This window comes from Lampetra planeri, chromosome 29, assembly GCF_965212315.1.
Source record: "Lampetra planeri chromosome 29, kcLamPlan1.2.h2, whole genome shotgun sequence".
In the NCBI taxonomy this organism is placed as follows: Eukaryota; Metazoa; Chordata; class Hyperoartia; order Petromyzontiformes; family Petromyzontidae; genus Lampetra; species Lampetra planeri.
Genome location: NC_136135.1, coordinates 10,094,705 through 10,383,062, shown reverse-complemented (window position 1 = coordinate 10,383,062; position 288,358 = coordinate 10,094,705). Strand labels below are relative to the sequence as shown.

The 288,358-nt window shown below is 44.0% G+C and overlaps 1 protein-coding gene across 1 annotated transcript; it reads right to left on the bottom strand.

Moving 5' to 3' along the window:
* Nucleotides 1-130,412: 130,412 nt before the first annotated feature.
* Nucleotides 130,413-270,918, bottom strand: LOC144728664 (cell adhesion molecule 2-like). The gene is made up of 9 exons (XM_078608248.1): nucleotides 270,741-270,918; nucleotides 183,511-183,657; nucleotides 176,110-176,262; nucleotides 163,359-163,496; nucleotides 158,556-158,723; nucleotides 156,897-156,987; nucleotides 154,907-155,079; nucleotides 148,094-148,219; nucleotides 130,413-135,828 (listed from the first exon to the last, which is right to left on the bottom strand). The coding sequence occupies exons 1-9, from the start codon at nucleotides 270,808-270,810 to the stop codon at nucleotides 135,710-135,712; spliced, it is 1,185 nt and encodes a 394-aa protein (XP_078464374.1). The 5' UTR covers nucleotides 270,811-270,918; the 3' UTR covers nucleotides 130,413-135,709.
* Nucleotides 270,919-288,358: the final 17,440 nt, after the last annotated feature.

Here is a 288,358-nt window from a genome sequence, read left to right as displayed (position 1 = left end):
AGCACCATATTTTAACACTAAAGCAGTCACTGACTCGCAACAACTTTCAATCCTAAGTGACAGTTAATTTCGGGTAAAATCAATGAAAATGGGGTATGCCGATAGCATAAAAATGATGTGATAGAGCAAATCTGAGATCAGATTTGGAATCAGCACCCTGAAATTAGTCTAAAACAGCTGCAAAAGTCCAGGCCAGAAAAAAAAATGTTTTTTTTGTTGACCAGTGTTATTATTATTATTTTTTTACCTACGTGACTTTACCGAAAAAACCTAAGAGTAAAAAAACTCTCTTTACTTTCCGTTTATTAATTTCTATTTACTACTTACCTTACGCAATTCGTTGCGCACGGTTGTACTTATTTTTTGCGCGCGGTTGCATTTTACTGTTCTCAGTCTGCGTTAGCCGCTGAGGTCGTGACGAGTTTCTTGTCTCATTCCTAGTTGCTTTCTGCCGCCTGTACCATTCCCGTTCTGCTGTAATGTGCACTGATGCCCACTTGAATGCGAGATTGGCATATCAAATAAATTTTGATTGATATATAAAGTACAATAATGTTTAGAAAGTTCTAACCTTGATTCTTCTTTATTCTCGGCTTATTCCGACTGAATACATTAATGGCCTTTTCTGCTTTATATTTTTTGTTCAACGCCATGATTAGAGCACTGACCTTTCCTTTCATCAGCCATGTTTAAGGATGAAATGAAGCAAACACGCTTTGCAATCAACTCAGTAATGCAAAGAGCTTCAGCATCGGAGCTCTGCGTCGGGAAGCAGCCTGAACGGGCGTCGCACCTTGCCGTGTGCCGTCTGTGCGCAGAACCGGCGCCTGAGTCCGTCCCGTGCCGTCGGTGCGGGTCCGTAAAAACACGGTTAATTGGCGCGGATCGGTGCAAGTCAAACCGCACTTAAGTCGAGGACCACGTGTATACTGTATTTAAATGAGATGCTTGTAAAAAAAACATATTCTCTGGATTAAAACATGCCCTTTTCCCCTGTGTTTTTATAAAGCGAAAATTGGTGCCTCTGTTGCGATTACAGTTATGTATTGCTGTTAAAGACACCTTTTTGTGAATAGAAGATATTATTTCGATTTAAAGCTTTCGTGACTGCAGGGATTCATCTTCTTGGTTCTTTCGGTAAAGTCACGTAGAATGGAAATAATTAAATAATAAAAATAAAACATAATAAAATAATTCTCACGACGTTTCGGCCACAACGCAAGCAGCCGTCCTCAGGTGGAGAACAGGTCTGTCGAGGAGACAGAGTCTGTCGAGGAGACAGAGTCTGAATGAGACTCTGTCTCCTCGACAGACCTGTTCTCCACCTGAGGACGGCTGCTTGCGTTGTGGCCGAAACGTCGTGAGAATGATTTTATTATGTTTAATTTTTATAATTTTATTATTTCCATTCTACGTGACTTTACCGAAAGAACCAAGAAGAGGATATTATTTGTTTCAAGTCTACACACATTTCTATCTGGCTGTTGGATTGCATCTTCAGTTAAATTGCTTGCATTTGGTATGAAAGATAAATGCATATGTAAGATCCAAATGGATACATTACTGTATTAAAAATAATGTCAGTAACAGCCTTGTAAATAAACTGGATGTTAAACTTCTTTCGCACCGTACGTAGCCAACCATGCTAATTGGAGGATGAGTAGGCTCTGACCTGGTAAAATAAAATAAGAATATAAATATCACTCATTTTAAAATTACTTTAACAATACATATTTTAGAGTATTTTTTCATAAATAATACATGGAATTGGTAAAGAATAACACCAACCAGTCAACAACAAAATAAATTATATTTAATCTTACATTTAATTATAAAGGCTTATTTTAACACTGTGGTTGCATCTGCTGAAATTTGCATTTTATTTCTGCAGGCATTAAAAAATTGATAAGAAAGTGACTTAAATAAATGATGTGAATGTATTTTGAACGTAACTAAATAAAATTGCTGACATATCTCACGTGAAGGTCTTTGTTCATTGGGAGTCTTGGCATGGAAGATTTCCCCAATGTTCTCAATGTTTCATTAAATATTAATCCTTCCTCCATCCTTCGTTTTGTGTTTTCTATACAAGATGTAAAATGTCATGGTATTTTCCATATAAATAATCATCCGAGGTTTAAAAAAAAATGACTGGCGCAGTGCAGGAATTTTAAATTCTCAGCAAAAGCGATCATGTTTCCTTTATTACCTGCTTAAAAAAATAAAAAATACCAATCGCATGTTATTCATATTGTTTAAAGGTGGACATTTTATTTTATGTAATAGGTAGTACATCATACAAATTGTCAACCGCAACCATTAGAATAACGTATGGGATATAGGATGTTCATTTTTCACAACACAGTGGTGTTAAGAAAGTTTTTTAGAAAGGAATGTGAGCACGCCTCTAAAGGCAATTACATTTACGATGTTAATAATATTGCGCCGTTGTGCAATGTTATAGTGGCAGCGGATGAATGTGGAATTTTACCCCAAGCCTTGGGTCAAAGTTACATTGTAGATTCTTGCTTTTGATCATCCCTATGTTTCAGTTAAAAATAATAGCGCTTAAGGCAGTGCGTGAGAGAAAGGTTATACACAATTCTGGAGTGTTTTGAGATGTTTAAAAATAAAACATCTTTTCGTAAAAAAAATGCATTTAAGGGATAAGAAATTGCAGGAAATGTTTTATGCATGTGGCTGAAACTTTTGCCAAAGTGACCAGTTTGACTATATTTTTAAGCTCATCTATTAAGGTGTAATCTATTCTTGAAGGGTCTCTTGTATGCTGGCAGGTAAAACATCTGTAAACGATTGTTCCTGACAAAAATATTTCGTTCGAATTAACAAGTGCATCAGAGTCTTCCCATTTTGGAATATCTTAATATAGATGTCGGACGTGTAATGTCCAGGCACGTGGCTTTGAAAATGGCCTCTTGATGGGAGTGTTGAAACTGCGGTGGCAAAGACACACAACGATGTATGCCCATCATGAAGGGCAGGGATTGTATACAACACTGCTGTGTGTCTGATGTCTCAGAAGCACAGCTGTGCTGTGTAACTATGCTGCTAATTGCGTCAGGACAGCCGGTATTAAGTACCAAAGTCATAATACATTATCAATCTGGCTCAAGCCGTGGCCATCTCTTACAACTTGGCGATGCAACAGATGTGACTAGTATCTGCATATGATGTATATATGTTCAACTTGTTTCGCACCGTATGTAGCCAACCATGCTAATCTGAGGTGCGGGAGGACAACAAACTAACCACAAAAAACAGTTTTAAAGAAATAAGTTTTCAATTACGCAGTCAAAAACAGCTTTTACAATAAATTATTATGGATGTTGATTATTTTACCATTGCAAAAATAAGAATTGCAAATTAAAACAATATGGGCACTAATAAAGTAAGGACAATCACACGGCTGAAATTCACTGCCTCACTCGACGCTGGGGCGCGCGATGGGGTGCGTGGGAGACGAGGTGGAGATGGCACCGTGTGTGCTCTTCTACGGAAGCAGCATCATTGCGAGCAGTTACAACATACCTGTCAACCCATCGGTTTACACAAATTCTTGTACACGGAAGTTGAGTTTAAAAAATTTTCTACATATATTTTTTAGTTTCTCCCCTTGTGATGGGACTTTGTAGGATGAATGTTGAGATTCATAAGGGGCACGAGGTGACCAATACGGTCTAAATTTGTCTGTAATAAGGTAGGGCACTGATAAGGGGTTCACAGCTATGAATTACGATGCGTACAGGAATCTCGCGGTCAACGCAAATGGTCGAGCCACGGGAGAGCGATCGGCGAACTGTGCCTCAATGCATTTGTCGTGAATGGTCAAATCCGCGATGGGGAAATGAGTTGATGTAATCGCTCCATCTCCCAGGGCGTTCTCCCCTTCTGCTGCCACTACATTAGTAAAATCTCGACCACCGGCCACCATCCCTTCTTGCGAGTGACGTGTTGATCAATTCTTGTCTTAGTAGCGTGTGTCGTGTTCAGCGTAAGTGCTGTTGTGATGCAGTGAATTGGCCCAAGTGCCCTCGAGGCTTGAGGCACCCATAGCAAGTCGGCTTACTCAGCGAGAGGCGAGACAGAATGTGCTCCCCTTCAGTGTGGTGAAGTATGGTCAACCCCCGCCCCCTCATTACGGATGTACTGAAACCATGGCCACCCAGTCGCCATGTATCATTGCAGCCAAACATTCACTCTGCCAAGAGAAGCACAGACAGGTACCATATTACCGTGTTCCCAGTATATAATCCAATTAACATTAATAAGTAGATAGCTTTGATTACTTATTCTTATTATATATTAAACATGAGTTAAATAACAAATTAATGGGGGAAATTATCACACCAGCAACATGGGTTAATGACGTATGTTTTTACATGACGATAAAAAAAACTGAATAAATTTGACGCAAAGGGATTTGCTGTCCTGGCAGATGCATTCCATATGAAATCGTGCAATTCATGTGCAAAGTGATAATTGAACTGTCAAAATATACATTTAGGGGAATGGGGCCATAGTTTTTGGCAATTGCCTTGATGCAAAGTTGCCTCCTGCGAGAAGCCCTGGATGAAAATACCTCATCATTGTCGTTAACACACGACCCTGCATATGGAAAATCTAGAGAGTGGCTAATGTTTTTGGCAATGGGCCTTTCAAGAGCAATATATGCTGAAGGCAGAAGATTGTGACGTCGGAGTAGATTGACCATTAAAAATGTGATGCTTTGCATGATTTTGAAGTTTTTAATCAAATTATGCTGTCCATCTTATTCTCTGTACACCTGTCCCCCCCCCCCCTGTACTTTACCAAGCGTCAACAGTTTGTCCGGGTTTTCGCTGCCACACCTAGCTACTTATCGAAATCACTTTGTACCTTTTTTCCGTTTGCACATCCGAGCTGGGCCAGCACGTGACAAGTGGTTGTCCACCCAGATTTTCCTCGAGCCGCTCTACGCTGGCCTCGCAAGTCATCCTAGTTTGGATCGGGGGGGGGGGGTCCAAACCGTCCCAGTTAGCAGGGTTTAATGGCGTATGCAACGCACGTGACGTCAGGCAGAACAACCAAGCACAGCATTGTTGCATCATCCACGTGCGTCTTTAATGTCACGATTTGCATGCGATGTAAATGTCATGGCTCGAAAACTAAAACTATATAGAACAAAAAATATTTAACCAGATAAGGCTGAATGAGCTGTATAGCTGTTTTTAGAAGCGACCTGGTCACAAATGATAGCTCTACGAAGCGAGTTATCATGTGGGAATGTAGAGCAGGCAACTACTCTAAATTCACGTTTCGAAATGTGGGGAGAAAACACGGAGGAGGCAGAGAAAAATCCACGCGGCCACGGGGAGGACGTGCCAACTCCAAGTATACAGGCGGTAGGGTCAGGATCAAACCCACGAACTCCTGTATACGAGGCGAGGTATTTAACATCTCGTTCAGAAGCGTGAGTGGAAAAAGAGGTATTGGTTTCTGTCTTTAAAGTATGGGTTGCAGACTAGCTTTTTTTACCCATCTCCAGAAAGTCTTGCTATAATTGGTTCTTGCTGTCCATACGATACCACAATCATCCTCTCCACCACCATAGTTTACATCTTCCCGTAGGGGGAGTATGGGCTTTAGCCCCCATCGCCTCCTGCTTGGATCCTCCACTGGATCTTCCTCCTCCAATCTGGTGCATTTATTGTTTTAATCAGCCAAAGGCCCATTAAAACGCACTCCCTCATGCAATGTATGCAGAACTTATTTTGTGCCATTCTTATTCAACCGTGCTAACTAGTGGATATGGTAAGACATACCATTCAGCCATGTAATGTGATCATCAACGCTTCTCATTCAGTCCTTAGTGACCTTTGGCTCTGTTTTCGTAGATAGTTCATTGAAAGGAAGATGATTGGTTTGTTGGGATGTAATAAGAACATTAAAGTCATACTATTCAAAACATATATTTGATGGCCAGCAGGAGGTGATGGCAGTTGATCTTGAGTGATGATGATTAATACATTTCATTAACGAAGGATACACCTGTGATGTGTGGAGTGAAATGTGCAATGAATCTTATTCATCTATTGATGAGAGCATTGGAAATTAACAAAAATAATACTTTTCACTTTTATCTCCCTGGTATATATATATATATTTTTATAATGATATTTTAAACTCTCAGAGGTCAGTGCATCACCTTGTTGGGAAATGGTTCCTGAAGATAGTAGTACTGGTTTTAAAGTCACTGGAATGGTTAGGCCCTATATCCCGAATCAATGGCACTTGGACAGTGGCACGGCAGAGCGGTTCGTGCCCAGTGTCCGCCCTGGCTAATAACACTGCAGGTGTATCAACCATGAAAAAAAAACGCCCACTATCTTTTTCACAATGATTTTAAAGATCCTCTGATTTTTTTTTTAAAAGAGTAGACCGTGTCATGGTCTAAAATTTAATTTTAAAAAGTTTGATAACAAATTGCTTCAATTTGAAAAGCCACATTGCAATATTGCCCCCCTACCGAACAAACTAATGCACACACCAGTGCTGCATATGTAGTGGTGGTATTGACGTGCGCCGACTGTGACAGTGATGGATCACGGGGCGGCGCGGGGTGCGGGGTTGGGCACGCGTTGTGGGCGTGGTGTGGACGCGCGCGCCGGGAGTGACAGATGACGGGGCGGCGCGGCGTGAGTGGTGAGGCACGATGAGATGTGGGAAAAGAGGATCGTAGCCAGCGCCCGGCGATTGGTCGAATAAGTGGGTGCTCGCAGCGACGTCCGCAGGTGGGGTATAAAGGGGGACGCGCGAGAGCACTCGGGGAGAGTTACCCAGTTGAAGACCCGAAGACGGAGCTGAAGACCTAGTGCCCCGAGACCCCTAGTCCCGCCGTCCTTGGGGGGGACCAGGGCCCTGTGTGGCTCGGAGGCGAGGCTGTGGGACCCGGGGTCCGACGCCCCCGTGGGTCGGGCTGGGGACCCACAGTCGAGACGGATACCCCGGGCAGGGAGTGTCCCGAGTAGCTCAGTGGCGTTAGTCGCCGAGTAGCTAAGTGGATGTTGGTCATCCGAGTAGCTCAGTGGCGTTAGTCGCCAAGTAGCTAAGTGGGTGTTTGTCACCCGAGATACTAAGTGGGTGTTTGTCGCCCGAGATACTAAGTGGGTGGTTGTCACCCGAGATACGAAGTAGGTGTTAGTCACCTGTGAACGAGTTTGATAAAATAAAGAGTGTGTTACCCGTGAAGTCGTCTCCCGCCGAGTTACTACATTACAACTGGCGTCAGAAGTGAACCTGTCTTCAAGAAGTATGGACACAAGGAAGACTACCTGTACCCACGAGCGAGGTCGGGACGACGACGGCGTACCGGGGACACCAACCTCGGGAGGAGAGGACGAGGAGTGGCCGCCGATGCAGCACCTCGCGGTGATGGCCGACGCTCTGCTTGCCTCCGACACCAGCCTCCAAGACGCACACTCCCGGTTGGCGGAGTTGCTGCTCGCCGCCGCTGCAATCTTGGCCGAGATCTCCGTTCCAGCGGGCGGGAAAACGGCTGCGGGGTTGGAGGAAGGAGCGAGGCTGGCGGGATCCCGCCAAAAGGCGCTTCGCGCCAAAAGTCTGGAAGTTCCCGCCGTTTTTGAGGGGCCGCCATTGATTGGCGGGAAACACGGACGCCACGTGGCCGGACACCTCCGCGCAGCGCAGCCCACGTCATCAGCGCGCGCCGGAGCTCTCCATTTTGCGCCTGACAACCGAGCCGACATTTTAGACAACTACAGCGGAGCGCGGGAAAATCTCTCCGACGTCGACGACGATCGGGTCCTCCAGCAAAGATTGCCCGCGCTGTCGGCGTTCAAGGCGGATGGGGGCGACTGGGGAGCCTTCCAACGAAGGTTCCTCGCTCATCAGGAGATGTCGGGGTGGTCCGACACCACTGCCCTGCGTGCGTTGCCAGCGATGCTTGACGACGACGCGCTTGCAGCCTTCACATCTGCTGCAAGGTCGTCCCGCTCTACGCTCCAGGCCGCACTACACCTGATGGCGAAGGTGTTCGGGCCACCCTCCACGTGTCGCCACCAGTTCTACGATCGGCGGAAGGTGGCTGGAGAAACGACGCTCGCCTATCGCACGGCACTACTCGCCTTGGCGGACGCAGCTTTTCCCCGCATGGATAAAGAGGGGAAGGACGCCATGGTGACGGAGCAGCTGCTGGTGTTGGCCCACGAGTTGGGGGTCCCCATCAATGTGGCGGACGAGATGGATATCTGCTCCCTGGCGATCGCCACGTGCATTCACGCGTACGAGGTCCTCAAACGCAGGCCGGGGGTCGTCTGCAATTTGGCGGGGAACGCGGTACTGGCAGCCACGATCGCCGAACCTCAGCCAGCTGCGGTGCAGGAGCAGGCCTTCGCTGCATCGCGTCCGGGGGAGTGGAGAACGGGAGGTCGTTCGCCCACACGTTCGCCCCGCAAGCTGGAGCAACCGAAACCTACGACGTCCGTCGTCTGCTACAACTGCGGCCTTCGGGGTCACGTCGCAGCCGGGTGCCGGGCCCCGCGTCAGCGCGCCACAGGACCACGTCGGGACGACGACCAGGGCCACAAGTCATCCCAACAAAACCCGGCAAGTCGCGGCACCTCACACGTTCGGTCCACAAACACGGCACATTCGGGTCGCCGCTTCGCGGTGGGGGGTTCGCGGCTGGGTGCCGGGGGTTCATTTCGGCGAGGGGGGTCCGTACGCGGCCCGCAAGCAGTCGAGTGGTCCGAATTGGCCCACAGGATCGTGGTTGCGTCGGCCGGGTCGTCCGTGGTAACGGGCTTCATTGACGGGGTTGAGGTCCGGGTGCTTGTTGACACGGGTGCGTCGGCCACCATCATCTCGGACCTTATTTATAACATTCTTCCCGTTCAAAGTAGACCCCTTCTGCCAGTAGACGTGCCATTTAATGCGGCGAATGGGGGATCCCTGGGGATCATCGGCCAGATTCGGGCGACTATTTGCATTGGTTACATCAAATTGGCGGGCCCTATTTTTGTATCATCATCGCTGGCCGTTCCCTGTTTGCTAGGTACGGACTTTTTGTCCAAAATGCCCATCAAAATTCTCATAGATCAGGCCTGCATTGAGCTTCCGTCAGGTCGGCGGCTTGCGTTCTTGACGAGCCCTACCAAAATACGCACGGTTTGTGCGACGGTGCAGGCGCTGGCAACTCAGACTGTAAGGGTGCCCCCGGGATCGAAAATGTTGGTACCCCGTCGGTTGAGGAAGCCACTCGAGGTGGGCGCGGTGGCACAGGGGGGGCCGTTGGGGCCGTCTAACAGGGCCAGAAGGGGCCTCGACTTAGCGGTTGCTCAAACCATGGTGAGAGGGGACAGTGAGCCGTTCGTAAGGGTCCTGAATACGGGGTCGCGGCCGGCCGAAATTGCGCAGGGAACGGTGCTGGCTCACGCCGCGCCGCTACCCGTTGAGGAACGGCTCGTGTCTCAAGCGGATTTCACTGTCGAGTCGCATCCTCCAAGTGATGAGGGGACAGAGTGGTTGGACTCGTTGTGTGCCGGTTCTGCTAACTTGTCCAAAGTGCAATTGGGAGTCGACGCTCCCACGGGGAGGGATTCGCTGTTGTCATTGCCCCTCATTGAGTGGGGCCGTCTCCAAATGTCTGACAGCTCCCTACTTACGCTACGTCGAAAAGTTGGCGCTACCGAGGTAGGGGATGCGCGGGTCGGTTCCTGGGTGTGCAGACAGGGCCTTTTGATGAAGTGGGACAACATGTCCCGGGGTCACGTGCTCGTTGTGCCTGTTGCTATGCGGGGTAAGGTCGTTCTGGCAGCTCATGAACGGCTCATGCATCTGGGTTTTCAAAAAACGCTCGCCCTAATCCAGCGAGACTATTATTGGCCGGGGATGGGTAACGACGTGGCGAACATTCTTAAGTGATGCGTAGGGTGCGCCGAAAGAAAACCGCCACCATTGGCAGCTAATCCACTGCTGCAATCCATTCAAGTTTCGCGCACAAACGAATTGGTTGCGTTGGACATCTTGGGGCCCTTTCCTGCTACACCGAGGGGAAATAGGTTCCTGCTGGTTGGCGTAGAATACTTCACCCGATGGGCCATGGCATGGCCACTCGCCAACCAGTCGGCTGCAGCGGTGGCGGACGCCTTCGTCCAGGGTTATGTTTTGGACAAGGGCGCCCCCGAACGCTTGCTGACGGATCAAGGAAATAATTTTTCGAGCGGTTTGTTGCGCGAGGTGTGCGACCTGTTGGGTACAATGAAAGTGCGTACTTCCCCCTACCACCCGCAGACTGACGGGATGGTTGAGCGTCTGAACAGGACGATTACGTCTATGTTGTGCCAACAGGTCTGCGACGATCAGGTTGATTGGGACTTACAGGTGCCGGGGGTACTCGCGGCCTATCGAATGGCCCCTCATGCGGCGACGGGGTTTTCCCCATTTTTTCTTATGTATGGGCGGGAGGCCGATCCGGCCATGGACGTCCAACTGGGGATTTCCCAGCCACGTGCAAAATCTAAATTGGCAGACCACATCAAATTTAATATCGCAAAATTGACTGAAGCACGGGAGGCGGCGAGGTTGAATTCGCGGTCGCGGCAAATTGCGAACGAGAGATTGCATGAGCGGAGGGTGCATACGCATGATTGGAAACCAGGCGATAAGGCCTGGCTGCATTGTCCACATGCACCGTTGGCTACGTCCCCCAAGTTGTTGAGACCTTGGAGGGGACCGGTGGAAATTGTGCGGTTTGCACGACCCCAGAGTATACAGATTAAATGGGAAAAACGCCGTTGGTACGTGCACCCCTCCCGACTGAAGCCCTATACGGCACCGTGTGACCCCGTTCTGTGCCGTAACGACCGGGCGTGTGATGTGACCGTCGACTCGGGGAGGGAGGTGTCGCAGGCTGCTCCTCACGTGTTTCCACCTGACCCACCCCCAGGTGCCTCGGGATTGACGGCTGCTGACCGTCGAGAGCCTGAACCCCGGGGCACGCACGGGTCCTCGATGCCTGGCCGATGTCTTCCTGAACCGCCGGCACCACCGGACGTTCAACCGCGTCTGGTGCCGTACGACGGACCGGCAAGGCGGACTCGGGTTAGGGCTCAACAATTTTCATGAAGACGTTTTTTCTCTACACCGAGCTCGCCCGGTGTTCCCCTCTGCCGGGGTAATGTCCCGTTGTAGGGACGCTCGGAAAAAGAAGGGGACACTGCACGAGTCGAGAGAAAAAAAAAATGTTCCATTTATTTTCCTTTTTGCATACACATTGCTATTGTCACTCGCCGGTTTGTATATATTGTTCTATTGTCGCGGTGGCATTGGTTGAGGGTTGCGGATGGTAGTGTTCGCGTCGTGTTGTGTTGTTAGGTTAGTTGTTGTTCTTGTTGTTGTGTTGTGTTACGGGGCACACAGGGGGGTTTGTATATTTTTATAGCAGCCGGGGCGGCTGCGAGCTATGTGGTAGGGGGTGATGTAGTGGTGGTATTGACGTGCGCCGACTGTGACAGTGATGGATCACGGGGCGGCGCGGGGTGCGGGGTTGGGCACGCGTTGTGGGCGTGGTGTGGACGCGCGCGCCGGGAGTGACAGATGACGGGGCGGCGCGGCGTGAGTGGTGAGGCACGATGAGATGTGGGAAAAGAGGATCGTAGCCAGCGCCCGGCGATTGGTCGAATAAGTGGGTGCTCGCAGCGACGTCCGCAGGTGGGGTATAAAGGGGGACGCGCGAGAGCACTCGGGGAGAGTTACCCAGTTGAAGACCCGAAGACGGAGCTGAAGACCTAGTGCCCCGAGACCCCTAGTCCCGCCGTCCTTGGGGGGGACCGGGGCCCTGTGTGGCTCGGAGGCGAGGCTGTGGGACCCGGGGTCCGACGCCCCCGTGGGTCGGGCTGGGGACCCACAGTCGAGACGGATACCCCGGGCAGGGAGTGTCCCGAGTAGCTCAGTGGCGTTAGTCGCCGAGTAGCTAAGTGGATGTTGGTCATCCGAGTAGCTCAGTGGCGTTAGTCGCCAAGTAGCTAAGTGGGTGTTTGTCACCCGAGATACTAAGTGGGTGTTTGTCGCCCGAGATACTAAGTGGGTGGTTGTCACCCGAGATACGAAGTAGGTGTTAGTCACCTGTGAACGAGTTTGATAAAATAAAGAGTGTGTTACCCGTGAAGTCGTCTCCCGCCGAGTTACTACATTACACATACACCTATAGCCACATAGGGACATGTGTCATTGGGGGGGGGTGGGGGGGTGGGATCCATTTGGCTTCGGCTAGACAGCAGCAGGGCATTGACATTGTTGAGATATAATATGTATTTAGGTGCCCTGTAAATTAACATTATCCTTGTAAGTTCCGAGGATCGCTTTAATCACATGGAAATTACTTAAATATCGGTCCTTAAATGAAGTGGCATAGCGCATGTAATACGATGGTGCCTCATATTTTTCATTGCCTAATACAATTACCTTCAACTGTAAAAGGTGCTGGTAGAGATTCCTGCAATGATAAATGCAAACAATGATAAAACTGACGTTGGGAATGTCAGGTTTTCTTGTCGTTTTTTTTTAATAGCAAAAATGTCATCGGTTGCTTAAAAAATGTTTAGCATATGATCCATCATCCTGAAAGTTTAATGAGGTGAGCAGCACAAATGGTTATGGCCAATGAAAGATAGATGGAGCTTTTTGGTCAGAGTTTGGAGACCTTTCATCCCTCATCCATGAAGATTTATCAGGAAACCTTGCAGAAGCTGCCTACACATGTATATTTCATGAACCTTAAAAAATGACTATAGCTAAAACCAGGAACATGATGTATTAAAAGCTATTGTCACATTACATTTCTAATAACCAAAGGTTTCGTCGAAACATGAGGTGTGAAATGGTACTATTGCTGCATTTGCAAAAATATGGAGAGAAAAAAAGTGAGTGTGGGAAGAGGTGGTGCAGTGCTTTACCTACAGCGCGAGGAATCAAGTTTCCTGACGTTGACTCCTCTCCACGGCTAACATCAGTGGCTGGTGATATGCGAACCAGTCTTGTACTCCCCCTGCCCTTCACCAACCCACACTGACCAGCATGGTGAAGTATAGTCAAAACAAGCCCCATGATTGATTCGGTGTGGATTGGCCTTCGGACATCATTGGATGGGCAAAGGGGGAGTGGTTTTTTTATATTAATAACTCAACAAAGCAGACGTTGAAAATGTTAGGTGTAGATTTCGCCTTAAGTGTAAAACGATGGGAAAAATAAAACAAAGTATTTTTGCTTGTCCATTATTTATGTTCAATCCTATTACACAGTCACACGTTTATAATTTTCTCATTGTGTTTTTCCTTTTTAATGACAGAAAGTGCATTGAGATTTGGGATTTATTTTTTTAAAGTGGCTTTCATGTTGGTGTTAAAGTCCCTTTACAAATACCGGAACTATCTTACGTATTTACCTATACGTGGTTCAGGTAAATTTCACTTCTAACCCTATGGTATCTTGCATCCTGTTCTATGATTTGATCTATTGAATTGGTTCGAACTTGTTCTCACTAAATGTTTCCAAAACAAAAGTTATCCTCATTGCCAAGCAAGTGCCCCTGTCACGAAAGGCTCCAGTTTGAGCGCGCACCTCCTAAATTCTGAAACAAGTGGCAGGGCGTGCGAAACCTTGGAGGAAACCTCGCCACGGTGGCGAGATGTTCACTACCTCGCCTGGCATACAGGAGGTGTTCGATCCCGACCCTGATGCCAGCTGTTCTCCCCGTGACCATGTGGATTTTTCTCCGGGTCCTCCGGGTTTTCCCTCCACATTTAGAAACGTGTGTTTAGAGTATTTGGCTGCTATACATTTACACACGATAAGCCACTTCGTTGAGCTATTATTTGTGCCCAAGGTCATTTCTGAAAAATAGCTATACAGCTCAGTGGGCCTTACCGGGTAAAATAGATAATATGCTTTGAATCCCCAGCACTTATTCTCTCTTCCCTCACATCTCCATCTGCACAACATCTCACTCATTCACAAATGTTATGCTCCAGTCGCTGCTTGTAACCACATTCCTGACTCGAATATTTAATTAAAAAATAAAATGGCTTATGCCATAGGAATGAGGAATTCGTATCCACTGCCTCAGGCCCGCCAAATTTTGCTCCAACGCTCGTCATTGTCATCATCAGCCATGGTCAATCCACTGCTGGTTGAAGGCCTCCCCAAGCCGCCACCACCGCTCGCCATCTTGCGTCGCGGCAATCCAGCCAGCACTTGCACGCGTAGTATTGTTACAACTTCAGGATTTGGTGCCAAAAAAAGTGTGGAAAATTCGCAGAAGATAATCAAAATCTGTTGCGGAGGGAGTAGAAATTATTCATAATGGGATAAAATACCAGTCAAGAAGCTTGCCTTTGATGGAGCTTTAACGGTGCATGGACCGACATGAAAAAGATAACTGCAAATGGTTTGAAGGTAGACTTTCTGGAACATTCAGATGCTATGCTTAGATCGGGGTGAAGAAAAAAACCAACAAAAGAGATCAAACACTGAAATGTAAAAAGTCAAAGGATGGGTTTGGGTAATACACTTTTGAGAAATGGTGCACAAAGTATGACCATGAGCCTTGATACATTTATTAAACAGTGAATGGACAGAATGAAAAGTCATTATACACTCGAAGGAGGCAATGCTATTAAAGTCCTGGTGAACTGCGCTGAGTTACATTACCTCATGTACTGGGCGAACGTTGCGAGGCGTTAAATACTGCCGTGAGTCTTGGAGTTAGTCGTGGCGGTGTCAGAGACGCAATGTGATAACTCAACGTGTCTCCCTGCTCAAGTAAGCATTGGCCTGTGCTTTTTCCCTGTTGGGATCACTTAAGGCAGTGGTGGATAGTCCCCATTTTCTGAAATAATTCGGCCTCCCACTGTCGCCTTCCCACACTGTATTGATCTCAGAGAGATGATGGTCTGCTGAGAAGAACCCTGGATAGCATTAGAACTGACGTTCTTCCCTCATGAGTCAAGTGATCAACGGCAGCACCGTCCAGCCTGACGACAATAACGTGATCATTTGTATTCGTAAAACGTACAAACAGCGAGTTATTTATGTTATACAGATGATAGACAACAGGTTGTCACCGAATGTGGATGTACTAGTGTGTTTCACGTGTAATATGTTAACATCAAAGACGCTGCTGGGAATGTACTATGCTGTCTCGGAGAGTTCATGTCAAGTGATAGACAAAATAAATTCCCCCCAATGAAACAGGCGTCGGTACTCCATTGAGCCAGTGGTTGAAATTCCACACCCGTGTCTTCCGGTGGCCATTCATGCCATAAGACAACCAACGTTAATTTGGCAACACAGTCCAAGTGTCGATTTAAAGCGTTCGTGACTGCAGGGATTCATATTCTTGGTTCTTTCGGTAAAGTCACGTAGAAGGGAAATAATAAAATAATTAAAATGTTATATATATAATACAATTTTATTGAGTATATTGATTATATTGATGTAGTTTATATTTTAGCTTTTTATCGGTTCACTATATGGTAGTCATTATATAGTGTAGTGTATACTCAGTTACTTAATGTGAATAGCTCAGCTTATTGGAAAGTATATTGAGTACATTGATTAAATTGATGTGGTTTATATTTAGTTTTTTCACATCGGTTTATTGTATGTTAGTAGTGGTAATTGCAGTTCTTTAGCGTCAATATCTCAGTTGATATGTAAACTCATTTGTCAAGGCGCTCTGCCCCTCCCACCCAGCTTAAAATGCGCTGCCAAGCTTAGCAGCGTTCATTGGGACGCTGTCTTTCCGATAGCTCTGTTTCTTCACGTGAGGACGGCTGCTTGTGTTGTGGCCGAAACGTCGTGAAAATTGTATTATATTATGTTTAATTTTTATTATTTTATTGTTTCCCTTCTACGTGACTTTACCGAAAGAACCAAGAACATACAGTCCAAGTGATTGTATCAACGCTATGGGCTGTGTCAACCCCAATGTGATGCCAGGGTTTTAACTTGTAATCTTCCGGTCGTGAGACATTAGCTCTCCCCAAAGTTACCCCCTCGACCGGAATTGTTTAACCAGTAGAAGGAGATTATGTTTCACTTGGCTGGAAGTCTGTGTGTAGCGTCCTGGTGCAAGCCTACATTGGTCTTGGCATTGCAGCCAGCAGTGGCATTTTGTCAAGACCTTAAAGTGTGATCTTATCTACGATAAATACATTACATATCTCATGGGGCCCGAAGAGAGAGAAACACAAATCAGACGTTAACCTTGGTGTCCCACCCAAAATACCAATACAAATGTAATTTGATATTGGAATTAAATTATGGAAAAATAGCTTTGGAATTGGTTTCCTTAGATCGTCCGAATAACATGCGTCTGTCCATATCAGTGAATTTTACACAATCAATGCCGTGGGGTGGCGTATTGGTTATACGCTCAGCTCGTCATCAGAAGGTTGCCAGTTCAAATAGCACGGTGTTATTGACTTATTACATACATTTGAATTACAAGGCAGTATTTGTTAATAATAGTTAAAGACGGTGCTCGTATGCGCAGCAATGTTCCTCTGCACCACTCTTTATGGTGCTGTACAAAACATTAATTACATTTCGTAGACCTATAGAGGAGAGGTGTGCGTGCTTGGGATAAAAATGAGAGACAGAAAGAGAAACGCATGGTAGTAGGGAACATTGGCAGGTTAATGACACAATTCAAACTATTAAGAGACGTAAGTGGATTTTAGCAGGAAAAAAAAACAAATGGACAATGGGTCAATAATAATCATGGAAAGGCAGCCAAGGGATGAAAAGCTTCCTCTACAGAGGATGATGGACCAATTACATCAGCTTGTATGCAGGTGCTCAGCAAGTTGTTACATAGAAGGACCATGAGAGGGGAACGGTGGCTTGGGGAGGCCTTCGTCCAGCAGTGGATCGATCATAGCTCATGTTTGATGCCACGAAAATTATGGTTCAGGAGCACGTAGCCATTCGGGCAATTCCGCATTTAAAGACACTTCGTCTGTAATGTGCAATCACTCGTGTGGTCCCACGAACTCCATTATGTAGCAGAGCCTGTGAAAAGTGCTGGCAAAATGACACGTGATTAAGTGGAATTGTACGAGCTGCTAGGTGGGGCTCATACTGTAAACGAGTGAAGAAGGATGTGTGGGTGGTCAAGGGTGGTTTGAGATCAGAATGAAGGGCTGAGCTGGGAAGAACTGAAATGAAGAGAGGGTTGCAGGCGATCACTTTTGTCCTCCTAATGACACCGCACTTCACGTCGCTCTACCCGCACAAAGATTACCAAGGGATGCCATAAACGCTAATAGCACAGGGAATAAATTTGACATTATTCATGCTGTAGCCCTTGCATGGCTGCCAGCTTAAGGTTGACGTGACGAGCTGATTCGTTCGTCACGCAATTGAGAGCAGCTCACGCTTTGGTTCGGAAAGTTGACTCATTCCCTCGCCCTTTCGAGTCATTAGCATGGATCCCACTTCATTGGAAGCTCTTTTGATAATGGAGCATTTTATATGAGGCCTTTGGGCTGTGGCTACCAACACACACAGGGCCCGACTTTTGCTAATTTTTCTAAATTCTCTTTAATGTCTAATAGAGAGACAACAGTTGTTTGTGTTGTGGAGAGACTGGTGTTGAGGCGTGCGCGCGCACGTGTGTGTGTTTCAACAGGTGAGGCCGCGGTGGACTCATTTGCAAGAGTGACCTGGTTTGGAGTTTCCACGACCGGCCTAAGTCAACCAAGAGACAACCACTGCCCAATGCTCATTGCAGCGTGAATACTCTTGGACTTGTTTGCGAGGTAAAACATTGTATAGGATCAGTGATATTGTATTATGGCTCGTAAATATTTTACAGTTCAGAGAATGTTAAGGATATTGACTCCAGACTGTAATTAGATAGCGGTATGCTTGATTTGTTTCACATCTTCTCAGATGTCTGGGCAGTATGAAAGAGTAGGCCTAATAACCTCTAGAAGGGCTCTTCAGAGCTCCCTCAAAGTTGAGGCCCTACCACCATAAGAAGGGTGAGAAGTGTTTGTTGTTGTAACTTACTGACCCGCCCCTACTGGGCATCTGTGAAATAAGAGCTTCACAGCTCATCGGATTTCTCTCGGATAAATAAAGACTGATTCCGAGAATTAAATGTTAGGCTGCACCTTTACCTTTTACACTTGATTTACACAAGACACATTCCTTCATGTCTTACCCATTGAAGAAACACCAATATATAAACATTTATTGCTGGAAAGGAAGTACCAAAAAGAGCGCATTTGACAGCTAAGGTAATGGTGTGATTTTGTTGTTGGCGGGAGGAATGGTAACCTTGATGTAGATGTCCCTAATGTGAGTGTCTGTGGAATAAGCGATGTCATTTGGCAGGAGGCAATGATGATGAATAGTCAACCCGGCTCCCTGTTGCAGGCAGCTGTCATGAAAAAGCAGATGTGTGCAGGGTGATTGTTAGAAGCGTATCGTTTTTATTGCTTAATGATAGATGATCCTGTGAGCTGTGAAGTCGCAGTTTTATGTGAATGTTCAGACCATCAAGCCATGAATTACTTCCTTTAATGGCCGGCTTAGTCAAGGTTCTACAATCCAATGTAATAATGACCTAAAGAAATAATGGAATGGGGCTGTAAAACTACTATTGGTCTACGCATTCCCTCAGCAATGTATTTTTTTTACATTCATTACAAGGCAGCATTTATAGGTTTAGAAACTGTTTGTTGTAGGTTATAGTACCATCGATAGCAATCATCATGGCCTGTACGATCGTAACTTTTGCAGAAAAATATTATTACCAATACACATTTGCTGTGGCATTGCGTATATATGTGCATCGGTTTAAACAAATTATTCTTGCAGTCATTGTCATATTACCTTCTCAGAAAGTACTTGACATGTTTGAAATATACATAGTAACTTAATGGGTGTTATTCATATTCGCAGACAGGTTTGGCAGATGTTGCAATGCTGCGTGGATAAAACACCCCTAATTAACTATGATGTGCAAAAAACAATGTGCTGTTATGGTTGAATATAGGTAATGGATTTAAATATTGTAAAAAAAATCATCCCACCACGTAATTAAATATATCTACCGTTTTTGTTCCCCAATCGTATGGGTCTTCTGGTCCAATATTTCCAGCAACATTTTTTTATGAAGGCGAAATGTGGACGAGTTTGGGATTTCTGGGTCTCCGTCAGTAGTCGTGCGAATTTAATAGAGCCCTCTATGGACACTGTAAGCCCTGCCATGCTGGTGTAAACAATCACTGCCCAGCAGAAGATTGGAGCCGGGTCCACACCTGAGCCACCAGTTGCGCAACTGGATCGCTCTCGAGACCGCGCAACTTAATCATCCCCTGCAACAGCTCTGCCCACATCCGAGCAAGTAGTTGCGCAAACAAGGACATTGAACAGTGCAAGCAGGATTGTAGCAACCAATCATGGCTCAAACAATTCCATCGCGTGATGAAACATGTCACTGCAAATCGCTGAGTATATCGATGCTTGAAAATAGTGTCTGTTTCTACTGTAAGCAATCTGTAAAGCAACAGGTTGTGTAGCTGGTCGAAACCGGTTGCAGAGACGTGAACATGTGCGCTATTCAATTGCATGCAACTAAGATGCACAACGTAGGTGTCGGTATGGCTTCATTGTAAACAAATGTGCTTGTGGCATATTTTGTAATGGTGGTGTAGTTGTGCACAGTGTTATGGCTCAGACGAGCTGTGATAAATTCCTGGTCCGGCCTCATACTAGGGGCAAATAATATCAGAACGAGTCCTGAACCCTCCATTCATCAATCCACACTGACCGCCGTGGTGAATTGTAGTAAAAAAAAACCTCTCGACTGATATAGTGTGTGTGGGGTTTGGGGGGGGGTTGGACTGAGGCACAGTGAAATTCACATTCATAAGTGATACAGAGGCCCTGGTTTGAATTGCAACACGTGGAATTGACCCATGTTCTGCAAAATCAGCTATCATTCTGCCAAATATGGGCAGAATGATGCCTGGAAAAAAGTCTTCAAGTTGATCAGAGATGTCCCAAAATCACCTCAATCACTGGCCAGTTTATGAAAAATATACATCACAGCCACTGCCATTGATGCCTCAAATGCCTCTTCTGCTGTATTCCACAGCTGCCACGCAGTCAATACAGGCTGACTCTCAGGTCTGCTCTTGTCGTATCCCAATATCACCTTCAACACTTTACATCTTCCCTGTGGTCATCAACCGCAATGGTTCCATTCTAGTGCCTGTCATAGTAACCTGCGCTCCTTCATCTTGGACATTACAAATGAACCTCATGGCGGGACCCCGGGGTCCGATTAAACGGAAGTCGAAATCGTAATTAATTTATTATTTTTTGGAGACTCCGTCCCATCGCGCACATAAACGCCGTGACCCACCTGGCGCGGATCATTCTCTTATCACGTCGTACTCGCTGCGCTTGGACAAATGCGCAGAAGAGTTGAACAAGCGAATGCACTCCATGCTCGAGTATGGGCAGGATCATGAGTCTTATCCAAAGCTTCTCAAATTGCCGACACGACTTAAGTCATTTGTCATAACGGTATGCATAACACAGTGAAACTGCTCTCTTATCTTCATTATTATTTGTGACCTACCAATGTCTGCAGCCAGGATCAATCGAAGACAATCCTATTACCTGCAGATATTTAACAGATGAGATGCGTTGCACCGTTAATTCCTCTTGTTTGATAATACTTATCTTGTCCGTATGCATCGGTGGAGATAGGTTTTCTTTTGCGGTTAAGCCATAGTCCCGACATACCGCTCGTATCAATGCGGATAAGAGGAGCGGCGATCCACTACTCTATAGAGTAACATTGGTATAAACGCTTGTTACAATATGAACAGCGCATTGAAAACGCATACTACGTACTGTTTACAAAGTGTGTTCACAAATCCACACAGAGAAACACGATGATTAACAGAGGGGTGTAAATAATTTTTTCGATAGTGTATTTAAATAGAGGCACTGCAGGTAAGCAGTTTTCAGTTTTAAAGGCATAGTTTAACAAGAAAACGCTAGCCACCATCCTTCAAACCCATTGGTGAAAAAGAGCAAAGTTTTTGTTTACATTATAACATAATGTTTATGCGAGAGCCGGGGGCTTATGGGACCCCGGGGTCCCGCCATAAGGTTCACATATAAATAAATGCAAATACAATAAATAAAACACGTAGTCGTTTCCTAAATAACCTGTATTTTGAGCATACATTATATCGATTTGTTTTTACATGATCCGTCTATTTTATTTAAAACATGGTAATTCACTATGTTGGGTGCTCCGAAAATATGACAGCCATGATACAAAAACTTACATAATATTTCTGTCATCTTTGAAAAATCCTTTTGAAATTGCACACTGCACTGATTCTGAACTGTGTGCCACTCAATAATACCAATTAAATGTGGGATTACACATTAAAATGATGGGCTTTGCGCTTTGCATGAGAAAGGGGATGGAATTTAATGAAAGGATCATGGCATTTGTTTGAGATTGTCCTCTGCGTCCTGTGATATATCAGACAGATCTAAAACTTTATACGAATGCGGCAGCGAGTGTGATGACAAGCAAATTTAATCTGGTTTCTTATTGCACTGTAGATGGATATCCCAATTCCAGGAACTCTCTGTTGATTCCAAAATGCTGGCAATGTTTGGCTTTAATCTATGTGAATATCTGTGTGTGTCTCTCTCTCTATTTGTGGAGAAGCATCCATATGGGGCCTGGAATAACTTGAAAGCCTCTTTTTAATGCATGACAACTTGCCACAAGGAAAAATTCAAATACTATGAAAACACATTTTCTAAAACCATTCCAAATTGTTTAAAAATAACGTGAAAAATACTCTCAATGATATTGTGACATTGGAAACGATATCTAATAAGCAGCAAAAGGTGTTTGCTGAATAGTGTGCCAGCTAGGAGTCCACGATCATTCCACTGCTGGGTGAAGGCCTCTCCACACTTTGCCATCTCTCCTGCGATGTATCGATCCATTCAGCGCTTGCACATGAGCTGATTCAATCACTATATCTCTGGTGGATGTCCTCTTAGATGCATTCCACCCCTTGGATGATATTAAATGTAATGTCATCTTCTAAATAACAGTAATTTAGTTCTAGTAATATATATACGATATCCAATATACAACCTAACATTTTAATACGTGTAATATTATAACATGAATTTAGTATACATTGAGTGTACATTATATACTATGTCACATTTTCTATTGCATTTAATATATGTTGCATATATACCACGTAAATGTTCATGTATTTAATAGTCGTTTGCATGTCACACGTATTACACATATTGCTCGTCTCACGATATACCAGCATTACATTTGATTTGTCATGGAAGGGCTGTCATGTGCCTTGCACCTACGCGTGTGATGCACGGGTGAGCAGACACTGACAACTCGAATACGGTATCGAATCGGCTCCGCGGTTTCAGCTACGGTAAATCCTAGTGAAAAAGAAATCTGCAAAATCAAATCTAATCCAAATCTCGATTTAGCTCGGCACCATTCATTGTATATTCTGTGATTAGCCAGGGATACATCTGATGATGACCTGCCGATCCAAACAGAGTTGAACAACCTTCCAATGATGTACCTGAGATCGAGGGAGCCAATTCTGAACACGGCATACACATTCAACGGCACGACGGGCAGTATCGAGACTCGCAACAACAACAACTAGGGGAATGTTACCATCATCCTGAGTAAACCCCTCACAGAGAATCTCACCACCCCCACCCAGCCATCAGGAGACTTACTGCTCCCCTGCCCCAAAAGCAGTGAATAATGCCTTGCATCATACTTGAACTGGACATAACAAACAGTGGAACACATCTTTTTTTAGTCTATGCATCTCTGTGGGAATATATGGGCTTCTATACGAGTCTATGGGTCTCTTTGTGTGAACTCATGTCCACTGCGAGCCTTCGCCGAGGGCGCGAGTGTTTCACACTCACTGTGCTCTGAAGCGTTGCGGCTAGATTTACAACTCAATTCATATCAATAGGAAAGAATGAGACCGTAATGGACGTGAGTCTGACTGACTTGGACATCATTATTGCTATGTCTCTTTTTTTGCCAAAGAGTTTCACGGACGTGTCATCGATGCGGTTTCACTTCTGTAATTTTTTCTGCTAAACTTCAATTAAAGTTTTAATGGGGAAAAGTAATGGCTGATATTGAAGTGTGCATTTAGTTAACCTCCAGAATCTTGCTGCAGAATTATTGTACAACTACCACTGTGATGATGACAATACAATTAACAGTCTAATTTTCAAAGTGTCATGAAGTTTTAACGAATGTAATTGCTTCACTTTATAAAAAAAAAATCTGAATTGTAATTTGCTGAAAACATAAAAAAATCTCCTTTATATATGTTATGCCAATTTAACAGAATATTAGTCAGCTTTCATATATATACCACACATTATTGAAGATTTATTTTTCCATTTTGGATTAAAAATTAATTGCTTTTTGAAGTTTGTTGAAATCGCAAAAAATATAATAATTGGCACAGGTCTGCCAATTAATTTCTCAAACCTTAAGTCAATACAGTCACTTGCACTTATGAAGGCTCCGATGTGTATAGAGTTATTTCATCCGTGGCTGTGCGAATGAGAGTCCAGCCCCTGCCAACAGAATGTGGAATTTCCATTGGTGGCTCAGAGCCACGAAGAGATATAAATGTGGCCACGGTGCTAATATCACCGTGGAGACACTTGGACTTTGTTGACGAAGGTGAGGATGTAACTTTGTGAGTATAGCAGTAGAGCCTCGATCGGATTTCTGGTTCGTACGTTTTTTTAATGTTCAACTTTGTGAATTCTGAACAGAATCATGCATCCAAAATAATTCACGCAAAGGCAACAGAATGTACTATATTGAACAAATCCACAGTGTAATCCATGCATAAGAAGACATTTATATGATATAACTGCATCGTGTGCAAAACTCTTTGACACATGTCGTGATAGGTACTGCAAGTTTGACCATTTGGTGCTCACCGAGCTGTATTGGTTTCCGGTTGCCTAACGAATACATTACACACAAAGTGCTTGCCACAAATGAACCACAATACCTTGCTGATCTTGTCAAACAGCACAAACCATTACGCGAACTACGGTTAGCCTCGCAGCGGCTTTTGGTTAGCCATCGGACAAAGGCAGTCACTGCATTGTGCGCTTTCAGAAGCGCATCTGCGGCCATCTAAAATGCTCTTATTTCCATTATTAGGAAGCCACTGGAGCACGTTTAACACTTAGAACGAAAACTCATTTCTTTCTAACTTATTTTCGTGTTTAGTTTGTTATCCTTCCCCCACACCTTCGATTAGCGTTGTTGCTTACGTACGTTGCAAAAGAAGTGCAACATACATCTGTTTTAAAATATTGTTTTCGATGTGTGAATCGTACTTGGTAAGACTTGATAGTTTGTTGGGGAGGGCTGATTTGTGCAGAGCTTTGACGGTTGTTGTCGCAGCCCGGTTATATCGCGCTGTTGAACCCTAATAATGGAAAAAATGTAATTTGTTTCTGATAGGTGGCACTGTGGCAGAGCACCAGTATAAGTCAAAACATGTTCTGTTCAAATCTTGATCAAGGGTCGATTCAAGCCCATCGTCCTTTTCTGGTCGATAATATCAGTGCTACTTTTTTTAGAAGCCAACAGTGGAAGGCAACAGTAGAAATACTGGAATCCACCAAAATAATGTATACAAACCCATGCATTGTTGTGGATAATATTGGGTTAGAGTATATATCAGCAGAACTGTGTCTCCACTTAATATTAAATAAATGCATATTTTAGTTCCTCAGTCGATTGGTTTTCCGTACCAATATTAACGAGCCGCATTCGTTTCAGCGAGCGATCTCTGGTCCAGTTTTAACTACAATGATGGTGTCGTCTCTACCACTGTCTCGACACCACCAACGAAGATCAGCTCTGTCACGTGCAGATTCCAGCAGGGAGGCTTCCTTGCCTCTTGGCATTCACTTTATCCGTCACATTGCAAAGATGTGGCCACTCGTGTTACTTAACATTCTAAGTTTGTTGCATTGCTTAGCAGTGCCCAAGAGGGCCTGTACTGCAAAGTGGCCGGCACCTGGACAAGAGTGTGGATGATAAGCTGTTGCTTACTCTTTGGTTCTTTCGGTAAAGTCGCATAAGTATAAAATAAAATAAATCACGATGTTTCGGGCGCAACACAAGCGTCCGTCATCAGGTGGGAAAGCTGTGGCTTGTGTCATCGGCTCACTTTCTGAGCTGAGCGCAGACCAGATGGTGGCAATCACAGAGCACATTCTCCTTTCTGTTTACTTCAACGAGAACAGCGCATGAATGATAAATGAAACAAAACTCTTTGCAATGTCATGTGGCGATGCCAATGGTTTTTTTTATTCACTGTCAAACACAGGAGAAATTGTTAGCTTAATGCTCGAATAGTTTGCACTAAAGCACAGTGGGCTGGAAAACGTTATCATGCCAGATTAAAAGCGAGAGGAAAATGAGAAAAACAACTTTGAGATCACAAAAAAAATCTCATTAGGTTTATAGAACGCAGTCGGTGGGATTATTATTGCAGTAATGCCAACTCTCTGACTTTATCACGAAAGCCACAATGTGTCCCTGTTATCATATATTCCTAATTGCATTTTGGTGCATGGAAGGTGTCTAACATGGCTAATGCCCATGTCAGATCAGTGAGCTAGAACCACTGAGATTAAAGGTTCTTGTCCCAGGACAGAAAATCAAAATGCTGTCTCCTCAATCTGTTAAGATTCATATATTTTTTGGAAATATAACAGTGGCACTCAGCAATGACTGCACCAAAACACCACCCGTGACTAGTGCTTGCATTTAAAATGTCATGCAGTCAGTTTCGTTCGGTTTATTTCAGGTAAGGCCCAATTGAGCTAAGAGGCTATTTTTTTTTATACCTACCATAGCTTTGGAGAACCTAAAATGAATGCACATTTTTACATGGTATGTGTCACAGTCTAATGCTACTAAGTGGGCCCAATTCACATATTGTCTGGGCCATCATTTAACCCATTTTGACAAAATTATTGCCATTTCAGAAACTTGGCCGTATTCCACAGATTGCTGTCCATGCCCTGCCTCGTTTTGATGGTGGAATAGGGTGCATGGTATAAGTAAGCTGAACCACACATTGGCAGACTTTTCCAAACAATTCTTAATTTCATGATATCCATCGGAGAAATTATGGCATTACACAACTTTTGGGGATTGGCTACTGAATAATTCAGTGTCAGGAGAGTGACAAATGCTCTGTTATTTAAGTAGCATTCTACCGTGTACATTCTGAACACATATCAGAAGCCTGCATAGCAAATGGTATTATTGCCTTCATGACCCATTCTCGCATTGGCTGAATGGTTCCAAGAATGGCAGTCAGTATGATTCACATTTTCACTCATGTGAGTTTCATACTCTGTATGCAATAGCACATTTGTCTTGTGGAACCATTCCAACTGGGAGTTTCCTGGAGGAAACCCACAACCCACACTAGGGTGTGATGCTTGGTACCATCATCCACTGGCCACCTCGCAGCCCTGCATTTACAACATCAGGCAAGCCCTTGTCCACCCATCTAAGCACTAACCAGGTTCCAGCCTGCTTATATTCTGAGATTATTTTGATGTCATGCATTTACAGTGATTTGGTTGTGGGCAAATTAATATTCAGTCACACACATTTTTTTTAATTCAAACTTTGTATAATTTGAAAATTAACCCCCCCCCCCCGCCCAAAAAAGGTATCAATTGTGTTTATAATGTTTGCAAATTTGATCATATTGTAATTGAGCATTTGCTGACTAGCTTGGTGAATAATATCTTGGTTTAGCTGTAATGGCATTAAAAAAAACACGTACAATAGTTCACCACAGCTCTTGGCAGGCAGCATGTGATATGTGTGGTCATTGAAGTGAAAATCCCACTCCAGTAAGAATAATATTTTTTTTAATATATAAAGAATAAAAAATACTCTTTGAAACAGAGGGTGACTGGTCACTCAGGGTGGCAGTGGCTGCAACAGAGTACTGAGCCAGCACGTCTGAGATTCTGGATTTAATCCAGGATTTAACAGCCTTTGGTGAAGTCAGCTTATCGAGTGTAGTACTTTGACCACCTCATTCCAATCACTGCAGGGTGGGAAAAAAAATCGTCAATTAGTCTTTGAAAAGTTATTTGGCATAAGCCCAGCTGACGAGTGATAACAATTATAAATAAATCACTTGAAAGTCATTAGATCAAACAAGCCTTTACATTCAATCATGAATGTCGCCTTGAACTAGAATACATTGGTCAAAGATAAACAAAGGAGATTGTGACGAAAATGGCAAAATACAAATCAGAAGGGGAGTCAGACAAGCAGATGTGCTTTCTTTAAGGCGATCAACAGCACAAGAGATGATTTCAAGTTCATCCACCAGGAGGACATAACAACTGATGAATTTAATTTCAACCATTCAAACTTACCCACCCACTCTTGGGAATTGATTCCGTTGCTGACTCTCTCATTGTTATGCAATTTCCTATCACAGTTGTGCCAGCCTGCCTATGCACAATGGGGGTGGGGTAATTGCATTCAATTATATAACTACAAGGGTGCTTTCAATTAACTTTTTCAAGAATGTATTAAAATAAACTACATTCTTCAGAGGACTTTTTCACAAATAAACCTGTGCAGAGCTACGAGCAGTCCCATGCCCTGGTCATACATGTTGTAAATGTTGTAGTGCATGCGTTTGTTGTTTGTATACTTGTGTTGCACACTCGAAATGAAGGCCGTAGGCAGGTGCTCCAAATCGAGAGCAAACACATTTATTGTGGTTAATCTGTAAAATGCAACAGCATGTGTGTCACACACAGCAATCCTCAACCGAGTTGCCATTAACCACGTGACTGGTGTACAAGTCCGGTTAATCATCAACCCTGCCAGCCCCCAACAGGCCCAACTCAGTCGTCACATGCTGGTGTACACACGTGCATTGATGTACTGCACAGCACATCAGGACTGTCACAAAACCACACTTTACTCCCTTGCCGCACAAGGAAATAATTAAAAGAGTGGTCCATTCCTAATGTTCCACACTTGATTTTGCTATTTGTAGTGTGTGTTGTCGTTGTTGGAGAACAGCAACATGATGGCTAGAGGACTGTACGATGATCCAATTGATGCCAAGTGGCCAGAGAAAACGGCACGCTTAAAAGTGAAGCAGATAACAGTTACATTTTGATTTAAAGCTTTCGTGACTGCAGGGATTCATTTTCTTGGTTCTTTCGGTAAGGTCACGTAGAAGGAAAACATACCCTACATTGCGGGGGTCACAAAAAATATCTCCAAAATCCTGAATAAACACAAGATCCAGGTCCGATTCAACACAGTACATAAAATCCGTGATCTGGTCCCGTCTATAAAAGATGTGGTTCCAGACATACAGTACCCTGGCATCTACAAACTAAGTTGCCTCTGTGGTAGCAGTTACATTGGAGAAACCAAACGACATGTCTCGGACCGCATCCGTGAACATAAAGCAGACCTGAAACACGGTAGGACAAACACCTCAGCCGTGGCAGATCACTGTTACAATTCAGTGGGCTCACATGACATTGACTTCGCAAAGACAGAGGTTCTCTGCAAGCCATCTGGCTACCATGAGAGATTCATTCATGAGGCGATCCACATATACAAACACAGAGACAATTTCAATCGAGAAGATGGATTCTGGCTCAGCAATCATTGGAAGGACGTAATAAACCATTTCGGATCTTAACTGATTGTGTTCACGTTTAAACAGTGACTTTCAGACCACAGTCCACTCACTGGCATTGACTATATATCTTTTGTATTCTCCGCAGGGAATGGAGTCTTTGCTCCACTGCAAGTCTCCTGTAACCACTCTCCCATTGACATATTTCGTTGCTTCCTCTTAGTACCTTTCACGCGACGGTCAATGGTATAGTGTATAGCAGATTGTATAATAATAAATAGTATAAAAGTGTAATGTTTAATATAATGCATAAGGTAATATAGTATCGTAATTGTATGTGAATATACAGCAGTGTTGTATACAGTAGGGTGGGTAGAATAATACATAGTGTAATATTACAATGGTGTATAGTAATGCAGTATATAATGGCAGTAAATAGTATGGGGTAGATCCGTGTGATGTAAGGAAAACGTTTAGCTGGAGGAATATTATATTTTTTGCGACATAGAATTGTAATGTATGACTTACTGTTAGTAGCTCAGCTTATTGGAGAGTATATTTAGTATATTGATATTGATGTAGTTTATATTAATTTTTTTACGTGGTGGTTTGGCTGCTACAGCTCCCTACTATTTAAATCCCTTCCCTTTTTTACTGCTAACCCTACCTCCTCCCTTTGTTGCTGCTAATCCTACATATTGCACGGGCATAATATGACTTTGAGACCCCCCCCCCCTCCTACGCATTCCACAAGTACTGACTAATCCCATATCTGCATTTTCCATAAATATGCTAAATTCCTCTGTTGATATGCAAATTCCTTTGTCAAGGCGCTCTTCCTCCCCTAACCCAGCTTAAATATATGCTGCCAAGCTTGGTGGTGTTCATTCAGACGCTGTCTTTCCGACAGACCTGTTCTTCACCTGAGGACGGCTGCTTGCGTTGTGGCCGAAACGCCGTGAGAATTGTATTATTGTATTATTTATTATATATTTTTATTTTATTATTTCTATTCTACGTGACTTTACCGAAAGAACCAAGAAGATCAAGGAGTGTCGTTCATGGGAACAGTCACCGTGGTAGTAGCGACAGAAGAGTGATAAGGAGGCAACTGAGCATCGGTGAGCGTGACTGGAGTGAATCAGTGAGTGGTGGATCATTTATCAATCTGGGAAATAGTATTCAAACCAGGTCCTACCTCTCTTCTAGACCTAGTACTGTGATGGCGTAATGAGCGTTTGTGTTAAAACAACGCTGCTGAAAATGATGCACTCACGGAAGTCCACGTGGCTGATGGAATGTGCAATTTAAATTTGTGTGTGTGTGAAAGTACAGATTATGGGTAAGGAATGCTTTTTTGTACGTTTTGCTGTATTCATTAGTTTATAAGCAGGCAGCGACTTGGACATGCTTTGTGTGTGTGTGTGCTTACATTACAATGCAAACAGAAAGCTTATAAGGCCCTTTTGCAGCAGCATATGAGTCGATCAAATACAGGCCTTTGCGGTGGCTACATTTTACAGGAAGGACAATGTAAGTATTGTTTGTGAAAATAGAGTAGGCTAACAATTGGCTTTCATACATTTTGTGGGATTTCAGAAAGCATGTGACATCGGTATGCAATTGATCTAAATATAAACGTCGGCTCTACTCCCAGATACATGTTTTATTCTCCTGTACAAATATGCATTCTTAGACAATTTAGATTACCGCTATTTTACAGTGTAAAGAGGTATTTGCCGTATGTATGTAATGTTGCATGCAATTCACATGCGCAATAAAATGCCTTGTGCTAATTCTACACAATTGGCTGCCTCTCTAAATTTCTACTCTGGATTTTTGCATTTGAATCAAACAGCAAAGAGCACACCAGCAGCTCAATAGAATAAAAAGCAATAATTTTCTGTCAATAAGTAAGATTCCCCAGCCAAACGTCTGAATAAATATAACCAGTAAAACAAAGTTTTTCACTCTAAATCCTTTATATGCGTGGCGGCTAGAGTCCTCTCGTCCTCTGGCTTGAGATGGCTGCCACCTATGGGTCAGATGATTGCATTGCACCATTAAGCAATTGGTAATTAAATATAATATTTTGTCCTAAGAAGTGTAAAATTTTGGAAAACATTTTTCACGAACATTAAGTGTCACGCACAACGAGTCTGTGTGGAAAATGTCAGCTCGATTGGATCACGGGAAGTGGGTTAAAAAACTACCGAAAGATTTGCACGGTCGTAAGCAAGCAAGCAAGTGAACTTAATATAAAGGATTTATAAGTATAACCCGTAAAAACAAAGTTTTTCACTATAAATCCTTTATATGCGTGGCAGCGAACTTAATATAAAGGATTTAAAAATATATTCGCCTGTGGAGGACGCGGGGATCGATCCCGCGACCTTTGGCATGGGAAGCGAGGGCACTACCAACTGCGCTACTCCGCCACGGCCTGTGGAGGGGTTACGCTCTGGGCTCTTACACTCTGACGTTCAGCCAAAGCCATGAATGCGTTCTATTTGAATATATGTAAAATAAAAATTTTTTGCCTAAAAAGTGTAAAATTTTGGGAATTTTTTTTCACGAACAATAATTGTCTGGCACAACGAGTCTGTGTGGAAAATGTCAGCTCGATTGGATCACGGGAAGTGGGTTAAAAAACGACCGAAAGATTTGCATGGTCCTAAGCAAGCAAGCACGCAAGCAAGCAAGCACGCGAACTTAATATAAAGGATTTAAAAAAAACAATGAATGCCTTCGGAGCAAAGCATTAAAACATGCAAGTGCCTTAGAGAACACATTCCAACATCTAGGCTGTGCCTCCAGATCACGAGTATCCACATTGTGGGTAAAGGTTGTTCCTTATAACCAGGGCCTAATTCCTTACTCAATTAAAAAATATATACTGGTAGGTTGGCTTGGAGTATACATTATAATTGGTGTAAAGCATTACTACCACTAGTGTACAAGGAGCAACATTCCATAACAACCCTATGCTATTGTAGCCGATCTTCTTTCTTTCCTTTGAACAGGTATATAAAAAAGACGCATTTACTCACCGCTGCCGTAGGTGCGATTTCTGCCATATCATGAGTACAAAATACGGCAAGATGGATGTGGCCGCCAAAGTAATTCCAAGAACAGCGTTCCGCACTGTTCAAGTTGAAATAAAGCAACTACTTACAACAGCCCTGGGAAACAATAAATGCTTCCTGGAGGGTTTCAGTTAGAGAGTTCAACTTATTCAGAAAGATGTGAATTCAATGCCTGCTTGAGTTCGACTCAGTATATCATTCTCCCCTGAACTCAGAATGACATAGTGGTGGCTTGCCGCTTTATTGAATCATTTTTCTATTAAAAAGGAAGACAAAACTGATGTTTTTAAAGAATTGCAGACCAATGAGCCTCGTATAATCTGTGTGCAGAACACAGAAGATGATTAACCGCTCACAAAGACCGTGAGCACTTTATGGGTCAACCAACCGCAAGAGCAAGCTGGTTTTATAAAAAGGTCTCTCTACCAATGACCACATGCATACTCTACAGAATCAGAATCTTTATTTAGAATCTACAAACGTTACACGATTATCAAACATTATTATGTTTAGTTGTTGACTGAAAAAACATTAAATTCGATGGAAACTGATACAGGCATACAAATTCTCACAAAGCAAGGCCCAAAAAAATGTGACATTGGTGAAAACTAAATCTAAAGATACAACAGCTGTATTTAGACAGCATAAAGAAAGCAACACAATCGAGATCGGAATAGGAGCCAGGCAAGGAGTTGTGTTCTCTCCAAGACTATTCAGTGACGTGAGCAGATATATTTTCAAATTACTTCAGAAAAATAAATATTTCAGATTTGCAGATGACAGTCATTACAGCAATCGGTGGGGGATCAACGACAAGAATTAATTAACTATATCAAAAAGAAGGCTGCAAAGTGGGGCTGAAGATAAAAAATCAGCTTCAACTAAAGCCACGTATAACAAATTTAGTGAACAGAAGATATTTCTTGGGAGGGAAACAATTGAACATCAGAAGAGGATATGCATATCTAGGAAAATTATGACTGCATATTTAAAAAGGGGCCGTGACAGGAATAATGAATGGAACGATGACATGGCCCAGCGGTGGTGCTTTCCCGCCGGCTTCAGAGGTCCACGGCTCCATTCCAGTGGCCGCCCTGATTAATGTTTGAGAATAGTTGTGCTGTAAAGTGCTCTGATACTCTCTTCCGAATATGGCGTCATTCGACAAGTATACAACTCATTATCATTAATGTCTGACATTTTATTCAATAGAAATGTATTTGCGCTTTGAACCAAGTTCTTTGATTAGAATTAAACCACACATATTTAGATGCGTTCATGTCATTCATTGCATGTGCCGATAGAATAGCACTGCTCCCATATCAAAATGCATCCGGTGGTTTGAAAGGAAAATCAAAGCAAAATATAATACATGTGGATAGGCATCTGCATCCTTGCAGAGTATTTCAGATCACATTGAAAGTACTGAAATGTTGTTTGTTTATCCATTTGTTTCAATAGCTGTCGTGTTTTATTTTGAACAGACGTGCACCTGTTACCTTGTTTAAGACGTGTGAAAGATAAGTCTGCTTTGCTGTTCTTCCAAATTTCCTGATTGATGCTATCGATGTTATCGGTAAGTTTCTACTGTCTTCCAGCTTGTTGTGATTCACTGTTTGACATTGTAAAGGCCTCTTATCAGACCATGACTGAGGTAACGTGCACTCAATGTTAGCAAGCTGCTAAAATGTCCTGACACTTTTCAACATTTTAATCTGTTATCGTTTGCGTTTGTGAATGCCACACACCAATTATTTGCCCAGGAAATCCTCACCGAGTCTCAAGACTGTTTCTTTTTCCTCAGGAAGGCCTTCCACCATTGGAGTGTTTGGCAATTGCATCAAGTCATGAGTGTTTGGAATTTGGGATAATAGGTGGATAACCTGGAGAGAATCCATGAACTCAGCACTGCCGTCTGCTATGCCTCGAAACACCTGGCAAGACCTGGCGGTTATCCATTGAGGTGCTCGCCAGGCTCCCACATGCTTAGCTTGCAAGATCTCCTCCTGCCGCACCTCCGGCTCCTTCTCCCGCACCTCCAATTCATCCCCACCCCCCACCCCGCCCACCACTTATTAGCACGGTTGGCTAAGTACGGTGCGAAAGAAGTTCAACATACATACATCTCACAAGATACGAAATATTCAGGGTGAATTGGTCGTAGTCTTCCAGAGCCAAATTAAGGTGACATGTGGTCGGTGTGGCTGTACATCAAACTGGGTTCATAGCATTCTGATTAGTTGACCCTGCATAATGAGTCATCAAATGCAGGCTCTTCGTGTGTATTTTACTTCATACAAGTACTTTCTTTTGGGCTCTTTTCTCCCCAAATTATATTGCAATCACGCTATGGTGCAATTAGATGAAGAACTTCGTTTAGGAAAAAATGCTCTCAAAGGGAGCGTCGCGTTGCCACGACAGTTGTTTGATTGGGTCGATCGAGTTCCACTTCGACTTGCGCTCACCTCATCTCTAACCCTTCGTTACCTAGTCCCTGTTTTTGGTGCAATATGCCCGTTTTTATTTTCTTAACATTGTTAATTTGTTATTCTTTAAGCGTTATTTTCCGCTGCACCTTTGACACGTTCTGTTACGACGTCCGCTCCTCCAAACGGATCACTTTGACGTTGTTGTTGCTGTTCGGTGCTGATAGCACCATGCATCTCCCTTGGAAACTAGCTAGGTAACTGGCTACACGGGACTTTTCACATAACAAACATTGACGAATCGATTGATCTCATGTCCGAGAACAGTCCCTGGAATATGATATTACAGAACCACCAGACATTTCAAGTCACTTCACTGCCCCTCTTATTCCATTTCGGTGGTTCAAATCCAACACTTAAAACCCATCACAACAGGAACAGGCATGCATGCTGCAATCAAATAGAAATATCAATACACAAATGTGTGCTCACAAAGAACAGGAAGCCACGACCCCCATCATGTATTGCATGCCATGTGACTCAGACAGCTGCCTGATGGGACGCCTACATTTTCAATTATTTGAGTAGGTGGTTTAAACAACATTACGGCCACGTGTTCAGATTTTGTGGAACTGGTGGTCTGGACTAGGTTAGGAGCTTTCTGCATGCAATGGGATGGTCGGATGGAATACAAGGCACGAAGGGACTCGTGCCTTCTTGGGGTTTGTGACCACACCTCTGTGCGTTTGTTTTTTAAATCCTTTATATTAAGTTCGCGTGCTTGCTTGCTTGCAAGCGTGCTTGCTTGCTTGCTTAGGACCGTGCAAATCTTTCGGTCGTTTTTTAACCCACTTCCCGTGATCCAATCGAGCTGACATTTTCCACACAGACTCGTTGTGCCAGACAATTATTGTTCGTGAAAAAAAATTCCCAAAATTTTACACTTTTTAGGCAAAAAAAAAATTATTTTACATATATTCAAATAGAATGCATTCATGGCTTTGGCTGAACGTCAGAGTGTAAGAGCCCAGAGCGTAACCCCTCCACAGGCCGTGGCGGAGTAGCGCAGTTGGTAGTGCCCTCGCTTCCCATGCCAAAGGTCGCGGGATCGATCCTCGCATCCTCCACAGGTGAATATATTTTAAATCCTTTATATTAAGTTCGCTTGCTTGCTTAGGACCGTGCAAATATTTCGCTCGTTTTTTAACCCACTTACCGTGATCCAATCGAGCTGACATTTTCCACACAGACTCGTTGTGTGTGACAATTAATTTTCGTGAAATTTTTTTTCCAAAATTTTACACTGTTTAGGGAAAACAAATTAAATATTTAATTACCAATTGCTTAATACTGGCAGACAATCATCTGACCCATAGATTGCAGCCATCTCAAGCCAGAGGACGAGAGGACTCTAGCCGCCACGCATATAAAGGATTTAGAGTGAAAAACTTTGTTTTTACGGGTTTACTTGTTTAACCATGTGGTAGACCCTAACACACCCGGCGAAACATGCTCGTTGCATGACAATTGAACCGAGTCTTGATCCTCAAAGCTGGAATAAGCTAAATTAAATCACTACACCCCAAATGTAAGTCTTTGGTCTATTCATTGGTAACTAGGCTGAGACCTCCTAGGTAAATATGAGAACCTGGTGTATTCACGGGGAGTTGAAACACAAATTCAGAGCGAGAACGTCAACAGCGTTGTCACTGCTCTGGCATGGTTTTAGTCTCACAAGCCACCTGGGCATTTCTCTACATGAACATTTCAAGGGGAATCTTTTCTAGAAGGCTGCTATTACCTTTTTTAATATATATTATTTTACGAAGCGAGGATAACATCGGAACATGATGTGGACATGTTGGTACAATTAAAAATAATGCATCATTGAAGCAATGAATATGGAACTGGGGAACTGCTTGCAGAGATGCTGTAATTATATGAATGCAGCTGCATTTGTGGAAGGGCGGTCCCTTGCACATTTAATCGAAGACTGAGGGCCTTTATCCATGAATGGGTTATAAAGAGCACCACCACTACATAATTGAACATGCCACATACTGCACCTAATACATTAATAGTTGTGGCACACACCTGTAATCCAGCCCTTTGGAGGTGGGATTGTAAGATTACTCATTGTCATGCGTATGAGACACCCACCTGCATGGTTATGAGATAGCCTGCAACGATGTGTGTGTGTGTGGAAGGAAATTGCAGCACAAAGAGAGGCATACGCGCACAATAAATTACACTGAATGTTTAATTTAAAAAAGATGACCAACCTTTCTGGGATAATAATGCCGTCTGCTCAATATCAAGAGGTCTTCACGGTCGATGCTATTGATGCCACCACTCCTCACCATTGCTTCATTCCTTCTGTCAGACACCCGAATTCCAAGGTTTGATAGCACAGTATGCTGCTATCTATCTTTCAGCCTCCTCTGCAGTCGACGACGTCTATATGCCTCTCCAGTGCCTCCTCCGTAGAACCTCATTTCCCCACCCTGCACATGTGCCAAACTCCTTGCTGCCTCCTCCATGCGAGTGTCTACTGCAGCGGTTTTCTATGGAGGTTATGTTCCAAACTTCCAATTTTCTCACCCTATTCAAACCACGGGAGTGCCTAGCATCTAATTTCTCATACGTACACATTTATGCACAAGTTAAAAGCTTTTTTTCTGACAACTTTGGTTTGGGTTCAGCTCTCCGACTTGTACAGTAACGTGAACATCACTCCTTCCTCAACGTTTTCTATTAATTTCCAGTGACAAGTTGCCCGAGTCACAATCTTTGCACAGACAAATTAAAAACAAACTTATCATGTCTTACAAGGCTTGTGAGTAGAGCAATAGCTTCTGGCTGTGCGTGACATTGTCTTTGCTCATTTAGCTGAGTGATTCTATCGATGCAATTTCTCCGCGAGCATGGCAGCACCTGGACAAAAAAGTCATTACGCATTGTGTGTTGCGCGTTTTACGGTATGCAGCGGCAGAGGCATAATCAAGAAGAAAATATTGCGATTGGTGGGACACGCTTGTACAACAGAGGAAGGCAGGCGGTCGAGAGAGACGTATAGCAGTGGGTACCCAGACGAAGCGACGCTATGCAGATGGGTCCACACCCGAGTGATCAGTTGTGCAACTTATTAGCTTGCGACTGCATCGCTCATGTGGACATCTCTGCTACCAGTTTTGCGAGCGGTTGAACAATCGGTTTCTTACACTGGAGATGGACTCTCCTTTCAAGTATTGGTCTGCTGACCCGTTTGACGCGATGCACTGAATCACGTGCAGCACGGTCGTGAACTGCGGTTCTTCGTTACAATCCCGAATATGTGGTTCAGTTACCTTGCTGCGCAACTGCTCGCTCAGGGGTGGGCAAAGCAGTTGCACGCGATTAAGTGGACCCGGCTGGAGAGCAGAGTTTAGAGGCCGGTTATTCACAGTGCACACGTTGCAGGATCTGATAAAAGGTGGGGAAATGTCACGCCATTAACAGTGTTGGTCCTTGTGACTCATTGACCTTTTTTTTTGGAAGAGGTGGCAGTACTTTGAAGGATAGAACACCAAATTTAGATGTGGCCTGCATCACAAAGGACATGTCTCAGTCATTCAATGTCCTCAAAAGAAAACATCTGCAACAGCTCCACGGTTAACTTCTCACAGCTTAGCAGATCACCAGCCGTTTACGGACAACAGAAACCATTGCTCTAGAGTGACTGATCTAGAGTGATTGCGCTAGAGCAGTGGTTCTTAACCTGGGGTGCACGCACTCCCTGGGGGTGCGAGATGCCCTTTCTGGGAGTGCGAGACATGCCAGATGTTTTAAGAAGGTAAATCATCGAAAGACAAATGAAGCACGGGCACGTGAGTACAATTACTTAGTTTCGTCAAACATATTCTCAGGTTTTTTCGGTAAAGTCACGTAGGTAAAACATTAAAAGTAATGAAAGTAAAATAAAACAAAACAAAAATAAAAATAAAATTCACGACGTTTCGGAGGCAACACAAGTCTCCGTCATCAGGTGGGACCGTCACAGCCAGATTAGCTGCATCAAGTGAAGCAATGATTCAAAATGTAATCCCTTATAAGCAAGTTGAAGGGGGGGAGGAGAGGGGGGGGGAGTTCATCAGAATGTGGTAGCCAATGAATGGAACGTATCGGGAGGGAGGGGGGTGGGAGGGGGAGGGAGCCAACAAAACATTTGGCGACGGCTTGGACGCGGCTGCTGCGCACGCCAACACAATGGGCAGAAAGGGGGGAGGGGAGGTCTGATAAACATGATAGAACAAAGGAACGAAAATGCCCATGTTTATACCAATGCAGGCTGAAAAATGAAGAGAGTACTGTTAAAAATAACTGGGGATGTTAACACTCGGTGAAGTAAATTAAAATAGTGCCTGTCAGATAAGATGGTCCAAAAAGTGTAATTAAGTCTTTTTTGCGTGGTTAATAACATCTTTCCAGTGATTACTGAGTTTGTACCCATCATCACGGTTGAAATTATGTCTGTGTTTGTATATTTGTATGGCTTCGTGTACAAACCTTTGATGGTAGCCAGGAGGCTTGCAGAGAACCTTGGTCTCGGAAAAGACAATATCATGAGAGCCCGCCGAGTTGTAGCAATGATCGGCAACGGCCGAAGAATCAGTTCTGCCGTGTTTCAGATCTGACTTGTGATCGCGGACACGATCAGCAACATGACGTTTTGTTTCTCCAATGTAGCAATCACCACAAATGCAACTCAATTTGTAGACTCCAGGATACTGTAAGTCAGGAACGACATCCTTCACAGATGGAATCAGATCACGGATTTTATGCACTGTGCTGAATCGGACTTGGATCTTATGTTTGTTTAGAAACATATTAACATATTTTTTCTTAAGATTGAGAACCAAAGGAGTTCAAGGCTGCAGTAAAGGCAAAAAACCACTGCTCTAGAGTAACTGCTCTAGAATGATTGCTCGAGTGTGATTGCTCAAGGGTGACTGCGCCTATCGAGGAAACGTTGGGTTTCCTCCGATGCTGGCTGAGGACCATCATTGGAGATCAATACCACCCGACTGTTCATTTGAGCCCAGAGACTTTAACTAATTTGCAGCACATCATAAGAATTGTAAAGCCACAATGTGAAATTCAAGAATGCTTTATAATCTCAATACCGGAGGGGGAGCAGTGGCACAGTGATTATTGCAGAGCGAGAGGTCCATTTCCCACGGTGCAATGGCTCATATACGATGTTGGCTATTTCGTTGGAGATGCACCTCCTTATTTATATATACACACGTGTCAAAGTGATTTCTTACTCAAATAAGCATCGCTGCAATGCTCATATCCCGTTTACAGCCCTGAGCCAGTGGTGAAAATTCCACTTTCTATGGCAGGAGTTAATCTATCAAGTGTATCGACCCCAGAGGGGATGATGGGCTGAGTCGACCTCTAGCCAGGAAGTGAACACTCGCTACTTTTCGATTGCGAGCTGAGAGCTCTACCGCTGAGAAGGGAATTTTTTTTTCAAACTAAATGATGGATCGCACTGGGCGTTAATGAACCCGTTTAATATCGCATGATAATTAACATTTCTTGATAGTGTCACTTCCAAATTGCAAAACTGTTTAAAATGTAATGTCCACGATCAGCTGTTGAGCCAGGGGTTTTCAAAACTTGAGTTCAAACCCTGGGCAACCCCTTTGGAAAAAAAAAACATTATCCCATGCAATTGGTTTGATGGCCTAAGTTCAGCATCCAATAATTGCACTGATGTATCTGTAATTAATATGCGCACTTGCGTTAGCCATGTCTTGCTCAAGCTGCAAAAGTCAAACGTAGAATTTGGTTTTATACGTTTGGGGAATTTGGGCCCAAGGTGGAAATTCCGTAAGAGTAATTCCACCAAATTAATTTACAAATATTTTTTGTTATATATTGGCTGTACAGAATGGGTGGAGTCCCACTTTCCAAAAAACGCATCACAGGCAATTGGTAGTGGAAGGAGTGTGGAGGAAAATCGTGGACTCCCACGCTGATGTCAGCACACTCTCCGCGCTGATGGACCGAGTGACTATTTCCCAAGTGAACACAATGCACATTGTTCCAGTGTGGGAGAGGTGCTGCACCCTCCAATGAGGGGTAGAAATCGTAGTGTCAAACAAACAAAGAATGGCGAAGCACCAATGCGAAAATAGAGTGATGATGGTAAAGTAAAGATGATGATGATGAAGATGAACGCGAATAATTGTGGTGATGAGGATGATGAAAACGAATGTTGACGATTATTACACAAGTGATGGTTATTACTGTCAGAATCAGCCCCACAGGAATTGTTGACTGTGAAAATGGGTCTGATTTTTTACTTTTTTTTAAAAGGCCATCATTCCACCAAGAAGCAATAGAGAACAAATATAAATAGCCACATGAATCCGGACCTCAACCTTGTGGTGGTGCACCATCCGTTTTTACTGTTGCGTGGACAGAGGTGGGTGGGATGTAACAGACTTACCCCATTGGTTCCATTGCCGCACTGGGAGATCGAATCGTATTGGTGGCCTATCGATAGTATTAATAATAGTGGAGTCACTCTATTAAAACAAATGTAATGTGTATATATTGTTTTAATGCGTTGTGCTACTCCATTCGCAGTACATTTGACAGTCTGCGCTTTATTTTTTAGTTCGATGTGAAGCTCAATTGTACTAAAATTAAATCGTCTTTGTGGGTTGTAATAAAATGTCCCTCCGTTAGTTTTATTAAAGGCAATTAATATTGAGTTGATGCTAACCAGCAGATGGAGCCACGACCCTTTAGGACATAAACATTGGGTGGCTGTATATAAAAGAGTGTCCATTCAGCAGCTCACCACGTTCATTGAAATGATGATACAAATTAACACCTCTGTAAAAACTTATTTGGACGAGGTTTAAACAAATGGGTAAGGAATATAGTCGCATGAGCATAATGAATAGCTAAAATAACAGGAATCCATAGAGTCCTCCACAAGAATTAGACATTTAAACTCGACAAATGCTAATTCATGTAATGACTGGTTCAGAGAGCATTGCATTCAGAGTTTTGTCTATCACCTTGCACACCACCATTGGCCATAGGTGTCTGTTCCTGACTTTGATCATCCCGAGAGGCAGGGCAGATTTAAAATGAGCACCGACCCTGAGTCTCTGACTACACAAATGGGAAGAGAGAAGTTGGTTGAGTGAGTTTCTGTTAAAATTACTCTCTTGCGTGTTGTGTTGGGGCTTTAATAGATGTTCACTAACAGCACTTGCCCCAGTGGTATTTAGCTCTAAACGAGAGCTCTTTACATCTAAGAGCACTTCCAACAACGATCGCTGTTGTCTTCGTTGCGGCTGTTTTCTTTTTTGTACCGACCAACAATTTTTTTCACACGATCATTCAACTTCCTTAGAAGGGGTGATGGTTGGTGGTCTTTGATACGAACAGAGTGGCAGCCAAGGAGCGGAACGTGCCCCTAAGGATGCCCCCTGAAGGGATGGGGAAGTTTAACACGTAGCATAGTAGGCTTTAGCGACCAATATTAATCATAGTAAAGGTTTTATCTGGGTGAGATCGAGAAAATATTAATGTATCGTTAACGACACAATTATCCCCAGGCGCTTGGTGGATCGTTACGTCGCAAAATCGTGAAAGGTGGTGGGATGCCTTCCAGCAATGGATTGACCATGGCTGATGACGATCAGGAAGGATCACATTGACGATCAGCAGGGATCACAATAATATGCCCTGATTTTATGGATTTGTTTTTAGTTCTTACCAGCACCGATAGCTTATTCATGTAAACAAATACACGAGTCACACTTTTCTTTGTGCGATGCTCTCGCCAAGTCGAATGCAGCTGCTGCTGTATTATTTGGAAGTGAGCAGTAGTGAATCGTGAACTCTCATGATAGCAATGATAAACGGGCCACAAATTTTAAATGCATTTTAAACAGATAATTATAGTTGTGTATCTTTCAACTGTAATATATTTGTTAGTTTTTTTTGTATAGTCAATTTACCTCGTGGTTGATTTGTTTTTATACACAAACGAAGTAATCTGAATATTAATTAAACGAATCGCGTCTTTTGAGACAATACTCTATGTCATGGAAATAAAATAAATGTTAATTTCAGTTGACACTTGCTCCTAACTTGACTCGTTTCATGTCACCACATATGTGAAATATTAACTGATTGTTGCACCTGAAATGCCAACATTTGATATGTATATACTGTATAAATTAAAACACGTTAGATTATTTTCCATTGAAATGGCAGGCAGATTGAATGGGCTCAACAGTTTCAAATCTATCTCCATTTGTGCGTGGAATTTTTTTTTACTAAAGACTTTGTGATGTGACTTTACGAGCATCAGTCATTCTGTGCCCCAAACGTATAAAATCAACAAATCTCGCCAAATAAATGAACACTGGGACATCGCTTATCTTCATTGTCAGCCCTGAGCCTATGGTGGAGGTTTAACATGCGCATGCCTTGGTTGTCAATGTCTCACCACGTAGTACTCATTTTATCAACCGCAAATATGCAGCTTTGACCTTTGATCATATTTAAAACTCACAACCCAACCATTGGGTTGAATGATTTCATGGCTACGTCACGTTCCTTGATTGTGTAACATTGTAGTGCCATTACCAAAATTGTGCATATTTTAGTCATATCCGACATCATTGAAGTTTATAAAATAACTGTCCTTTTATGACATATCTCATATGGTAAGGAGCCCTGGAGTTCCATCGTGTGAGTCCCTTGGGCGAAACTGCAGTGCTGCTATAATTGGCATATGGTACAAACATGATTGAGGATATTCATATTTAATGTTCCTAAAAAAGACTGTTAGTGTTATTGACTTGATTTGTCTTGGAGGTAAAACTAAAAGTGTATTATAATTGGTACGAGCGGCCCCAGGCATCTTTTGAGGGTATGATTCTCTATTCATTAAGTCATTATTTTTAAGTCAAAATGTGCCTTTTGGCAGTTTTCTAGTAATTGGATACTGAGATTCACTCATTCTCTCTCCTACCAGATTATCTGGCTTGGGAGGTGTCCCACCAGTCTGTAGAATGTCACCGTTTGTTGTTCACTGACTTGGACATGTGGCAGGGTGGATATGTGGCATCGTAACACTGTCCTTGCAGTGTCCAACTTACAATTACAGGCGGCAAGTTGGAATCTTGGTTTCGGGTGATTGGGTTGTTGACAGAATAGGTAACACTTCGTGATAAGTCAACATGGTGATCTTAGGCAGGTATTGGATCGCACCTTATCAATGTGGAATTGTCACCACTTGCTTAGTGCCAATGCTCTCCTTGTGAGCGTGGAGCCACTGACTTTGATGCGGTAGCTCACTTTAGTTGGTATTAGAGCAAGGGTCCCATCATCATCCTCATCATAATTTTCATCTTTCCTCTAAGGTAAGTAAAATGAGCACCACCTGGTGACTCTGTACACCTTGGTAGGAGATTGTGGTTGTCGTGCTGATAAACTGGTGCCCTGCCACAAAAATGTGGATTTTTTTTTTTACAATTCTGTTTGACCAGATAAGGCCTACTGAGCTATACCATGCAGCTCTCTTTCCGAAGCGATTTGGCCACAATTGAAAGCACAAGGCAGCACCTCGTCATGTGGATATTTATAGCAGCCAAATACTCAAAATGCATGTTTCTGAATATGGAGGGGAAAAGCGAAGCACCCGGATAAAAATGCATGGGACCACAGGGAGAGAGACACGCAAACTCCAAATACACGGGCATCAGGATCGGGATCGAACCCATGTCCTCCTGCGTACCAGGCGAGGGAGTTAACATCTCGCCACTGGGAGTTAACATCTACTGCTGTTCCTGAACCACTGCTGGAAATAATCATTGGCTACTGCTGGTTTGTGTCAGGGTATACATTAATTTTGTATGAGGACATTTCGATTTTTTTTAAGTTGCCTCTAAGTTACTCAGTCTTGTATCTGTCGCGGAAGCTAATAAGGCAGTTAAACTGCGGGCATCGAGCAAAGAATCGAATACAATTTGTTTATTTTCTTAAAATATCTTGTCATGATGCTTAGCTGAGATAGCACTCACTCTTTTCAGTGTGACTACGCTTTAGGTTTGGGTCACATGCAATTGCTGAAATTATTGACATTCCATATATAACATACAATCTGTAGAAAAATTAAGCGACAAATTGGATAAGTGTTTACATAATTGGCCTCTTACAGATACAGGCCAATTTATCTCATTACCGTAATGCATGGACACAATGGAATATCGTAAATTGCATTTCAAGACAATTTAAAACGGAACCAGCCGTGTATAATACAGGTATGCGCGTTAACCTTCGAACTATACAGGGTTGTGTTGGAGAATGATTAAGAAGTATTTCTCGCAACTATGACTAACGTTTAGTGAATAGATGTAAGAGATGTACTTCATCCAGTGCGACTGCAGTCATCCGATGGAGAATCTCGCCGGCGCCATGGGAATGTAGAATTCACGTGACTGGAAGACAAAGTCGAACGAGGGAAGGACCAGGACCGGTTCAGATGTTCGGGAATCGAACTCGGGTGGCCCACAACAACAACAGCAGCAGTCGCCATTCGCCACTCAGTAGTGGTGACGTCACCACGGCGCTTTTGCCAGGCCAGGTACACTTTGAGGCCACGTGAAGTGCCGAAGGCTCGCTGACAGGAGGAGGTCACGGGACAGACCGTGCAGGTGCCATGGGTTGAATGACTGGGATGACTAGCAGACGCACCAGCTGTGCCCCCTACTCTGCCAACATACACACAAAGATCACCCATATAGCCTTAAACGACTGTTAAGGCAAGTGCTGTTACCAAGAACCGATGAAGGCCAGAACGGCACACGGGGGGGGGGGGGGGGGGCAGCACCACGCCCGACCGCCTTTGTCTCCCTAATGGTGATGTTCTCCACAGCACACACACCAAGCTACACACACCAAGCTACACAGACACACCAATACAACAACAACAACCGCCATTCGCCACTAAGTGGCGGTGACGTCACCACGACGCTTGTGCCAGGCCAAGTGCACCTTGAGGCCACGTGAAGTGTCGAACGCCCGCTGGCAGGAGGTCACGGGGCAGACCCAGCAGGTGCCACTGGTCGACTGACCGAGATGACCGAGATGACTGGCTTATGCACCACCTTTGCCCCCTACTGTACCAACGTGCTGTGCTTTAGCCACCCGGCGCTCCGCTCGTTGTTGTGAGCGTCGCTCCTCCGCCCTCCATTGTTGTTGTAGGGCGACTGCCTCCAACTGCCCAGTAGCGTCCTTCACGAGCCTCCTCCACTGAGGCCGATCTTGACACCGCTGGTACCAGTCATCGGCAAGTCCACTCAGCTCCTTGTCCTCCTGTACCACATCACTCCATCTCTTCTCTAGCCCGTGCCGCGCCCGTTTAGCCCCCTCGATCCAGCCGAACAAAAGCTGTTTAGGCATGCGGTGGCTGGGCATGCGGGCTACATGACCCAGCCAATGCAGCCTTGCCTGCCGGAGGAGCTCACCGATGGGACTTTGACCAGATCTTTCAAGGATTTGTGAGCTCCTCACACAATCCAGCCTGGTTAAACCCAGGATGGATCGTAGGCAGGCCAGCCTAAATGTTTCCAACCGGCGAAGATGCTCCATTAGGGGGGTCCACGTTTCGCAAGCGTAGAGAAGGGAGGAAATTACTGTGGCCGAGAAGACCTGAAGCTTTGTGCGGAGCGACAGACCAGGTAGCTTCCAAACAGCGTTACGCAACCGATGAAAAGATATTGCCGCTCGACTGATTCGGAGTGAGACCTCTGCTGTTAAACTGGAGCCGGTCATAAGCACACTGCCCAGGTATGGGAAACTCTCCACTCTCTCCACTACTGCCCCATCACCGATTGGGAGTTGTGGGGGTGGAGTGTCCGATGGTACAAAATACCCAGGCAGGTGCTTAGTTTTGGTGGGGCTGATGTTAAGGCCCCACCTCTTAGTGGCACACTCCAGTCTCAGCAGCAGCGTCTCCAACTCCTCCTCTGAATGAGCAGCTATTACCAAATCATCGGCATACATAACGTGGTTGACCAATAGGGAGCCATCCCTTGATCGCACCCGGGCGTCGATCAGCCTCCCATTATATCTGTACCAAATGGAAATTCCCCCGGTACAGCTATTGAAGGCTTCATGAACTACGTGGTCAAAATAGATGTTAAATAATGTGGGAGCCAGCGGACATCCCTGTCGCACCCCAAGGTGTACAGGGAAAGGCTCTGACTCCCGGCCACGTAGTTTTAGCCAGGCCCGCTCACGATAATGAAGGTCCTTAATGATCGTGAGCAGAGGGTCAGGGACTCCGAAAGCACGAAGAACAGCCCAGAGCCCAGGCCTACTGATGGTATCATAGGCCTTAACCAGGTCAATAAAGCAGAGATGTAGGTCTTGTTGGAATTCCCTACACCTCTGCTGTAGCAGACGGACAGAAAATATGGCATCTGTGCAGGACCGCCCTTTCCTGAAACCGCATTGGGGCTCCGCAAGCCTCTCCTCAGCGTGCCTAGCAAGGCGATCTTGAATAATCCTTGCCAGGACCTTTCCCGGCACACTGAGGAGTGAGATGCCCCTGTAGTTGTTACAGATTGGGACCACCAGGGCATCCTTCCAATCCTGCGGAACCTGTCCAGTGGTCCAGACTGTTGTTATCATGTCATATAGGGCAGTCTGTGCACAAACGCCACCCTCCCTTAGCATTTCGCTTGAGAGATCATCTCTGCCAGGTGCCTTTCCTGGTCTCAGACTCCGGATCGCCTTCAGTACTTCCTCAACAGATGGCACCTCAGCCAGCCACTCACAGGGGGTGACCTCTTCCAATATTTGAGGCACCGGAGCCTCAGCAGGGTTATCCCCACTTTGTGCCATGATGTTTTCCTGGCTGAGAGATTTCTCCTCCCCCAGGACCTTACAGAAATGCTCAGCAAATCTGCAAACCTGTTCCTGGGGGTCGGAGATTGGATTACCGTTTTTTCCCCTAATGATGGTAATAGGTGTGGCGCTGCAGGTTACTTTTTTGGTGGAGTTAAATAGTGATTTGTGATCGCCGGCCACTGAGGCAGCCTCTATCTCCTGAGCAACCCGCGACCACCACCCATCCTTGCAGCGCCTTACGGCTCTCCGAACCTCTGAGCGAAGGCTGCGGTAAACCTCCTCATTCTCTGACGTGGGATGCTGTAGCCGATGAGAGTGGGCCTGTCGCTTTTTCTCAAATAACCTGAACACCTCCTCTGTCAGCCAGGGTTTCTGGGGAGGTCTGGACCGCGTACCCAAAGCAGCCATTGCAGCTGCATGAGTCACAGTCCTAAACCTTGCCCATTTACCCTCGATATCAGGAGGAGTGGGGGACGATGCCAACCCCAGCTGCAAGCGATGATGAAATTCTCGCTTGCAACTTTCATCAGCTAACTGAGACCAGGCCACTTTTGGTTGGAATGGGGTCCTGGGTGTACACCCACCACCGGAGTGGAAGAATGGCAGGCGCATCTTACAGATGACTAGTCGATGGTCAGAGGGCAGATCAGCTCCACGGTAGGTCCTGGTGTCAAGGACATGGGCTCGCATTCGCTGGTCCGTCACTATGTAGTCCAGCAGATTTTCTTGCTTGGACCCGGCATGCATCCATGATGTTGTGTGGATGTGCCGATGCCGGAAGAGCATGTTGGTAATTACAAGCCCATGGGCTGCACAAAAATCTAGCAGCCTCCTACCGTTGTTATTCAGCTTATCTGGCATCATGACCAACTCGGGCATTGAAGTCACCCAACAAGATGACTCTGTCCCGAGTGGCCACTTTAGCCAGCACCTGTGACAGGAGGTCATAGAAGGCATCTGACTCATCGGCTTTGCCTGCATCCCTCCACGGATGTTCATCTTTGGTGGCGGCATAAGTAACCACGACCACCACTCCTCGCTTCCGGTTGATGGGAAGGCGAGCCCAAAGTATCCTGGGGCTTACAGCTTCCCACACCTCACCGCCACGCTACCACGCCCCCTTCATTCTTTTGTTCAGAAGAGCCACACCCTGTTGTTTGGCAGTCTCCTGTCCCGAGTGGAGGACTGTCCACCCCTCATGGTGGCAGGAGCCAGAACCGGTCCACCGGACCTCCTGAATGCCACAGAGATCCAGGCGGTACCAGTCCAGCTCCCGACAAAGAAGTGGCAGCCTCTCCTCCGCAGTGAGCGTTCGAACATTCCACGTGGCCATCCGCAATGGTTTTTCGTTGTTTCTGGAGGAGCCCCGAGGGTGAAGATTCAATCTCCTGGCTCCGCCAATTGGGGTTTGGCCAGGAGACGTCATAGACGCCTGTTCCCCCGGGGCCTCCGGCACAAGCTTATTAGTTACATATTTATGTTTAAGTCGTGGTTTCGTGGTAATGAATTGAAGGTGGAGGGGTTACGTGCCCCTCGCACCCGTCCAGAGCCCCCGTTTAGCCACTGTGGTGATCACAGATGCCATTAGGGGAAAGGCCAATGGGCATTGGCCCTCCGCCCATAGCAATGTTCACGACAGTATTGCCCGTCCGGCACCGCGAGGAGGCAGGGGGTTGTTTTGCCGGACTCTAATACACACACACACCAATACACACACACACACCAATACACACACGCATGCAACCTGGACAACTAAGCGGCCATTCAGTTCTGTTCATGCCAGGTTTGATGTCAAAGACTTGTTTCCCCATGCTCCGTGTCCCACATCTACTTCATGGAGTTGGGCCAATGCACAGTTTGACTCGTGCTTGAATCAACACTGACTGCTCCTGGCTCTCCAGTGCAGGTAATTACTTCCTTGAGCTGTGACCCCTTTAACAAAACTTAAATGGCCAGTTCTGTTCACAATATGTGAACGTATATGTCTCAAATTGTTGACATTCAGGGCACGTACTGTATCTTCATCAACATAACCGCCAAGCTAACTGCCAATAATAGAGGGCCACGCGTCAAGACTGGCACAGCACATGGCGAGCCGCGCGACCAGCACCAGGGTTGCCCGACAGCCTTTGTCTCCCCATGGTTGATGTTCAAAGTTACTTGGTTACACCAGCCCACAGGGGATTATTGTGTCCGTCCATCCGTCGTGTATCCAAAATGGGAGGGGTGGGGCTGGGTGGAAAGGGGAGGGTGGGGAGGGTGGGGCTGGGTGGGGGGTGGGAGGGGTGGGGCTGAGTGGGGAGGGGCTGGTCACCCCGTGGTGCCCTTATAAAACTCAACGTTTAACCTACTCACGCCGGCTTGTGCCCGCCCTCAAAGTCGGCCATATTTGCGAAATACACCACGCCGCCGTTGACCCTGGCCATTGACCGAGCAACCCAACGTCCCTACCAGCTCCCTCCGCAGGAATGTGTTATTCGGCTCAATGATCTACAATGGGCCAACTATTACAGTGTATCGGCTCATCATGACCCTAAGCACAAAATAATGACCAAATCATATTGCTGCTTAACATATTTGCGATGTATAAATATTTTCTCGTCACATTTTCTATGGCGAAAAAAAAGTCACGCATTCGTCTTCGTGGAATGTATTAATGTATATATTCAGTTACTTACAATCTGGTGATTATACAAATTTTCCTGACTTTTTTTTTTAAGCAAAAGTGTCTCCATGCTCAATATAAGCTCTGGGTTGTTATTCACATACATTATATCAGTCCCAAAACAACTGCGGATAGTCCTTTTTCCCATGCAAGTGGCTTGTCTCTCCATTGACCATTGCTATATTTGATCAATCCTGGAGGAGTAATGAGTTGAATTGACCTCCGACTTTGATTTGAATGTTCAGTCCAATGCACTCAGCAGAGCACCACCTGTCTCGAATCGGGACGCAATAGGTGCAAATGCAGAAAAAAGCATTTGAAGCATAAACACATCATGGTTGTGCCATCCTTTGTTTAGCGGCTGGACACGAAGAGGCATGAAATGGTTTAAATTGAACACAGCCTCATGTGGAGCTCTGCGAATCATTATTGTTATTTCGGTTTAAATTGTATTTGTTCATATTTGAAAGGGTCAAAACGTACACTGCAGGCTGTGTTTGGGCAATTGGGCAGCCGAATATAGGGGCCTGCTTCATGAATAGATGGGTAGGAATGTGTTCGCCTGTGGACTTGACTCCACATTGGTGACACGTACATTTATCTTGGGCGCAGAGCCATCATTGCGCCTGGCTGTGTACAAGTGGGGCTTTTCAGAAAAAGCAAGCTGGCATCTGTATTCTGTCAGCAGGGGTTAAGCTCCTGGCAATGTTGAATTTTAAATTGGAAATTGACCTTGCTGTTTATACACAACCCCACGGCTATAATGATTTTTAAATGGAACTCTCCTATTAATACAAAATGTCTGGTATGCATGAAGTCTGGTGGCACGATATGAACCAGCCTGTTTCACCCTGTGCTGTAAAACCAGGCTTAAATTTACCTGCACATGTCTTGATGCGTATCGCGTGCGAATAAATCTAGAGAAATAAACAGTAATAAAAAAAAATAGGCAGACATAATGCCATCCAACAATGTTTGTATCTTTATATAAAATAATAAAAGGTTTAAAACAAGCAAACTCTGAACTGGTTTCAACATTTAGTGTCTCATCAGCAGCCAGGCTTAAACCAATGTTGATGAACCATCACATCTTCAAAGGAAAGAATCCTTTCAGAAATGGGTCCTAATCAATCCGTGTTTATGCATGGTTGTGTAATAAACGACTCTCTCAGGCGATGCTGGTCTCCGTTCGTCTTTTATTTAGGTTCCTCTCCGCACCCCCACTGGCCTCTTCCTCGGACCAGTGCTGTCTCGCGTGCGCCCCGCGCACGCTCTCTCTCTCTCCCAGACCAGTCCTGTCTCACGTGCGCCCCGCGTACTCTCTCTCTCCCTCTCCCGAACCAGTCTTGTCTCGCGTGCGCCCCGCATACGCTCTCTCCCTCTCTCTCTCTTGCCCGCACACTCCCCCATTAACTCCCCTATTCCCACACTCCGCACACCGCTGGACGACGGCGTGCAGAGGTCCTTCGGCCACGTGGCCGATGGCACGGATCCCTCTCACCACCGAACGTGGCTCAGCCTCTTAGATTCCCCAACTGCTCCGATCTCTTCCGGGCTCCCACTTATATACATTCCCCCCACGTGACCCTGACTCCTCCTCTTCCGGATCCTCAGATCCGGCCTTCCCATACTATCTCTCTCTCCCGCTGGCTCCGCCCCCATTCTTTTCGCCCCCCATTGGAGCCGAGGCGAACGGTGGCCCGTCCCACACGCCCCGCAGACCAGGCTCCGCCCACCAATACCCCCGGCCGTGTGATTGGACCCGAGCCCACCAACAACCCCATTTACGCTCGCATTACATGACCCCCCCCACCCGATGAAAAAGCCAGCCGTCCCGACTGCAATAGGACTAAATAATGCGAGCGACCACATCATAATCAGGAATCACCAGACCCAACGGAGAGTATAACAACACAATTAACGAAAGGGAAGGGATTTGGAACGAGTGCGGGTCGCCGGCCTGTCTTTCACAAGAGGCGGCGCCCTCAAAAGTCGCAGTCCCGATAGGGTTTGAGGAGCGGTGGAACCGGAACCATCCACCGCTGGTGGAGGCCTGTCCGTCCCATCACCCCGTTCCCCAGAGAGGTCCGTAGTCGGGGCCCCCTGCAACTGCAACCGCGGCGGGGTTGGAGGGGCAGCAGGGCCAAATGTCCCCGTCGCCGTGGTAGGCCCACCCGGTGCAGGAATCCCTGTGTCCAGCAGGATCACAGCCGGCCCGTCTACAGGAGGCACGACAGGCGCGCTTGCAGGTTGAACAGGCAATGTTAGTGGCGCATCGGACGCGACAGACACCGGCAAGGCCACGTTAGGAGATGACGCATCTCCTCGCGGGGCCACGTAGGGTTTCAATCGGGACATGTGAACGTACCAACGCCGCGATCCGATCCGAACGCGCGCGGACTGTGGGCTAGGGACCTCAATAAGCACAACCGGCCCCTGCCAGGGTTTGTGCAACTTAGGGGAGGTTCCCACCGGTACCTGCGGGCAGTGGAGCCAGGCCATGTCCCCCACTCGCCAGGGGGACCCACAATGAGAGCGCCGGGCGCAACGTTCGTTCCGGGCCTGGATCCTGGCCGTAGCCAATCGGGCCGCCTCCCACGCCTCCGCCACGCGTCGAGTGGCATCACGAATATACTCGGGGAGGGGCTTAACAGGACCCCTCGCCCGCGTGCCAAGTTGCACTTCCGCCGGCGGCACATTCTCGCGGCCGTACATCAAAAAGAAAGGTGAGTGCCCTGTCGACGCATGCGGTGCCATCCGGTAAGCGGAGAGCACCCCAGGGATATGCAAATCCCAATCGGCCTGCTTCTCGCTAACCGTATGACAGAGCACAGCCGTTCAACCATCCCATCAGTTTGTGGATTGTAGGGAGACGTCAGAACCTTCTTAGGTTAGAAGAAAAATGTCGCCCTTGGTCTGTAAGCAACCTTTCCGGCACCCCCTTGTCCATCACATATCCGAACAAAATGCCTCCGTGATAGACGCCGCCGACTGGTCGGGCAAGGGCCAGGCCATCGGCCAGCGGGAAAGATATTCAACCCCGACCAACAAAAATTTGTTCCCCCAAGCGGACGGGGGAAAGGGCCCCAGAATATCCAACGCCACCAACTCGTTAATCCGCGAAAGTTGTATCGACTGCATTGGGGGAACATACGGTTGCTTAGGCGGCTTCCGCCGGGCACAGTCGGAGCACGACCGAATATGCCCGACGACATCAGTCATCATGCCGTGCTAAAAATAATTCTGCTGTAACGTCAACAAGGTTTTCTGCACACCGAGATGTAACAACTTCTCGGCGTGCAAAATCCGAATCAACTCATATCGCAACGACGACGGCACAACAAGACGCCAGCAATCGTGCAAGCCTTCCCTCCACATCAACAAGCTGTCATGGAGAGCCGCTCCCGGCGTCCCATCGGATGACGGATATCCCCTCTCCTTTACAGCCCGACTCCGTAAGGCCCCCAGCGAATCATCGAGCAATTGCTCTCGAATCCAGATGGAATGCGGAAAATTCAAAACCCCGTCGGCCGGTTCCGGGCACGTGGAAGCCCCGGGCATCTCCACAGCGGACACAACAGGACGCGGAGGCTGTAGAACCCGCGTGCATCTATTAGTGCCAGAGGCACAGGCGCAGGGGGATCCCTGCGGCAATCGGGAGAGCGCGTCCGCGTTAGCGTGACGCGACCCCTTACAATATTGAATTTCAAACGAAAATTCCTGCAAAGTTTCCAACCATTGCGCCAATTCGCCCGACGGTTGGTCAACTTTCAGGGAATATTGTAGAGCCGCGTAGTCCGTGCGCACAATAAAGTTGCGGCCATACAAATACGGGCGGTATTGATGGACAAAATGCACTATAGCCAACAGTTCCCGGTGGGTAACGCAGTAGCGGGTCTCCGTCGGAGATAAAACGCGGCTCCTGTAAGCCACCACATGCTCAACACCAACCTTAAACTGCGATAAGACGGCCCCAATCCCTGTGTCACTAGCGTCGGTATCCAGAATAAAAGGCAGAGTGAAATCAGGGTAGTCCAGCGTCGGCGCTGACGCCAAGCGATCGCGTAGGCCATTAAACGCCGCCTCCTCCACCAGCCCCCAGCTGAACCTCCGGTTCTTCGCCATAAGGAGGTGCAACGGCCTAGCGATCGTGGCAAAATTTGGAACGAAGCTGCGATAATAGGAAGCGAACCTGACAAAACGACGCACGTCACCCACCGTGGCCGGAATCGGCCAGTCCCGGACGCATGCCGTTTTCTCCGGGTCCGTGGCCACACCGCCAGAGCTGACTATGTGGCCCAAATAGTGCACGGATCGTTGCAAAAGGTGACACTTCCTGGGCTTGAATTTCAAATTGGCGGAACGCACCCTAGCAAAAACAGCATCCAATCTTTGAAGATGCTCCTCAAACGTACGGCTGAATACAATAACATCATCCAAATATATCAAACACGTGTACCACTGCAGACCGGTCAACACGAGTTCCATCAACCTCTGGAACGTAGTAGGGGCGGCGTTCAACCCCATGGGAAGACAATTAAACTGAAACAGGCCCTGCGGCGTACGGAAAGCCGTCTTTTCCCTCGAGGACTCATCCAGGGGGAGCTGCCAGAACCCCAAAGAGAGGTCAAGAGTGGAAACAAATTTCGCCCCAGACAAGGCATTGAGGGAATCATCCATACGCGGCAGGGGGTAAGCGTCCGCAACCGACACCTTGTTGAACTTCCTAAAATCGACACAAAACCGTAAAATACCATTCTTTTTTCTTTACCAGGACCACCGGAGCGCCCTACGGGCTGTTGGACGGAGAGATAATGTCAGCGGCTAGCATATCGTCCACCGCGCCGCGTACATGATCCCTCTCTGCCGGGCTCACCCAATGTGGATTCATCGGAATGGGAGCAGCATCCCCGGTATTAATATGGTGGGAGAGCAACGAGGTGCGTCCCAGATTGAAATCGTCTTTACTAAAGACATCAGAATATTTCTCCAACAGCGCACGAAGCGCGGACCGCTGGTCCGTAGTCAAGGACGCATTTTCTTGGCACAACCCGGCGATCCATCGATCGTCCTGCGCCGTCGAGGCCGAAACCCCCCCTACGAGGCCCTGGTGGCCTGGATTATCATGGGCCGTGAAGGCGGTCGTAGCATGTGCCAAAACCGTTCCGGCCGGCACGACGACATTGTCCGTGCCTCCGTTCAACACTTGCAAAAACGGAGGCTGACCCGGCCGAACAATCGTTCGTGCCACGACCAGCGCCAGGCCATCCGTAACCGCGTTGGACGGCGACAACAACAACCCCGCCACCCCCTCGACCCCAGGCACGGGCTTCCGATAACGCAGTGGGATAAGCATCTGCGAGCCAGGTGGAATGTCGACCGAAACATCGGATAGTGCCTGCACCTGACGGTCTGGAGTGGACTGTCCCCACGGCGACGGCAAAAAGAAAATCTTCTGGCCCGCCGGTAACTCAATACAATTCTGATCAACCCTTATCTGAATGGGCATCTTTGCCAGGAAATCGGTCCCCAACAAACACGGCACAGCGAGGGACCTGGAGATTAACACCGTCCCCACAGCAGACGCACCCCCAACCCAAATCCACGCCTCCACCTGACCAACGATGCCCATACTCCCTCCGTTCGCCGCAATACATGAATCGTAAACCGGTCGTACCCACGACGGTGGAATGGACAGGAGATGGAATATCACGTCCGAGATGAAAGTTGCGGACGCGCCCGAATCTACCAAAATCCGCACGTCGACCCCCTGTATCGAACCCGGCATGGTCGACGACCCAGTAGCGGCTGCGACCACTCTCCGTGCCAATTTCCGCCACTGTGTCAGCGAGCGATGCGGATTCCTTAGAGTCCCCCCGTTAGAACAGGCCCCCGGAACGCATACCGACGGTGATGCATGAGATGACAGGCCTTGCCGGGTGTCTGATGCGTACCGACTTGCCTGACACGGTTGACTCTCCCTGGCCGGGGACTCCGGCTGAAGAGGCAGGCGAGGGCGACTCCGACAGTCCCGCGCGAAGTGTCCAAGATGCCCACAGCGGTAACACGACAAGTCGGCCCAACTCCCGGCTCCCCCTTAATCTTAATTTTGGAGCTTTCGTGACTGCAGGAATTATTCTTTGGTTCTTTCGGTAAAGTCTCGTATAATAATAAAATAATAAATTAAATAATAGCATACGACATTTCGATTGCAACACAAGCAATCATCATCAGGTATAAATGAAATAGCAACAAAAAATCTAACCAGAAAACTATAGACAGACATATAAGCAGACAGATATCACCAAGATACATAGCGAGAGTAACACAGGTACAGAGAGGGAGATCGTCTCTGTGGCGTGGCCACGGAATTTTCACACTTAAATTCTAACTTAGCAATCTTTGAAATACGTAATCGACCAGGCTATGCGTTAATTGTGTGTTGACCGACTCTCTGTGTTGTATTACGTACCATTTCGATATTTTGCTAGGTTATTTAATTTAGTGTGTTCTTTCTCCCTCTCTCCTAATGTTCAAGCCTGCGTACTTTACTACGCGTTCTTCGTACTCAATGACATGTAATTTTTTTTCTCTAACCCCTCCCTCTCTCTGCCTCCGCCCCCCTCTGTCTATTTAAAATTTACATGTCAATGAGTACGAAGAACGCGTAGTAAAGTACGTAGGCTTGAACATTAGGAGAGAGGGAGAAAGAACACACTAAATTAAATAACCTAGCAAAATATCGAAATGTTATGTAATACAACACAGAGAGTCGGTCAACACACAATTAACGCATAGCCTGGTCGATTACGTATTTCAAAGATAGCTAAGTTAGAATTTAAGTGTGAAAATTCCGTGGCCACGCCACAGAGACGATCTCCCTCTCTGTACCTGTGTTACTCTCTCTATGTATCTTGGTGATATCTGTCTGCTTATATGTCTGTCTATAGTTTTCTGGTTAGATTTTTTGTTGCTATTTCATTTATACCTGATGATGATTGCTTGTGTTGCAATCGAAACGTCGTATGCTATTATTTAATTTATTATTTTATCTTTATACGTGACTTTACCGAAAGAACCAAAGAATAATTCCTGCAGTCACGAAAGCTCCAAAATTAAGATTGAACCACTTCTACGGGGAAGTTCCAAGTTTACCTTTTTTCTCTCTCTCTGGGTTTTTTGTTTTCTCTCTCTGCCTGTGTATTTAGTGTACTTTTTTCTGTCTACACTCGTTTGTTGTCGTTCTTATGTTCTGCTCTGTCTGTGTGTCTCCGTTCCTCTTGTTTTTATGTTTTGTCTTTCTTTGGAATTTTCACACTTAAATTCTAACTTAGCAATCTTTGAAATACGTAATCGACCAGGTTATGCATTAATTGTGTGTTGACCGACTCTCTGTGTTGGATTACATAACATTTCGATATTTTGCTAGGTTATTTAATTTAGTGTGTTCTTTCTCCCTCTCTCCTAATGTTCAAGCCTGCGTACTTTACTACGCGTTCTTCGTACTCATTGACATGTAAAAAATGTTTTCTCTAACCCCTCCCTCTCTCTGCCTCCGCCCCCCTCTGTCTATTTAAGGCCACGCCACAGAGACGATATCCCTCTCTGTACCTGTGTTACTCTCTCTATGTATCTTGGTGATATCTGTCTGCTTATATGTCTGCCTATATTTTTCTGGTTAGATTTTTTGTTGCTATTTCATTTATACCTGATGATGATTGCTTGTGTTGCAATCGAGACGTCGTATGCTATTATTTAAATTATTATTTTATCTTTATACGTGACTTTTCCGAAAGAACCAAAGAATAATCCCGGCTCCCCCCCGTCTCGACGATCCCTCAGCGGTGGGCCGGAGCGTGACTCCGCTCCCCCTCGAGGAACCCACTGGGCTGCCGCTGCAGAGAGATCGCCAGGCCCCTTCTCGTCCGGCACGAAGACGGCCTTTGACGGAGTCCACCCGGTGGCGCCTCCCTCGACGGTCGGGCCCCCCGTCCAGGCGGTCACTTGTGCCCAACGGCGCAAGCTGAACTGCGCGTTGAGGCACTTGGCTGCCATCCGGGAGGTCAGCTGCTCATGGCCGCATATCGGCATCGGAATGCCCAAGTCCTTGGACAGCTCCAACATCTTACCCAGTATCAAGGGCTCCAACAAGTCGGGCTCCGTCTCTGGATACGCGGCCATGGCCAGCTCAAGCACAGCACCCCGGAAAGCCACAGGCGACTCCTCGGGTGCCCGTTTCCTCTGGACGAATCTGTGGTGTGCGTCGTCCGGAGGCTCGTACGCTTCCGCCATCTCTTCGAATGCCCCTTTCAGCGTCGCTTTCTTCGCGGCCTTGATGGAGTGGAAGAATTTAAAAGACTTGTCGTCCAGGAGCGTTGGCAGAACCTCCAAGGCCTCCACATCCGTCCACTTGACGGATCGGACGGCCGACTCAAACCGCCATGCAAATGCGCTCCAATCTCCCCCAATTGAGAATTATTTAATCGTCGTCAGGCGATGGCTGCGAGTCCCCGAGCTGCTGTCTTCCGATGCAGGAGTTCCCTCCGGCGGCGACAAGATGGCATCTCCCCGCCGTGGCAGCGACAAGATAGCGGCTTCCTGCCGCGGCGGCGACAAAATGCCGGCTTCCCGCCATTCATCCGCGACCACACCCAAGATGGCGGCGTCCTGCCGCGTGTTGGAAAGGGCGGGAAGCGTCGCACAGGCCCCAATGGCGGACGGCTCGGCCCCACTCGAAGGCTCCCTGCTTGCAGGCTCGCCGCTTGGCCGATCCGGCATCGTCGGTGGCGCCACCAGGGTGACTAAATGCAGCAGAACGGCCCGCAGCGAATCAAGCTGGACTACCACGTGTCGCCAGCTGTCCTCGACCCCCGTCAACGCAGACGGCCCGGCCGCCCCGAAAACATCTTGTACTCCTGGCGTGTCGTTCGCCGCCACTTCGCCCACGCCTTCCATGGTCTGGACCGCTACCGCCGGAGGAAGATCATCTTCGGCTTCTGAAGATGGTGCAGGTATATTCTTCTTCTTGAGATTTTTAGACATCTCGTTCCACTTCTGACTCCAATGTAATAAACGACTCTGTCAGGCGATGCTGGTCTCCGTTCATCTTTTATTTAGGTTCTTCTCCGCACCCCCACTGGCCTCTTCCTCAGACCAGTGCTGTCTCGTGTGCGCCCCACGTACGCTCTCTCCCTCTCTCTCTCTCTCTTGCCCGCACACTCCCCCGTTAACTCCCCTATTCCCGCACTCTGCACACCGCTGGACGGCGGCGTGCAGAGGTCCTTCGGCCACGTGGCCGATGGCGCGGATCCCTCTCACCACCCAACGTGGCTCAGCCTCTTAGATTCCCCAACTGCCCCGATCTCTTCTGGGCTCCCACTTATATACATTCCCCCCACGTGTCCCTGACTCCTCCTCTTCCGGATCCTCAGATCCGGCCTTCCCATACTATCTCTCTCTCTCCCGCTGGCTCCGCCCCCATTCACCTCGCCCCCCATTGGAGCCGAGGTGAACGGTGGCCCCTCCCACACGCACCGCAGACCAGGCTCCGCCCACCAATACCCCCGGCCGTGTGATTGGACCCGAGCCCAGCAACAACCCCATTTACGCTCGCATTACCATTGTACTTGAATATGTGTGCCCTTGGTCAATCCACGAGATGAAAGTCTTCCCATGCTGGATTGGTTCTTTTTTGTTGATGTTCATATGTATGTGTACACATATATTTAGGGAGTGGAGTGGTGGTATAATAGTTTGTATATTCTGTCTATTTCTTCCAGAAACCTGTGGACAATTCCTAGCCATTCCAATAGAATCAGAACAATATCGGTAGATATGACTTTATTCATGGATTCATCAATTTAAATAATTTGTTTTTCATTTTTGATATACCCTTCGAACTGCGCGTGTTATATATTCATAACAAATATGTACAATCTATGGAACAAATCATGCATATGTATGACATTTAAAAGAATACAGACAATACAAATAAGTTGGGCATAACACATAATTTGAGGAGTACAAATAAGAGAGGAGACACCACCTACATGAAAACAATCCCACTGACTGTGTTCTTGCACAGAAGGCCCATGGTGTAGACAGGGTTTCTTAACCTTTACTGCAGCCTTGCACCCCATTGATTCTCAATCGTATTTTGTGTTTGTTATAATTTAATAGATACATAGGTTTGATAAAACACAGTAGTTGTACTTAATTTGTGTGTTCGACGATTTACCATCTTAAAAAGATCTGCCATGTCTCGCACCCACACAAAGGGATTCTCGCCCACCCAGGGGGTGCAGCGTGCACCCTAGGTTAAGAACCGCTGGTGTCGAGAAAGGGTGCTTACCAAGAACCAACAGTGCCGGAATTCGGGTCGTGTGCCTGACTGCTGATGAACATATATAGGGTGAAACCAGTCCAAAGTTTGTTTGCTATACAAGACATAGACTAAACAAATGGGATGATTGACTAAAAATATTTTTAATAAGGAGATATGGAATGGAGCTGATTCATTTAATACTTATTTGTATGTAATGTTCCTATATTTATTTGAACATACGAAACTATCTTCTTCAAATTGTACTTCATCTAATCGCATATGCAACTAATCCTTTTTATTGGAAACAAATAGCAGTTTGTCCATAATAAATATGATTACAACGAGGTGGACTGATTAATAATAATAAAAAAAGATGATGAGCAGTTAATAAGTTATTGTGCATTCATGCATTCCGAAGTAAACAGTGGTACACAAGTGTCTATCAGTGTGCCTTGTTATGGCCAAAAGGAGATGCTTACGATGTGAATATTTTGCATAAAACCCCAGGGAGGGAACACGAGTTAATTTGAGAACCAGTTTGTGATGCTCAGAAATGAGTTTCGAAAAATCACCCTTTGGATGTTATTGGAAATGTCTAATTTATACTCCTTCGTGTGATTTTTTTTTATTGTTTTCTCTCAAATGGCATGGCATTTCGGAAATTTTATTCCTTTAGCAATAAAAATGTAAATCCAGGATTGATCATGTGATGAGCAAATGCGCTGTGCCTGTAAGGTAAATAACAGGGCTCTGCACGTGATTTAAATTGTTACCCTCATGTTGAACATGACTTAGGTGCCTGTAGGCAGCCGAAGCAGCAATCCCGAAAAATAGCGTGCGCGCGCTAAAAGAATGCCACTTTCTGCATGCCTCGGTGGATGTGCTACAAACACGGTCCTAAAAGGCAGTAAGTGGCAACGCAGAATGGAATCGCAATTCCATTGCTTTTTTTCTCGCCTCCACGCTCAAATAGACTCGTAGTGCCGCGCGATGAAAATTTCCAATTGGCGTCTTCGAGCCAGCCGTGGGAATCACACGTTAAGCTGGCCACGCTCATTCTCTCCGGAGGACGACCGCTGCGGACTTCCCCAACGGGGGCATACTCGTGTCGATGACGAGTTGAGGTTAACGCATGACCGTGCCCCTCACAATGTGTGGATCAGTGCGTGTGATGTCTGTTTTCTGAAAATTGTTTTTACGGCCCGTTTAAGGCAGTACAGCAAGTAGGATACTGACTTTTTTCTAGATTTGAAGCTTTCGTGACTGCAAGTATTCATACTCTTAGTTATTTCGGTAAAGTCACGTAGGTAAAAAATAATAAAATAAAAGAATAATAAATGAAAATAAATCAATTATTTATTTTGACGGTTCCACCTGAAAACGGAGACTTGTGTTGCCTCCGAAACGTCGTGATTTTATTGTTTTATTTTTATTAATTTTAATTTCATTTTTTACCTACGTGACTTTATCGAAAGAACTAAGAGTATAGGATACTGACTTATTTGCACAGTTTTTTTTTTGGAGATGTCTCACACGTGCGGGTTTCAATGTGTATTTCAATCTCTTCACACGTGCAAATTTACTTTACGGAGTTAATCAAATATCTGGCATTGGATGACGGTAAAAGGGTTTTGAGACCCAATTGTGCATTTACTGGGTAAATAAAGGATTACATATTTTAACTGTATGCCACCTTGCTGCTCGTATGGTGAGGAAGACATTGAATGTGTTGACATTTATTTATGGGAAAACTGTACTTCAGGTAAAATCCCTTCAGCCTCTCTCTATTGCGTTAATTATCCCACGGTCCACGTTTTCAATCATCTGTTAATACCTCTGTCCTGCCGTTTATTCATCTCCCAATGAATCCATGCACAAGACCGCCAACTTTATCTGCTTGACATCCATCATTCCATCCACATGTGGGGCGCCAATTCATTCGCTCCCCCATTCATCCATCTGCATTGATTCGGGCTCTGGTTGGTTGATTTAGTTTACCCTGCAGATTTCAATAGGCAGATTCCTCACCAAACACGGGGCAATTTATTTGCGCCCCAGGTAGTCCTGAAATGAGTGGGCGTGGTGCATCAATACTGCGGTCGGCCCGTAATAACAAATGATCGCCAGGCGTTGTCCCCGACGTGTTGCTAGGGGTGGACTGTGCGGAGGGCTGAACGATTTTGGGAAAAATATCTAATTGCGATTTTTCTGACAGATATTGCGATTTTGTGATTAAAAATGTTTAAGCCAAGCTTCAGTTCAACATTCACTGTGTAAAAGATTTAAAACATGTGATGGAGCATTGCCACATGATACTATCAAAATATGAACTGTATTCAAATGCAAGGATGAGAATTTAAAATGTATTAATTGCTTCCAACATGTATTTATTAATTGTTAAGTTAAATAAAAAAAGTTAGAATAATGAAAAATGAAACAATTCCAATAAGAAAGTCATAGGACTTTTCAAATCGCAAAAAAACGCAGCCTTTGCGATTTGCTAATCGCATTGTTTCAAATTGCGATTTCGATTTAAAATCGATTAATCGTTCGGCCCTAACTGTGCGTGTTCTCTCCATGGCCAAAGCAATGCTGAACTTTACCTTTAAACGTGATATTGAAGGCTACCGCCGTGCTTTAACGGTGCTCACACTGGACTTGCAATCCAGAGGGGTCGCCGGTTGAATGTGATCTTCTGGCAAGGCAGTTGAAACAACGGTGAAAGTTGTCTATTTCCCCTCGCCATCAATATAAATGACTAACACTAGGGATAGTTGATTGGCAGGTCACGTATGGTGTGGTAAAGTGTGGGTACGGCGACCTCTTCCAAGATGTATGGTTAGGGTGGGAGAGGAGGCAAAATACGATATATAAGGGCGCTCTATAATTTCCCCTCGGATTCCCTCTGCTCAGTGTGTGTTGATGAAGGGGAGATCCTGGACCAGTTTAAAAGTCACTTATGATCACCAGGAATTGAGCTGAGATCACCATAATTCATAGTGCAGTGCGCTAACCACTGCACAACTGCTCCCCCTAAAATATGCACACATATTGTACGTACATCACATGTGTGTGCATATTCAAAGTAGAGAGCAAGACCAAGAATATAACCATATTGGAGATGGAGTGATGAAATCAGCCCAAGATGAAGAGTGGATAAATAATGGCTGATGATTATACAGTTGTATTTTATATGTTACAATTGATAGTAGACTAATACAAGAACAGTATTTACACAGACGAAATACACGTACGTAGCTCTCTGATGCGCTGTTAAGATTGCGCCACGTGCTGTTCACCACGATGTCCGCTCTTTCAGTCAGCGTGCTGGGAGCGACAGCGCAATCGCAAAAATCTACGCGTTATAAATGCACTCACTTCTTGGGGGTTGGTTTTGAATGCAGCAGAGCATGACCCAATCGCTAAGGGAGCAGTGACTTTTCCTTCTTGACCCTTGTAATGCTTTAGTAAACAATGTACAAATAAACCCTTCAATTAACCTAACGACTGGTGCCATAATAACCCTCCTAAAACAGGATAGGAAATGTAATAATTATTAATGGTGCCAATTAACTTGTAGCCACGAGGCACCAATAACCGGACAATAGTTTGAATTTCAACCTTTTACTGAAAACCAATTTCCCTCGCACCCCAGGGCAGGTGTAATGCTCTCAACAAACCAACAGAATAATCCAACGTACCCAGCACAATCAAACCGATTTATTGCGACCACCTTGCAATAAAACTACACTTGAATCGCCATTTCTTTCTTCACGCGTAATGTGTCTAGAGTTTGAAAAACACGCACGCACACACACGCGCGCGCACGTACAAAGACAAATATGCCCTGATTAGCCTAATAGACCGGCAGACGCAAGCGATATTGGAAAGCGCCTACTAAGGCTGGCAGGGCACATGAGGATGCTTTGTGGCGGAACTGCACGTGGCCACCTGTGTCTCTTTCATTGCCGATGCTCGCAAAACTGCACCAGGGTTACTTCAAGGGAGACCCAAGACAGATCCAGACACTACGTTGCACAGATGCGCATTACCACAAACTGAACTCGAGTTAACAGGATTGTAGCATAGTGGATTAACTACTGATTCCCCCCCCCCCCACACACAGAGCTTTCACACATAATTCTGTACACACCACACGTATGTGCAAAACTAAAGATACCCCGTATAGCCTTAATAGACTGTTGGGGCAAGTGCTGTTAGCGAGCACCTATGAAGGCCGGCACGGCACACGAGGGGATGGGTGGTCAACACCACGCCCGACCGCCTTTGTCTCCTGAGTGGCGATGTTTACACAGCATACCAGGTAGTGTGAATATGCGAACGCAGGGACACATTCACACTTTATTCCAAACAAATGTTTTTGTCCCAGTAGTATGTAATTAGTAACTGGTGACATGACTGTATTGGTGTTTGATTATTTTACTAGCATGGACAGTACATCTGGATCATGAGTTCAGTGAGCTGCGAGCTACGACACCAGAGTAGATGCATTAAAACCATTTTTTTTAACAAAATCTACTTTGTGATCAGTATTATCTACATCAATATAAAATAAGTCAAACTGTCCCCATGCCAATATTAGTTTGGGCGGTGATCATCTCTGATAGAGGTCTGAAGTAACTTGTAGAAATACCACATTGCCCTGGCAGGGATTAGTTCCTCCATTGAACATCCCCCCTTGACAGTCCACAAAGTGGTACAGATTGTATGCACCCTGTCGTGGTGATTGGTCAAGCACTACCCAGTATTTCACAGCCGGCTGCACTTGAAATGCATACGTTTTATATATTTTTCATATTTGCGTAACATATAGTTTATGAATGATGTACACTATATTCAGTCATCGATGGTACAGACATTAAACATGCATCAATTGAACATATAATTCCTTAACATCGTCAAGTGCTTAGCGTTGTTCTCTTAACGAATACCAAAGTAGCTATTAAAGAGACCACGCAAGTAAGCTCTCAAGCAGGATTTGCAATCGTGTTTAATAAAGCTTTAAAAGGTTTGCATAAATCTATAAATGTAATTAAATGGTTCTCTTAACGTGGCAGTCTTGGATACATTATCTCTCGTTTTAAAGACACGATTGTGCAGTTAAATGATGATGACGATGTTTGAAGGTGGGTCAAAGTGTGTGCCATTCTGTTTGGGGGGGTTCAGCTGGGGTGGATCGTTACACTGCACTTCAGTCTGTTATGCCAAACAGGGGGATCGTGCTATTCGGAGCAGTTTGTTAGCACTGACCTTGACTGTACCCTTGAATGCGAAATCAGGGTCTTAATAAAGCTGTCAACAGTTTCTGATGAGATTTTGATTTCCCCTTACTCCGTCGTGAGTGTGCAGCCGTTAGTCATTCACCGCCGCGTATCTGCTGATTGTCTGCGCCCGCAGCAGGCAAGATGCAACCAGGACCTCGAGAAATACGTTTACAGTCCCGCGCCACCACCCCTTTGAACACTTAGCCACATGCTCAATGTGCAGCAATTGTGATTAACATTTGACTAATAAATAACCCCAAGCTGACAAGCTACTCAAGGAAGTGAGGTCCTCTGGCCAATTCCATAAAACAAAACAACCTGAAGTGAAAATGTTTCTGAATGTATACTCATTTATTCTATCCAGGGAATGCTGTCATGGTGCAATGGTTACTTCAGTGGACCATCATTTCAGAGGTTACCGATTCAATCCAGTTGAAACAACCGGCACGTTGCTTGAATCCCCCTGCCTTTGCCCAAGAAACAGTATCGATGGGTATACCGCAGTTAGTCAATCTGGAGGTCGCCTGTGGTGGGGTAAAGTGTGGGTACTCTCACCTCCTTCAAAGATGTTTGGCTGGCGTAGAAGAGTAAGAGGGTGGGAGGGTGGGAGGGCGCGCTCTCGTGAAGCTCCGTCCGGTGGAGGTCCTTTTGCCAGCAGTGGAGTGAGCAAGCAGATGCAGGGCTACACATTTATCTTTTTGCGTCTACCTCTTGCATCCTCGGTTTGTGCTACACGGAGTTCCAAAATCGAGGTTTCACACCCTGGTTGGGAGCCAACTCAATCCATCGTCACGCCAACGCTCGATCATTTGAGTCAGGAATTCCTATTCACGGGGTTCTTACATTTTCAAAAACGGCTCAGAGTTTACCCAGAGATGTGCCCTGCCAAATGCTTGGGCAAGCACGGGGACACTCTGACATTTGAATGTTGGTGATGGTTACAAATTAAACAATAAAGACATAAATGACATGCTACATTTTGTCCACTTCTTACAGACGGCTCAATTTGGAACATTTAATTACATTATGCGGAACACACTTGCTGGTATGCTTATTTAAGCGTAGTATTAAGTGTGGTAATTGTCAGTGTCGGTGCAGCAGACCTATGCACAATCTGCTCACGTTATAAGCTGCCGTTGCCAAATTCACAGCAAAGGCGCAAGGAATCTCTCACTCACCCTTTTAGAGTCCTTGACTTTCTCATAAGGTCATCTTATATGAGATTATTTTGTCCGTAATTTTATTTAACAACAAGCAGTTGATTGCATTACATCAGCTAAGCTGATTGTAGAGTCAATCTTGATTACACGAGGTGACGCAGATAGAATAGGCACGCCTCTCCTGTGGTTTATTTAATGTAAGGGGTGTAATGTGTTAACACATTGCTGTAATAAAATTAGCAAAGGCAGATGCCAGTAATCCCATTATTAGTCTTTTTTTGTAGTAATACATAATTAATGACATGATTTGAAAAGACGCGTTGCCACTCCACTGGTAGAAAAATAACACAAGTGGAGCATTGCATCCCACCACAGACTACACACACTTGCCTGAAACAGTTGTTTGGGCCAGATCACGGGTCAGTTCTAAATGATCTGGCCAAATTTGTGTTGTAAGACCCTCCACTACCTGCCACATCCAGACAATTTTAATTGTCACATGAACAAGTGTTTAACCCACACAGTTTTTCTATTTCACCTCACCAGTAAGTTTGAGAACAATTTTCACAGCCAAATTATACAATTTGGTATCTAATTGCGAAACTGCCATTATGCGGCCTCACCCTAAATTATGTTAGGATCACATTTTCCCTTAAAATCTTGACGCTTGCTGACAATAGAGATGGGCTTTGAGATGGAGATCAGTGACCAAGAGGAAGAGCTCAAACCAGATGGCTTGAATATTTTAGCAGAAGTCATTGGGGGTTCCGTATCACTGGCAGAAGGAAGCAATGGCGAGGCGAGGTGTCAGAAGTGGCATTGGTGGTAATGACCTATTGATCTTGATTTATTTTTTTAGCCACAAGTCCATCGAATATTAAGGCAATAAATCGCTCTTCATGGCACGGGTCAGTTCTAAAAGGTTTTGTGGTTGCCGTGCCAGGAACAACATGAATTATTTAAGTGAGGTATTGTTGTGGGTGTTTCACTTACACTTGACCTGAGGCACTGTCAATCTAAGGCTTTGTATATATAATTCATCTCCCATAGCCAGACTGTCTTCGATGTCAGCAATCACAATTCACATACTTCTCAGGACATGGCTGCCTAAAATACATCAGATGTGTGGACCTTTTATCCACCGACCATTCATGCCCATCATCTGATGCAAATGGGAGGACAATACATGGTGAAAAAAATATAAATGTTAGCAACTGGAATATCAGCAAGACAGAGGGATGGCCATCTGCATTATTTGGTTTTCAATGTTCTTATCACCGTTAGTTTCACAAATGCGTTTTCATTACAGTATTGCAGGCCATTGCCGAACTACATCATGTGCTTAACAGTGGATGTTAAAGGCAAGTTAAGTCAGACACACATATGCGTCCTGCTCATTTCTCTTGGCCGAAGGGCGTCCACAAGAGGGAGCGCTAGAGAGCCCCCCCCCCACTCCTTAAAGGGTATTCAATAATTAATAATAATTTAGATTTATAAAGTACCCTTAAACAATCGCTCTCAGGGCGCTTTGCATGGAAAGGCGGAAATTGTTTAACATAAACCAAGGAAAGACTAAGTGAGAAAGATGTTTGAAAATAACTAAAGAGAGAATGTATTTTGCCTACTCTTCCACACTGGCCAATTATCTTGGAAGATGTGGGAATACTCGCACTCTACTCCACTACACACAACCTTCCCATAGTGTCCGAACTGTGGTGAATTTATATGTATTGCTGGGTGGACAGAGCCGGGAGGGTTGAAGAATCTTGATCGTTGTTTCAACTGCCATGCTGAGAGATTGAACCACAATCTCTGGATTGCAAGTCCTGTGTATTCATGGCTTAATCACAGCTGGCGATCCTCCTTTACAATCATTTCAGAGCATCGCTACACGAAAGGGGCGATCCCCCTGGGAAAGCGATTCAACTTCAATTTTGTTGCAATCCATATCTTGGAAATCTGCCAGATACTCGTTGGCATATCCAGGATGCAGACGCACATTGTCGCTTAAACAACAAGGTGTAACTGATTATGTAGTGGTAGAGTGATATAGCCTGACGTGTGTGTGTGAGAGAGAAAAGAGAGTAAAGGGAGCACATAGGAAATGGAAAGTATGGAGATGGATAACACATGTAGATAACACAGTGCAAGGAGGGATAGAGGCAGAGGGAGATAACAGATGGCAACAGACAAAGAGACAGAGATGGAAAAACGGAGAAAGAGAAAAACAGATGCAGGAACATAAACATCGCCACAACAATTACTAACAACAATTTGTGCTCTGACGACAAAGGGGGAGCAAAGCACTCAGTTCAATTGAATTGGCCAAACATCCGAACCCAGCATGCAGCTGAAAACGAGTCTTGAGACTCAGTGAGGTTTTCCTGGAAAATCAATTACATTTTCAGTTGTATAATCAAGTATGAAATGAGACTGCAGTTAAGCTTTATATTAGGGTTTTAAGGTTTCAACATGTCTGATTAGAACAGGGGCATGCTGCCACTGTGGTGTAATGGTTAGCACACTGAACTTGCAATCCTGAGGTCACCGGTTCTATACCCCAGCATGGTATAGATGGGGACATTTCAGTCTAAACAAGTAAATAATTTGCATTACACCAGGTAAGGCTCAGTGAGCGATATAGCTACTTTTCAGAAGCGACCTGGCCACAAATGATAGCCCAACGGAAGTGGCTTACCATGTGGACATTTATATCAGCCCAAATACTCGAAACACATGTTTCTAAATGTGGAGGCAATAACCGGAGGACCCGGAGGGAAATCCACATGGCCACGGTGAGAATACACAAACTCCAAACATACCGGAGGGCGTGGGATCGAATCCACGACCTCCTGTATACCAGGCGAGGTAGTTAACATCTCGTCGATCGGGCAGGTAGAGTATAGTGGGGTAAAGTAGGCAAAAGAGTAGGCCAAGTACCTGGAGTGGCTCTCCAGAGCTCCCTCGATTGAAGGCCTTTCTGCCAGCAGTGGTGTGAGCGGGCAAGAAACAGTGTCAGACGCTTGATGTCTCCATTGTTGTGTTATCCACCAAATATGCTCCCATGTACACTCGGTAACAGGCATTTGCCACTGCATATTATCGTTATTTTAAACCTATATATACGTCTTCGCTTTAGATATAGTCAGTCTCAGTGAGCTCTCACCTGATTGTTTGTATGATTATCTTTATTAGTTTAAATCAATAAAGTGGAAGGCACAAAAGCAAATCCTAACTGTGTGCCTTTTAAGTGTCAATTGAAGGGCCAGTTTTTAGGGCAGGCAACACGAGGAATTCAAATTGCAATGTTTTGGGCACAGGACAGTTCTCCAATGCAGGAACAAAACTGCTTCAAAATCATGGCCATCATCACCAACTTTAACTTGATCTGGTATTGATCAGCTGACCTCTGATGCACTCACATCGAATTTTCTTCCCTAGGCATTTGGTCGCATCTGAATGGCAGACATTGATTGTGTACCTTTCGCGTGTGTGTGTGGCTTCTTGTCTGTGCGTTTGTATATGCATGCATGGAGTTGAACAGTCACCGTTATATGTTAATCTATGACACCCGTCCTATGGCCTCCTGTCAACGAGCGATCACCACTCTTAAGTGGCTTCAAAAGAAATGGCATGCGAATGCTACCGCCATTCATTGGTGAATGGCGAGTGTCATTGTGCATGCAGAGTGTGAGGATACATTTAAAACTTATATGTATAAGTTTAAAAAAATTATTAACGTCATTGAAGTGACTACTATTACTGAAAGAACCAAGAATAAGTCCACATTATAGACTGCCAGTATGCTCACTCAGGTTAAGAATCAGGCTACAGTCTACATTAGTTTTTTTATTATTTTAAATTATTATTTTCTATCTACGTGACTTTACTGAAATAAATCAAATAATATGAATACAAATAATATAATACATAAGGAGACAATACTCATGGTTCCACCAGTGTTCCTGAAATGATGCACTCCCTGAAGGCTGTGTGGCTAATGGGATGTGTAATGAAATACTTTTACAGGTAGGAAACAATGTTCCACACTGCCCACCAGGGATTTTTTTGTCTGTCTGACCGTCTGTCGTGCATAAATATATATATAATATAAACAGCTCTTTGATTGGTGGAGACCTACTGCCTGGTACGGAGAGGGGAGGGGCCTAAGGGAAGGGGGGTCAGGGGAGGGGCCTAAGGGAAGGGGGGTCAGGGGAGGGGCCTAAGGATATGGGGGGGGTGGTCAGTGGAGGGGCCTGAGGGAGGGGGGTAAGGGGAGGTGCCTAAGCAAGGGGGAGGGGCCGATAGTTAAGGGGGCTGGCTACCTGGCTGGCTGCCTGGCTTCCTCAAGTCAAGTTATCTTTTATACAGGTAGGAACAACAGGTTCCACACTGCCCACCAGGGATTATTTGTCTGTCTGTCGTGCATGTTTGTCTGTCATGCACGAATGCGCTGTCCAACCAAGTTCTGCCTGCCCACTCCGAAGGAACGTGTTTTGTCTGTTGTGCATCGGAATGCAGCCCACCCATGCCCCCCCCCCACCGACCGCCGAGCAGGGCCACGATTGGTTGAGGATGTCGGGGAGGGTGGGGAGAAGGTAACCACGCCCAATCATCCAACTTCCCCCAACAAACGCCGAGCGGGGCTGCCATTGGTAGAGGTGGGGTGGAAACACGCCCACTCATGCAATCCCCTCCCCACCGAACACTGAGCAACGCCGCGATTGGTTGACGATGTCGGGGAGGGTTGGGGGGAAGGGTAAACATGCCCACTAATCCAACTGCCCCCACCCCCTGAACGCCGCGCTGAGTGTGTGTGTGAGTCTGAGAGTGTGAGAGTGTGTGTGAGTCTGAGAGTGAGTGTGTCTGTGTGAAGACCTACATCTCTGCTTTATTGACCTAGTCAAGGCCTATGATACCATCAGTAGGCCTGGGCTCTGGGTTGTTCTTCGTGCTTTCGGAGTCCCTGACTCCGATCATTAAGGACCTTCATGATGGTGAGCGGGCCCGGGTTAAATTACGTGGCCGGGAGTCAGAGCCTTTCCCTGTACACCTTGGGCTGCGACAGGGATGTCCTCTGGCTCCCACATTATTTAACATCTATTTGACCACGTAGTTCGTGAAGCCTTTAATAGCTGGTACCGGGGGAATTTCCATTTGGTACAGATATAATGGGAGGCTGATCGATGCCCGGGTGCAATCAAGGAATGGCTCCCTATTGGTCAACCACGTTATGTATGCCGATGATTTGGTAATAGCTGCTCATTCAGAGGAGGAGTTGGAGACGCTGCTGCTGAGACTGGAGTGTGCTACTAAGAGGTGGGGCCTTAACATCAGCCCCACCAAAACTAAGCACCTGCCTGGGTATTTTGTACCATTGGATACTCCACCCCCACGACTCCCAATCGGTCATGGGGCAGTTGTGGAGAGAGTGGAGAGTTTCCCATACCTGGGCAGTGTGCTTATGACCGGCTCCAGTTTAACAGCAGAGGTCTCACTCCGAATCAGTCGAGCGGCAATTTATTTTCATCGGTTGCATAACGCTGTGTGGAAGCTACCTGGTCTGTCGCTCCGCACGAAGCTTCAAGTCTTCTTGGCCACAGTCATTCCCTCCCTTCTCTATGCTTGCGAAACGTGGACCCCCCTAATGGAGCATCTTCGCCGGTTGGAAACATTTAGGCTGGCCTGCCTACGATTCATCCTGGGTTTAACCAGGCTGGATTGTGTGAGGAGCTCACAAATCCTTGAAAGATCTGGGCAAAGTCCCATCGGTGAGCTCCTCCGGCAGGCAAGGCTGCGTTGGCTGGGTCATCTAGCCCTCATGCCCAGCCACCGCATGCCGAAACAGCTTTTGTTCGGCCGGATCGAGGGGGCTAAATGGGCGCGGCATGGGCTAGAGAAGAGATGGAGTGATGTGGTACAGGAGGACATGGAGCTGAGTGGACTTGCCGATGACTGGTACCAGCGGTGTCAAGATCGGCCTCTGTGGAGGAGGCTCGTGAAGGATGCTACTGGTCAGTTGGAGGCAGTCGCCCATCCAGCAACAACGGAGGGCAGAGGAGCGACGCTCACAACAACGAGCGGAGCGCCGGGTGGCTAAAGCACAGCAAGTTGGCACAGTAGGGGGCACAGGTGGTGGATCAGCCAGTCATCTCGGTCATCTCAGTCAGTTGACCCGTGGCACCTGGGTCTGTCTCGTGACCTGCCAGCGGGCATTCGACACTTCACGTGGCCTCAAGGTGCACATGGCCTGGCACAAGCGTCGTGGTGACGTCACCGCCACTTAGTGGCGAATGGCGGTTGTTGTTGTTGTGTGCGAGTATGAGAGTGTGAGAGTGTGTGTGAGTCTGAGAGTGAGTGCGTGTGTGTGAGTCTGAGATTGTCAGAGTGAGTGTGTGTGTGTGAGTCTGAGAGTGTGAGAGTGAGTGTATGTGTGTGAGTCTGTGAGTGTGTGTGTGTGAGTCTGAGACTGAGAGTGAGTGTGTGTGTGAGTCTGAGAGTGTGACAGTGAGTGTGTGTGTGTGAGTCCGAGAGTGAGTGTATGTGTGTGTGAGTTTTAGTTTCCTAGAGTGTTATACAGGTAGGAACAATAGGTTCCACACTGCCCACCAGGGATTATTTGTCTGTCTGTCGTGCATATCCGGAATTCCGCCCACCCATGGACCTCCCCACCGAACACCGAGCTACGCCGCGATTGGTTGACGATGTCGGGGAGGGTGGGGGGAAGGGTAAACATGCCCACTCATCCAACTGCCCCCCCCCCCTGAACGCCGCGCTGTCCAACCAAGTTCCTATCTGCCCACTCCGAAGGAACGTGTTCATATTTTATACGAAGGGACAGCCATGGAGGAAGCGTATCCGTCTGCTTATTTGTTGTTGTTGTTGTTGAATTTCTCGAGGATAGCTTCCGTGTGTCCCAGAACTTCTCCACAACCAGTGTACATTAGCTGATATAACATATATAGTGCTGTACAGCAGGAACAGGATTCCTTGAACATTAAATATTGTATGAACCTGAAAACACTGCAATATGAACAACAGCCACCACATTTGCCAGAGTTTATACGTTTTTAGATTGGCAGTTTTTTTCCCTCTCGCTGTGCTCTATGATGAAGGGTTATGAAGTAAATGAGAAATCGGAAAGAGATGCAGCGATGAAATCAGTTCATGGCAGGTGCTGTGTGGATTGTTACTTCGTAGGATGATCGTGAGTGGTGGCAGGGGCTTCAAGGCCTTAATCCAGCAGTGGATTGAAAATGGATGATGATGCTGATGATGAAGATGAAATATATGCAGTGCTTAAGATGCGTAATGCAATGCAGTATTGCTAATTTATACATGCAGTTAAGAGCCGTTTGCATGTTTATTTCAACGTGATTTATTTTACTGCAGCATAAAATGTGCTTGTCGAACAATATTGAATTCTGGCCCTCATATTTATTTTACCCTACTGCATTGATTATCCCATAAAATGCTAAACTCAGCGGATGGTCGGGGAGGCTTTGGTCGGCAAACTGCCTGATATTAAATTGCTCAGCAATGCCATTTCTCTTTATTATTTGGGTTTTGTGTAGTTCGTTTCATAAATATTTTTACTGCATGCGATCAGTAAGGCTTAAAAAAAAGTCAATTGGCAGCAGTGAGAGAGGAAAAAAAAGATTAAATGTGCTGTAGTCTGGAAGTGCAAACTTAGAAAAGCAGTGCCAATCATTGATGCATAAAATTACTTATTGTTGTTTTGAATATGCTTTGATGTCACAACAATCTCATGGCAAAACAGACTTCACACGTTAATGTGCGCGTGTGTTGCATTATGGAATGCACATCTTCAGATGTAGAGAAAACTCTGTACCCAATGTTAATTGGTGGTGACACTTGCAATAGAACATAGACTTTTATAATGCATATTCATAATTTCATTTGGGAATGAGCAGTGGTTAATGTGCACATTTTGCGTGGAGTTTTGTTTTAATCTGTCAGATCATCACGGTGCTTTTAATCACCCCGTTAACGGGAACATTAAATACGTGGGTGTAGCAGCTGGAAACGTCAATCGTCGCTCAATTAATTTATCCGTCATTGTAAATATTAAGTGTTGCGACGTTCTATTTTAAACCAGACATTATTTTCCATATGAAAGTTATTTTATGACGTTTGCACATTTGCATTCAAATAATAATAATTAAGACCATAGTTTTGAAGACGATAAACAACAAAATAAATGAGCAGATAAAGCACACTCCAATACCATCGAGAAGTAGGCATATTACAAATCCCATCAGCCACACGACATTTTGCGTGCTTGCATAATTTCAGCAGCATTGGTCCAAAACAAGCAAACTGTTTTCGACCACTTTCAAAATTCAGTCTCTCATCAGCTATGCGCTTCTGCAGCGTCTGGAACGTTCTTCCTTCTGATATTAGGAAACCAATTGAACTGTGCACTTTGAAATCTAGATCTTAAACTAATTTCTTTAGAACCGCCTTGTGTGTTACATTTGTTGTCCTTTGCCCGCACCTTCAATTAGCACAGTTGTCTATATACGGTGCAAAAGAGGTTCAACACACACAGCAGTCATACAAATCATGCTTTTTTTTGTAAAATTGGGGACACCACACTTTGAAAATTACAACTTCTCTGCTTTTTAACTATACGAGGAAGTGGAGTGGTGTTTGTATGTGTCGTGTTCTAATTCACAGACACCAGGAGGAGGTACTCTTTTATTCCAGCCTTCACAGCCTTAGAGGATAACTATATACCAGGTCGGGACAGCCAACATGCTGCCAAACCCACAGCTTGCAGAGGGTGAAGATCACAAAGACGACAGCACGACGAGTTCCACTCCAGATCGCAGCAGCCCCGACTGAATCAGAGCTCGCCTTTTATCCTGAACAGCGTGGCCAGGCTCCGCCCTCGGCCCTGTACCCCTCTGGATCCCCCAAGGGCTCCGTGCCTTGCCCACAGGTGCAACTGTAAGAACGGGCTATTACCCATAATTCTCTTGTCTACAAATCTCCCAGCGGCACGCGCTACAGTGATTCATACCATGCCACGACATGTGTAGCGAGTCATTTCAGAGACACTATTTAGGAGGCAACGATTATTCTACAATTACGTAACACCGTTACACACGGGACTAAATACACCTATCTCTCACTCTTGTTACACACGGGACCACGTGCTACGTCTATGTCGAAGACGTAGCACTTGGGTTCCACTTCACCTGCAGACAGCTCGGATTTGTGATCGGGGCTTCCATTTTATCCCTCTCGGCGCGGCCTGGCTCCACCCTGGAGCCTAGTCTCAAAAGGTGTTAGAGCAGAGGACGCCAAAAGGCCCTCCAAAGAAAGCTGTCTCTGGTGTGGACCAATCAATTTCAAAGACAATGCATATATTATCAGAGTATGTTTTTTGTTTGCATTCTGACCACAAGCATTGTGGTTAATGCAGACATGATTCCTTGTAAAAAGTTTAAGTTTGGTGTTTTAACATCTTAACACCTGTTTTGTTGCCAGAAAAAAGGGGAAAACCTATTCTCATATTCTTATATAGAAAAAATCGTAGGAAAGCTGCTGAGGCAGAATGTTTTAAAGGTTTATCTTTTGTGGAGGCTGGTCTGTTTTTTCGAGAAATGTGAAATGTATGACATTGGCAAAGGGTATTTTATGCAGATAGGCACAATCCTACTGTAGCTCATATGCACATCGAGACGCTTTGACTGTTGACTTTGAGGGCTCATCATTTGGTTGCCGAGCGGGAATGCCACTGCAGTAACAGATCTGCAGCCACCCTGGTACGTTACGCAGGCACCCAAGACGTATTGTAAACCTGAGCATTACCAGAGACAAAAGAGAACCTCTGGGTCGGTTCCCACAAGTGTTAGCTTGATGTTGTATCCAGCACAACCTATAAACGTCCAGTAATTCTAGGAATTGCGAGTGAACATTTGACTGCCCCTATTTCATTCACCCATCATTCTGAAGGTTCGACACTTCCTGTGGATATATGTTCCATACTTTTGAAGGCCAAAAATAAGTGTTTCGTGTTTTTTTTATTGTTTGTACTAAATTGAGTAGTGACATACCAGTGGATTGGATTGATGGACAGCAAAGCAGGCACAGATATTATTTCCCAACAAATAAATGGCAATTATCTGCTGTGAATTCCTGGTGATTGCCGATGCAGCCCTGACATTGGAATGTTTATATTTCCGCTCAATACAAATGCAAGTGCCAGGTTTACAAATGCCTTGTTATGTTTATTAGCGTGGAAATGCCAGATAATACACACAAGCTCAGGGTATGTTTTCCCCACTGAAATAACCACACGGAAGTGCTCATCTTCAATTGGTGGAGCTGAATTCTGGGTGGAGATTCCACATTCCCATGACAAGTGCCAATTCCAACATTAAATTCTCACTCAATTGCCCACAATTTGGTCCTCATTTTATTTACTCCCTTTAGTTGGGTGATAGGCTGGGTCAAGCAACATTTGCAACCACAACCAAGACAAGCAGTCTAACAATAGCACCATGCTGGGTTAATATAGGACTGGATTAATAAAATTAGACCTGACCTTGTAAATAAAAACGTACTTAATTGGTAGTTTCTTTTATGGATCGCTTCATGCCTTCTTGGTCGTGAATGCTCGTAATTAAATTTGGGTCCAGTGATGCCGTTCTGCCCAGACTCATTTAGATTTGTGTACGTCCATTTTCCCAATCGCGCTGTTAGTTTACCCATCAAATTTTAAGGCGCATCTTTTCAGGCACAATACCCTCTGAGGAAGTAGAGCACAACACGGCAAAAGTTTCCCAGGCCCCCCCCCAAAAGTTAAATATTTAGAGCAATTGAATGGTGCCCTCAAATTGAATGTTTCAACCTTGCTATTGAGCGCGGCATAGGCACCGTGCTTGAATAAATCATACCCACGTGTTTTCCCGGGCACATTAAAGAGTCATGAACCAAAAAGTATTTGGCAAGGGACAGACTTCACATTGTACGATTTTTCATACTCAACAACTCCTTCAGTGGCAGCGTGGTGTTCATCCAATGGTTAATTGAGACAATGAGGCAGCCATGCATTATTAATTAGCAGGCCATTACATGAGTGTGTATTGTTTTAGGGTGCTAAACCACAGTGTAGCTGAAGGCAAACATGATCACTTATTTAATTAATAAGCTAGACATTGTTCACTTTGTAATTTGGCGCATTCAGCAATACATTGCATCCTCACCTGTTATTCCTGTGTAAACAATTTGCATATTAGTGGGCATTCCAGACCGATGGCATTTACTTCATTGGCCACACCCTGCTGTTAAGACTCAGTAAACCCCTTCCAGGATTCATCTTGTTTAAACCAATGCAGCTGGAATACACCGATTGATAAAGCCCCACTGGTAGATGGATATTTGTGATTTTATTTTGCCAATGTAACAGGTGACCTATCTATATATATAAAAGGGACATTTGTTAATGAGTGTCTGTTCGAAATGTTTAGCATACTTCCCGACATGCAACAAACTTGAAATTTGGCATGTGGGTAGCTAACAGAATGTACACAATGGAAAAAGTGTAAAAACAGACTTTGTATTTTTTGGGGGGAAGGTGCAATAATAAATGTAATATATTGCACGGCAAGCGAGCGGTGACGTCCCATATGTGATGTCACCCGAATGCGGAAGCGTTACGCAGTGTGCCTGCTGACGTCACGCATCCCCCCCAACCCTCCGCGTAGGCCGTGTATCCTGCACAAATGCGCGGCAGAGCTGTCTCAATTTTCTAAGTCAACGCGACTAATTTCAGCTTGCTCTTAAATATAAAGCAGAAAATACATATTTTGTGTGAAGCAGCAAAAACTCTCGAACGCGGACATCTGACGTCATGAAATTTGCACAGCTGGCGCTGTCTGGAATTTCTAAGTGAACGTGACAATTTTCAGCTCGCCACGTCATTCCCTTCACGAGTTGCCTAAATCGACATTACGTATAAGTGGGTTAAGGTTGAATTTTCCTTCAGTGAAAAACATCCGATTTAGTTAAATTGATTTGTTTTTCTTTCTTGCAAGCATACATTTTTTTCAGGGTTTTTCAGTGAAATATGAGGGAATATGAAATTAATAGAGGACAAGATTCCAAGCCCCGGGCGAAGCCAGGTAGTAAAGCTAGTCTTATATATGTTATACTCAGTCCAGTGATGCAGCCCGTATTCAATTGAACATCTTACCTACTAGACGAAATCATCCACCGCTATTCATGATTGGATGTCACAATGTGGCATTTGTATTATGCATTGTTTTCTGCCTCGTTTGTGCAGTTTTGCTCAGCCAATTAATCTCAATTCAATATTAGCATATAATTTACATACAGCTCACTTGTCTCACGTATGATTTGATTAATTGATGCATTCAAAATATTTCAACTTATAGTTGTGAGCTGTCATATCTGGGGATGGAGCCCCGATTTCCTAGCTCACTGTGCAGTACTTGATATAATTCAGTGTTACAGCAGTCCGAGTGATTGATAACCCAGCACTCACTGAATCACTCTGGTCACTCGCTCACTGGTCATTAGTTGCCTCCTTATCACGACTACGATGGTGAACTTCCCTCATTGATTCCTCCCCACCCATGTTGAGGACTCAATCGACCAACTGACTGTCTCATCTCATCCATGCTGTGTTCAACCACTGCACTGCAGGTCACAACAACACACTCTCTCCTCCACTCACTCGCTCGCCGACTAACTCGCACACAACTATGCACTTTACTCGCCACACCGCAGGTCACCTTACTTCTCTTTTTTCCTCGCACCGATAAATTTCGGAATTCCCCCCCCCCCTTGTTTCCATTCCCAATCTCTCATTATAGTTATGGCCAATTCAATAAATGCGTGAACTCCTATCCATCCCAAGTGTCGTTGTGCTGTTTGTCGCTCAAGGTTTCGGGCGTTTGCGCCTGTGCTCAGCAGCTGTTGTTAAGAAAGAAGTTGGACTCTCTAACGAGTGAGCTCCTCTCGCCGGATCACAGACAGTCGTATTCTGCATTGCGGAGCCACGATCGCGCATTTTACATGACTTACTGTGTGCTGTAATGCTGCTATTGCAATTTTATGTGCTCTGTTTTGTTGGATATGGGATTGCCTTGCCTGATATCAAACCTTACTGTAAAAATACTGGTATTTTCCATTACACAGTAATTTGCTGTAGCCATTTACGCCGAAGGTCAAACATATTTTGACTGTGGCCATTTATCTCCATTTTAGCTGCTTGCAGGATGGTCTATGACAAGCCATGATGGGCTGTAGAGGGCTGGTGCCATCTCTGGGAATTATATTAACGGAAGAAATATCTGCACCTATTGGCACTGACAATAGAGTATCCCACTTCTAAAGTGTTATTTATACATTTTGCATTCCTAGGGCAGGGTTAATGAGTTCAGAGGTTGAGCTATACTTGTGCTGTATTTCGACATTAGCAATATGGAGATGGAGCACTCTAGGCATTCATGTGCAGGGGTGAGATTTATTGTGGCTTTGCAGGACCACAAGTGATGCCATGGGAGGCCTTCTTCGTCCAGCAGTGGATAGCTGATGATGATGATGTTTGGTTTTATATTCATAATGTACAGCGAGTCCATTGTTGTGCTGTTCAATACTTCGTAAAATAGGGCTTATTAAACCTTTGTCAGCTTTTACGAAGAAAAACATTGCAATTGCGAGTCAATAAAATTTGACGATTGCAAGTTAAAATGCAAGCCAGCCGATCATCTACTGGGGTCAATACAATGAGCACTACTTTGTTGAAAATTAGCAGCTGTCAAATGAAGCGTATGGTCTTTTTCCAATGTGAAATTGCCACCACTATCTCAGCACCACCATTGGAGATCTGTGTTGTACTCTCAATCTATTGAGAAGGAAGACACTTTTATGCGTGACATACTTTGTTGTCAATCACTGTAATCGGATATGTCATTGCATGGATTAAATAACAAGCAGAAAAGAAAACAAGATGTTGAATCCCTTAAAAATAATTAAGCTTTAAAAACACAGGCTGTTTAAAAAATATGGACCCGATTTGAAATCACTATATCCCTGCAACCACGAAGCGCCCATTAATGAAACTCTTACCACTTGAAAGGGCGGGGCATAACGTTTGAAATGATTACCGCTCGATGCTTTTCCCAGTGCACAAACAGCCCCTAGCCTCAGTCATTCGCAAGATGGCGACCCCGCAACACAAGGCGTTTTGCGTTCTGCAGTTCAGCAAGACTGAATCCGTAATTGCGGTGGAGCGTGCGTTTCAACGGCGTTTTGGCATTGATCCGCCAATGTCAGAGTGCATTCGTCGTTGGTACCGACAATTTGAGGAAACAGGCTGCTGTTTATGTGATTGGAAGAGCACAGAAGAAAACGTGAGAAGAGAGGCGTTTGGGACGAATTCAACTATCGTCTCCATGTTGTCTGTACAGCATAGAGCATTTATAAAATGGTTAGTAAAACTTGATAACTCATTAAATCGTGTGTAACTTTGTGTAATTGTAACATGCTGCTATCGTGATATATACTGCTTGGAAATTGGGTCCATGTGTTTGAAACACCCTGTACATTGAAAACGTGTGAAATTCCATTATTAGTGTACTCAGATACATGCGACTTTTTAAAGCCGTAATGAGGAACCCGTGCATGTCTGATTACTGGGATGGTTTCATTAATGTTTTAGTTTCTTGAAGTACACTAGAAAATTATTTCTCCTAATTATTATAGAGAATAATTAGCATAATAAAGAAAACACATTTGAAACGTGATCAACACATCCCTTTGTTTAGTTAACGTATTTGAGAAATATTTACGACAAATATTTACATAGGATCTTACAAAAGTTTTAAAATATTTAACAATGCCCTTTACTTACCCAGCAGGGACTCACTGTGATTTATGACTTTTATAGGATGGTCCTTCATTGGCCACTGTGTTACTCATTTAGTGGTAGGATATAGCGGTAACCATTATGATTTGTCTAAACATTTCTGAGTCGTGCAAATGAGTCAAAAATTCAAACATTGGCTACGTAAATTTCGATTTAAAGCTTTCGTGACTGCAGGGATTCATCTTTTTGTTTCTTTCGGTAAAGTCACGTAGAAGGGAAATAATAAAATAATAAAAATAAGACATAATAAAATACAATTCTCACGACGTTTTGGCCACAACACAAGCAGCCGTCCTCAGGTGAAGAATAGGTCTGTCGGAAAGACAGCGTCTGAATGAACATCACCAAGCTTGGCAGCGTATATTTAAGCTGGGTTAAAGGAGGAAGGGCGCCTTGACAAAGGAATTTGCATATCAACAGAGGAATTTAGCATATTTATGGAAAATGCAGATATGGGATTAGTCACTACTTGTGGAATGCGTAGGAGGTGGGGGGGGTCTGAAAGTCATATTATGCCCGTGCATTATGTAGGATTAGCAGCAACAAAGGGAGGAAGTGGGGTTTTATTGTGTTTTATTTTTAGTATTTTATTATTTCCCTTCTACGTGAATTTACCGAAAGAACCAAGAAGATTGGCTACGTAATCAGATACATAATATGTACAACGTAAACACACATCGATTCATCACAAGCCGATATAGTAACGTCATTAGATCCACTGTGTGACCTCTAAAGCTTAAAGCGTTCATTTTTTTTGTCCCATTTGAAGTCACAAACGTGAATTGAACTATAACGCTGCTTTTAAATCTCCAATTCCACGAACAATAAGGCCACCTCCAGTGAGGACTTGTGTCTTTCTGGGTGTTGGTCAGGGTTAGGCGCTGGGAGATTTATTGCTTCCACAATGGCTCACGCTCAGTGTCACAGGTTTGCGAGCTCGTGGTGCAAGAAATCACTGATTTGTTCCTCCGACAAATAATTGTTGACTTAAAGCCACTGGCTTTCCGTGAATAGATATCCCCCAGCCACATCTTACAGTTGCAATGTTAAACAGAAGAGTGTGACCCATGGGAATTTAAACATTTTACAAACATGAATTTAGAACTGGTGTTTTTAGAAGCTTTTCATAACCAATCGTGATGTATTAAATGAAAAAAAGTTACATGCATTGGGCAGTGATGCAGAAGCACAAATGACAAACATTAACCGGCATTTATTTATTTAATGACCCGACTGAAACATGGCTATTGTGAGTTGAACATGTAGGCTTTCACGACCAATGTCATTCATAATGAGGGTTCTTTTTAATTAGATCGCGTAAATATGTCGTTAAAACCCGCCACCACCCGACACAGCCAACTAGTAAGGGTTGTCACGTAAACAGAACATGCCAATTAATAATAAAGGTGTTTGGGTTACATGACGTTATTTATAAATGTGTCGCAACCCTCCACCACCCGACACAGCCAATCAGTAAACAATGTGCCACGTTGACCAAAGACAAATATTTTACTACTTTAGCCCACCTGTGTGTTGAAGAGTGGATCCACAACATTTACAAATTGAGTACGCCGTTTCGCTGGAAATTACATCCAGCATCTTCGGGCAATTTTCCAGAATCGTGAAGCCATCCACCTGATTCCGGTCTTAAATCGTGCAGGAAGACGTCATCATTGTTGAACCCCATCAGAATTCGAGATCAGAGGCGGAGGTGGGGGTGGGGGTGTATACAATTATGTAATAGATCACTAATTAGGCACTTAGTATGTGAGTCACGTGTAAGGAATTGCAAGATGTGTTGTGTATTACTTAATAATACGCTTCGCGGCTGTGCTGAATCTATAGCTATCACAGCGATTACAATTATTTGAATTGTTCTAAATTTCAATTGATTCTCGAACTAATCTTGGCCAGTAATAATTAGTTCTGCATAACACTGCAACGTTATCAAAATCAATTGAATGTCCTTGTTGGCGAGCATGCTCTGCCACTGCTGACAGCTGTGTTTGAGATAATGTAATGTTCCTTTGGTGTTATTTTAGTCTTACGCTAGTGTTACATCCCGTCTGTCCAATATAACACTCACCGCACAAGCAATTGATCCGATATACACCTTCTGTTGATAACTTCGGTAATTCATATTTAGTACAAGACACTCGTTTTTTATTTTGTGTACCGTACCAAATCTCACTTTAATGTTTTGCTTTTGCAAAACACGGGCTAATTGGTCAGTAACTCCCGAGATATATGGTATTTTAATTGTTTTGATAATCTGATCACTTTCAGCAGTATTGTTGTTCGATCTTGATTTGGCATTCAATGCTCTGTTAATTTGAGCATTATTGTAGCCATTCAGTCTTAGTGCTTCTTTAACATGTTTAATCTCTTTCCATAAACTTTCACCATCTGACACTGTCTTTGCCCGATGTATGAGTGTCTTGATGAGAGAGGTCTGTGCTGGGTGATGATGCGAATCTGCATTCAGTTAGGCATCAGTGTGCATTCTCTGTCGGTAGACACTGTGTGTTATTTTGCCATTTTGATCGCGTCCAAGCAAAATATCTAGGAAAGGAAGTTTGTTATTCACCTCCATTTCCATGGTGAACTGAATGGCTGGGTTTTGTGCATTGAGATGATTTAAAAAATCATTAAGTGTATCTTTACCATGTGGCCAGACAACCAAAGTGTTATCGACATATCTAAACCAAAAAAGATGGTTTTAATATACTTGAGGCAAGTGCTCTTGTTTCATAGTTTTCCATGTACAGATTTGCTATAGCAGGAGACAAAGGAGAGCCCATTGCTGCTCCACAGTTTTGTTTAATGAAGTCACCTCTCCACAAGAAATGAGTGTTATTTATACAATGGTCAGCTAGTTTTGGAATATCTTCTGGTAAACCTGTCTTCTTTACCAGTGTATCAAATGATTTAAGCGACTCGTTAACTGGAACCTTAGTGAACAGAGAAATTACATCAAAACTTACCAGAATATCATTCGGGTTAAGTTTAAGAGGCCATCCATAAATGACGTCACGCGATTTTGGACGATTTTTTAACCCCCCCCCCCCCCTTCGTCACATGGCGTCACAAAAGTCAGACCCCCCCTCAAATATGACATCACCAAGCTCTGCCCCCCCCCCCCAAAAAAAAACATGCTTCAAATCGCTTTAAACTATTGTCATTGTAGTGCGTATTTAATGTGGCGCTGCACTCTGATGTTGTAGGAGAAACATTTATTAAAAAGTAAATTTAATTAAGTAGAACGTGTTGTCTATATTTATTTAAAGTTGTGCATTTTTATGTGACGTCACTTTTCTCACCCCCCCCCTCGTCACACATCGTCACAAATGTCTGACCCCCCCCCCCCCCAGGTGCGTGACGTCATTTATGGACGGCTCCTAATATCTTTAATCACATTCACAAGATGTTCTGAATTTCTTATTAACGAAGATGTCCTTCCGATGTAGGGCTGTATTTGTTTAGTTACATATCTTGCTAATTTATATGTGGCAGAGCCTATTGTACTTACTATCGGTCGTCATGGGATACAGATTTTATGAATTTTTGGTAACGCATACAATTTTGGTGGTTTTGAGGCCCGTGGCTTAATTTGGTATTGCTCAGTCTTGGGGATTAATGAACTTGCAATGATTTCAGACGTCCTGCGTTCTAAAGTATTGGTTGGATCTCGTTTAATTTTAATATTGGTATCTTCCTCCAGTAAATATTTCATTTTATTATCATAATCTGATCGGGACATCACTACAGTAGTGCGCCCTTTATCAGCTGCCAGAATTTGAATTTCTTTATTTAATCTAAGCTCTCTTAAGGCTTTTGCTTCACCAAAGCAAATATTCATTTTTGGTATTTTCTAATCTCAATTATTTTGGCAACCTCGTGTCTAGTCTTCTCTGCCTCGTTATGTGGAAGATGTCTTACCGCCGATTCCACCTCGGCAATTATCTCATCTACTGGAATTGTGAGCGGGACAACGACAAAGTTAAGGCCTTTCGAAAGGACGGAAATCACGTCACTGGTTAAAGCCGTGTTAGTTATGTTCATTACAGTTTTGTTTTTAAATTGTTCGTTATTATTACCGGATGTAATTTCCAGCGAAACGTCATTCTCTCTTCAACACACCAGTGGGCTAAAGTAGTGAAATGTGTCTTTTGTCAACAGGACACATTGCTGATTGGCCGCGATCTAACCCAAAAACCTTTATTATGAACTAGCGGTGAGTACCCGGCGTTGCCCGGGCGAAAAAGGCAGACACGCAAATCCATTTATACACAAAAATAGAGTTACACGCACAAATGGACTCGCACATACATACATAGACTGAACAACAACCGCCATTCTCCACTAAGTGGTGGTGACGTCACAACAACGCTTGTGCCAGGCTATGTGCACCTTGAGGCCATGTGAAGTGTCGAACGCCCGCTGGCAAGAGGTCACGGGGCAAACCCAGATGGCACAGGTCGACTGACTGAGACGACTGGCTGATGCAGCACCTGTGGCCTCTACTGTGGCAACTTTCTGTGCTTTAGCCACCCGGCGCTCCGCTCGTTGTTGTGAGCGTCGCTCCTCCGCCCTCCGTTGTTGTTGGAGGGTGACTGCCTCCAACTGGCCAGTACCGTCTTTCAGGAGCCTCCTCCACAGTGGCCGATCTTGACACGGCTGGTACCAGTCATCTTCAAGTGGACTCAGCTCCAAGTCTTCCTGTAGCACATAACTCCATGTCTTCTCCAGCCCGTGCCGCACCCATTTAGCCCCCTCGATCCGGCAGAACAAAAGCTGTTTAGGAATGCGGTGGCTGGCCATGCGGGCTACATGACTCAGGCAACGCAGCCTTGCCTGCCGGAGGTCACCGATGGGACTTTGTCAATATCTTTCAAGGATTTGTGAGCTCCTCACACAATGCAGCCTGGTTAAAGCCAGGATGGATCGTAGGCAGGCCAGCCTAAATGTTTCTAACCGGCGAAGATGTTCCATTAGGGGGGTCCAAGTTTCGCAAGCGTAGAGAAGGGAGGGAATGACCGTGGCCAAGAACACCTGAAGTTTCGTACAGAGTGATAGACCAGGTAGCTTCCACACAGCGTTACGCAGCCAATGAAAAGATACTGCAGCTCGACTGATTCGGAGTGAGACCTCTGCTGTTAAACCGGAGCCGGTCATTAGCACACTGCCCAGGGAAACTCTCCACTGTCTCCACAACTGGCCCATCACCAATTGGGAGTTGTGGGGGTGGAGTGTCCGATGGTACAAAATAGCCAGGCAGGTGCTTAGCTTTGGTTGGGCTGATGGTAAGGCCCTACCTGTTGGTGGCAAGCTCCAGGTTCAGCAGCAGCACCTGGAACTCCTCCTCCGAGTGAGCAGCCATTAGCAGATCATTGGCATACATAACGTGGTTGAGCAATAGGGAGCCATCCCTTGACCGCACCCGGGCATCGATCAGCCTCCCATTGTATCTGTAGCAGATGGAAATTCTTCCGGTACAGGCATTGAAGGCTCGACGAACTACGTGGTCCAATGTGGGAGCCAGAGGACATCCCTGTTGCACCCCAAGGTGTAAAGGGAATGGCTCTGACTCACGGCCACGTAGTTAAGACGCGGGCCCGCTCACCATCATGAAGGTCCTTCAGGATGGTGATGAGTGGGTTCTGGACTCGGAAAGCACGAAGAGCAACCCAGAGGCCAGGCCTACTGATGGTATCATAGGCCTTGAGCAGGTCAATAAAGCACACGCATGGACTAAGTTGCACACATGGACCTACAGACACGCAAAGAAATGGAGTTACACTGACTAACATGGAGGCATGCACACACAGAGACTAATACACACGCACATGGACTGAGACACACACACACACATATGGACTGACACACACATAGACATGTACTTGAGATACGCACACATGGAGTTACACACACATCGACGTACACACATACAGCGACACACACACATACATAGAGTGCCACACACATTGCCGTACACACACATACACATGTGGACTGTCACACAGACATCCACTTGAGATATACACACATGGAGTTGCACACACATATATGGATGTACACACATATAGCGACTCAAACACACACACACCGACTCGCACACAGCAATATGTGGACTAAAACACACATTGACGTAAACACACATATGTACTCACACACATATGGACTAAGACACACACACATGAACTTACACATACATAGACTGACACACACATAGCCCTACACACACATATACATATGGACTGTGACACACAGATATCTACTTTAGATACACAGACATGGATAAACACACATATGGACTCACACACAGACGCATTGACTTACACACACACATCGAGTGACACACACATGTATAGACTTACACACACATGTGGACTAACACACACACATATGGACTGACATACACATCGACGTAAACGCACACAGATCGACTGACACACACACATGGACTAACACACACACATAAACACTTTGACGTTGTCCGTTCGAAAAAGACACCCACATGGAGTGAAAGACACGCATGGCTCTACACGCACACACATATGGACTCAAAGACACACACATGGACTGAAAGACACGCATGGCTCTACACGCACACACATATGGACTCAAAGACACACACATGGACTCACACACACACATCGACGGGCACAGCAATCCCCGATGATGACACAGCTATCAGTATCGCAGTACTATGTATGAGTAAATAGCGTGACGTGAGCGATGGAAACAATAGAAATGCATTGAGAAAATAAGCAGAAATCACAGACTGGCAGTAGACCGTGGCAGCGTTATAAAAGCGCAGCAAAAAAAGGGGAAATTGAGCAACCCAAAAATCCAAAAAGAGTTTTGTGTACACAAACATAATTATTGTATCATGTCAACTTGTTTCATAATGGTAAACAATGAACCTGAGTTGTTATCTTCACAAAATCACAATTATTGTAACATCTGTGAACTTGTTTCATAATGCTGAACAATGAAGCTGAGTATTAATCAGCACACAAACATTATTATTGTAATGTTTGTCAACTAATGTGTTTAACAATAGTAAACAATGGGCTTGAGTTGTTAGCGTAAGAAGCTTGGAAATTTGTACTTACCAAAGGCATGTTGAGGCCTTGTGCCATGCGTAGTCCCCGTCCTGGCCTACATTGGCGAGGCGGCGGAGTTGACACGTTGGCAGGCTAGGGGCTGGGCCGCTACCTCCCCCCCCCCAGCATCCCACGCCCGTGCAAGAATAATGATATGTAAGCAGTAAAATATTATTATCTAGGGAGTCTGTAGTATAAACTGGACACATCGTGTTGGGGGGGGGGGGAGAAGAGGACATGACACTGTGAAGAAATATCCGCAGCGTCATGTGTGTATGTGTTGGCTTTAAACGTGTAAAAGAAAATGTCCCCGTGAGCTCGAGTGAACGCGCAACTTGGTAGGGTCCGTCCCCCCCACGCAATTGTCGTCAGTTGGTATGGTCGATGTCGCGCAATAAGTAAATAATGAATAATAGAAACGGCACAAATGTGTTAATTAAACTACTTTAAAGTTTACGGATGGGAAAACGGAATAGCCTATTCCCACCACGGGGCTTAGGGCGTGCCGGCTGGCAAATTAATTCGGTCTTAAACCCCACCGTCCGAGAGCCAAATCCCCCGCAGGGGCGAGCGCGCGGAGACTTTTTTATATATATAAAAAGAAAGAAGATAATAGCCTACGTATTAAACTGAGAACATGCCAATTCGTCACTAGTACAGCACACCGGTGTGTTTGAGAGCCAAGCCACATAGCTTGCTTCGGCACCACTGCCCAATGCATATTACTTTTTAAAAATGTTGTTGGCTGTGTTGGGTGGTGGTGGCTTTTAACGACACAATTGTATATTGACGCGATCTAACCCAAAACAACTATTATGGATGATATTGTGGCAATATGACCACAGTGAGAAAATCCTTAGTTTGAGGTCTGATACGGGCACATTTTATCTGGAATTCCGTCATGAACCTGCTAAGGCTAACGTCAGTGACAAGTGACATCTGAACTCCCCACTTCACTAGCCCTGATTGCTCAGGGGCGCTGAAGCAACGATCAACAACCCCCCCCGGGTGACCTTCGCAAAAAAGTGTGAAAACAAACTCTCTACGCATCGGGGCTACTTCTTCTCAGAAGATTGTGAGTTCACATTTCAGAAGGGAGCCGGCTCATCCCAATGCAAGTGTTCATCTTGGGTTAAATAAAATAATAATTATCGCTGACTCGGAGCCGACCGCGCTTGTCTTCGGTTAGCACAGAAATGTGAAAATCCGACCGCCGGTCCAGGGGGCAGCGGCGGAGATGAGCACCGCTCACGCGCGTAGAGCAGGGTAGATGTGTCGATATTCATATTTTATAAACACTCAAGACGCAGAGGTGGCAGGCCAGTAGCACTATTGTTTTATTTGTACCGTACATCGTATGTGTGTGTAAATCACGGTCAGTGGGCATTGCTCCAATGGGCCAAAACATGAAGCGGCCGGTAACGAGCAGCATATATGCCTTTATTTAAATTGAGGGAATTCCAAAGTCATTTGTTGAATCGTTACACAAATGTAAGGGTCTCTGGCAACATTGCCCACAGCTGTTGACGGAGTGCTCACTTGGATTATAAAAATGTTTGTTCTTTGGTTATTTTGGTAAAGTCACGTTGATGGGAAAAAAAAACTCACGACGTTTCGATAGCAACACAAGTGGTCGTCATCAGGCGGAGAGAAAAAAAAGAACCAAAGAATATGAATTCCTGCAGTCACGAAAGTTTTACATCAAAATTTCAAATTGTTTTCGTTTGCACGATAGTGTAGTGCTGCTGCGGCTGCCTCGTGCGTGGTGTTGCAGGGGGCACGAGCTGACGTGGTGGGGGGTGGGGGGGCGAGTGACTGCGTGGGCCACGGCAGCGTGAACAGAAGAGTGCCTTGCGGAACGAGCGAGCGGGGGAACAAGGCCCCGAGCACGAACTTTCCCCCCGCGCGCGCTGACGCAGAGGCAGAGTCCAATTTGTGGTTCACGAATCCTGTGACCGGTCACTTCGCCCCAGTGACAAATCCGCGAGCATTACCCAACCAAGGGCGTTGCAATGTTGCATTTTTTTTGGTGAGGGCAAAGGAATAAAATAACACAAATATAATGCCAGATGTTGCTCTTTCCCTTATATAACGTTTTTTTTAATGTCAGCAGTTGTTCAAGCAAGCAACAGATTCGCCTGGTGTGATTAATGTGGCTACTGGAAAAATAGCTAAAGCGCTGCACTCACAATCAGACAGTGGAGAATTAAAACCTCGGTTAGCGTTTTACTTAGCCATCATCCCTCCAGGTTAAATACAATAGAATTGTCCCGCTCTATGGCAATGGTGAATATCCAGCACTGGCTCAGGGCTGTAACAGAGGAGTACGGAGCGAGTACTTGATGTCGCAGAGAGATGTACTCACTCTGATAGAGAGGTTGTAAACCGACAGGCCGTCATGATTAATATTGTGAGTGTGTTAACTATAAAAAATATACATACCTTGAAATTACTTGATTTGAATTACACTTAGCAATCATTGTCCCCTACTGGCATACTAATGGCCACTTGTAGGCCAGGTGATGTGACACACAGAGACATCTGCCACTGGGGGTGCACTTTGAAATGTTTGGGATGAGGTGTGATGCAAGTCATCTATTGTGTGTATAGACGTCTGAGCTGCATAAAGGGCACCACGTAAAAAAACACTTTTTAATGAGAAATCATAGGCATCGCATTTTACTTTCATTGTACATCAGACAACTACACTGTGGTAAATGTAAGAGGTCATGGCTAATCGGTTGGCTCTGTCAATGAGTGGGGATTGTGCCACGATGTCACAGTGCTGTGCTTACATTTCCTCTGAGCTGGCACTAATATAAGACTGGCAATTGTCATTTGACTCATTGCGTGGATAGAGTTCGAGGACTTATGAAGTGCCATATTTGACCGATTTTCATCTGCAGCCATTACTCGGGGCACCAATTGGTAAATTTTGCTCGTGACAATTGCAGTGCTGGCTGGCAGGAGGAAGGTGGAGGCCAGAGGCATTGCTGGCAGGTATTCATGGTCATGCTTGGGTGCTAGTGATACGCGCCGTGCATGTTTGGTTTCGTGTGTTGCTTGCGCGTGAATGTGTGAGACGCGTTTCTCGCGTACAATGCCCGAGATCTGACAGCTCTGCATGGCGAGCAATGCAACTCTCTGGAGGGATCAGGAATGGCAACAACAATAATGGCAGAAAGTTTCCTGTCGGTGGAACTTTCCGCCCCAAACGTGAATTGCACCCCCCAACCATCTGACCAGAACAGCGACACAATTATATTACTCCTGACTCAAACGCCTGATCAGTTTATTGGACCCCCCCCACTTACTCTGAGTTTATATCCAGCAGTGTAAATGGTTAACACAGCTGACTCCACAAAGAGTCCTTGGTGTGACATAGACTGCCAAGGGAAGCTATAACCAACCTCTGAATTTATTTTTATCACGCGTTCATTTTTTTTCCGAGCAACAATCTGGACACGGCGTTAATAAATAACATTGGGCACGGCCATGCGAGTATGCCCGACAGCCAATAACTCATTCTGTAACAATCGAATGCTAGTTTTAGGCATTAACCCGAGGAGGCAACCTCATGGGGGATGGAGCAGTGGGTGCGGGGGTGCATCTGAATATGTGACGACGCTGGGAGAGTTTTCCTTGCCGGAATGAAACGTCGCCCGGCTCGTTGCCGGCGGCTGCGTGACGGCCCGCGCGCAGGTGATCGTGCAGAGCGGCTCTTTTGGCGCGGCTCGATCTCTCTTTCTCTCTTTCTCTCGCGCTGGGGAGGGGGAGGAATCGTTTAGTATTCTGACCTTAACACGAGCTGCACCTCCGGGAGCTGGCGCGCAGGCGAGGCACGCTTGAATCTCAGCCAAGCCAATCGATGCGGCGCATTGACGCAGAAATGCCGGCGCGAGGCAAAGATTCGAAGGCAATGATGGACGCTGAAAGAAATATACTTAAACGTAAATAAATATACGCATACCAGCCGCGATGGTGTTTATATATCTTTTATTTTTTCTTCACATGACAAAACACGTTTGGGGAGAAGGTCTATGGGGTGCATCAGTGCAGGGGGGAGGGGTCTCAGGGAGTTTAAATTGTCGGAATGTGCGGCTATAAGTTGCCTTGAAATTTAGTTTCGTACGTTTTAAAAGGCTTCGGTGGCAGCACTTGAAGGCTAAATTGTAACTCCCTGCTCGCGCAGTGAAGTTGCCGCGCGGCGGTGTTTTGCGTGCGCGCTCCGCAACAGCGCAGCGGCGGACAGCCATGCCCGGTGCTCGATTCCGCCGTGTTTTTAACATTCAGGACAAGTTCCAGAGACGCCGTTAATGGCTGAGGGGAATTGAACCAAATAATTCCATGCAAATGGCTCGATGCTGAGACCACTGAGCATCAAGGTTACGAAGCCAATGGTGGCATAGCTCAAAGCGTCCTGCCTCTACGGTGTTCACGCCAATGAAGGCATTAATGCATTTGATTTATTTTACATGGCTTCAAGTGACTACTTTACTTGCAGCTGTCAAGGTCAATGTGAGATATCCTACGTGGATCCTGTACCTTGGATCTCATTTCCTCATGAGGTTTGTCTTCATTTAACCGTCACCATTTATGTATTTGTTTTTGATTAGGTAACTGAGTGGCATGCTGAGTTGAGCACTCAACTCGCAACCGAAACGTTGTCAGTACAATATCACTCTGGCGAAGGTGAAATGAGCACTATAGTACTTTCCTTACAGCCAATATTAGTTTTTCTCTGGAAATACTGGTCCCTGCAATGGGGGGTGTGGAATTTTGTCTCCTGGCTCTGTTGAGTTCTGAGTGAGTTTACATCTCAGAAGACTGTGAACATATGCAAGGGCATAGTTTAGTTTAAAAAGAAAAATCAGAAATTAATACAATAAATGACTGCAAACAATTGTGCCAAATTCAGTCTTCTCCAATTAAACATGGAGTGTGTTCTTGGCTTCAACAATCACACCACTTTGTGATACTAAGTGCTGTAAATATCATGTATCGGTTAACCTTATAACCAGCCAAATGCATTTCTATCAATTTAAACGTGATGTATTAGCAAACATGGATTAAAAGTGAATGTATATTTACCTGTACAAATGTGACTCCAAATCCTGATATATTTAGCTGAGTAAAGTGAGGTTTTGCGAGGCGCAGCGTATAATGCTAGAAAGAGGTAATTCTATAAATGTGCAATACGTGTGCGTACACTTACAGAAACACGAACTGGGGGTGGGCGGGGTGACAGTGGTGTCTGCACTGTCGTTACAAATTTGGTAACCTGGGTTCCTTTCCCGGCCATGCAAGTGATACTTGGACCTGACCTGGACCTCTCCTCGATCAACACATCTTTAAATATTTACATGTGGGGGCACTCGATGGTGAAATATTAACTACCTCGTCTGGTATACAAGGGTCCTGGGTTCGATCCCGACCCTGACTTCTTGTATATTTGGAGTTTACATGTTCTCCCTGTGGTTGCTTGGATTTTTCTCCGGAGCCTCCGGTTCCCCCCCTCCACATTTAGAATCCACGTGCGTTTAGAGTATTTGGCTGCTGTAAATTTCCACGTGGTTGGCCACTTGGCTGAGCTATCATTTGTGGCCAGGTCGTTTCTGAATAGAGCTATATAGCTCAGTGGGCCTTACCTGGTAAAACATTTTAAATGGTTTATAAATCAGTACCTGGTGAAGTGTGTCAACATCTGCATTTGGGAGACAAAGCTGGACAATTGCCTGCTGCGTTAAGGCTGGTGTGGTGTACTGGCCTCAATAAGCGTTCGCTGATAGCACCTGTCCAAACATGAATATGGCAATGCACGGATCGATGCATTTAGTTTGCTGATAGATTGTTTGGAGGAGCAAGATGAATGGATCGTTGTTTCATATTTACTGTACTTATATTTAAAGTTCTTCCGACATAAAATTATTTATTTTAGTAACTTGTACCAATAATGCTTCATAAAACACAACACAAGGGCTTCAGATTAAACTCAACGTTATTGCCATGGTCAATAGACCCAATGCCAGCTTAAATTATGGCGAGAGTGCTTGACTTGCAATCATCACGTTACGGTACAAATCCCTTCTGGGTGAAGTCAGACAATCTTTGGCCTTTGAACGAGTTAACGGTGGTTATAATTGGGCATAATTTCCACTGGAGCTATCCGGCCACTGAGTGGTTGGGACAGCATCACACCCGGTTTACATTTGTATATCTTGTGCCAATATTTACATATCAAGGTTCTCACTTAAGGCTGACCTTAACTGGTGTAGGTACAGAGATATGGTAAGTGATCATTCTTGTCATTTGACGTGCATGCCTGGGAATTGAACCCATATTGTCAGGATTGCAGCCAAGCGTTATAACAACGTTTCTCATGATCCTCTCATATCATTCTCACGTTGTTACCACCACCGTCACCACATTACCGTCATTATATTACCACAACCACAGTAATTATTAATACGATATGTGCCATGACTTGATGATCAGCAATCCACATCAACAAGCCTTTCCAATCTTAACCCTAGCCATAGAAAAATAATGTTATTTTCCTTTTGATTTGCCAGCTATGGTGAGACCTTCAAATGTTTCTATCTAGCATTGTAAAAGCACCACGAACGCCACAAAGTCTTTCTTTTTGAAATATCGCATTAAGTGGTGTCTGCTTTGATCTATCATTCAGCTCATCGCTTGATTAGATGGCTGTGCTGTTTGACTTTTAAAGATATCACGAATGTTAAACTTCTTTTCAGACCTGCAATCTTCTCTTTACAAATTTGCAGAGATAACGAAATAAACAAATCAAAATAAAAGCACACAGAAAGACAGACGCACTTGCAATCATACATGTAGCATTTCATATTAAATATGAATACAAAATACCTGGCACACACTTAACATGAGTATCAAAAATGTTGTCATTGTCATCATCAGCAGCCATGGTCAATTCACTTGCTGGATGAAAGCCGCTGCCACCTCCGAACCTGCGATGTAACGATCCAATCAACACCTGGACATAAAACGGATTGTATCGCTCCATCTCCTCGGTTACGTCCTGCCAGTCGCGTTTCTTATTAACTGCCACTCACTCATAATTCTTAACCATGCCAATCATCCATTCTATTTGTCAAGCCCTTGTTTACAGTTTCTCATTAATTGCAGTAGTATGACTCTTGTTTTTTTTTCCATACATACCTCACAAGTCGTGTATGTATGTTTCACCAGCATTTGGAGAAAGAGAAAAAAACCTAGAAAAATCTTACGACGCAAAATGACTGCAATTGTTTAAAACGAGGTTTGTATTAGAGATCTAAGAACATTAGTAGCTTGAATTGGACTTAAGGAACAGCTGACACAATCACAAAACCAGCAATTGCACTATTGGTCTCGTTATTGACCAGTTAAATTAAGTAGTGTCCATTCATTCAATGTGAAGAAAAGGTGGTGGGATAAAATGAGCACGTGGTAGTGCTCATCTTAAACTAAACTATTTTTATTTTGTTGATTCTAAATGTGGAGGGAAAAACCGGAGCACCCGGAGAAAAACCCACGCCACCACTTGGAGAACTTAAAAAAAAACTCAAAATTTCCAGGCGTCAGGGTCGGGACGAATCCACGACCTCCTGCTTACCAGGCGAGGGAGTTAAGATCTCAGTAGCACCCATCTCTAAGCAGTGGGACTCAAAGTTCACGATGAATTTGGAATGTTATTTCCACTTTGCTATTGTTAACATGGTTTAACGTCAGTTCTCTCTGTAATTTCCTCTATTTCGTTTCCATTGATTGCTGTAATGACTGCGATAAGCAAATCTCTCACGGTTAATATGTAACCAATTAGTATTTAAGCCTTTATTTATTAATTTAAATTATCTGAAAACATTCTGTCGCTGTGAACAACTGTGGCAAATACACAGACTGCAGGAAGTGATAGATCTTCATAGAAAAGGTTGCAAAATAGGGCTCGGGGTAATTATGAACGAAGCAAACGTGACGCGCAATAAGTTCGCCAGACATTTACACACATATCTGTTGGAAGCACGCGGCGAGAAAACACGTGAGAATATGCATGATGAGGTGGAAGGGGGCGGTTTTGAGTGCTTTTTGTAAAATAAATATAACTGTGGAATAGAAAAACAATGTGGGCCGAAACAAGCATGGCGTTAATCAGTGTGTGTTACTATGATAAGAAGTAAGGATTATAATAAATGGAGATATTGATAAAGACAATGGATAAAAATATAAAAAGTGCGGGAAAAAAAACACATTGAGAGGTTTACGCTTGGAATAGCGACCATCTACAAGCTAGAGACATCATTGTTGCGTGTTGCGTGGTCGGAAAAATAAGAGGACTTGGGCAGGACACGTCGTCACCATCGTGATGATGGCTGGAGGTAGAGACTCCCAAGTCACAGCCAAGGGATAGAACATACCTGAGAGGCGATGTAGTGATGGAATCAGCTCGTAGTGTGATAGTGGTCCTTCAGAGCCCAGCTGCACGAACATATCGAGACCCAGCAGGTTGCACCATGTGCCGTTAATTTAACTCTGCCTTAAATTAGCAGGTGAAGCTAAGGTTTCTCCATACTCATATAATTAATGGGACTTTCTTTATCCACGCTCAATGAAAACCTGACTCACTAATAATTCATTACTGCCAACATCCGACTTGGTACGAATATATTTCCATGGTCGGGAATATCATTACTATGTTTCTGGAAGTTAACGGTCATCATCCAATGGAAAAACAACAAAAAATGTACCCCAGCGTTGGCTCAGGGCAGCCAACAGAGGAGAGTGCTGCCCCACACAGGGGGACACTTTGGCTCTTGGCATCTTTGTTAGTGGCCTTCAGCCAGTGGTGGAAATGCCACATCTCAATGGAAAGGGGACAATGTCTGTTTAGGATGACCACTTGACTTTTGCATTGTTATTTTTATCACTACATTTGTTTTATCCAGGAAAGCCTCGCCGAGCCTCAATATTTTTTTACAAGAGTCTCTTGCCATGTTGTTCGCCGTATGGAGCGGTGTTGCCACATGCGATCCCAATTGAGTGATATTTCATCATTGGGATGTTTGGCCGATGCTGGTTTCAATATATATTATTCGAAGGAAAATGGGGAACCCATGCAGAAGAGGGGGAGAACATACAAACTCCACGAAGAAAGGTGCCAGAGTCGAGAATGGAACCCAGTATCTTCTTGCTGTAATGCACAAGTGTTACCACTGTGACACTTACCTCTAACCTTGGGGGGGGGGCATATTTTTTAAAATATAAAAGTCACCATCGATAGAGTTTCTCTCGAATCATAATTTGAGCTTGCAAAGTTGACACCTGTGAGAAAACTGGCCATGTTAGACACCTGGTGCAACTAAGTTACCACCTTGACCGGCAAAGGCAGAGAAGACAAAGTCAGCTTGCCATGAACCTGGCCCCACACGACTCCTTTTACGTGCTGGTTTTTTGTTCTTGTTCATCGCATCTCGAGGTGAAAGTGAGTGGGGCGAGCTGGTGTATATTAGCACGCCCATTTAATCTGTCGCCTTGGCATTTCAAAATGAGGTCGGCGGCAACCTCCGTGTGCCCCATGAGCGCCACGAAATTAATAAGCAGCACTTTACGTGCGACCTTTCTCCAAAGTTCAACGTTATAAGTCCCCCCTCTCTCAGATGTGGATAATCAGGGATGTAAAAAGAATACGTGGTGAGATTATTTTTTTTGTCTGTCAAAACACACCCAGTTAATGTTTTGTGATATTTCCATTTGCAGCTTTCCAGTCTATAGTCTCTCTCTAGGCGAAAACAACACTTTTAATTTATTATAAAAAAACGAGGTCTGTATATTGCTTTATTTAGCGACAACACAGGCTAGGAAATACTCTTAGGTTTTTTTTCAATAAAGTCACGTAAGTAAAATAAAATAATAATAAATGAAAATAAATCAATTAAATCACGACGTTTCGGAGGCAACACAAGTCTCCGTCTTCAGGTGGAACCGTCAAAATAAATAATTGATTTATTTTCATTTATTATTCTTTTATTTTATTATTTTTTTACCTACGTGACTTTACCGAAAAAACCTAAGAGTATGAATCCTTGCAGTCACGAAAGCTTCAAATCAAGGCTAGGCAATGCTTACAATGCTTCGACATGTTTATAGCTCACCGAACAAAATATATTTAGCAAACTGCGTTTTCTGATGCTGTATGTGTTTTTTTCTTTCACGTAATGCACGAGGGCACACGGATGGCAGCAACAATGCAATGACCTACAATGCTCACAGCTCATTAGGGTTCTCGGCTTCGTAGCCTGCACTTCTTTGTTTCCAAATTAAAAGGCGGTCGCGAGGAAATAACAATAAAGGCTGCTGCAACAACCAAGACGATGCAAGGAGCGCAGAAGTCGTTTGTCTGGTGCATAGGAGGCGAGACTTATTAATGTGTCACTCAGCACAGCGCGGTCGGAATATTGTGCTTTACTCTGAGAAAAGCACAAAATTATGTTTTACTTTGGAGTGTTCTTTCTGCTTTCTTCCCCTTCAATTTTGTTTTCATGAGGTGGGATGTGGGATTTCTTTTTCCACACTCTCTCCCTGTAACTTTTAACGTAGTGTTGGTGAAAGGAATTGATTTGTTCAATAATGCTTGTTCCAAGTAAAAAATAATAACACATCCTCCTGAGAATGAAGTTTATTGTTTTACTTTTCCACTCTGGTTACGTTAAAGTAAGGAGATGAACTTTTGACTCATATGAGAACGTTATACTTGGCTATACTCACACATATAACTGCATTTATTATTCAAATTAGTTTGTATGCAAACTATTAGCTCGCACGCACATCTGTCCCTCCCTCTTCTCCCAGAATCAGAATATTTATTTAGACTGAAAGAATCCAATGAGCTACAGTATGAAGCTATTTTTCACAGATGTCCTCCAGCCGGCCAGCCAAGCAAGTGATCTGACTGTATTATAGCGTCCGGGCTAGAGGAATGTCCGGATATGCAGGTGACATCATCACGCAGCTGTGCAAAGTGACATCACCGCTGCGCATGCACACTTGCCTGCTTGCCAGCTAGGCAGGCAGAAATCCAGGAAGGAAACCTTTTTTTCTCATGTCGTATGATTCGTTTATTAATTTATTTCAGGCATCTTTACTTTACTCCACCACTACAGTTTAATGTGCATATCCTTTTAAGCGTGCTCTTTGGTGCGGTTTAGTGTCAATTATAACTTGACGAAAAAGCAATAACTTTGTACTGTGACAAGGGAAAGGATATTGATGGTGGGAAGTCTATGCAAGATGGAAGTCAGCAGTTGCAGGTTGGCCGGCTATTGGAATGGGGAATAGAGAATAGAGCTGGTCTCATTACCATATTAAGTCGATTAATTGACAAAAAAAATTCGTGGCTGATTAGTCAGTCCAATTCAAAAATGTCAGCCACCAAGAAATGTTACCTCCTGAAGGCGGGAAATCTCCAACAATCCATACCCAACGTGACGCGACTGATGATTGCAATGGCGTCGCCAAGCCCACCTATCACCTCCCATCCAGCGGCACACTTGAGAGACGAAGAGAACAGAAGTGACACAATTTCCCACCTAATCTACAAAGCCTAATATACTGGTCAACACACTTTTTCTGGCATAAGGTTTTCCAATGGTTTTAAGGTAATTTTGGGGTGCTGATTCCAAATCTGGCATCAGTTTTTGTCTATCCCATCAGGTTTTTGAGATATCAAATATTGTTTTTACAATAAAAACCGCAGAAGAAAAATATTAAATAAATGTGGATATCTACATAAAATGATATTATAAACACACTATCCTAAAAATACAGCACCATATTTTAACACTAAAGCAGTCACTGACTCGCAACAACTTGCAATCATAAGTGACAGAGTTAATTTCGGGTAAAATCAATGAAAATGGGGTATGCCGATAGCATTAAAATGAGATGTGATAGAGCAAATATGAGATCAGATTTGGAATCAGCACCCTGAAATTAGTCTAAAACAGCTGCAAAAGTCCAGGCCAGAATTTTTTTTTTTTTGTTGACCAGTGATATTGTCCTGCAACATTTAGTAAATCAGACTTTTCAACTTAAAAAAAATAAATCTATCGTGCAGTCCAAAAGAAGCTGCCATGTTGTCATGGTCAGCACACTGCGCTCGTCATTCCGAGGTCACAGGTTTGATTCAATCTCCTGGCATGGTAGCTGAAACGATAAGACAACTGTGTTATATCCAGTCCAGTCTGCTACGTAGTACACCGTGGCAACATTGGATACACAAATCATTAATATTTGAATAGGTAAAGGATTTTTTATCTATTAATAGTGTATTAAATAATGAGGGTTTAAGGTTTATTGTTATAAGACGCCTGAGTCTGGAGAGTGGTTCTGGTCACAGTTCAATGAAGCTAAAAGATTCCACGTGGAGGAAAACATCTTGTGATTTACACTCAAACACAAAGGTCACATATGGTAGAGTCGAGGCAATGGACTAGGGGACAATATACGTCTTTGCTATAAATTAGATGAATGGAAAAGTCGTAACAATCTAAAGAGCATTTCCCTTTGTTTTCTTTCGTGTGCCTTGGTTGTATAACTTTGCTCAAAACCGAGCGAACTATGTCAGTGGTGGTGGAATAGAGGAAGTAAACACATCATCTAGCAGTGCCTTATAACGTTAACATGACCTCACAACATAAGCAGTTTTATTTTTAAATAAATAGTAACATTGCCTATTCGTTTAAAGTTAAGTCATATTAAATCCCTGCCTACATGGGCAAGGTCTTGGTGGTCTTTGCCACTTGAAGGCCATGAGCCAGTGGTGGAAATTCCACATTGCCATGGTCGAGGCTTTCAGTTTTCACAGAACAACTGGTGTTGCAAGTGGCCAGACTCATCATGAGATGACCACTTTAGACTTCCCCCAGAGTCGTACTTATTGTATTTATCACAGAAGGGTTGTTTAACCTTGTTCACCACCAACTGGGATTGGAACTGATCACCTATTGTTGGTGTTCTAAACACAGAGTCACACTGCCAGGTAATGTAATCATAGGAATGGAAGGGTGGCACAATCGATGGGACGATCAATTATTCTTGTTTCCTTATGAGCGATGCGTTTCATATTTAAAACCTTTGGATTTTTTCGGGGAGGATACAGATGTTTTGATAATTTTCAGATCATTTATATGGAATGATTGAAAGTGTCTTCCTGCTACCACGAGGGACAGTACCCGAAGCCTCATGGCATCACTATTGGCGGCAAAAGCGTGGATGTGACTTCACGTGAAATATCTTCATGTTTTTTGGATGAATGGAAATATTTAGTTGTTTCCAGATCGACATAAATGTCTTATCTAGGCCCAAATATTGGGCACATGTGAACAATCCTTACTCGTCCATAATACAGGTGTTTTTTTAGGGGGGGGGGGTTATTGGTTGCGAAAACCTACTTGTTAAATCCTTACTCGTGTTAAAGATCTTGAAGGTTAAGGTGCAGCTCTGCATGCACCGGTGGAAGGGCCTCCACTAGATATAGCAATAGAGAGCCACTGTAGATGGTAATTTTTGGCCTACTCTTCCAAGCCACCCAAACGTCATGTAAGAGGCATTGCTGAAGTACTAATGTTAAAATATGCCACACTGGCAACTGGGGAATATTACGCACGGCACCACCGCTGCAACAGCTTCAGAATGTCAGAAAATCTACAGGGCATGGGGGCCTGGCTTTTGTTTTTTTTTAATGGGTGGGTGAGGCAGTGTTAGCTGCAGGCTGTTTAAGACGAGCTCAGGATGCTTGCATTGCATACCAAATACACGGGAGAAATAAGAAAGCAATTGGAAAGCTAGGTAAAGCAATAGAGATCCCACTCCAGCTTGTTAACCCTTCAAGTCACCAGCTGCATGAGTGTAAGCAGTGCTTACAGACAAGTAGCAAGCTAAGCCTTTTATGTCGGTGCTTCAGCTGGATAGACGAAAATTGGGCGCCACGGTATACAGGAGGTTCCTTGGGTTCGATCCCGACCCTGACGCCTGTATATTTGGAGTTTGCATGCTCTCCCCGTGGTCGCGTGGATTTTTCTCCGGGTCCTCTGGTTATCCCTCCACATTTAGAAACCTGCGTTTAGAGTATTTGACTGCTATAAATTTTCACGTGATATACCACTTCTTTGAGCTATCATTTGTGGCCAGGTCGCTTCTAAAAAAGAGCTTTACAGCTCAGTGGACCTTATATGGTAAAATAAAAAATAGTTATAGTAAATTGTTTCAGTGTAGTTGTTTTGTTAAGACTCAATATGAGAGGTTGTCTGAGTTAAAATCCTGGATGGGGGGATGGGGGTTAGTTGACTTCGCAATCAAGTCTCTTAAAGGGTCAATACAATGAGAACCGCTTTGTGAGAAGTCTAAACAAATAAAAATGATTTTTTTCACCAGGTAAGGCCCACTGACGGATATAGCTATTTTTTGGAAGCGAGCTGGCCACAAATGAAAGCTCAATTAAGTGTGCTTCTGATGTGCACATGTATAGCAGCCAAATATTCTAAACACAACGTTGATTCTAAATGTGAAGGGGAAAACCGGAGAATCCGGAGAAAATTCACGCGACCACGGGGAGAACATGCAGACTGCAAATATACAGGCGTCAGGAGCTGGATCGAACCCACGACCTCCTGTATTCCAGGCGAGGTCGTTAACATCTCGCCACCGTGGCACCAAGTCATTGGTGATGGGTCCGGTGAGTAACTGGCTGCTGACATGGCAATGTGGAATCTTGACCAAGTGTCTGAGAGCGACCAACGTAGATGCGCGATGCACCATACTCATTCCAGCCGAGGAGTTTCGCCACTTTGAGTAAAACAAAAAGTGTCACCTTGACTGCAGAACGTCAATTGGCTCCATTGATTTAAAGGAAAATAACACAATACTGCCCATTTTCCTACATTTGCCTCTCCACATAAAAAATAGATATTTTACACAACACATCAGTCACATGGCATTCTAGAGGGGCTTAACAGCAGCAGTATTTGTTCAATGCAAATACATTCTGAATCTGTTTCGACAGGAGCTTGAACCAAGGGTGAGCTGCTAGATGTTTATATGCAAAGACTGTGTGAGCACTGAGTGCCTTAGGCATCATCGTTGACGACATTAAGGCTGCATTACAATTGTTTTTTTCCCCTCTACGAGCGATAATAATCTTTATTTCTTGTCTGATGCCTCCATATGGTATTTGAATAAGATAGTTTCTAAAAAAAATACATCGTAAACAAAAAATCATCAACATCTTCTCATTTTCTCTGAATTGATAAGAATATAAAGGCTGATCTTTTGTGTTTAGCCGCAGTAACAAATGCACTTACAAATGCACATGTACCCATGGTCTCAAAAGCTTAACAAGGGATTTGTCCTCATTGGGATGGCGTAATGTTGCCAAATGTAGCAAATTTCAAATGTTATAATCTGACAAATTGTGAGAAGGCATTTGTGTATGTGGAAGTGCAGAGTGTACCCATGAATGTTAGATGTCTCAAAGTGCACCTGGTCTGGCACACTCAGTGGTGAAATTGCTACCACCTTGGCAGCTGTTGTTGTTGGTGTAAGCACTGTTGGCATTAGCACTGTTGGCACACTGCACTGTGATCCCAGAAGAAAAAAAATCCATTCCTGCCCTTGAACACCAGTGGTAACGAAATTTGAATATGGCCTGGGCTCATCTTAGGTCAACTTAGACTAAAATATGCAATGAGCAGTGTTGGAACTTCAGCTTTAAGGCTAGAAAGGGACCACATTCTATTTTGTTCCTGTGTATTTCAATATGTTCAGGATCTAAGGTGTCTTAGCCACGAGAGGGCTTCAGTAGAGAGTTCGTGTAGTTTTGTTATTCCTCCTTCGTTGAAGGAGCACAGACTACAGTGGATTACTAAAGGGCCCGTATTTTGGATTGCATGGCCACAATTGAACTGTGGCTTGTCTTTAATATTCCATTTATGAATGAAAGTGGCCAAACATAATGCTGGACACACCACCCTTTCATGTGTTTTTCTGGTTTCTGCAGGTTCCCAGTGCCTCAATATATCCTGCAGGAGCTCTTTATGTGTGTGTACGTGTGTGCGTTTGTGTGGGGAGCAGTATTGCAACGGTTAACACGCTGCGCTATGAACCTGGCGACCCGAGTTCGCTCACGGCGAACACCAGTGACGATTATCTAAACCGGTCATGGGCCTACTCTAGATCGACTCAGCCTTAATTGAGTACCTGGTGCGATGTGTAAATGCCACCACCGGAGAGACAAAGGCAGCCGGGCGTGGTGCTGGCCACCCACCCCCTCGTGTAACCTTCTGACGTTCATATGTGCATCGCTAACAGAACTTGCTCCAACAATCTCTGAAGGCTATATGGGGGATCTTTGTTTTGTTTGTGTGTGCGCGCGTGTGCGACGTAATGCGATAGTCTGAGAGTGTAAAGTGGAGGAGGCCGGGCTCAAGCCAGCAACGGAGGTGTCAAGAAAGAGAAATGAGACTGCCAAGAGGCATTAGGCACGCAAAGCGGGAGCAGAAATTTGCAGACTGAAATGCACTGGGCATGTTTGTAAAAGGCGAAGAGACACGCCGGTGCCCGTGGGTGCTGGTGCGAATGGGGACCCGAATGAATTAAGGAATGCACGTCCCGTTGCCGTGGTCGCAAAGTGATAGATTGCTGTTTAGAATTTGACCTCGGCCTATCCACGCTTACATGTTTATTCCGTGCATGTGTGAATTACGTGGAAGGGGGGGGAAGTGATGTGATGATGCGTAAAACAAGACTTATTCCTGCCCAGTTTTGTTTTCTGTTCATTTATTGTGTGGCTAGAGCTCGGTTGGTAAAGCAGCAGCAAGGCCACCCAGTCGAAATGCCGTTGCTCTCGTTCAAATCCCGAACGACGTACACATCCGCCCAACCATCATAAATCATCCGCATCATTATCGTGAAATTGTCAACAATCACCATCAATAATAATCATCATCACCATCGCAGGCGGATCTAGCAACTTCCCAGTTGGGGAGGAGGGGAAATCTGTCCTGACATTGAAAGCATTTAGACTAGGACCTTCATTAATTAATAGATCATATAAAAGGGAAATTTGTGATTATGTGTATCTGTTCAAAATGTTTAGCGTACTTACCGACATGCAACAAACTTGCAATTTGCCATGTGGGTACTTTCCAGACTGTACACCATGCACATATTATAAAAATAGACTTTTGTATTTTTTTTTGGGGGGGGGGGGGGGGGGGGTGCGCAATAATGCATATATTTTGCACGGCAAGTGAGCTGTAACGTCACATCTGTCATGTGACCCGTGTGCGGAAGCGTAACGGAGTGTGCCTGCTGATCGCGGGTAAAGTTAAATAACAAATTCCTGCGGATGGAGCTGGTAGGAACGTTGGGTTGCTCGGTCAATGGCCAGGGTCAACGGCGGCGTGGTGTATTCCGCAAATATGGCCGACTGTGAGGGTGGGCACAAGCCGGCGTGAGTAGGTATAAACGTTGAGTTTTATAAGGGCACCACGGGGTGACCAGCCCCTCCCCACCCAGCCCCACCCTTCCCACTCCCCACCCAGCCCCACCCTCCCCACCCAGCCCCTCCCCACCCACCCCTCCGAACCCAGCCCCTCCCCACCCTCCCCTCCCCACCCAGCCCCTCCCCACCCTCCCCTCCCCAACCAGCCCCACCCTCCCCACCCAGCCCCTCCCCACCCTCCCCTCCCCACCCTGCCCCTCCCCACCCTCCCCTCCCCACCCAGCCCCTCCCCAATCTCTCCTCATTTCCCCCATGCCCTCCCCCCCACTTCGTCGGGATTTGCCATCAGCATCACACAAAGTACTGATAATGAGAATTTCCCGGTCAGAATTGATCAATTATGTTTTCAAAATATACTTGATTAAATATCCTACGGATTACATTTTCTGCAACCCTTTGTCAATGTATTGCTGGAAAAAGGCCTCACGATTCATATTCTGGTCAGCCGCAATGTGTTGACCATACTTCACCTTTCTGGCCAGTACGGATTAGATGTCACCAAGAATGTTAGCCATAGCCGACAATCAAAATTCAGGTCCCAGTATTCATAGCTTAGTGCCCTATGCACCATGCCACTGCTGCCCACGGATTTCAACGAAGTTATTGAACACAAAGTTGCCATTTGTGTTACCATCTGACCATATAGGACCATGGCAGATGTGCCTGGCCCAGAAGAGTCTCAAATCCTGGCTGAGGGTCAGTTCCACTCATAGTGTTACGAAGTCAGTAAAAATGGATATCACCTTGTGGGAGGTGGTGAGCGGTCACCCAAGACAGAGACTGGTTCCTGCCGTAACAAAGCTGGAAATTTCACCACTGGCTCAGGGCCGAAATTGAAGATGTAGGGCTGATAATTTTCCTCGAATTAACATTTATCTTTTTTGCCACGGGTATACGACGTGCTTTTTTAAATTCATTTTTGTTTTGCTCTGCACATTTCAGACGTTAATTGCTTGTGCTGTATAATTTATATGATTATGTAACATTTTATTATATACAGCATATTCTGCTGAAATATACGCAGTGCTATTTAAACAAATTGAATACATTTTAAGATAATTACCACACACATACAGGGTTCTGGTAGTACTCTCTTCATGAAGTTAAATAATGAGCAAACATCTTACATGGTGTTTATTATTTCAGATTCGTGTCTATTTCTTCTTTATACTATTCAGGCATATAATTAGCTTACACTTTCTCTGTCTCAAACGCTTTGCCAAGAAGCGTTCTCGGTAGAGTTAAACCAAAGTATAAGAGCACAACACTAAGACTTTGTAAATTACATTCAATTAAATCGTCTCCCCCACAGTATTTGGCATTCTTTTGCTTTAACCTTTTTTAACCCACACTTTTTGCAATCGGTAATACACAGGCGTAAACAAAATGTAATGAACATATCGGAAAAATACTTTTAGACACTTTGCACATTACAGCTTCTTGCGGAAGGCATTAAATTGCACCGCCGCTTTTTTGATTGACAGTTGGCGCATCCCTGCACGAAGAAGGACACAAGCGCTGCCTGCCTCCACGCAGCGATGGGGCCTTCTGTTTTGATCCGTCAGATTTCTTCTCCTCTTAGGTTGACTTTAAAAGAAAATGTCAACTCCCTGGTAATAAGGGGGTGGGCATCTACCGGACTCAATTAAAACCAATCATCACGCTTATTTAACGTCTCCGTGACCCAGATATTTGCCATGGAAGATGCGCTTTGCCGTGTGACACTCGGAAGGAGCGCGCTGCCATAGATGTGTGGCACTTTAAGCGTAGCGCTCTTGGGCTGCTGTCTATGATAGGGTAGAGTGCCAAAGAATTTAGCTCCCAATCAGAACACTGTAAGTTAATTCCCCTTCTAGGGTTAACTTCGGCCATCATCCTCCACCCGAGATGCATAAAATGAGTCCTAATTTATTGGGAAGTCAATAGCAGTTTGCTATGGGAAAATTATTCCTTGTAATAGGAATGTAGACGTTTTACCACTGGCTTATATGCACAAATAGAGCTGCATACAGGTGGACCTTAAACTTTACGACCTGAAATAATGAAGCTTGGGGAGTTGTTTGTATGTATGTGGAACCTTTTTCGCACCGTACGTAGCCAACCGTGTTAATTGGAGGTTTGATCAATTAGACACTGACAATTTTCTTTGTTTCAAACCAAACAGGCCAAAGCATCATCCATTTATTTATACATTACATTTTTATTAGTGACCGAGTGCTCAACATTGCTGGGCGATTGTGTCGTATACATTTAGATTTTAAATGTGGCGAAATTGCTGCAGGTGCTAGGGGAGAACAGGGCCCATTTAGAGACAATAAGTTAGCATCTCTCGAGTCCGAGGTTTGCGCTGTAGGATAAAAGTTGAAATTCCTTCTGGATTTGGAAGTGTTCTCACGAGCAGAAATGTTGACGGATTCAGCTCAGCCTAGGATGATGACAGCTTGCGAAAACACTCAGTTGCTTTAAGAGGACATATGCTGGCCCGAGAGGGAGTGGATTATAAAACCAGGTTGTAGGCACTTGAATGGATAATGGGAGCAGGCATATTGTTACGTGTTTCTCTACTCTAACTGTTTTAGAGATCCTGACTGAGAGGTTCGCCAGAGAAAGAGACTTTGCTTGTTTACACGTTACTGCCCTTTACATGTGTAGGGGTTATTACGGGAGAAAGGGCGGACGAGAAACACAGGGGTGTCTGCACCCGCACATACGGGTGGCCACACCGACGTCCGCATCCGTTAACCACTGGGGGGCCATGGGGGCTCTGGGATCCCCCATTACCCCGCCCCTCCGAGGGGATCTCTATAAAAGGCGGGGAGCCAGAGAGCTCGAGGCCTGTACGACACGAAGCTGACCAGTGAAGACTGAAGACTCTGAGATTAGGCCCTGGGACTCCCCTGTCTCGCTGCCCTTGTCAGGGCGGAGCTGGGTAAGCCAGCGGCATGGCCCAAAGAGCTCCCGGACCTCTGCCCTTGTAAGGGCAGGGCCGGCTTAGCTGGTGCCGAGATCTGTGCTTACCAGGGCCAGATCCGACAGCCTCCCGTAGCCGATTAGAGGAGGACTGGGGAACAGGACAGAGGGCTTAGTACTAGGGTGTGTTCCCACATAGTACGAGTGAAGGGGCCGTTACCCCTTCAACTATTGTGTCTGTCCTGAGTTAATAAAAAGAGTGTGCCTCAACTCCGAAGTCCGTCTCCCTGAACTCACTACATCTGGCGTCAGAAGTGGTCCAAGCATGGATACGAGACGGACGACTCGTGCCCAAGACCCGGGAGAGGACGACGACGAGGGACAGGCGGTGCAAGACATCGCCGCCGACGTACCTGCACAACCGCTGCCGGCTCCAACATCTGCGGGACAGTCAGAGAGGGTCAGGACGTCGGCTGATGAGTTGGCGTTAGCCCACTCGCGACTGGCGGAGCTCCTATACGTAGCGGCTGCTATGCTGGAGCAGATAACTTGCCTGGGGCCGGGGGGAGCGACGCGGCGGGAAGATGGACAGCGCCCACCAGAAACTCCCGCCTTTACGATGGGCAGGAGACTTGAAATTCCCGCCACGGGGACAGTAGGAGCCGAGGGAGGGGCCCCAGCTCGTCACGCGGGCGGCGGGGCCCAACCAGCGAGCGCCACATCATCGGCGGGGGCGGGTCGCAGTGGCGGCCTATCAGCGGTTGCCGGGTCATCACCGGCAGACGACAGCACCGACCAACCTGGAACCAGCACGTCACTGACGGCGCGACCTCCATTAGGGTTCGCCATTGCTCCTCATACTGTCCATGGACACGGTACGAGTGCTGCGAGAGGATCGGCGACGGAGCCGACATTTCAGCAACGCCTGCCGGCCCTGCAGGTGTTCGTGCGAGCGACGGCGATTGGGGTGGGTTCCAGCGCTGGTTCCTCGCCCACCAAGAAATGGCTGGGTGGACGGACAACGAGGCGCTGTGTGCTCTTCCAGCGATGCTGGATGGCGATGCCCTTGGCACCCTCACCGCTGCACCCAAGTCGGCATGCTCCACACTTCAGTCGGCGCTGCAGCTGCTGGCCACGGTTTACGGGCCGCCTTCCGACTGTCGCCAGCTTTTCTACAAGCGGCAGAAGGGTGACAAGGAGTCACCACTTGCGTATCGCACGGCGCTGCTGTCATTGGCGAAGGCGGCCTTCCCGCGTATGGACGAGGAGGGCATCGATGCGATGGTGGCCGAGAAAATTTTGCTGCTTGCCGACGACTTGGACTTCGTCATCCTAGCTCAGGATGATGCGGACATGTCGTCATTGCGGTTCTGCGAGGCACATTCATGCCAACCTGATTTCCCAGCGGAGGAAGGCTAACAAGGCAGCTGCGGGACACACCGTGGCGGCGACCACCTCAGAATCTGAGGGGGGCTTCGCTGCGGCCCGTTCTGCGGGATGGCGATCTGGCGGCCGACCGGCTCGGGACGTACCGAGCCACCGAGAGCAGCCCAAGTCTTCTGGAGCGCTCGTCGTGTGCTACAACTGTGGCCTCCGGGGCCACTTGGCGTCGGGATGCCGGGCTCCTCGACAGCGCGGAGCGAGAACTGGGGCTGAGGACGGCCCTCTGCAGAAACCTCCGCAACATCCTCCGGCAAGTCGTGGCACTCCACATGTTCGGCCTACACGCACACTCTCTTCCCTCTCACATGGTCCGACACACGATTCTCGGGGTTCGGGTGCTGGTGCGTCGGGTCGCGGCTTGATGGGGAGGGCGCTCCAACCGGGCCAATGGTCCGAGTTGGCTCACCGCGTTGTGGCTGCGTCGGCGGGGTCGTCCGTTGTCACGGGGCACATTGATGACGTGGAGGTACGGGTACTCATCGACACGGGGGCTTCGGCGACTATCATTTCCGATTTGATTTATAATATCTTGCCCGTTCAGAGTCGCCCTTTCCCCCCCTGGTCGACATACCGTGTTACCTTGCTAACGGGGGCTCGTTGAGTATCATCGGCCAAATTCTAGCGCAAATTTCTATCGGGGACATTAAACTATCTGGACCGGTGTTGGTCTCCTCCTCGCTGGCGATTCCGTGTCTGATGGGGACAGACTTTTTGGCCAAATTGCCTATCAAAATTTTGATTGACCAAGGATGCATCGAGCTTCCATCGGGCCGACGTATGACGTTCCTGCCTTCCACCCCTGCCTTGCGTACTGCCTGTACAACGGTACAGGCGCTCGTTGCTCGAACGGTGCGCGTACCCCCGGGGGCACAGATGCTTGTGCCCCTACGGTTGCGTCGACCGTTCGCTAAAGGGGTCTCAGACCGGGGCGTTATGCTGGGGCCATCTAGGGTCGGGGTGAATGGGCCAGATTTGATGACGGCCCAGACTATTGTTAAAGGGGATGCGGACCCGTTTATCGCGGTCCTCAATGTCGGGACACGGACGGCGGTGGTTTCACAGGGAACCGTGTTCGCACATGCGATTCCGGTACCTGCAGAAACGCCGATCATTGGCCAGGTGGCCACCGATTCTCAGTCGCGACCGCCCTCGGACAGTGACGAGGGTTGGCTGGAGGCGCTGTGTGCTGAGTCACCTGACCTGTCCGACTCACAACGTGCTAAATTGCGCACCCTTTTGCGAGAATTTTCCGACGTTTTTAGCAAGCACAAATACGACATCGGATGTACCAATTTGCTGCGCCACCATATTGATACTGGTGACAATGCTCCTATCCGCCAAAATCCTTTTCGGTTAAGTCCCGCCGAAAAGGATCATGTCAACTCGGCTGTGGATGACATGTTGACTTCTGACATCATTTCTCCCTCGACCAGCCCTTGGGGTGCACCCATAGTGTTGGTTAAAAAGCACGATGGGTCCCTAAGGTTCTGCGTTGATTTCCGGCGGTTAAATAAGATCTCGGTGGCCGATGCTTAGACGCTTACTCGAATGGACGAATCGCTGGATGCCCTCGCGGGATCACGATTCTTCTCCACTTTAGATTTGCTCTCAGGATTTTGGCAACTTCCCTTGGACGACGAATCAAAGCCCAAAACGGCTTTCCGAACGCCGCACGGCCTCTTCCAATTCAATCGGTTACCTATGGGGCTCCACTCCGCTCCCGCAACGTTCCAGCGCCTGATGGAATTGGTTCTCGCTGGCTTGCAATGGGAGGTGTGTTTGATTTACCTAGACGACGTATTGTATTCAGTAAGACGTTCGAGGAACATCTTGATAGGCTTCGGGCCGTCTTTCTCAAAATGCGCGCAGCTAATTTGAAATTCAAGCCACAAAAGTGGCATCTGCTGCGCGAATCTGTAAGATATTTGGGCCACATCGTCGGCCGGTCAGGCATCTCAACCGATCCCGCCAAAACGCGTTGTGTCAGCTCCTGGCCAACACCCACCTCGGTGGGGGAGGTTAGAAGCTTCATCGGATTTGCTTCATATTACCGCCGGTTTGTCGCGGAGTTCGCTTCCATCGCTAAGCCATTACATGCCGCCTTAACGGCCAAGGGGGTGAAGTTTCATTGGGGGCCGGAGGAGGAGGTCGCTTTTAACTCTCTCCGCGACGCCCTGGTGGGGGCCCCGCCGTTAAGTTACCCCGATTTTTCTCTGCCCTTCGTGCTCGACACGGACGCGAGCAACACCGGGATTTGGGGCGTGCTTTCACAAATTGTGGGTGGCGTGGAGCACGTTGTGGCTTATGGTAGTAGAGTATTGTCTCCGGCCGAGCAGCGATACTGCGTCACCCGCCATGAACTGTTGGCTATTGTTTTCTTTATTCAACAGTACCGGCCATATCTGTACGGCCGGCGTTTCACCGTCCATACAGATCATGCGGCATTGCAGTATGCCCTGTGTATTCACCAGCCATCGGGGCAGTTGTCCCGATGGCTGGAGATCATTCAGGATTTCGATTTTGAAACAACTTATCGCAAGGGGATTCGCCACACCAATGCCGATGCCCTGTCACGCCTGCCGGTCACTTCTGATTGCACTTGCTTCTTGGGCTCGGGGCGTTGCAAATCAGCGAGCGACGGCCACGATAGGGTCCTTGCGGCCGCCGTTGAGGCTCCTTCGGACGCGGACCCTATTGCTATGGGAGGGAAGGATTCCCTACTGGGCTTGTCATGTGCGGAGTGGGGGCGCCTCCAAATGGAGGATGCTTCCCTCCTGGCGCTACGGCGTCGCGTGGAAGGATCCGTTCAGGGAAAGTCGGGCGTTGACTCATGGGGGTTGTGCCAGGGCCTCCTCATGCATTGGGACGGTACGATCCGCCGCCACAGGCTGGTGGTGCCTTCCGCGTTGAGGGGTAGGGCTGTATGGGCCGCTCACGAGCGGCTCCTGCACCTGGGCACCCTAAAAACCCTTGCCATGCTCCAGCTTAATTTCTTTTGGCCGGGCATGGCAAGGGATGTGGACGATCTGTTGCAGTACCCAGTGTGCTCAACGGAAGCCGCCAGCGAGGGGAGCCTGCCCACCGCTCCAGTCTATTTCGGTCACCCGGGTTAATGAGCTTGTCGCCCTTGATATTTTGGGGCCGTTTCCTTCCACGCCGAGGGGTAATAAGTACCTGCTGGTTGGCGTGGAAAATTTCACGCGATGGCCTATGGCTTTGCCCCTCGCCAACCAGTCAGCAGCAGCCGTTGCGGAGGCTTTTGTTGTATGGCCGCGAAGTTGACCCGCCTGTCGCGACTCAGCTGACGAATGCCGCGCCGCGCGCTAAATCTAAGTTGGCGGACCATGTTAAGTTTAACATCCTCCGGTTGACTGAGGCACGGGAGGCGGCCATGCAAAACTCTGACTCGCGCCAGAAGCAGAATGAAAGGTTGCGACCGCGCCGGTCACACACGCACGAATGGCACCCGGGCGACAGAGCGTGGTTGCACTGCCCCCAGGTGCCATTGGCCACCTCGTCTAAATTGTTGAGACCATGGAGGGGCCCCGTGGAAATTGTGCAGGTTATGCGGCCTCAATGTGTTCGCATTAAATGGGGGAAGCGTCGGTGGTTCGTTCACCCTTCACGGTTGAAACCGTTCTTTGCTCCACATGCTTCCTCTCATGACTATGGCCGAACATGTGGGAGGTCCACTGACTCCTGGAGGGCGGGGTCGCCGCCTGCCTCTGATCCGCTGCTAACTGTTCCATCTTCAGGGGCCCAAGGACTGATGCCCTCTCGGCCGCCAGCCTCCCCCGAGGGGGTCGACGCTGGCCCGTCCAGGATGCCGGAGGGCCGCGCACCTGTAAATTCAACACCTGCCACCGGCCCTACCGGGTCGGGCCTTTGTGACGGGTCCGCTGCACGGACACGCGCCAAGACGCGCCGGTTATTGTGATTTGTTTCCACGCGTGTTCCGCTGCTGGTGGACTCACTCACCTTTTTCCTTATTTTTTTTGTGGGGTTGAGAGATTGTTGCAGCCGGGACGGCTGCGAGCTGTACAGGGGGGGGTGATGTAGGGGTTATTACGGGAGAAAGGGCGGACGAGAAACACAGGGGTGTCTGTACCCGCACATACGGGTGGCCACACCGACGTCCGCATCCGTTAACCACTGGGGGGCCATGGGGGCTCTGGGATCCCCCATAACCCCGCCCCTCCGAGGGGATCTCTATAAAAGGCGGGGAGCCAGAGAGCTCGAGGCCAGTACGACACAAAGCTGACCAGTGAAGACTGAAGACTCTGAGATTAGGCCCTGGGACTCCCCTGTCTCGCTGCCCTTGTCAGGGCCGAGCTGGGTAAGCCAGCGGCGCGGCCCAAAGAGCTCCCGGACCTCTGCCCTTGTAAGGGCAGGGCCGGCTTAGCTGGTGCCGAGGTCTGTGCTTACCAGGGCCAGATCAGACAGCCTCCCGTAGCCCATTAGAGGAGGACTGGGGAACAGGACAGAGGGCTTAGTACTAGGGTGTGTTCCCACATAGTACGGGTGAAGGGGCCGTTACCCCTTCAACTATTGTGTCTGTCCTGAGTTAATAAAAAGAGTGTGCCTCAACTCCGAAGTCCGTCTCCCTGAATTCACTACACATGCAAAGGCAAAAACAAAGATCCCCTTTTTTGCCTAAGCAAACTTTTGGGGGCAAGTGCTGTTAGCGAGCACCTATGAAGGCCGGCATGGAACACAAGGGGGTGTGTAGCAACCACCACGTCCGACTGCCTTTGTCTCCCTAGTGGCGATGTTTTCGCACTGTACTAGGTACTAATTTGAGGCTGAGTCGACCTAGGAAAGGCCCAGGCCTCTTCAGATAATCGTCGCTGGTGTTGACCGTGGGCGGGAATCGAACTCGGGTGGCCAGGTTTGTAGTGCAAGCTCCTTAACCGCTGTACCACCGATCCCCACACAAAGACCCCCCCCCCCCGCACGCCTCCCCGTATTGTCATTGCGCGTGTCTGTGATCTATAAGACAGTGAACGATGTCATAGCTCCCTATTATCCCTGCACATGTGGAAATTGCACGCACCCATGGTGGTAGTCACTCTTTTGCGTGGGACAGCCACTCTTTACTCTCTTCAGAACAGAGCTCATCCCATCAACCCTGGAGGGAGGGATACACGAAGTCAAACCACAATGTGGATTTGATTTCACAAAATTGTTATTGCGATGGAAACGCTCCAACCGCTCTACTGCTTGACCCAATATATACTTGCGCACACATGCATTTTTTGTAGAAATGTCTTAATCTTTTAACTTTGCTAAATAAGACACATTTTCATGTACTTTAAACATCCTACCATTAATTATAAGCATGATTACATTTTGCACGTTCATCTTAAATGAGGGTGTCGTAGTGGCACAGTGCGTACGTAAACATGCCATCGTGCATTTAAAAATTGAATACTTTGCAGACGGAACGTGTGCGGCTGGGTAGCGGTTTGCCGTATTAAGCCACGTGCGCAGGATTCCAAATTCTGCTGCCTCTCAGGCTTTTGATTTTTATGCATGTGAATGTGTTGAGGGTATAGGTGCGAAGGATGAAAAAGCCAGGCTGGGAACCTCTCCCCGCCTACTCCTCCAGTGGGCCATTAATTTTTAGGATCATTCGTTTAGTAACCCACCCCACCCATCTCCTAGAGGCCTAGAGGGTTATCAAAGTTGAGGAAGTGGACATCAGTGACGTAGAGTTAATTGAAACGCATGGCATAGACAGGTTAAAAATATAATCATTGTACATCGCGTTGTGTGTAAACTGGTGTCAATTCCCATAGTGTCCTGTGTGTATACCTGAATCGTTTGTTCAATCAAATACTTTCAGAATAAAAAAAGGCGAGGCTGTGTGATGAGCAAGATCCCATGGAGAAGGTTGCCAGTTCAAATCCTGGTTGGCGTTAACTCGGGCCATCATCAACATAATCATCACCCCTCGGGGTTGATAAAATTACTACCAATTTGGTTGGGAAGTAGTCAAGAGCGGTTATCCTATGGAGATACTCGTCTCTGCTATAGGAATATGTCGTTTCTGCCACTAGCTCGAGGCTGTAAACAAGAGATGAGCACCGCCTCATGGTCATGTGAACAGGAAATCGCGAGAACCTTACATCTATAGCTAGGTGAGAAGAGTTGTTACGTAAGGTAACCTACCATCCACCTACTCCCCTGCCTCCCTGCTCTTGGATGAACAACCTGACCCAGAATTGTGGTATTTTTGTTTCACTTAATTGTGCGGGGGAGAAGCGGGGTTCGGGTGGATAGGGATATATGAAATGTCTACCACCCTCCTACTTAAGAGTATCTACCACCTGCCTACTTAAGAGTGACTACCACCTGTCTTCAAATAAGTAGCATAGAATATCAACACAATGCCAACATATGCGTAGTCATACTGTCTGCGTTTCATGTTAATTGTCTCTTTGTTTTTGGTGAATTAACTGGAAGCAAATATCCAATCTAGATGTTTTCATGCTGTCTTAAAATCATTGATTCAGATATTGGCAGAGCATTCGACTCACAGTGGGGAGGGTGAGAGTTCAGATTCTGGCTACTGGTCAACTGCAACCATCGTCATCCCACTGGGGCTGATATAAAATGAGTGCTCATTTTTTGTGAGTTAGCAGTGACAGAATCAGAATTTGTATTTATTACTGGAGGAATCCGATGAGCTATGAAGCTCATTTTCACAGATGTCCAGCAGGGGCACATACCAACGTTACAACAACAGACAATACAAAAACATGATAAAAGTGCAAAGTGCAAGAAAGGTAAACAAATAACCGAAATCACATGCAAATACAACTAAAGGAAACCATCCTCATCCTCCTAAATGCTCCTATTTGCATTAAACAAATAGACTGGGCCTCTACTCAAACAGCTCCGTGTCCTCCAGTCTCAGTGTGAGCAGTTCCCCAATACAGTAGCATACTGTGTGAACAGTTCCTCTCAAGTGTAAGGTATTCTCCTCCATAATTCCCCAAAGGAATAATTGCCACTGGTTTCATTGTTAGGTCTGAGTTTTCGGGGTGGCCACATCATGTCGTATCTGCTTCCAATCCATGGTCCACTGAATTCCTCGTTCAAACATTTTCCGAATCGCGAGGGCATAATGTGCCCGGAGCTCCATCATGCTAGGTAAAAAAAAAATAACTGCCTTCATATACGTTGCATAATGTTAGAGGCCCAATACTGTAATACTGTATTATTATTTTATTCTGAAATGTGGAATGTTCACTGCTGGTTCAGGGCCAGTGACGGAGATGATCACCGCCCCATGCTTAAATGAACACCGAGATGCTTTGACTTTTGATTTTGATTATATATTTGGTTGTAAGGCTGTTATTTATTTCCCATCGGTCAATTTCTGTCACTAACCTCATCGTGTTATTATATGAATATATAACAATGCACTCTTTGGTTTACTTATTGTGCAGTTTGAATGGATTTAAATTCAAAATGTTACATTCATCCTGTAACATTCCAAATTTAGAGGCTTTAAAAGGATGTGAAGCGTTAATGATGCATTTTTGTAAAATCTCAGAGTGAAATGTGTCTGCCAGCAATAATGAAGTCAACTCGTTTTCTGGGTGGTTAAAATGCTTTGGAATTTTAACTTGCATTGCACCACAGAGCAGTGGGATTTGATCCTGGGTTTGAATGTTGGGAGCAAACTATGATTGAACTAAGTTATCAGATCATCTTTAAGTCAGGGTTATTAAATGAAGCATGATAGCCCTGCATGTAAATAAATTGTTGGTTTTTCGCACGTAAAATATCTGAACAAAAAAAATACAAGTCCACACCACGTGATCCGCTTATGAACTCTGCTGCTGGTGCCTTACAATGGCGGCCCCTGACCAATCACATTTGCGTGCGCCGTCCATGCGTGCCAATTGGTTTCGATCGTTCCTAAAATTTGATCAGATTCGATTATCGTTCCGCGGCTTTTGGAATTGATAATCGACTAAACGACCCTACGACCAATGACTGCATAAGTAAAATCAACATGTTACATTTTGATCATTAATTTCTCGGCGATGCCCCGTAACAATCTGGCAAAATTTAGATCCTCTGCCACCCGACCTAGCCAAATAAATTAAACTGTCACACGGTGTAAATGGGTTTAATTCGCCAATGATTATTGTTTTGGTCCATCGATAAGCTGAATAACAATCTTCACTAGCAAATTTAGCCAGTAGGTACGAGACGTTTCACTTGAAACTGCATTAAGCATCTTCAGGAAAACAATACAGAGGAAAATCCAGGAAGTCAGAATAACAGTGTCATGTGACCCTGCATCTTAAATGTGTCTTGACATCACAGGAACAGCCAAATGCAGTGCAATTGCAAAGAGGGTTATTTTTTAATTGGCAATTCTTTAACCACCTCACTCTGACACACACAATACTATAACTATGAGGGCATTGTCACTTCTCAATTATTTTCTCCCTAAATTTAATCATGAGAACAGAATTGCCTGATAAGGTGATTTGCATGCAATTGACCATTCCTATTGGCACGGCAAAGTGATGCCAGCCACAATTAAGTTATATTGTGATGTTCCCTAATATTCTTAAAGTAATAAGGGGAGAGGGATAATTGGTGCTGATAGCATTCCTAATGGGCATTTCCCTAATCAATTTAAAGTGAAAGACATAAAAAAGCATTGCCTGCAGGTGATGTTAATATGAGTTGCTTTATAAAGATGTGTCCAATGATTGTGTGTTGTGGCAAGATAACGCCGTGCTCATTTCATCAAACAAATGCATAATGCATTTTAAACAAAATTGTATTTATAAATCCCGCTTACAATTGTGCGTGCAAGAATCCATTGTTTACAATTAATGCAAATAGTATGCTTATTTCAAATTCAGGCCAGTGAGGCAAACACAACTAGTGTATACAAATGAGTCCAAAAAATTAGAAACTATACTAATAACGCGATAAATTTGAGATGAAAATAATTGATGCTCGAATCTATTAACTACCAGAATTGTGACAATTTATGGAATTGCTGGGGGCTAAATTATACCGTGCCTAATTATTAGCCTGCACGAAGTGATCTCTCAGCGTGGCAGGTGAAACAATGAGGACAGTTTCTTAAATCTCTTCGTTTTTTTTTCATCCACTCTGCTTTATAAATGAGTGTGCCGCAATGAGTCAATTGGTAGATCGCATGTGTGGTGGGGTAGAGTGTGAGTACTCCCATCAATTTCCAAATTGTGTGGCTACCATGGGTAGAGGAGTTCTCTGGAGATGTCTCCTGTGGGTGCCCTTCTGTCGGGGTGGCTTGAGAGGGAATTCGGAGGGCTACGCCCTTAAATGAGCATTCATGATGGCGGTTTTTTTGGCACGTAGTGATGACGTCGCCCTATCCTATTAACGACCAAACACTGGAAGGCTTCGTTACAATTCTGGCAATCGCATGATGATGCCGGTTGTAATCACCACTGAAACGTCGTACTCAAATTGTAAATGCTGGGGGTTTGCTCTCTAGCACACCGGTGTGCTGAAGTAGTAACTAATTGCCACGATTTGTTCACGTGACAGACTTTACTATTTGGATGTATCGGGAGGAGGTGGGTTCACATACATTTACATTTTTGCTATCTAACCCAAAAAACGTTACTATGAATAATAACATTGATTGTGAAAGCCTATGCATTAAATTAACCTTTCCGATTGTGATTCAAGGGCACTGCCCCACTGCAACCTGTCCAGATGTTTTTTTAATAAGTGCCGTGTGAATAGAGAATTCATCATCTGGTCTCTGCGGTTGAGGAATGAGAATGGGATTCAGGATGAGTCTGTAGACTCTGCAATGACTGCAATACCACTGTAATCCTAATTTTGCCAACTTTTAATCACAATGTTCTCGTCATATCTACAGTCTAATTTAAGGATTAATAAAGCACAAGAGGTATCAGATAGGGTGTGGATCTCGAATATGAAGCATGACACAAAATGAGATTAAAATGACTTGGCGTGTCTGGTAACATTATAATTGTGCATACTGCGATGCTGCCCTTCTGTTTGATGTTCAGAAACAATGAGAAGAGTTGGTGGAATTTGCTGCCATGGGATTCGTGCTTCTAATTATGGGTGAATTTGCACAGAAATGAAAGCTTGCATTCAAACATTGCCCGTGGAGCTGCATGCAGAAAACCAAACCGTCTGGTAAACAAACCAAACTATCAAAGGCATGCTCGTTAAAGAATACGGATGTATGCATGCTCGTTAAAGAACACGGATGTGTGCACTGGGTGACTGGGCAGCTGCCTGGCTGCCTGGCACTGTGGTTAGAGTGCTCGGTTAATAACATTGTCATCATCAGCCATGATCAATCCACTGCTAGATGAAGGCCTCTACCTAGCACCTGTATATACAATGATTTTATCGCTCCATTTTCTTGACTCACAAGTGAATAGTAAAATCCTTCCATCTCATTCTTCTCGAGGTTGATAGATATGGGTACCACTTTTGTCGACGTTAACAGTGCCTCTTCTCTGGGAAAACTCCTCACGATGATGGGAATATGGAATTCCCATTTTTGATTCGGAGCTGCTCATCTGAATTGACTCCACCATAATGGTTGTTTGAGTAGGGAGACACTTTACATTTGGCCTTAGCTATACAAATACCGTTCTATATCATTGTATTCCAATACCATTAGCATGCATTGAAGGAATACACACGTGGATCATATGCATCTTTAGGCTTTCATAGTTGTACACGGAGATACTTTAGGAACGTTAACATGGGATGATGCAACACCCTGTGTGTGATGTAGGAGGTCGGCAGAGGATAAGAGTGGAGCAGGTTTGTATGGATTTTCTTCCCAGCTGCGTGTTAACCTGGTTGGGGCTCCAGTGCTTTTAGCCAGCACTTGATTGAGATCTGCTGAACATGTGAGTGGCTGTGTGACCACACAACAAAGCCAGCTCTTGTGCAACATTTTGGGCTGTGTCCCAGCGAAAAATAGGCCCACTTGGCATATAAAAGCCAATTAGTCACTGCCACATGGATGAGACAAAAATAATGAATCTATAATAATCAATTTTAAATGTACGATCCCATAATTACCTCCACAAGTCTCTTGTCGGCTTCATACATGTTTATTAATGGCCCTCTGTGCCTTACCAGACTGTCCATTTGTTTTTGTTTACATGGAAGTGCCTAAACCACCAAGGCATCTGTTTTAATATTGAAAAGCAAATTTCTCACGGCAATGGCAGGTCATTTGCATTAGCACCACATCTGCGAGCAGTGAAGTAATCACAACAACTTGCCTCCACTGTGCAAAGTGCATCAGATTCAGTGTGCGTTTATTTACAGTATCGCCGGTGTTAATGGTCACGATTAACGGCAGGGAAAAAAAATAACGCATTCACTTAAATTCCTTTGTTGAGGAGCCCTTCATTTTTTCAGAAATAAACGAGATTTCTTAAATACCCCCGGTGCTGCTGGGGGAGTTTGTGGCCACGTTGGGTATAATTCGTACAGCAGGAGCCAGCTGAGGGCCACTGTGGCTCCCTCATTCTGAGATGCATTTACTCTGGTGTTGTGGAACTGATGGAATAGCTTCAAAATGGTTGAGTACAAACGTTCGGATCATAATTTTCATGGGTTCAAATCCCATTCAATGTCAAGGTAGACCTTCCAGATGCAGTATATGCCACTTTGTTAAGAAGTCGCCTATTTTTATGGATGTTAAAATCGCCCCCCATCCCGCATCCCTTACTATGACTGGAAATTTCTGGGTTCAGGGCAATTGAAGGATATTCGCAATGACCCATGTTTATTTGGACACTTTGGATCTTGACTTGGTGGCACTGTGATAAGAGTGCAGGTGATGTTAATATGAGTTGCTTTATACAAATGTGCCCGATGATTGTGTGTTGTGGCAAGATAATGCCGTGCAAACTGAAACATGTGAGTTCAAAATCCCAATGTAGGTTCCACTCGGCTCACCACCCATTTTGGGGTCCATACAATGAATAGCACCTCATGGAGAGTCAGCAGTGGACACCCGATGGAGACACCAGTGTCAAGAGAATACACAGGCGTCCCTCGCATAATGCGCGACATACGTTACTGAAAAACAGCGGGTGAGTCACCGTGCCACCCGATGATGCACAACCCTGCCAAGCCACGCCCTTGCACCCCAGTTGCGAGAACATGCTGCCTGGACAAAAGATCCCTTTTCTTCACTCTGCTGTCCGGATATGGCACTTTCCTCCCTGAACACATTGTCGACGAAATCACCGATTCTGGTCTTCAGGCCTTCAAATGCCGAGCACCTACATAGACATCTCCTAACTTCACCTCACGCCTTGTAGGACCGAGACGTTGAGCTCTAGAGAACCAATGATTATGCCGATTAGATATACTGTCTGATATGGTTGTTAAAAAGTTAAATCGCGCTGTTTGAAGCCTATTTTCCCATAGAAATAGATTCTATACGGGGGGGTGCTGTATTTCCCACAAAAATAAAAGTATTATTAAATGCATATATTTTAGCCCTGGATTTACAAAATACGTATAAATAAATTAATTAAAATATTATAAACATTTCAAAAATTACTTAATAAGGAGTTTAATACTGGTAGTAACCTGGTTACACCAGCCCACGGGATTATTTTGTCCGTCCGTCGTGCAGGGAGGAGCTGGGTGGGGAGGGAGGGGCTGGGTGCGGAGGGTGGGGCTTGGTGGGGAGGGGAAGGTGGGGAGGGTGGGGAGGGGCTGAGTGGGGAGAGTGGGCTGGGTGAGGGGTGGGAGGGGTGGGGCTGGGTGGGGAGGGGCTGTTTACCCCGCGGTGCCCTTAACACGTTCCTTTCGGAGTGGGCAGGTAGGAACTTGGTTGAACAACGCGGCGTTCAGGAGGGGGGGGGCAGTTGGATGAGTGTGCATGTTGACCCTTCCACCCCACCCTCCCCGACATCGTCAACCAATCGCGGCATAGCTCGGTGTTCGGTGGGAAGGTGCATAGGTGGGCGGAATTCCGGATATGCACGACAGAGACAAATAATCCCCAGTGTGGAACCTGTTGTTCCTACCTATATAACACTCTAGGTAACTAAGACTCACACACACACTCTCAGACTCACACACACACACTCTCAGACTCACACACACTCTCACACTCTCAGAATCACATGCACACTCTCAGACTCACACACACTCTCATACTCTCAGACTCACACACTCACTCTCAGACTCACACTCACACTGTCAGACTCACACACATACACTCATTCTCAGACTCACACACACACACTCTCAGACTCGCACACACTCACTCTCACACTCTCAGACTCACACACACACACTCAGACTCACACACACGCTCACACTCTCAGACTCACACACACATACACTAACTTTCACACTCTCAGACTCACACACTCACTCTCACACTCTCAGACTCACACACACACTCACTCTCACACTCTCAGACTCACACACATACACTCACTCTCAGACTCACACACACACACTCTCAGACTCGCACACACTCACTCTCACACTCTCAGACTCACACACACTCAGCACGGCGTTCAGGGGGGGCAGTTGGATGAGTAGGCATGTTTACCCCCCCACCCTCCCCGACATCGTCAACCAATCGCGGCGTTGCTCGGTGTTCGGTGGGGAAGGGATTGCATGAGTGGACGTGTTTACACCCCACCTCTACCAATGGCGGCCCCGCTCGGCGTTTTGGGGGGGGGAAGTTGGATGATTGGGTATGTTTACCTTCCCCCCACCCTCCCCGACATCCTCAACCAATCGTGGCCCTGCTCGTCGGTCGATGGGGGGGGGTGCATGAGTGGGCGTGTTTACACCCCACCTCTACCAATGGTGGCCCCGCTCGGCGTTTTGGGGGGGGAAGTTGGATGATTGGGCGTGTTTACCTTCCCCCCACCCTCCCCGACATCCTCAACCAATCGTGGCCATGCTCGGCGGTCGGTGGGGGGCGGGTGCATGGGTGGGCTGCATTTCGATGCTCGACAGACAAATAATCCCTGGTGGGCAGTGTGGAACCTGTTGTTCCTACCTGTATCAACGTTTAACCTACTCACGCCAGCTTGTGCCCACCCTCACAGTCGGGCATATTTGCGGAATACACCACGCCCCCGTTGACCCTGGCCATTGACCGAGCAACCCAATGTTACTACCAGCTCCCTCCGCAGGAATGTGTTTTAAAAAAGAACAATTAAGATTCAAAAGAGTATTACTTATATTCTTAGGTTTTTTCGGTAAAGTCACGTAAGTAAAAAAATTCAAATTAATAAATGTAAAATAAACAATAAAATATAAATCACGACGTTTCGGAGGCAACACAAGCTTCCGTTTTCAGGTGGAACCATCACAGCACGACTGCTGCATCAAGTAAGAGAAATTCCAAGAATACAGTCCTTGTATATATACTGGTTGAGGGTGGGAGGAGCCATTGTGAGGTTCGGTGCGGCTGAAGCACGCTGCAAGGAATGAGCCTTTGTTGTGTAGACTGGTTGAAATGGGAGGTTCCAAGAGTTGTTAAGATGCAGCTGATGTAAAGGTGCGGTTGCTGTAAATGGGACTGAGCCTTTGTTATGTAGAGGTGGTGCGGCTGAAACCTCTGTTAGGAATGAGCCTTTGTTGTGTAGACTAGTTGAAATGGGAGGTTCCAAGAGTTGTTAAGGTGCGGGTGATGTAAAGGTGCGGCTGCTGTGATTGGGACTGAGCCTTTGTTATGTAGATGAAACAGCACTTTTGCTATGTTGCTGGGATTAATTCTAGATTTGCCAAATATGTGTGGTAAAACTTAAAGCAGGACAACCAGTGTGTGAAAAAAAAAGAAGAAACTATACGGTAACTGAAGAAGAATGTCTGTCAAATAAGATGGTCCAAATATGTGTAGTTAAATATGTTTTACATGGTTAATAACATCTTTCCAATGATTACTAAGTTTGTACCCATCATCACGATTGAAATTATGTCTGTGTTTGTATATTTGGATGGCTTCGTGTACAAACCTTTGATGGTAGCCAGGAGGTTTGCAGAGCACCTTGGTCTCGGAAAAGACAATTTCATGAGAGCCCACAGCGTTGTAGCAATGATCGGCAACGGCGGAAGAATCAGTTTTGCCGTGTTTCAGATCTGACTTGTGCTCGCGGACACGATCAGAGATATGACGTTTCGTTTCTCCAATGTAGCAATCACCACAGCTGCAACTCAGTTTGTAGACTCCAGCGTATTGTAAACAGACATAATTTCAACCGTGATGATGGGTACAAACTTAGTAATCATTGGAAATATGTTATTAACCATGCAAAAAAGATTTAACTACACATTTGGACCATCTTATTTGACAGACACTATTCTTCAGTTACCGTATAGTTTCTTCTTCTTTTTTTTTTCTTCACACACTGGTTTTCCTGCTTTAAGTTTTACCACACATATTTGGCAAATCTAGAATTAATCCCAGCAACGTGGCAAAAGTGCTGTTTCATCTACATAACAACGGCTTAGTCCCAATCACAGCAGCCGCACCTTTACAGCAGCCGCACCTTAACAACTCTTGGAACCTCCCATTTCAACTAGTCTATACAACAAAGGCTCATTCCTAGCAGAGGTTTCAGCCGCACCACCTCTGCATAACAAAGGCTCAGTCCCATTTACAGCAACCGCACCTTTACATCAGCCGCACCTTAACAACTCTTGGAACCTCCCATTTCAACCAGTCTACACAACAAAGGCTCATTCCTTGCAGCGTGCTTCAGCCGCACCCAACCTCACAATGGCTCCTCCCACCCTCAACCAGTATATATACAAGGACTGTTTTCTTGGAATTTCTCTTACTTGATGCAGCAGTCGTGCTGTGACGGTTCCACCTGAAGACGGAAGCTTGTGTTGCCTCCGAAACGTCGTGATTTTAATTTTATTTTAATTTTACTTTTATTAATTAATTTTTTTTACCTACGTGACTTTACCGAAAAAAACCCTAAGAATATGAATCCTTGCAGTCACGAAAGCTTCAAATCTAGAAGTATTACTTATAACAATTACTTAATGAGGAGTAACTTCAGGGCTTCTTGAACAGTCCCGTCGGCTGCTTGCAGACGCAGCAGCAGTAGAGGATAGACTTGCAAACGTGGCAGAACTAAGACGGCTACGCCCGGACCGTGAAACTGTTCGCTGCCGTGACGCGGTGATGCCATGAGATTATACAATCCAAAAAATAGTTGGAATTCGTATCATTTAAAATTATTTTGAATTTCCACTTTTATTCTTATTTTTACTGGGAATTCATGCTTGGACGGGAGGGGGGGTACGTTACTCGGGGGATGCCTGCAGTCTATTCCCAGCACCGCCACCGCATTAATCATTTGACCAAAGAGACACCTTGACATTTGACTCGACTATCAAAAATTACCAGTCAATTTGCCTGGGGTCGAAACGAGCACTATGAAACAAATTAGCCGCTCGCAAACACGTAGCCGAGGCCCCGTCGCATTCCGGCATTTAGTCACGCAGCGAGTTGTGAAGGGGGCGGGTGTTTCCTGACACTCAACCATACTCCACAGTTGGCTGCCTGCCACCACTCAGAAGCACTGGCTCCGTGCCTGTTCATATGATCTCCAATAGGTCACTGGGTGATCCACTCTTGCCTTGGCAGCTCATCATAACAAAATAGGGTGCCGAGCAGGGTGGCTGCCTCTGCAGTGCACCTCCTCCATGGCAGCGGCGGAGCCCAACTCTGTTTTTTTTTATCAGAAGGGCCACACGCCGTGAAAGCCAATTGTTTTGATCGATAGCCGCGTGGCTTACGATATGAATGCAAGGTGTTAAGAAGCGATGGGTTAACTCCTGGCTATTATTTTGTAATTCAGAATTTCTGTCTACATGTGCAATGGGCAGCGCGAATGTTTTCAGAATTATGCACTAAAAATAAAGCGGTGAGATAATTTTGCTTCGTGTTGTTTTAGATAAAGACGTTAAACAGGGCCTCCTTTATTCAATGAGAGTTTTGGTCGGTGACGTTCCTGTCCATTGGCAGGCTTAAGCCATCACTGGAATTTCCACATTGTCATCAGTCACCAACGCCAGTGTATCCACAGGTTGACCACTGGTGACTTTTTTACAAAGTGATACTGATTTGATTGATCCCAGAGATAATGAGATAATTCAACCACTGACAAGGATTTGAACTTGTGGCCTTACAATTGTGCTAAAATCACAGTCAGATGTAATGCTAGTAAGTTATTCCAATGATGGTACTGCTAGGCATGAGTAAGACAATATAATGATCAGGGATACAGGGACCCAGATTCATGACAATATAGGGGTGAGATAAATATCAGTTCGACTTCAAGTCCTAATCAACGTATCAGGACAATGAATATAAAACGAATGTTCATATGTTTTATCCCTTTTTCTCTTTGCAGCTCGCTTCTCTCGTCTCACATCATGAGTCTCTTGTTTATATATCTCTCACGTCATCTCACGACGAGATTCTAATTGGAAAGAGAAGCCCCCCAAAATAATGTTTGCTTCAGGACCCCGATGGGCTAACATCAACCGCTGAGTTACAGTGCAGGGCCGTCCAGTGTCACGCAAGCCATGCCATGTGCAGGGATGTCTCCACATTGCCAAGAACACACACGTTTTTATTTCACATTAGCCCTCGCTACATTTTGGCGCATTGGGTTTTGAGTGAGGAGCTTATGTCCTTGGGTAACGGAAAAAAACGCGTGCTCATCATTAAATTGAAATTCCGACACTTGATGTGTGAAAGTAACAGAAACCCCACTGCAGCTTTACACTTCACCTCTGCGTCAGAGCAATTATCTGTTAAACGTGTACTTAGTCGAGGGAAAGCAGTGGATGGAAATCATAGATGTTTTGCACTGGTGGTGGGGCCCTTAGACACGAGTTTGTTTCACTGCCAGTGTATTAGATATTTTTTTCTTTCAAATATTGTAATGTTTTCTTGCGATTTACAAAGGATAATTGGCTTTTGTGGCTATAAGTAGGCACTTATTAAGATGAAGATCGTCGTCGTCGTCGACTTTTCTTGCTCGTAAACGTGCGTGCATTTTGCTGTGTGGTATTGCCAGAGTCAATCCCGACCCTGACGCCTGTATATTTGGAGTTTAGTTGTTCTCCCCCTGTTCACGTGCATTTTTTCTCCTGGTCCTCCGGTGTTTTCCTCTACGTTTGGAAGCATGCGTTTAGAGTATTTGGCTGCTATACATTTCCACGTGAAAAGCCACTTCGTTGAGCTATCATTTGTGGCCATGTCGCTTCTGCTAAATAATAATAGCTCAGTGGGATTTACTTGGTAAAATAAAAAAGTTAAGTTAACGTTTTTTTGCGTGATTTGCTTTACCTTTCCTATACTTTGCACTCTTATTGATGTTTTGTATTGTTTGTTGGTGTGAAAAAGAGCAATATAGCTCATCGGATTTCTCCAGTGTATATAAAGATTCTGATTCTAAGAACGTTAGAAGTTCACATGACGATTAGTGATGAACACTTTTCAGGAGGACGCTAACTTTGGTCTTCCCATAGAGATAATGGCTCCCACCATGGGAATGTGGAATTTCAACAACTGTCTCAGGGCTGGGAACAGACACGAGTGCCACCCCATTGCTCACTTGAGAAGGAAGACACTATGACTCGGCTATAAATACAGTTCCATTTCAACTGCAATTCACATTGATATGTCTGTATGTGGTGTCAATGATTCAATTTCTGCCCACTACTTAGAATAACCCATTTGGTTATTTTATTGTTTAAACCTTAGTGATATAGATTGATTAATAAAAATCAGGAAATTTAATTGTTAAGCTAAATTTAGCCATGGCTAACATTCCCTTTCCCCACATTTGTATTTAAATTAGCATAAGTCATAAACATACAATTATTACTAGTGCGAGTTAAAACATGTCAGCACGCACGGATTAATTTTATAAATCAATGCATGCTTACATGCTCATTAAACTGTTAAAATTTCTGTCTCTCTCAAAAGTTTGTACAACATATTCTTGGTTCTTTCGGTAAAGTCACGTAGAAGGGAAATAATAAAATAATATAAATATAAAAAATAAATTGTTTAAATTGTTTTATATTTATATTATTTTATTATATCCATTCTACGTGACTTTACCGAAAGAACCAAGAATATGAATCCCTGCTCTCACGAAAGCTTTAAATCAAAATTTGTACAACATCTTGAGTGACTTGCGATTTATTTTGCTTTGAACTTGCAGCCTTGTGATTGTGACTTGAGCAAGTCATTCACAGCATCACCCAGCAGGATCATTAAACTAAAACTCAACTAAAATAATCTTTTAAATTACCAGGTAAGGCCCACTGAGCTATATAGCTCTTTTTCAGAAGCGACCTGACCATGATAGGTCAACGAAGGTGGCTTATCAAGTGGAAATTTAAAGCAGCCAAATACTCTAAAACGCATGTTTCAAAATTCGGAAGGAAACCCTAGAAAACCCGCAGAAAAAGCCACGCGACCACGGGGAAAACATGCAAACTCCAAGGAAACGGGTGTTGATCCCACGACCTGCTGTATACCAGGTGAGGTAGTTAACATCTCGCCACCGTGGGGCCCAAACTAACAAAATGGTCTCAATTAATTATATCCGTTATCATAGCAAACATTTATAATAATTGTTGAGCAATGTAAATGAAATATACAAATGCACTCAAGTTATATATTACAATAATTTATTCCAATAAAACTTACACATACAAAAACAAAATTAGTTTTATGCACACATACTTTTTAAGCAAATCGAACACATGTTTCTTGTTTTAAATATTTCAAGACCTGTGCAGAGCCTTGATAAAAGCTGCTGGCCCTGCATTCTAATGCAAAAAACACACCACGGTTACACGTTGTGTCATCAGTGACAAAAGCAAACAGTTTGGAATAATAATTTCTACCGGCTTATAAACTCATAGATAACCAAAACAAGTGTGTGTGTATAATCCACATTGAAATATGTTTTTTTTTTCGCCATTGTTAACACAGGACTAACAAAATGTACCACTGCTTACTGTACAAAAACCACAACCATACTTCATACCTCATTTTTAATATACACAGCTCTCCACATATTTAGGGTTACTACAATGCTAATGTGTAAGCATAACTCTTTACAATAAAAATTGCTTACACCCACTAAAACATCCACTTGATTTGTTTTCCCCATAGCTTACATTAGGTATCCATTACTTGCAATGCAATCAAATTAATGTAGAAAAATATAAACATTATACTTGATGTCAATATTTTTTTATTATTACCTTATGTTATTTATTCCCATACTTGTTTAATAGATGTAATTAGATTTTTTTTCTTTGTTTTGTAAGTCCAACATAAATGCCTCCATTGGTCTGAATGATGTTTGGGGGCATTTTTGGAGAAAAGTGAGTAATTAATTCAGTATAGCTACAGCTGTGAAGTAAAATCATTCAAAATCAGAGACAGACTGCCAGTGATCTCAATTGATATTCATCAGCCAGTGCATGATAATAAAGTGAACATATCTCCACAATATGCAAGGTCTGTAGGATGTGCTTGGATACGCATATTGAACTTCAGACACAGCCGCTATGTAATTAAGCATAACACAGGTTTTGATTAGCAAGAACCACACAAATAGCTTTTACTGTATTAGGAAAATTACAACTTATTTAATGTACATGTAAAAGTACATAGGTGCATGGGTAAGACGACTGTATGCATTCAGTCTTGTTCACATACGTTTGTATTTGCGTGTATAATGGTACAATAAGCACGGTTTGGAAACAAAATGACCATCTGTCCATTATGGGCTGAAATTATACCAATTAGCATATAAGAGGGCTGTGTAGTAGGCAATCATCATTTTAGCTCATTTGCTTTCAACGGTCACTTTACCCTACTCTTTGGTTCTTTCGGTAAAGTCACGTAGGTAGATAATAATAATAGATCACGACGTTTTGATCGCAACACAAGCGATCGCCTGATGACGACGATGAAGACGATTGCTTGCGTTGCGATCGAAACGTCGTGATCTATTATTTTTTCTACCCACGTGACTTCACCGAAAGAACCAAAGAGTATGGATTCATGCAGTCACGAAAGCTTGAAAAAAAGATAGTCACTTTACCCATTAGTCAGAATAATGACTTTTTTAAAGTATTATTTGAATTGTCTTTAATCACAAAATAGACATTGTAGACCAGTTCACCAGACAGTGTACGCTCAGTGTATGTAATCTTCACCATGCAGAAATGTTCACTGCCATATCATGATGTAACTGAATGAACAATACCATTCATGATTTAAATATACTTATTTGATATGGCTTTGTGAAATATGACATATTGCGGTAAATATTTGTCGTAAGCATTTTTTTTTATTTTAAAACTTCCGTTATTCATCCCACTGTCTCAAACCTTGACCTATTAACGTACTCGTTATTGAACACTTATTTCTGAGCAGCGCTTAATTTTAGGTGGAATTTTCGCATCCCATGTCCATTGCCTAATTGTTTCCTAAACCTCTTTATAGGATTGTAGGAATACAGACCACTATAATATAGGATTATTATGGATAGGCATGCCTTGTACTCGAATTGCAGTGCCTTATGCCAATAATCCCTACTCCAAGCCAGCCCAACAGTGTTCCAAAATAAATGAAATGTGAAATTAAGCCCTGTGTATAACAGTATATATGCACGGTCAATAAGTGTATGCATTTTTAAGTGGGTGGGTTGGTCTAATGTATCAGCACATTCTCTGCTGAGTCACTTTGCTCAGCGTTGGCAGTTAAATCACCGGAGCCAGCGCTGTGTGGCATTCTAAACATAAAGACAACACAAACACGCTATAGAAACATGTTCTTAATCAATCGAGTCTAAGCAAAGTTTTGCCATGGCATCTTAAACAACCTTCACTATTATTTCACAAGACATTGGGGCTTCACACTCTCACTGTGGAAGAATGCACTTCGATCATCAACGTTTGCCAGCCAAGTGGCTGGCGACTCGCGATCGAAAGATTACGAGTTTAATTCCTGGCCGGGGGTTGACTCAGCCCTTCATCCCTCTGGGGTTAATAAAATGATTACAATTGTGTTGGGAAGTCAACCGTGGTTGTCCTATGGACAGACTCGCCCTCACCATGGGAATGTGGAATTCCCCTACTGGCTCAGGGCTGTAAACAGGACATGAGCACCTACACAATGCTCATTTGAGCTATGAAATCGTGATGACTTTTTGCGACAGAGAGCACAAGCAGCTACAGGTTCCTGGCTTTACACTTGGCGAAGCGACACAAGGGGAGATGTGTGCAGCTCTCTGTGGCTCGCTCTGCCCACCAGTGTTTCTAGTAATGCTACCCAGGACGATGGACACCCACTCACTGGACGGGCAGAATTGTGGAAGAATTATAATTGAATCAATGCACTGCTAGGCAGGGCCTGGTGCAGCTACCAATATCACGCCTGTCTGACTTTGTCCCTGAATTAAAAATTCTGGACCAAGTCGTCATTTCATGCTGAACGACCCAGGCGTAAGGTCTTCATGAAGGGTTGACAAAGGAAGAAAAGGAATGTTATATATAAAGATGTTCTGTGGGTTTGTGCTAATATCTTTGAAATTTTTATACATTATTTTTTTCATTTTGCCTGAGCTCATAATGCACCGTGAATTATGAATGGACTTTGCTTTGGTGGGTTGTTTGTAGGCTGACTAAGATATATGTACTAAATGTTAAATGCATCTAGATTTAAATAATAATATACCATCTTATATGTTTAGGGGTAAGTACTATAGCTATATATTATACATAAAACAACATATCTGTGTAAATATTGTATATATTATTTCTATTCGTTGTATAATCTCTCATTTTTGTTCAAGAGGTCAGAGAAGATGCTTTTGTTTTCCAGAACCAAAAGATAAACTTTTGTTATGCAGCTGTGATGCATTGTACAATACTGTAAATACGCCCAGCGTAAATACACATACATGTCTATGCAAATCTATTGTTACGGAATTAAACGATTATTTGGTGGTACTGCATTGGCAGAGTGGTGCACAAGCACAAATAACAAAACATACAACACATTCGTCAGTAACAACTGTGGCCTTATCAGGAAATATATATCCATAATAGGCAACATTTCAGTCAATGGCCCTTTTCACAGCACACCCATTATGCACTGCCAATGCCCAAAACAGTACCTATTACGTTTGTGTCCCTTAATGTCAAGTGTTGTTGAAAAATGTATTATGTTTAGTGTTACTGGATTACTCTCATTTCGCCTTTAATTGGAAACGAATATTTCATGTAGTATTCCATTTAGTAATGGGAACTAATTTTCCACAACAACTCTTAAAATTTTGACGTGTTTTTAATCGCGTCTCTGTAATGTTTCTTATTTTATTAACTTAAAAAAACGACCCACAACAAAAGATTTTGTCATGGTGGTTTCACAATCGTTAACTTTGTTGGAAAGATCACACAGAGGACCTTTCCGAGTGTTATAGTTGTTTGTGTGACCTCACAATTACGCATCACACTCACCACGCATCAGTTTTCCACGACTTTAATAAAGCACACCGCGTTCTGTAATCTGAACCCTGCGACGTAAATTTGTAGGAGCAGGTCACATAACTTTGCAGATTCCTACATATAAACAGGACACTGCAGTTGCACATTGTGGCTGCACGTGTCTGCAATCCAGCGACCTTGCAGGTCACATTGGCATATCGAGCAGAATGTTCCGTGTGCATGCTCACTCAGCCAATGAGGGGCTATTATGGAGCAGTATAGCGAGTAGGTTGTTCAACTGTGTTTTGTACACAGTTTCAGTAATGTTAGCTCGTGTGTATGTGGGGGTTTCTCTGGGGCACTCTGGTTCCCTCTCACATGCACACGTACATGGTTCGTTCACACATGGGAAAGCGGGAAAGCCAAGCATTCAAAGGCAAGGCCCTCCTGAAAATGAGTCGAGACTCAGTGAGGCTTTTCTCGTGTAAATAACTTAAGCAATGAAATGTATTTGAACTATAAGTCGCCAAAAAGCAGTAATGCTCATACGGTATATGTAATTGACGTTGCTTGAGAAAGCAACATTATATTTCAGTGCCATTTTGCCTAATTAACCTTAAATAAATATAAATATACCGCAAATGTTTTATACATTCTGGTGGCTTTTTGCAGGAAGGTTGAGATAAACCAGTTCACAATGTATTAACAATGTATTGTGATGTATTTTTTTAAATAGCAGTTTATTTTACATTTTGAGGCTACGAATACAAAAATTATTACCACAACACTCTGTAATAACGTACTGTACAAAGCTGGTTTTACTAGGGTTAAAGAAAAGCCACGATATATTCCTTTGCTGCTCGCAAAGATACAACTGAAATTCAGCGTGAAGGTGTTTGGTGTGTATGTGTGTGTGTGCACAATTTATCACAAAGAATTTAAGCAAAAAAGTCCTCCTTTTCACATGGAAAATGCTGCTCACTCTTTCCACAATCATACAAATGCACTAAAATTATATATACGATACAAAATCATAAGACAAACATCCATCAGAATCCAACTAACATCAAAGCGTTTTTGGCCATATATGACTCGTAAAAACCCTTAATGCTTGTAAACGAAAAAAATTACAAGCAAGCTATGCAACAATATATTACTTTAAGCATTATGGATAATTCTCACAATTTTGGTTCTTGACTAAGGTTGTGAGCAAAATGCTGGCTATTAAAATGAAAGAGAAAACCCCCACAGGAAACGTTAATTACAGTGACAATATTAATAACAATAATAATAAAACAGCTGCGAATCAAACAATAAAAACTCGCAATCGGCTAGGGAACGTTAAAAGAGGAAAGTTGTTTTTTTATCGGGATGTTTTCATAGCTTTCGCTCTCAAACAAACTTACACGCGCACACACACACGCACACAGACAGACACACACACACCCACACCCCAAAGGGTCCTCACAGAAAATATTCTTTCTTCTCTTCCGGGTGACTGTGACCACCTTCAGCGTTGAGGATGGCAGTGTCTGCATCTGGTGCATCCTCAGCTCCCTTGGCCTCATGGGTGAAGTAGGTTCCTGTAAGCAGAGCAGCACGCGAGTCTCATTATCACTGACATTGCGCACAGTCAACAATGGCTCGGACACACGACAAAAATAGACATCGCAAAAGAGAGGATGTATAATGAGGAGATGGAGTGACTAAATTCGTCCACGTGTACCTTAAATTTCAGGGCTGCCCCCACTCCTTAACCCCTCCACCACCCCTGGTAAATGTCTAGACTTGCCACGGTGGCAATATGTCAACTACCTCGCCTGGTATGCAGGAGGTCGTGGTTTCGATCCCAACCCTGACGACTGCTGTATATTTGGAGTTTGCGTGTCTCTCTCCCCGTGGTCGTGTGGATTCTTCTCCTGGTCTTATCCATCCACATTTAGAAACGTGCATTGGGAATATTTGGCTGCAGTAACTTTTCACATGACAAGCCACTTCATCGAGCTATCATTTCGGACCAGGTGACTTCTGAAAAAGAGCTACATAGCTCCGTGGGCCTTATCTGGTAAATAAAAACAATTTCGTTTACAGGACATCGTAGGGTCGAGAGGGTTGGCGGAAGTGGTTTGGGGAGATCTTCATCCAATAGAGAAGTGACCATGGCTGATGATGATGGACAAATACAATATAAAAAGGCGATTTTTAGATAAACAGTACATTTTAGAGTGAATCCGCTGCTCTGTTAATGTTGGCAGTGAAAAAATATACATTGGCAGGCTGGGGTTAGGCAGACCACTGTAAAATAAATGATTAGGATTGGATCATGGGATATTTACAATCATGGTTATTATCACGTATGATACGAAGTTGCGAGTTGAGCTGATTATGGTCCCGGTTAAATACATTTAACTGCACACAGCAAAATGACCACTAAGCCACACGGTCATCTGTTTATCAGTACTCTAGTTAATGGGAACATGAACGCCTGAAAATGGGCCTCATTTAAACTCATTTTGAGCTCAAATAATGGGTAGCTTTTTAAATGCGTTGTCAAGCGATGTTCCCATAATTGGAATTTTACACCCATCGCGTACATTGGGTGAAATGAAGGTGTTGGAATTTTTTAATTTGACATTAAAGAGACGTGATTTTGCATAAATATTCTGTCCACAATAAAGCGTTAATTGTTGGTGAAAAGAAAAGAAAAGCGTTATACATTAAATATAATTTGAAAAAAAGACTCCGCATGCACATATTTTACAACTCGAGTCACGTACCACTCATGCCATGGTGATACATTGAATATTAAGTAACATGCCAGGCAAATCACTTTCGACACAACACAGTGCCATGTGGCTGTATATAATAAAAAAAAACCCAAGCACCATTGTTTTTTGTATTTCAATGCATGTCACCGAGGCACATAAGCTTGTTTTGATTTAACTCGGTTTTGGATGTGACTGTGTGGCTCAGGGGACTGGCAATGGCGCTAACGCCAATGTTACAACACTGAGCCAGTGCGACAAAAGTCCCGGGCGAAAAAACCTCATCCTACCACACGTGAACATGGGAATGGTCACAGTATTGGTCATGAGTGACTGCTCAAAAATAATCCTTTGTAAAAAATCAACATTAATTTGCCCTTAATGCCATTCTAAGGACATCTTCGAAGATGCCAGTGCAGGATGCCTGGTTGCCAGCTGAATACATTGCAGCAGCTGCTCGAGACGGAACCCTAAAGGATCCTGGGAATAACCCAGTTCCAAAAAAACAAAAAACAACAATCCTGTTGACTTATCACAAAGTGCTACCTACCGCATTCTATTATGAATGAAGGGTCATTGCCCGAAACGTCACCAATTCTAAACATTTAATTTATAAGCAGTGTTATTTATGAATGGTTTGAGGTTATTTTTGTTACTTTTACTTGTGGATCACTATCAATGCACTATCACCAAATAATCGGTTTAGCGTATTCTAAGGATCATAAAGACACAATTGTTTACCATACACTATGAAAACAAAGCCTAGGTTTGCCTGTTATAATCCGATATCTGTGTGTGTGTCTGTGTGACCAGATTTATACAACTTTATTGACACTGGGCACATTTGGGTTGCGTCTCACTTTTCTAGTGCATCTCATGATTTGGAGAACACGGTACTCGTTTGGGATACAGGTTCGAATTCTTTTTTAATGTGCAGAGTCTACCCCTAACCCAGATTGGTGTTCGCGACCTTGCGGTTTGAAGCTAAACAATCTTCACCCACATAGTGATGGAGATTACAAGAGTTAGAGTTAGGACGGCTGCTTTTATATGCTCGTTGACTGTCATAAATTCCTTCAGGTTGTTTCCATGATTATTTATTTTCTTTTAACCCCCTTGTTTGTTTGCAAATCGCGTTCACTGTTCAATATGGTGAAAATTTCACAACAAAGGCCGGGGTGAGGGGGGGTGGCGGATTCAGCTGCCAAGACCGACTGCGTTGGAGCTGTGGCCACTATCTTTACAGGGCAGAGATGTCACTGCCAATTATATATTTTTTATCCCATTCATAGTCGCCGTGCCGCCGTAATGAGATAGGCGTGACGACGTGAGCGCCGGACCCGCTTCGGAGACGTTGCCTCCTCGCTGAGCAGACCAAATCAGCGAGTCATCCTGTCGGCAGCGACGCTCATTGCAAGCATCCGGGCAGGGGAAAGGTGGCACGGGATCACCGCACACCCCCATTATGCATCAGTGAGCTATGTAGTAACTTTTTTGGACACATTATTGCTCCAGTACACTTGTGCCACACTTAAGTGTAGAGAGGGCCACAGGTGGGTAGGTAAGCGGATAGGTAGGTAAGTTGGTAGATACGTTGGTAAGTAAGTATGTGGGTGGGTACATAGATAGGTAGGCATTATACTATGTAAGTAGGTAAGGTGGTAGAAAGGTGGGTAGGTAGGTATATAAGTTAAGTTGGTGGGTAGGTAGGTGAGTGGGTAATTGTGTAAGGTAGGTAGATCTGTAAGTAGGTAGGTAAGTCATCTGGTGGGTATGATACATGCATACAAATGTGCATTCACATTATGCATTCCACACACATATGTATGCATATAATTCATTGTTATTATACACGTGCATTCATTTAATATTTCTAATATGTGTCCAAGGATATAGAACATATTTCAAAGTTAATTTACTGGCAATGTTATGGTCCTTTGGAGAGACTAGTTCCCGCCATGGGAAATACTGAATTTATAAACGGATGCACAGCTGGCAATGGAGATGAGTTCCACACCAATGTGTGTATGTACGTTGAGCTTCTTTCGCATGGTATGTAGCCAACCGTGTTAATCGGAGGTGCTCATTTGATGGGGAAACTTGTTCATTGATTTAAATTTTTTCACAGATGTTACATTTATAAATAATCTCTTCCTACGTCCGCTGTGTGTGCATCTAACGTACTAGTTATCAGCCAATTGAGCGCTCGAAAAAAGTCAATGATGAGCTCTTACATTTATATGAGATAAAGCCAATTAACTGGCTATTAAATAATATCCATTTGGTTAATGTCAGTGGTCATCAGGTAGTGCCCCCATCAGCGACTGTGCATGGAGAGATCCTGATATTATGAAACGGGTGGGGGGGGTGGCAAATAAGGTCATCGTTTGCAAGGGCATCGCCGGGGCAATTTAATGCAGACTCATTGTTGTTGCTGGCCAATTTAGGAGCTCACCTAAAGCAGAAATCACAGGAAAATGAGAGCTTGGAAATGCACTGCCCCAGGGCCTTCCCATGGATTTGCTCCTCGCCCTTAGCGTCATTCTCATGGGTTTTGCGTGTGCCCTTTTTGAATCCGCAGCCCTGCATGCCCTTCTGTGCTCCTTTGACCAATGAAAGCACATGTAACTGAATAGTGAAAAGGCCAGTTGGCCAATTAGTGCTTCGCATCGTGCCCTTGAGGGACTTGATGTGTAGGCCTGAATGTCACCGGATCTTTTAACATTTTGGAATTATAGCCATCAGTACCTGTGGCCTTGCCCGAAGTTCACGCAACTTGGCGTATTGTATCGGCGTGCACCATTGGAACACGGATGGGCATAATCCTTGCGTTTACTTGTGTAGTGGTGATACGCGCTGGGTGTATATGTCGTGTGCCAGCGCGTATGTACGGGTGTGCGTGTGGTGACGCGCGCTGACGGGGAGGAGCAGGCGTCAGTGCGCGGGTGGGGGTAGTGCTGCTGATTGGCTGTGTGCCGGTGACGCGCCCAGAGGGAGTGATCGGGTAGCAGCGCGGTGTGATTGGTCGGAGAGTGGAAACACGCGCTGAGCGGAACCGGATCGGGGGGATAGCGCGTGGGGATTGGGTAACGGAGGAGCGGTGCCGACGTTGAGGTCCGCATCCGCTCCGTCTCCCGGGAAGAAGGGGTATATAAGGTGATGCACAGAGGAGCAAGGGGCAGAAGTGGAACCATCTAAGAATGAAGACGAAGGTGTAGAGATAGAGCCCGGAGAGGGAGAGAAATGGAGAGTAGAAGAGAGTAAGGTATAGTGTGTAGCCAGCGAGATAGAAAGGTCTACACGAGCTGAGTAATGTATAGTGTGTAGCCAGCGAGATAGAAAGGTCTACACGAGCTGAGTAATGTATAGTGTGTAGCCAGCGAGATAGAAAGGTCTACACGAGCTGAGTAATGTATAGTGTGTAGCCAGCGAGATAGAAAGGTCTACACGAGCTGAGTAATGTATAGTGGGTAGCCAGCGAGATAGAAAGGTCTGCACGAGCCGAGTATGCATACGGTGTAGCCAGCGAGATAGAACGGTCTGCACGAGCCGAGTATGCATACGGTGTAGCCAGCGAGAGAGAACGGTCTGCACGAGCCGAGTATGCATACGGTGTAGCCAGCGAGAGAGAACGGTCTGCACGAGCCGGGTATGCATACGGTGTAGCCAGCGAGAGAGAGGAGAGTGTAGCAGAGGCGCAGAGTCTACACGAGGCGAGAGAGGAGTGTAGCCGAGGCGCGGAGTCTACACGAGGCACAGAGAGCTGGCAGCACAGAATCCTGAGTCAAGAGAAGTGCGGTGTGAAGAAGAGAGGCCACGCGTTGTATTGTTACAAGTCAAGATTTAATAAAAGAAGTGTGTTCCCGTCAAGGAGTTTCCTGCCGTCATTTTCCAATACTTCATCTGGCGTCAGAAGTGAAACGGGCTTCCAAGTATGGAGACGAGGAAGACCCGTAGGACCCACGGGATTGACCGCGAGGAAGACCTGGACGACTCGGGGCCGCTGGTGGCGGGGGGTGAGGAAGAGGACTTGCCCACGCTGCAGGGTCCGTCGACGGCGCCGGCCGAGCGACCGGGGACAGACGCCGGGCTTCGTGAGGCGCACTCCCGACTGGCGGAGCTGCTGCTCGCCGCCGCGTCCATCTTGGCGGAGATCAGCTCGTCGGGAGGAGCGGGGACGGTGGGGGACATTTTACAAGGTCGCCCCGCAGATTCCCGCCAAAACGAATGGGGGATTCCCGCCATTGCGCCTGGGCCTACTTTTGGCGGGAACGGCGAGCGCCACGTGGTGGTGGGTTCCCAAGCGCGCGCATCGACGTCATCAGCGCGCGAGGGGGTCCGCCATCTTACGTCTGTTGCTGGAGCCGCCATCTTAGACACCGACGGACAGGCGGAGAGGAACCACGAGGCGGATGACTTCATTTTTCAGCAGCGCCTGCCCACGTTGTCAGCCTTCAAGGCGGAAGGCGGAGACTGGGGCCAATTTCAGCGAAGGTTTTTGGCGCATCAAGAGATGTCAGCGTGGTCCGATGCTACGGCGCTGCGGGCATTGCCCGCCATGCTGGACGACGATGCGCTCGCGGCCTTCAGGGCTGCACGGAAGTCGGACCGCTCCACGCTGAAGGATGCGCTGGGTTTGTTGGCCAGGGTCTACGGGCCTCCCTCTACGTGCCGCCATCAGTTCTACGCAAGACGGAAAGCGGCCAAGGAGACCGCGCTGGCCTATCGCACGGCGTTGCTGGCTCTTGCTGATGCTGCGTTCCCTCGGATGGACGAGGAGGGCCAAGACGCGATGGTTTTGGAGCAGCTGCTCAAGTTGGCGCAGGACCTGGGGGTCCCTATCAACACAGCTGACGAGATTGATATTTCTTCTTTGAGAGTCGCCACGTGTATTCAAGCGCACGAGGCCCTACAACGGAAGCAAGGCGTTGGTTGCAACGCTGCTGTCGTCGCAGCCCCGGGTTTGGTGGTCGCCGAACCCCAAGTCGTCAGCCCACGAGAGGAGGCGTTCGCCACGGGACGACCAGGGGACTGGAGGCCGGGGGCCCGGTCGCCTCTGCGATCGGGCCGAAAGTCGGAGCAACCAAGATCTACTCCGACCCTCGTCACGTGCTATAACTGCGGCCTCCGGGGCCACGTGGCGTCCGGGTGCCGCGCTCCGCGGCAGCGCGCCATGGGAGCTCGGCTGGACGACGACCGAGAGCCCAAGTCATCTCTACAATCCCCGGCAAGTCACGGCACCTCACACGCTCGGCCTGTTTATTCGGCACACATGGGACGCCGCGTTGCGGCGGAGGAGGGCCGGTTAAGGTTCGGGGATTCGGTTCGGCGAGGGGGGTTCGGCCGGGACCAGGGAGACATTGAATGGGCGGAATTGGGGCATAGAATTGTGGCTGCTTCGGCGGGTTCGTCCGTTGTTACGGGATCTATTGATGGGGTTGAGATTAGGGTGTTAGTGGACACGGGGGCATCGGCAACTATTATATCGGACCTCATTTATAATATTCTTCCAGTCCAATGTCGTCCGCTGCTTCCAGTGGATGTGCCATTTTACGCCGCTAATGGGGGATCGTTGGGCATTATCGGTCAGGTTAGGGCGTCCATTTGCATTGGAGATATCAAATTATCGGGACCCGTTTTCGTTTCGTCTTCCTTGGCAGTTCCGTGTCTTTTGGGCACTGACTTTTTGGCTAAAATGCCCATTAAAATTCTTATCGATCAACGATGCATTGAACTGCCATCGGGTCGCCGGATTTCATTTTTGACGGGCCCTACTGACATTCGGACGGCGTGCGCTACGATACAAGCGGTGGCGACGCAGACAGTGCAAGTGCCCCCGGGTTCACAGATGTTGATTCCCCTCCGGTTGCGAAAACCATGGGTGAGGGAGGCTTCGGGACAGAGTATGCTTTTGGGTCCTTCTAACAAGGCTGTCGGGGGTCTTGATTTATCGGTGGCTCACACTTTGGTGCGGGCTGACAGGGATCCGTTTGTGATGGTTTTGAACGCGGGGTCGCGACCAGCTGTCATCCCGCAGGGCACCGTGCTGGCTCACGCGGCGCAGGTTCCTGGGGATGATGGGTTGGTTGCGCAGGTGGGCTCGAGCCCCGCGCGGAACGTCGAGCCAAGGGAAGACCTTGAGTGGGTCCATTCGTTATGTGCCGCCTCGGACGATTTGTCGGCGGCGCAGTTGGGTGCGCTGCGCGAGTTGCTCATTGAATTCTCTGATGTATTCAGTAAACATAAGTATGACATTGGGTGCACGGATTTGTTGCACCATCACATTGAAACGGGCGATGCGGCGCCGGTCAGGCTAAATCCCTTCCGACTGAGTCCCGTGGAGAAGGAACATGTTCAGTCGGCTGTTAACGATATGCTAGAAGCCGATATTATTTCACCCTCCTCTAGCCCGTGGGGAGCGCCTATTGTGCTGGTTAAGAAGCAGGACGGGTCCCTGCGATTCTGCGTTGATTTCCGTCGCCTGAATAAGATCTCTGTGGCTGACGCGTATCCGCTCCCCAGGATGGATGAGTCCCTCGATGCATTGTCTGGTGCGCGATATTTTTCGACTCTTGATTTGTTGTCGGGGTTTTGGCAGTTGCCGCTCGACGAGGAGTCGAAACCTAAGACAGCATTTCGGACTCCAGGGGGGCTGTTCCAGTTTAACCGGTTACCCATGGGACTTCACTCCTCTCCAGCGACGTTTCAGCGACTTATGGAGCTGGTTTTGTCGGGCTTGCAGTGGGATACATGCTTGATTTATATGGACGATGTCATTGTTTTCAGTAAAACGTTTGAGGAACACCTCCGGCGATTGAGAGGGGTGTTCTTGCGAATGCGATCGGCTAAGTTGAAATTTAAACCGGCCAAATGTCACCTCCTTCGTAGGTCCGTTAGATACTTGGGTCACATTGTCGATTCTTCGGGGATCTCCACCGATCCCGCGAAGACGGATTGTGTCGGTTCATGGCCGACACCTACGTCCGTTTCCGACGTGCGTAGTTTCATCGGGTTTGCTTCTTATTATCGGCGGTTCGTTGAGCACTTCGCCACTATTGCAAAACCCTTGCACGCTCTAACGGCGAAAGGAGTGAAGTTCAAATGGGGACCGGAGGAGGAGGCCGCGTTTCGCTCCCTCCGGGACGCCTTGGTGGGTGCCCCACCCTTGTGTTATCCCGATTTTGCCAGTCCCTTTTTGCTGGACACGGATGCTAGCAACACGGGCATTGGGGGGGTGCTATCCCAAGTCGTTGGGGGTGTCGAAAGAGTTGTCGCCTACGGTAGTAGGGTGTTGTCTCCGGCGGAGCAGCGCTACTGTGTCACCCGTCGCGAGCTGCTTGCCATTGTTTTTTTTGTGCAGCAGTTTAGGCCATATCTGTATGGTCGTCACTTTACAGTCCGAACGGACCACGCGGCGCTACAGTATTCATTGAGGGTCGCCCAGCCCTCGGGCCAGTTGTCGCGTTGGTTGGAAGTCCTCCAGGACTATCAGTTTACGACTACGTACCGTAAGGGGTTGCGACACACGAATGCCGATTGCTTGTCGCGGTTGTTGCCTTGTGATGAATGCGCGTGTTTGTCGGGATCGGCGCGCTGTAAACCGACGCTTGCGGGGGAGATAGGGGCACTGGCTGCGACAGCGGGCGCACCGAGTGGGGATGATTCCACTGCCGCTCAGGGTCGGGACTCGCTGCTCTCGCTGTCGCTCAGCGAATGGGGCCGCCTCCAGATGGCGGACAGCTCGCTGCTAGCATTGCGCCGCAAGGTTGGGGGTCCCGAGGGGGACCAGGAGCGTACCGGCTCCTATGTACTTGAGCGGGGCGTGTTATTAAAATGGGACAGTTTGTCCCGGCGGAACGCACTCGTGGTGCCTTCCGCTGTGAGGGGGAGGGTTGTCTTGGCGGCACACGAACGCCTCTTGCACTTGGGAGTTAACAAAACGCTTGCCCTGCTTCAGCGTGACTATTACTGGCCGGGAATGGGAAGTGATGTGGTGCATATTCTGAAGGGGTGCGTTGAGTGCGCCAGGCGTAAACCACCGGCCGTGGCAGCTAATCCACCGCTGCAATCTATTCAGGTCTCGCGTACCAACGAGCTCGTGGCACTCGATATTTTGGGGCCCTTCCCAGTCACGCCGAGAGGGAATAAATATTTGTTAGTGGGGGTCGAATACTTTACCCGATGGCCTATGGCGTGGCCTCTCGCTAACCAGTCGGCAGCGGCTGTGACGGATGCCTTCGTCCAGGGCTATGTCCTGGACAAGGGGGCTCCCGAACGCCTGCTGACCGACCAAGGTAAAAATTTTTCGAGTAAATTGTTGCAAGAGGTGTGCGATCTGTTGGGTACCAAGAAGGTGCGTACCTCCCCGTACCACCCGCAGACTGACGGGATGGTGGAGAGACTCCACAAAACCTTGACTTCCATGCTGTGCCAGCAGGTGTGCGAGGCACATGTAGATTGGGACCTGCAGGTCCCGGGAGTCCTTGCCGCGTATAGAATGGCCCCCCATGCAGCTACGGGGTTTTCCCCATTCTATTTGATGTACGGTCGGGAAGCTGACCCGCCAATAGAAACGCAACTTGGCCTGTCCGCTCCACGAACTAATTCTAATTTGGCAGAACATATTAAGTTTAATATTCATAAGCTGACAGAGGCGAGGGAGGCCGCACGGCTTAATTCGCGGGCTCGCCAAATTGCTAATGAACGGTTGCGGGCACGGAAGGTGTCCATGCACGAATGGAAACCAGGTGACAGGGCCTGGCTGCATTGCCCTCAGGCACCCTTGGCTACGTCGCCTAAATTGTTGAGACCGTGGAGGGGACCCGTGGAGGTCGTGCGCGTTGCACGGCCCCAGTGCGTTCAGATAAAGTGGGGAAAGCGCCGGTGGTACGTTCACCCCTCCCGACTGAAACCGTTCTCGCCTCCATATGGCCTCCCCTTGTGTCGTGATGGCCGGGCGTGTGACGTGACCGGCGACCCAGAGGGGGAAATGTCTCTGCCTGATCCACACGTATTGTCGCCTGATCTGCTCCCAGGTGTCTCGGAACTGACAGCTGCCGATCACCGGCGGCCGGATCTCCGCGGCGGGGCCGGCCCTTTCAGGCCCGTTCCGCGCCGTCTGGAGCGGCCGGAACCGCCGGACGGTCGTCAGTGTCCCGCCCCATACGATGGACCAGCCAGACGGACTCGCGCCAGGTCGTGCTACTTTGCATGACCTGCCTCGTGAGGAGTCGGGGCAGCTGGAGCGCCTCGTCACTGCGTGTAGTCGCAGGGACGTGGGGCGCGTTCGTTCGTATTTACTCGTATCGTGTTATTGTTGACTTTTCGCGTTCATTGTCAATCTGTACATAGTTATTCTTGTTGTTGTTGTTGTTGTGTTATGTTACGGGGCACACTCGGGGGGTTATGGGGTTTTTTTTTGTTGGTTGTCGTTTTATCGTCGTGGTTGGTTGTTGTTAGCAGCCGGGCCGGCTGCGAGCTATGTGGGAGGGGGTGATGTAGTGGTGATACGCGCTGGGTGTATATGTCGTGTGCCAGCGCGTATGTACGGGTGTGCGTGTGGTGACGCGCGCTGACGGGGAGGAGCAGGCGTCAGTGCGCGGGTGGGGGTAGTGCTGCTGATTGGCTGTGTGCCGGTGACGCGCCCAGAGGGAGTGATCGGGTAGCAGCGCGGTGTGATTGGTCGGAGAGTGGAAACACGCGCTGAGCGGAACCGGATCGGGGGGATAGCGCGTGGGGATTGGGTAACGGAGGAGCGGTGCCGACGTTGAGGTCCGCATCCGCTCCGTCTCCCGGGAAGAAGGGGTATATAAGGTGATGCACAGAGGAGCAAGGGGCAGAAGTGGAACCATCTAAGAATGAAGACGAAGGTGTAGAGATAGAGCCCGGAGAGGGAGAGAAATGGAGAGTAGAAGAGAGTAAGGTATAGTGTGTAGCCAGCGAGATAGAAAGGTCTACACGAGCTGAGTAATGTATAGTGTGTAGCCAGCGAGATAGAAAGGTCTACACGAGCTGAGTAATGTATAGTGTGTAGCCAGCGAGATAGAAAGGTCTACACGAGCTGAGTAATGTATAGTGTGTAGCCAGCGAGATAGAAAGGTCTACACGAGCTGAGTAATGTATAGTGGGTAGCCAGCGAGATAGAAAGGTCTGCACGAGCCGAGTATGCATACGGTGTAGCCAGCGAGATAGAACGGTCTGCACGAGCCGAGTATGCATACGGTGTAGCCAGCGAGAGAGAACGGTCTGCACGAGCCGAGTATGCATACGGTGTAGCCAGCGAGAGAGAACGGTCTGCACGAGCCGGGTATGCATACGGTGTAGCCAGCGAGAGAGAGGAGAGTGTAGCAGAGGCGCAGAGTCTACACGAGGCGAGAGAGGAGTGTAGCCGAGGCGCGGAGTCTACACGAGGCACAGAGAGCCGGCAGCACAGAATCCTGAGTCAAGAGAAGTGCGGTGTGAAGAAGAGAGGCCACGCGTTGTATTGTTACAAGTCAAGATTTAATAAAAGAAGTGTGTTCCCGTCAAGGAGTTTCCTGCCGTCATTTTCCAATACTTCACTTGTATAGCTCATGATAGACTTCTTCCCTAATGGAAAAGCAAATCCGCTGTGGCTTGTGTGTTTCTCTCAAACACACATGCAGACACACACACTCATGCACATGTGCACGATCGCATACACACATGAAATGTAAAATAATCTCCCTTTAGCCTGATAGGCCAAAAGTGTACACACTCTTAGTGAGGACCTATTAAGGCCTCTTATGACAGACACAGGGGCATGGCAATGCCTCCACACTATTCCACCACCTTTATCTACATGATGCACCAAGCATTCATTCAAGGTTGAGTTGATATAGTGAGCATTGAAGAGTAGGCGAAATCCCCTCTGAAGGAGCTTTGCAGTACTCCCGCTCGTGCAGGCCCTTCCACCAGCAGTGAAGTGAATGCTTTCGAGCAGATTTATATTCCACGTGCCACAAATAATGTTGGCATGAATTTGGTCATGGGCTATAGCTGGTAGAAATTTGTGAAATTAAATGCATGAAAGCATCTTTTTGTGGCAGACGTGTGGGTTTCTCACCTTTCTGTCTTCCAAAGTAGTGCGTTAGAACGATGAGGAGGCAAAGAGTGATGAAGAGAACAACTGCCACTACACCTCCAATCACTGCCTGGTCTGTCCCAATCTGGGCTGCGAATGTTGCTTGATCTGCAATAAATAAATCATCATCGTCATTATTATTTAGGTAAATTCATCACTGTCATCATTTAGGGCTATTCATTACGATCACCGACAACACCATCAATATTTGTTCATATTCAAGATCCGAGGACTAAATATTTCAGTTTGAATTCCACGTGAACATCTCAATGAAATTCAGAAGTAATTCTGTGATGTCATCTATCTTATCCTCCCATGCTATTCGTAATATAGATTCCTTTGTTCCGTGATATGAGGCTAATAGTGCAAATATAATTATTTTAGTGAATAAAAACACAGGTATTTGTAAAACGTTACATTACCCAGTGACCTGAGTTTGATTCCCAGCCACGGCTAACATCAGTCGCGGGTGATATCTGAGCCAGGCTTAGGCTTCCCATTTAATGAAAAATCAGCACTGGTGAAGTATTTTCAAACATCCCCAGGAATGACACTGAATGGAGAGAATTTCATCCAGCAAGGGATTGACAAAGACATATGCAAATTTTCGTGGAAATGATGCTGTGGTAAGTTAACAGTGGCCATCCTATGGGAGGGACGACCCCATCAGGGGATTATGGAATTCCTGCCACTGCTTCATCTAGGAATGGAAGGGGGCTCGCTGGAAGACTTCATAGGAGGAGCAACTCGGGTTAAACTCTGACGGTGGGTGCTGATGTGTGAGCTTCCTTGGCTTCACCACAGGAGAAAAGCGCCGCTCAAATGACTTGATGTAACGAGACAATTTAACTTTGACTTTTTGTTTAACGAACTCTACATGGGGTCTTCCATTTACGATGGCAAATAAGCCACATCCCATTTAGGCTGTTGTTTAGAATTTGGCCAACATTTTTTTTACAAAGTTGTCATTTCTCACAGCTAAGAAAATGTATAAAGGTGTAACAAGTCATCAAAATGGAAACTAAAACTGTAATATGCTCTACGTTTCTGCAAAACATTTGATAGCAATATATCCAGCAGCTGCAATCTCTATTCCACACGTTTCATGCCTTTTTTCAGTTTTGTTTCAAGTTGCAGTTGTGGCAGGAATGAGAACAGTGCCTATCGAATGTTATCACCGGCATATTATCACCGTCTCAAACTGATAAAAATCCATACGCTAGAAATTGATGGAAAAGTGATGAAATGTAAGACTGCCAAGGACAAAAGGGGCTTAAATGCAGGTTGTGTGTGTGCATAGAGATCCCCCATGGACTAAGATAATTGGCCAGATTCGGCAAGAGACTGAACCCAATATTTTAGCGAATGTGGTGGCTATTTGGTATAGCAATTGACCTCGGAGCATATGTCTTATGCCTATTATTACACCCACCAGGCCATTATCTTTTACAATATGGCAAATTATACTTTGGAGGAGGGTTAAATTGATGTAGGAGGCTGTTAGGTTGCACATTTTTAATGTGTGACCAATCTTAATGTAGCTCTGTGCAAAATTAATATGGCATGAAAAAGACACTGCAGAGCATTGTTGGAATACCTATGTGGACTGTCATTGTGTACGTAACACACCTGGGATGTGTCTTCCCAGGTTCGGAATTCAATCTCTCTTCTGAACAGTTTCATGAATAACTAAAATAGTGTTTGTTCACGTCTGTGTGTATTCGCAAGCGACCGGCAGCGTAATGTTTAGCGTGTTGCGCTATGAATTCGACCACCAGAGTTTGATTCCTACTCACAGCGAACATCAGTGAGAATTATCTGAACCGGTTCTGGGCCTCCTCTAGGTCCACTCAGCCTCGAATTAGTACCTGGTGTAGTGTGTAAACATCGTCAGGCGTGGTGCTGGCTATCCACCCCCTCGTGTGCCGTTCTGGGATTCACATTTGCTCGCTAATGCACTTGCCCAACTTTATGTTGAGGCTACTCGGGGAATCTTTGTCTTGTATGAGCAGGCACCACTCAAAGCTGCCAGCATTTCCCAGTGTAGCCAACACTCGAGGGCCGATGTCTGCACACCCTACCGAGTATTTATTTATGGCAGAGTTGACTAAGAGGAAGTCCGTGGACAGATTCTGACACCACTTGCAAATTATGTACACGACCGGGAATTACAGCCACATGATGATGCTGTGGTTTGCATACTGTGTTGGAATGCTTACACCCTGGGTTTAAATGCAAGCGAGGTAAACCATCAATTAGGTTTGTGTGTGAACTCAACCTCTGCCTCTTCAACTCAAATAAATGAATTGTGAACCCAGCAATTCAGGCTGGAGTCCTGGTTATGCACAATCGCAGAAAGTGGTGTCTGAGATTTTCTTGGGGTACACTTTAGGTGGACGCAGCCCTGAACGAATACTTGGCTCTAATTGTGTGACGTGCCAGAGAGGTTGCGCGTTTGCCACTTGAGGCAGAGGTTCATGGGTCAAACCCAGCATCCACCCTGGTTAATACTGCAGGTGTATACACCGTAAAATACACTTCACACTGGATGTTAAAGATTTCGCTAGTATAAAATAGTAGGCGCTCGATAAAAAAATATCTTGCCAAATTACTGAAAAAAAGTGCATAGCAACATTACCCCATACTGGCAGACTCGTCTCGTCTGTGAAACATTGTGCCTCAGTCATAGCCTTGTGGTATGAGACTGACACGAATATTAAACGTACTAAATGATAACAGTAATTATTATCACCCAAGAAACAAAATGGGGAATTAGATTGCTGGCCACTTGTGCCATTCTGGCCTCATTAGGAACTCACTAACAGCACTGCTATCTTTGGCCTGTAATGCTAAGCAGAGGATATTAGTCTCCGTGTGTACTGGAGTCATGCTGCAGTGATTCACACACTGCATTCCTAAACATATAAAACTTCGGTGAAATGTGAATCGGGAAATTACCTCAGCCTCCCTTACGTCGACTTAGCCCTAATTAAACATTCATGGTAATGTGTTAACATTCGCCCAAAGGGAACAGAATTGGCTATGTGTGGTGCTGGAAGTGGTTTTGTCTTGTGCCAAGCCAGCCTTAATAGGTGCTTACTAACAGCAATTGCCACAGCCGCTTGCATGGCTATGTGGAGGATTACTTTGTTTCATTGGGCTATATACCATGGTTAGATGCAAGATTGCTTGTGGCTCTTGCGTTTAAATCCACCAGCAACAAAAATAATAATTACCTTTTATATATGCGTCGTAAATGGAAAACTGCATCTCACAATGCTGTACAAGACAACAGCAAAATAATCGTTCATATATATTGCCCCTTGCAAAAAAAAAACATAGCTCACCCAAACCAAGGTCAACTCAATTTACTATGAACGAGAATCAAATGGTATCCCTGCTCAAACAAGCATGGGGCAATGCTCATCTCCATTGGCAACCCTGAGAGAGAAGTGGGAATTCCACATCGTCAAGTTGGGGGAGCAGTTGTTGCATTTGTAATGCGGGCGTAAACGGCTTCGCGGATATGACGTCATGGGGGGAGGAGTTAGGTCACGTGGGAGAGAGGGGTGAGGTCTTAAGGGAGAGATACCGGAAGAGACGGGAGAGTGTGGGAGACAGAGTTAGAGTGAGGCCACGCAGGGCGGAGGTCGAGGAGTGGCGAGATCGCCACATACACGGAGGGTAAGACTTGGCACCGTCGGCCAGCGGTGACCAAGCACGGAGGAACGACGGGCAGCGGTGGAGCTGCAGTGAGGGCAGCGGTGGGGCTGCAGTGAGGGCAGCCGGAGGACTGCACAGGGGATCTGCAGCGGAGCTGCAGAGGTGTGGAGGCTACGGAAGCGAGAGCAGCTATGGAGCTGCCAAGGGGAGAGCTCTGAGCGAGGGCCGTGCGGGAAAAGTGTAAGAACCCGAATAAAGGACAACGGAGACAGAACCAGGATCGAGTCCCTTATTACACATAGGATCACCATTGTTTACTTCCCACAATAGAGTTTTATCTGCCCGGATGAATGATGGGCTGTGTCTACCCCCAGCGGAAATTTCACTCACCACTTTGCGACTGTGAGCCAAGTGCTCTAACTAGAATGTCAACCATCATCACTTTGACTTTGATGAAGTAAAATCCCCCGAGTGGGACATCACCATTGGCTCTCTTATTCGTGGGCTCTTGCCCGGCATAGGAATATGGAATTTCCACCGATGGCTCAGAGCCACTCATGGAGGACCGCACGATTCCATGCTTAGTAGAGCAGAGGTACACTTATTTATATATTTAACAGCACAGGACCAGCATTTGTTTTAGTTAGCTAATGGAAATGTAAAGAGTTTGTAAAATATAACATCTAAATTGTACTTTTTTTGTAAGTAAAGGTCATATAATATAAAGGAAGTAACCAATGTCATTAAAATTATTCAATTTGTAACTTTGCAAACATTAAACTGTACCGCACATGGAGGAAGCTGGTCACATAAGCCTCTTTTACGGTCATTATTTATGCACAACCATAATTTTATCTTCCCACAAGAAGATTACTTACGACTTGTGTGATATAATACACCATATTACTTTTGCATATACTCTAATTTATGTAGCCTAGAGAAATTAGATTTTTAAAAGCTGATATATTAACATCCAGCTGATCCAAAGTTTATTCAAATGGATGACCATGGAAGTGTGATAAAGAAACCAACTTTATTTTATAATGTTTGCAAACAATTAATTGGAAATGAGAATAATATAATATCAGCAGCAACAACAACAGTAAGTTTGCATTTTTATTATTTGGAGCTCAAATGATAGTAATGCATGTGTTTGTGTGTGTTTAATGCTGAGTTTATGAGATGCAAGACGTTGATCCGGAATTCACAGCACAGAGAACTGGCCAAGAATTGTTGTGGTCAGAATTATTGGCTCATAACGGGACTGTAAAAATGAAATTCCTGGTCACGAGCCATTGTATGTATGCATATTGAACTTCTTTCACACCGTACATAGCCAAACGTGATAATTTAAGGTGCTCATTGATCTCTCCTGCACTAATACCACGAGTACCCCTTGGTGGGAAGTCATCATTCATTGTCCTATGGTAAATAACCTTATTTTTCCACAGGAATGCGTAATATTCACCATTGGCTAAGGGATACCAATGGAGATGGTCACTACCCGATTCGCATTTGAGAGGGTAAACATTTCCCCCTTTGTTGATGAACTACACGTGAATGATTATGTTGATAATCACAACCCAATTTGATTATCTGTGCATTTGGGAATGATAACTTGTAATGATAATATTTATGCAATTTCCAATGCGCGCAATATTTTACAGACGTAGATGACCGTGACTCTGAAGTGCGGAGTAACCCCCACAGTTTAATGTGAAGAAACTTCAATAGGAGTATCCATCTCATATGTGTTGGCTGCCCTAAGTCAGTCGTAGAAACTCCACGTCCCTATGGCAAAATGCAGTCCATTCTTACTAAAATTACTGTTAATGTCACAGAGTGGTACTAATTGTATCGATCCCAGATAGCTGATGGGAAGAGTTTATCTCGAGGTTGAGTTGGTATTTGTAACCTTCTAACTGTCAGTTGAGTTCTTTATTCGGAATGCCAGTCGTGACGCTGCTTACTATATATATCAAAACAACTCCTGCAGGAAACTCGCACTGGGAAAGTTGAGTAAATAAAGAGATTGTAATTAGGAGACATTGCAAAGTTGGTCTTACATTGGTGAACACTTGTCTTGATTTACATTTCACGCCCCAAGGGTGTGATCCCATTTTGCTATTTTAACAGTTTGACGTGATTTATACGAGAGCTGATATTTTAACTCTGTGTGCCACCACCATCAATCATTCATGTAAGCAGCATCCATGTGGTGCAAGAACTTGTGAAACTGTGCTTGCACATCGACGTTCTAATTTCACATCAGAGGTAAATCGTTGCTGACATGTTATATAATCTTTAACATTGCTCATTGCACAATATTGCACGCTTGCAAGGGTTACTTACAAACGTACATTATTTCTCATTACTGATTACTTGTAATTGTTTGGTATTTTCAGAGTAGTTTAATCTGAATCATTTCCAGCATCGTACAGTACTATGACTGAACTGTAGAGTGCTGTGCCTGGATTTTAATTTGACAACCTTGATCTCTCACTCTGATGATTTCAAGTGCAACATCATATTGCTAAAAACGGTTGAGATATTGTTTCTTCAAGCTCACCAGTGAGCTGAAACAACAACTGGCACGGCAAACACGTGTGCACGTGACAATTTCATTTGTTTTATTATTTTGGGTGGTGGAGGGTCTTAACGGCACAAACTTGGTCAGATCATTGTAGGCTAACCCAAAAGTCAGTTACGAATCACGATGGTTGCAGGTGCACTAATGTAGCATGAGCTATCTTGTTTTACGTCTGTGCAAATACTGACGTACACATATTCCAGTAACCAACACCAATACCCGCCATTCGTCACTAAGTACCGGTGACGTCACCACGGCGCCTGTGCCAGTCCAGGTGAATTTTGAGGCCACGTGATGTGTCGAAGGCTCACATTAAAGTAACGCGCACGCACACACACACACACATACAAAACTGCTTGATGCAATCGAGATCATCGGCAATGTGAGTTGGTTCTAGCAAAGATCATCCTGATGTGTTTGCACACATTTCAAAAGCATAGTTCTCGTACGTATGAGAAGTATCACGTTTGCTGAAGTGTCTTTAAATGAGGACAAGGTAATACTGGTAGCCGTTCGGTCATGCGTTGGTATGCAGCACTCACCGCGCACGTATAGAGTGTACTCCTCCGCAGAATGGCCAATGTTGTTGAAACCTTCACACTTGTATGTCCCGTTGTCCGTTTTGTTGAGAGCGGTGATTACCAGTTTGTTCCCCAAAATCCTGGCTCGATCGGGCATCTCTCCATCTCTCCTCGCCCACTGAATGGAGCTTGGGCTGAACGTAAGAGGATTAGGAGATGGACATGTTAGCTAAAGCTTGGCAGGACGCCTAACGTTTTACTCAGACTTAGAAAATTGCAGGACTTATTGGGGACTTCGTGTACATTCCTATTGAATGTACTTTGGATAAAAAAACACATCTTGGGAAACAGTTGCTACTCCCATGAATCAAGTCAATTCCACATTCCTATAGCAGAGACTAGTATCTATACAGGACAACCCAGAAGGGCTTAAGAGGTGATCCCACCATTGGGTGTTTGTCACCACACCACCTGGCCAAATTAATTTATTATTTGCAAGGTGTATGCTGTTTATCACGAAAAAATACCCTCCGATTAACACTGAATGGCCTGATTATACACTTAATTTACAGCATACAGTGCACTTGGATAAAACTGCACCATTATTGAGTGGCGGTAGGGTTTCATCAGCCCTAATTAGTGCCTGTCTCAATGTCACAAGTTGATAATTAATACCAGATAATATTAAACCAAACATATTTTGTGATACCACGTTGGCAGTGGGGTGCATGGACGTGAGAAAAACTCAACCACTTCCAACAATAACACTGCCTTTTTGACTGTGTTAGGTTTTTCTTTTCCCAACAGAATATAGAATTGTGAGTTGCCTAAACAAGCACACGCACACGCAGACTCCACAATTAGCCTGATTGACTAGAGCTCACCCTCTCAGCAAGCACCTGAACAGTCTGGAACAGCACACAAAAGGGTTGAGTGGTCAGCAATGTGCCTGGCCACCTTTTTCTCTCGAGCGTTTGATGTTTACACACCACACCATGTACTTATTAAAGGTTGAGTCGACCTAGGGAAGGTCCATTCTAGGAACAAATACACGGCTGAGAATTGAATCCATGTGGGATTACAGCATAGTCCTGTACCCAACACACTATACACTGTCCCTCGCTCAGCCCTACACACACATCTATTTATACACATATATATCTGAGCGATGTTTTCACGGTTTTCAAATGAATTCGAAAAAAATCTGAGAGTTGAGTGTAAGTGCAACATTTTGGACGTTCCATTTCCTTATTTCGAATTGATCCGAAAACAAGTCATGACAGGGGGTAGCAGCACTTTCTTGATGTCACTTCCGAGAATTACCAATTAACAGTGATATCACGTGACATCGGGGTAACATCACTTTTAAAATCAGCTTGTCATGTAAATAATCTGAAAATCTGAACAAGATCCAAAATTGTCCTAAAAAAAATTCTGATATTTTTTTGCTTAATCCAAAACGAATCCTTAGTGTATATATATACACACACAATATCATATTTATAGCAAGCCAAGAAACACATAAAGTAGTTTGATATGCTTTATGTTTTGGCACACGTATGAATATTAATCATTTGCATATAAAAGCAGCGATAGCATTAGACTGCTGTGCGTCTTTCGAAAATAATTGCTCATGAGAAATACAATTTAAATTTGGACTCGCAGCATCTTTGGGAAAAAATATATAGTCGCTGTTTGAAATTGCGTGGCATCTGCACACTCTTATATGTAAACTCCAAATAATTGCATATTCATATATTTCATATATGCCATCAGAATGAATATCACTTCAAACTTCAAACAATAAAGTCCTATTGATGTGTAAACCTGAGCATTTTTCTGTAGACAATATACAGATGATGTTCGAAATCAGTTATGGCAAGTTTCAATGAAATCTTCATCAGACTTTCATCTCATTCTTCGTTTGATTCACTCTGGGAGTGTAATCGGTTTATCTCCAGATAAAGTTTCAAGCTGTGCGTTATCTGAAAAAGCAATCTGGCATCCTTACTTGGGGTTTCCTGTGGCAATACAACTTAATTCCATTGTGTCTCCTTCTTCAAATATATCGCTGGAGGGTGTTATGACCAGTCTTGGTTTATCTGCAAAACAAGACAAGTTGTTTAGGGCCTTGTTTATAGCAGCGTTTGATAAGATACATCTGGTTGCGTGGTGCTCTGGTCGCAGGTTCAAATCCTGTTTGGGGTTCGAATAGGCCAACATCCCTTCTGGAGGTCAGCAAGATGAAGATCACGTCGTGATATGTGAACGATGGCCATGGTATATATTGATTGGCCACTGAGATTGTAGAATGTAATTGTAGAAGTTATCCCGGAATTGTAGAATTTCCTTGGCTCAGGGCCACTGATGGAGATGAGCACGGGCTCCCCCATCGCTCTCTGGAGCAGGGAGCCACTTTGACGTTGATATAATGGAGTCTCAGCGCGTCTGGCACCGTTTCCAGAGCCACACTTGGGATTCACGTTGCCCCCGCCAAACCTTGCAATTCGTAAGGGACACAATCTCGCTCATGTAGTTCACCAAAGTCAAAGGGAAAAAAAAAGACCTGTCGTTTGACCACAGTCGATGGACCGTGATGTCATTGCCCCATGCCAAACGAGTGAAATTGTCCACCTTATAAAATGAGCATGGGGTGGTGCTCATTTCCATTCACGACCCAGGCCGAGTGGTAGGAATTTCACGTTTACTCAGCTCGTTCTCATCAGTGTATGTCCACATGAACGACATCACGTTGATTGCAGGTTAGTTTTTTAATTTCTCTTAGAAAATGGCGACAATATTGGAGACCAAGTGTGACCCTGCTAAAATATTCAATATAGTGGTGCTCATATCTAGCTGTGGCTAGTGGTAGACATTTCACTTTCCAATGCCAGGAGATATTATTGACTTCACACAAAGTGATACTATGACCCCATCACCCCCTCCCCTACAGCAACCTTTGTGAGTCAAGGGACCTGGTGAATATAGCATTTGTTTTTATGCTTTTGTGGAATTCCCGGCACTAGATGGAAATTATGACCTCCAAAGTAGCTACATGAATCAGGCCCAAGCACTCCGACTACAAAGCTACTGCAGATTCGATGGAAATTCCCAAGACCCAACCTGCCAACAGCATCGGAACGCATCAAGAATTATTTTGTGTTTTTCCGCCTATTCTCATTCCAATTGTGCTATCACTGTCACTTCACAAGAAGAAGTGTCCTTTGGGATCTCTTATGGGACAATGCAACCCTTCTTTTTGAAGTGCAGTCCACAGAAGTGGATACCACAGAGCTACCTCTCGAGATCCCTTCAAGTGAACCACGGTCCACACACAGTAAAGGGTAGAACTTCCCCCTTCGTTGCATGACAGTCAAACTGACAGGAAGATGGAATTTATCCACATTAAGTACAGAACGAAATTTAATTTGATGGTTTTATTGTGCGGTCGTTTGTGAGCCGCACTTGAGGACCTGGTTTAATCACAGGCTGCTGCCTGGATTCAAACCCAGGCTCTCATAGGTGCCGGCTTGGGGCTCTGACCTCTGAGCCACCCGATCACCTCGCTCGTCAAGAACGATGATAGCATGAGCCTGAGAAACGATTCGATCCAACCTGTTAAGTTTCATCGCGTTGTTATGGGACATTCATTCCTTGAATGAGTTCTTACATTGAACGTGGAGATCCTGTGAAGTCTGCAGCGGAGTTGTCCTCAAGGCAGGGTGGTCCATCTGGCATCTCACTGGAGTCATGTTGTCTACCCACTCCACTGTGATGTTCACGGTGCTGATCACGGTGAACGTTTTCTTGTTGCTGTCCTTTTTTTCACGCCTCTGACCTAGGGTGGAGGAAGCACGTACAAATAAAATGTAACTCTTCATACAAAATATATATGGAATACATTTTACCCGCACCGTTTGTTCTAGAAAGCAAACTCTACACCGGTTTTGACATTCACAGGCTTTTTAAACAAATGCTGCTGGGTTGTCCGATGTTATTGGCAAGAGCACCCCATCCAAACAATGAAGGCCCTGTTCAACACCAAAAGCAATGTTGTATATAAACTCATTATGCGTTGCTGTGGAGCACAATTGGTAGACGAATATTGTCGTGGGTTGTGCACATAGAGTTTCATCACAGTACAAAAAAACACCATCTGTATGCGCCACATATGGTGGTATTGTAAAGCTGAAACACATTACTGTTGTGTATGGGAGGAAACAAATAAATGTGTGGAATTAATTTAAAGCATCAAAGGAAGCAATTTGTCCTGAAAAACATCACAAAGTATCATATAAAATTGTCATTTAACTAAAGCAAGCCAATAGTAGGGCTTTCTTTGACCATACTTCACTATGCTGGTCAGTGTGGATTGATGAATGGGGAGAGAGCAACATAGGCTCTGATATCATTCAACACTGATGTTCGCCATGGCTGGGAATCTAACTCAGGTGAAATCGGTTCATAGTGCAGAATGCTAACAACGGTACCTCAATTGCACCCCAGGTTGAATGTATTCGTATACATGTTTACGCTGAGTAGAACATCTCTCCTTGTTTAAACCAGCATTGGGGCAGCACTCCATTCCACTGGGTTGGTCCTAAGTCATTGTTGGAAATTCTACATTGTCATTTACCTTCCAGTATTGACCTTGGATGGATGTGAGGCTAAGTCAAACCCCCCGACTGGGGATGAATTCAGAACCTTCCAGTTTTGCGATCAATCACCCCACAAGCAGCACCTTCCAGCCAGGCAGATATAGCTATCTCCACTATTGTATGCAACAACAATGAACACATTCATAACACTCTCATTGAATACACGACATGTACAATACATGTTAAAAATGGGAAATTAAATATACCATTGAAATGGTATTAATATGAGCAGAACAGACATGGATATTTCAGAGAAATATTGGACTGAAATGTTGTATTTGGATTGCAATTGCAAACGTTTGATATTCTAGAGACAGCAGTGTTGGCAGTACGAAGACAATGTTTTTCTGTGTAATAGTAACGAGCCGGATATAAAATGTGCAATCATTCACTGGTAAGAGGCTCATTATCAATGGGACATTTGCTCTGTAATGTATGTGCCGCACAAATAAGGACACCCTATGCCTAACTCGTGCTTATTCCACGAAGGGCCCAGTTTCAAAAGCCACTTCTGAGATAACATCACACTTTGAAGGCTGACCACGTTCAGTATATTCACAGCATGCAGGATGCTCACTGCAAACACCAAGCAGAATGAACGAAAGACAAATCCAAAGAAATTCCCACAAAATAAATGAAAATTATGTTATTGACCGCGTGTGGTCAGGCTCATCATTTCTGGACCTCAGACCATTGGTGTCAATGCCACATTATAGTGTGGGACCATATTATCCAAAGGACAACCGCTGCTGATGTCATATAAAGTGGAACTTTTTTTTATCCCAGAGGAATTATGGACCGATTCAATACACACATAAGCTTTGAACTCACAACTTTATTATTGTAAGTGACAATGGTGCCAGCTGTCTGGATCAAAATTCTATTGTATTTTATTTTGACTTATTGTTGAACGGAGCATCAGATCTATCTAATGTTTATATTCCACACTTTTCTGCACACCACGCTACAGTACAATCATGCTCGTGGATTCTGGCTTCTGAACGCACCTTAACGCATTAATTTATGCTTGCAATGTGTTTTGTGCCATCGTAAATTTATCTGGATATTTTCGGGCATGCTTTGCCATGCATGGATGGATGACTATGAGTGAATCTCTAAGTAGTGTGATATCCGTCCAATTAAAATATACATTGAATACGCTGTAGGGAGTGTCTGCATAATGAAAACTGAACTAAACTATTTATTATACCAGGTAATGTCCACTGAGCTATATAGCTCTATTTCAGAAGCGACTTGGCCACAAATTATAGCTCATCGAAGTGGCTTATCATGTGGAAAATTATAGCAGCCAAATACTTTGAACCCACATTTCTAAATGTGGAGGGAAAAACCGGAGGGTCCAGAAAAAAACCACGTGACCACACGGAGAACACGGAGAACATGTAAACTCCAAACATATAGGTGGCAGGGTCGGGATCAAACACATGATCTCCTGCATACCAGGCGATGTAGTTAACATCTCGCCACCGTGGCACCCCCAATTATTGAAGAAACAAAATGTAAACAGATATTTTTCCATAGCAATGAAACAAGTACTTCGTGGGCATCATAATAAACAAATTGTTGGGTCTACATTTGTTAACTAAGTTTTGTGAATAAGCATTTTCTGAATGCAACAGTTTTTGTTTTGGTAAAAAAACACGTTTTTAGTAGAGTTATTTTGATAAGGGGCCAGAAAAAGTTACGCTTGCAATATTGCTTCACTCCAAACAATCATACAGACAGGACTGTCCTAAAGAAGGCCATGTTCCTTCATTCCTCTTCTGAGAGAGAATGATCAAAATGTCCTTGCCCAGGAACGTCAATTTAATGAATTCTCACCTTACAAGCCTTGAACAACATAAAATACTTTGATCGTGAGGGGTTTAAGATCCTGCCATGTTAGAATAGTTAATTGTTCGTTATCTCCTACACCACGCTGAGTTTTATATGGATTGTTTATATGAAAAAAGCGTTTATATTCCCTTACACCATAGTACTGTGCACGATTATTGAACACGCACTGACTGATGGTAGCGGATGAAGGTAGACTGTGATAACTGGCTTTGATTATTTTTAATCAGACAATAATGTCACCATACGTCTTTGAAAACAATGCTTTGTTAGCTATTGTCACTAATGCAACCCTCACATATTCCACCAGGCCAAGTAAGTTTGATGCAATTTTACAAATAAACCAAAGTCAAAAGCACTCTCGTGCTCATATGAGTGACAGACAGTGCTGTAATCCATTGGTGGCCAGAACCAGCAGTAGAAATTTTACATTTCCGTGATCGAGGCAAGTCAATCCAATGGACGATAAGACAAATTACATATACAGCTCTAAGATTTTAAATGTCGCTGTGACTATGCGACGAATCTCACTCTCATCTGCAGAGTGAGTGGGAAGTGCTGCCCTCTACTATTGGTGAACCAGAGGCCACTCAAAGGGATCTCAGCAATTGCTCTGTGCTATCTAAATTTCGATTTAAAACTTTCGTGACTGCAGGGATTCATCTTCTTGGTTCTTTCGGTAAAGTCACGTAGAAGGGAAATACTAAAATAATAAAAATAAAACATAATAAAATTAAATTCTCACAACGTTTCGGCCACAACGCAAGCAGCCATCCTCAGGTTACTTACAGGGCTGGCGGAAAGACAGCGTCCGAACGGACGCTGTCCGTTTCCCATCCATGGAAACAGTGCTCCTCTCTATGGGGAAGCTTGAGTCAGCAGTGCAATTTTTTCATTTTAGAAGGTGGGGGCCAGTCTCTGTATTGGAAAACCACTGTTGATTTCCAATAATTTATTTGATGAGGAGTGCTAAAATTGCTTGGCAGCTGTGGAAATACATATTTTGACACTGGACATATTTACTTCGTAACAAGTATCAAAAACTAGTCTGTTAGGCCACTTGAAAATGTCAGCCTTCTCCTTGTGGTGCATATGGAAGATAAGACCTTCAATGCACAGTGGCCTACATATATTCCTTAAGCCGAACATTGTGTTAATGGTGTGCTATAGACAATTAAATTATACCCTGTGCCCTTCCGGATATAATGGACATTACATGACTTTAGATAACAGTAAATAACACTCTTTATGTTTGGATATTAGTTGCATTTCAGGAGCAGGGCATTCAAGGTCACAGCAGTGTTATTAAAATGCATGACACTAACAGCAAGCGAATGTTAAACATTCTCCTTTGCTGGAATAATTCAACAGTGACTTGTCCATAGGGTTCACAAGTGAGATAGTTGCATTTGTTCACAGAGGTATGCAGTCGTATTGTATGAGTGTCCATTTTCAATCCAAGCATTGACATAATTATCATCATCATTGTCATCATGTCACCAATATTATATTCAACTTGGACAAAGCACTTGTATCCACCTGGTTTTCACTGTCACGCCTCTCAACTTGCAAGTAGAAGGCATGAGTTTGAATCCCAGTAGTGGATCAACTCATCAAATCCATCCCTCCAGGGTCGAGCAAAGTATATTCTATGTTCAATGTTTATTTCGGTAAAGTCACGTAGATAGAAAAACATAATAACAATAAAAGAATACGAATACATTAGTTTCACATAATGAGAAGTCAACAGTGATCAGCTGGATGTACTTGTCCCCGTCGTGAGAATGTGGAAGGGGAAACCCCTGTTGGAGACGAGCACTGCTCAATGCTGATTTGAGCAGGAGACATGTCGATGCTTTGGGGTTGACCTATGAGAGACGACCTGTGCATTTTATTTCTATTGCAGGTTAGCTGAATATGTGCCGCAACCTATGGAAGATAATAATAATTTTCTTACGTACCTTTGAGCTCCTGATTTCCCTTAAACCAGCGTATGTTGGCAGCCGGTTTGCTTCCAGTTGATTGACAGGTGAGCTGGATGGTGTCTCCTTCCATTAGGACTCCATCATATCCCGTAATAACTGGCTGTTTCGGTGCAGCTGTGGACAGAAATAAAATAAACATTGAAAAGTTGCCTCAATTTTTTTCATAAATCTATATATTTTTTGACAAACATCCTAGAGTCTGAGAACTCTTAGGCGTAATCACACTCAGAAATCTCAGGCTGTGAATATTATAATTGGATAGGATAATTTAATATTTCTTAGGGGATGAAAGTCACCTTTGGGCACATGTGATAGCCCCGCTATTAGCAGCAGTTGCCCAAAGCATAAAAATTGAAATATTCACGTTTAGTATTGAAAAAGAAAAACTGCACTGTATGAAAAAAAATGCGAAGCCTTTTTTTTGTTTGAAGAAAGCTCATCAATAATTTTTAGGGTTAAGGATGTTGGGAGCTTAATATTTATGAAAGAGTAGGCATTTTTACGAATGCATCTAATTTATCCTCAGTACTATGAATGCATTTAACGAGTATGTCCATGCATATTGTAATGTATATGATAATCAAATAGTAAAAATGATTTGGTGAAGTATGGAAACTTTGTAATGCAATGACTTATTCGGTGTTTTAAATTCGACTATGATATCAGGAAATAAAATTAATTATTTCGTGATTTATACAAAGGGCGTTCGGCATAACACTGCCGATGCCATTTACACTGCACATTTATTTCTTCCTTCTATCGAAGCCCACAATGGTTGGCACAGCCAATATCCACTCCCCCAAGCTCTGCTCTCAGCATCCCTTTGAGCACCATTTCACTTACTCTTGTCAGGAACCTGCCCTCCTCCATCCTGTGCATATGTCCCACCTATTGTAGCCGCCTCTTCCCGATTCCAAGTTGCTTACACCCCATCCTGTGACTAGATTCCGGATCTTCCCCACCAGTGGCTATTTTTCGGTTGCCGAACAAATACATTGTGAGGTCGCACTCATTCAAGGCAAAGTGCTTACCATAAATTAACCACAATACCCTGCTGATTTTGTCAAGGGGCAAAAACCATCACGCGAACTCCAGTCATCCTCGCAGTGGCTTTTGGCTAACCATCGAACAAAGACGGTCACTGTATCATGCGCTTTCAAATGCGCTTCTGCTGCCATCTGAAATGCTCTTCCTTACGATATTAGGAAGCCACTGAAGCTATGCATTTTCAAATCATCTAGATTGAAAACTAATGTCTTCAGAACCGCTTTTGTGTTTAAATTATCCTTCACCAGCACCTCCAATTACCATGATTGGCTACGTACGGTGTGAAAGAAGTTCAACATACGTACATTCAAAGAGCAAACACTTATTTTCTCGTTTTCTTTGTTCAAGTCCAGCTATCTGACTCAAACGGTAAAACATAACATTAGTCTTACCTCAACCATCCATCTATTAACACAACATATTACAATTCGACTCTTCCAAACTACAATCAATTATAACAAGCATTCCTTATACGTAAATGAGACATTGTCCACTTAATATTTTGGACGAATCCATTTCATATGCTTATTCAGATAACATGAGAATGGACAGTGAAATGAAAATAGACTTAAATAATATATACCATAGAGTCACATCACAATGTTAAGTATGCTAATAAATGCTGTCTTTCGCTGTCTCTACACATATGCATTATTCATCCAGAAGTTGTTTTCCTGTTGGAAAAAAAAACTCAAGACGTAATTATTGGCACTGCAGGATAATGCGAGAGAAAGTGTAGCAAAGTTTGTGCTTCTTTGAGGAGCGCAAGGCGCTTGATTGTGTTTGCTGGACACTTCGGCACCGAGATAGATAATGATGAGCCCATTATCAGTTCCTCAGCAGGACTCGTTCCTCCTCGGTATTCTCCGACTCGCCAAACACAACATGAAATGTAATGAGAAATGTTTGTAACTTGAGCACAGAGATGTTTATTGCCAAGTTGTCAAATTCTCCAGCACTGGCTCCAAGCCACTGACAGTGAGGAGTGCTTTCCCATCGTGCATTTGAGCAGAGAAATAAATAGAAATATTGCTAACATCAAAAACGACCGATTCCTTTCGACATGTACCTTTAAAATCAGATACATCACTCAATAGAAATTGTCCCTTTCTCTCACACATTAAGATACGTGATCATCTTAGTTGGTGAGCTTGAACAAGTGGTGGGAATTCCACATTCCCATGGCAGGAACCATTCCTCCCGTATAGAGCAACTGCTCAGGACAACCACTATTGACATCCTACGAAGTGGTGCAGCCTCGCCAGGTAGTTGTCATTGTACTCATCCCAGAGAAATGATGATGTTGTTGGTGATGGTGATCATTAACCCCTGGTTGATATCTCTCAACTGTGAGCCTTGATGAGCTACAAACTACTGATATTTCTTTGGGCTTATCTCTTGGGCTTATATGACATTAGCTTCAAATCATGAACACCTATCCTGTGCAAAGCCCCATATCCGACCATCACATATCCACCCTGAACAATGAATATCCCACACGATCACCCCTCTCTGTTACCTGTGTTGCTCTCGCTATGTATCTTGGTGATATCTGTCTGCTAATATGTCTGTCTATAGTTTTCTGGTTAGATTTTATGTCGCTATTTCATTATACCTGATGATGATTGCTTGTGTTGCAATCGAAACGTCGTATTATATTATTTAATTTAATTTATAATTTTATCTTTAGACGTGACTTAACCGAAAGAAACAAATAATAATTCCTGCAGTCACGAAAGTTCTAAAATTAAGATTAATATCCCACACCTCGTGTGGTATTGGGGCATAGTGGAAATGTTGACATATCCAACCTTTTCACAAATCTGCCTATACCTCAGTTCCCAGTGAGTCCAATAGGCGATGTTTAAGTTCGAAAAAAACAAATATTACTTGCTATGCCTAGTAAACAATGAAACATTTCTTAACAAGTGGCTTTTATTAGAATTACTTGATTTCTAAATTTATTTGGCATAATTTTTAATTATTTGCATGATTAGTTTTACAGGGCAAAGCACAATCAATGATAGGATGAAAAACATAAATAACGTTTTGAATAATACATCACTCAATTACATATTCGGAAGTATAAATCATATAATTCGTATTACTATAGATACCAAGCCGTTAAATATTTTGAGATTGCGTGCGATGCAAGACAGCCAATTGAGAAATGAATGACATTTTCATTGTTGTTTATAGTTTTCAATTATTTAAACTACTATGACACTATCTAAAGTCATAAAGATAGAGTATTTAGCTTTTTTAATATTACATCCATTATTTTATTGTAATAATTTATATCACATATATCATTTTCATTACAGTAGGTTGTGTTTTATGTTCAGTATTTCATCCAATAAGAGTAATATATATTTTATAAATGGAAGCTCACGAGTTAAATCTCGTTTGGAATGACTTAACCAATCATACTTATAGGGTAGGTAAAATTGGTACCAGGTTGGGGAAAGTCTGGTACCTGCTTTAATAGTGTGGAATTTCCACTTCTGGTTCAGGACCATCAATTGAGATGAGTGCCATCCAACACTTGTTTGACATTGCAAACACGCTGGCTATGACCTATGCTCAGTATTTCATGTCGTTCACATGCTCCACTAGGAATTATAAGAATAATTTTACATTCCGAATGAGTTGCACATTCCCGTAAGCATATACAGTATGCAATAGCAGCCGAATGAAGGCCATAGGCAATGGGGCATTAAGGAAATGTGTAGTGAGTCCCACTAAGTCGCAGACGTTGTCTGGGAGCAACACTATTTATTACATCAACTCAACACAACATGACAAATTGAACGGCCATCTAACCTACGGCAAAACTAGACACGGTCCCGCTATCCCGGTCCGACCACGAGCTGGGTCCCGGACTGCGTGGCTAGAGGCTTCTTCAACCCGACGTGTATCTTCACTCACCAACAGTCAAGAACCCCGAGCCCCACACGGGGCCCCTTATATAGGCCCGGGCTGGGGCTGGCTCCACCTCTCGCCCCGCCCACCTTCTCGATCTCTCTGGCCCTTTCCCAAAGGCTCCCGAGAGCTCTTCTATACCACGTGACCACCCAGCAGCTCCCGTCCACCGGTGGCCCCCCTCCATTATCATCCGGTCACGTGTCGGCAGGTCAACCAGCGTATCATGCCCCAACGTAACCCTGGCTGGCTGACACTCTCTCGCTCCCTCACTGGGAGCCCGCACCACACACTGTACGTGTTGCCTCTGTGCTAACCAGTGCTCACCCAAGCTAGGGCTGGTACTACGCCCAGTAAACGGGCTACACATAATGACAACATAATATCCGCTGTGGCCTCACAAGCCCGGCACCACACAGTGACATTCACAGCCACTACAAATGTAAAGCAATGCATGCATTGTTAATATACCAGCAGCTATGTGCTCATATAAGAACTTGTCAGGAATGTACAGTATATGCATGTATATGGGCGATGTGAAAGGTTAAAGGTAAAGGTGCAGGACTTAAATTGCTTGCTCACGCCACTGTAAGCAGAAAGGTCTCTGCGAGAGAGAGATCTGGAGAGCACCTCTGGAGGGTTTTTGGCCTCCTCTTCCACACTGGTGGGATTCCACACACTTTATCCCAGCACGCACGACATGATGATCGACTAACTGTGGTGTGTCTATGATACTGCGAGGTGAAAGGCTGCCCATGTTTGCAACTGGCACACCGGGATGTAAAACAGGCTACCTCTGGATTGCAAGTGCAGTTACACCACCGTGGCAGCATCCATACCGACTACTTATACTCCTCTGTAAATGCACAGAAACATATACGGTGATACCTTCAACAGTTTAATTATTGCAATATATATTTTTAAGGCGACTTAAATTGTTAATAATTTGTGCATTGAAGGAAAAGTTAAGGAACACACGTATTAGTTAAATCTTCCACTTTCTGCCCTGCCTCCTCCCCCCCTTCTCTCTCCCCCCCTACTGCCGAGGCCTATATAACCTCGTGCAACGGCAGATTTATCGCCTACTTCAGCAGTTCTTTCTTGCTGTGGTTGTCGCACCTGAAGACGATTGCTTGTGTTGCGATCGAAACGTCGTGATCGATTATTTTTCTCCCTATTTTGACTTTACCGAAAGAACCAAAGAGTACATATTAGTTTATTTAGATGGCAAAATTGTGAACAATATTTAATGTTGATTTTAGATTTTATTGTTTTTTTTTGGTGTTGGGATGGGCTAATTGAAGATAATTTATTGATCACTAATATTAATGTATTAATGGTGAAACTATTGAGAAATAAATGTAGAAAACTACTGCATTCTTCGCTACAATTGCTCAAGTTGCAAAACACGGGCTTCGTGTTAATTGAAGCATTTTTTCAATTACACCAACTCTCGCAATGAGACATGACTCAAACTGACCTCTCATGTCCCTAAAGTTAACACGAAGTTAAGTGTATTGTTTAATTTACATGGACATTGCATTTTGTTATTATTTTAGCACAGTTTTATTTAACGGATTGCCAACCATGAATGTAATATATGTAGCATATATAAACCAGTTCATTGTAAGTTTATTTCACTTCATTTAATTAATTCAGCTTCATAACCAATCCATGGTTGTAAGTAAATTCTGGTCAGGGGTTCATTCAGCCCATCATCCTTTACGGGTCAATAAATGAACTGCTTTGTGGGAGTAAAGGGTAGCTGTTACCCTATGTAGGAAATGGGTCCTGCCATACGAATGTGGAAATTTCACCGCTGGTTCATCAGCAGTGATGCTTGGGTTCCCTTATTTACCCGTCCTCTACGCTTAGATGTCAATGATGCAAAGGTCCATAAGTCTGGTTCCAGCTCAGCAGCAGCCCGCTCTGGTTAGTACTGTGGGTGTATTAACAAATAATTACCATCAGTTCACTGCAGACGTTAAATATCTCGTGAAGTTATTCGAAAAGAGGAGAAAGACGGGTGCTGGTGTCGCCATCCAAAAAGTGGCAATATTTTAAAATCCCTCGCGTATTGCCTGAATGGGTAATGCCACATAGCAACATCGCCTTCTACCATTAAACCAGTGACTACTCTACCCGTCTGTGAAACATAGCCTCCTCCGATCACCTTGTGCTATTAGGATGTCGTGGATCCCAAATGTCCTCTTGATTCGATTTGGACGCATTTATTTTATAGGGGGAAATCCTTCTGCAATGTTCTCTCGGGGCAGACGTGGTTTAGTCGAGTTTAACGTAGAGGAAGCGGGCGGTGTTTGTCGAATGTTAAAAGGGAGGAAGAAGCTACGCAGCACAAACACTGGAACGTGCATTGGGGCCTCGGGAAATTATTCGCGCTGCGCTTTTCTGCACAGTTATTTTGTTCCTTTATTTCCCATTTTCAAAACCGGCACAATGGCAGAAAATTGCACTCTCGTCCGCACTGAAATATTTTCACATCTGCACAGAGATAAAGTGTCTCCCTGATCACAGTAATGAGGCGTGTGCCAATCACCATGAACGTCACTAAGGCAGTGTTGGAAATTCTACATTCCTATGCAAGGGGACAGTCATCCCATCGGACAATTAATTTAGAAATGCGTAGACTTACCGCAAAATTGTATTTATTATTCTATTTATAGAAGAATAATGGGCTGACTTAACCTCTGACCAAGAATTGAGTTTCCAACCTCCTGCGGTTGATTTTATCTCAATGTTGGCACAGCATGACCCTCACGTGGTATTCAATAAAAATGTTGATTGATTGTGGTTCAAGTTAAGCTCTCCCTACTCCACTATCACCAGAGATAGGTTGAGAGACGTCCAAAGAGAGGTGGGGGTGGTGGTCCCTCCATTTCAAACTATTAAAATAGAGTCCAAAGTAAACGTCTATAAAGTATACATTTGCAGCATCTCAGGATGGAGCACGGGGGGGGGGGCGATCATCCCTATTGCCCCCCCCACCTCTGCCCCCCTTGGATTCACCACCGAGTGTCACGTCCACACTCAGGAGGTTGAGAGCCTGTGTTGGGTGTAACGGTTGCAATATGTAAACTACCTCGCCTGGTATACAGAAGGTTGTGGGTCCGATCCCAACCCCGACGCCTGTATATTTGGAGTTTGCGTGTCTATCTCTCTCTCCCAGTGAGCGTGTTAACTTTTCTCCGGGTCCTCCGGTTTGTCCCTCCACATTTAGCAAACAGGCGCCGAGAGTTTTTGGCTGCTCGAAACGTCCACATGATAAGCCACTTCGATGAGCTATCATTTGTGGTGGCCAGATCGCTTCTGAAAAAAAGCTGTATAGCTCAGTGGGCCTTACTCGGTGAAATGAAAAAAATTGTAATGCGCGGGAAGCATCGCACCGTTCAATCCACCTTCGCTGTGGTGGCAGTCGCGGTGGTGCAGGTAACAGGGCGCTCATCGTGATCACACTGTACACGTGCCGCTGGGCCATTTCATGACCCCGCGGGTGTTCGGCAGGCCGGCAGGCAGGCCGTGATTTAAAGAGAGCTGCTATTTCAAATAATACGATGGCCTCAGAAATGACGCGGTTATGCAGGCTATCGGGGTGCTGCACGCTGTGCTACGCCCAAGACGTCGCGTGCTTTAGCGGAGCCCCTGTATAAACCTGGCCAACTGCTTGCTCGTGCCACTGCTGACAAGGCCTACTCTTCCGCACTGGCTCTATGTCTGGGAGGTGGTTAGATTAGCCACACTCTACTCCACCGTATGCGACCTGCCGATTGACCAATATATAACTTATGTGGTTATTATATTTTAGTGCATTGTCAAACACGTACAGGCCTTCATTGCTCCAAATTTATAAAGGAGCCAACTATAGGCATAGCTTGACTTAGTTTTCAACATATCTGCATCACATTTGGGGGAGAGTGCAGTGTGGGATACACACATAACACCTTGATGTGCATGAGGTCAGGACCAGTGTATGAATTATATTCCCACCACAGAGCTGTTTATCATCAGAAAAGCAGAATGTGTTGCTTTGAAACGAGCCCTTTCCTCTTTGCAAACCATTCACATGTAACACAATTTTGAACACAAAGACGCAGACCCATGGACAGCCCTGCCATTAACATTATGCAGTTCATCCGAGCCCTGTGTGGCCACTGAAAATAAATTTGCTCGCACTGTGTGAATTACGGCTGCTGACAGGCATGTTAATGATGTCTGTAATTCCATGCGCGATATCAAGAATTACCCCGTGCATCTGTGAATATGTTTGTAGCTGTGTGTACAGTATATGTGTGTGTGTTTGTGTGTCCGGCAAAAACAACCCCTTACCTCCTCGTGGTGCCGGACGGCAACGCTGTGGTGGGCAGTGCCATGGGGGAAGGGAACATTTAAATTGGCCTTACCCCTCATGGCATTTGTAACCACCACAGCGGCCAAATGCCAGGCTCTGGACGGATGCGATGAATGGTTACTCCTCCACCTTCAATTAACTACCTAATTAATAAGCTTGTGCCAGAGGCCCCGGGGGGACAGATGTCTATGACGTCTCCTGGCCAAACCTCATTTGGCAGAACCAGGAGACTGAAATCTTACCCTCAGGGCTCCTCCAGAAACAGCAAAAAAACACTATGTGTGGCCACATGGAATGTTCGAACGTTCACTGCGGAGGAGAGGCTGCAACTCCTCTGTCGGGAGCTGGACCGGTACCGCCTGGATCTCTGTGGTATTCAGGAGGTCCGGTGGACCGGCTCTGGCTCCAGCCACCATGAGAGGTGGACAGTCCTCTTCTGGGGCAGGAGACTGCCAAACAACAGGGGGTGGCTCTTCTTCTGAACAAAATAATGAATGGAACTTGGGAGCGTGGCGGTGAGGTTAGGGAAGCTGGAAGCCCCAGGCTGCTTTGGGCTCGCCTTCCTATCAACCAGAGGCGAGGAGTGGTGGTCGTGGTTACTTATGCCCCCACCGAAGATGAACATCCATGGAGGGAGGCAGGCAAGCCCGATGAGTCTGATGCCTTCTATGACCTCCTGTCACAGGTGCTAGCTAAAGTGGCCCCTTGGGATAGAGTCATCTTGTTGGGTGACTTCAATGCCCGAGTTTATCATGATGCTGGCACCTGGTCTGGAGTGATTGGAAGGCATGGGCCAGATAAGCTCAATAATAACGGCAGGAGGCTGCTAGATTTTGTGCAGCCCATGGGCTTGTAATTACCAATATGCTGTTCTGACATCGGCGCATCCACACAACATCATGGATGCATGCCGGGTCCAAGCAAGAACATCTGCTGGACTACATAGTGATGGAACAACAGCAGATGCGGGCCCACGTCCTTGATACCAGGACCTACCGTGGAGCTGATCTGCCCACTGACCATCGACTTGTCATCTGTAAGATGAGCCTGCCATTCGTCCACTCCGGTGGTGGGTGTACACCCAGGACCCCATTCAAACCCTTAGTGGCATGGTCTCAGCTAACTAATGAAAGTTGCAAGCGAGAATTCCATCATCGCTTGCGGCTGCGATTGGCATCTTCCCCCACTCCTCCTGCTGTCAGGTGGAAATAGGCGAGGTTTAGGACTGTGGCTCATGCAGCTGCAATGGCTGCTTTGAGTACATGGTCTAGACCTCCCCAAAGACCCTGGCTGACAGAGGAGGTGTTCAAGCTGGCTGAGAAAAAGTAACAGGCCCACTTTCATCGGCTACAGCATCCCACGTCGGAGAATGAGAGCCGTGAGGTGCTGCAAGGATGGGTGGTGATCGCGGGTTGCTGAGGAGATGGAGTCTGCCTCAATGGCCCGCGATCACAGATCGCTCTATAATTCCATCAAAAAAGTAACCTGCAGTGCCACACCTATTAACATAATTCGGGGGAAAGAACAGCAATCCAATCTCCGACCCCCAGGAACAGGTTTTTGGATTTTCTGAGCATTTCTGTGAGGTCCTGGGGAGGGGAAATCCCTCAGCCTGGAAAACATTGTGGGACAAAGTGGGGATGACCCTGCCGAGGCTGCGATGCCTCAAATATTGGAGGAAAAAGTCACCCCCTGTGAGTGGCTGGCTGAGGTACCATCTGTTGAGGAAGTACTGAAGGTGATCCAGAGTCTGAGACGAGGAAAGGCACCTGGCAGAGATGATGTCCCAAGCAAAATGCTGAGGAAGGGTGGAGTTTGTGCACAGACTGCCCTACATGACATTATAACAATAGTCTGGTCCACTGGACGGGTTCCGCAGGATTGGACGAATGCCCTGGTGGTCCTCCTCTTTAAGAAGGGGGATCGCACAGACTGTAACAACTACAGGGGCATCTCACTCCTCAGTGTGCCCAGAAAGGTCCTGGCAAGGATTATTCAACATCGCCTGGCATGGTACGCTGAGGAGAGGCTTGCGGAGCCCCACCGGTTTCAGGAAAGGGTGTTCCTTCACAGATGCCATATTTTCTGTCCGTCTGCCACAGCAGAGGTGGAGGGAATTTCAACAAGACCTATATCTCTGCTTTATTGACCTGGTCAAGGCCTATGATACCATCAGTAGGACTAGGCTCTGGGCTGTTCTTCATGCTTTCGGAGTCCCTGGCCATCTGCTCACGATCATTACGGACCTTCATGATGGTGAGCGGGCCCGGGTAAAACTATGTGGCCGGGAGTTGGAGCCATTCCATACCTGGGCAGTAGAGGTCTCACTCCGAATCAGTCGAGTGGCATTATCTTTTCATCGGTTGCGTAACGCTGTGTGGAAGCTACCTGGTCTATCGCTCCTCACAAAGCTTCAGGTCTTCTTGGCCACAGTCATTCCCTCCCTTCTTTATGCTTGCGAAACGTGGACTGCCCTAATGGAACATCTTCACCAGTTAGAACCATTTAGGCTGGCCTGCCTATGATCCATCCTGGGTTTAACCAGGCTGGATTGTGTGAGGAGCTCACAAATCCTTGAAAGATCTGGACAAAGTCCCATCGGTGAGCTCCTCTGGCAGGCAAGGCTGCATTGGCTGGGTAGTGTAGTCCCCTAGAGAAGAGATGGAGTGATGTGGTACAGAAGGATGTGGAGCTGAGTGAACTTGCCAATGACTGGTACCAGCGGTATCAAGATCGGCCTCTGTGGAGGAGGCTCGCGAAGGACGCCACTGGGCAGTTGGAGGCAGTCGCCCTCCAACAATAACGGAGGGCGGAGGAGTGACGCTCACAACAATGAGCGGAGCACCGGGTGGCTAAAGCACAGCAAGTTGGCACAGTAGGGGGCACTGGTGGTGCATCAGCCAGTCATTTCAGTCAGTCGGCCTTTGGCATCTGGGTCTGCCCCGTGACCTCCTGCCAGTAGGCGTTCGACACTTCACGTGGCCTCAAAGTGCACATAGCCTGGCACAAGCGTCGTGGTGACATCACCGCCACTTAGTGGCGAATGGCAGTTGTTGTTGTTGTATGTGTGGGGAGCGGTAGTGTAGCGCTACGAACCCGGTGACCCGAGTTCGATTCATGCTCACGGCCAACACCAATGACGATTATCATAACTAGTGCTGGGCCTTCTGTAGGTCTACTCAGCCTCAAATCAGTACCTGGTGCGATATGTAGAAGAAAAAAAAACTTCGCCAAGAGGGAGACAAAGGTGGCTGAGCGTGGTGTTGGCCACCCACCCCCTCGTGTGCCATGCCGGCCTTCATAAGTGCTGCTCGCTAACAGCACTTGCTCCAAGAGTCTGTTAAGGCTATATGGGGGATCTTTATATATGTGAACCTGTGTGGGGGAGCATTGCCTCAGTGGTTGGCGCAATGCGCTGCAAGCGCAGGTGGTATCGGTTTTTGGGCCTCCCCCTAGGTTGACTTAGCCCTAAATATATAAGTGGGGTGGCGTGTTGCCACCAACACAGGGATTGACAATGTCTTTCCGGAGCCACGTCGGTCATAACCACTCATGCAACCTTCCAGCGTTGATAATTCACTGTGTAAAAAAAAAATATATTTTTTTTGTTCCTGGTTAGTAAGTGTTATTTTCTATCTTGATTTAAAGCTTTCGTGACTGCAGGAATTCATACTCTTTGGGTCTTTCGGTAAAGGCACGTAGATAGAAAAATAACAAATCTCTCACAATACAATGGCCAGCCCAACAGCTTTGGGGTGCCCTCGATCTAACCCCGCCCACTTACCATTGGGCTGCACCCATCTCAGGCCTATATGACACCTTGCTTCAGCAGCTCTCTTCCTATATTTTGTCACCTAAGGATGATTGCTTGTGTTGCGATTGAAACGTCGTGATTTTTATTAGTTTTCTATCTACGTGACTTTACCGAAAGACCCAAAGAGTATGTTATTTTCGAATTGCTTATGCCTCAAAAGTACAGAAAATGGTTATTATTCCCCACAAACTTTGCTTTTGTGACCAGGACACAAAAACAAAGTTAATAATCCACTCCATTAATACCACTGTGTAACACATTTTATTTTTGTTCCTGGATAGTAAGTATTATTTCCTAATTGTTTATGCCTCAAAAGTGCAAAAAATGGTTATTATTCCCCACAAACGTTGCTTTTGTGACCAGGACAGTGATATTTTGAAATGAGAAAACGTGTGCTTTTGTGCCATCTTATAAACTTTTGAGGCATAAGCAATTATAAAATAACACTTACTACCCAGGAACAAAAATCATGTTACATATATAATTTGCTCGCATGCGGCACCTACCCCGACACGTCTCTCATTGGCCGAACGGGGGCACGGATGCTTGTGAGTTTTGTTGATGCTTTTTAGCCTTACCCAGCACCGTGAGGGTGGTGGACACAGTCTTGACCGGCTTGGTGAACAGGGAGCACACGTAAATGCCCTCGTCAGTAAGGGTGGCGTTGTTGATGGAGATGGTCAACACCGTGTCCGCTCGTTCAACCAGCTCTATCCGCGTGTCCTTGAGGGCTGCAGGGCAACAGAGAACACAGCCATTATTTTTGTTGTTACACTTGTTTACCCAGGAAGGCCTCACTGAGTCTCAATGATCTTTTTCATGGAGAAACTGGCTCCTGCCCGTCTCTCACTGGGTTGGTGGGCCTGGACACCTCGACTTTGTTTCTATTTAAATTACACAGTTAAATGAATGTCTAGTGTAAATTTTATACAAATTACCAAGTTACTTTTAGTTGTGTAATATAGATACCGATTACAAATTAGAAATGTAATAAAAATGTAATATTTAAATTTCATAACATTTAGTTTAAATTTTGATTTAAAGCTTTCGTGACGGCAGGGATTCATATTCTTGGTTCTTTCGGTAAAGTCACGTAGAAGGGAAATAATAATTTTTTTTTTTTAATATTTGTATTATTTTATTATTTCCCTTCTACGTGACTTTACCGAAAGAACCAATAATATTTAGTTTCAACTCGAAAAAAAACACATTAGAGAGCTATAGAGCATAGCTATGGAAATCAAAACGAAAGCAGTAGTAATGTGGAATGTCCACCACTGGCCCAGGCTAAGAGGTCATCACAACCAATGTGAATAATTCCACTTAACCCTCGCCTTCACGTTCTTCCTTCTGCTATATCCCACAGCTGTTGGGAAGCTCACACGGAAACTCAACGGTCCGCTCGTACACAAATTCATCGCGTGGACGGTCTTCTTCACTTTCCATGGAACTTTTTTTAAAAGAAAAAATATTATTACATACATTGAGTGTGTAATAATCTTGATGATCGTTATTTGGTTCCCTTTGAAACATTTCTGGCGGCACTCATGCAAGCCAAGGTGTATCGAGTGCGTGTCACCCATGCCCCGTGCTGGAGGCGGTAAACTTGTGCCGTGCTTGCAACTTGTGTCACAGCGCATTATTGTGGATGCCATAAACACTCCCATTCTTTCGTCAAAATGTACTTCTGAACTGCCGTTTTTTTACATATCATGCCCATAAAAAAAGAACGACAATTTCTATAAAAATGTGTATAGCATTGTAACATGGTAAGCCATTACAGGGGCGATACCGACAAGTGGCGTGCAGTTTTCTGCCTCGCCTGATGCGCAGGCGGTTGTGGGTTCGATCCCGTGTACTCTCCCTCCCCATGGTGGTCACTTGGATTTTTCTCCGGGTCCTCCGATTTTACCCTCTACATTTAGAAACTTGCATTTTGATTTATTTTCCCGCTACTATAATTTGCCACATATGGTTATATCAGCCACGTTGATGAGCTGTCGCCTCTGAAAAAGAGGTCATATAGTTCAGTGGGAAATATCTGGTAAATCAAATCATTGAATTAGCTTAGTTCATGTCAAAGGCAAGACAATGTGGATTACGAGTCTGGTGAGAATTGAGCACCTGAACCTGCCTTTTTTTCTGCTGCCTCTTGTTCTCATACTAAACTTGCACTGTTTTAATTCCCGTGTTTTTGTTTACGACGATAACATATCTCGTTAGTGGTGCAATATTCCGTAAGGACCTTGTACTTGTGCTCTGCAATATTGACGTTTTTGTCTTTGTTGTGTTGCTGCTGTGCTCACACATCACGGATCTCCATTGTAAAATATCCGGGAAATTGGCTGAACGAGATCATCCGTGTAACATGTAAACTCATACTCAATTTCCATTGAATTCCCTAGGCCAGTGATGGAAATGCCACATTCCTGCAGCTTAGGTTGTCATTTCTGTGGCTGTCCTGCAAAGCACTCCAATGTTTTCGAGTTTGAGACCTAATGACATGCATTTTAAATATATAATGCAATTACATTTGTAATTTGTAATTGGGATCTCAATTTCACACCTCAGTGTCATTTGTATATAAATTATGTCCGACAAGATTAATTAGCAATTTGTACCTAATTATATTTTCTACAGTAATATATGTGAATTAATTTTTGCTCATTCTCATGATGAGCCAATAGTATAAGTAAATTGTTATTTCAGAATAATCGTGGTTTAGCATCAGAGTACATGATATAATTGCAGGATTCTGCTTCCAATGGTTGTCAAATTCCTGTCTAGGTAAAGTATACACGAGGGAGGCAATTGACATGCCTCAGGGAACCCACGCAAACCACAAAAGAGAACTAAAACTCTGCACACAGCCACATATTTTACTTGTCATACTGCTTCTCTGGCAGGCAACTTTTTGCCAAGCTGGTGGGTGTCTCCATCAGTTTATGATCCACCAATCCCATCTGTAAGGTTATATCGTCACACTTGTGTTTTGATAATAGGTTACCACTTCATCAAGGGTCAACTGAGCATATCAATGAACACAACTTTGTGGGAAGCCACCACTTTCTTCTTTTTTTCGTATGGCATGTAAGCAACAGTTTGTATAAATTATGTCATAGTTTAGTTGTATGGTCCTTTCAAGGCGGCAGGAGATGCTGTACGAATTGCAGCGACACCGACAGGATGTGCATGGATGGCGCACTCGTTGGTGTGATGTGTTTGATGGTTTAGGCTTTCCAAAACCACCACTGGTTGCCCTCAACAGGATCTCGCCTCATGGGATTGTGACATTTCCTCTCGCCAATGTATTGAGCAGAGAACTCAAGAGACTAGGATGAGTGGAATTTGCCATAGTGACGTGGATCATCATAATGACAACACCAAAAACATTACAATCAAGAACCAGAGTGAAAGCAACGCGTTACAGAAAGCAATTGAAAACTGCACGAATAGTATCAACACGTAACATTTAGAGACCATTCATAGTGAAAATAAACTACACACAGATCAACATTTTGATGTTTTGAGACAAAATGTTAAGGGAGACAATGTGCATTTTATTATTACTGCAAATACCATATTTGTAATGCGATATTTAATCTACTTTTCCATTTGATTATTAATGAAGTTGGAAGAGAAATCACATCATATTTGTATGTTTGTTCATAGGGTGCAAATAACATGCGTCTTCATACAGGGACAGAAACTTTATTTAAATTGTCTGTAGAGACAAATAAACATTGCATACAAATGAAATTAACAAACACGTTCATTAATAAGTAATGCTGTGCGTGTCCTTCAGATGTACATTGAGTGGGAGAATAATTTGTTGAACATTCACAAAGCCTCAGCATGGCTTATGTTTCACTTGATGAAAGGAGCTACTATTAAATTCTGATTGAGTGACACACATAGTTTCACATTATTTTGTGATGGTGGTTCACGAGGGCATCATGCCATCTCAATGGAATGAGCTGGCAACGCTGGAATGGTTGGTAACTATTCTACGCGGCCATACACCGGGATTTCAAGCGCAGTGAGTTAATGGTTTCAGCCGAGTTACCAATGACTGCGCAACAACTGAATGTTTAATGGGTTGTTTAATTTGTTGTTGGCTTATCCAGATATACAATGTTTCAGTTTGGCATGTGGTGAACACTCGACTACACAAGGCATACATCATCTGTTTCCCAGGTGTGGATAAGTAGATCTATTGATTAACCTCAGAATGGATTTTGTGACATCGGAGCTGTTCCCTTCAACAATTCGGATAACGATAATGAATGATAATTGTGATAACCACAATGGTGATGATGATGACGATTATAATCACGCTTATGATAGTGATAATTATGATAGTGATGGTGGCAATGATAGTAATGATGGTTATGTTGTTTGTCGATGATGATGATGTTGATGATGTTTATGGTGCGTGAAATAATTATGAATATAGACAGAAAAAAGGATGATTTTAGAAGTATATTAGAAAATCTCTTTTCAATACCATCGTTGCATTTGGTTTCCATTGAATAATGCATGTTTCAGCATTGTTGACGGGGTGATATTTGATTGCCATGCAACAACCACTTTTCAGGGTGTAAAACACGTGCACCACAGAGGTGATTCCTTGGCTCTATCTCATGGGAGTCGTTCTCTGAGACAACGTGGCTGTCTTTTTTCAGCACGACACTGCTAGCACAATTGGAATGTAAATGTGAGGACGGAACATTTATATATATTGCATAGGTTAACAAATGCTTTCCAGACCTGTGTTTTGCCTTATTTTTGTATTGAATGCCTTCTGTTACCTGTTTCACTTGGTGTAAAATGCGGCTGAGCTCTTAAGCATGTTTCTCTCTCGTCTCAAACATTTGGCATTATAACGTTGGCTTTACAGTAAACGAATATCCATCTATTATCCTGAACATAGATAAATTCAGAAAGTCTTCATGTGTTGCCAGATATAATTTAGTGTTTCGTAGGGCTAATGGTGAGGTCATGGATAGATTTATACAATGGGGTCAAGCACAGGCAAACAGTTGCTGCTATCACATGTTATTCTCACAAGTGAAAGTCCTCAATATAAAATGTGACCGACAAGAAGAGGTACAAAACGTGAAAAGAGGCTGTATTCCACGAAGAACGTATTGTCCGAATGAATACTTTGTTTTGCTCAGTGTGTAGTTTTTGAATTATTAAATACCTAAATATCGCATTGCACAACATCGGCTCTGTGAATCAGTAGGAGGGCAATGGGAGAGGGAAATAATACCAGCCTTGCTCCTGCAATGGCCCAGACACATTTTTTTTCTTTTTTTAGGGAGGATGGGTCAAGGTCAGGAACGTTAATGCCGTTCTGCATTGCTGCGTCATAATGAAAGATGCTTCTCTGAGGCCTTCAAAATGTTCGTGTTCATGTGCGTGGGAGTTTGGGCATAGATCACGTGTTTAGTCTTACACGTTTGCTTAATTCTGCCATCAGCTATGCTGCTATATTCACCGTTAATGTAGCCTCTAGCAGTCACACTTTGTGTGAGAAAGCATGCATTACATATCGTGGAACTTGATGGCTCTCAATTCTTTGCCTTTTTGCGCAAGCGTATATCTGTATGTGTGTACCGTATTCCCTCGTTATTCAGAAACTCGTTATTTGAAATGTTTACTATTTGCGAATTGCATCTGGAACTCTGCATGACTACATCGAGAGTGAAAAAGAAAGTGAGCAGATAAAGTGATGTTGCATAACATCACCATAATTGAGGATAACTTCATTTATAAACTATGATGTAATCCTTCACTATGTATTTTTCATTTACTTTACGTTTATTCTACCAAATGTTATGATAATGTTCATGCATTTAAGGGCACATTTATACATTTAATTAAGGTAATTAATGAAAAAGATTTCCGTTGGCCAATATAATCAGCCGGGAAATTTGCTATTCAGAAGCATCTCCAGAGTGTATACATCGCAAATTAAACGGGAACAGTATGTCGACGGTGAAGGTACAGCCCTGCAATTGCTATTTCACACCACTGCTGGTGAAAGGGCTGACATACAACAAGCTATTTAGCTGACATGCAAAAAGTTAAACTACCTATGTTGACATTAGGTAGTTTCATTAGGTAGTTGCATGTATCAATCATAATGTATTTCGGCTGTGACGACGAGACGCTTTCAATGTTTGTCAGATTGTTTTTTAAGCACAACAAATTGATAACACTGCACTAACTTTTTTAATATGTTCATTTAATTAAACCAATTTTCAAGGAGTGTTGATTAAATGGTGGTACTATTGAATTATGCACACGTTGCCATTGGCTAATCCCCCCCCCCACACTTTAAATCCAATTACATTTTTACAGCATTAAGCAAAGGGAAATTTAAAAGTAAAGTTCTCCTTGAAAACTAGGACTTTAATTAGGGAAATTCACTGCTTGGTGTGACCCATTAAATATTACCACTCAAAGGGGTCCGCGCATTTAAAGAGACCGTTTATTATCGCCCTGTGTAAGTTTATGTACGCAGTAAGTCACCGTGATTAGTTACCAATATGCAATCAACTTTAAACTAAGAAGAGGGTCTCATTAATGTTTACAAGCTTTTGGACAAATTTTGTATTTACTTGGAAATATGTAGGGAATGCATGTACATTGCTGAAGCGTTTATTTACTGTTATGGTTTTGTTGAAGCACATGCAGCATCTACTATAGGGACGTTTCTGTTTGACTTAACATGTCTTCCTTCCCAAATATGTTTTCAGAAGTGCTCATCTTTAATGGTGACCCAGTGGTGAAAATTCCACATTCATATGGAAAGGGCCAGTCTCTACCAAGGACAACCATTATCTCCATATCACAAAGCAGTGCCCACTTTATTGACATGCGAGTGATGATGGGTTGGGTTGACTAATGACCATGGTTTAAACTCTGATCCCTCTGATTGTGATGCACGTGTTCTCACCACAGGCCCACCCATCAGTGGGACATGTTTAACGGTGTGATGTTAGCTTTAGCAATGGTACACAGTTCCCTATACCTCCGTAATGCCACATGATCTCTAATATCCATAGCATGTGGCTTTATTAATGCCCTACAGAAAGTATAAGGCAACTGCAGGGATTGGACTGTTGAATTGGTAGAAACTGGTTCACAAGGTTATCCATCCACCTAAATAATATATTTTGCAATAGCGCCTCTTGTTGCTGTTAGGAATTGTTCATAGGCAGGCGTATATTTTGGTTGTGGACTTGTTTAATGTAAAGCCAGTGCACCTTGCCAGAGCAACGTGATTGATTTGAGACAGCCGTATTGAAATTGAGCAAGTCTAAAAGATGAGCAGAAGGACATTATGCACTCCTTTCACATTATCCTCGACTCATTAATAATGCAGCGTATTTTCAATTGCTACGTCAATATCATTGCACACATAGACACACACTTTATCCTCCAAAGACATTCCAAAGATGACCATTTAGTTGACAAATGACTTGGTATGTGCTTTCACCCTCCGGCACAATGCAATGCAGTTTCATACAGAGATACAAAGGGATTCTCTAAACACTACAGCAATTGGAGGGCTGAGCATCATAAGGTTGCGTAGAAATTAAGCAAGCAAGAACAGAAACATACACCAATATTACATGTTCTATAATTCGTTCGAGTCCACTGTCAGAGTAATGAGAATTACGTAAGAAATCCAATCGCAGTTGTAGTCTGTACTCTTTACCCCATAGTTGCATGCAATGCATGACTGTTAAAATTAGCCTTGGGCACTACTAATCACCACTGGAAGTCCTTAGTGACTGGCACAAACTCCACATTATTATGCCAGGTAACGGTCTCCCAATCAACAAAAAATAATCGCTGTTGGCTTCACACACAGTGGAAGTCATGATGTTGGCATGGATGAAGGATTGAGCCAAGCTCTGACCTTTTGAATGCCTAAGTGAGTGGTGTTGTCAGATTATCCTCACCTTTCTTTTCGTCGAAGAACAGCGTTTGCTGTGCCGAGTTGGCCCACTGGATGGGCGAGCCATCGCTGTTTTCCACCGAGCAGCTCAGCAAGACGCGTTCGCCCTCCACGGCTGTCACATTCTTGGCGACGGGTGTCTGCGACTGGCCTGCAAGTCGAGAGATGACGCCATTAGGCCGAATCTGTACGGGGCATTGTGTATGTACCATTCATGGAGGAAGTGTGTACATAAAAGCGACTGAATGTCTGGGTGAAAGTAACTTCATGTATGTATGTAGAACTTCTTTGCACCGTATGTAGCCAACCGTGCTAATCGCAGGTGTGGAGGAAGGACAAAACACGAGCATTGAGGCATCGGTGCTCATCTCCTGTTTACAGCCATGTAGAATCAATGGTGGAAATTCCACATTCCTTTGGCAGGGGCAAGCCATTCCATAGGACTACCACTGTTGACTTCCAAACAAAGTGGTACTCATTTAATCGATCCCAAAAAAATGTGATGGGATGGGTTAACCCCTCCAACTAGGATTTGTACGCACGACACTGTCACTGCATAGCGCGCTTTCAGATGTGCTTTTGCGGCTGTCTGGAACGCTCTTCTGATATTAGGAAGCTGATGGAGCTATGCAATTCTAAATCTCGATTGAAAAATAATTTCTTTAAGCTTGCTTTTTGTTTCATTTGTTGTCCTTCCCCCACGCCTCCGATTAGCACGGTTGGCTGTGTACGATGCGAAAGAAGTTAAACATACATACAAATATAAACATTTACAACGTAAGTCAGATCAAAGTGACTCCCAGCTCAAATGAGCAATGGGGTGGTATTCATTTCCGCTGGCACCGCAGAGCCAGTCGAGGAAATTGCAGCTTCCTTTAACAAGGTTGACCACTGTTGGCTTACCCAAAAAGTGGTACTTGTTTTATAGATTTCGATTTAAAGCTTTCGTGACTGCAGGGATTCATCTTCTTGGTTTTTTCGGTAAAGTCACGTAGAAGGGAAGTAATAAAATAATAAAACTAAAACATAATAAAATAATTCTCACGACGTTTCGGCTACAACGCAAGCAGCCGTCTTCAGGTGAAGAATGAGACACTGCCAAGCTAGGAGCTTATATATAAGCTGAGTTGGAGGTGGAAGAAGAAGAGAGCCTTAACAAAAGAATGTGCATATCAAGAGGAATTTAGCATATTCATGGGAAATGCGTAGGAGGTGGGCGGGGGGGTTTCAAAGTCATATTATGCCCATGCATTATGCAGGATCAGCAGCACCAAAGGGAGGGGGGTAGCATTAACAAAGGGAGGGCATGTTAATAGTATGTAGAAGCAATGAAACATGTGAATGGGAGAACGGTGGCAGGAGACCCCCAGCGGAGCAAATAATGCATTCCCTGTGGAGAACACAAGATACACAGTTAAGGCCAGTGAGTGGACTGCGGTCTGAAAGTCACCATAAACGTGAACAACAATCAGTTAAGATCCGAAGTGGTTTATTACGTCCTTCCAATGATTGCTGAGCCAGAATCCATCTTCTTGGTTTAAATTGTCTCTGTGTTTGTATATGTGGATCGCCTCATGAACGAATCTCTCATGGTAGCCAGATGGCTTGCAGAGAACCTCTGTCTTGGAGAAGTCAATGTCATGTGAGCGCACTGAATTGTAACAGTGATCTGCCACGGCTGAGGTGTTTGTCCTACCGTGTTTCAGGTCTGCTTTATGTTCACGAATGCGGTCCGAGACATGTCGTTTGGTTTCTCCAATGTAACTGCTACCACAGAGGCAACTTAGTTTGTAGACGCCAGGGTACTGTATGTCTGGAACCACATCTTTTACAGACGGGACCAGATCACGGATTTTATGTACTGTGTTGAATCGTACCTGAATCTTGTGTTTAATCAGGATTTTGGAGATTTTTTTTGTGACCCCAGCAATGTAGGGTAAGGTGATGGATTTGAAAGGCTCCTCAAAAGGAACCTTCCTGATGGTTGAAGTGATGGCTTTGCGGATTGTGTAGTCGGAGTAACCATTAGCCTTAAGAGCTTGGCGTACGTGTTTGAGTTCACTGGCAATGTGTTCCTGGTCGGAGATGCATTGGGCTCTATGGTATAGAGTCTTGATGAGGGAGTTCTTCTGGGATGGATGGTGGTGGGAATCCGGTTTTAGGTAGGCTACTCTGACTACACAATCCGCAAGGCCATCACTCCAACCATCAAGAAGGTTCCTGTTGAGGAGCCTTTCAAAACCATCACCTTACCCTACATTGCTGGGGTCACAAAAAATATCTCCAAAATCCTGATTAAACACAAGATTCAGGTACAATTCAACACAGTACATAAAATCCGTGATCTGGTCCCGTCTGTAAAAGACGTGGTTCCAGACATACAGTACCCTGGCGTCTACAAACTAAGTTGCCTCTGTGGTAGCAGTTACATTGGAGAAACCAAACGACATGTCTCAGACCGCATCCGTGAACATAAAGCAGACCTGAAACACGGTATGACAAACACCTCAGCCGTGGCAGATCACTGTTACAATTCAGTGGGCTCACATGACATTGACTTCTCCAAGACAGAGGTTCTCTGCAAGCCATCTGGCTACCATGAGAGATTCGTTCATGAGGCGATCCACATATACAAACAAAGAGACAATTTCAACCGAGAAGATGGATTCTGGCTCAGCAATCATTGGAAGGACGTAATAAACCACTTCGGATCTTAACTGATTGTTGTTCACATTTATGGTGACTTTCAGACCACAGTCCACTCACTGGCATTAACTGTGTATCTTGTGTTCTCCACAGGGAATGCATTATTTGCTCCGCTGGGGGTCTCCTGCCACCGTTCTCCCATTCACATGTTTCATTGCTTCTACATACTATTAACATGCCCTCCCTTTGTTAATGCTACCCCCCTCCCTTTGGTGCTGCTGATCCTGCATAATGCATGGGCATAATATGACTTTGAAACCCCCCCGCCCACCTCCTACGCATTTCCCATGAATATGCTAAATTCCTCTTGATATGCACATTCTTTTGTTAAGGCTCTCTTCTTCTTCCACCTCCAACTCAGCTTATACATAAGCTCCTAGCTTGGCAGTGTCTCATTCTTCACCTGAAGACGGCTGCTTGCGTTGTAGCCGAAACGTCGTGAGAATTATTTTATTATGTTTTATTTTTATTATTTTATTACTTCCCTTCTACGTGACTTTACCGAAAAAACCAAGAAGATGTTTTATAGATCTCGGAGGGATGATTGGCTGGGTTGATCCTGACGAGGATTTGAGCTTACAACCTACCAATTGTATACATGTATGTTGAACTACTTTTTCACCGTACGTAGCCAACCGTGCTAATCGGAGGTGCGGTAGGGAAGGACAACAAACCAAACCCAATTCCAATTTGGATGGTTGTTGCAGTCACATCGTGTGGATAGTTCCTAAAAATCTATTGTGCAAATTCTGGCTGATTCCAAATGGTTTATGAAAATCATCATTACTGGTAATGCATCACATGTGTTTGTTATTTCATCGCTGCTCATTTATTATACTACACAATAATTGATTTGAATACACTTATTATATCTTATAATTGATCCACAGTCAAAATATTACTCGCTGTGATCCCCAAAGAAACAAACAATCGAGCTCAGTGGCACTGTGGATAGAGCGCTCAACTCATCATTGGAAAAATTGTGACTTCAACTCGCAGCTGGAGTTGGCTCAAGACATCATTCCTTTTCGGGTGGTACATAAGTACTACTGCGTGAGTCGTCAACAGTGGCTGCGCTCAGTAGACATAGGCCTCGGTCATAGGCAGGTCGAATTTACACAATGGGATCACGGCCTACAACATAGTTATGTATGACCCATATGGAGCAAAAGTCCCGGGCATACGTTGTCTGGACTTTAATATGCTATTTTATATACCCTCATGCTTTGCTGACTCATGTCTAACTTCATCATTTATAGGCTGAAAAAAGTTCAGCAGAAAGCAATACCAATTTTATTGACTGCAGAGAGACATCGGCTGAGTGACCCCCCTCCCACCAACCAGGATTTGAAGTCATGCCTTCTGAATGTAAGTAACCTACAGTGCCACCACGCCTGACTTAATATAAATTTCCTGTATTTTAAAATAATTATATTCTTTTTCAGGTTAAGTATATTTGAGCGTTTGCTCTAAAGTAGGGGCCAATGAGCAAATTACTACACATCTTGTAAGTGTGCACTTGACAGTGAAGCACCTTTATAAAGATGAAACCAGAAAGCCAGACTTAGGGTCAGGTATAGGTCTATGGTCTCTGGTTCATTCAAATTCCGAAGCTAGGAGTTACCCAGTACAAAGAAGGCAATTCATTTCATGTTCAAATACTTGATTGAATTGTACTTGTTTTTTTATATGTTATTCAGGTCCCAGTTTCCGAGTGGAACAAAAGGCTGGCTTTTCAGTAAAAGATCAAGGCTTCATTTTCCTTGGCCTGTGATGTAGCCACCTCCCATGTGACACTGCTGGCCTTTCAGAAATCAAAACAACCAACGCTGCTTTCGAGCAGCTGTACAATTGTAATGCTCAGTGTAACGTTAAATTATTCAGTGGATGTAATTTGCTTTTTAGATTCTCTAAATTTAGATTTACAACAAATCTATTGTGTCAGTTGGTTTCATATGTGAATGCAAGATGCTGTTTCTTTAACAAACTAAGAATCAAGGGTGATCAAAGCATCTTCCTGCTCAAACAAACAATAGGCCAGTATTCTTTTCGATTGGTGAGCTGGTTTTGGGAATTCCACATTCCCATTGAGGAGGCCAGTATCTGAAGGAGACCACTGGTTTAATATGACACAGTGTAAGTGATTACCAGGAAGGTCCGTGTCACCCTGCAACTGGGATTTAGATTTTAAACATTTCACTTGTGTGTCAAGTACTGCACCACCAAACAAGATTGAAACCATTTTATGAGACCAAGACATTGTATTCTGTCTATATATGTAATTTGGAAATAAATAACATGGTACAGTATTCCTTTCTCGACATAATGCATGCAAATAAATTACCATAACTGCGCCCAGTCTGGTAAGATCTTGAAAGCTAAGCATATTTGGGCTTGGTTAGTACATAGTTTGGTGACCACCAGGGCTGACCAGGTGTTGTAGGTGTAGGGGTCACAAGGAGTGGCCAGGTAATAGCATTGCTGATAGTCATCCACTCGTATTCGTAGCTTTCTCTGAGGAGTCCGATTTCCCCTCACATTCCAAACACCCATTCGTGGAATTGGCCAAATATCCGAATGCAGAACCTTTTGAAAATGAGTCTCAAGTCCCAGTGTGGCTTTCTTGGGTGGGTAAGTGATTGCTAATTTAGCATAATATTGAGACACAATGTTCTGCTGTTTGTCCGAGGTTCTGCAATTGACTATATTGTGTGAAGATCTGTTGTACACTTATGCTGATAATGAAATTGGCATGCAATTGGTTAAAATAAATATAAAGTAAATAGGCATCCACTGGCTCACTAGCAATGCTGCCTTATTCAGATTTTTGCACTGTCTTCTTGTCGAATTATGTTGCAAAGGAGCTACTGTTGATAACCAAACCACGAGTTCTTCTTGATCCCCAATATAAATTAATCAGTATACAGAACACCTCCATTCATGTAAGAAATTCGATCTTGTGTACAGTCCACTGTGTTTAAAAACAAATGAATAACCCCATTGACATCATACCTTGCTATAATTTCATTTCTCCTGCCAGATACTGCAAATCTGTTGTGCAGGCATCACCTGACCACCAAGGCCTGTTTAAACGCTATCACCACCACCACCACCACCACGTTGCTTTGTGTCTTCATCTCGATCACCTGTCTGTGATTGCCCACCCCAAGGCCTGTCTTAGTAACCTGCCTTCAATCGTTCACACATGCCCAATCCATCACAACCCTTCCTTCTCTAATTGCATCTACAGCTCTTTCCTGCTGCATTATTTTCATCGCAAGTTTGCTGAGCACATTCCCAAAGGCCCATAACTTCAAAGTTGTCGGCAATAAGCAGCAATAATGTCGATGCAATTGGGTTAAGTTCATGACATTTGGATTAGAGACAAGAAGAAAAATATAAACGTGAGCAGTGCAAGGAAATAAGGCTGAAATAGAAGGATATATGTTGAACTTCTTTCGCACTGCACGTATCTAACCGTGCTAATCATAGGTGCTGTGGCCTGCAGCTGTGTGGTGGCTGAATGTGCACCATGGATGACAGAAAAAGTCAGGTAGACTGAGTCCTCAACGGCAACGGGAGCGGAGGAATCAAAGACTAAAGTTTAAGGGACAATAAACAAGGTAGTAGCCATAGCAGAGTGATACAAATGTGACTGACCACTGTTGATTGAGTATACTATTATTCTGAGGATCCAAGTTAAAACTCAACTAAACATTTATTTTATTTTACCAAGTAAGGCCCACTGAGCAACATAGCTCTTTTTTCAGAAGCGATCTGGCCACAAATGATAGCTGAACGAAGTGGCTTATATTGTGGAAATGTTTTGCAGCCAAATACTCGAAACGCAAGTCTCTAAATGTGGAGTAAAAAACCGGAGGACCGGAGAAAAATCCACGCTACCACGGGGAGAACATGCTAACTCCAAACCACGACCTCCTGTACACCAGGCGAGCTAGTTAACATCTCGCCACCATGACGACTTTAGCCTATCCTGCAACCCAGATTTCAAACATCCTTTGCATGCAAATTTACGTCGTAAGCCTATTTCCTAGTTGCTATGTTAATTGGCGTGAATGCTCTGTTAATTGTGGCTTTGTCTCCCCTTAGAACCCCAATATTTTTGTAAACCTAGGAATTAAACAAGCCTTGCTTCTCTCAAATCTCATGTGCATTGCAACCAGTAAGCATCATCTCACCACAAAACACGCCGGTGCCTAATCTAAATTATGGATTTTCCAAGCCACCCTTTTTCCAGGATGTTAATATTTAATGGAAGGCTGTGCCACAAATTGCAAATTAACTCTTTGCAACATAACAGGTTGTAAAAACGATGTATGCATCCTACTTAGTGTTCATTGTTTATATTTTATTTTCCGTGTGGTCAGTCTAATGGGTTGCAGCATTGACAGATAATTGTTTAAAACTGTGTAAAGAAGTGGCTGAAATTCTATTTGAAATATTTGTGAAACATTCTGTATAATGTCGTGTAATGCCATTAATAGCTAAAGTTATGTCATGTCACTGCCTGGAGTAAAACCAAACTGCTATATGAATTGCATTACCATGCAATGCAACTGCCCACTGTGTATGTGTCATATGCTATAATTCTACACAATTTGAGTCTCCAGTGACAACGACTCGGGTAAAAGCAAATATAGGCATAACCCCATTACGTCAATCCATGTAAAAATAAGTACACTTTGGACCAGGTTTCAACTTTATCGATCTCTTCAGCAGAGTGAGGCTTGTGAGTTAATGTTGCTGGGATAGCAGATATTATTGGTAAGAACACCCCATATCAACTTTGGACAAGATACACTACAGGTTCGTACACCAATTTCCACTCATGATACTCCATTCCACCAAAACAAACCTCAGTTACTCAGGTTGTCATGCAATACAGCATTCTAATCGCTCTCCATTAATACATGTACACATGCACACTATAAAAACGTTATTTCACATGCAGTTCATCTTGATTTGAAGGCTATTGCCAATTTGTAATTCTCGATTGAAATTTTCATTCAGCTGCTTCTCTCAAAACTGCTCAAGGATACTGCTGCCATGGCAATTATGTACGTACTGTACATTGCTCTGTTTACATTTCAACAGCAGAACACCATAATCCATTTCAGTGTACACTGGTATTCACAGAAACTGTTATTTGCAATAAAATTTCGTAGGGGGTAGTAGTTTAGCATTCAATGTTCTTGTCGGCAACTGAGGCTTTTCGCTTGATTTTATTCTATAAATCTTACAACCCAAATGTTCCGGACAGCTATGAAGCATTACCAAAGCACACAGCACGCTCGATTGTGGATCTTAAAGACTCTGCAATATAATTCGCATTGACGTTGAATTATCCCTGGAGTAGCACAATAATGTATGCTATGGTCCGCTTGTAAAATCTTGTTTAAAGTGGACATGTTAAAAAGTGAAGCTCATAGCAAAGTAACACACAAAGGCTCATTTATAATAAAACCATGCCGTTATTTTATTCAGGAAATTCCCATGGACTCTCAAGACTAATTTTAATGAATATTTTTTTTCTTTTGAAAATATATATGGGAAGAACCAGGCGTACTCAAGGAACACGCCATATGTGCGAGCGTTTCACAATATATGCGATTCACCAATGTTTTGCCTCCAAAGTGCTAGATTAAATGTAGGCTCTACCATGGCCTGATTATTCTTTTCAATTATTGCTCACTGGATTTTTTAGAAGTGTTTAAGACTGTCATGAAATGTACTTCACATGAAGATGGTGATAATCCTGATTGAAACATACAACCGCGTGCTGATATCTTAAAAGGGATTAACAAAAAAAAATGTTCACAAAATGAAAGAAGAAAAAAAGATTGACATAACATAATTGAACCTTATGGCGGGACCCCGGGGTCCCGAATAAACGGAAGTCAAAATCGTAATTAATTTTTTTTTGGCGACTCTGCCCCACTGCACACGTAAACGCCGCAACCCACCCATGCATCAATCTTCTCGTTCTTCACCAAGCACCCGTCATTGCCAAAATTGCCGTAGTCACAAACGCAACTTTGAAACTTTGATCGGCGCATCGTGTGGAGCTCGTCGAGAGGAATAGATTGCCGTATCGTTCGCCTTCAACAGACATAAAATGACATCACAACGTTGTTAATGCGAGAGCCGGGGGCTTATGGTACCCCGGGTTCCCGCCATAAGGTTCATATTCCAAGATATTCATGGCAACATATAATACATCTGAATGGCCTCTCACCTGATTAAATATGGGGACATTGATCGGACTTCAGCAAAATGTTATTTATAGGATTATGCCAAAACAAAATTTGTGGGTCTGACCACAATGTACTCCTTTGCTATAAATCAAAATCAATCATGGAAATATTTGTATAAGAAAAATCCAATTAAATGAGGCTCATTCCATGCAAACATGCTCAGCTGCATTCTAAACAGGCCACAGAAAACCTCACAGCCACTTTATTAACACTGCCTCATCAGAATCAGAATATTTATTTATCCTGGAGAAATCAGATGAGCTATTTTTCACAGAAGTCCAGTAGAGGGGGGTAAGAACGTTACAACAACAAACAGTACAAAACATGATAGCAGTTCCAAGTACAAGAAAGGTAAACAAATCACTCAAACACAAATTCAACACTAAACCATCCCAATCCTACCAGGCAAAGCCCACTTAGGTATCAAATTATTTTTCAGAAGCGACCTGGCCACAAATGAAAGCTCAACAAATTGGCACCATCATTTGGACATTTAATGTACCAAAATAATCTAAATCATCTCAATCCATGTTTCTAAATGTGGAGGGAAAACCCCAGAGGACCTGGAAAAAAAATCCACGCGACTACGGGGAGACAGATATGCAAACTTAAAATACAACAATGCAGTACACAGGAAGCTCATCCTTTAGGAAATGGCCCTTCTCCAGATTGACCAAATTATTTGGGAAGTGAAGATAGGTATCAGTTTATGATGGAAAAAAGACTGCAACCTACCATGGAAATATGGAATTTCCACTACTGGCTCAGGGCCATCAGTGACATTCTATTCCTCAATCAATGTATTTCCTCCCATTGCAAATGTAGGCCAAAATAAGAAATATATAGATGCTGGGAAAAAATATTTGCATCAAAGTTGGAAGACAAAATACGTTTAGGACATGCATATTTCACAACAAGTTAAGCTACTGGAATTTCAGCATTGAATAAAGATATCCATAATATATAATTGCGTCATGTACCCCACAATTATGTGAATACATTTCATTAATGGTTTATACATGAGATGGGTTTTCCTTTGTACACTACATTCGGCTAAATAAAGATTAAATATGAATGCATGTGTGTGCTAAATGCGTGCAGTGCTTTACTGAGTATATCATTTACCTTTGTTAGTATTCAGTCCAAAATTGCCTTAGATAATGCAACAAGAAATGAAGTGCAGGTTCAGTATGAATTCTATTAAAGAGGTTCATTAATTTCAACTAATGTGTGATAGATTGCGGATTAATTTTAACTACCTTAGTGAATTCCACTCAATGTTTGTGGGCACAGTGGCAATTCATGCAAAGAGATTATTTGAACGATAGGATCCGACATACTCTGTACAGATATGTGAGATCAACCATTCCAAAGGATATAAGTATTCATGTAAGACGCTTACTGGCCATGTTTACAATTACTGGCGCTGTGTAAAGGGATGCAGTGGTGGACATACAATCAGAAGGATGCTAATTCAAATCTTGGTTAAGGGTCATCTGATCTCATCTTCCCTCAGGTGTCAACTCCAATCGTTCCATCAGAAACACTTTACTTTGACTTTTATGCTCATCGGTCTTCATTAGATTTACAATGCGTATAAGTAGGACTAACTTTTGAACCTGCATCAAGTTAAAATAATTCGTCAATTTGGCTTGATATTTTGAATCGAAATCATTAATTTTGAATTATTGCCTAAATATTCGTGATTTGTGCACTGCATCAAAACATTGATCTAAAGTCCATAACTTTAAGCAATGTTTGATGCATAATTTATAGCAGGAAAAATATGTAACCAAAGGGAACAACATGGCAGCCTCTTTTTGCCTTAAGTGCTATAGATCTGCAAACTATGTAATGGACGTAAATTAAGGGTGAGGGTTTTTTGTAAAGCATCACACTATCCTGAGAAGCAAGAGGCTCGGCGCACGCCCGCACACTCTTGCGTGGCAGAGCTGACTCAGTGGAAGTCAAACAGCCTGCTCCGCTTTTCCCACGCATCGTGCTGCTCGGTGCACCGGGAACGTGGTGCCCTGTCTCTGGGGTGTGCGTAGGCAGGGCGCTCCAATGCATTTCAAGCGAATGCTTATATTGCCGTCTTATCCACTTATATGCGTGTGCTGTACTCTGGACTTCTTTCACACCGTACGTAGCCAACCGTGATGATCCAAGGTGCGGGGGCAAAGGACAACAAGCTAAATGCACACTGACATACATACAAGTGAATATATTTACATTTTGAAATCTAACGTATTATATGCCTTACTTCACTGAAGTCACAAATATACGTTTGATTTGCCTCAGTGTCTAAAATAAGATTGCATTGTTCACATCAGAACGGAGTCTGAGACAAGCATATCAATTGCCAAGGATTTTATTGAAACTATGACTGTGATAATTATTTATAGACAAATTGGATTTTACTAATTTTATTCGCAATATGGTGCTGCTGTTTCCTGCGTGTAATTACCATTCTGCGTTATAGTTTAATTTGTGTAAAAAATAATGAAATAGTTGCCACGTTATTGCATTGAGGGTCTCAAAGATTCATGAACGTGAAGGTCACGTGAAAGGTTGTTCTACTTTAGGACTCATTACGAGCTGTCATGCATGTTACTTAGGAAATTTAATTCATGTCAAAACTAATGTATGAGGAATTTATGTCATGCAAGTCGAAATCTTTCTTTTTCTCATTTTGCAATTTAACATGACCGAGCTGGAGTGCATTTGCCGATTTTTGCAGAGGTTCGCGGTTCAAGACCCAAGCCACCCTGGTTAATACCACGGGAGTGTTGATGATAAAAAAAATCACACCGTCTGCATGGCAGTGAACGTTAAAGATTATATGACATTTGTGCAAAAAAACTAGTTCGTTTGTGCCAGTATCACAGTCAAAATTTTATCACGATTTTCCATAATAACTTGTAAATGACCTAATTGGATTGACCAAGCGCAACACCGTCCCCCTCCCCCCACCATAGTGCTTACAGGCCGATGCTGCGTTGCATTGAGATGCACAGGGACAGCTTTCATCAGCGGGTCTCCTCAGCCAAATAATAATAATAAATTACAGCTGGTCATTGAAATAATTGAGATGTGATGTAAGGGGCTTCGGGATGCTGAGGCATTCAAGCACCCAATACAAATAAATCCTTAATCCTTAATATACACTTTACTGCTATTACTGTTCTGACATATTAGCCGGCCATTGAAATGATTTTAATAATAATGACAGCATTATTGCTAATGACAAAATAATACAAATCTTGCCATATTCATTCATGCACAATATTATAAAGCCGGCAACCTGAGGACAATGTATAGGATATCATCAGCAGCCATGGTCAATCAACTGCCGGATTAAGGCCTCCCCAAGCTGCTATCATCTCTCATGATATTGCGATGTCACAATCCACCCAGCATCTGCACATGAACTGATTTCATTGCCTCCATCTCCTCGGTGGATGTACTCTCAGATGTTGACATCCTCTCGGCAGCTTATAGGGAATTATCCATAGCATTCGGCAATACTGCTGACATTGTATTGGTCAGGGAAAACCCATTGCAGAGGACAACAAAGAGAACAATCCACTGGTTAAATCTGTGTAGATCAGGCATTCGTCACAAAGTAATACATGAATATCATATTGGCAAACTGACTTATCATTCATTCAAAATGTTAATAATATGAGTGCTCCGATATCATCGGTAGAGGTGGTTCAGTGGCATAGCGAGCTCCTCGCAAATGGAACGTTGAGAGTTCAAATTCTGATTGTGTATTGACTCGTCATCCCTCTGGGGTTGATAGAAACAGGAACACTTCTTTTGGAAAGTCAAGAGTGGTTGCTTCATGGAAAGACTTGGCCCTGGCACAGGAGCGTGACATTCCACCATTGGCTCAGGGTTGTAAGTAGATGAGCACTCCCTTAATGCTTATTTGAGAAAGGCATCACTTGAGTAGTCTGTTGAGAAAATGTCAGACTTGTTACTGAATATGATTTAACATTAACATTTGGAAGGATTATTTTGTATAGCGTGCTAACTTAGGAGTAATTATTGTAAGATAACATAAAGGTCACACTCGAAATTAAACTCAATATAAGACCCTCTGAATTAGTGCTTCATTGCAAGGAAAGGTCTCCATAATGATGCGAGCGCTAAGGATATTTTAGGTTTATATCACCTGCTGGTACATATGGCATTCTCTTACGGGGGGGGGGAGTTATAGTCACGTTTGTGTGTATACTTACGTTGCTCAGCTATAGTATTCTGTTGAGACTTTACTAAGCCAACTAGGGTTGCTAATGGATTTGCTTCTGCTTTAATTAAAACATTATTGAAATTCTGGTAGATTTAAGTATTCACATAAAACTGGTTACAGCGGTTGGATAAACATGAAAAGGTCGTGGGCTATAAATCCCCATTGCCCCATCGGGGGTCAACTTGGGAAATCTTTATTTCAATCGGAAAAAAAACACGTGGAAGACTTTGTGGGAAGTCAATGGTGATCATCTCATCCAGGTAGACAGCCTGTACCACCCCCTTTGACTCTAAACTGAATCAACATAATCGAGTGAAAGTATTATAATTAGCCATATATTGTACTGCATCAAAATAGTTTGTGTCTCTCGACTGAAATAAACGTGGGGTGACTCTCATCTCTGCAGGCAGTCTTGAGCCTGCGGGGTAAATTCTACATTACAATGCAGAGGACCGGTATGACTGCAGAAAAATGGTACTTATTCTTTGACCCAAATGATGACTAGGTCGCGATCCTCATTGAAATATGAAAACTCAACGCATGCGTCAATAACACTGCCTTAAAATGTGGGGATTTTTAAAAGTATAAAATATAAATATACGTAATATAAATCATAATTTACAATATTTAAGTCGATAAAATATAAAATATAAAAATAGGTGATCTTTTGAAGAATGTACCGTCTTCATAGTACATAAATGAACTTGCATTTTGTGCTCTGTAGGGCAACCTTTTGTGCTACATAATATACAAAAATAAGTAACGATCATCATCGACCATGGCCAATCCACTGCTGGATGAAGTCGTCCCCAAGCCTTCGCTGCCATCTCCCACAAGCCTGTGATATAACCACCCTGCTCGCACCTGTGCCAAGCTGTTAGGTGGCACCTTTCTTTAAATTAAAACAAACTTTTATTTTATTGTCAAAATCAGCCATATTACAGTGGAGGTGGTGATAACTTTAGTCAAACACATTTGCATTAAGTTGTATACAGAGTAAATCATAATTATTTCTCAAATGTTCTGAAGTAGACATTTATTTTCTGGTGAAATGTATGGTGAGGTATGGTGAGGTATGAAGACTCTTATGTGCTCCTTACCGTCTCTCAGGCTTGCGGGACAGTGTGACCTAAAGCCTGTGTCTAAAATGTTGAAAATGCCTCCAGCGTAGAAAATCCAATCTTTCTCAATTATTGCCACTAAGTGTGGTCGGTGCTGTGATCAGTCATAGAGTGGAACGCTCAATACGGTCCTGCTGTTTAATTTCAGGAAAACCTGCATGTATAGGACCTTTGAAAGAATTCTCAAGGTTTTTTCTTTTTTTTGGTACAATTTCTCTTTATGAATTGTCCAGGCTTTTTTCTCAACTCCAGACTATTGACAAAGCTAACAAATGAGGCTCCTCACATTGTTGGCATGCGGGTTTTCTCGAATTTCTCACACATTGGCCAAGCCATGAAATATAACTGGCATTTCCCCCCCAACGGGCAAATTTATCTCGCACATCACGCATTCTGCTGAGCCAATACTTGCTTCTTAACTAAGGGAATCCATCAAGTCCTACCCACTGTGTCATTTCAATGCATCTGCGGTCGTAATTACTTATTTGTATCCAGTCGTTCGGTCAAAATTCCCTCACTTCTTTCACACGTTCACACCAAAGATAATCACAATGTCTTGTATGTCCTCAGAATCAGAACTAAACTTCCAGAGTGGAGGGGGGGGGGTCCCTAAATTTCAAGCTTCTTAAACAGGGCCCTATATTAATCATAACAAAAAAATCACCATATCTTATCTGGTACATATCAATGGAATACTCCTTTTTGGAATCCGCCATGATCCTCACCAAAATGAGCATGCAGCGGTGCTCATTTGGCCCTCAGCCCATAGTGGAGATTCCACGTCTCTTTAGCCACAGCCACTTGTTTAATAGGACAATCTCTGTTGGCGAAGCACAGAGAGGGACTCGCATTTGTATTGAGCCTGAATGGAGTAACGGCTGGGACAAATACCTGACTCGGATTTGAACTCGCACTCTTCTCTTTGTGACCAAACCTGCTCTGTTCATGTTGTATAACTGGATAACATGTGTGGGTGTAAATTTGACAACTCTACTGTTCACATTGCCTACAGTTGTTTTGTCAAGATCAAGCGATCATCATGGCCGATTTGTTGATGGCACCACACGACCACTTAATACATTCTGCTATATTATATAGTTGTTGATGTGTACGAGACTATACAACTCAAGGCTGTCAAATCCTAGTGCTGACACTTTATTTCAAATGTATTTTCCACTCCATGACAATTAAAGCAATACAACAGCATCTGCAGCATTGTGAAACCTGGACAGTGAAACCTTGAGCATGGCATTTGCATGGATTTGGAATTACATCCTTGGAATCTTTTAAACTGTCTTGTCTGGCTAATGTATTGCACTTTGAACAAACAGCTCCAAGGTATTTTCTCTTCACAAAGCCTTAACTTTTCTCAAATCAATATATTGTAATAAAGACTGTAATGACGTAGGGCTACATTTAGACAACACGCTATAGGCAATCACATTAATGCTGTTTACTTTTTTGATGGAGAGAAGCTAACTCGGGGCTTTTGCGAGTGGATGTCAGTATTGAAAATTACTGCTTGGCAATTGACATTGAAAGTCATATGGCATATTTCGAGAACCGTGCAAGATATTATTGACAACACCCAAATTTAGTAGAACATTATTTGGCAAGCTTAAAATGTAGGAATTAATTTAGGTTTTTTTTGCAAATATTGCTCATTGCATTTATTTACAATGCATTCACTTTAACCCGCAATAAAAAAAAATAGCTGGTAAATGTTTCGTTTTATAATCCTGAATAACTTTTTGTATAATATTGTATATAAATTGCATTTTGATCACCTGACTTTTTAAATTTTTATTCACACAAACTGTCAATGTCCCCATTTTCCATAATATTTCCCCCCTTAATATATCAACATGCCTTCCTAGTAAAATGAGTGGTGGATTTAGCTCAGATATGTTGGCAGCTCAGAGTCAGTGGTATAAATTCCACATACCTATGACAAGGGCCAGGAAGACATAGGCCAACTGCTGGTGACTCCTTGCAAAATGGTATTGACCGTGGATGATGAACTGACCCATTCCCCGGTCGAGATTTGAATTTGCGATGTTCCGATTGTGAGTCGAGCTCTGTGTTACAACGCTACCCAGCTAGATAAATTAAATTGTACCAGAGCTATTTCTGATGTTGCACGTGTGAAGAATCGGCACATCAAAAGTGACTGAGCGAGTGTGAACAAATTTGACGGATTAAATCCTGCCATTACTTAATATCCTTTTGTTAAATTACCAAAGCACACTGTTTTAAAATGATACTTCTCGTTCTGTTCCATTATTTCAAATAACAGGCTGTTATGATCACGTTAAATTAATCAGATTCCCTTTGTAAACATAATGTGCATCTAAACAATGTGAAAGTAAAAATACATGTTCATGTATTTATCGTAAATAATTTATTAAGGGGCTTATATTAGTTGGTGGGTAGCTCTGTGGCAGAATTCGTATTTGCTAATGCTAAGGTTTGTGAGTTCAAATATCAGATTTTGGTTTACTCAGCGAATCATCTCTCTGGGGTCAATATAATTGGTACCATCATTGTGGCAAACCAATAGTGGTATCCTTTATAAGCTGACCCTTGCCATAGAAATGGGGAATTTCCATAACTGAATCAGCATAGCTGAGCAGCATTCAAAGATTATCGTTGCCCCTGTGAGTTTTGGATTTAACGCAACCATACCATCATAAATGTCATTTATTATTACTCTTATTTTAAAACATGAGCTCTAAGAATACTAAAATTGTTTTGAGTTCGCTCTCAAACCCGTGAGAATTAACGCAGAACCATAAAGGTGATTCCTGCATCTTTCTCGGTGGACCTTAGGTATTAGCAATGAATCCACAAAATCGTAGGGGTATCAGGCTAGCTTTCTGAGCAATAAACATTAACAATGAACGTTAAACATTCTAAAGGAGTCTCACTCTTCCAGCTACAGACTTCAACCATGTGCCCTATGAATTTTGCACCTTAAGGATCTTGAATGTTAAATCGTTTACGTGGTTTCTCCTCCACCATTCATAATTCAAATATGAACCATACACGTTATTCACTGAACAACACATTTTTTTCTTTCAAAATCCCTTAACCACTTCATCACTCTAGGGAACTGTATCTGTGATGGAAAGCGTAGCACTTATCCCAACATTTCCTAATGGAATTTTATTTTTACCTGTCCTAAAAAAATCTAAGCTGAAACGAGCACAGAAGAAGCCTTTTTACCCTCCATGGCTCATTATTAGTCCGTGCGTATAGCCTACTGTTGGACTCTCACAATATGGCATGGTAAAATTAGACGTTTGTAAAATAATAAATGCATTTTATTTTTACTCAAAGCGTTTCCTCGGTCGTGCTGTGATACAACGCATTTGACTCACAGCTGGAAAGGAATGATTTGAGCTGCCATTTTGAGAGTCGATTCAGTCAATTTTTTCTGTTGAGCTCAATAAAACGAGTACCACTTTAGATTTGAAGCTTTCGTGACTGCAATGATTCATACTCTTTGGTTTTGTCGGTAAAGTCACGTAGGTAAAACAATTAATAAAATAAAATAATGAAAACAACTAAATTAAATCACGACGTTTCGGAGGCAACACAATCCTTCCTCATCAGGTGTAAAAAGGCCTCCGAAACGTCGTGATTTAATTTAGTTGTTTTCATTTATTTTATTTTATTAATTGTTTTACCTACGTGACTTTACCGAAAAAACCAAAGAGTATGAGTACCACTTTGTTGGAAGTTAAACAGTCACTGTCTTATGGAGTGCCTGGGCTGTGTCAAAGGAATGTGGAATTTCTACTACAGTACTGGTGGTATAGCACTGCCAATGCACCGATACATGATTATTGGAGCAGACACTCTGACCTGACAAAAGGCAGCATTGACTGGGTTGAGCCCAACAAACTCACTAGAGTTTATTTTTTTATATTAAGCATTAACTTAGCACCTAGACTTACTGTAGATAATTGAACCTCCCGTGCAGAAATACTGCACTGCGTGCAATATGAATGTGGGCCAGTAGAGCGGTAGTTGCCTCAAACAAAATCTAATTTCCTGAGGAAGAAATTAACTTTGAAGAAGTTTCATTCATCTTGATACACTGTACCTGGAAAGTAAAGGTAATTATGTTTGTAATGCTAAAGTTGCGAAAAAAAATAATAATTTAAACGTTAACATATTTTGAATGTGATGTTCTAATGGGTTAAACAAATGTGGTAGCCATCTCGCAATCTTTACTCAGGCGACATTGGGTTTTCAAACGGGAACATAATTAAGACGTTGCTTTGAGTTCTCAAAAACAACAAATGTGAATGTGCTTTTTAGTCGATGCGCTTGGAGTATGTGGACAGAATAGGAATGAGGAATTTACTCCTGGGCAAACCTGTACTGTAATGCCCATGATGCTCATGACGATCAGCCAGTATTGGACATAATTTGCTTGGAGGGCACAAGTTGCAGGTCTTTAAGCCTGTTACATAGGGCCCTACTTGAATACACAAAACATTGTATGCATTTTCTCTGCTAAGTATCAACAAAATACTGCTTTTCCGAGTTTCACGTTTGGGGGGGGTGTGTGGGGGGCGTGATCACCACTGGAGGGCACCCGATAAAGTGAGGTCACCCCATAAAGTGAGGGCACCCGATAAAGTGAGCGCACCGGTTAAAGTGAGTGCGCCCGATAAAGTGAGGGTACCCCATAAAGTGAGATAACCCGATAAAGTGAGGGCACCTGATAATCTCTTCGAGTGTCATTTGAGGAGGGCTTGGAGGATCGTACCTGTAAACCCAATTGTCGGGAGGCACGTATTCATGGATGATGCAGATTTGTGAAACTCTCATATCTGCTGGGTCGTGAGATGCCCAAAAGATAGCTGTACAGTCGGCTGATTCATGCTTTAACTCACCACATCTGTAGGGTTTGCTCCGAGTACTCCAATATCCTCTCAAAGGCAAAAAACTCCTTCCAAAAGTGATTAATACAATTTCTCAATGCAGGACAATGCTGAACAAACAGTTTTACGATGATGCTAGAAATATATGTCTCATAATTAATATTATTACACATATAAGATACAGAAAGCATAGTGTTCAGACAGTTACTCATTAAATATAATAAGTCGTCGATGACTGAATCTTGTCAAATCACAGTGTCTTATTTCTCAAACAATAAGCCAGTGCTCATCTCCATTGGCCCTCCTGAGCTCGTGGTGTAAATTTGACATTCCTGTGGTGAAGCCAGTGAATGGATAAAATGTCCACCCATTGGTTGAGGATTTTTGTACAGAAAAAAAACAAAGCCTCAATTTTATTAGTTTATACAAATGTACATAGAAGAATATGTGATAAAAGAAACAGCCCGGCAAAATGCTTGATCATGTCACTGCTGGTGAAAGGGCCTCTACTAGAGGTAGCTCTAGTGAGCCCATCCAGAGGTAGCTCTAGTGATCCCCTCCAGAAGGCATTATTAGCCTACTCTTCCATGCTGGCCAGATATTTTATAAGTTTACATGCTCTATGTTAATTTAATCTCAGGAACAAAATGACTTTACCATGCTTATAGCCTTTGCAGCATGATACATATCTGCATTGGTTACCAATGTCCTTCCCTTAACCAAAACTTACGTGATCTCGCAATTCTTCTTGGTTCTTTCGGTAAAGTCACGTAGAAGGGAAATAATAAAAGAATAAAAATTTAACATAATAAAATACAATTCTCACTACGTTTCGGCCACAACGCAAGCAGCCGTCCTCAGGTAAAGAACAGGTCTGTCGGAAAGACAGCATTTCAGATGCTATCTTTCCGACAGACCTGTTCTTCACTTGAGGACGGCTGCTTGCATTGTGGCTGAAACGTCGTGAGAATTGTATTTTATTATGTTTTATTTTTATTATTTTATTATTTCCCTTCTACGTGACTTTACCGAAAGAACCAAGAAGATGAATCCCTGCAGTCACGAAAGCTTTAAATCGAAATTTGACCTCGCAATTTTTTTATAATTTTCAACATTTCACGAATAAATGTCAGCGTTGGTACACCCTGAGAAACAGTAATCTAACTAAACACTTTGGAATGAAGTAATCGTAGAGGATTATCAGTAATCTCATTAAAATATGAATCTGATTAAACTCTTTCCGTGTTACTTGTAACACATTACTCGCCAAGAATTTTGGGAATTGGGTTACGGTAAAATAATAGGATGTTAATTCACAGTCGTTACTCATCCCAATTTTAAAGATGTATAAACACAGCCATGTATCGTGTATAAACGCTCACGTGAATTATAATTTCCACACCATATGTCGATTATCCTGTGATGAGAGACACTGAAGGGTCAACCCATCAATTCTCGAGGGCGGATAAAATAACTACCACTTAATCTTACTACAGACCGATTGTAGTCGTTCAGTGTACAATCAAAATTAAACAAACAACATATTTACGTATGTGTCTCTATTGGCCCTGACTGTAAGAGCATGATTTTTATAACATGTTTTCTTGTTTACTGGACGTGCACAGAAATTTAAAACGTGTTCAATTCACCGGTTCTCTGAGAGATGCTTTTGTTATGCAAAACCATTGCACTTGCAGGGTTCATTAGAATGACTTGTAATCCCTGCAAGCCACAAATAGAGAGCATATTCCAATTCCTTACCAACTTAATCCCCAAAGCCACATCATCAAAATAATAACTTTTGAGAGCAGGATTAGCGTAAGATGGGCTGAAGCAAGCCCATTGCTGTTGTGCTTTAGATTTCATTGTGGATAATTTTTACATTTTAGTGCCTTTCTTGTTATGCATGTTGCATTCGTGTATGCTCGTCACCCTGCAGGTAATTCAGTCTTGGGCTTTCACTCACATATACATATGCTTATCTGTGTTTATTATGCAACTCTATGGACTGGAAATGGAAAAAATGCAATATCAAATAATGTCAAATCTCTGATGAGAGCTGACTTGTAAGGCACATGGTTGGACCCGTTGATAATAGTATATCAAATAATCGTAACACTGAAACTCATACGGATAATATTTAATGCTAAATATAGTTTAATTCATTGAAGCAACTGGAATGTGATGCTTTGCTTTTGCATGTTCAAGCCTATTGCTTATGAAACACAAGTGATTAAGAGCTGCAATATTTCTTATTGATGATGCAAAACAAAGTGCGAGAAACAAGACCACGGTGCAGCTTGAAACGAGCTTCAGCTCATGACTCCGAGTGAGGAAGACCATTGATGCTATTCCAGTAAGCCAAATATGGAACGTTTTGAAATGAATGTTCCCACATCTTTCAGGCGCATTAATTATACATATATAAACAGCTCACAATGTTCGACCATTGCTTTAGATTGTGGTCAATATACATTTTTTGCATACAAATTTGACTCTCATAATAAATAAATAAAAATATTCACTACACTTTCCTCAACCACGCTGAAGCTGGGCAATATGGTGGACTTCACAATCATGAAGCTATGAGTTTAATAGCCTATTTTGGGGCCGACAAATGCGTCAGCCCTGAAAAAGTGGCCACAGCTACGTGAAATGAGAGTGTGTCCTTGTAGGCCAGTAGTGTTCGGTGGCTCATCCAAGGACAATGGCATTGTGCCACAATTGAAACGCAGAAAATTGCACACAATCTCAAATAATTGTGCAGAATATCAAAATGTTGTATTTCTTAATACTGGAAGAATCCGACGAGCTGTAAAGCTCTTTTTTTTAAGATGTCCAGTAGTTTCACAAATGTGCACTAAAAATGTCATTGGTTGTGATTAATGAGCTTATCAAATTAACATTATATCTACGTAGAATAAATTCAAATTGAGTCAAAATGAATAAAAATGTGTCTTGTAGTTGACAAAAGAAATAATTAACAAATGTGTTGGTCTTTTCTGTCTCATCTCCCAAATGGATCAAGATCAAGAGGACATGATGGCCAATGCTGTTGATGCCACCAAATCTCACCATTGCTTCTTTCCTTTTTTCATTTCCTGCAATTGCTCCACAGTTGAGACCCAGATATCTCCAGGATCTGCACTTAGTCGCATAACCTTCACGTGGCCTGACACCTTCTTCCTCTTGATCAAAAATGGCTGGGTAATCCACACCAATCCCGCTCTCATTTGTCTGTCCTTTATCCTTAATATCTTCCACCCATCACAACCTCCTCCCTCTGATTACATCTACAAATATTTTGTCCTGCCCTATCCTATTATAAACTGCACGTGGCTTACCCTTTTCTGCTGTGAAACGTGTAACATCTTGCACATGCACATACAATGCAAACCACTCTGGACTGTATACTCAAATGCTAGAAGTTTTTTTGGTTCGTTTGTAAAGTACAACTCTCACAGTAACACAGACCTTGGTCTTTTCCTCAAATGCCCATCTCAATAATGAGTGGAATATCTTTACCCTTACAAATTGGTTTACGAAGTATATTAAACGCCTGCCCTTCTAACAACCTCATATAGTATACTCTATCACTAGAGTACACACGTCTCTGTTACATTTGTACTGATAACAAGCGATGGGGATCCATGACTCGCTTGCCAAAATGTGGCTGTCAACTTGGCTTCGGAAAGCTCACCGTGAGGCAGCAATTGTCAATATGCGGGTCATTTATGAGAGGCACAGACTCTGGCATGGATACCGTTCAGCACACATTTGGAAATTTGAGGGGGAAATATCAGGAACCACGGTGCAACGACAAAACACTGACGCACAACATTCATAAAATACCTTACAAACACAAAGCACAATACTAAACAAATGCTTTACAAACATTGCATTGACTAGAAGCCATAGTAACCTTAGTTGTATCATGGGACCTTTTTGCCAGGATCAAAGTGTAGTGGCACAGCACTGACTGTTGTACAGCAGCTGAAACTGCAGGTAGACACTTAGCGCACACGCTGTTGAGCATATACACGGGTGTGCCGGCAAGGGTCACGGTAGACCTCATGGAGAGGCCCCTGGAACCCTCTGATGGGTTCGACAAGGGAGTTGCGGCTAGGGCAGAGCCAAGCCGCACCGAGGGGAATATAAGCAGCAGAGAGTGAGAGCTCCGGGCTGCAGGTTCTGGGAGTGGAATCGTCTCGTCGTCGCTGTCGTCGTCGCTGTCGTCGTCGCCGCCTTTGTCGCCGCCGCCTATGCCCAATGATTGCGCAGCCAGACAATAGTTGGCTGTCTCGGTTGACGCCATCGGTGCAATGCAGACGGGGTCGTGTCTGGGCCAGGACGTATGGCAGCGTGGTCGTGAGAGAGGGGGCCGGAGTTGGTGGTGTGAACATAATAAAAGAAAGACGGTGCCTCCTGCGACTACCTCGTCTCCGACTGAGTGTGTGTGCGATGCACGCCACCTGCACACACACACAAGCCTCGAGGAGAAGGAAGAAGAGACCTACCACACTACAAAAGTATGAAAAATAAGAATAGGTCTCACCCTTTCTGGCAATCAAACAGGTGTTAAGATGTTCAAACACCAAATAGATACCTTTTGCAATGAATAAAGTCTGCATTAACCGCACATACTTGATGGTAAACATGCAAACAAAACATGCACTTATTAAAATTTCTGCATGCCTTTGAAACTAATTGGCCTTGACCAGTCTTCTTTATGGCCTAGTCTCACCAGTATCAGACCAATAAATGCCGAAAGGTGAACAGTACAAAGACAATGCACGTATCAGAACATTTATAGCTCGAGGTGAGCAGTTATATCATGGGAACTGATGTACCGTGCGCCAATCGGTTTCAAAGACAATGCATATATTATCAGACCATGTATGTTTGGTCAAAGCAAACTTGATTCCTTGCAAAAGGTATCTATTTGGTGTCTGGACATCTTAGCACCTGCTTTATTGCTAGAAAGGGTAAAACCTATTCTTATTTTTCATACCTTAGTCGTGTGTTTAGGGTTGGGTGGGAGGCCCAGGAACCAGTGGTTTTAATTTGGGGCCTCCTTAATGACAAAGTTACCAACTCCAGGAGCCATATCTACCAAGAGCTGCAATGTCTCAGCAAAGCTGAGAACATCTGCATGGAAATTACATTCTGGTGGAATGGGGCTCATGGACCTTTTCCACCACGTCGATGTTGACACTGGCAGAACGTTTAAAATTGCAATCTCCTGCATAATATAAGTTCATTCGACAGTGCACCACTTGGAATGAGGTTTGTATGCATCACTGCATACAAAAAAGGGTTGGTTGTGGATAAGCTCTAACTCACAACAGTTATATGATTCAACTCACTCTCAGTGCATGACCGTCAGCTATAACCTAGTTGACTGGTTGGTCTTACTGATAGTCATGCATTAGAGCAAGCATCATCATCATAAGCCATCATGAGTCTATCCATAATACTACCCACAATGCTCAACAATGGCCAATAATATTTTTTTTCTGTTCGCGTCGATTAGGTCCCGATTGTTTAAAGAGTGGACTTTTTGCAATCACATCTGCCAACCCAGCAGTAATTTGTTTAACTCGGCTGACTTTTGCTGATTATACCCATACGGTTTCAAACTGCTCGATTACTTGCGTGTTTAAATAAACGCCACTTACAGTATTGGCCTCAAAAGCAAACATTATGATGCATTAAAACTAAGTTATTTTTAATGCGCAAATATGGAATGGTAGTCTATGTATCTATGATAGTTATTAGCTACTGCTGTCCTTACATTAACCAAGGCAGCTGACATGATTATTATTTCATTCCACTGCTGGTTGAAGAACCTACATAGAATGAACTATATAGGCCCCTCAACAGGGTATTTTTGTCTACTACTCTTCCATGGTTGTCAGTTATCTTGAAGAGGGACATGCTCACTACAGCGTTCATGAACGTTTCATACTATTTACAGAAAAACACGTTTATTGGTGACTCCCTGCGCTGATTCCTGTTTTGCCTGGCTGGCTGGTACATAAGTGCGCTTGGGTGGTAGTGACATCAACTGACACATCTGCATGATAATGTAACGATAGAGGAAGGAGTTGAGGGAGAGAGGAAGAGGGATGGATGGAGGAAGAGACAAAAATGAATGTAGAGGAGAGGGGCGGGTAGAGAGTGAAATGGAGAAGACAGAGAGAGCAAAACGGAAAGAGGAGAGCCAGGGAAAGCAATAAGCAACTATAAACCTCTGTATCACTCAGTACATGTTGGCAATGGCCTATAATTCACCCAGTCCATTTTTTTATCATGCAATAACTTTTTGGGAAATCAAAATCTGCTTGTCATTCGAGAGCTTATAAGTTTATATTTTTATGAAAAATGATTGGTCATTCTATGGCCTGACAGATTGCATGGTCACTCACTGCCTCCCCATACAAGACCACGGACGTTTAAGTTTGTCCTTTTTCATCTCTGTATATACACCTGGCAAATAAGGATACATACATCCATCAATTGTTATAGTTAAATATTACAATAATTATTAATATAATTTATCAATTATTTTTCGGTCATGCCACATCGTGATCTGGCTATATTTTTGGTGTGAAACCCTCCATCACCCGACATAGCCAAACAAATGAAATTGTAACGTGGTATACAAGCGTTTAACAACATGTTACTTGTGACTGTATCCGCCCATTGGATTTCACGGAAAATATATGGCCAGATCAATGAGTGGCCAAACTGAACAATCTATTATGAATCATAATATTGGCTGCAAAAACATCGTGTTGAGTCATACTAATTGTCATTGATTATTCTGCTCACAATGCACGCAACTAATAATACAAGCATTACTCTTTATGCAAATGCTACGATAATCATATCATCTAAACTGCATGTATATGAGAGCGAGAGGATAAATAAAACAATACAAACGGGACAATACAAATTAGACACAATAGTCGATGATTTAACTTAATTATGATCCCGAAATGTGCGGTGACAATATTTATCCAGCAAGAGCCGCTCCTCGTGGGTCACGTGTTCCTTATGCAACAGACAACATTTGGCAAAGCTCTGTCGCGTGAACAGCCCGATCTCCTTGGCCAGCGCGCTTAGTGCACTGCTATCCAGTCAATATGTACAGGCACTCGAAGAACGGGACATACCACAATGACACTAGGATCAATATACTGATTATTTTCGCAAAAGTTGAGGATGCGGATGAAAACTTTAAAAAGTTGACAGCGAAAAATTGGCAATCACCAATCCATATGCGGCGCTTCTGCATTGATCCATACAAACAAAGGTTACCTACAACCATCTCAATGAATAACAGAACATAATCGTCGGATGGATACAACTGGAAAACACTATTGAATGTGTACTTTATATCTCGGGCGATTATTGAAGATGGAACCGGATCAAAATAATAATGAAATAAAGTGGCGATCGAGAGTTGAATGGAGCACTGTTAGTAACTTCTATTTGATAGTATAAAGCAATATATCAATATGCCTCCACAAGAAAGTTTTCAATCGGTTCATATTACCCGGGAGGGCATGGATCAGAAACGTGGACACCGACAAAGAAATGTAACAAAATCTGAAAACTGTGCAAAGAAGCGTGGAGAGAGATGCACGATTGGGCATACACTGAGATGGAAAAAGAGGAACGCATGAAAAAAAAAATTAATTCTAAAGCATCATGTTGACTATTTAGAAGAGCAAATGCTCTTTGGCAGGATGCACCAATCGAACCGCTGATTGCTGATGGACGAGACTGGTGATGAAATGGCAGCCAAATGTGAGGAGGCATTTGGTGTTTGCTATCCGGTGAGAGATTCCGATGATGTGGGGAGGTCTTCATCCGTCAGGGAATAGATCATGGCTGCTGATGATGATTAATTATAAATACATATAATCTTCTGGTTAAACGCATAGTGCCATCAAATATTTACTTAATAGAATTAATTAACACGTAGGCTTTCGCGACCAATATTATTCATAATCAACGTTTCTGGGTTTAGATCGCTTTATTTATAAATGTGTCGTAACCCTCCACCACCCGACACGGCCAATCAGTAAAAAAGTGTCACGTTGACAAAAGACAAATAGTTCACTGCTTTAGCCCACCGGTGTGTTGAAGCATGAAACCACAACATTTACAATTTGAGTACGACGTTTCGCTGGTAATTGCGATTTAAAGGTTTTTATTAACTTCTCAGCGGGTACAAGGAAAACCAAAGAGAGTACTGAAAACCACTCCTTCCCGGGCGCCCCCGTTGGCCCCTTCGAGTCTCCGTCACATCCACGGGCTCCACCCACATACAATGCAACAAAAAAAGCTCGCCACCATAACGCACACCGCCCCGTTCCCCTTATTCCCATTCATCACCACCATTCACCCATGCGCTGCTCCATCACATCGCCTTCCCCCGATCGAACACGTACATTCCTTGCCCACACGACTTAGCAGGCCGGCTAAAATGTGCATGGCCATCCTTCACTATCCCTTCCCTATACCCGCCGGTCCCCTCGCTACCCCACCCCGGGTAGGGGCCACTTTCACTTCACACCTGCGGCCTTGTATCCCAGCCTAACCCGGTCTACTTCCATCACCCTTTCTAGCAACCTCCTCGCCCAGTAGCACACCTCCAACGGTGATATAGGGGACCCATCCAACTCTTTTCTGCGAGCTCCCCACAAGGCCTCCTTTGTAACGTCTATTATGGCCCACGTTCGATCTCTGTCATCTCCCCGCACCTCCCTTAAGACTCCCCACATAATGTCCTGACTTATCACCTGCGACGGGTAAAACCAGGACAACAGCGGACTGCTCAGTCTCCACACCTCCTGTGCGAAGGGACACTTCACCATGACGTGCACCGCGTCCTCATCTGTGTTGCAGCCCCTCGGGCATTTGGGCGAACGTGCCATTCGGCGAGAAAACATGAAGCCCCTCGTCTCCAATCTATCTCACACCGCCAACCAGGACAGATCTCTCTGTTCTTTTGTGAGCGCCGTTGATGAAGTGTTCCTCCACACTTGACGGTACATAGTCCTCTTTGCGCCCATCACCCCCTCGCAGGCCTCCCCTTCGTTTACTTTGGCCAATACCTCCTTGGAGTTCCACGGTCCCCCTCTCTGACTCAAATTGTACTCTTATGTAGTCACCCACCGCCGCATTCAGCCATCCTTGTGGCCAGGCCAAGGGCGTGCCCGCCGGTAATTGGGTCATCCCAAGCCCCCTCAGGAGCCACATCAGGTGATACCTTAAATAACAAGCGGCCTTCCCCCGGGGCTCTTCGGAAAAGAATAACCTCAAAGTGTTGCACAAAAATTGAGGACAGCACACGTGCAATATTTGGGGCACCCTTCCCCCCGTTCGACGCGTTTACACATCACCACCCTCTTCACTCTATCAATCCTGCCTCCCCAAATGAATTGAAACAGCGATTCCAGGATTCTTGCCTCCCTCCTACCTGGCGGGTACACATATGCGAGGTAGTTGAGTGTTGGTAAAACCACCACCCTCACTACCAGAATCCTCCCTTCCATCGCGAGCCGTCTCCCGGCCCACTTGCCTAACTGTCCCTTTACCTGCTTTATCCTCCCGTCCCAGTTTCGTTCCGCCGACCTCTCTCGGCAAAAGGACACTCCCAAGACCTTGACTTCCTCCGTCTTTATCCCCAACTCAGGCGGCCGGCCCTCAAATAGTCTCGGGTCCCCGAAGGCCATCAATTCGCTCTTCCTCACGTTCACCTTCAAGCCGGAGGCCAGGCCGAAGCGGTTTGTCTCCTTCATGGCCCCCTCACACTGATGCCACATCCCTACAGAGCACGACTACGTCATCCATATATAGCGCCACCTTCCCCTGTTCCTTATTCCCGGGGATGGTCACTCCCTTAATCTCCTCATTGTTTCTCATTGCCTGTGCAAGGGGTTCCATACACATTACAAATAGAACCGCGGACATCGGGCACCACTGTCTCACCCCTGACTCTACTGGAATTGTCCCCGAGAGCTCCCCATTTATCAGTAGTCTGGTCTTGAGCCCTTGGTAAAGACGCCTCACCCAATCGACCAAGGGTCCCCTCACTCCTATTTTTTCCAACACTGCGAACATATACTCGTGCGAGAGGCGGTCGAAAGCCTTCTCAAGATCCAGGCTAAGAAGCCCTAGGGGGCATCCCCTCTCTCCTTCTACCTCTATTGCCTCCCTTAATAAAATCAGGGAGTCCGAAATCCTTCTTCCTGGCACCGCACACGTCTGGTCGGGTTCGACAACTCCCTCCACCACCTTCCCCAGGCGCGTCGCAGCTATTTTTGCCATAATCTTGTAGTCCGAGTTCAGGAGCGTAACTGGATGCCAGTTTCCCAACTCTCTCCGGTCCCCCTTCTTATACATCAGTGTGAGGAGCCCCTCACACATTTCTTCTGGCACCAGTCCGCCCTCCAGCATTTCCCTATACATCTGCAGCATGTCCCCTTTCATTAAATCCCAGAATGTAATATAGAATTCTGCTGGAATTCCATCCAGTCCTGGCGTCCTATTCTTATTCTGCCTCCTCACTGCCTCCTCCACATGGATCCTCCCTCCCAGTACCTCTGGGTTCTTAACATCATGTCTTAGCTCCCCTAGTAGTGCCTCCCTTATTCCCTTATCCGTTCCCTTCCTCCCATACAACTCCCCATAGTACTCCTCCGCTATCTCTATCATACCCTCTGTCGTTGCCTGCCTGCCTGCCTCTGACCGGACTCACCAATTCCCTAAGTGTGTTGTCTCCTGCCTTGCATTTCTTAAAGAAGAAACTCATACATTTCTCTCCCTGTTCCGTTGCCCTGACCCTTGCCCTGTATGCCATTTGTTTGACTCTTTTCTCCAATACCGAGGATAACCTTCCCTTCAATCTCCGTATATCCTCACCCACCGGGAATCCCAGCTCAAGTAACTTGTGCTTCTTCTCGATTCTAGCATTCCACAGCTGCAGTTCCCTGTTTACACTCCTACTATGTGTCTGGAAGAAGGCCTTTATCCGGCCCTTCACCATGCTCCACCACTCCACCCTCGTGGCAAAGCATTCCTGCAGGGTCGTCCAGTCTTCGTACTTCCTTACAAAGTCTTCCACGACCCTTCTGTCTTCCAACAGGCTTACATTCATTTTCCAGGTTCCCTTCCCCATCTTCAGGCCACCTGGAATACCGAGCTTTGCCATCACCAAATTGTGATCTGACAAGGGGAAGGGTTCCAGGTCTGCTCCATTCACCTTCACATTGGCAGACACAAAGATGAAATCTATTCGTGATTGCGTTCTACCGCCCTTATCCGACCACGTGTATCCCGGTCTCACCGGGTGTACCTTTCTGAAGGTGTCAGTCATTTTAAAATCCTCTATCAGCTCCTTCAACTTCCTAGAGGAAGGGTCGAGCCTCCTCCTCCCAGCCACCGATAATAGGTCTGCCAGGCACAACGGGCAGTTAAAAAATCACCCCCCATTATGACTTGCCGTCTCGTCACGAGTAGGGTCGCTACATTATTCCATAGGTCCACTCTTTCTGTGCACGTCGTGGGGGCGTACACATTTATTAGTCTCAGGTCTGCCTCTCCATAAGACACGTCCACATAATGGAGGCGGCCCGGGATCACCTCTTGGGACCCGACTATCTGTATACCCCTCCTGCCTAGGAGGGTAACCACCCCCGTGCATCGATTTTCATTACTCCCGGACCAAAAGTAGTAGCCATCCCAGCTCTCCAACAGCTCCTCCTGGCCCAGGGTGTATGGTAGGTGGCATTCCTGGAGGAAGACCACCTCCCACTTGGTAGCCTGTAGCAGTTGTATTATTGCTCCTCTCCTCCCCTTTCCCTTCAAGCTCCTCACATTTATGGACGCCACGGAAAGTTCCATGTTGGGATGTGTCTCAGTCCGAAGCGGCCTTCTCCGCTCGCCCTCCGTAACCGTCTTCATTCGCCAGTTCCCGCAATTTCATTTTACCCCTTGTTCTCAAGGGTTTCCCCCTGCGCCGGCTCTCCACCCTTTCCTCCATCCCCTCCCTCGAGGCCTCTGTGTCCGGCGAGGAGTCCGAGGATTCCGTGCTGCCTGAAGGGGCGCCTCTTTTTGGGGCTCTCTGTATCCTCCTTTTCCTTCCGATTGGTCCCTCCAATGTCTCACTACCGCCTTCCACCTGCTGTCGTTCCCTTTTCCTTCATCCTCCTCCACCGCCTCCGCCCAGTCTTCCACGGTCGTCTCGGAGATGCTGCCCATGCCGTCGCTCCCCTCCCCCACCAGCCCCTCTTCCTGCTCGCGCGATGTCGATTCTGCTCTTTTTGCATGCCTCTCCCCTTCTCCCCCTTTGTCCGTTGCTGGTGGCTGCTGCTCAGCCACCTCCCTACGTCCTTCCCTCACCAGTTCCTTATCCGGGTCCAGTTTGGTCCCACACCCTTCCTCATCCCTCGCTCCTCCTACCCTATACGCCCTAACCTTGTTGGCGTACGACTCCGGACAATTTTTGTACAGATGTTCTCGGCTACCACAGAGGTTACATTGTGCCGGAACACTACATTCTTCTACCTCGTGGTCCAGTGCCTTGCATCTATAGCAGACTTTTGTCTTGCACACTGCAGCCAGGTGACTGCTGCCCCCACACCTCCTACACAGTTTAGGTTGTCCGGCATACACAACATATCCCCGGTTGCCTCCTATGTTCAGGGCACTCGGGATGTGTCTCAAGGTCCCTCCCTCTGTTTTCAGCCGCACCCTCCATTGTCTTGCCCCTGTCCATATCCCCACTGAGTCCCTCACCTTTTTACAGCCCGACAGTACCGAGCAGTGCCGTCTTAGCCAGACCTCCATGTCGTGGTCATGTAGGGCTTCATTGTATAGGAAAATAGTCACCACCTTCGTGTCCAGCTCTGATAACAGTTGTAGCTTCATTGATATCAATGGCTTCTCCTCCGCCTTTTCCTCGAAGCGGGTCATAAATCTTTGTAGCAGGGGGCTTGAGTTGAAGCTTACATCAAACGCCCTCCCTCCCGGCAGAGTTATCAAACAGTACAAGTCTGTCGGTTCTATTTGTAGCAAGCCCATCATTATTGACCGTACAAAGGTTGCTCGGTCGATGGTCACTTCTTCTGCTACCTCGTCCTTCATCATTACTCTGACGCAATTATGTCGTTTGACATGAGGTGGTGTTAGACTCACCCCTGCCCCGCCTTGCCATTTCCTGTCTCGTTCCCGGGGCCTCCCAGCTCCCACCGGTCCAGCGTCCACTGTCGCGTTCTCCCTCCGGGCCTCCCCTGCCCCAGGGTTGCTGGCGTCTCCCTGGCTTCGTTCCCCACCCTCCGCTCGGGGGCACCCACCTCTCTGCTTCCGGACGCCATACCTTTTTCTCCTCGGCCTCCCTCACCCACTCCATCAGCACCCACCCTCCCATCCAGTTCCTCCATCCTCTCCTTCTGCCGTGCCTCCGCCGCGTTCCCCTCCATCCGTCTCCGTGCCTCCTCCACGCATCCCCCTGCTGCCAGCGGGTCGGTCTGGTTGCCCCAGACCCCTCCGGCGGCACAGGTGGTGTCGGTGGCCCTCTGCTTTCGCCACGTCTTCTTCTTGTCTCCTGCAGTCACCGTCTGGCCGACTCTGTCGTCCCTGGCTCCCTCAGCAGTGCAGGTGGCATTCATTTCTCTTGGCGCTCTCCCTGCTTCCTTTTCATCTGCTGCGAGCATAAGCTGGGCGGCTCGGTCATCCCGGTCTCCTTCAGCAACTCGGGTGGCCCTCGTGGTCCTTGACTCTCGCCGTTTCCCCTCTTCGTCTGTTGCGATTTCCGTCTCCATTCTCCAGCAGTCCCCGCTTCTTGGCAGCGTGGTCATCCCTGGCCACACGGTCAGGGCCCTCGCAGGCCTCGGGGCTGGTGGCTAGGTCTCATTTGAGATCCGGACGGGCTGGAAGGATCACCTCGATACTCCTGGTGTCTCCCCTGGCAAGCCAGGGCAGTTTTCCCCTCATCGGGCAATTCGCCAGAATGGTGAGGCTCTGCTGTGTCTCCCGTTCTTATATAGAGCAGCAGCAGGGTGACGTCATCATTAACTCATTAATTCGTCAGGTGCAAAGATTTGAGGGGGGGTTATTGTAATTATATACTAGATTAGTAATCAGCTATTGTTACGATGCGAGTTGTAGATTAGTAATCATTTGGCATGTGTTTTATTGTGATTATGCTACATTAGTAATCAGTTAGTGTTTGTTTCCCTTATAAGGAATTGTAATGTATCATATTTAATAATACGCTTCCAGGCCGCACTAAGCCTGTAGCTGTCTGAGCGATTAAAGTTATTTCTGTTTCTCTCAATTTCAATGGATTCTCTAATTAGTCTTTGCCAGTAGTAACTAGTTTTACACCAGAGAAATATTAAACTATCGCAAACACAACTGTCGGCAGTGGCAGAACAACAGGGACACTCAATTGATTTTGACAACGTTGAAGTATTGTGTATATAATTACAATAACCCCCCCCTCAAATCTTTGCACCTGACGAATTAATGAGTTAATGATGACGTCACCCTGCTGCTGCTCTATATACGAACGGGAGACACAGCATCGCCTCACCATTCTGGCGAATTTCCCGATGATGCTGGATGCAATTACCAGCGAAACGTCGTACTCAAATTGTAAATGTTGTGGTTTCACGCTTCAACACACCGGTGGGCTAAAGCAGTGAACTATTTGTCTTTTGTCAACGTGACACTTTTTTACTGATTGGCCGTGTCGGGTGGTGGAGGGTTACGACACATTTATAAATAACACGATCTAAACCCAGAAACGTTGATTATGATTAAAAGAATAAACTTGTATATATGACTTTCTGATGGCAATTCAAAAATAAATAATGGAGATGGAAAATCTCACATAAAACCTGAACATTGAGCACATATGTATTCTATTTCTCGTTCTGTTGTTCCAGCTTCCATGGAAACTTCACTTGAATAATAATTAAATAATAATTTCGACGTTTATTTTGCATTTGAATAGTAATTAAATATTTTTTTCGATGTGTGTGTCTTTACGGAATTTTTTTTCCCAGTGGCGTCACTAGGGTTGGTGTCACCCAGTGCGGTAACTCATGGTGTCACCCCCCATGGACATGCTCACCTACCAGATCATACAGAATCCTTAGTAATGTGTTTTGTACTATTGCTCGTAAATCGTAATTCCCGTATATCATTGAATGTAATGGCAATAATAGTGACATGAACAACTAGCAAAATAAAAATTACACCTTTAAATTACAATATCATACGTACAGCCTAAATGTACTTTTGTTTCACGTGGTCAAAGTGAAAATTCGGTAAGAAAACAATAGAATTCGAAGTAAAAAAAAACGTCAAAATATTTAAGAACTACATTAAATCAGATATATATTTGCAAGGCAGTGATGTTTTTCAATATTTTTTTAAAAACACTAGAATGAAAAAAAACCTGAATTTTATATTTAAGTTCTATTTCTAAACATGTATCAAGATGTATCAAGATACATAGTATTTCCCCCCACTTCATGTTTAAAATTGTCAATTTCTCTATTTAGTTATCAAAGAGTTATATCATGAATAATTGTTCTACATTTAAGTTTATAATAATTTGTTATCATATAATAACATGTGATATAGTTGTAAATTGATTATATGAATACTAACAACAAAAATGTTTTAAAAATATTTCTACATTGAATTACACCATTATTAGTTACAACATTATCAGTAACTTAGCGGAAGCCTTTTTTATACTTCTCCTTTTCCTTTAATTACTCCTTCATTCTCAAAAAAGTTATTGATATAGATTCACAAATACTAATTACCACAATATTGTAGCTAAAACTCCAGAAAATTTGACAAAAGCAGCCACGATAAAAACACGAGCAGCAACGAAAACAACAGCGCGTGCTTGTAGCGTGTGCAGACAAAACCACGTGATTCGAAGCGTCATTGTAATTGTGTAATTATGACTACTTCAGCAGTTTTTTCTTGCTGTAGTTGTCCCACCTGATGACGACCGATTGTGTTGCGATCGAAACGTCGTGGTTTTTAACTTTAATTTCATGTTATTTTATTTTCATCATTTTAATTTTTATTCACTTTTTTTTTTCTATATACGTGACTTTACCAAAAGAACCAAATAATATTCACATGCATTGAGGCTCTTGAAATATAGATTATTATTATTTTACCGAATTCGAACAAAAATGGCTCATCTTGGTCGCCGATCCCTGGTCTAGCGGGTGGCTCACAATCAGAAGGTTGCGAGTTCACATCCTGCTTGGTTGTTCCTTCAGCCCTTCATCCCACTGGCGTCGACACGATGCATACCGCTTTGTAAGGAAGTCAACAGTGGTCTTCCTATTGAACAATTCACCCCCATCATCGGAATGTGGAATTTCCACCACTGGCTCCAGACTAAGCAGGCATTGAGCAACACCTCAATACTTATTTTGAGCAGGAAATCACATTAAATCTGATTATGCCAAAACAGCATCGACAATATGCAGAAAATAAAACATGCTTTACACAAGAACCCAATACAATAGAAAAGTGTTGTTATTTTTATAGCAGAGGGGGTAAATTTTAAGGGCATCAAGGATGAACAGAGATGTTTTCATGCGCGTGGCTGACAAATGTGTGTCCTGGTATGGCCCAGAGCTCAGACTGGAAAGGAGCTTCGTTCCATGGAATGATTTTTAACCCCTCGGCTCCACCTACCAATGTAATGCATCTTCCCTACCACTCTACCCTACTCTCTGTACAAATCCACCAATGTGGAAGTCGCCTTGTTTTAATGCCACCAAGGTTGAAATTATTAACGGCATCTCAAATTGTTTTAGTGGCCACGTTGCCACATGTACGAGTGAAAGTTTAAATGGGAAAATGTCCAGGTACAATGCTTGCTGGACACGATGTCTATTTTCATGGTTTAATTGTAACTCTGCTTGAGTCTAGACAGATTTCAATGATTTTTAAGGTCATTTGGAGACACAATACCCAGGAGAAAAAGCTTTTTTGTTTGTTTTTTCCGTCCATGATGAAACGATAATTCTTTTAATGCTATTTGTTATAGGGTTTATGAGCCGGCCAAGTTTGAGATGGCCTTTGTGTACTGTTAATGTGGCTATAATGCCTTATGGGTCAGAGAGCTGAATTTTCACGAAGCAATTTGAGAATGTGTCTATCCTTTTAAGATGCTAGATGCATATAAAGATTGCTATGAATGTAATAGCATATATATGGTAACAAACCTGAATATTGTTTAACAATTACTCCCATTAAATTTTCCCTCGTTTGATTTACCAATTATAATGAATCCTTGAAGTTTGGGAACATTTTGAGTCTCTGAATCTTGAATGGCAAAAGCTTTTCCCCTATTTAACAAAATTACAGTCAACAATTCATTACCTTGCTGATAATAATTTCAGGCCAGGAAGTGAAATCAATATGTATTTCTGGGAACGATAACTATCACCATAAATACCGCCTTCTTCTGAGACCATTTGTTTTCCACAAGTACAATTATTTTGTAAAGACATCACTTATTCCATCTTTGTTTAACTTTATGCACCATCCTAACACGTCTGCTTCATGTAAATCACTGAACAAACTGAAATTGGAGTAAATAGGCTTATTTTTTTTAAAGGCACTCATACTACACAGCACAGGGTGACAGGAAAGCATTGCCAGTGTAATTTGGAACAGAATGTTTGCGATGAGTAAGGTGCACATGCGAAGTGAGGAGATCAGGTTATAAAGACGGGCTTTGTAGTGGGAATTTGTGCAAGTAATGCTGCACGTGACAATGAGCCACGTTTTCACCTTCAAAACCCTGGCTTTCTCAGAGTATCCCAGTTACCTCCAATATGCAATACACTTGTGTATAAAAAAGGCTATTCGCATGCTCCTTGGGGAAAAAAGGCTTATTGACTCAAAATGAGGCATCCATGGATAAATATAGGGTTATTGAATTGTTACTATAATTATTTTGCTGCTCGGCAAATCTGGTCAAGTTGACATGGTTGTCAGAGTTATTGATTCACAAAAAGTAAAATTGTGATACTTAAAATAGTGGTTTAACTGTCATGCAGCAAACATTCTCAAAGTAGAGTGTGGGAAACTGCCACCTCTTATGCGCAAAGTCTAAACAGGCTACTTGGAGCATTTTTCAGCCCTGTTAAAATCTCTTCTCTGCAAGATTTCCGAATGTTTTTTTTCTTCAACTCAACACATGATGTAAATTTGAACAAACTTTTAGTCACTAAAGCACAGGCATGAAGGCTCATATGGTAGCTACACCATTGAAAATAGTACAAAACAGCAGCTGTGCAAGAAAAACCCTTGTAAAATGTTATAAATGTTGTGTATTATTGGTAGTTCATGAATGAAATGCAATTTGCACTGCATGCAGGTAATGGCGAAGGTATAATTGGGCATTGTGTGGAGAAATGTACAAACGTATTGGATGGGAGACCTTTTAGAATGTAGATGAGTCATTAAAGCCCAAATTATCATTGGCAAGTCCATTACCTATTGATTCCTCTTCCATGATGGAGTTTTTCTAAAAGCAGCATCAACTAGCTGAAAGTCAAAAGTCCCATTGGCAACCAAGTTCTATTGACTTTCTAGAACACCACTGGATTGTGTCCAGAACAGGTATTGTATTTATCAACAAATTCTTCTGGAGCACAAAATAAACAATCGTGGATGTGCTCACGCTGACAAAAAATGCAGTCCTTCACATTATTTTGAGAAGTTTCTTTTCCAACCTATACAGTTTCCAATAAAGTGTTTTATATGCAGTTATTAACATTGAATTCTATGAATTATACACATCCTATATTCTGCGTGTATCCATTTAGTTTAGACAGTGACTCAACAATTTTTCCCGCAATTGGCATCATGTCTTGTGATAAAGCGACCAACTGAAACTCTCATGATTAGTTTGGTGCAAAGTTAATCGTGGTTAAATGGCCTACTAAGCTTAATCTCATTTCATTATTCAAGATGTAGTTATAGGTGTAAATTATTTTTTGAATTTATTTAAAGTATTTCAATTTGTTGAGTTGGAGACAAAATGATAATAAGTAAAAACTGGGACATGCAGTTATCGTTACATTACCAAAATAAACAGACATTTAAGGCCATATGTCTTCTAAACTACTTGTTTTTCAGTTGCATTTGTTTTAACAAGGCAAAAGCCCTCGACTTGAATAAATCTGTCTGAGTCTCATCAGCAGGATATGGTGCATTACATGCATGTTATTGGGCTGCTTGATGTTATAGCGGAGGGGCCATCCACCTACATCATAATGTTTCAATTGACATTCAGCAGAGCATAAGGAAATATGTCGTAATATATTGAGGGTTGAACAATTAGCCTGTGTACTTACAGGATCAGTGGTCAATTTAACACGTAGGCTTTCGCGACCAATATTATTCATAATATAGGTTTTTGGGTCAGATCGCGTTATTTATAAATGTGTCGTAACCCTCCACCACCCGACACGGCCAAACAGTAAAAAAAATGTGTCAGGATCAGTGGTGCTACAGCAAAGGGTTGCTATTCAGTTAAAGTTATATAACAATACTGAATTAAATTGCTTAGCCATACATGAACAAAGTAACTTATACAGGCGTTTACAATAATTGTGCTGCAATTACTGACCTAAGAGATGACTAGATGCAACTGATGTGCACCACACCTGGCTCCAAGTGACCTCCAAATGTTTCCATGTTGAATTGCTGAATTGTGAGTAATGTAATTTTCTAGCCACAATCAAGTGAACTGTGCTGTGAGTAGTTGAAGGAGCAAGACAAATCTTTCAGACAAGGAATAAATAAATGGAATGGCAATGTACTTAGGGCATTTAATCAAGTTGGTCTCCCCAAATTTTCACATCCAAACTCCTGGTGATTCAAAATACCACTGCCAGACTTTTCACCCTCTCCCATAAACAAGGCTATATCATCACAATAGTTCAATCCATCCACTTCAAGATCGACATCACCATATTCAAGATGCTGCTCAGCTCACCCCTCTTTCTCTAATCCCCTTCACATGCCCTCTACTCCTGCAGCTAAGCCCTTAAGCCTAACCCTCCAGTCAACCTTACCTCGGTGGGAGATCACTCCTCCTTCTCTGCTGCCCCTATAGTCTGGAACGCCCTCCCTCTGGCCATCTGTGTTGACAACTGCCTCTGCCCCTATTCAGACTCAGAAGATTTATGTATACTGGAGGAATCGGATGAGCTACATAGCTCATTTTTTAACAGATATCCAGAAGGGGCGGGTTGGGAACTTGAAAACAACAACAAACACTTCAAAACAAAATAGGAGGGCAAAGTATAGGAAAAGTAAGGAAATCACTGAAATAAATATGGATACAATGTTGACTTAAAACTTTCGTGACTGCAGGAATTAATATTCTTTGGTTCTTTCGGTAAAGTCACGTACATATAAAAAATTATAATAAAAGAAAAAATAAAAACCACGACGTGACGACCGCTTGTGTTGCGATCGAAACGTCACGGTTTTTATTTTATTATTTCTTCAATCTACGTGACTTTACCGAAAGAACCAAAGAATATGAATACAGATAAAACTAAACTGTTTTTATTTTAACAAGTAAAGCCCACTGAGCAATTGGCTTCTTTTTCAGAAGTGACCTGACCATCACAAATGATAGATCAACGAAGTAGTTCATCATGTGGAAATTTATAGCAGCCAAATCATCTAAATAATCTACAAGCATGTTTCTAAATGTTTATGGAAAAACAGAAGGACCTGGGGGAAAAATGCACATGACCACAGGGAGAGGGAATATGCAAACTCCAAATTTAGCAGGCGACGGGGTTGGGATCAAACCCCCGACCTCCTGCATACCAGGTGAGGGAGATAACATCACTCCACCGTGGCGCCCCGTAACGTGCAGGCTCAAGGCCTCCCTCGCCTCCTATGGCTCTCATTGACTGTCTCTCCTATAATATATAACGCAGTTATGATCCGCATTTCCCCATGTGATGTACACGCCCCACTATCTAGTACAATGTATTGAGATACGGTGGTATTTACATGATATATGAATCCAAGAAATGATGGACTTAAAGGGGGCGGTGTATGAATATAACAGTTTCATTAAGGCCAATTTATGCTTTTTATGTCAGGCTAGAGCAGCCCTTACTTTAATGTAACAAATAGAGCAGCTCCCTGCATGAGGATGACACAATGCGATTTGTTTTTCTACAGACATTTTATTTCTAACATTTCACCCTAAACTAAATGAATTTCCAAGCTGAGCTCAGATAACTGGAAACAATAATGCACTGCAGAATATGTTCTGTCTCAGCGACGAGCTCAAAGCTTCCTCTGCGATTTGGCCTTTCCAGAAACTCGCTGACAGGGATTATAATAGAGGTGGTGGCAGAGAAGCTATTGAATTAATCAGACGATCAGATGAGCCCAATGGGATGGGAGTGGGTGTACAGTCACAGTTGCGCCCGCTCTCACAGTGTCAACACACACAGTATGAGACGGTGACATTTGATCTGAGGCCATTAAAATACACGTTTTGGTTCAACAAACATTTTATTCTCACTTTCCCAATGTGATGGCTTTGCACAGCAGCTCTGCTGAGGTGACTTAACGGTGATCAGCAATGGCTATCAAAGGATTACACTGCAAGACTGAAATTACATTGCACATTGCTAAGATGTTCCTCGCGTCTAAATGTCACCATACATGATCAAAGCAAAAATCAACCCTTAAAAGGTCAGAATGTTGTTTTAATTTTCTGCATCATGCCAGTTATTGTAATTTGCTGTCAATCAAGCTCTTGTGTTTAATGAATTTAAGAAACTGTATTTAGATAGTACCCTAAGAGACCTTCCATATGCTATAGGCAGAAACTGCAATGATTCGTTTGATGATTGATTTTAAAAAGAAAAATAAGTTTTATTTTTAGAAGAAAACCGATTGAAAGCAGCATAGTAAAATTATATGTGATGCAGTTTGCTTTAGTATTGTGATTCATCGTATATCCCCCACTGCATATGTGGGGATGAGTGGAGGTGCAGCGGTTGGCACACTGCTATCTGAACCTGGAAACCAGCGTTCAATTCCTGAGCACGGCGCACATTGGTGACCAGTTTCGGGCACCTCCATCCACAATGTGAACTCACCTCCATGATGACATATGGTCAAACAACACGCAAGACGAGCACAGTTACGGTGAGGCCTTCGTCCAGCAGTAGATTGACAAAAAGATTGGGAATTATTAATTACTTTTTATGAAGCATCTCCAAAAACACAGAGGGATCTTCCAGAGATCACCAAGTCCAACACAAACTATGAGGAGGTGGTGTTTCCCGTGTCATGCCACCTTTGTATCGACAGTTTTGATTCCTTTAGAAAAAACACAAGGCATGCATTTGAATTTAGACTTAAAACTTTCGTGACTGCAGGAATTCATATTCTTGGTTCTTTCGGTAAAGTCACGTAGATAGAAAAAAAAATCTAAATTAAAATAATAAACCCACGATGTTTCGATTGAACCGAGGCTATGCATGCATTTGACATTGTTATTTTAATCTATATGCATTTTAGGGGTACTGGTGTGCCGAGATGTGAACTACCTCGCCTGATATACAAGAGGTCGTGGGTTCAATCCCGACCCTGACGCCTGTATATTTGGAGTTTACATTTCTCCCTGTGGTGGCATCCATTTTTCTCCGGGTCCTCCGGTGTTCCCCTCCACATTTAGAAACATGCATTGCGAGTATTTGGCTGCTATACATTTCTACATAATAAGCCGTATCATTGAGCTATCATTTTTGCCAGCTCACTTCTGATGAAGAGCTATACAACTCAGTGGGCCTTACATGGTAAAATAAAATAATTTTTTTGAAGGTGAGTCCAAAAGGATGCCCAGAGCATGGTAGGTTCCACCAATGCCACGAATGAATCTCAGTTAACAGGGATTGTAACACATTTTGCTAACTAATGCACCTTGTATACACGTGAACATTATGCCTACACATACTTAGGCAACATTAAACATTAACATAAGCAGATGAAACATATATTTTATAATTTAGTAGAAAATGATATGTAGTGAATTGGCTGTATATGATACATCCTTCCCATTTTCTTGGCAAAGTCTGAGTAAAATCATGAATCCATTCAAAATCAGATGCTATCGGATTCCTCAAGTTTGTGGTGAAAAATTGGAAAAATGCCACTGGATAAGGCACGCAGTGATATCCTGACAATAACTGTAGGCTTAAATGACGTTAATGGGTCTGCAAATTAGCAATTTTAAAAGTTGTTGGGATCTTTGTATAAGACAAACATAATAAACAATCTATTATTTACACTTACTAAATACATAATTTATAAATGGCTTTACAACTTGTTTACAATAAAGTGAATATAGTACGTTCAAATATGTTTATATTTTTCAATAAATACATTAACAAGCACTTGTATTCCCGTTTTTATGATTAACTTAATTCATTCATCATTTCCGCTTGGAATTACACGTTTGCACATGTGACACGTGACTGAATTTTGACCTTGAGAATCTTTCATTCAGAATCGGATAGAGATATATTCACGGTTTGTATCATTGTCACTTATTTATCCAGCTACGTGGCGCCGCTGTGGTGAGAATGCTCTATTCACAATCCGAAAGGTTTGCCAAGCTTAAATCTCAGTCGGGGGTCACCTCCGAATTCTACTTGAGTTGATAAAGTTACACCTGCTTTTTGGTTGTCCTATGAAGGAGGGCCATTGTTGAATCCTGTTCAGAAACTCAATAGGACTCAACGGTGCTATGAAGCAAGGCCACTGTCTGAAACGTCACGTATTATATATTCTTTTAATCTTTTAAGGCCAGTGTTATTGATGAATGTGGCGAGTGTTTTTCTTTGTTATTTGTGCTGGTGCACCACTGCCTATGCCAGTATCACCGAGTAATTTCTTGCACGGAGAAACTGCCCCCCACCCCCTCCCATTATTGGAATGCGGCACCCCTTGCTCAGGGTAACCAAATGGAGTTGAGGATCTCCCCAATTCTTGCAGAGAACCAATTTGAAATGCTGCGCTATGGCCACATGAAAGTTGTGGAAAGGATATAATGATGAAACAATTGTGCGGGAATAATAAGACAAAGATTCCCCCGTATATCCTTAACAGAATTTTGGGGCAAGTGCTGGATAGCGAGCATCTATGAAGGCCGGAACGGTACACGAGGTGGTAGGTGGCCGGTACAACCCACGACTGCCTTTTTCTCCCTAGTGGCGATGTTTACACACCAAACTAGGTACTCATTTGAGGCTGAGTCGATCTAGGCAAGGCCCAGGACCGGTTCACATAATCGTAAATGGTGTTAACCGTGAGCAGGAATCGAACCTGGGTTGCCGTGTTCGTAGCGTAGCACGCTAACCGCTACACTACCACTCTACAAATCTTCACATACACAATTATACACATGCACACATATGGCTAACATAAAGATATCACACACATATGCAGATAAACAAAGCACACATAAAATACAGATAAGGCTCATAACCTAGCACATGACTCTGACACTGTCAGCCAGGCAACGATTTCCAATGATTTTTTCACCACATTAAAGGCGTTTCAGAGAGAGGCTGGCGACGGGGTGCGATGGGTAGTTTATAGATGGGGTGTGATGAGTTGTCTACAGATGGAGTGTGATGGGTTGTCTGTAGATGGAGTGTGATGGGTTGTCTCTAGATGGAGTGTGATGGGTTGTCTGTAGATGGAGTGTGATGGGTTGTCTGTAGATGGAGTGTGATGGGTTGTCTGTAGATGGAGTGTGATGGGTTGTCTCTAGATGGAGTGTGATGGGTTGTCTATAGATAGAGTGTGATGGGTTGTCTGTAGATGGAGTGTGATGGGTTGTCTGTAGATGGAGTGTGATGGGTTGTCTGTAGATGGAGTGTGATGGGTTGTCTATAGATGGAGTGTGATGGGTTGTCTGTAGATGGAGTGTGATGGGTTGTCTATAGATGGAGTGTGATGGGTTGTCTGTAGATGGAGTGTGATGGGTTGTCTATAGATGGGGTGTGATGAGTTGTCTCCAGATGGAGTGTGATGGGTTGTCTGTAGATGGAGTGTGATGGGTTGTCTGTAGATGGAGTGTGATGGGTTGTCTGTAGATGGAGTGTGATGGGTTGTCTATAGATGGGGTGTGATGGGTTGTCTGTAGATGGAGTGTGATGGGTTGTCTGTAGATGGAGTGAGATGGGTTGTCTATAGATGGAGTGTGATGGGTTGTCTGTAGATGGAGTGTGATGGGTTGTCTATAGATGGAGTGTGATGGGTTGTCTGTAGATGGAGTGTGATGGGTTGTCTATAGATGGGGTGTGATGAGTTGTCTACAGATGGAGTGTGATGGGTTGTCTGTAGATGGAGTGTGATGGGTTGTCTGTAGATGGAGTGTGATGGGTTGTCTGTAGATGGAGTGTGATGGGTTGTCTGTAGATGGAGTGTGATGGGTTGTCTGTAGATGGGGTGTGATGGGTTGTCTGTAGATGGAGTGTGATGGGTTGTCTGTAGATGGAGTGTGATGGGTTGTCTGTAGATGGAGTGTGATGGGTTGTCTCTAGATGGAGTGTGATGGGTTGTCTATAGATAGAGTGTGATGGGTTGTCTGTAGATGGAGTGTGATGGGTTGTCTGTAGATGGAGTGTGATGGGTTGTCTGTAGATGGAGTGTGATGGGTTGTCTATAGATGGAGTGTGATGGGTTGTCTGTAGATGGAGTGTGATGGGTTGTCTATAGATGGAGTGTGATGGGTTGTCTGTAGATGGAGTGTGATGGGTTGTCTATAGATGGGGTGTGATGAGTTGTCTACAGATGGAGTGTGATGGGTTGTCTGTAGATGGAGTGTGATGGGTTGTCTGTAGATGGAGTGTGATGGGTTGTCTGTAGATGGAGTGTGATGGGTTGTCTATAGATGGGGTGTGATGGGTTGTCTGTAGATGGAGTGTGATGGGTTGTCTGTAGATGGAGTGTGATGGGTTGTCTGTAGATGGAGTGTGATGGGTTGTCTATAGATGGAGTGTGATGGGTTGTCTGTAGATGGAGTGTGATGGGTTGTCTATGGATGGAGTGTGATGGGTTGTCTGTAGATGGAGTGTGATGGGTTGTCTATAGATGGAGTGTGATGGGTTGTCTATAGATGGAGTGTGATGGGTTGTCTGTAGATGGAGTGTGATGGGTTGTCTGTAGATGGGGTGTGATGGGTTGTCTATAGATGGGGTGTGATGGGTTGTCTGTAGATGGAGTGTGATGGGTTGTCTGTAGATGGAGTGTGATGGGTTGTCTATAGATGGAGTGTGATGGGTTGTCTATAGATGGAGTGTGATGGGTTGTCTATAGATGGATTGTGATGGGTTGTCTATAGATGGGGTGTGATGAGTTGTCTGTAGATGGGGTGTGATGGGTTGTCTGTAGATGGGGTGTGATGGGTTGTCTGTAGATGGAGTGTGATGGGTTGTCTATAGATGGAGTGTGATGGGTTGTCTATAGATGGAGTGTGATGGGTTGTCTATAGATGGGGTGTGATGAGTTGTCTGTAGATGGAGTGTGATGGGTTGTCTATAGATGGGGTGTGATGGGTTGTCTGTAGATGGAGTGTGATGGGTTGTCTATAGATGGAGTGTGATGGGTTGTCTATAGATGGAGTGTGATGGGTTGTCTGTAGATGGAGTGTGATGGGTTGTCTATAGATGGAGTGTGATGGGTTGTCTATAGATGGAGTGTGATGGGTTGTCTGTAGATGGAGTGTGATGGGTTGTCTGTAGATGGGGTGTGATGGGTTGTCTATAGATGGGGTGTGATGGGTTGTCTGTAGATGGAGTGTGATGGGTTGTCTGTAGATGGAGTGTGATGGGTTGTCTATAGATGGAGTGTGATGGGTTGTCTATAGATGGAGTCTGATGGGTTGTCTATAGATGGATTGTGATGGGTTGTCTATAGATGGGGTGTGATGAGTTGTCTGTAGACGGGGTGTGATGGGTTGTCTGTAGATGGGGTGTGATGGGTTGTCTGTAGATGGAGTGTGATGGGTTGTCTATAGATGGAGTGTGATGGGTTGTCTATAGATGGAGTGTGATGGGTTGTCTATAGATGGGGTGTGATGAGTTGTCTGTAGATGGAGTGTGATGGGTTGTCTATAGATGGGGTGTGATGGGTTGTCTGTAGATGGAGTGTGATGGGTTGTCTATAGATGGGGTGTGATGGGTTGTCTATAGATGGAGTGTGATGGGTTGTCTATAGATGGAATGTGATGGGTTGTCTATAGATGGGGTGTGATGGGTTGTCTGTAGATGGAGTGTGATGGGTTGTCTATAGATGGAGTGTGATGGGTTGTCTGTAGATGGAGTGTGATGGGTTGTCTATAGATGGAGTGTGATGGGTTGTCTATAGATGGAGTGTGATGGGTTGTCTATAGATGGAGTGTGATGGGTTGTCTGTAGATGGAGTGTGATGGGTTGTCTGTAGATGGAGTGTGATGGGTTGTCTATAGATGGAGTGTGATGGGTTGTCTGTAGATGGAGTGTGATGGGTTGTTTATAGATGGAGTGTGATGGGTTGTCTATAGATGGAGTGTGATGGGTTGTCTATTGATGGAGTGTGATGGGTTGTCTGTAGATGGAGTGTGATGGGTTGTCTGTAGATGGAGTGTGATTGGATGTCTGTAGATAGGGTGTGATGGGTTTTCTATAGATGGAGTGTGATGGGTTGTCTGTAGATGGAGTGTTATGGGTTGTCTATAGATGGAGTGTGATGGGTTGTCTATAGATGGAGTGTGATGGGTTGTCTGTAGATGGAGTGTGATGGGTTGTCTATAGATGGAGTGTGATGGGTTGTCTATAGATTTAGTGTGATGGGTGGTCTATAGATGGAGTGTGATGGGTTGTCTGTAGATGGAGTGTGATGGGTTGTCTGTAGATGGAGTGTGATGGGTTGTCTGTAGATGGAGTGTGATGGGTTGTCTGTAGATGGAGTGTGATGGGTTGTCTATATATGGAGTGTGATGGTTTGTCTGTAGATGGGGTGTGATGGGTTGTCTGTAGATGGGGTGTGATGGGTTGTCTATAGATGGAGTGTGATGGGTTGTCTATAGATGGGGTGTGATGGGTTGTCTATAGATGGAGTGTGATGGGTTGTCTGTAGATGGGGTGTGATGGGTTGTCTGTAGATGGAGTGTGATGGGTTGTCTGTAGATGGAGTGTGATGGGTTGTCTGTAGATGGAGTGTGATGGGTTGTCTGTAGATGGAGTGTGATGGGTTGTCTATATATGGAGTGTGATGGTTTGTCTGTAGATGGGGTGTGATGGGTTGTCTGTAGATGGGGTGTGATGGGTTGTCTATAGATGGAGTGTGATGGGTTGTCTATAGATGGGGTGTGATGGGTTGTCTATAGATGGAGTGTGATGGGTTGTCTGTAGATGGGGTGTGATGGGTTGTCTGTAGATGGAGTGTGATGGGTTGTCTGTAGATTGGGTGTGATGGGTTGTCTGTAGATGGGGTGTGATGGGTTGTCTATAGATGTAGTGTGATAGGTTGTCTGTAGATGGAGTGTGATGGGTTGTCTGTAGATGGGGTGTGATAGGTTGTCTGTAGATGGAGTGTGATGGGTTGTCTGTAGATGGAGTGTGATATGTTGTCTGTAGATGGGGTGTGATGGGTTGTCTGTAGATGGAGTGTGATAGGTTGTCTGTAGATGGAGTGTGATGGGTTGTCTGTAGATGGGGTGTGATAGGTTGTCTGTAGATGGAGTGTGATGGGTTGTCTGTAGATGGAGTGTGATGGGTTGTCTGTAGATGGAGTGTGATGGGTTGTCTGTAGATGGGGTGTGATGGGTTGTCTGTAGATGGAGTGTGATGGGTTGTCTGTAGATGGAGTGTGATGGGTTGTCTGTAGATGGAGTGTGATGGGTTGTCTATAGATGGAGTGTGATGGGTTGTCTGTAGATGGAGTGTGATGGGTTGTCTGTAGATGGAGTGTGATGGGTTGTCTATAGATGGAGTGTGATGGGTCGTCTATAGATGGAGTGTGATGGGTTGTCTGTAGATGGAGTGTGATGGGTTGTCTATAGATGGGGTGTGATGGGTTGTCTGTAAATGGGGTGTGATGGGTTGTCTGTAGATGGGGTGTGATGGGTTGTCTGTAGATGGAGTGTGATGGGTTGTCTGTAGATGGAGTGTGATGCGTTGTCTATAGATGGAGTGTGATGGGTTGTCTGTAGATGGAGTGTGATGGGTTGTCTATAGATGGGGTGTGATGGGTTGTCTGTAGATGGAGTGTGATGGGTTGTCTGTAGATGGAGTGTGATGGGTTTTCTGTAGATGGAGTGTGATGGGTTGTCTATAGATGGGGTGTGATGGGTTATCTGTAGATGGAGTGTGATGGGTTGTCTGTAGATGGGGTGTGATGGGTTGTCTGTAGATGGAGTGTGATGGGTTGTCTATAGATGGGGTGTGATGGGTTGTCTATAGATGGGGTGTGATAGGTTGTCTGTAGATGGAGTGTGATGGGTTGTCTGTAGATGGGGTGTGATGGGTTGTCTGTAGATGGAGTGTGATGGGTTGTCTGTAGATGGGGTGTGATGGGTTGTCTGTAGATGGAGTGTGATGGGTTGTCTATAGATGGAGTGTGATGGGTTGTCTGTAGATGTAGTGTGATAGGTTGTCTGTAGATGGAGTGTGATGGGTTGTCTGTAGATGGGGTGTGATAGGTTGTCTGTAGATGGAGTGTGATGGGTTGTCTGTAGATGGAGTGTGATATGTTGTCTGTAGATGGGGTGTGATGGGTTGTCTGTAGATGGAGTGTGATAGGTTGTCTGTAGATGGAGTGTGATGGGTTGTCTGTAGATGGGGTGTGATAGGTTGTCTGTAGATGGAGTGTGATGGGTTGTCTGTAGATGGAGTGTGATGGGTTGTCTGTAGATGGAGTGTGATGGGTTGTCTGTAGATGGGGTGTGATGGGTTGTCTGTAGATGGAGTGTGATGGGTTGTCTGTAGATGGAGTGTGATGGGTTGTGTGTAGATGGAGTGTGATGGGTTGTCTATAGATGGAGTGTGATGGGTTGTCTGTAGATGGAGTGTGATGGGTTGTCTATAGATGGAGTGTGATGGGTCGTCTATAGATGGAGTGTGATGGGTTGTCTGTAGATGGAGTGTGATGGGTTGTCTATAGATGGGGTGTGATGGGTTGTCTGTAAATGGGGTGTGATGGGTTGTCTGTAGATGGGGTGTGATGGGTTGTCTGTAGATGGAGTGTGATGGGTTGTCTGTAGATGGAGTGTGATGCGTTGTCTATAGATGGAGTGTGATGGGTTGTCTGTAGATGGAGTGTGATGGGTTGTCTATAGATGGGGTGTGATGGGTTGTCTGTAGATGGAGTGTGATGGGTTGTCTGTAGATGGAGTGTGATGGGTTTTCTGTAGATGGAGTGTGATGGGTTGTCTGTAGATGGAGTGTGATGGGTTGTCTATAGATGGGGTGTGATGGGTTGTCTATAGATGGGGTGTGATAGGTTGTCTGTAGATGGAGTGTGATGGGTTGTCTGTAGATGGGGTGTGATGGGTTGTCTGTAGATGGAGTGTGATGGGTTGTCTGTAGATGGGGTGTGATGGGTTGTCTGTAGATGGAGTGTGATGGGTTGTCTATAGATGGAGTGTGATGGGTTGTCTATAGATGGAGTGTGATGGGTTGTCTGTAGATGGAGTGTGATGGGTTGTCTATAGATGGAGTGTGATGGGTTGTCTGTAGATGGAGTGTGATGGGTTGTCTGTAGATGGAGTGTGATGGGTTGTCTATAGCTGGAGTGTGATGGGTTGTCTCTAGATGGATTCATAGTTGGAAGGTCTGTGTTCAGAAGAGCACCCATCAAGTGTTTTAGTGATTCCTCATCATACATTCTGCTCTGATAGCCTGACCTTTACACAACAGACCGTGCATCGCATAGACTAGCTTTTGAAAAAAAAACAAGACCTAAATATCATAAGTGTGAGGTGTTTCTTTTATTCAGACGGATTTATTTATTTAGTAGCTTGTTTCATTAATAATTAATCAGCATTGGTTTCAGGATTAGTGCAATGCCATTGAAATGTCCCAGGATTAGACAACATCAGGAAGCATCAATACACAGCACAATAGGGTCATGTAAAACTATAACATGCATTTGAGTAACATGCATATCGATTAAAATTCCAACTGTATGTCATCCAATTATCTACAATTATACTGCCTCTTTTCATTTCAAATGATCACATTACAGTGTCTGTGAAATCATGGAAAATCTGATCCAGCACCAAAAAGGAATTTGTAAAAATAAGAATACCATGTAAAATGTCAAAAGTGAATAACTTTTGACATTTGAATATGTTGACCACTTGCCTCGATAGACACACAACCTCCAATTGCACTGCATTCCCTCAGACAAAGGCGCAAAGTATGAAACGATTTCAGTAGCGAAGCAACTGGCATGCAAAATATTTCAACCTTATTATATTGATGCATTCACTCTAATGACAGTGCCACCCCGGTGGATAATATCACAGGAGTATTGTAATCATAATATTCCTAAATAGATCCACAATGGATAATGGATTGATGGGATTAGCTCGTGCTTTGGAGCTCGATGGGCTATTACATCACAGGACTGTGGGGGATGGCAGTGGCTTTAGGGGGGTCTTCATCTAGCAGTGGATAGATCGTGGCTGATGATTATTGCATATTTTTCAAAGCAAAAAAAAGCGAATGTCCAAGGTGGCTGTGTTGCTCGTAGGTCACAGTACTGAGGGGACACCACTAAGATCCTGCGACTTGGCTAGGCTCTCAAATCTCGCAAATTTATGGTCAAAGGCCAGTCGAAAACGACTGCACAAAAAATATATTCAATTTGTGTTTGATTCATTTTGCCGAACTCCAGCTTTGAGAATTAAACTTCTTTGTTTGACTTTCGTGAGACGATCTTAGCGCAGAGTGTGTGGGAAGGTGCGTAATGGATGAAAAGGCAACTTAGGGGTTGTTTTTTAAAGAGGATCTGCGATATGTCTTGTCTGCGGGTGTGCTCTGATACATGGGCGTTGCTGTGCGAGATTTCCGAATGGATTCTCTCTCTCACGATTGTGCCGACAAGCACAAATTTAATACATCGTGGGGTAAAACACCCAAAACAACAGTATTTCCAAAGGATGACGCAGTACATCGCAGCATGCATTAATACACGCAATGTTGCATGCTATTTTACACGTGCAGACGACTCTCGTAATTTGTATTATAGATTTATAGTAAGAATGTGAAGCCTAATACGGATTGTCCCCCTGTCTGGGATGTTAACTATGCTTAATTATAGCCTGCTGTGCACCTTATACGTAATTAATTAATGTCCCGAACTACATTGAGCCAGGTGTAACCCATTGAGATATATTACATCGTTCACGTGTGTGAATGGTGGACAATTACAATTTATTTTAATGATGGCCTAATTTACCTCCCCCCCTCATACATTAATTTGGGTTACATTTGGCTATTATTATTGAGACTATGACACCAGCCTATAGCTATATGCTTAAACGAAATGTATATCGCAGGGTTTCGAAATAAATTTGACCGTAGAGGACTACACCAGCAATTGGAGGTTCACGAGTTTAAATCTCAGTCAGGGTCAAGTCCACACATTCGGGGGGTCAATATTATATATATTATATGTAATGTATATGTATCTATCACTTTGTGTATTCCTATGAGTGGTCATCACACAGTGAAACTGGTTCCTGGAATAATAATATGGAATTTCCACTGCAGGATAAGTAATACAAATGAATATGCATGCATGCACTATTCATTTGAACGTGAAGATTATTTGGCGTTGGTTTAATGTTAAATATTGCACCCTTTACGGCAGATTATATGTTTCTCTGAGCCAGTGCATTTGTGTCTGTACAAACGTGTTGCCCATTAAATGATCCAAAATGCCACTACCAGACCCTTCACATAAAACCACATAACCGCAGTATTACTCCAATCTCTTGACTGGCTCCCAATCCAATCCTATATCAATTTGAGGATCACTCTCACCAACTTCAGAATCCACCAAACATTTGTCCTTGCCTGCCTTTCCCCTCTCATCTCACTCTACTCCCCTCCACACACTCTCTTCTCCAACAATTCAGACTTTCTGTGGAAGCTGCGGTCAAACTTCACTCAGTGGGAGATGGCTTCTTCTTCTTTTCTGCTACTGTACCTCTATGGTCTGAAACTTCCTTGCCTCAGCATCCGTGCTGTTGACACTCTGCCACTGTTCAATTCCAGGCTCAAGTATGTTGAACTTCTTTTGCACCGTACGTAGCTAACCATGCACATGTAAAATTCACAGCCTCTTACGCTCGACAAAATAAACATGTCCACTGCTGCTGTAGAGGGTCTAGAGATGTGGTTGCATTTATATACCGTACAAAACTACATTGCACTGGACTAGTCAGTCGCCGACAGACCTGCCAAATTGGTACCGAGATTCTAACGTTCTAATTTTTCCCTGGATACTCTAAGCTACAGCTTAATCCCTCTATAAAGTAACACAGTTTGTTAAACAAAGTCTAGATCATTTTTTTACACATCCCATTAGACACCAGACATTCTTTTGGGATTGCATAATTGCCAGCAATATTGGTTTAACAGAAGCAAATCTCTTGACTGGTTTTGACATTCAGTGCCTCAGGCTTGCTTGAACCAATCCAAATACAAATCTAGATATTTAACTTTTAAAAAGCACGTTTAAACTCAGCAAACAAAAGTGGCACAATTTAAAACTAGGACTTTGGCATTCGGCGAATGTGTTTGTCTTCTCAGCAGCTGGGCAAACGATGGCAGGCAGAGGCATTTTCCCAGGACAAATTATTCGCCGAGGTGTCTTGTAATGGCTGTGTGTGTCAAATATGGCTCTCTCGCTCACTCATCTTCAACAAAACCCGGTGGTGACCTGTTTGCTGCACAAACACAATGGGCGAAAGCATTCCGGGGTGTTGTCCACTCAACCAGGCACTGCTTTATTGATGAGAGCAAATACATATGTGCCAACCAAACTGACAATGAGGGTCTCGGCAACTGTGTGAGAAGCTGACATCGTTGTTTGTTGTGTGCGTTTAGTTTGCTGTCCTTCACCGCTCCCGTCTCCGATTATCAGGGTTGGCTACGTATGGTGCAAAAGAAGTTCAACATACACACATACAAGCATGGGGTCTATTTCGATTTCATAGCTGTGTCCTCTTCATAAATGGATGAAGGTGCTTTAAAATATTAATCGAGCGTATATTGTAACTCTATCGCTCATGCTTGCATAGACAAATACATTTACTGTGAGTAATGGATAAACAAGTGAACATCGTGCCACCTATGGACCCTTCTCGTGAAAGTGTGTGGTCGACTCATAGGAAGTATGCATATACTGTACACAATAAAATAAAGCATGTACATGTGTAGACGATACGAAATTAGAGCTAAAGTGCTATCACAATATTTGAAACAAAGGCTCTTTTGAAAGCAATGGGACAACATGCTACTCTGATTTGTAACACGTTGGGCACTTTCCCAGCGAGTTTCCGTCACGGCTTTCGCCGTGGATAGAGAACGACGTTAAAATGCACAAAGCCTTCCACCCCAAACAGTGGCGTCACTAGGGTTGGTGTCACCCAGTGCAGTAACTCATGGTGTCACCCCCCATGGACCTCCTCCCGTACCAGACCATACAGAATCATTGGTAATGTTTTTTGTGCTGTTACTCGGAAATCGTAATTCCCGTATATCACTGAATGTAATGGCAGTAGTAGTGACGTAAACAACTAGCAAAATTAAAATTACACCTTTAAATTACAATATACGCACAGCCTAAATGTAGTTTTACATAGTTTCATGTGATTAAAGTGAAAATTCGGTAATAAAACAACAGAATTCGAAGTAAAAAACGTCGAAACATTTAAGAACTACATTAAATCAGATATATATTTGCAAGATAGTGATGTTTTTCAAGAAATTAGCATAGAGTTTTAGCCTTGTAGGTATTATGATACAGCACATGTAAGCTGGGCTTACGAAAAAAAATGTTGTTATAACTACAGGGATATTTTTTAATATACATTTTTTTAATACATTTCTGCTGAAACACTGCACAAAAATGGTATAGACAATCATTTTGGTGTCATCCCCTCTGATGGTGTCACCCAGTGTGGTCAGCACCACCCGCAACCCCCTAGAGACGCCACTGCCCCCAAAATACTCCCAGAATCTACTCGTGTTCATCCGCCTGCTTTGCAGGAAACGTAAGCACATTTAAACTCCACATTCAAACTCCGCCAGGATGAGCGCTTAATGGCAACAGTTGGTTTCTTAGTGATGATGCACGCGTCTGTAAATGGCATTTTTCGCCAAGATTGATGTGGCACTAGATTGGTGGAAATCCCATGAGCTCTAACTATTACAAGAGGCCTGAAAGCAATCATTATTAATGCACTGTGCGCATGTGTATGTTTGCGAGATATTTCACACACTACACCGTGTTCCTGATAACCGGAGTGTTATTCCTGCCGATAGACAACATTGCAGCACTTTGAGAATTAAAATGGATGTGTGTGTGTGGTTCTAGTGAGGAGCGGTAGTGTAGCGGTTAGCGTGCTTCGCTACGAACCTGGCGACCCGGGTTCGATTCCCGCTCACGGCCAACACCAGTGGCGATTATATGGGCCTCCCCTAGGTCGACTCAGCCTCAAGTGAGTACTTGGTGCGATGTGTAAACACCGTCACTGGGGAGACAAAGGCGGCCAGGCGTGTTGTTGGCCACCCACCCGCTTGTGTGCAGTTCTGGCCTTCATAGGTGCTCGCTAACAGCACTTGCCCCAACAGTCTGTTAAGGCAATAAGGGGATCTTTGTTTTAGTGGTTCCAGCCACACCATCCCCCAGTGTACTGTGCTGGCCTTATTTAGTGCTTACTAATAGCACTTGCCCCAACAATCTATGAGGCTAAATTAGAAATTTGTATGTGTGTGTAATGAGCAGAACATCGGGTGGCTAAAAACACAGCAAGTTGGCACAGTGGGGAGTAAGATTCGTGCATCTGTCAGTCTACTCAGTTAATCCATAACGTCTCGGTCAGTCCCATTACCTTCCGCCAAAGAGCCTTCATCCCTTTGTGTGGACTCTTTGTGCACCAAGCCTGGCGCAGGCACCATGGGGACATTCCCACCACGTTGTGGCAAATGACAGTGTTGCGTTTGTATGCATGTATATGTAAATGTGTGTATATGTGTGTGTTTGTGGAGCGGTAGTGCAGCGGTTAGCGCGCTGCGCTACGAACCTGGCCACCCGGGTTCGATTCCCGCTCACGGCCAACAGCAGTGACGATTATCTGAACCGGTCCTGGGCCTCCCCTAGGTAGACTCAGTCTCAAATGAGTACCCGGTGCGATGTGTAACCATCGCTACCAGGGAGACAAAGGCGGCCGGGCGTTGTTGTTGCCCCCCTCCCGTGTGCCATGCCGGCCTTCATAGGTGCTCACTAACAGCACTCACCCAAATAGCCTGAACAGCCTGTTAAGGCTGTTTGGGGAGTCTTAGCACACATCAAATCGTCAAGGTGTTCATCCAGCAGTGGAGTAACCATGGCTGATGATGATCCGCAATGCATTTAAACCATCGTGGATTACCGCACTACGTTAACGGCAATGTAATTATGCGCAGTGAAACACTACCTCCTTATTTCCCCATACCATCACCTGGTGAGCAGCCGTGCAGAGCTGCTTGACAGGCAGTGTGATATTTGATTTAGTTCACGATTCGCAGCGAATGAAATTCGCAGTTGCATTATGAATGCAGCTAATTTTAACGGAACCAGTAAATTGGTTTGAGACGGTCTGCTTATGGGGGATAGGGCAAATATGAACTGTTTAAAATAATAATTAGAGTGATTCTTATAATCAGAGGGGAGCATCATATCTGGATTTGTTTTTCTCTCGCTAACCTTATTGATTTCTTCCGTACACTGTGACAGATTGCACAGTAATTGCATTCTTCTAATATCTGCAGTGTTTCCATTTTTTAAAATTGTGCAATACAGAGGGTTTTTATATATTTTTATTACAGAGTTGAAATCTAAATTTAACGATGTTATTGGGACACAGATTGGATTTATTTGTAGGTATAGTGGCCGTTAGATACCACCATGTGCCAGGCTATGGGCACTTTGAGGCCTCACAAAGGGTGAAATGCTGAATCTAAAAAAATCACAGTAGTGCTAAATTGAATGTACTGATGCATTCACAGCGTGGGTGGGTGTCTTTGTGGCAGCATTTGCTTGTCAGTCAGAAGCGAGTTCAATCCCGTTCAAAGATTGATGAAGCCCATCATCCTTCTGTGGTCAATAAAATAAGTACAGATTTGTGGGAGGTCAATAGTGGTTGTCCTATGCAGATACTATAGAATATGGAATTTCTGCCACGGGATCAGACATGCCAACGTTGAGAAGGCTCCAAGCTTAGCGATGAGTGCACTTGCCACTAATCCAGTTTTAATAAAAGCGTTCACTTTCTTTCTTTTGGCTCAACGTCCGTGCTTTGGATGATGCATGAGATTAGGCTATTGTGTATCATTGTCATTGTCTACATTCCACAATATGAAAATATCCACGAGTAAAATGTGAACGCCAATAATAAGTATTTAAAAAATGGTAGCTGTCCACGTCTCACTTTCAAATAAGTTACAATAAAAAAAAATAGTCTATCAATGCCATTGATGTCCACCAGTCCTTGCCATCACTTCATTCTTCCAACTCCTGCAGTCATTTTAAAGTCAACATTTGACCTCGAAGCTCTGCTCTTACAGTGTCCCACAATTTGAATGTAGGTCTCCCTATTGGTCACAGACCTTGGGGTGCCACTCCTGTGCTCGTCTGGGTAACAAACCCTTCTCCATCCCGCACACGAAACCCACTCATCGAAACCTCCTCTGCCTGATAATGATTTATTCCGTGAATTTTTACACATTCGATTCAACGTACTTCAAAGTGGCTTAATTTATTCTGCCATTAAATTAATATCATCCTCCACACGCACCTATTTTTAGAATACCAACTCGCTGCTTCCCGTCAATAAGTTTGCTATTCTGCAGCAAACCATACGACAGTGGACAGTTGAATATATCGATTAAGGAATGTTAGACAACCGACTACAACTCTTTTACCTGTATACCAACACAGGTTATTCTCTCCTCAAACACATTGACGAAAACTTTAACATGTATACGTACTTGAAGTAGTCCATCGACATTTGAAAATAAGTTCTTATTTTTGTTTAAAGCATTACATCATTCAGTGAAAAATAAATAAAGTACGAGCTAAGCCTTTGTTCACTTGCAAGGGAAATACTTTGATATATTGAGCCACGGATGGTCCTCTCTCTAAAACTACACTTTTACAATGACGTATAGCATGCACATTACCAGAGTACACAGTGTACAAAAACCTTGGCACAGAATAAACACGTTCTAAATAAATGTCACAAGCATCATGATGTCAAACCCGATCATTATTAACGCTCTGTGGATGGGATGGGCGCACAGCTCGAGGAAATGATGGAATATATTTATATGGGACAACTGATGATGGTGCATCATCTTCATCACTCTGACAAATCATTGAAGTGGATTGCAGCCGCAGCATTAGGTTGCCTTGCATCTATGCCAATCACATCTGTGAGTCATGAACATTGATCAATCGAAAGTACAAACGTGGGTGCTGCATATGTAATACAATAAGTATCTGCAGAGGAATGAATTGATGTGAGAATCAAAAGTAATAAATGATTTCCTGCACAAATGAGCAATGAGGTGGTGCTCAGTCTTTGTCTACAGCCCGGAGCTAGTGGTGGAATTTCCCACAATTCCTATGGTTGAGGCAAGTGTATCCATAGGACCATCACTGTTGACTGCCCTGCAGAGAGAATAATAAAACAATCCAATATAACGGGTCAATTTTGTGATATTAACTTAAGCGTTAAGAAATGACTGTTTCAGGAAAGGAATTTCCGTGTAGTTTTTGCCTCTGATATGTGTACTTAAACAAAGGAACTATAAAATGTACTTCTGGATTTGGAGTATAGTTATTATATTCAGGATGCTAAGCATGTTATATGGCAGTGTAGTGTCAGCGACTTGGAAGTTTGGAATAGAATGTGGCAGGAAAGTACTGTATTTGGAAAGTAACCAGGGAGAGGAGGTTACAACACTTAGGGCACATATTCAAATTACTGACACATGCATTGGAGTAGCACGCAGAGGAAATACATTTACGTGGTGGAAAACAAAGAGCAGACCTTGAGAGTTGATTGTTAACTGCATAGCAGTTGTGGCATCTGACTTAAGAAAGACAATTATGCCAAACTAAAGTAGTATTATCAACAGCCTTGGCTGTGTTTCACATATTTTTTCTCAATTATGCTAACTGGATGGAGTGGACTGGAAATTTAGTTACCGATTGAATTGGAGCTAAAAGAGGAACACATAGAAACCATTTTATGATCTCTGGAGGAATGAATGGTTGAGCCAAACCACAACCGGGATTTGAATTTTCAGACTTCCAGCTGTGAGTCAAGCGCTTTATCCACAGTGCCACCTGGCCATATGGGTTGAGAATAGATAATGAGAAATATGAAAACACGATATTAAAAACATATATATATATTTAGTCACCACATAAGTGTGCCCTCCTCCCTGCAGTCAAACAGCAATATTATTTCTGATTTTTTGATATGTGACCAGTCACACCTCCCATAACACACGTTAAAATATTAAATAGTGTATGCAGTGGACTGCAATTTAAAATGGTGGTTTCATTATTTAGTCATATGAGGCGTCTTCGGGATATTCAGCTGTTAAACTATTTACATTGCCTCCATCCGCTATATTTCACGCTGTTTAGCAAAGTTTCTTGAACCGATGTGCCAAAAATAATACCGTAATGATATCCAATACATATTGCTCTAACATTGTCAAACATAGAGCATTCCACAAAATCAATCATAGCCCACATTTTATAAAGTGCAAGGTAAATAAAGGTACATCCATGCAATTACTTTCTTATGCTTTTGTTGGTAAAAGGTGGCGAGATGTTAACTACGTCGCCTGGTATACAGGAGATTGTGGGTTCGATCCCGACCCTTATGCTTGTATAATTGGAGTTTGCATGTTCTCCCCGTAGTTGTGTGGGGTTTTCTCCGGTTTAGAGTATATGGCTGCTGTATATTTCCACATGATAAGCCACTTCGTTGAGCTATCATTTGTGGCCAGGTTGATTCTGAAAAAGAGCTAAAGTATACAGCCCCGTGGGCCTTACCTGGTAAAATAAAATAAAACATAGTTTAGTGTTTTAGTTTTAAGCGCCTCCACTAGACGGAGCATTAAAGCCCATCTAGAGGGTATTTGGTCTACTCTTTCAAACTGGCAAGAGATCTTCAAAGAGGTGGGAGTACCTACACTTTACCTCACCACTTCGAACCTGCCAGTCGACTCTGGTCCACCGAATCATACATAGGGGGGAAGGGGGGAGATCACAGAAGTTTGGCCATTGTTTCAATTGCCATGCCGGGAGATCGAACTGGTGACCTCTGGATTGCAAGTCCCATGCATGAACATAACATAACATCGCAGCATTCCAATATATACGGTCTATTGTTATAGGTGTATCCTTAGGGTTATGCTATACTTCGATCATGTTATATTGTACCTTGTAAAAAAATATCTGAAAAGTGTACCGACGAATACACATTTGGGGATATACCACCCAAGTGAAAGTGTGTCCTTCCAGCGCTGGTCACTAGGCCATAGACGGTCGCAGATATTAAGACAAGTCTGATATAATAATTTGACAGAGTAGGTGGGGCAAGGAATAAACATACTTGCAAGCGATCAGCCCATTGGAGCCTCGATTGCATATCAGGCATAGGAATAGAGGCCCTGGTGTGTGGCACTGTCTGACCTATTCCTGGGCTATTCATGGAAGAGTATGGTTCAGTTCTCTGTGCTCATGGAAACAAATATATTTTTGTGTGCACATGAAAGTATTGTACTTCAGTATCGGCAGGTCCATTTTCGAACAATATAAATACTTAAATTAATGTCAGTCTATCAGCCCATCATCGGCTTTCCAATATTATCCAGCAGCATTTGTTTATCAGGTAGACCGAATGACGTTTTCTGCTTATATATGTTTCTGACATTATGCCAGGTGTCAGAGCCCGTCTAATGGGTGTCCGCTGCTTGCCAGCTAAATGCCGGTGTTGAACGATAGTAAGATACGGATCAGTGCTTTTATATTGCCACTGCCATTTCATCCTGACCAATTCATGTCTCGCTGTTGAACGCGCAATGAAATCTTAAGCAATTTGAAAATATTAAGCCGTACAATATGCATAGAAAAATAGAGAAGAATGGATGCAGGCACCGCATTGTAGAGGCGGCAGGGGCAGACTTTGTGGTGTGCCATCCCAAAGCAATTCAACGTAAACTCTGAAGGGTGATTATAATTTTTTGCAAAGCAGTATGTACCATCACATCACCTGAATATAGCGTCTTGGAAATATGCTTTAACAAATATTTAATCATGTGTGTTCTCTATACAGCACCGGTGACATTGTCATCATACAATAGCAATGTGTTCAAATGAAATAGAACACTTTTAATCGGCGACAATAAAATTATTCTGCTGCAACGGTGAGGAATATAATGTGGTATAACTTCAGGCTAATTTAATAAAAAGCATACAGTTCCTGTATATTTGTAAAGCATTATTATGATGATGTTGTATAAAATTATATTACACAAGTTTGGGATAATTATTGTACTTTGGGTTGTTTCTGAGATTGGATTCAAAAATATATATTAAAAGCAATACATTTCTCCATTAGTTAATAATTAAGCAACTTAATACCATCAAAAGTGATGCAATAAAAACGACTTAAAAGTTGCACTCACGAAAAGTTTTTAAACATTGCACAAATAGGATTCCCAAAAAATCCGTTATCTTTTCTAAGTAAATGTCATCATCAGATTAACTATAGCTTTCAATCTTCTTCTTCTTTCATATGGCACGGAGTGGGTGGGGGGGAGAAACAGTTTTTTATAGGTTGACTTAAAGCTTTCGTGACTGCAGGAATTCATATTCTTTGGTCTTTCGGTAAAGTCACGTAGATAGGTTAAAAGAAAATAACAAAAATCTACGACGTTTCGATCGCAACACAAGCGGTCGTCATCAGAAAAAAAGGGACCCCCTTTTCTTTAAACCTATTTACGTGACTTTACCAAAAGACCCAAAGAATATAGTTTTGATAGGTGTCATAGTTTCGGTTTCAACACATTATTAATAGAGCATTCATATCCGGGATATGATTCTTAACGGAATCAGAATCGGCCTCCCACTCGGCTTAGTGGGACCAACAATGCGAGCCACTGGAGTCAACAGGACGACCACAGCAATCAACAGGACCGTCACAGGAACTACCAGAACAATCACCGGCAACACAGCAACCATCAGGTCTATGATAGAACTCTTTTTCACAAAGCGACCTGGCCACAATTGATTGCTCAGCGAAGTGGCATGTCACGTGGAAATGTACAGCAGCCAAATACTCTGAACGCATTTTGATTCTAAATGTGGAGGGAAAAACTGGCAGATACGGAGAAATATTTACGCGACTACGGGGAGAATAATCAAACTCCAAATATACAGCAGGCGTCAGGGTCGAAATCGAACCCACGCACTCCTGTATACCAGGCGAGGCAGTCACCATCTCACTACCACGGCATCAATTATACTTCCTTATTGCATCCTAAATCATCATATTATCTGTCAAATCGTAAAAAAATATGTTGAAGCATTGTGAAGCCGTATTAAACAATACGTGTGAATTAAATTAGCATTTGGTGATGTGCATCTGCATATGCACCCATAAGCCAATGCCAGTAGAACATCCACAATTCCATGGGAGCGCCATAGCTTTTAAAATTCACTTCAAATAATCAACAAGGAATTGGCCAAATATTCCAAACAAGATTCCTCTAAATATAACGAATTAACGTTCTTTTCATTAAATACAGGATTATACCATGTTATTATTAGGTTGATTTAACAACTTTAGTTTCCAAATGCCCAGTGCCAGCACTCCCTTATCAAAATAACATCGCATTATTTCATGTTTATAATAGCTTTTCAAAAATCGCAATAAATACGTTCAGTCACCCTTCCCTAACTCTTATCCACACACAGACCTGTGCAATGCTCTGTGCACACTAAAAAAAAACGTTTCCCCATGTCTCCAGTCCAAGTATGTATTTATACAAATATGTCTCAAAAACCCTCTAGGGTACTTCGCGACACGGTAGCAAGATCACATTTGGTACATTGGTAGCTTTTATGACAAACAACAGGAAAAACAATCTGAAAATCTGAGACTTTTCATTTTAAGGCCCCCAAATCTCGATTTTAAGTGCCTCATAAACATGTATGTTGCGTGTCTTTCAGAAACCGTAAAAAATATAAGATTACTCATTTCATGATGTTCCAATCTGAATCATTCGAAAACGGTAAAAGATAGGAGCTTGCCCTCACAAAGGATTAAGTTAATTAACTTTTGTTATTTCTAAAAAAAGAACAGAATCTTAAAATTTGAGCGGTTTCCGATGGGTATGTCTTTAGATATAAGAAGTTGAATCAAGTTGTCAACAATTTTTTGTGTTTTTGCAGAAAAAAAAATCACATTTTTGAAGTAGTTGTTGGTGTCTGATCATAGATTTAAAAAATATAATCAGGTTAATCGTTTCTATATTGAAAACTTTTGACTGGCGAAGACAGGCTTCATGAACTAGTTTTATTTAAAACACAGACGGCGTTTCTGTGCTACGTCCCGTGATCCCTCGTAAAGTGCAATGTCAGCAGTGTGGTTTCTAGTGTGCAGCAAAAACATCGCATGCCTCTCGCAGTTACTTTTGCAAAGCACCACAAAGGTATAGCATGGATAATAATATAATAATCCTGTCGCTTTACTTTGTCCAAGTTTCCCCGGTTTTAAGACCATGACAAACCAATACTACTTGCCGTTTAGGGTTTGCAGAGACAAGCACGTGCTTTTTACTGTGATCTCAGGGAAATAAATGTTGTCCGGCTCGTGAATTCTGTTAGTGTGCAATTTGAAGCCTGCTTGTAAATTGTACGGACGAGGGCTATTGTGAGGTGGTCAATGTGGAGTTTTTGTTGGAAATGCACCTATTGTGTGTTTGCTTTTGGATTGCTACCAATCAAAGTAAGAAACGTCTCAAAGAACAAGTGGCTCCTGTTTTATGTTGTGTTATCCAACATAAGTTTTAAGCCTTGTTAATCATCATCATCATCATTAGTAATGATCACGCCACTGCTGGAAGAAGGCCTCCCCCAAGCTGTCGCCATCTATCATGATCATACGTGGCGACAATTCACCGAGCATTGAAATATTTCACCCCTCCATCTCCAAATAGCACGTCCTCTCAGACACATTCCTTCTTGCTGCAGGTCCTGCACGAGCCCACCCGAGGCTTTGTTAATGGAAACATAATCATACTTTTATCTATAAGAGGACAAAGTGGAAGTGACATTCATGTAGACACTCTGGCATAGCGGCCTGCAGTTCTGTCATGGCCACTATGGAGTCGTTCTGATATTGCTTTAGAATGGTCAAAATGCAAATAGTGCCGCGTCTTATGACATATCCTAGATTTGTTTACAATTGGTGTTATGACGATTCAAATCCAGGCAATGAAGTAACCGAGGAAATTAGTAATGGATTGTTTGACATCGTGCATGGCTTGTGGCTGGTAAGACAGTCAACGGGGAGGAACTGGATTTGCACAGAGGGGCCTCAAAAACCACAACAGCCCCGGGCTCTAATCAAACTTGATCCAGCCCTGTTTGGAGCCACTCCATGTTAATCTGCGGAGGCAGTGTGTGGAGGGAAATTTTAAAGCCATAAGGTTGGAAAACCATCATGTAGCTAGGAACCGGGATTTGAAATGTGAATCAGCAGGTTTTTTGTTGTATTGCCAGTAACATAATCCAACTGCTCCATTGCTATGGATTGATGATGTTTTGGTCACGTAATAAAATAGTACTTTATAGCTTATTGGGCTGCATCTTCCTTAAAGCAACATATAAAAATGAGACCCTTCATCTCGTGTTTTTTTCCTTAATGATTTTCATCATATGTGCCGTCAATATCATCATCAATCTCATGAGTATAGACTTGGAGTATTTTTCCACTTGAGGTTTCTCTAATAGGAATAGAACAGTTGCTACATAGATTTGGTTGGTATCAGGAAATGAATAATATTGTGATTTAGTATAGAGATGCATGCATAGAATGCTAGGAAATGACATGGCAGAGTAGAGTTAGAGAAAAGCATGATAGCATAAGAGATGTGTGGTGGCATAAAGAGCACGTAGCTATGGTTACCTCTTGACCTCAACATTGAACGATGTATGAGCACGTTCAAAGCACCGTTGATTACTTCGTTATGAAATACTGATTGCACGAGAGAATATATATACGTTTTATTACACTCTTTGGAATTTATATTTGAGATGCGGTCAACAATACCACCAACATAATCTTACAAGGATAATTTTTTTTTAAAAAGTGCTTTGGTGTTGTACTGCAATACAATATTGAGCATCTTCAGGAATCGAACCGGCAACTAGGAAACTGGTTCAGTGGTTTAATAACATTAACTGCTGTTCAATTAAGACACTTAATTATGGATAATTATCCTAATTTGACCATGGGGGTGGCACACAATGACCCACTCATGGGGACAACATAATAGTGCCATTATATGTCCACATTTAATAACATAAATTATGAGAGGGGACATACATTTGATATTGTTCCCGCATTGCGGTGTCAAAATTAATAAACTGTATTTCCCTTCACAAATCTAAAATGAGATCCATTATGGTGGAGGTTGTTAATTTCCATTAGCTGACTTAAAAAATGCATGCCTTTTATTTGTACAGGATTACATTTTTTTACACGATTCAGAGTGATGTGAAAATAGTGTAATCCAGCACGTTGGAGACAATTGGTGAATGGCACAACTATACTGCGACACTCTCACAGTTTAGGATAACCTTACCATTCGGTATTAAACACATCATCATCATTATGATGTGCAATTCACAACACATCTTTTAATGAACAATCTCTTCAAATGTACATATGTGTGAGATTTGATATGGCATGCTATCCACCACACCATCACTTCACAAATTGTTGATATTTTTTTAATGAACGAATTGTTTCATTTAAAAACAGCATTACATAAAACAAACTAATGAAGTGGGACGGTTGCTCGATGGATAATAATGTCAGAGTACTGATCTGGCACCGCTGAGATCCTCTGCGAGATTCCAAATTACAACCATCCACGATTGAACTGGGTTCTCAAGTAAAACGAGTGTATTGTCTCAGCCCAGTCACTAATGACTGATACAAAAAAAATCACCGTGTTAAGTAAGGGTTGTCTGTTGCTCTGGCATATTCTAGCTCTGAGGACTAAAACCTTTAGTCTAGTTTCCGCGCAAGTGAACATAATTGTAATGGCGTATAAGTGCGTACGACTAAGCACTGGATTAAACAACGTACGGACGTGACTTTTGAAGTAGTATTGTCATATCATCTCCAGGAGGCCATTCCCTGACAAGGCCTGATGCACTGCCTCCTGTGAGAATTCTTCAATTATGTTTTTTTTTCATTACATGACACACAGTGAATGGCATAGTTGGGATATAATTGGAACAACATAAAAAGGATGGAAAATAAAATTCTGCTTCGTAAAAACAAGACGATATAATAAATAAAATGAGTGTACATGCATGTAAAATGTGTAAACATTACAGTATATGTTAAAAGCAGCAACATATTGCATTGGGTTTCTATAAAAAGCCAAATATACTTGTGCGATATTAAATTGACCAAAACTCATTTCAAATGTATTTGCAGCTTTATTTTGAAGGTAGGCGAGACTCATTTCTTCTCGGCATTGCCACAAGGCCTCGAGATTATATCAGCTGTCATCACCTCCCACCTACTGTAGAGCCAGCAGAGACATTTCTGGGATTTATTTTTGGAAGACTAAATTTACACTGTGACTTTGAAGCTATTAACATCTGCCACATGTATGCTACTAGTTTCGCAAATTTCTAATTAAAAAAGCTGAGGAAGGAGTGGAACTTAAGAATGATGAAAAGACCAAGGGCCAATCATTTGTGATTCTGTTTCATTCCTGACATTTTGCTTATGAGTACCTGGTGGTCACTTAAATTCACTACTGTTGCAAAATGTTACTTATAGAATCAGAAAACATCCAGCCACCCAGCCTCCTCCGTAAATATATAGACATGGAGTACAATTCAAAGGCTCCATTTGTGTTTAATTTTGGATGCCATTTAACAAAGTTGATCCTGCATTTTGCTCATTCATATAAAAAAACGAGCCAATTCCATCACAATTGCAGACCGGCCCAAAGTGAGCAGGGTCAGGGTGGGGTCAGAGCAGCGTCTGCGCGGAGGTAGAGTGGAGCTGAGTGATAGTAGAAAGTGGTTATCCGTGGGCGGAAACCTTCGACCAGCGTACGGAATCGCGTTTAATCGCACTGGGGACGTGGTTACCCATCCCACCATCGTCCACGTCTGTGTGCTCGATTTAGTGTGCGTTTGTCACTCTATATGGGGCAGGAAGTCCCATTTACAGCGATAAAGTCCATGAACACATAGAGAAGAGATTATTAAAAGAAGGATCACAATTATGATGATAATATTGATGATGATGAAGATGGTGGTAGTGATGATGATGATGACGTGTTTATTTCCGGAAACACCTAACATCAGCAGCACCTGTTATGAGCCTCCATTCGGGTGTTATCATCTTCATCATCCTCATTGCAGCACTAAGCCAAACACGGCTTAGAATTACAATTCCGTGCTCAGTGGAGAGCTGGAAAAATCGCAAGTAAATATTAGCATTTGTGGGTGTGTATGTGTGTTTATGTGTGAGACAAATCTTGATTGGATAGCTCGGTTTGTTTGTTGGGCAAATGTGGTGACATCAGTATGATCTAACTTGGCACATCCACAGCTGCGTATGGGCAGTGAGGATTTGAGAAGAATTGGGTTTCACACTTTGTGACCAGCGAATTGGCACAAGACTTATGTACAAATTTTCTTCAAGGTAGTGCTCAAACTGAGTGTTAAAAACACGGTATATGCATGCCCATTGTGGGGGGCATCCATCTATTGCTCAACTTCTGTTGACTTCCTACAAAGCCGTGCTCATTTTGTTGAGCCCTAAGAGAAGACATGCCAACTTGACCCTTAAGCAGGACTCGAACATGTGAGTCGATGACTTTATATACAATGAACAGTGTGAACGAAGTTCATCATACATGTATACATAATTGCCACCCCGCCAGATTTTACTGAAACACTCCCCTTTAAATCAAGTTATTAAAAATCAGTACTTTTGCCTGGAAATTAATGTATTCCTTTTCCTGGGGTGAGCATAATATGATATAAATTCATGCTAAGAAAAGACGTTAGTGACATAAAAAAAAATCTAGGCAATATCTAATGATGCTAAGAAATTTAATTGCATTCTCAGCAAGGATTCTTCATTTATTAGTTGTGTCCGAAGCTGGATATGGAATGGAGAGCTGAACAGTTCATGAAATGAAAGAAATGGTTAAGGATTCCTTCATTGGCACGATTCAGAGAACCGTTGCGTGGACACGTTTCCAATGATGGGCTTCATAATAGGTCAGAGCAGACACCACTTAGTGTAATCATTCAGAGGGAACGACTCTGCTGGGTTGGAAACGTCTCCAGAATATGAAGCAGTCAGACTCCATGAGGTAATATTAGACGTGTGGTATTGCAGTGATAATGTGGGAAGTCTGTGAGTTTTAAAACACGACTGGGAGGCCAACCCAACACATAATTTCTCTATGGTGAAAAAAAATCCATAACCGTTATTCACCGATAAGATGAACTGATCCCTTGTCAAAGGAATGTGGAAATTCAACTGCTGGCTCAATTCTTCAACTGGAATCGATGATCACTGCCTCGTGCTCATTTTGAGCATGAATACATCTGCTCAATTAACCGATAAGACTGAGGTCATGATCAATAATTTATTGTGAATATGAATATATTTTAATAAATTTTGTTTCTAAAATTGACAATTTGTATTTAGCAAGAGAATCCTTTTTGCCTTATTGAATTGCTGGTTTTACTAATGGAAACAGTCCACTTAGGAAACACACTGAAAATATGCTTTGAAAAGGACATGAAAGAACCTCGTCAAGTATTCAACCAATAAAGTCGTTAGAATGGTGTTGTGGTTAAATCACTCAACTCTCATTTGGAATGTTGCAAGTTCAAATATTGGTCAAGGTTCGGGCTCAAGCCATCACCCTCCTGGTGTCAATAAAATAAATACAATGGTCAGGGATTGATTTTGGCAAGAGTTGAGCTCTAGGAAATAAATTAATCCCTCCACATAGCATTGAAGGTCGTAGGGGTTGTTTAACCATACTTTAACATGAATAAATATAAATATAGGAGATACAATTATATGGTTATTCAAAGCCATATCAAAGTGTTTTCACCCTCTAAACTAATATTATGAGGCACTACTTTTCATTCCAGGAACTGAGGAATGTTAAACATTTCTTTGGCTTGGACCAGTTTGTCAATTGGACAACCGCTGTTCACTTTCAACAGAGAGTTTTTTTGTATTTCATTTTGATTCCTGAAAGATGAAAATGCCTAGTCACCCTCCAACGAATATGTAAACCCAAAGCCTTCAAATTGCAATCTGTACACTCTAACCACAGTGCCACCCTGCCACATTACACTATACTCAACTCAAGGTCAACGGGTCATAGCTGTGAATGCTGTTGACGTTACCACACCGCAATATTGCTTCAATTCTTTTGTTAGATCTTGTAGCTGTATCAAAGTCAATGTCTGACCTCCAAAGTCTGCTGTTACGGCATTTCAATATCAGCTGTTAAGTCTTCACTTTGGCTACCGACCTCTGGGTGCCATACCATTGCCATGCTGGGTAATGAGACCTCCCCCAATCCTGCACACATGCCCCACCAATCATAGCCTTCTCTTCCTCATTGCATCTATAATGATTACCTGCCACATTTAATTTAAGCAAATTAGTTGAACTATATTTCTTTTTGCCAATGCACAATTTTTTTTTCTTACTGGGAAAACACCTCTTAACTATTGTCACTCAGCACAGTTATAGTTGGATGGTAATTGGCGTGATATCATGTGAGTAGTGCAATACGTTTCCTGGCTCATTTCCCAGCCACTTGGATTTAACTAAATTCATATTTCTAAGTGTGGCATTACCAGCAGCTCTGAGGTAAATCTGAGTTTTCCCTCCAGTATATTTAGAGACAATGAGAAAGACGCTTCTTAGAGTGTATGTGCCATTTTAGACAGTAACATGAAAAACATATAAACAGCATATTTATGCGATTTTATATGAAGGTAGAAAGCATGCTGCTGGAATGTGCGATTTCCAAATATGGCTAAGGACTCATATAAACAGGCACCACCCACTACTCATTTGACTATGAAGTCACTTTGAATTTTTGATCATCATTATTTGCAAGAATAGTATATATATAAAATAATGCCACTTTTTAAAGTCTCAACACATTTACATGAATGTTTGTCAATCCGTGACTGAATAACAACACTTGATTGAGTTGGAACAGAATACAGTTGTACAGAAGATGCAATTTCTTTTTGTACTGATGAATTTGAATATTTTTTGTCATAATTATTTTTCCTGTGCATATGTTTTTACTTGGGTATTAAAAAAACAATTACACTGTAATAAAATAAAACATGTGTGTGGTAGTGGCCATCTGTTGGCCAGTAGTACGAGTTACATATTTCTATGGCAGGAGGCAGATTTTCCATAGAACACTGCTGTCGTTAAATAATCAATGAGTTTTAATTTTTTTTATTGATTTCAGATGGATTGCCACAATGGGAAAATTGACTTCCGACCTTGATTTGAACTCACAGAGTGTCCAACTGTGGGTCAAGCTCTCTAACCGCCCAGCTAGTTACTTACCCATACACATTTACACACACACATATTCATTAATATGCAGTCGTATGTTTTACATGATTAAACAAAACTAATTGTGACACTGCATTGGCAGTGGTACACAAGCTCACAATCAACAACACAACACATTCATCAATAATGCTGCCCTTAAATTGAGAATATATTTGACAACGTTTTCGGCAGTGGCCCTTCGTTTTAGTGTATCTGTGTGTGAGCATCGGCCATTTCCCATAAAATGTCTCCTATTGTATAACTTTTTTCACGGCATCATTATTGATAAATGTTTTTGTCGTTTTATTTTTTTTCATGGAAGCGAACGGCAGACAATTACAGAATATGCGTTGATTCAAAATTCAAGCTAACATGGAAGAACGTTCTTGTGCACGAGCAAACTCGTGGACTGACATTCTTGATTTCTACCACCGCAACAGGTGGTTTGGACTTCTTAGAGACTCCGCAATGTTCCTTGCTGTCATCGCTAAGTAGAGAGACATCTGCTACTCAATTGTTTAAAAGCTTCGGGGGAGCAGCGGACGAGCGAATCACTTTCAGTCTGCAATGACAGCCGTATCGATTCGAGTGAGTGTGCGAATGGAGCAGTGGCAGAGAGGTTAGCACGCTGCGCTACGATCCCAGTGACCAGCGTTTGTTTCCCACCTCTGTACATCAGTGAAAGATGGTATGTGAATCTGTTGTGAGATACCCCTAGGTAGACTTAAACCGGTAAGGGTGGCCAGGTGTGGTTACTAATGACACAGTAGTATGAATTTCACATTGAGATGGTAACAGGCAGTCCATCCACAGGGATTGTTAAGTGTAATCGACATTCAAAAGGACAAAATCCCATCTGTTTAACTCTATAGACTGTTGGGGTAAGTGCTGTTGGTGAGTACCTATAAAGGCTGCCACTAAAAGGGTGGTGTGGTCAACACGATGGTTGTCTCCCATTGCTGATGTTTACATACTAACTCAGGTAGTTATTTTAGGCTGAGTGTACCTAGAGGAAGCTCAAACATGTTCACATAGCATTTGCCATTGGTGTTGTCCATGGCAGGAAAACAAACCTATGTTGTTACACAGGTACACACAGTGAGAGACAGAAATATAGTTTATTCCAATTTTATAATATGGCACAGCAATATATTTAGTAGCATTATTACAAAATAAGACTCCACCAAATACATATTTGATACTAGCAATAAATGCACTAACCATAGTTTACCCTTCCACACTGCAGTCCGCTGTTCAGACGAGTTGCTTTCTAAGCCAAGGCTGTCTTATTGCACCAGGGTAAGTGGAAAGGCTGTAGAGCATAGCGTGACATAGGAAGCCAACTTATTGCTCTGCCCACTGGACCAATTTTGAGTCGGAAGAATTTACAAACGCACGTGTGCCGTGACCAGTTCCTCACTGAAATGAGATTTTAGTGGGGCACTGAAGATCCCCGAAAATTGACGCACAACGAAGGCCACCTCCTAAACACGCCAGCAGGATATTTTCCTTTCCCAGCAAGCACAGCATTAAGCCATGAAATGCTCACACCACCCGCATTTGTTTTCGAAATCTGGTGATGACCCAGATTGTGCGACGCTGTAGACTGTGTAATGCTCTTAGTGGTTTTGCATTTGCACTGTTTGTAAACACACGTGCATTCATCAGTGTGCATAAAAATGGAGCGAATAAGACTTTAGCACATCTATACATGTAAAAATGTGATTGGCAATAGTATACACAGTGGATTTTTTTTTATTGAAGACATTAAAGGAATTATTGCGAAGGCAAATTTACAAAAGCAGAATATTTGCTTCCAAACATATATTTTTCTTACATCTCCCCACCTCTGTCCAACCAGCTATATAAATGGGTCGTGCGTGGTGTGAGCAAGTGTGGGTACTCCTCCACCTCTTTCAAGACATTTGGCGGGTGTAAAAGAGTAGGCCAAATACTTTCTAGGACTCCATATAGACTCCCTATAGTGGAGGCCCTTTCACGAGCAGTTGTAAGGGCTGTACCTTTACATTTTGCTGATAAATCGGGGTAGCAGGTGGCGATTGGCACAGACCAATTTAAGACCCTATTATCACAGCAACAGCTTTGCAATCCACGGCTCAACATTGGTCTTTATAGATGTCTGTAATATAGTCCCAATGTGGCAATTTCCTCCCCTGTGACCTCCTGAACTCTTGACCTCTCCAGTATTTGCCCTCTAACGTTGCACTTTGGGGATTCCACTGGCTGTCAATCCCATGGATGTAAACACAATTGTTCTACCCGAAATGGATGTGAGAGTAAGAGCAAGAATGGCAATGCTCGATTATAGAAGACAGTAACATGGAGGAGAAAATTGTGCATTTGACTTGCCCATGGACAGAACACTTAGTGATGATGCTGAGTATTAATATAAACTTCATTCCAGATTACTTTTTCGAACCATTGTATTGGCTTTTTCATACAGCCCAGTCATGCTGTGGCAGAAAACTCATTATTGTAATATTTAGAAATTGTGAGTTCAAATTCCAATCATGAGTTGGCTAAGCCCACTATTTATCCAGGATTGGAATACCATTTTATGGGAGGTAAATAGCAGTTGTCACATTCAAAGACTGGCCCTGGCCATGAGAATATGGAATGTCCTTAAACTTGCCAATGGAGACAAGTACTGCCTAATGCATGTTTTAGCAGTGAGGCACATTAGTTGTGTTCTTTTGGGGAACTCATAATTATTTGGCTTCATTCATATATGGTTCACATCTTTTATGGAATGCAATTCTTTGACACGAAATATTATCAAAATGGTATTGCATCCGAGTGTAGTCTATATCCCTAGCTATTTAATGTATTTCAGGTTCTACTGAAAACACAACGGAAATCTGCGCAGCATGACTGTACAGAAATATATGCATTAGAACGGATGCTTTATTAATGCCCAGTGCTTTGAGAACACCGAATCTGTTCTTCCAAAGCTGAGCAAGAAGGAACGCAATGCAGGAGCAAATGAACAGTGGCACATATACACTACAGTACTTTCCTGCAATTGTAAACAAATCAACGTAAGTTGCATCACATATGGTAGTAATGCTTACAATCTAAAAAAAACTCGCATGAACTTAAACAAGTTGGCCTTAAAATATGTGTCGTGCTATGTTTCATCGAAGGTTCGATGAAACATTGAAACCCTCCATTAAACGTGAAGGCAGTGGCTTGGAGAGATCATTATGATTATGATTTCACTTACAAAATTAAACTATATCTGTTGGAAACATTCAATTTAAATGAAATGTATTCGTGGTAAGAGCAATAGGCGGCCCTATTAGCAGCTTATAAACATTTGCCTGCATGTGTTACCAATCAGTAGACAAATCTGTGAAATGTAATTTGATTGCGATGGTAAAACTGATAAATGAAGGGCAGGCACGATATCATTCCATTTAACAGGGGCATCAATATTTAAACATTGACTTTTTAAAGGCCTGCCATCAGCCCATCACACATTTAAATAATCTTTACCTCTATCACATAACCAAAGCCGAGGTGAAAGCGAAACTGCATTTACAAACATTCTCCGTTTGTGTCCGTTTCTTTTCCTGCACAGGTACAGCATTATTTAAACAAAAAATAGCCTGAATGTGTCAGTTTTCAAAAGCTTAAAACTATAAGGATTGAAAAAAAAACGTTTCCACAAACCACGGCAGTGTGGAACCTAGCTAACGATAAAAAAACTGCTTAGCATAATAATACATGTAATGCATATAGTGTCTAACATACTTAACATTACATCATGCATGACTTTACAAATTTAATTTCATATATTTCTTTTTTATTTCCATGACACAAATGTTTTAGCTGTAGTTGATAAAAAAAATACTTTATATTTAGAAATCAGTTAATGTATCCGATTTAGACAGTTACAAGCTTTGATACAACGCTAATGAAGGTGACATCATAGCTTGAGCCATGATGACATCATGATCTTGCTGAAGAAAACTTTTCACATGGTCTCTCACTGTAAGTCTGTCAATCTGGCTGGCCTCTCTCTGAACAATGACTGTTCAATACTATGGTAGCATAATTTACATGTTCTGTTGCAAACCAGTGCTAACGGTGATATTTGTGCACTATTAACAACGCACTAACCGGCCAGGTGCCCCTGTGGTAGAGGATGCACACTTAAATCCTGGTTGGGGATTGACTCTGCCCATCATCCCTCTAGGGTTGATAAAAATGAGGACCAGTTTGTTGTGAAATCTGTAAGCAGGAGATAATCACTGCCTCAATGCTCATTGGAGGAGGAAATCACTTTGACTTCACCAAGGCTATCCCGTAACTTGTTTTCCAGATGTATATTTAGTGTCATATTGTTAATATTTGATACATATAAATATGTAAATAGATTTTGACTTAAAACTTTTGTGACTGCAGGAATTCATATTCTTGGTTCTTTTGGTAAAAACATGTAGATAGAAAATGTAATAAAAATAAAAAAATTGAAAATTAAAAAAATAATAATAAATTGAAAATAATAAAAGCAAAAAATCCACGACGTTTCGATCGCAACACAAGCGGTCTTCATCAGGCGTCTGATGAAAATTGCCTGATTAAGATGGCTTGGTTGCGATCAAAACGTTGTGGGTTTTTTGCTTTTATTTTCAATTTCATTATTATTTTTTTATCATTATTTTTTTTTTTCTACGTGCCTTTACCGAAAGAACCCAGATTATGTAAATAGATGCATCCAATATATAGCATTGAGCCAGCGAAGTTATAGCTGCACTAGCAAAGGCAATTAGGTAGATGCAATTGGCAACTGCTATGCTTCAGTAATTGCGCCAGGCTCATCTCCAGTATTTTAAGAGGGGGTATTCGATTGTCAAACAATAAGCGTCCAGGGAAGAGTAAGAGAGACTGGGGGAACGGGTGGTGGGGGGAGGTGATGGCAGGTGAAATCGGGTTGGAACTAGCATTGGTGGCGTCGTGAGCCTTGCATCGCGTGTCAGTGAGGCAGATGTGTTTTGCCGCAAAAAATCTCTCACTTTTTCGTTACCTGCGGGGGAAAAAAATTCTGCACGTTTGAACCATACTGACAAGTGATCGGCATAGGACTAAATAATAACAAGCCTGTTTTAACTCGGATTGAAAGTGTCTCCTTACTAAAAATATTGTGGGGCGGTAATTTGTTACATCTGCTTGTTGTAGAAATCCTACAATTCATATGGCTAGATACAGGCTCTGGAACAGATGAACACTGTTGACTGACTACTCAGTAGGTGCCCGTGATTGTATTGGCATTAGAGAGATGATGGACTCGACGGATTTGAGCTCGCAACCTTATGATTAGGAGTTACGACCTCTAGACTCAACACATGGCCTGCTGACTTACAAATGTACTGAACAGCAAGGCACGTATTTTTAAAATGATAAGTACAAGCATTTCCTTAATTAAACGATCCTGTGTATGCATGTGCATTGGACGTCTTCCGAATCGTGCGTAGCTAATTGTGATAATCGGAGGTGCCCATCAACTCCAAGTTCAAAACCAAAATTAAATAATGGGCAGGGTCAATATTGTTGAGCATTCTTAGTGATATAGCATTTATGAGTATGAAAACAATTATTACCGGTTTGTTTGCGGAATGTTGATTGCTGAAAAAGTAACACTGGAGTTGTAATATATATCTTATTGTTTTTTTTGGTAAAGTCACGTAGAAGGGAAATAATGAAATAATAAACACAAAACATAATAAAATAATTCTCACGACGTTTCGGCCACAACGCAAGCAGCCGTCCTCAGGTGAAGAACAGGTCTGTCGGAAAGACAGCGTCTGAATGAACACCACCAGGCTTGGCAGCGTATATTTTAGCTGGGTTGGAGGGGGAAGAGCGTCTTGACAAAGGGATTTACATATCAAGAGGAATTTAGCTAATTTATGGGAAATGCAGATATGGGATTAGTCGTTACTTGTGGAATGCGTAGGAGGTGGGCGGGGGGTTTTCATAGTCATATTATGCCTGTGCATTAGGCAGGATTAGCAGCATCAAAGGGAGGGAGTAGGGTTAGCATTAATAAAGGGATGGAATGTTAATAGTATGGAGCTGCAGCAGCTAAACCACCACGTAAAAAACTAAAATATAAACTACATCAGTATCATCAATATACTGAATATACTCTCCAATAAGCTGAGCTACTAACAGTAAGTCATACATTACAATTCTATGTCGCAAAAAATATAATATGCCTCCAGCTAAACTTTTTTCTCTTATATCACACGGGTCTACCCCGTACTATATAATGCCATAGACAACCCCAACATTAAATTATATACTGTATTACTATACACCACCCTATACCTTAGACTATACATTGTAATATTACACTATGTATTATTCTACCCACCCTACTGTATACCACACTGCTGTATATTCACTATACAATTACGATACTATATATTACCTTATACATTATATTAAACATTACACTTTTATACTATTTATTATTAAACAATCTGCTATACACTATACCATTGACCGCCGCGTGAAAGGTACTAAGAGGAAGCAACAAAATATGTCAATGGGAGAGTGGTGGTAGGAGACTTGCAGCGGAGCAAAGAATCCATTCCCTGCGGAGAATAAAAGATATATAGTCAATGCCAGTGAGTGGACTGTGGTCTGAAAGTCACCGTAAACGTGAACACAATCAGTTAAGATCCTAAATGGTTTATTACGTCCTTCCAATGATTGCTGAGCCAGAATCCATCTTCTCGGTTGAAATTGTCTCTGTGTTTGTATATTTGGATCGCCTCATGAACAAATCTCTCATGGTAGCCAGATGGCTTGCAGAGAACCTCTGTCTTGGAGAAGTCAATGTCATGTGAGCCCACTGAATTGTAACAGTGATCTGCCATGGCTGAGGTGTTTGTCCTACCGTGTTTCAGGTCTGCTTTATGTTCACAGATGCGGTCCGAGACATGTCGTTTGGTTTCTCCAATGTAACTGCTACCACAGAGGCAACTTAGTTTGTAGACGCCAGGGTACTGTATGTCTGGAACCACATCTTTTACAGACGGGACCAGATCACGGATTTTATGTACTGTGTTGAATCAGACCTGTATTTTGTGTTTAATCAGGATTTTGGAGATCTTTTTTGTGACCCCAGCAATGTAGGGTAAGGTGATGGTTTTGAAAGGCTCCTCAACAGGATCCTTCTTGATGGTTGGAGTGATGGCTTTGCGGACTGTGTAGTCGGAGTAACCATTAGCCTTAAGAGATTGGCGTACGTGCTTGAGTTCACTGGCAATGTGTTCCTGGTCGGAGATGCATTGGGCTCTATGGTGTGGAGTCTTGATGAGGGAATTCTTCTGGGATGGATGGTGGTGGGAATTCGGTTTTAGGTAAGCATCCGTATGGGTGACTTTCCTGTAGACAGAGTGGCTCATTGAACCATCAGGTCTCCTTTTAATTAGGACATCCAAAAAGGGTAGCTTGCCATCTGTTTCGACTTCCATGGTGAATCTGATGGCTGGGTGTATGGAATTTATGTGGTCAAGGAATTGGTCTAGAGCAGGCCGGCCATGTGGCCAGATGACAAAAGTATCGTCTACGTACCTCTTCCATAAGGTCGGGCGTAGAGTGGCAGTCTGGATGGCGTCAGTCTCAAATTTCTCCATGAAAACGTTGGCTACAACCAGATATAGGGGGGAGCCCATTGGGGTACCCTCAGTTTGTTTGTAGAAAGTTCCATTCCAGGTGAAGTATGCATTGGTTAAGCAGTGTCTCACCAGGGGGGTACCTCAGTATATTTTTAAAAGCCTTATGAGAATGCTTTCAAAAATAACATAAAAATACCTATGCAATAAGAATTACATTGGCATTGTACTCATCACTAATGCATAAAGGGAATATGCGTGGTGTTTAAAAAAATTATCTTGGCAGATCTCGAGTAATGCATTAGGTAAACAATAAATATGCAAGATTGACACTCCAGTAAACGTGCAAACACTGAAATACATCCTTGAATAGTTTGTACAATTTAACATATATTCTTGTTGTCGTTTGATGTATTGTCATTTCCTGATTATTATTTTGATACATATTAAAAGTGCATCTAGATTATGCTGAAAGTGTTTAAGTTTTGCTATTAGCATAGCATGACATTTAATGCAGTTTAGAGGACATTGGTAATTGCTCTGGCTCATTACCTCGAGTAATAACACCAAGTGACATATCTTGGTGTTTGTGGAATGAACAATACGGAAATACTAAATAAAAAAATAAACGGGAACAACAGAGATGCATTACATACATTCCCATTCAGCTTTATATTCATTAATGTTTAGTACTCTAGCAGCAACCTCCACTGTCAACAGTGTGAGTGTTTAAAGCGAGGTGCAATGATTACTTGGCAGCCCTTTAATTGGTGGAAACCCACCACCAGCGCCGTCGTCGCCCTTTACGAGTACCATCACCTATTACACCGCCCGATCTCACTCGTCGTCGGAGGTAGAACTGAAAGTGATGACGTTCTTAACCACTGCAACCATCCCTTGCCACCACCTCCCTCAACCTTTGGTTTCTTTTATGTTACCATCTAAAAATAAGTCTTTGAGTGAAAATTTTCAATTTAGAAAAAAATGTGTCTGGTTCTGTCATTTATTGAATAGGTGCTTAACGAATTAGCCATGATCCACAATGAGACAACTTAAAGTATGTGCACAATTACATTATGCACCTTTGTACATATATTTTGCTCCTAGTTGTATATTCAGTTTTGCAAAGTTCAGATGCCTTGGGTCGGTTGATATTCTAATTTTTTTACATACCAACAGCGGTTGCCATGTACAGAAACTGGATTCCACCATAGAAATCTGAAATCTCCATCACAAATTCTGGACCATTTGATGCTCTTTGACTTTGAATATGAAAAGTAAAAACAGATGTTATTTTAATAACCATGCATTCAACGAAGAGTTATGTATTCTGGCTATTTAAAATGTTTTCTTTCAGTAAATTAGCTTAGACAAAATGTCGTAGCACTGAGCAATATACAACTATTTCAATATTGGCTGAGAATACCGACATATTTTGTGTTCATTTTATCGACCCTAGAGGGATGATGTGCCAGAGCGATACAATGGCATGTGCTCTTTGACACATGCCTAATATCAGGGCCAAATCTTGATATTGACTGCAATGCTGCTAGTCTGACTTTTAAGTGTATCAGTGTATAGTACAATGCAAGACTATCCATACCAATCCTATATTATTGTACTCTATATTCCTATCATCTTATGAACAGATTTATATTAAATCAAACGATGACGACAAAACGAGGCGAGATAGAAGTGACTGCGAAATTATTTCCTGGAACAGCGTTCAGGCTGAAATGAAGTTATAATTATTTTTTTTTATCCTAGCCGGAAATAGCATAGCTTCCCTCAAATGTACATTGTATCCATTAAAGGTATCATCCATTATTAAGGCGTTAGATATCTTGTCATGGCATGACGTCGCAACCATCCACATGCGGAATGTGGCAGTGGAAGCCCGGCCCAATGGGGTCTACACCAGCTCAACACATAGGCATCAATCGCTGCAAGCGTTGGTGCAGAGACGCTCAGACTCGCAGCCTCCCGTGTGCAATTAAAACCCCCGCTCCAGTGGGCTGTGCACGTGTGTACACAAGCATGTGTGCGTGTGAATCATTCCGACTGCGTGTTAAAAAATTACATTCTGTGTACACGCTGTTACTGCAGGGCATTTGGTTTAGGATGGGCGGTTGATGTGGCCTTGTGGTAGCGAGTTTGGCCGCTTGTTGCAAAGGTTTACGGTTCGATTTTCAGCGGCCGCCCTGGTTATAACTGCGAGTAAATTAATAAAATAATTTGAAACGCGTCATCTGCTTTACAGCGGGCGTTCAAAAAATCATGTGACACCATTCGCAAGAGTAGACCAAATGTGTGCTGCCATCATGGTCCCAATTTGCCAATTTGAAATATTACCCTAGAATTCATTCTTTGGATTAATTAATCCCATCGCCCCTTACTGCAAAACATACTTACTGCGAGGATTTGGTGGGTAAATAAGCATACAGGTAAATATAATATAGCGTGCCTATGTGGAATTACATCTCTGAATGTTAAAGTATTAAAATCTGTGCTTCTGTTGGTGACAGCCAGCTTAACAGCCTTTAAAATAGTGTATATTTTTAGCCTGCAAAATGGTAAGCACAAGCCTGCGCACATTTAGAGACGTGCTCACATCCAGTCAGCCATGACCACACAAGTATACAAATACCCACACACATTATTGATCATAACAAGGCAAAGATCCCCAGTTGAACCTTACACACTAATGGGGCAAGCATTGTTAGTGAAGCCTTATTAAAGCTATGACTATACATGAGTGGGTGGTGTGGCTAACAACGTGCCTGGTCACCTTTGTCCAGTGGCTGGTGTTCTCAAATTGCAACAGGTACATATTTAAGGCCAAGTTAACCGAGGTACGGTCCAGGGCAATTTTAGATCTTACTTGACAGCGATGTTGTGAATTGCTGAATTTAACCCAGATTTCAAGGATCCTACTGCATTACATGCACTCAACACGGCACCCTGTAAAGATCAGCATGGTATATAAGGTTAGTGGTGTGGCCATTAGAACACATTGCTACCTTTGTCTATCCAGAGTTGATGATTCCATGCACCAGCCATTCATTCCAGGCAGAGTTCACTTTGGGGAGGTCCAGGAGTGGGTTATAGACCATGTTACGCTGATGTTATCGATGACAGGGAATAGAACCTGGGCCACTGGGGTCATAGTGAAGTGCACGAATGCTCTAACCACTAGGCCACATATACTGTATAGATCCCTACTCTTTGGTTCCTTCGGTAAGTCATGTAGGTATAAAAAAAATCTAAACAAAATAAAGTGATTTATTTTGTTTTATTTCTATCTACGTGACTGACCGAAAGAACCAAAGAGTATGGATTCCTGCAATCACGAAAGCTTCAAATGAAGATTGTATAGATCCCCTCGTATTTTTTTTTTTTAGAAATTGCCGTTAATGAGCACCTATTAATTCCAGTACAAACAATAATACACATATATAAATAATGATGTCCCGTATATATTTTTAACAGACTGTTGGATAAAATGCTGTTAGCGAGCACCCATATGAAGGCCCGCAAAGGAACAAGATGGGATGGGATGGCCAGAACCACACCCGGCCGCCTTCGTCTCCCTAGTGGCGAAATGTACACACCGCACCAGATACTCATTTGAGGCTGAGGCGACATAGGGGAGCCCCAGGACCAGTTCAGATAATCGTCACTGCTGTTGGTGGTCATGAGCGAGAATCGAACTCGAGTAGCCACTGCTCCTCACATATAAACATACACACACACGACTAGGAGCTCAGGTGCATGTCCAGTAGCTCCCCTCCCCCCCGCTAGAACTATCCCTGAGGTTTATCACTAATGGTGTGGAGGGGGGGGGGATGAGAGTGGGGAAGCATGTGTCCACTCCCGCCCCCAGCCCAGATGAAAGGGAGGAGCCCTTCCCGAGTGGGAGACCTCATTGGCAGTGGACCAAATGGGGGGGGGGGGGGCTTAGAATGGGCTGAGATGCAGCAGCTGAATCGCCTCTGTCTGTTCCTTAAGCATCAGCGACGCCCAGCGGCCGATAGAAAGAACGCCGTTCTCAAGGAATTGCATCCATCCACAGTCACGCACCACCATGATATCGACTGATGCAAACACCACGGACCTCAAAATTCGGAAATGGCATCGTTGATTTGAATCGCACTGCCGAATTGCTGGTCAGAGGCAGCCAGATGACAGCTGGTACCTAATTGTATTAATAGGCAGCCTGCGTGAATCTTCCAATGCCTGCAGAGAAACACTCAGCTTTGGCTGCAAGGGCACATGAACAGATGCCAAACTACCACCGAAGCGAGCGCACGCACACACAGACACAGAGGTTCCAATCGTCAAAAATAAATGTCGACATGCAGTGTCAGGCCATTTCAAATTGGAAATAGCAACGGCAGTAAATTATTAAAGGTATTCTATTGCCGTGATGATGATTTAATACACACAGAAACACCAAGATCATTCATAAAATGCAATGTATGTTAATACCCACAGACAGTTTCACACGGACCAACTTGATTTCTGTTGGGGGTATTCAGCCAGTTACAGAAATGCCTTATTCCGATGGCTGAAGTCACTCAATCAGGGAAATTCGTGTTTCCATTGCTAAGAGTGTAATACGAAGCTCTTCAGTATTTCACAGACATCTTTATTAGACACTGACTATTTAAGGGCATGCAGTGTATGATTTCGAAATACCAGAACATCTGAGTACGTAGCTATTTCAATTCAAAGACTATTTTAACGCCGATGCCAGCATTAAAAACGGTTCTTTGTAAAAATCAGGGTTTTTTGTGTCAAATTATTTCCAATCAGTCATGGGAGTACCTTGGCGTTCCCAGCCATCCATGACTGAAAATGCTCTGACGGCACTGTTTCGGTGTTTGCGGATGGGGCTTGGCTATAGGGCGGGAAAATAGATTAGCGGATTGAGTGTTTGCTTTGCAAACATGAGATTGCAAGTTCCAATTCTGCCACAAGCATGCTTGCAAGGGCAAGATACATGTGTGCCCACAGAGTCCTCTTGGTGAAATTGCTTGAAGAGAATATTTATAAAATAATGAGTTCAATATATAGGATGCGATGTATACACGAGACACGTGTTCACACGTGTGTACACATCGGTGCACGTGCATAGATGTATGAATGTAAATATTTTGAACGCAGTGTTATTCATGACGCCTGCTATCTATGACATCCAGAGAAATTGATATCTGTAGCTGAGCAACTGCTGCTTTCTGATAATTTCCAGACAATAAGGCGATGAACCAGCATGATGTAGAGATAACCCGATAAAAGGTTAAGCTTCATATTAAACATTTTCGGAGACAACTGAAACCGTGCAGAGATTCTGTCCTGTTGCCTGCAAAACTGTGATCTTTTTTTGGTTGTTGTTGTGGATGCTTAAATGGAATTCCTGTTATCCACAAATTTACTTGTGGCCACTTATATCCCAAGTACATTTGATAGATTAAAGGTGGTTTATGATGTGTAAATGTATACATATATTGAAAAGTGGAACTAATGAATAATATTCTTGGAACGCTGGCAGTGCATAAAACATCTTACGAAAATAAATCAGCATATTTCTTCTTTCAAATCTATATGTGAGGATATACACAGAAATAGTGGACCAATTACCTTGGTCAATATTTGGCCATAGCATGTGAATTGTCACTTCTGTGCCAGATCTGGTGGAAACCACATTCAAACAGTATTGAGGGTAGTCAGAACTGTGGACGTGAGTGAACACGCGCGCGCGCTGTTCGCAACCATCTATTAAGGTCCTAATGTAATGCAAGTGGATGGGGTGCTCATTGCCACACCTGACTGCCTTTGTCTCCCCAGTTCACACGCACACACACTGCATTGGGTGATCATTTAGGACCGAGTCAACCTAGGCAGATTAAGTTTCTGGGATCATACGCACTGCATGTGAAGTATTACACCACCGCAACTCACACATGCACACAAAGACCCACCCCCCCCCCCCGTATAGTCTCAACAGACTTTTGGGGCAAGTGCTGTTAGCGAGCAACTATGAAGGCCGGCACTACAAATGAGGGGGTGGGTGGCCAGCACCACGCCCGGCCGCCTTAGCCTCCCCCGTGCAGATGTTTTTACACACCGCACCAGCTACTCATTTGAGGCTGAGTCGACCTAGAGGAGGCTCATCACCGGTTAAAATAATCGTTACTGGCGTTGCCCGTGAGCGGGAATTAAACCCGGTTCGACGATTTCACAGCGCAGCACGCGGTTACTCTATCGCTCCCCCACGAACATGCACATGCACACATGTGCACACACAGGAAGTGAGTGCTACTCTAAGATGTATCCTAGGGTTATAAATGCAGCTGTTTGCTCAGGCAGCCTAAAGTGATCATGTTTGCTTACTGCTTCCCTGAAAGGAAAAGGTTTTTTTCATTATTCATTTATTCCCAGCCTGGGGCAGAGGCATATGCAGGCACATCCCATATGAGTGCAGATCTCTTGTGATGTATACAAAATAAGGCTTGTGAATATGGTATGACGGATTAGGAATAAGCGGTTGTTAAACTTGATTTCCAATTGTAAGCAAAGGCCACGAGGTTGCATATTGCGAACAGCATCTGCACACGGGCCAACATTTCTCAACAAGACGAGGGTTCACAGAAAGCATCCACATACACATTTTTTTGATACGAACTAGAATTAATTGCCAAAGGAAAATTGTAATTAAATTTCACCATAATTAAGAATGGCTCATGACCACATTGTATTCATACACGAAGTTGATGTAGGAATTCTGGAACCTGTTTATCCAATGTTGTAATGTAATATGTAAAGAGAAATCTGTGTTGCAGACACAATGTTTATATTTCACCCAAAATGCCCTCGGATAAAGGGAGGTCTGGCAACGTATGTGAATCTTCCCTATCCATTACACGGTCTCATTGGGCTCTACCATGACTAAAAATAATACATTCTATATGTTAATAAACACATATACATTCATACCCGCGTAATACAAACGTAGCTACGCACATACACAGCCATACATGAATGCATCTACACATTCATCTATAGTTACATGCGTTCATCTTCTGATAAGCTATGTTAGAGGTATACTCCTGTGGTGTTTCTAATTCTGGAGTACATTGCTAGTTGGTTGTTTTTTGTATTATATTGTGTTTACATTGTAAGCATATGAATAGATTGCTCTAAACAAAGACTTTTCTTTAATTGTAAAACGCACACGCAGAACCAAATATGTAGCCATCTGACCCTGCATAATCGCATTATTCATGCGAGCAGCAGTTGTGGAAGCACAGGCAGGGTCATCTATTAATTTTCTGAACAATGTGCATTTCCCTAATGGTGAAAATGCATTGTCCGTGCTGAATGTTCATGTAGACATTATGAGCCGTGAATAATTCTGTCAAATAGTATGCGGATCAAAACTCAGTATAACCTGACATAAGTGCATTGCAAATCCAGTTGCATTAATTAATCACCGAGTAGCATACGTTAATAGTTTCTAACTGACAATTTACCTTTTGAACTCGATTTCCTAAAACGTTCTTGCATATTTCATAATGCACAAATGCGAAATATGAAAATCATAAAAATTTTGTCGGTCAACATTCTACAGCAGAATAGATATTTGCAGATGCGCACCCACGCTTGTACGACACACCATCATAGCTATAATCTGAGTGTGAGCGAATATACGCTGATTGTTAAAGGCATCACTGGAGTTGCTGCTTTCTTTGTTTATAATGCAAACCCATTGACCTACCATTTGCACTCCAGCCATGCATGTTGAGAGGCATGCAGGGCTGGCCATGCATGTACTGTATACACATTCATTACATCGATTCGGGGACAGGAGAGATGAAACGTGCGCGCATCTTAATTCACGCTTCTACGCATCTCCCTCTTCATCTTTTGTCCACGTGAGAGGTCAGATTCTAGCACGGAAATCCCACGGAAATGCTATTCTATCGCAAGCATTCGGTGGATGTGTGGGTGTCTGTGAATGCATATTGAAGAGACTGACTGACTGCCATATATCTCGGGCTGCCTGTTGAAATGAATGAAAGTCGGGAGAAAAACAAATATTTGGTGCGGAATTGCAATTATATCATATCTGAACGCCCTGTGTGATGTGGTATCTAGTTGTGCGTGCGTGCGTATGAGCATGAGCACACACGTGTATTTATACACACACGCACACATCGCTCTGTACGATATCGCCTCTATATTATAGAGCACGTTTTTTCACACGGGGACAACAGATGTCGCATTATTCCTTGACAGATTCGACTCGAGTCACATGAATGTTGTCCCTAATGAATGCGCACATCACCGCTTGGGTTTTTGATGCGTACGTCCCTGTGGTGCGAATCACAGATTTGCCCTGTAATCGCGGGGTCTCCAGTACACGTGCCTATTTTAACATCCCCCCCCCTCCGCCGTCCCCGCCTTTATAGGACTCGATTAATTTTAACCAACATGTTTGTTTTTGGACAATATTCAACTACCCGCAGGTGTAATTTCTGCATAAGCGCAATTCCATGAGTCAAAGTGCGTGTTGGTCCTGGGATGTAAACAAACGATGTGTGGGGAAAGTCTAAACATAGCCGGCCAGGAACTCTTTCGTTTAACGTTTTATTTTTAGAGGAGAAAAAAAATCACCATGCCTCCTTCTGTTTATTGCTGCCTCTGACAATTTCTTCAGCAACCGAATGTGATCATAGAACGCTCGCTCCTCAATTGACACATTTGACGGATCAATTAAAACACAATCACTAGTGATGATGCACAGCGGTTTGACACCAGTGATGCGCGCAACGTAGTATTTACAGCCCCCCCCCCTGCCAACGTTACAGCATGCTATCAGATGCGCACACTTTTAGCGGACGACAGATGGGGAATAAACACATAGCAAAAATAACCCTCTTCATTTTCTAAACAAGAACTACACAACCTGAAAAGAGTTGCTGAGATTAAAGTGCTATCCTAATTGTGTCGATTAAAAAAAAGACGTTGCAGCTCACCGGTCTCAATGAGGAGGGCAGCAGTGATGAGTAGCACGAAAAGCTGGCAGTGTAGGATCCCTTCCGACATGGTTGCACGGGAAAACCAACGAGCAGATCTGCAAATTGCTAGAGAATGAGAGGAGCGTTATCCCGATGTAGACCTTTGGAGGTGGTGGTCCTTTTATGAGCGAATCGCACATCTGTCCCTTTGCATCCTTTCTCCATCCCAAGGAGCAAACCATTATCGCCCGGGAGGCAGGGGGAGACGCTACTTCACGATTGGAGGATGGGTTGGCTCAGCGCACCCGTTCGGCGGGGGGTTTTTGGGGGGTGGATATTGGAGCAATGCTAGACGGGCGCATTTGCGAAGGCACGCGCAACGCTTTCTCGTGCCGGCTACGCATACAGATGCGTACAGAGAAGACGCAGTGACATTAACTGTGGTGTGGCAACATCTAACTCCAAAAATAAATAATGCGAGTACATAAACAACACACGCTCATAATACACACGAAAAAAGGTTTTCTATTAAGCCGTAATAATACACAGAGGTTTTTTTTTCTTTTCTTATAGTTCGACTGTTGGGACAAGTGCTGGTCGTGATCACCCACGAAGGCTGGCATGGCACATATGCATCTGAGAGCGTGACATAGCCAGAACCTTCGACGCCTTTGGCCGCCTTTCTCTCCCCCGTTGCTCATGTCCACACACTGCACCAGTCGAACTAAAGGTGACTTGAGCAGGATTACAAACCACGTGCCACTGATGTGCGTGACGGGGACTCACAACCCATGTCAGGATTGTCGCGCACCGTGCTAACCACTCCAGCATTACTGCCAACAGGTACACACGCAACACAAATACAAAGATCACCCTTATACACCAAACAGAGTGTTGGGGCAAGTGCTGTTAGCGTGTAGCGCATATGAAGGCCGGAACGGTAGACGAGGGGGGGGGTGCTGGGTGGCATATGCACGCACGCACAACGAAGCAAAGGAGGCTGCTACATTTTGACAGCTTTCGAAATAATTGCACACCGCGGAGCGTGAGGTGGCGCGCGCTCCGTTGTAATCGGGCTCTAGGTTGTGAAGACGGTGGATCAGTTGAGGATCCGCGCAGGCACTGGATCCGTACGCAGCAACGTGCTGCTATTGTGGTATCGCTCATCGTATCGCGGGCAGCATATGGTGAATTGATTGGTCTGGGTGTGATTAAAATAATAATCGTGCAGGGAAGCGAGAACACCGAGGAAGAATCCATTAATATAGGAAGTAATACATTAAACATAGATTCCCCCGTGCAGCCTTTGCAGACTGATGGGACAAGTGCTGTTAGTGAGCACCTATTAAGGCAAGAATGTTATACGGAAGGCTGTCGTGGCTGGAACCACGGCAGGCTGCATTTGTCTCTCCGGTGAAGTTGTCTCCGCAGACGAATGGGAGACCTCGGGCCGATTCTGTTAACACTTTGTCACTAATGTTGGTGATGGGCAGGAATCAAACTCAGTTCGCCAGGTTTGTATAGCAGTGCTGAAAATATTCCTCGACGTGATGAAAATGGCTATTTTATTTACAGCATTAATCATTAATGTTGGCTTATAACGCGAACTAAATAAATAATTTGGCAATGAGAATGTATCGTGGAAAATATTTGTTCAATATTTGATTTGTTCACGTATTGTTTCTAACGTGTAAAAAAAGAATGTTGCACAGAGAAAAGCGTGCACTCACACGTGCGTGCATAAATACCTGTGCGCAAACCCGCATAATCTGGTATGAGTGTATTGTGCGTACACAAAGCATAATTGTACATGCTTAAGCAAAACCTGATTTGAATCACTGTGGTTAAGTGTTGTTTTTGTGTACCGAGTAAGGGCAGCATATTCTACATGGGAAGGGCGTTAAGGGGGAGCCAGCACAACACCTGCATGTCCACACACTGCATCAATTAAAACCCGGATTCTGTATTTCAGTCCCCAGCACTGACGTTGACACGTCAACTTCGAGATACCCATTTTGGGATGAGTTGACCTAGGGGATGGCCTGTGTAGATTCGGTGCAGGGTTAAAGATATTGCAGGGTTCAAAAGTTGAACCCTGCTTTGTCGAGGTTATAGTGTGTTGGAATAACTACGATGACTCAAACTGTCTACGAGAGCGCTGTGCAGATAATGAAATGCACATTATTATTACATTTAATTCAAACTATTACCAATCGATGCATCTAATGCACTTACGCCACGACAGTAAAGAGTAGAGATACTTTAATAACAATTCCGTCTTCTACCATTATCTGACCATTAAGAGAAAGACAACAAAACTGCATTAATAAATAAACGTGAAACTACAGTAGATTTATACACGATTTAAAATCCTCGAAAGGGCAATTATGTTAACCGTTGACCACGTGTCTATTTTGAGGATTTATACACCTTAAATATGTCGCATTGCCAAAATAAAGCAGTGTATATCACTATGCATGAAGCAGTAAAACCATTTTACTTAATTTAAACTAGCCATGTGTATAGAGACCACCTGCCTACAGAGACCATGTGATGTGTGAGCCTTGTATTGTCACATCCAAGACTCGCCCTATTTTTCGTGTTTAATTTAGACTCTATGTGGAACGTGTGATAATGAATGACATTAAGTTTAGAAATAATTACACACGCATGGTGATGAAGAGGTGGCACATTTCAGTTCCAAACCATGTCTCACATCAGTGGTGTTGGATAATGTGAATTGGTCCTGCAGTGTAGTGTTTTACAAAAGCAAGCAGAATCAGAATGTTTTCATTTTCATACTCGAGAAATCCGATGAGCTTTCAAGCTCTTTTTCGCAGATGTCCAGTAGATCATGATTCTGAAGGCATGCACGTGTGGCCAACACCGCGAATGCCTCATTCGTGATAACCTGTAACACACCGCACTATGTACTCCTTTACGTTTGAATTGACCTAATGAATGCCCAGGACTGGATTATAAACCGTGGAAGGAAACCGAACTCATTGCACAAAGCACTGCCAGTGCTCATACATAAACATATGCGCACACGAAATGCACACATACCCACAAACAGACTACGTGGAAATCAAAATTGTCTCATATTTGAGCTTAGAGTATTGCTCATGTCTACTAATCGCTCTGCATAAGCGGTAGAAATTCAAAATTGCTATGATGAGGATCACCCTGTGCACGGTCCAAACACTTGCCAGCTGGCTGGAACATTCAGCTTTTTATTTTATTTTCTGCATGAGAGTACAAAATTCCAGATGTATTATTTCAACGTCGTCCTTTTGTGCGGTCGTTGTATCAGCAACAATTTAAACTTACGCACACATCATGCGTCTGTGGTTAGAGCATACACACACACACATTTGCACATACAGCATGCGTGCGTGTGTGTGACCAGGGGTCATACACATCCTTTGTGGAGCGACTCATGGGTGGTGCAACCATAACAATGTGACATTTTCACTGCTGGTTTGAGGCCACAAAGCAGGAATATACTCTGCCTTGATTTGACATGAATTTGAACACTATTTCCAGTGCATGCATTGTGAATACGAATACTGCCATATATTGTTCCAGTGGCATTGCTATTATAACATGTGCCGAGAACTAAATGTGTCAGAATGCCCTCAAACCCATCAGATCTATTAAAGTTAAGCAGGTTTGAGTGTGGATCTGCCTTTGATGATTAATCACCATGCACAATAGCTGTTATAGGCTGCTGTGGTTGCTCCAGCGTGGGCAGCTGAGGGCAGTGCAGCGAATTCCATTGCTACCACAACTGTGCTGCCCACCCTTCATTAATCCCACGTGACCAGCGTGGTGAAGTATGGTTAAATTACCTCCATGAGATATACAATGTGGGGAGGTCAAAACAGCTGTACTTGCACGTGCATACGTGCGGACATTTGTCTATCTCAGAGGGATATGTACATTGATTCACAAATCACAATCGTAAACCTCGTTGTAGCTAATTGCCGTGGGTTGCAGTTTAATTATTTTGCATTTCAATGCAAAATGTCATCCAAATCATGATTTTTATTGTATTTAAATGAAGTAATTAGGAATTTGCACGCGGCAAAATTCAAATGACCAGTCATTACTGCACCTCGTGTGTATGCAAAGGAAGGTATTGATAGCCTGATACAACACATTAAACATAGGCAGATACACACCACACTATACCACGTGATATTATGATATATTTAGAATTTTCAAAATAAGATTAGGATTATACTGATAACAATGATTTTCTTCATAGTTTGTACTGCTGACACCCCAACGCATGCAAATAAATGTGTGCATATTGGCATGGGCATGCTGCATGTGAGTGTGCAAGCATTCCTTTTGTTGTATGTATTGAAATATATACGCACTGTACTGAAATGACAACAATACAAATCCTGTAAAACTGTAGAGGTTATTCAGGCCAGAACTGTTAGCGAGTAGCTATTAAAGCTGGGAATGTGCCAAGGCGATGGTTTAAACAGCAATATGCATAGGTGGCCAACCTACAATTACACACAAAGTGCTTGCGACAAATGAACCACAATACCTTGTAGATCTCGTAAAGGAGCATAAACCATCACGTGAACTCCGGTCACCCTCGCAGTGGAGTTTGGCTAGCCATAAAGACAGTCACTGCATCGCGCACTTTCAGATGGGCTTCTGTGGCCGTCTGGAATGCTCTTCCGATATTAGGAAGCCACTGGAGCGATGCACTTTTAAATATATATTTAAAATAATTTCTTTAGAACTGCTTTTTATATTAATTTTGTTTGTACTTCCCCCGCAACTCCGATTAGCACGGTTGGTTACGTATGGTGCGAAAGAAGTTGAACATACATACATACATACTCAAGCTAGCTAGGTCAGGTTCAGATGCAAATTGCCATTGACATGCATGGTTGAGAAATAAACTCAATTTAAGAACATTTCTGAAATTGTACATAAGCAGGAAACATTCTGCTTTCTTAACCAATGTTAACATCGCCCAACATCCAACAATAGCATTGTGCAGAATGTTGATAGACTAATAGGGTTTTTCCCATTTTTTCTGGCAACAAAACTGACACCTTTTGCAAGGAATCATGTTTACATTAACCACAATACTTGCAGTCAAATGCAAACAAAAAACAATACTCTGGTAATTTCTGCATTGTCTTTGAAACTGATTGCTCCACACCAGAGACAGCTTTCTTTGGAGCCTCGTCTCATATGGTGTTCGACCAGATGACGCTAAAAGGCGCACAGTTCAAGACAACGCACTACCAGAGTAATGCTCACCCCGAGCCCTCATTACTCTGGTAGTGCGTTGTCTTGAACTGTGTGCCTTTTGGCGTCATCTGGTTGAACACCATATGAGACGAGGCTCCAAAGAAAGCTGTCTCTGGTGTGGACCAATCAGTTTCAAAGACAATGCATAAATTACCAGAGTATTGTTTTTTGTTTGCATTTGACTGCAAGTATTGTGGTTAATGTAAACATGATTCCTTGCAAAAGGTATCAGTTTTGTTGCCAGAAAAAAAGGGAAAACCCTATTAGTATATTTTGGTACTGGCAAAAGAGGTCCCATGAAATGTTGATAGACTTACATAAAAAAATGGCAATGAGACAGACATTTCTGTATATTTTTGTATTATTTAATCACCCACAATTAACCAAGAACAATGACCAATAATTGGGTACACATATCCTACCTATGCGCAAAAAGACATACACATATCCCCCTATAGGCATACAGACTTTTGGGGCAAGTATACTGCAAGGGAGCATCTCATTAATGGCAGCACACCACAACAAGGGGCTTGTGATCAATATTAACAAAATAAAATGTATTGGTACTCGACGAACAATGGAGCGCCATTTGTAGCCTCAACCCAGTGGTGGCAATTCCACAGTCTCACGGCATGGCCAAGTATCTCTGTAGAATACTAAATGTTGACTCTTCACAACGCGGTACTTGGTTCAGCATTTTATTGACACGCGAGGAATGATGGGCTGAGCTTTCGTCCCACCGAGATTTAGACTCACGACCTTCCAATTGCAAGATGAACGCTTAAAGCACAGGGACACCCAGTCGAACATGCAGTACATTGGCAAGTGCAGGGTGAATAGCAGTTAACTGGAGAAACATATTGCATCTTGGGCACAGGGTTAAATATGCTGCCCTGCTGTTATTAAAAACATATGAGCAGAACTCCATTCTTTGTCTCCTCCACATACAAAGCAAGTATTTGTTTTGTCCATCAGCCTATTGGCCTTCTAGATAAATATTATCAAGCAGTATTTGTTGAAGCACACGAACTCTGGATGAGTTTCAACCTTCTGGGTCTCATCGGTAGAGTCAGACTTTTTTAAACAAACGCTGCTGGTTGTGTTGGCAAGGTTACTCCATGTAAACTGTGGGACCCCATTCAAGCCACAAGCAATACCATACACAAACTCGTTATGCGTTGCCGTGGAGGATATATCCTTCAAAGGGAAAGCCGGCACTCCATCCTATCTCTCCGCATACAAATAATACACGTGTTGAGTTAATCAGCCTATTGTTGGATGGAAAAAACAGTTATCACCGGAAATGATGATGAGTGCGAGAAACCCACAATGCCTGCACCGGGAATACAATTGCGACGATAATCGCGTATGCGTCACTGGAGGCGGCCGCTCTATTGCAACATCGAATACACGGTGGCCTGAATATCGGAAAACATCAGGCCATTATATATATTTGCCGTAGGTCATGGGGGGAGGGGAAGGCCAAATCGTCCCATGTGCTCGGCTGACTGGGTGCAGAGCCGTGATTTACAAGTTGCAGCCAGTGTCGTCTGCCGAGGCTCCATCCCAGCAGTCGGCGCACGCGCGCGCATGCACGCTTCTGCCAGCGTCACTTGGGGTAGCTGTTGAGGTGTTGATGACGACTGTGCATCAGCGACAAAAGATCCAATGTGTTGGTTGCGTGTCGTGCAGCCCCCAACTATTAATTGATTCCATCTATCTGGCCTCTCTACGTTGCTATAGGATGGGCCATTGCCTAAATATATATTTTCATTTCAGGGCAGTGTTATTGATTGCTGTGTTAAGTTTGTGTTATTTGTCCTTCTGCAACACTGCCAATGCAGTATGACAAAAAAGAGTGATATGTGACTGGTGTCTTCGTTATTGATGAGTACTATAACCTAACTAGGTTGTTGGGGGGCGCCTATGGCGCAGTATCCCCGAACAACCACAGCCTGCGGCGGCCCAAAACAATCACAGCCTGCGGCGGCCCTGAACCACAGCATGCGGCACCCCCAAACAACCACAGAGTGCGGCGACCCCTAACAGACTGGTCAAGTCAATCCTTACGATCCACTCGCACAGCGTGCGGTGGGCCTTCATCCAGCAGTGGATTTAAGCACCAAAAAACCTCGAGTACTAATGTAATGGACAGAGCATGGCTCTCCCTCAGAACAGCAGTGGAGAGCACGGGGGTCCCTCAGGGCAGCCGTGGACAGAGCACGGCTCTCCCTCAGGCCAGCAGTGGAGAGAGCGCGGCTCTCCCTCAGGGCAGCAGTTGAGAGCACGGGGGTCCCTGAGGGCAGCAGTGGAGAGAGCGCGGCTCTCCCTCCAAGCAGCAGTAGACGGAGCACGGCTTTCCCTCAGGGCAGCAGCGGAGCGAGCACAGCTCTGCCTCAGGGCAGCAGTGGAGAGAGTGCGCCTGGCTCCCTCAAGCCAGCAGTGGAGAGCACGGGGGTCCCTCATGGCAGCAGTAGATGGAGCACGGCTCTGCCTCACTCTAACTCACCCATCTCCTCTGAGCTGCATGCGATTGTGTGTGAGTGAGTGCGAGTGAGCTGTATGTATGAGTGAGCCGTGTGTAAGTAGATCGACCGTCAGCTTTCCGTGGCTGCGTCTCCGGCGCTATGGCCGTCATGTTGCTGCTTCTCGGGCCTCCGAGGTGCGGGGCGCACCACAACAGAAAGTGGCCAGCTCGCGGTCACGTGACGCACTTCAACCAATCCGGGAGCGTACATGTTTAGGAGGGGCGCATCTCTGGTTGGCTGCTGGCTCGCGGTCACGTGACGCACTTCAACCATTCGGGGGGGCGTTAATCACAGTCACAGAAGGACATATCTGGGCTATAATATGTGTATTCCCCAGGGTTTCCATGATTCACAGTAATGATTTGATTCGAGAATTAGTTCTCCTTTGTGCCATGTTTACCATCTTGTTTGGTTAAAAACAAGTTCTGCCTCCTTTGTACAATTGTGTTTCTTCTAGAGGCTGACCGAAACTGAATTTCTGGTTTCGGTTTCAGTCGAAACCAAAACCGCAGCCGAAACCGAAAGTTTAACTACACTTTCGGCCGAAACCGAAGCCTAAACCGAAAGTTTAACTACACATTCGACCGAGACCGAAACAGAAAGGTATACAACCGAAGTTACCGAACACAAGATTCATGAAATATGTCATGATGCAATGCTACTTTAATTAATAATAAATCTAGAACTAATCATTCAGAGCCTGCAGTAAGAGTCGCTAAATATCGAAGAATTTTGTAGTTAAGAAACAACAGTTTTTCCGCATTCAACCAGACAGGCTGCCATCTGTATATACATTAGCAGACCATGGTTGCGGCTGTAACCTCGCTCCCAATCTGGTACTGCTGACGTGTGTGTGTGTTTGCAGCCTATCACATAGGATTGTCTAGTGCCGACTGACCGGCTGATAGGGAGAGTGATAGACGTAGCACTAGCATTATATTCTAGAAATAGATATTCGGTTGACGAATGACGACCGAAAGTCAATATCAGTTTCGGCCAAAACCGAAACCAGACCGAAAGTAGAAAATTGACTTTCAGCCGAAACCGAAAGTAAACCGAAAGTAAAAAATTTACTTTCGGCCGAAACCGAAAGTATGCCGAAAGAGGCCATTTGCCAACTTTGGGCACCGAAACTGAAACCAAAACCGAATTTTGGTCAGCCTCTAGTTTATTCCATTTGTTCCATGAGTCAAATGGAACACGAGCATGTGATTGGTACATAATTTGGATAAATTGTAAATCATCACACGCTTGCTTCAATCGTCGATGTTGGCCGATTAAATTTTCCTCATTAACTTTATCATATTTAGATGCTGTGAAGTTTGTAGCAGGCAGCTTCACGATGAGATGTCATGACAGCCAGTAGGCTGCAGACCTATCTGTATGGATGTTGAATGTTAGCCCCAAATACATTGTCGAGATACACTTCTTTAAAAAAAACATGTTTTAATTGATAAAACTTCCCAAGCAGCGCCCTCATGAAAACGTGTATGCAGATTGATTAAGGGTCTCTGATGAAGATAAGGATATTATTCTTATTATTGCGTCGCAAATTGCAAACAAAATAGTTGAGTTTCAGTAAGAAAAAACTATGTTTTATTCTATTCCTTCTGGGGTCAACATGAGTACCAACTTCGTGCCAAGTCAACAGTGGTCATCCTTTAGAGAGACAGGCACCCGCCATAGGCATGTGCAATTTCCACCACTGGTTCAGTACTGTCAATAGAGATGATCATGGAAACATGTACTTGGTCGGTGTTATTTATTCGTATGATGCTCAGTATCCATGTATAAACAGTCTCGTTGGGGCACTTGGGGTCTGGCTGATAGAATCACAGCATGCATAGCCTAGCATTGGACCACAATTCATTCAGCTCTGTTAACATTACTATTTCCTCTTCACCTGAGAACATTGCTTGGCCTACTGTTGAATTTAGTGCTGAATGCTACGTGAGACCATTCATTGAATTGACAGATCGGTAATGCCACTTTCTGCCATCGGATAAACAATCAAATTGTGGGCTCCACCAAACTCGTTATTCATTGTCCACTGGCAGTGTTGTCGCAGGGACCTATAATGTGGCCCAATAGTTGTACTCTGGAGATTTGGAATAGGTCCTATGCGCACCCCATTGGGAGAGGTTTCAATTTTGACCCAGTGGTGACCTACCTATTAAGCCTGTTGCGTTAGAAAATGGAGTTTCTGGCAGCAGCCGTAACTTTTGGGTTGGTCAGTATAATACAGGCATTACCTGCGTTCCAGCTCCCGTCTGGCTTTCCAACTAGGGCTAGTGGACTGTGTCTGCACTTTGCCACATTATCAAAAGCTGTAATGTGCGGGAGTAAAAAAAAGAACAATGTTTCCCCACTCCACCAATTTTGCTGTCCTCTCTGAGCAACGATGGCTAAGGTTCACTCCTCGACAGGCTTTGTGCTCACAACGTTTAGAGCATGAGTCAAGCGTTCTAACAACAACATAGCCTGGCAAATGTTTTTTTTACATCAGCACTCATAAAACGTGTGCATTGTGTATTCGCTTAATTTGCATTTGAATACAAATTGGCAAATGTGGAAAGGTGCAGCATGTTTAGAAAGGAGCAGTAAACGTAGTGATTATCTAATGGAAATATGTTGTTTATTGGTACGGTCTCGTGGCTGCTGTTGCTAAAGACCAATATTTAGCGACATAATCGCACAGGTGGTAACGGTGAAGTCGTTGCAATCGCTTGCTCAGGCTGCTGTTTTGCGGAAGGGCATCCACCAGATGGAGCTTAAGAGATACCCTCCAGATGGTATTTGGTTCCACTCTTCCATGCCGGTCAGGCATCTTTTTAGAGGTGGGAATACCCACACTTTACCCCAATAGGCCCCAACGGCCGATCGTCTGAGTGTTGAGTGAACAGAGGCAGGGAGATTTCAGAACTTTACATCGTTGCTTTGGGAGATCAAATTGAAAGGTTAAACTACTACTGGATTCTCGTGTGCTCAAAAGTACACCTTGACAGGATCCGATATGATATCATATGTGGCTACTAAGGCAAATTCTTTGAATAATACATTTACTAATTTATCCAGGAGAACCGCACTGAGTAACATGACTTTTTCAGGAGGCGTCCTGCTGAATTGGGTTTTTATTGTAAACATTTTTCAGCTAATTAATGAGTATGCAATTTAAGTGAGAGGAGACAGGAGCACCCAGAGGAAATCCACGCGTGTGAAGGGGCAACACTCTATCCCTACACAGATGGAAATATGTAGTAGTTAGTCCACATGCTGTACTGTCTGGCAACTCGACTCCAACAGGAATGGAGTTTCACAACGTTTGTAAGATCCACCAATCCTCGTTGCCTCCACAGTCCTGGATTACAAATGTGTACTACGACCACCCGGCTGTGCTGCCCCAGCTGAGAGCATATAGAGCCCTAATGGCTATGAAATTGCACATCTGACATCTCATTCATCCTCCCTGGAGGATATCCCAGGGGTAAGGAAGCCCGGGGAGACGAGCCACAATGATGAGGTGTTGTGGTGAGCGCATCTTCATTGTGGAAAGCAGCTTTGTCAGTGGAATCGTAATGGACTGAGAGGTACGTGCAAAGGTTTCGCCGCTCAAAGTGTCAGTCGGAAAGCAGCATTTATTCACCATATATCCAAACGTCAAACATCGGTTTAGTCATGCAATGTTTCGTCGTTGAGATCCCCTCAGAGTCAAAGTGTGTCTCTGCTCAAAAGATCAGGGGGCAAGTGCTCATATACGTTGATAGCCCTAAACCAGTATTGGAAATTCCACATTGCCGTGGCGGAAGCCAGTTTATCCATACAAATGCAGTGGGAAATCCTCCCTCATTGTGTGCACAAGGTGCACATTTATGGTGGCGGGGTGATGCGGTGGTAACGCTCGTGCCTCGCAGAAAGAAGTGCCTGGGTTTGAGTTGGTGGCCTCCCTGTCAGCTGTTTTGGTTTGAGAAGATCTCCACGGCGTCCAGAACAGAAAAGGAAGCCCCATCCAGCACGTGTGTGAGGCACCCTCGTGCGACAGAGGCTCCCACTGCACCGGCCCAACGATCTGGTGATGTTCTCACCTGCATCGAGTGTGTGCGTGCGGCAACTTATTCAGTAGGAATCCGCACCTCCGATTCCCGCACCTCTGATTAGCATGGTTGGCTGTGTACGGTACGATTAAATTTTAAGATGCATATGTGATGCCGCCGCCGCGAAGCCACTCTGCGTGCACCCCATCTACGACCTCGCCACCACCAAGCGACGGGGCTGACACTGCTTCCCCCTCACCGCCCCCCACATAAACACACCCTCACACATTTCCCCCCCCCATAGAGCTCCGAGGGGAGGTCACCTGGCCGACAGGTTTTCACCCAGAAGCCCTTTCATAGGGATAATCTTCACGGTTTCCTGCGGCCAGGGAATTGGGCGATCTCCCTCGATGCTAACTCGCACCGTGGCGCTGTGACTTGGGTTGAGATTACATGGTCATGGCGGGGCTACCCAGCTACCGCGGTTAAAACGCACCCCCACACACGGATCGGCAGGCAGGTAGGGGGGCGCAGCCACGAACGGCGGGAAGCCAGGGTGGGCGTCTGATTGGCAGGGTGAATGTGATTGTGAACGGCCGCCGGCGCAGCAGTCAGCGGTGGGCCTTTTGATATGGAAACCGGGATGCGGACGGCGATGAGAGCACCGAGTACTGCAGCGCAAGACGAGCAATCCGATTGGCCGAGTGGGCCCTCGGATTAGCGACGGCTCTCTTTGATGTGGGTTAACAATAAAAGGGGGACGCAGAAAGGTAAAAGGTCTCTTGCTTCTCGAGTCAGCCACCGGGGCGGTCGTCTCTTCAGAGCAGCTAATCGAACGTCCGTGAGACGAGTCGAAGTGCTGCGAGGACAGGCGCACGGGAGCGGCGAACCATGAGTAAGGGAGAGAGAGAGAGCCGGTATTGAGCGTATTAGCCAAAGAGGTTTAAGTCACAACCGACCAGGGAACAGACCATCGGGAAATAGTGTAAGCCTGCCTTGCCGATTCCTACTGACTCAGCAGTGGCTCACAGTCGGCCAGTAATAAATCATTAATAACTAATCACAGCCTCGTGTGGTTTCGACGAGCGTGTGAAAGCGCGTGGTGCTGTGTGTATGTACGCTCACAGCGTGTGTGGTCGGTGCTCCACGGGTGTGCGCTTCATCTTGCTGCTGCAGACCCCCACACTGCGTACGGACTAACTCCCCTTGCAAACGCTCGTCCCACAGCCCTTTAAACCACCCCTAACGAAAACCCCCAATCGGCAACGCGGACGCGAGCAACGTCATTCGCCCTCCGACCCCTGACCCCCCGTTCAGAGCGTGTGATTGCTGCGCGGGGTTGTGTGAGGGGAGGCGTCGCGTTTGATTGGCGGAGAGGCGACCGAGAGCCGGCGACGAGCCATGCCCCTCTCGCGGACTTGCGGGGGTGCGACCCAAAGAGGAGAGCTGGCGGGCGACAACCCTTATCCCGCGAGTGATGAGCACAGCGGCGGCAGCAGCTTTTCACACACGAGCGAGGGATCGGGAGACGGCGGAACCCCTGCGGCCGGCGCCCAGCAGGGAGAGGCCTCGGGGGCCAGCGGCCTCAACACATACGCACATTCTCCAACTTGTGTGCCTTTCTGTGTGGAGTTGGTATATTTTCCCCGAGGTTTTATTTTGGGTTTTCCAATCTCCTTCCACAGCGAAAAAGATATACTGTATAATGTAACTGGTATTGGTATAACATTCCCAAATGCTGAAAAATAATCTGCAAATTGCAAAATTTTGACTACACACAGAAACATCACCCCTACTACAAAGAACCCTCTTGAAAAAAAGTCGAGCTACTCAATGAGACTTCCCTAGGCAAACAAACATAATTAATACATAGTATGTGCATATACAAGGCAGTAACTGCTTCCCAGTCTTAATAATTGGGCTCATTTGGAAACGACATCTTGATGGACCAATATTGCAATTTAAAAACCTACTGACTTGCAGTACTGTTCAATAAAAGGGATAACTTGAATAGTGTGACCTTTTCTGTACTTGTAATGTTGTGTCCTCAGTGTCTATACTTTTAACGTACAATTTTCTAAACCGTAAATGATAGTACTAATCATTTACCATTCTAAAGCGCTTTTCACCTGAAGATCACAATCCCATAGCTATCAGGTAACCCGTTTCTATGTTTAGCGGTGTATTATCAAATAGGTTGCCCAGAAACCTATAGGCTTTGGGCCCATGGCAGTATACGTAAAAAGTAAAATGTCTAGCATATTGCAAAAGCAAGAACTGATTTAGTTGAGACTATAACAGAATGTCAGTCCTAAACCTGCTCGTCTTGTTACACATGGGAGTGAATGTTACACCACTGCCTGTAAATTCCAGTGAAATAAGTGAAGCGTCTGCCCTTATGAGTGCAACTTCCATTTTGGCAGAGTAGACCATAGACGTTGGGTGTCGAATTTCCTACAGCTGCAGAATCTGGCAGAAGAAAGGAAGGAACGTCGATGTCCGAGGACATCAACGACATTGGAATTGATGTAATTAAATCGTGTTGCAAATACTGAATGGAGTAGTGGCACAATTTGTAGTGCACCGTGCATGATATGGGAGGCCTAAATTGCTCGAAGCAGGCAGTTGGAGAAACATATTTGAATGGGGAGTAATGGTTTTAGCATATATGATCAATTATTGATCATTCTTTCAACATTGTTTAGAAAACTCCAGCAACGGAAATTGATTGCGTGTTCAGCGATTTTGCTGGTGGGACACTTTAAAGCATTTATTGATTGCACATAAAGGTTTTGACTGCCGTATATTAATAATCCCAGTGGAATATTTTGACTGCATCACATGGCAGTACTGTACATTTCCTTACAATGACTGCCACTTCAATCGTGGATCAACTACAAGAGAGCAATTTCTATTTTAAAGACCCTCCATGGACTCTCACCTACCTAGCTCTCTGCTCGAATCTCGCTCTGCTCTCAACCACGCCCTGTCCGCTCCGGCCGCCGGTCAACTTCTGGTCAGTGGGTGGCAACTCCTTTCCTGCTGTCTCATTGTCTATATGCACTTCGTCTGGCCATTCACACCACCAACTTCCTACTCGAGTTCAAGTCCAGGTAAAGACGTTTTTTTTCCCAGCTCCAAGGTTGCAACAACAATCAGTACAAAAACACGATAGCAGTGCAAAATACATTAAAGGTAAAGAAATAATACAAACACATACGAATACAACTAAACGATCCCCATCCTACCAGGCAAAGCCCCCTGAGGTATTAACTAAAGTCGTTGTGTATTTCGTGTAGATATAGCTGGAGCTGTCGATGGGCAAGTTAGAGAAAATATCCCCACCCAACGTTGCTCTGAGGGGGTTGGGGGCCCCTCCATAAAATATTCCACGAGAAATTAAGCCCTATTTATGCGTCTACTTTGTGATGATTTCTTATTCAACGCGAATTGATTCTTACCATAGAAATGTGGAATTCCCCAAACTGGTAAAGGGTCGCCAATGGATGTGAGCTCGGTGTGTTATTTCTCATTTGACCAGCGGGCACACTTTGGCTTTCAAGATACAAAATTCAACCGTAATCGCGTGTCAACCACTACGATTAAAATAGCGTGACTGTGTGTATTGGGCTTCGTCCCCTTGTGCCATGAACCGAGTTTAAATTGCAACTAAAATGCAAATGTTCATCGCTGTCCTGGTAATAAAATACACCTGTAAAAGTAAAAGTAATACGTGTCTGTAGGGTCCGACCTTGTTAAAAACAAACAAACGCAGATGTGAATATGAAAAAGAAGAGAGTAACCTGTGTGGAGGTGAGTGGTGAGTGAGTGATTCATGTGGAGAAAATCACTGGCAAATAGCAGAAAAACAGTGTTCTACTGTTTAAAAATAGCACCTTAAGTTGCGTGTTCATGAGACACAGAAGCTTGCTTCACTTCCCACTTCATGGCCACAGATCATACGCTGAAATTAACTCGTGTGTACTTGCTGCATATATGAGGGGTTGTCAAAAAACACAAGGGGCAAATGTTCAGTTAAACATATTATTATGCTACTTTACCCAGAAGAGCCTCACTGAGTCTCAAGACTCCTCTTCAGGAGGGTCCTGCCAAGTTTTTTTTGTAGTAGGGGGTAATTTTGCTGGTGTGTAATCCCAATTGAGTCATTTTCAAGGTATCTGTATGTTTGGGTATCGAACAACATTGCCATTCTTGCTGTGAGACAAGAGTTACCAATGAGCCCTGCCATTCTCAAAAGTATGCTGTATTTTAGATATTTATCAAATTTCATGACAAGAAACTACCGTGGAAAGAATCAGATAAATATGCAGAAAACCCATACTTCACCAGCCGTGGCTCTCAGTGGCAACCCACATATTCCTGTTCTTAGGTTTTTTCCGTAAAGTCATGTAGGTAAAAAATTTAAATTAATAAAAGTAAAAAAATCACGACGTTTCGGAGGCAACACAAGCTTCTGTCTTCAGGTGGAACTGTCACAGCACGATAGCTGTATCAAGTGAGAGAAATTCCAAGAACACAGTATTTGTATATATACTGGTTGAGGGTGGGAGGAGCCAAGGTAGGCCCTGAATATTATTTTTGTGAGGTTCGGTGCGGCAGTAGCACGCTATTAGGAATGAGCCTTTGTTGTGTAAACTAGGTGCGGATGATGTAAAGGTGCATGTAAAAGGGACTGAGCCTTTTTGTTATGTAGAGATGATGCGGCTGAAATCGCTGCCAGGAAATGAGTCTTTGTTGTGTAGAATGGTTGACTGAGCCTATTATTATGTAGAGGTGGTGCGGCTTAAATCGCTGCCAGGAAATGAGTCTTTGTTGTGTAGAATGGTTGACTGAGCCTATTGGTATGTAGAGGTGGTGCGGCTGAAATCGCTGCCAGGAATGCTCCAAATATGTGTAGTTAAATCTTTTTTGCATGGTTAATAACATCTTTCCAATGATTACTAAGTTTGTACCCATCATCACGGTTGAAATTATGTCTGTGTTTGTATATTGGATGGCCTCGTGTACAAACCTTTGATGGTAGCCAGGAGGCTTCCAGAGCACCTTAGTCTCGGAAAAGACAATTTCATGAGAGCCCACAGCGTTGTAGCAATGATCGGCAACGGCGGAAAAATCAGTTTTGCCGTGTTTCAGATCTGACTTGTGCTCGCGGACACGATCAGAGATATGACGTTTCGTTTCTCCAATGTAGCAATCACCACAACTGCAACTCAACATTGGAGAAACGAAACATCATATCTCTGATCGTATCCGCGAGCACAAGTCAGATCTGAAACACGGCAAAACTGATTCTTCCGCTGTTGCCGATCATTGCTACAACGCTGTGGGCTCTCATCAAATTGTCTTTTCCGAGACTAAGGTGCTCTGCAAGCCTCCTGGCTACCATCAAAGGTTTGTACACGAGGCCATCCAAATATACAAACACAGACAAAATTTCAACCGTGATGATGGGTACAAACTTAGTAATCATTGGGAAGATGTTATTAAGCATGCAAAAAAGATTTAACTACACATATTTGGAGCATTCCTGGCAGCGATTTCAGCCGCACCACCTCTACATAACAATAGGCTCAGTCAACCATTCTACACAACAAAGACTCATTTCCTGGCAGCAATTTAAGCCGTACCATCTCTACATAATAATAGGCTCAGTCAACCATTCTACACAACAAAGACTCATTTCCTGGCAGCGATTTCAGCCGCATCATCTCTACATAACAAAAAGGCTCAGTCCCTTTTACATGCACCTTTATATCATCCGCACCTAGTT

Coding starts and splice junctions, on each gene's coding strand:
- LOC144728664 (XM_078608248.1), bottom strand. CDS start 270,810: ATGTCGGAAGGGATCCTACACTGCCAGCTTTTCGTGCTACTCATCACT. Junction 163,497..176,109: donor CACCACCCTCACGGTGCTGG/GTAAGGCTAAAA, acceptor TTCTGTCCACAG/CTGCACCGAAACAGCCAGTT. Junction 158,724..163,358: donor GGGAAATCAGGAGCTCAAAG/GTACGTAAGAAA, acceptor CCTCCACCCTAG/GTCAGAGGCGTGAAAAAAAG.